This window comes from Aythya fuligula, chromosome 18, assembly GCF_009819795.1.
Source record: "Aythya fuligula isolate bAytFul2 chromosome 18, bAytFul2.pri, whole genome shotgun sequence".
Taxonomy (NCBI): Eukaryota; Metazoa; Chordata; class Aves; order Anseriformes; family Anatidae; genus Aythya; species Aythya fuligula.
This window is the reverse complement of record NC_045576.1, coordinates 1,115,832-1,359,624: the sequence shown is the minus strand read 5'-3', so window position 1 is coordinate 1,359,624 and position 243,793 is coordinate 1,115,832. Positions and strand designations below refer to the sequence as shown.

At 46.4% G+C, this 243,793-nt stretch overlaps 2 protein-coding genes across 2 annotated transcripts; both read right to left on the bottom strand.

The window, feature by feature from the left end:
* Positions 1 to 8,884: 8,884 nt before the first annotated feature.
* On the bottom strand, positions 8,885 to 203,058 carry DNAH9 (dynein axonemal heavy chain 9). The gene is made up of 67 exons (XM_032199711.1): positions 202,901 to 203,058; positions 201,091 to 201,249; positions 199,588 to 199,718; positions 197,209 to 197,420; positions 196,781 to 197,014; positions 194,432 to 194,599; positions 192,371 to 192,487; positions 190,850 to 191,000; positions 188,640 to 188,754; positions 186,650 to 186,718; positions 185,283 to 185,409; positions 182,559 to 182,814; positions 181,271 to 181,512; positions 179,439 to 179,574; positions 177,980 to 178,176; positions 177,474 to 177,898; positions 175,232 to 175,454; positions 173,667 to 173,833; positions 172,449 to 173,319; positions 170,444 to 170,574; positions 169,175 to 169,301; positions 166,052 to 166,204; positions 165,174 to 165,299; positions 164,275 to 164,514; positions 163,235 to 163,395; positions 161,993 to 162,149; positions 161,041 to 161,145; positions 157,736 to 157,893; positions 155,179 to 155,317; positions 153,679 to 153,966; positions 152,994 to 153,204; positions 150,565 to 150,692; positions 149,763 to 149,871; positions 149,208 to 149,355; positions 147,392 to 147,566; positions 142,774 to 142,947; positions 141,816 to 142,023; positions 138,328 to 138,493; positions 137,184 to 137,286; positions 135,618 to 135,857; positions 127,473 to 127,634; positions 126,485 to 126,681; positions 125,602 to 125,764; positions 121,714 to 121,837; positions 119,532 to 119,674; positions 115,958 to 116,119; positions 114,754 to 114,987; positions 108,192 to 108,452; positions 104,448 to 104,873; positions 101,414 to 101,533; positions 92,476 to 92,664; positions 90,937 to 91,172; positions 87,028 to 87,232; positions 79,129 to 79,293; positions 76,687 to 76,827; positions 72,653 to 72,823; positions 70,680 to 70,802; positions 57,799 to 57,992; positions 51,432 to 51,580; positions 47,681 to 47,808; positions 31,513 to 31,740; positions 27,768 to 27,959; positions 27,083 to 27,274; positions 26,137 to 26,307; positions 23,463 to 23,645; positions 16,279 to 16,668; positions 8,885 to 9,718 (listed from the first exon to the last, which is right to left on the bottom strand). Exons 1-67 carry the CDS (start codon positions 202,990 to 202,992, stop codon positions 9,491 to 9,493), a joined length of 12,816 nt encoding a protein of 4,271 aa, XP_032055602.1. The 5' UTR covers positions 202,993 to 203,058; the 3' UTR covers positions 8,885 to 9,490.
* Positions 203,059 to 207,871: 4,813 nt separating this feature from the next.
* On the bottom strand, positions 207,872 to 223,451 carry ELAC2 (elaC ribonuclease Z 2). Its single transcript, XM_032199632.1, has 24 exons — positions 223,174 to 223,451; positions 223,036 to 223,086; positions 222,888 to 222,958; positions 222,249 to 222,313; positions 221,510 to 221,567; positions 220,931 to 220,999; positions 220,274 to 220,429; positions 219,710 to 219,768; positions 219,016 to 219,074; positions 218,855 to 218,927; positions 216,552 to 216,664; positions 215,961 to 216,059; positions 215,687 to 215,825; positions 215,527 to 215,612; positions 213,762 to 213,871; positions 212,894 to 212,990; positions 212,328 to 212,466; positions 211,632 to 211,670; positions 211,360 to 211,469; positions 210,858 to 210,957; positions 210,655 to 210,775; positions 210,359 to 210,437; positions 209,472 to 209,616; positions 207,872 to 208,766 (listed from the first exon to the last, which is right to left on the bottom strand). The coding sequence occupies exons 1-24, from the start codon at positions 223,449 to 223,451 to the stop codon at positions 208,524 to 208,526; spliced, it is 2,559 nt and encodes an 852-aa protein (XP_032055523.1). The 3' UTR covers positions 207,872 to 208,523.
* Between the last annotated feature and the right edge of the window lie 20,342 nt (positions 223,452 to 243,793).

The window sequence follows — 243,793 nt, the reverse complement described above, 5'->3', positions numbered from 1 at the left end:
AACCCACCCCCTCACTCTGCATTTCCCAAACCGAAATTTTATTAGCATATTATACATCAATAAATGAAATGCCTCCTGTGGACTAAGTCTATTACATCTGAGCAGATACCTTTGTCAGCCCAACCAGTAATTGCATCATTTGTTTGTGTGACAGACCTATGCCCTCTAAAGCCTTGTAAACTTGCAATAATCACATTGCTGGCATTTCATTCAGCATCAGAGGGACTGCATATGGCCTTTCATTCATGCTCCCTTCCTAAGCACCTCATCTAGCTGGGTCATCACAGGTGGCCATTTCATTATGTTCACAAATTGTGGGGCCTTTGGAAATTCCCATGTTTTTGAGGGCAGCTCAAAAGTGAACATTGCTGGGTGGGCAATAGCCCCAGATCTTCTAGGGAGAGCCACAGGAAAACCAACTGAGTGCATTGATCCCAGAAGATACTAACACCTCTGCTTACTTCCCTTACTGATTTCTTACATCTCACAGTTTGGTTTGTGAAGGTTTGCTTTTCCTCTCTTTCACTGCATTGCATTCAGATTTGTTTGCAGTTGCTAATGCCATCCATTCACTGTGATCTTACACCTGCCTTTCTGCTTGTGGAATTGCTTCCAAATAACTTTCCTTAAAGAATTTTTAGTTTTCTGTCCATTTTCTTTTTGCCTTTACATTTTTCTATTCATAATTTTTCTCAGTTTGGGGAACTCAGTCCTTCTGAAGAACAGTTACAGAATCACAGATCACAGAATCACAGAATTTTCTAGGTTGGAAGAGACCTCAAGGTCATCGAGTCCAACCTCCAACCTAACGCTAACAGCCCTCCACTAAACCATATCCCTAAGCTCTACATCTAAACGTCTTTTGAAGACTTCCAAGGATGGTGACTCCACCACTTCCCTGGGCAGCCTGTTCCAATGCCTCACAACCCTTTCAGTGAAGAAGTTCTTCCTAACATCTAGCCTAAAACTCCCCTGGCTCAACTTAAACCCATTCCCCCTCGTCCTGTCACCAGGCACGTGGGAGAACAGGCCAACCCCCACCTCGCTACAGCCTCCCTTGAGGTACCTAAAAAGAGCGATAAGGTCGCCCCTGAGCCTCCTCTTCTCCAGGCTGAACAAGCCCAGCTCCCTCAGCCGCTCCTCGTAGGACTTGTTCTCTTGTTAATTGATTTCCAGGCCTGACAACTCTTTCCACACCATAATTAGATTCATATTCATGTTCCCTCATGCCCCGTGCGATGTCTCTTGTGTTGGAAAGTGAAGGCCAGACCTTGTGGGGATTCCAGCTTGCTGCTCATGACCTCCCTCATATTTCCTGGGCAGGACATGCCATGCAACCCCTCTCCCCTCCCCCTGCTCTGTCAGCATCAAGGAGCCCTGTGCAGGAGGATCTTGTGGAGCAGAGCACAATGCGCAGGTTGGGGCATGAGTGGTAGGAGAGGGGCGCTGCCTCACCCCATTTAAGGAACATATGGAAGGAATCTGCTAACAGCAAGATGGTTTTGTGATGAATATCTGGCAGATCCCATGCTCTCAGCCTGGTGCATGCATGAGCTGAGCTTCTAATGACGTGAAAGCAGCCACCAGTCGCTTATCAGAGCTGTTAAAGGGGAAGGGCCCTCAGCTCTCCCCAGAAATGTGTCAGGTAAAAGCAGGCTTTGGAGCCTTGGGGACCCCAAGATCTTCCAGGATCAGTGCATGGAGAGCATCTTCCTCCTCAGCATCATGCCCTGCTGTGGCAGCGCAGGCCATGGGAAGGAGGACACTGCATGCTGGGCGATGCTCTCGACGGGATGGTGTGCTGTGCCATGCACCGAGCTGCTTGGCATGGGCTCTGAGCTAACACTGAGGGGACCTGTGTGGTGGTGGGGCCTTTGCAGGTGCTCTCTGCTGTCCCAAGCTACCTCAGTAGCTTTTCATGAAAACTGCAGCTCAGAGTCCAGCAAGAGCACCTCAAGGGGTGGACCTGTCACATCCAGCACCCTGTCACATTGGCACTGAGGGTGAGAAAGAGGCCATGGGCATCCTGTGTGACCCCATCTTACAGTATTGCCACAGGTGCGTATGGGGGGTATCCCATGGGGCCACCCCCCTTCTCTGGTGCTCAGGACCTGGTGTGACAGGACAAGATGGGACAGACTCCTGGAGAGTAGACTTGGACTGTGCGGGATCCTAGCCTGCATCGGGAGGAGTGTGGACAGCAGGTTGAGAGGTGATCTTCTCTCTACACAGCTCTGGTGAGGCCACACCTGGAATACAGTGTGCAGTTCTGGGCTCCCCGGCACCAGAGGGATGTAGAACAGACCCCAGAGGGTCCAGTGTAGAGCCACGAAGCTGATTAAGGGATTGGAGCATCTGTTCTATAGGTAAACTGGGCCTGTTTAGCCTAGAGAAGAGGAGAATGAGAGGGGATCTCATCAGCCTCTATAAATACCCGAGGGGACAACATAAAAAGGCTGGGGCATGGGGAGCAGGGGACACGGCTGGAGATGGCTTCCCTGGCACTCCGTACCCCCAGACCTTCCCTGGGGAGGGGATTCCTCAGCTGGGAAGGGTCTGGGGAAAGGTCAGCGTCTGTCTGCACTCCTGCCATCCCAAAGCGTGGCTCCTTCAGGGCAATTAATTAAGGCAAGCAGCAAACTCGAGTCTGCTGGCGACCAGTCCCTGGGCCACTGGGGATCAGCAGTGGAGCAGGCAGAGCATGCGCATGTGACACATGCCCTGACAGCCCGGAGCCCTGGGGCCTGTGAACCCTCCAATATTTTGGTAGCTGGCATCCCCGCCACCTTCCAGCCTTGCGTCTGGTGCAGAGGCCAGGAGCGGGGCCCTGTTGCATTTGCTGCTCATCACGTGAATAGCCCCACTCAGCTGCTGGAGGCCTGATCCGTACCAGCCCGGAGGCTGGCATGGGAGTGTGAATGTCCAGGTCTGCATGAGGAGGGACAAATCCTGTCTGTGCTGTTCAATTCATCCCAGCTTCCCATGTAAATACACCTATCAAGAGACTAATGACATCGGCTTGCACCAGGTTCCTTGGGTGGAGGCATCTCCACGTGCTTACCACCAGTATCTTCAGCCAACCCCAGTCTGAGCAGACCTCCCTTCTTCCGCAGGCAGCCATCGTATCCATCCATGTATCAAATACCTTTCCGAAGGGAGGTAAACTCACTCCGTGTTGTGAGTACCTCTGATACCTCTGATAGTAATTTATTTCTCATTTTCTAATCATTTTCTTCCTATCTGTCGCTTCTTCCCACTAATAGCATTACAGTAATTAATTGAAATGCTTTTTAAGCAGACAGGACACAGGCAACATGTAGGCAATGTTATAACAATCCAGTTCCATAAATAGCACATGGTAATGGCAGAAGGGAAAGTGGTTTCCAAAAGAAAAAGCTGGTTTTGTTCCGATTTATCCTGCCTCTGCTGTGAGAGAGTGAACAGCCACATCCAGACGGCTAATCTGTCAGGCAGCAGCTAACAAAACTTATTTCCCTTCAACAATTATGCATTCACTGTATAATGTGCTAAGACCCTGTGAACTCTGCCTGTCTCTTACAATCATTTCTCCATTTATCCAATCCCACATGTACCGTGGGTGTTGATGACTTTCCAGCACGAGGCTGCAGTGGAGATCTCTGCTAAGCACAGCCGACGGCACACCATGCGGCTCAGCTATGCCTCCAGCTGAGACGCCGGGTGCCGCACTGTGGTCTGGAGCATCCCCCTGCTTGCCCAGCTCAGAGGTAAGTCCACATTTGCTGGCCTGGACCAAACCTCGATCATGGACATTTTTCCTTGTGAACCTTTCATCAGACCTTACACAACACTGCAAAGGTTCTGGTTTCTACAAGGCAGCATTTTCAACAGTGAATCTAGGAACCCTGAAACAGCCCTTCCCCAACACTGGAGGTGTTGCAGACACCAGAGATACAAAAGCACTCAGTTCCCCCTGTCCTAGCTCCTGCCACACTCTTTGGAGTATTGAGCCAAGATATTGAATGCAGATTTGGGCTTTATTCTCACGTCTTTTGACACCAATTGGAATGAATGATGTAAATGTCCTAAAGGAAAACTTTGTGAAGTCTGTGCATAGATAAGCAGGCTGAAAAGCTCTAACAAAGTATGTAAAGCCTTAAATAATCCTTCTGCACTAACAGGCACACTAGCACTCAAATTAGAAGGGCTGCTCATGACTCCATGAATGTCTTCTGCAGTCTAAAAGCTTTTTAAATGAGGTGCACAACCATTAACAAGGTAAATATATTTGTAGATTTGTTTGGGCAATTACAGTCATTTAAGAAACAATGCATAATAATGGACATGAATCTAATAAGCCATTGCTAATTAAATGTATTAATGCCACTTTATAAAATGAATGTGTCTAGCTGATACATTAAAGCTGGTTTTGTTCTGTAAATAATTGAGCAGTAATACGTGCAGAATTTGCATCACTGGGCATTGCCCGTGCCTCTTAATAGTCACAATAAATTTGCCCCAGTGCAACCAATCTACTGACCACCAGCCAGGTTTTCCTTTCACATGTTGAGCCTTCATTTTCCTTCGCTCTGCGAGAAATGGTTGCAGTAGAATGGAGTTGGTTAACCTCAACATTTTGGGCACCATTACAAAGCATTTGTGAAGACTTTACTTTGAAATGTGTACTGCTGATTATAATTTGTAGCAGGTACAACACTCTCAGGCTATGGAAAAGCCTTTTCACTGTCCCAGGAGAGCTCATTCAATTTTGGCTGATATGAAGTGTTCAATAGCACAATTTTCCTTCTTTTACTTTTACTCCTTCTTTCCCCTTGGAAAATGTCAGCAGTCTGGAGTTAACTAATTGACCACAGACTCTTTGAGAAGCCAGCACCAAACCAGCCCCACAGGGCTCTGTGAGCTGCAGAGAGGCTCAGAATAGGTGAGAGCTTTATTGGGCTGCCCTGGGCATCCAGTGCCACATGAAATCGTAGGATGCAGGACGTGGCTGAAATGGGACAGGACAAAAGGGTGGGAGTTTGTACTCAGCTGTAAGAAATCTCAGCATCTCCACCAGACCTGGCGTCTCTTGGGCATTTCAACAGACCTTGATCTCATGATGAGATTGCAAAGATGGGTTAGATGTCTCGCTACATGAGCCACTTCCTGCTGGCTGCAAAGGATGCCCAGAGACCAGCTCAGACTGAGACACTTACTTTTTCAGTGCCCAAAGTCAGGGCACGTGAATGTTGTACTGAGATGCCAGATAGTGAGCAGCCCAGCACTCAAGGGGCAATAGTCCACATAGGGTTTGCATTCAAAGCTTCCTGCTGATGTAAAAGGGGTGAAATTTGGGAGAGTGTGAATAAAAGTACTATTATCTTTTTTTGGTCTTGTTATTCCTTATTAAAAAATGAGGTGTGATTCCTGTGTCAGGAGAAGCCTTAGATGTGCACCAGTCCTGTGGACTCCTCTGAATTTTCCCTCTTGCCCTTGTAGGATGAAGAACGGTGCCCACCCCAACACCAATCAAGACACTGCCAAGGATAGTGTCATTTGTTGTCTCTGTGGATCGGCATGAAGCACAAAGAGGTGACAAAAACTGCTTTAACACCAGGCAGGGTTTTAGTGCTGAACAGGAACTGGGACCATTGGACTCTGAGGCCATTAGCCATGGTGATGGGTGAAACTCTGCAGCCCCATGGTGATGGTCCAGCAGCCCCATGACGCTGGGGTGCATAAGTCTGTATGCACCCAGGCTTTACCTCACACCTCAGATTCAGAGTTCAGAAGTGACCTGCCCTGATGGGGCCCTGTCTTCAGACCTTCTTCAGCAAGGGACAACCCTGCAGGATGCCATGCTGAAGCCAAAGCAAAATCCTACTGCCCCAGGCTCTGCCCTGATACATGTCCCACAGAGACATACAGCTTCCTCCAGCCAGACAGGTGGCACCATCTGAAATCCCCATGTCCTGCCATGAGGGGCTGAGCATTTGCTTCCCATGAGAAGGTGCCACCCCACCACACAGCCACTGGCTGATGACCATTGCTAGCTCACTTCATGGCTTCTGCTGGTGCTCAGCAGCTCTGCCAAAGGCCAGGTCTTACCCTCATTTTGCTATGTGGGTTCTCTGAGAGGACACGAGCAGAAGCAGCCACAATCCAGCTGGTGAGGAGTGATGAGAGACATCATCTAGGTATGAAAGAAAAGCCAGCCTGAAAAAACACAACCAGTTTCTGCATAAGGAGCCCTGATCCTCACTGCCCAGCCTCTCACTAAACACCAGGCCTTCCAAGCAGCGATTTGCCATTCAGAGGGTGGTGTGTGAGCACCACAGGGGCTCCAGGGCTCCTCTGCCTTCAGGAGCAAATCTTTGCACACAAGAGGGGCTGTGCCAGCCCTGGTGACAGGGTCCTTCGCAGCTCAGCCCCATTCCCCTTGACCACAGGTGGGCAGGAAGGTGTACGCTGGAAACGCCAAGCAGGCAGCTGTCTTGGAAGAGCTCACGGACAGAAAAAGTTCACCTTTGACTGATGCACTACTCCTAATGAATAGCTTGGCCAGCCATATTTAATTGCCTGTTTTAGGCAGATATGGTTGGAAAATCTCATGCCTGTCAGATTTTTTTCTCCTCCCCTAAAGCACCAAATTATTCACTCTCCTGTTGTAGCATTTTGCAGCCAACTCTTTCCCGTGATGATTTTCAAAGGATGAAGAATGAGCACCCTGGTGACATTTCTAGTATCTATAAATATCTCCCCACTACCCTGTCTGCCCAACTGGTGAATTATGCAGGAAGATATATATAATAAAACAATCGGATCCATTTTGTTGTCAACATCCCATTCTTCTTCAGCTGGCAGGAGAACAGCCCAGGCTGTTGCTCTGGAAAGAGCAAGCAGTGCCTGAGGAATTGGTGGACTTATCCTTCCCTTCAGGTATGGGGACAACTGGAGGGCAATACTGAGCAGGCTATGGTATGTTGGAAAAAGGAAGAGGGGGCACTGAAAGAGAGAAAACATGAAATTTTTGACAGTAACAGACTCCGGAATGGAGGAAATCCTATGGAACAGTGCGAAGCCTGTGGCAGAAGGAGTTGTCAAGAAATATCAAAGAAGGACTAACCAAGCAATGTTATCTGGAGCACAATGCACTGCTGTTCTGCAGTTCTGCTTCTGCTTTTACGTGTTCAATTCAGCAGTGCTCTGTGCATCTATACGTACTATATGGTCAAATACATGGAGAATTTAATGCACTCAACTTGCAAAGCTCTTGATTTTAACTTAAATTAGCAGGAATTTGATTTAATTTAATAGCTCTCCCACTAACAGACATCTTCTAGCAAGACAGTGGACATCTGGATTAGTCTACAGAACTGGCTACGTCATTTACAGGTTAAGTGCACTTTTAAAATAGGCAGCTTTGACAGCTCACTCCCTTGTATTACATATCTGCAGATGTCTTTTGCTAAGCCGTAACTTGCTGCCTGACAACTAAACCAAGTTCTTGCCAGAAAGTGTCCTCATCTAACCTTGCCCTAGAAGGTCAGTGTTCTCCAGAACTGCAAAGACAAGGATTTTGCATCTCTGCAATCCCTCAGGAAGACATCTGCTACACTGTTCAGCCCAAGACAGTTACTGTGGAGCTCCCACAAAACCAGAGAACCTCACCCTCCTACATCACTCTGGGTAGAAAGCAGATGCCCTGGATTGGTATGGGATGCCCCCATCAGTGTGAGCTGAGGCCACCTAAAAGCCTGTGATATGAGTTTGGTATGAGGCTGTGAGGAACCCAGTGCTGCCCACCAAACATGAAGCCTGCGGCAGCCTCTGCACATCTAGCCCTTGGCTGGCTCCACAACCACAGGAAGCCCTTCAGGAGTGGCAAGATGCAAGTAAGGGGGTTTGAAGACTACCAAACATAGATCAGCTCCTTGGCAGCAAATTGAATCATCCTTTTCTTCATCTCCCAGCGTAGGGCTCTCCACAAGACCCAGATGAACTGGAAGCTGGATGAGCCCTTGTGAGCATCCATAACTGACTGGCACACAGGCAGGCAGAGCTACCAAGGCCACGGGAGCACTTCCCAGCAGACCAGTATGACATGTGGTGACAGCAGAGGACCATGCTACACACCCCTGCTTCCCTGCACTGCAACACGTGGTCAGCGGGGAACATCAGCACTGTTGCTTCCTGGCTTTTGGCTTTCTGATCATTGGGGGTTTCACACTTACCCACTTCTTTAGGATGCTCTGGCCGAGGAAGCTGTCTGATGAAACCTCTGATTTAAAGACCTCTCTGGAGACCGTTCACTGTAGAGTCCTCAGGTGATGCTGGTAAGCTCCTGCTCACTGAGATGAAGCACTGGGCTCAGCCCAGGCTTTGGAGGAGATTTTCACAGGATTCCTGAAATGAATCTTCAGGGAGGGCATGATGCCATATGGCAGGTTAGAGTTGTATCAGTAAGATACAGCAAACAATGCCAGATACCTGCATCAAGCTCAGAGAGGGCAGTGACCCCACTGATGAAAAACCCATGGCTACATGCATGGTGAGGGGCAGCAGGATACCATATACCAGATGAGGAGGAGAAACAGCAAAGAGCAGAGGCAGGGTCTTGTGCTATGCCACAAAGCACTGCAGACTGCAGGGAGAGCGCAGCACAGCTCCAGGTCCCCAGGCAACCCTAACTCCCCATGTCCCAGCTCCTGCAGACCAAAAAGCACTGTATGCCTGGCTCATTGAGGTAATGCACAGCCCATCATCCCTCTTTGGAACTCATCAGTTCTCACCCACTCCATTCACATTTACAAGTGCAACTATCCAAACAGTTGCATTTGTCCCACCTGTTACTGCACATGCTCTCCACACAATAAGTAAATGTGTCATACTGGTCTCCAGGCAGTACTAGGCCAGGAACAATGATTTTTATTAGTAATTTTCTATCATTACGAAATAGTCTTCTTAAATAAGCCCCGTGCTGCATTTTTACTGTTGATTATATTAATCACATTAGATATTAATACTATTTTCAATGGTTCTAAAGTTTACATGAATATTAGCAAGAAACAGAACACATCCACCACAGCTGCTGGGTTCAACATTACACTTATGAGAAAGAAACATTCACATACAGAAAAGAACAAGATGTAAAGAATTTCACACATCACTGAACTACCTATGATTCTGGCGAAATTACTTTTGAATCATGAAAGAGAAATGAACTTTAATTTCAGATTTGAGCTTAACACTCTCTGGGTATGGAAAATCTGGGTGTGGGTTTGGATCTTCCAGCACAGCAGTGCAGGAACCAAGGGACATTGGTTTACAGCAGTCAAGAATCTGGTCCAAGTGTCTGTACCTCTCTCAGCTCCTTGCTGACTCTATTTAGGCCAAGAGGTCACTACTCAGAGAGATGGAGCTTGGGTTTAGTCTAAGCAAAGCTGTGTTTTCAAAATTGTCTGAGAAAGAAATTGCTAGGGATTTTAAATGAGGCACTCTGCTGGTGAGCCTAGATCTGTAGCAGCAACGCCACACCAGCGAGCACCCACTTGGAAGGATTTTCTCTAGTTTTAAGGTTAAAAGTCCACACATAAGTTGGCCCTCTCTGGCGTGTTTTGTAGACAGGACATGGGTACACACTACGGGTATCTTGCTTGTCAGCTGGAATGGCTTTGATGAAAATGACAGGCATGGCCGGGGTTAGTTCCTTGAGCCTGGCATCGGTGATTATCCCAGCCTACAAAGGAAAGAAGAGGTCTTAGTTAGATTGCCAAAACCTCCATCTGCTGTACCCCAATACACATGATCACCTGTAGTGTTTATACAGGCTGGCCTTACAGGGCAAGTGCAAACATCTCCCCTGAGATCAAGGGGTTGGATAAGTCTATCTGAGGTAAGGAGGGCCTGGATCAAACACCTGCCTATTTCTTCAGATGTCTCCCTCAAATGTAGCTTATTCCAAGGGGACTGGTACAAGCTGATACCCGCTGTCCCCAGGTGGCCAAACCCACATGTGCCTGAGAAGAAATCTGTGAGGGAACAATGCTCCTGTCCATGTCTTTGTCCAGCTCCTGATCTCCTGTCTACATCTACATCTAGCCTAGAAGTCCTGCCTATGTCCAGGGCCATCACATTAGTTCTATACCCAGCTCTTACTCAGGGTTTTGCCAGACCAGAACCACTTCACAGGGAGTGAGGGCCACCTAAGTCCTAGAAGAAAGCTGGAGAGGGACTCTGTGTCAGGGGATGTAGTGACAGGACAAGGGGTAGTGGCTTTAAACTAAAAGAGTGTGGATTTAGATAAGACATAAGGAAGAAATTCTTTACTATGAGGGTGGTGAGGCCCTGGCACAGGCTGCCCCAGGAGCTGTGGGTGCCCCGTCCCTGGCAGCGCCCAAGGCCAGACTGGATGGGGCAGGGGGCCCTGCCTATGGCAAGTGAATTGGAACAGAATGGTCTTTAAGGTTCCTTCCAGCATAAACCATTCTGTGATTCTGTGAACATTGTTTATGCTAGGACCAACAGTGGACACCTGAGCAGGGCTCAGGCTAGAGAACAACACTCCCCTGAGAAGAGCATAAAAGACATCAAGTGTACCACCATAGCACCACGCTTTGAGCATGACCTCGGATAGCCTGTCTACTGTGTACTGACTGCAGAAAATGTTTGCAGGGCCCCAAAAGGTACCATGGGCTTGTTTCCAGTCTCAAAGTTGCTCTCATGAGCACAGGGGATTCAGGTGGCTTATGCCTGAGAGAATATAATCTCAAACTAACAAGCCCACATTATCCTCTCCAAAGCAATGCTCTGTCTCAGCAGGCTGCCTGACCTGGGAGAAAGATGGGATGCTGTCAGGGCAAGAAATCAACGGCTTGTTTTGCTAACTCAGGTCTCTCCAGCAACTTGTGTTTCTCTTTCTGACACTAAAATGCACTCCACATCAATCAAGTTCCAGGAAAGCCTGCAAAATTGCCTAATGGAGGCTAGAGAGAGCAAATGAAAACAAATATGGAAAAGGAAATAAAACTTCTCAGTGCTAAAGAAATTGCTTCTCTCTACAGCTTAGCTTCACATATCATTATTATTTCAAATGCTCTTAGATCAGAGTTGTGGGATGAGATTCAACCTTTCTAATAGTTTGCTTAGTTCTGCAAATGAGTGAAGAAAAATAATCCCTCTTGCAATACATCTTGGTTTAATTGTACTAATACCATCTGTTACACTAAGCTAACGATAAACCCAACTCTGATTTAGGATTTTGTATTTCCAATGTGCTGAACAAACATTAAATAATTCTTATAATACCTTGCATAGGAGCTATTTATCAAACATTATGATGTTCTCTTTTTAAATCCATATCTTTCATCTCTGAGATCAGATTTTGATCAGATCTCTCTCTCTTTTTTTTTTTTTTTTAAAACTGATAATAATTCAAATCAAATTTCCAATATATATTTTACCTATTTCTAGGTTAACAAGATCTGATATCTCCTAGAGGTATCTCTATGGGACATATCATTGTGTTATGTCTGGGCTGATTTGCATTTGCATTTTTTATCGCTTGCACAATCAAAATTAATTCCACTCTGAAAGGAATTTTTTCTAACCACTGTCACAGCACACCCAGTAAAAAGCCACTGTTCTGTGCTCAGAGAGCTCTAGGCTGCAGATCCTAAAGTAGTCTTCACTTCTGTTTGTCTTGGCTTCTCAACAGTCACTCTGAAGAGTGGAGATAATACATTGCCACATGCCAAAGGACACAAAGCAGCTGTCACAAGCCAGAGATGATGACAAATGGGCCCAAGTACAAATGCATTGAGCCAACATCCCTTTCCACTCAACTGTATTTTGGGTGTTACAAGCATGGGCACATCTTATTTAGGGTCTGTTGTCTTAAGAACCTTTTTGCGTGGCTTGGTTGCCTTTCAGCTAGAGTTGGATCTGTTTGCAGGGCAGGGGGCTGATACTGCCAGCTGGGCGTGCTGGGTCTGTCTGGGATGGAGTTAACTTTCCCAAGTAAAATCACCACAGTAAAACCACCACACTGGGGCTGGTGATCCAGCCAGCAGCACAGCCAGAACATCACTCCAAGGTGGTCCAGAGACATCTCCATCTTCAGCTGGAGATGGGGAATGAGAAGAGCTGTCCATAGTGTATGCAGTGGAGAAACCCTAATGGTGTTCTGTCCACCACCGCCAAATGAGAGATGAATTGTTAATTCTGACTAGTTTCAGAATTGAGGTACAGATGGAAAAGTATTTGCCAAATTATGCATTTTTCAAAAACAACTGTAAATGAGAGGCCAGCTGCTCACAGCACAATTTGCAGGTGTCCCCTCCATGGCTGCATTGTATGTTTATCGCTAGAGACCCCAGCTTCAACCAAATCCCACTCTGGCTCTCGCAGCTCACAAATACATGGCATTACTGACAGTTGACATCTGCAGGCAAAGGCTTCATGTCACATTCCATTCCACCTCCCCCCCCCCCCAAAAAAAGAAATTTCAGTCTCTGTTGCATGAGATTTGATGTACCATAGACTCAGCAGAAGGATGTGGCAAGCTGAGATGGTCAGGGATCACAGCACTGGGTATACCAGGGCTGGGCTGCACACTGATGCTGTTTTCATCTATACTAGCTTCTGGGAAGCACATGAGATAAAAAAATGAGTGATATGCAACTGTTCCCAAAGATACTGAGCTACCTGAACCACCAAATAAATGTGTGCTCTTATTGTTCCTCACCACACAGATCTGTCCCTTCTAAGCCTCTCCACTGGTTGAAGGCTGGTGCTTTGCATAGGATTAGCTTTATAAAGTACATTGAAGCTCTAGGTGGTGTGCCATGAAAAATACAGACAGTATCAAGCCACTGCTCAGCACTCCATGCACGCCTTCCAAGGACAAGGCCGTGTGTTGTCTATACACTGCAAAACTCTGTGGGGCACAAAACCTACCTCTCCCCTTGTCCTACCATGCTCCAGTGCCCTTGGTGAGTAGCAGGGCACACACCTGGCATCAAACGCTTCAGCCCTGGGAGTGAGAAAGCCAGGAATCAGTCAGCAGTCTCACAGTCCTGACACAAAATGTCTCATAGTGTTACCAGTCAAACCGTGTCTTGCTGAGCTCCACTGACTTTTACAGTGCTACAGCAACAGATCATTTGGACCCAAAATAACCTGCTTGGTTTCATTTCATTTAATAGCAGCCTGCAGTTTTGTAATGAATGTTTTATAAATTTAAGACACCCAAGGGCAAACATAAATGTTTAAATAAATAGAAAAATGTGAGTAGGAGAACACAGGAGGAATTCTCTCCCTTTTGGAAGCAAAAACTAAATGTGAAATATTATTTTAAAAGTGGAGGTATTCCCCAGAGGAGTTCTTCTAAACATGACCTGCCATTCTTATCAGAGGATTAATTGGAAGAAGTATACAACCCAAAATAACCGTGCAGCTGTTTTAATAATTTTTCATCCATTCATGTATACTGGTGCTCACTGGATTACAGGTAAAACGAATAGTTCCACTGGGTAGAAATGATATTTTGGTGTGAGCAGCAACATATGAAAATATTTTTTTTCTTTCTGAAATAAATTGAAGCATGATACCCAGAGACTATGAATGGTTCTATAAATGTAATTGCTTGGCATCTTTCAATCAAAAGGAAAACGTAACCAGAAAAATACATTTACTGAAGTCTAGGTTGTCTCTGAAAAGAAACTGCACTGCTGAATGTAGTCACCCATACAAGATACTGGAGGGAGCAGAGGAGAGAAGCCACACGTACCCCCAAAAGATTTCTGGCTTCACACCACCAAAACCTCTCACTCTTTACTTCCATTACCGCCTGGGAAAAGGCAAAACTAGGCGGAACTCAGCCATTTTCTAGTAATGGTGGCAATGATGGTAACAGAAAACATAACAGCAATCACTGGAATTTGTTTTTACTGGAACATTTGACATGCAAGAACAGCACTTTTTAAAAACCCTCTCTATTCTGCTGTGTCCAGCTGATTTTTATCACCTTAAAATGTTCATAATGAGGGCAAGTGAAATCCAGTGTTCCCTGTAGCAGGGGTTTGTGACCTCCAAGTGCTACAAGGGTGTTTTTTTGTTTGTTTTTGTACGGCAGCCACACCAAAGGTTTAGGAAAGGAACAGGCAGGGAACTGTAGGGGCTTGGTAAATGGACTGGGCTTCTGCAGTGACTTCTGCTGTCAGCAAAGACAAATCCAACATAGGAGGAGATCTGACCTTACAACCATGTGAGACCTTTACAGCAACCTTTTGACAAGGTCCTTGCCAATGTTTCTCACTGTCTGTGGCTCCTCAGACCCAGCATACACGTTGGATCCCAGAGAAGAAATGGCCTGGAGCTTTGCCTTTCCCAAGGGTTGCAATAAAATGTGCAGGATACATCAGTCAGTGAGTTCTATGCTTTGCCTAACTTTCTGTCCTTCATGGAAAATTACTGCAGGGAGAGAGTTGAAAAATAAATTGAGAGTATTAGAGTTGAATTGTGAGGTCAGGATGGGATATGGTATATAACAGGAGTGGTCCCTCTAGTCAGCATCTTACCACCAAGCCCAACAAGAGATAAAGGTTAAGGCTCTGAAGAGCTGCCCCTGAAAGAAAAACCTCCTCCTTTGAGAGGGCAAACTTGACACAGATAAGTAAGTTCTGGGTGACCCACTTTGATCACCCTTCACTCCCTTGCAGATCAGTGGCAGCAGGAGCATTACGCTGGCTGCCCAGAAGAAGAGCTGCATGAATCACTGTCATTTAATTCTCACGCATAGCACAAATTGGGATTCGTGGTACCAACAGACGAGGCAGCTCACAGGACCAAGCCCAGTGGGGATTTGTCAGACTAATGGCTCTCGCTCTGCAAACTTAACTCCTAACAGCTGACAACTGTCAGAAGGAATGACAGGGACAAGTGTGCTCCTTTGGGATGCTGCAGCACGAGGTGCTCTGTAAGAGCAGTGCTGACAGCTACACGGACAGGAAATAGCAAGTGAGCAGGCTTCCCTTCATGTTCCTGGTTGGTGAGTATGGCTTTCACCCTGGCTGCCCCGAAGCTAGCTGCTATGGCCAAAGGGCATTGGGTCACATCCAGAAAGGGGAAGAAGAGCAAGGGCCACCCACTCTTGCTGTCTGTTTGTCGAGAACTTGCCTCCCCCACACCACACTGGGCCGTCAGCATGAGTCTGCCTTGGCCATACAGGTTAGACCTCCGTGCAAGCTTTATTTGCCATCCTAAGGGGATGACTGAAGGATGTCATTCACTTTTGGTCACAAGCCCTATCTATGCAGATGACAGCATGCACCATTCAACAGCGGAGGGACTGTGGTCTGGTGTTGGCACATACCACCCATTTAGCTCTGGAGATATGAAGAGGTAGGATCAGGACCTCTAAGGGTCCTCTCCTTTCTCCTCACTGCTGCTAAGCAGAGGACAGAGTAGTGACACAGTAAAAGTCTGTCATGTAACTTTCGAAGGCAGCAGTAGCGAACTGGGGTTGTTTTGTCTGCAGAAGAGGAGGCTCAGGGGAGACCTTATTGCTCTCTACAAGTACCTGAAAGGAAGGTGTGGGGAGCTGGGGGTCGGCCTCTTCTGGCAGGTAACTAGTGATAGGACCAGAGGGAATGGCCTCAAGTTGTGCCAAGGGCAGTTTAGGTTGGAGATTAGAAGACATTTCTTCTCAGAAAGAGCAGTCAGGCATTGGGACAGGTTGCCCAGGGAGGTGGTGGCATCACCCTCCCTGGGAGTGTTCAAGGAAAGGTTGGACGTGGTGCTTTGGGACATGGTTTAGTGGGTGACATTGGTAATAAGGGGACAGTTGAACCAGATGATCTTGGAGGTCTTTTCCAACCTTAATGATTGCATGATTCACAACCATGCAAACGTGCAGAGGCTATACAATTCTGAGAGGACCCCACATTATGTGTCTTTCCTAACACCTTGAGTACCAGAAGCTGTTTATGTACTCTGTCAGTGTCACTGAGGTTGAGATTCACCTTGCAGAAACCAAATGTCAGTCCAAGTTGGCCAGCCTGAAATCCCTTCATAGCCACAAAACAGGCCACTCCTAAGTGGTGATCCATCTGACCATCCTGGATCCCTACCCAAGGCTGCAGAGAGATCCAGTTCTTTCCCACCTCTATAGAAGCAGGTCAAACTTCTACTTTAGATGTGTGACTGTCTGGGCTGGGAAGTTTCACAGAGCACAGTACCAAGTAATAAGGGCATAAAGTCTGTGATTCCTCTTGTAACACAACAGCCTTGGGAGCTCACCTGTGCATCCCAGCGTGCACCCTCCATGAACAACCCGTAGACATAAGCCCCTTCCCGAGGAGGACTGGCAAAATCTTCCCGGTTCTTCTTCGTCACATCACACTGCAAGGTCATCTTGTCCAAAGGCCACTCATTCTTTCGCGCTGTGGACTGCATGATAGCTGTCAGGAAAGACTGGGGATTGAAGAACCCAGCAAGCCACACTGCAGAGGGTAAAGAAAAGTCTCCAGTCCAGGTCTCCAGCTCCTTGATGCGAGTGAGGAGGTCAGCAAACCACATACCCAGGCTGGCCGTGGAAGGATAGGCCTTCTTTATCCAGGACTCTGGCACCGTGTCCAAGAAGAGGGCATTCTGTAAGTTCTCCATGTCACTTGTCATGGTCAACTCTCCCTGAGTAAGAGAGGGCACAGTTAGCAGCAGCAACTGTTTAACTGAACAAAGCTGCTTGACAGCAGAGGCTGAGCAAGGAAGCATAGAAGAGCACTGCACCCTACAATGTCACCAGTGTTCGCGTACTGTGAATTTCTTCATGCGTTCTGGGTTTTCATGAATACCACCAACTGCAGCCTAATACTCCTACAGTCTTATCACCCCTACTGTAAAACTATTACTTGGAGGAAAAGCGATGTAGGAGTGACAGTGAGCATGACTGTCCTTCAGCTGCCCCAGTGTTACTTCTGTTTTTTTCTCATTGACTGAAGATCTTTATAGGGCAGATTTTCAGAGGCACAAAGCTGTTCCCACCAACGCTACCAGAGCAGGGCATTGGGATCTCTGATAACCTACTCCAAATTGTCCAAATGTTTGTTACACCAAGTCTTTTCTGCTTCCTCTCCTCCACTTCCCCTCACTCCCCTCCTCCTTTAATACTCTGCAGTGCAAGTCTTTCTTTTTGACTTCGCGTGTTGCCTGCAAATATAATCACAGGTTCTTTCACAGCAGGGAAACACACAACAAATTAAGATATGATTCAGCCAAGTGGGATAGAGAGACTTGGCTTTTCCTCTACCCAGCAGTTAATTATTAAAGCTTTTAGAAATCTGCATCAGTTTGGCCCAAACAGGAGAAGAGCTGGAACATCAATTCATGGTCAAAAAAAGCGGTTCTGCATAACAGCATCCCCCTTGAACTTCTGGTTCTCTGCAGCAGGGCCCCTGCTAGTTGAAAATCAAAAAAATTCCTGTTGTATCCATCTGAAATTACCTTAAGTCTAAGCAAGAGATGTCTGAATGGCACTGATGCTGGAAGTGCAGCTGACAGAGGCTGATAAGAGATGCAGCAGCCTGTGCAGTAGTTTGCACAGAGGGGCACACAGAGAGGGCTCACAAACTGCCGGGGGGGCGGCATACACTGGTGGTGACAGGCCAAGGGGAACGGTCCTCAGCACAGGAAATTCCACTGAAACACAAGTACAAACTTTTTTTACTGTGAGGGTGCTCAAACACAGGTACAGATTGTCCAGAGAGGTTGTGGAGTCTCCATCCTTGGAGATACTGGTAATCCAACTGGGCATGGTCCTGGGCAACCTGCTCCAGTTGACCCTGCCTTGAGCGGGGCTGTGGGGAATTGGACTTAATCTCCAATCTGTGATTCTGTGACACTCAGACCAGCCAGATTACAAAAACAGAACTTGCAACTGCGGGCTCAGCTGCTACTGGCTCACAGTGCCCTGAACAATTTAACACTTTGCATGCCCCATGCTGAGATGGCAGGGCACAATGCACCGTAGCAGTTCAGAGACGATGTTGATCGCTGGTGTCCATTATAAATACTTACTCTTGTCCCCTTATCATTTTGCCAAAATTTATCTGACTTATAATTTCTCTTTCCCTCAGGCTCAGTGTTTTTGGAATGATTAACTGAACTCAGTTGTGCCATTGCTGAGAATGAGGGCGAGGGAATTGGGTTAGTCTATTCACATTAACAAATTCCAACTGTTCTTTCACAGGACTCCAGTGCCTCCAGCCATGAGGTCAGCAGAGGTGCCCTTTGCAGGGGCAGGGAAATTTATGAAGCTTTAGCAAAAGTTGAAATCCTTTTAAAGCAACCCGACAAATGTTTAGCAAAGCTTGTCAGAGTCCAGCAGTTAGAAAATCTTTGCAGCTTATTCCTACACTGACTGTGCTGCTTCCCCGCCAAGCTCTGATCTGCAGATTGCACTGACAGGCTTCAGCAGTCAAGATCACAGCTAAGACCCAGCCAGACCACAGGAATGCAGTAACAAGCGTCCTTATTGATGGCCCTGGCAGTCACAAATGGAGGCAGGCTAGGTGCTGGGTGATCAAGACTCAGGGCATGCTGGCGCTCCCAGGTTAGCAAGCATTTTTCTTAAGGTATGTATAGCATGATGAGATCAGAGACACCCAAGCTCGTGACCGAACTTGTCATCCCCAGAGCTAACCACACTGCAAACGTAACACACAGAGGTGCTGGATGACAGCTTAAACAAAGGACTGAGCACACATCTGTGCAGGCACTGTGCCTTGTCAATGGGAGGAAGGACATCAGCTGAATTCAGGCACCAGGAATATCCATGTTGGCTTTTTAAACTAGACTTGGAATATTTATCTTTTGTTTTCCCCCATAAAAATTTCTAAATTTCAACTATAAAATTATAGTTTTTTGGCAACTGGCAATAAGTGCTTCAGTTAGGGCATATCAAGAAGCAAGGGCGGTACTTCAGTGGGCTGTGTCTCCCCAGCACCCACCAACTCAAATCAGAGCTGAGAGCACTTCTGCACTGCCTTCAGGTCTGCAAGCCACCACGGGCCCAGGACCTCCCTTCAGAGTTGCTCTCCACAATCCGTGGCTTCCCGTGCACAAATCCCCTCCCTGGGAATTGTGCATCTCTCAACAGGCTGGACTGACACAAAGGATTATTAAGCCTCTGCTCTAAAGATGATTCGTTAAAAGCAAGCAACTCAACCTGCAGGGTTTCCCCATGGAGAACAGATTTCCAGCGGACAGAGAAAACCACGTGTACAGAGGTTTTAAGATGGTCTTTTTTTTTAATGCTCTTGAAGCTAGATGTGACAAATGAGGTTAAATGAATGGCTTGGTGGAAGCAGGACAGTTTGGTAGTCCTAAACCAAGCAGAACAGCTCTAACTGTCTTTCAAAATGCACACCAGCCTCCCTGGTTTCATAAAGCTACTCAACATCTTTGTGTGAGCAGGAATCAGGTAAGTGTCTGCCAGTAACTCACCTCACCATTTCTATTCAATGATTTTATATTTGTAGGGAATCTTAAAATGGCAGGTTACCTGGTAAAAGGTCTTCAAAGCCCTGAGTAATTCCAAGCACAAAGGTTAAACACCCTTGAGAACGATCTCTCATTTTGGTATTTGCTATGCAGCTGCACAGAAATATAAAGGCAGTGCATGCTCCATGCATTTCCCCTCAGGTACCTGAGTTTTTTCACTTTATAACACATTTGAAGAAAATTTAGTGACCTGCAATTAAAGCTTACACAACAGAAAAGCACGGCCATATCCAATCAGAGGAGCTGGTAGATTGTCAAAATGATTTGACCTCAGCTGGGAACAGTTATCATGGTTTTGTTATTTAACAATTTCTGTTGGCACACAAACTCTGAAGTCACATTTTGGTTCCTTCCTCATTCGTATCACATAGGTCATCATCACATGTCTCAGGAGAACATAGTTCCCTATTCAATAGGCTGGTGTCAGGTTAAAACTATGGCAGGACCAGACAGAAATTGTCTGATGGGCAAAGTACTGCAGTGGTCACAGGAGGACACTGAGAACCATGGGATCTTCTGGCATGGACAGTCAGAAGCATTATTCACTCCTGGAAAGGTTTTGAAGCTGGTAAAAATATTGTAAAATGTGTGCAGTCAGATAGATTGATTTAAAAACATAATCCTCGTGATCATATATCCTGTCTAGTTTTACTTTCAGGAAACAAATGAATTACCAAATGTAATTCTCAGGGAGGCTTGAGAAAAGCAATTTTCAAAGCCTGCGCATTCAAGCATACTTGCTGGAATCTCCTGCAGGGGTTCAAAGCATCTATAGCCACTCTCTCATAGAGTTGCCCAAACACAATTATGCATACATTTGCATTTCAGATGCTGAATACTAAAGTGCATCCGGAATGATTCAAGCTTTTTTTTTTTTTTCCCCAAACACTGGGTGTAATTTTCGTTAAAGACACCCTTGAAGGAAATCCTAATCATCCTGCAGACATTCCCTCAAGATGAGCAGACTATTGTCACATATTGTTTTCTCAGTTAAGGTTATTTTCACTTGATACAGCAAAACACTCCCCCCAGTTAGCCTTACGAAATTTGGTCTTACTGTATCTTTTTACAATATTTATTATCCTAATGGAGGCTTAGCCTTCACTGAAGTTGCAAAATCTGCTCACAGAAATGATACTGGGTACAACATTAGCATGCAAGTGTTTCAGCCCAGCCACTGGTCTCACTGAAGTCATCCAGAAAAGGGCTTTGAAATGCAACGTCAGTTATTTTTGATGGCTACCAGGCTATTGCAATTTCTCTCCCTCTTACTGGGATGTCTCCTATTTTTGGACCAAACAATCACTTTCCATTACATAAACACAATGAATTATTCAAAAATTCAAATTAGCCATGACATTTCCAAATTGCCTTCTTTTAGCAGATAGTCTGTTAAAAACAATAGGACTTGCTTCCTCTGTGTTTTATTTATTCTCTTCTGAGATCCATGGCTCCTGTTATGTAAACTCTCCTCCTCTGAGTGCTGTCAGTCAAGATTCCCAATCCAGAAGATTAACGTGCATTAATGGTTCTCGTAGGAGCTGCTCTCAGAAGGAACAATTAAAGAATGATTTCTCTTCCAAACCGAGCATGAGAGCTAGCTGCCAAGCTGGGACAGCACCGCTGCCTACAGGAGGAGCCAGCAGCAGTGGCCCCGGCCATTGCGAGACACCCAAGGCACGGGAAGGGCCCCTTGAGTGATGCTGAGCAGTGGCACAGGCCCTGTACAGCACCTGACTCAGTCTGAAGGGACCCAAAGCAATCTCTGTGTACAGGCACAGAAGGATCACCTGCTGGCTGTATCTAAGACCCTTCAGTTTCTTCAGCTCACACAAGATTAAGAAATGTTAACACGAACATGTGTATTTACTCTGAGTAGTCCTGAAGTCCTGGCCTTTTGGTCTCTGAATCCCACTGTAGGCACTGTGGCTGTTGTAGTCATTAGAGGTGCCTTTTCTGAAGATGCTATTTCAATTCCTTGCCATGATTTGTGGCAGGGCTTTGGGAAGAAATTTGCCCCTTCTATTATTGCCTGATTTCCACGGTACATATTGCCTGTGGTTTATTTAGGCCCCTGCTTCCACTCATTCTCCCTACCAATGTTAAATAAGTTACTCTTCTCCATGTTAAATCTAATCATTACACTTTGTCCAAGTTACAATTATAGCTTGTTTGGGGCTCAAGGACTGAAACATTAAATCACTTCTTTCCATCTGTCTCAGGAAAAAAGAATTTTCACTGCCTCATGCTAGAAAATAAAGGAAATCTGTTTGTAATAACAGACTACATAAATATTAGCCTATTTCAAAATGGACTGAACATACTGGGCCATCACCAAGCGGTTATGGTATGTCTGTCTCTTCAATCAAGACAAGAAGCATCAGCAGCGAACACAGTGCAGAAGTGCCTGCACTAGCACTGGTCTGAGCTGCTGGATTCTCAGTGCACAGCACAATGAGGCTGGGATTTAGGAGCAGTCTAATCCTCTCCTTGAGCTGCAAACACCTAAAATCCCAGAGCCAACCCCTAGCACCTCTGTGTGTGCACTGCAGATATACCATTTGAAGATCTTTCTTCAAAGGTGCCCTCAGAAGACTGTTGGGGCTGTCATTCAGTCTCAGGACAGGTCCTCCTCACTCGCCTGCCAGCCCTGTCTATGGTGTCAGGACAAAGTAGTTGCAGGTTCTTCAAGCATGGTGACTCCCATGCTATGCAGAGCACTTTTGTGAGCTGAGTTTTGGCAGAATGGGATGACAACCTGCCATTTGGAAAATGATGGAACAGGGAGTGCCCAGAGACTGATGTCCTTAGTTGCTGCCTCACACCATGAAACTGCCCAGAGAGCAAGTTTGCGGCGATGATGAGGAGGAGGCATCAGGGTAGCGCTGAAGCCACCAGCTTTGTACCACGACCTCCAGGCATGTCCCTTTCTAAGGGATGTGCAGCAAACACAGTCACTGTGAAGAGTCTTTTGAGATGACAAAGTGAAGAAGGAAAGTTGCTTCAAGCTCATAGGGCTGGCCAGGCAGGTCAGTGCAGCCTGATCTATGCCCATTTATTACTGAATATGAAGTTAACAGCCTCTTATATTTTGTGTCAACATCTGCCTGGGAGGGAATTCAGAAGATGGCTTCCCCTACCATCAGATACAACCTCAAAGCACAACCCTCTTTTGCATCCTGTTGAACCCAGAAGCTTGCATACAACCTGGCATGTCCTGCCAGCCCCAGAGCCCTTCACTGTTCTCTGTAAGCAATGGCCAAAGCCACTGCCCAGAAGGACACAGACATAATTTTTCTGTATCAGTCTGGTTTCTTATCAGGGTGGAGAAGTAACTGTGCATGAAGCAATCATAGACAGTATCTCCATAAGGGAGGCCAGCTCCTGACTCTTCTATTTGCAATTGACTCGTACCCAGCAAAGGGAGTTTTAGCCTTTCCAAAGCTCTTGATTTTTATTTTTATTTTTATTTTTATTATTTTTGCCTTTTTTTCTCACAGCTCTGGATATTCTTGCATCCTTACACATGACCAATCTTTCCTTTGATTTCAGCCTTTAATGAGACCTTGCTACAAACTCCCCCCTATTAACAGGATGTTTTGTGAAAAGGTACGATATTTTGGCTAAGTTTTAAATAGGCTGCTTCTCAATTTCTGAGAGAACTACTGTTGCTGTGCTACAGTATCAGGAAGTGCCTGAAGCCATCATTATTATGTATATCTTTAACCCCATCCAAAGTCTGTGCTCATGGCTTGGGGACAATGTGCTGTTTGAAATGCATCTGTGAATCTTTTCCCATGGAGTCAAGTTGGTTTTGCAGCTAGCAGTGCTGTATACAGACTGTGACCCGTTTTATTCCCTGAGCACCTTTTCATCATCAAGATTTTAACGATGTTGTGGTTGCAGGCATACAGAGCTCCTACCTTCAGCCCTAGGTCCAGTTCCTTGAGAGAGCGCTTTATTTCACTGGTGAGGATGTTCATGCGTTCACATTCCTGGAAGGCAACTACAACATATGGTGTCCTCTCCTCCACTTTTGCCATCAGTTCTGCAATGTTAAACTCATCTATCAGCTTCTCTAGCATCTCATCCAGAAGAGCTTTCACCTGTGTGCCAGAAAGAGAAGAGAGAGGGATGTTAGTGAATGGCCAACGGGGCTTTCTCAACTGACAGCTGTCTGAACATGGGATGAAAACTCCATCTGCCAGTTCCTGTCTCCAAAAAGAATCAGTGTCAGCTGCCCTGGGCATTGCACCTTTCAAAGAGCTTGCCCCATCCTATTAAAATTCAAATGCTTACAAAAGTTAATGTCAGATGAGAAGTTTTCAAAATGATGGCTTAAAAATGTCAGTGTGACATGTAACATTCTGCTTTCTTCTCAAGTCTCAGGTCTGTACTCGTACTTCTTCTAAGGTCAGACTCAATGCAGGCAGACTGAGGGGGCTACAGACTCAGCTGAGCTGTGGGACAATCTGAGCCCATAAGCTGTTTTTCTGTGGTATATTGATAGAGAGGTGATTTTATAAAATTGGATTTTAAGCTGAATTTGGCATTCTGAACTAACAGATCTATGGAATAAAGGTGTAATAAAACAAAGTTATTTTGCGTTGGAAACGGTGCCTTATACCTCTAAATACTAAACAGGGAAAACAATGCAACAAGATGCCTCTAGTACCTAAACAATAAATACAACAGGAAAGTCCTTTCTGGTTAACAATAAGACATGAAGCCCCTAATCTTCATGGGATCATTGTTTATGTACAATATTTTACATTTCTACTCTTACATTATTAAGATACAAAGGTTCATGTGGACCACTGAGCAATTCGGTATGGAAGTCTCTCACACTGTTTCCTCAAGGACTTTTCAGGAGCGTGCTACACACAGTTACGGTTCCAACGGTTTTCACGTACAAAAGCTGGTGTGTGGCTGACAATGACAGCTGCCAGCCAGTGGCAGAGGCACCCCCTGGGTAATTTCTTTGCCATGCCCACTGGCATTCATATTTTGGACTCTGTACTCCTATTTCTTCCCATTGCTGCTCTCCAAACTCTCCACACACGTCAGACATTATGAAGAATTGGCAATGTGTAGGCTGTTATTGCAACCAGCAAGGTTGCTGAAGCTAAAGCTCAGCTGGAAAAGCTCTTGAGCTGCACCTGAGGTGCAGTATAGAAATACTCTGCAATTTGAAATTTCCCTGCAAATCTCTTTGGCTCTCACTTTATCACAGCAATAATGGCTCATTTTCTGTAATGTGGCCTCAGAAACTTGTGGGAGTAACTGGACTTGTCAGAGCTTTGGGAAAAAAAAAGACAGCTTCCCAGCCATTTCACTGCAAGATCTCTAAAACTGCCTCAGCCAAACAAGGGGCTGAAAATCCTCAAAAGGATAAGCTAAGACACAACTCCTTCCTCACTCTCTTGGAAGGACTGAGTGAAAGGGGTATGGCCAGTGCCAGCTATACCTCAGGAAATGAGAGAGATCACCTCCAGGAGAACATTAGTTGTGGGAGCATCCCCAGGCAGGAGGCAGTGCAGTGGGGCAAGACCCACCTTGCTTCCAGGCTGCTTTTCTTCTGTGATCATGAAGCCCCTGAGGGCAACTTGACTGTCTCCAGGGGACTGCAGCATAGCCCTGCCCTGTGATATCCTCCACTGGCTGGATCACCCACTGATAATTCTGCTTCTCTGGCCAAGGACTCAAATTGGAATTAAATGACAAAAGGGGTTGGGATAGGAGGAAAGATATTCACATTTGCTATCTTTGAGCATCTCCTTTGACCTCGCTACCTCTGGATTATTCCCTTTACCTCAAACTCCTGCATGGACTGAACATGCCCACCACTTCTGAGTAGCCGTTAGGCAAGGTCTATAAGTTCCCCAGCAGCATACCAAGCCAAAGGAAACATGTGAAACCACAAACTTCACATAAGTTTCCTATTAGCCATTAATTAATTTGCAGCACTTGATACAGAAGTCTTAAGTCCGCAGAAATAAAAAACTGAGCAAGTGTTGTCTGGTTTCAGATCCTGTTATGAATGCTTGGGCTAGATTTTAATGAGCTGTGAGTTTCAAGAGGAAGAGCTGAGATCAGTCTGATACATGGGCATAGTAAATGAGTTAAGTTAGAAGTAAGGAATTACAAGGCCCCTGGGAGCTCTGGAGCTGGGTGGGACCTGGTGGCAGCAGTAAGTGATGGGCTGAGCACTGGGTGGCACATTGCACCCAGCAGACAGTGCGCATGGGAGCCCATCGGTATGCCAGTCACAGCCTGGTGCACAGGGACTGATGGCTCAGAGACAGGGGAGGCCACAGAGGTTTATTTGCAACGTCGTCACGGGATGATAATGAAGGCACTGCAGTTCAGGGGGTAATTAAAAGCCACTGTCCTATTACTGACAATACTCCAATTACATCCCACTATGATGATGTTCTGCATAATATGAGGCTGGCGGTTTTAGACACTTGGTTTGTATCTGGCAAAAACAGAACACGTCATAATAAGCAGTTGTGAGTCCAACCTGAGCTAGACAGGGCTGCTTAGGTGTGAGAACAGCTATCAAAATTCAACAGCCCCTTTCTCTACTGCTCTCACCGTTTCTTCCTTGGTCACTACTCCTCCTTCACCCATGCTGCTGTCCCGGGGCTGCATCTCTAACACGATGCGGAAGAGCTTCTCCGAGGTCTGGGTAAGGAAGCCAATCTCGGCATTGGGATGGAGGCCATACAGATAAGGAGACTCTGGTGGTAAGCTGTCGTCTATGTACTGTATGGAGAAATGCAGGCTTAGGTTAGATACACAACCCAGGACGCTTTGCCTTCAGAGCTCAGGGTGCTAAAATTTATCACCCACCCAAGAAAGTAAGCCCAGGCTGATACAACACTGCTCACGGTTTGAACATCAGAGCACTAATGGGACAAAGGAGGCTACGGAAAAAAAAGAACTGCTTTTACTCCTACCATGAGGATTTGGTAATTGCTAAAGTTTGGCTTGGCTGCCTATCTCAGGCCTGGATCTTCTCTAGCAATTATCTGCTGTTCGTTTCAGCATCAATACTCCAAAATCCCTTGTGGGAATTTAGCTTCCAGGAGTTAATTTTTATGAACAAAACCAGCCTAATATGCCTGTCCCTGCTGCTGCATTTGTGTACAAAGAACAGATGAGATCAGTAAGTAGATCAACAAGACCCTTCACTGTTTCGCATCAAAACTGATGATAAAAGGAGTTTGAAAGGGCCATTTTAGCAAACAGTATGTGGATGTAATTTTCCAGGAGCCCCGCTCAAGTCTCAAGAACCAATACAGTTGTTCTATTCATGCATGAACAGAATGGACCCGTGATGAAGTAGTAAATTACCATTAGACTTGGTTCATCCAAGGGAATGCTGAAACATCTACAGAAACAGCACATAATGGGAAATAACAGGAGGTATGCTGAAACACTGCAGTCCTATTCACTGCCTCCTAAAACAGATTATCGGGCAGTTATAGAAAACATTACACTTATGTGTATAAATAATGACAGAGAACAAAAAGTTTACCTGATGATAGCCATTATAGTCCATGCTCCCCGGGAGGGGGAATCCTGGAGCAAGGAAGAGCTCTCCCTCCAGCATTTCTGGCTTAATAAATTCTTCCAAATAGGTTTTGCAAAGTCGCCTGTCCCAGTCATCTGTAATGTGACCTCCGTACATAATCTCACCAAAGAGGTAGCGTAAATCATCATATGGGACCTGAAGAATAAAGCAGGAGGGCATGACAGAGTTCAGGCAGCCTGAGCCCCACCAGCAGCATCGTTGAGCTACAGGCTGCAGCTCTAAGTATCGACCTGCACAGTGAGTGCTCCCATTGCACTATTTCAGTTTTCTAAGTAAACAAACATTAGGCAGTAGTTAAATCCTGCCCAGGAAAAACTGGATCACAGCATAGACTTCATGCAGTTTACCACTGAAATGCAAATGTATTCTAAATTCTGTTAAATCAAAGACCACTATGTATTTCCAGTGAATGAAGACTACAGGCACTATTTGATATGATTTACAAGCTGCTGCAGATGTGAGCAGCATTGTTTCCTACCTCACCAGCAGAGATATACCAGACTGTGATGTTATAAAAACAAAGATATGAGGGAAAAGGCATTCATGGAAAATTCCCAGTAGTTTCAGCACAAGCCAGCCCATCACTGGCCGTTAAAAGCCACCAAAGAGCCCCTACTGATTCACCCACCTTTGAGCTGGCCTCCAGATAATTGTACAGCACGTTAACAGAGATAGTGAGGTCTCCAGTGTTGAAGGGGTAGGAACGGTTCCAGCCTTGGGGGCCAAATTTGCGCCTCTCTGCCACCACGGCATGGAAATAACAGAGGACAAACAGGATGCTCTTGAACTCATTCTCCCGGGTGCACATCTCCAGAGTGTCCTGCAATACAGGCAGAGAGGCAGGGCTGTGTCAGTCTATGCCACCTCCCAAGTATCAGACTTCAGACAGGGGTGAATTGATTTGCCCTATCAGTTCATTTCTGCTTAACTACACATTCCCTCATTCTCTGAGACAGTGAGTTTGCATTGCAAATTTATTGGCAAATTCCAATGCATCGTTTCCAAATTCATGTTTTCCTTTCCACCTTTGTATGAGGAAGACATCCCTGACAGGCAGGAGGGGAAGGAAAGGTGCCCTCACTCAGCACCAGCATGTGCCCCACATCCCATGCAGGGAGATGGAGAGAGGCACCACAGACAGGAGCAGCAGCCCAAGGCAAGGCTCTTGCTGGGGCGGACTACATCTGGAAGAACCAAGTTCCTTCCTGCCCCTTGGGTACAAAAGGTTTCCTTGGATAAGCATTCCTCTGAGATGCAGGGCTGAGGCAGCAGGGAACTCTCCCAGAAGGGCTGCACTCGATGCTCTGCACCCAGCCAGCCTGGCTGCACGCTGCAGCAATGGATTTGCTGACAGCACAACCTCATGCATTGCACCAAGGCAGGGATGGGAGGAACTGCCAAAGATCCAAGCAGGGAGGATCAAATGCTTGGGAAAATAAAATAAATCACCGCCATTCACAAAACCCACAAATGCATCGCTTTAAAGTCAGCACAGAATCTGGGGTTTCCTTGCCCAACTTCCAGGCTATGCTTGAAGTCTGAATACCTACACACACACAAACGAGTGGGCACAATTGTGACGGCAGAGGTGAAGGGGAGGAAGCCTGAGTCATTTCATCAGTGAAAATGCACAGAGGGAACCAGTCTCTAAAGAGCTCAGGTCGCACTGATAGAGAGCCTGGGCAGCTGTGCCTCTCCCTAGTGTATGAGCATCACTGCCATGGGACAGCAGAGCAAAAAAATGAAGATCTGGAGGTGCACGCACAGCATGAGGCTGAAGCTCTGCTCTCACAGATGGATCTACAACCCCTTTCTGTGGCTGAAGCATGGTGGAGGCTTGCATGGCTCCTGGTGTTGGCAGGAGCAGCAGATCCCCTGCCCCACAGGAGGAGGGTGATGGGACATCCCACAGCCAGCAACACAAATCTTCCCAGAACTGGGCAACGAATGTGTTAGGAAGGACTTGCCTACACTTCCACCCACGTCACTGCAAGCCCTCCCCAGGAGCTGCGTGTCCACAATGCCTGACCTCTACAGCTAAGCCTGGGGCTGAGCAAGGAGGGAGCAGCTGCACCAGCCCCTCCATCCTCCTTGCCAGGAACAGTCCCTGTAGCTCCACTCTGTTACGTGACAAAGACCACAAAGGACACCTGTGTGACTTCTCTTCATTACCTTCACCTAAAAAAATCTGTTACATTAGACCTCTAACCAGCTGTTAGAGACCCCTGTTCGGGGTCTCTGCTGAACAAGGGGAAACAGTTGCTGCAAAACACGTAGGACGTTGGCTAACTGCATAAAAGGACCAAGAACTGCCCAAGCACTATTTTCCCCTTGAAGCCCCCTTAATTATCACCAACCCAATGAAGAACAGGTACAAATATGCACTGAGTGCCTCTCCCATTACAGAAAACACCTCTGAACTTCAAGGAGAGCTTGCTTGAATGAAAACCAAGTATGAACCCATCTCAGGCTCATTTGGTCTCTCTATTTCGTTGTGCATTTTTATTTCAGCTACAAAGCAGAACAATATTCCCCACACACAATAATGGACCTTCTTTGCGGCTTTCAGCTAAAAGTTAAATTTGAACATCTATTCTGTACAAAGCAGAGAAATGAAGTGTAAAGGAGCCCCACCTACTCACTCCAGGATTTGTGAGAAAAGACATTTTATAAAACTCCAGCAATTTAGAAAATGCTAATTACTATCTGATTGAAACGAGCAGAGGCAGGATTAAAATGTTACTTTGGGTGAAGGTTCTCCCCTCCCTTACTCTTCAGGATATTTTGTGAAGTTCAGGATGATGAACTACAGTAGATAAAAATGGAATAATCTTCTCTGACTGTGGGCATCAATCCTTGTGCTGTGGCTTCCAGCCTCACCTCCTCAGAGAGGGCAGCTCCTGAACTTGAGATCCCCCTGTACCCATGTGCAAAAAAAGGTTGTTCCCATTTCCCTGCCCCATGGACCTGTGCCTGGGGTCCAGCACAGACTGTGGCTGTTCCAGCCTGGTTCCAAATAACATGGAGGGAAAGAATCATTCTGCAAGATGCGCCCTGTGTGCTTCTGGAGCAGCCATCTGCAGAATGGAGAGGTTACAGTAAGTGTGGTCCTAGTGCCACGAAGAAGCAGTCTGAGGGGTGAGAATGCCTTCAGGCCCTTCTGGTGGCTGTGGGTTTAACAGATAGGGTCTTGCTGTGAGAACTCAGCATGCCAAGACAGTGGTGATGTGCGAATGAAGGTAATGGGCAGTCAGGGCAGCTGAGTGCAATGGTCTGTGTCTTTACTAAAGGTATCACCATAAAAGCGAGCAGTTAGCCCTTAGCCCTTTGGCTCATGCAGAAAATGGGGTGGGCAGAAGTGCAGCAGTGATGCACGACAGCTCCAGCACCTCCTGGCAGGCCAGGATGCTCCTGGGGAGGCACTACGCTGCACTGGGAGCATTCCTGTGCCATCATTATATACATTGATCCCTGCCCCTGCAGTCACCAAGAGAAGAATATTCACCCATCACTTTCACAAGCTTCATTTCTGTGTCCCCTGCACAGGAGACTGCTGCAGTCCAGCAGCAAGGAGCAGGGACGGTGGCCATTGCAATGGGAATGTGGGTATATGATAAATGTGGGCTGCATGTGATAAAAGCAACAAACAACCTACCATCGGCTACTCTCCTCATGGGACACCAATACTCAAGACAGACTACTTTATCCTCATCTGGAAAAGCAAGCCTTCCTTGCAGAGAGACTGCAGCGCTAGATCACAGTAGTTGTGATGTCAGTGAGGTTTTGAGCAGAATGGGCCTTGAGGCACACAGGGCAAAGTCCCCCTGAACTGCTCAAAGAGTGATCTGGGATGCATTGCATCAGCAGCGTCAGATCTCTAACCCCAGTTAACCAGCAGGGCAAAATGCAAGGTTTAAGCTGGTCTCCTCTCCATGTTGCTGAGTGATAGATGACAGTTGTAATACATCACTCAGCAGCCCAAAATGGAGTGACAGAAATACAGAAGTCAAGTCAAATCATGACAAAAGTTTCTCCCAAATGCTGTATTCAGAAGTTTGATTCTGTAAAAAAAAAAAAAAAAAAAAAGAACAGTCTTTTTAAGAATTATATATTGATGATAAAATGAGTGAATTGGACAGAAATCTGGCTGTGAACATCTGCGAGAATGTGACCATTCAGGATTTCTCCCTTGGAAAATGAGTGCTGGGAAAGAGATCTGGAGAACAGAGAAGGGCTTGATGGACCTGGAGACTATGAGATGTAAAGGGACTCACACCCTCTCAGCCTGGGACTGGCGAAGTCCCCACGTGTCACAGCTCCAGCAGCTCCAAGCTGCTCCACCACTGACGGGATGTCCCCGCTGCCCCTCCTACCTGGGTGAAGTTGTCAAGGGCTTTGTGCAGGTTCGCGTGCATCCCGGTTGGGGGCTCATTGGTGATTTTGATAGAGTTCTCCAGGATGCCCTGGGGAATGATGTGGCTGTCCGGGGAGGGTGCTGGCTCCGCACTAATGAAGACACGGAAATCTTGGTGGCTGCTCTCACTGTGCTGCTCCAGCTTCTTCTCCAAAGAACTCAGCCACTTGGCCACCAGGTGGATGTTCTGGCAGGGACAAAGGGGACACGGCTTCATCAGTCCCCCCTGCTGACACCCACATTAATCGGGCACCAAATCCATCACACAAATGAATGGCACCCACCAAGCCTAAGCACTGGAAGTTGATACTTGCCCCAAGAATTACACCTGTGTGTAATTCACAGACCCAAATATCCTGGCACATTACTTTTAAATTCACAGTGGTCAATATAAATAACCAGCAATTAAGCAAGCCATTCATGGGTTGTTTGTGTTCTCAGGGCTGACAATCTCCTGTTCATTACAGTTACGTACGGCTGATGAAGTAATGTTACTGCCCCAGACGTTTGTTCATTTTTAACAGAGTATCAGTGAGGGCCATCAATACCAGTAAATGCAAGTTAGTGGGAAAAAGTCAAGCTGGTGGTTTTGCAAAGACCTTTAACATAAAATATTTAATTATTCATGCAACTAGGTACACATATCTGTCAGAAAATTAAGCAGTATTATGCAGAGATCAGAAAATGAATGCAGACTTGCCTCACTTTTCCAGCTATAGTCCTATATAATTTTCTAAAATTCCAGGCAATAAAATAGCTTTTCTTACACTAGGAACAGGACAGATCACCTACAGCAGGGGTTCTTGGTCTAAAACCACCATAATTTTAAAGTTAGGTGTGCAATCCAAGCTGGCTCTGCTAACAGGCACTGTGGAAGGTGACTTATCCCATCCAGAGACAGGACAAGGAACTTCCTAAACTTAAAAAGCAGATGCCAAAAAGATAAACTGCTTGCAGGTGGCAAGGAAATTACACTAAGAAACCATATTAGAGACTTAGAATAAATATATATCACCTATAACAAGGATCAGAAAGGAGCTCTCATAGTTAAATAGCAGAGTAATGGAGACTATTAAGAGTAAAATTACATTCTTCAGAAAAAGGAAATCATGTCCAAATGAGAAAAACGGAAAAGAGCACAAAATCCAGTCATGGTAAGGCTGAAAACGATTTTAAAAAGCAATCTTCTGAAAACAATAAAAAACAATAATAAAACCTTCTCCAGGCACAAGAAACTTACCACAGAGCCTATAAAACTAAAAGATGATCAAGGTGTATAGGGAGTGCCCAAGAAAGGCAAGGCCACCACAAAACAGCTCATATTTGGAGGAATATTCACTGCAGACTTTGGGGAGGGTATCCTGTTTTATAGCCTATTTTACAGGGGCAGAATCACTCACATGCTGAGGTTGGAGGTCATCCATCCAACCCTCCTGCGCAGAGCAGGGTCAGACAGAGCTGGCTGCCCAGAACTGTGTACAGATAGGTCTTTGAATAACTCCAAGGACTGAGCCTCCACAACCTCTCTGGGCAACTTTTCAACCACCCTAACAGTAAAAATAAATATAAATTATTATATTTAAGGAAAAATTCCTCTCTTTCAATTGTGCCAATTGCCTCTTGCTCTTTCATTGGGCACCACTATGAACAGCCTGGCTCCAGCTTCTGTACTCCCTCTGGCAAAAGGTATTTAAACCAACTGACAAACCCCTCTGAGCTAATTCATTTTGAGGCTAAATAATACCAGCTCTCTCAGACTTTCCTCATATGACAGATGCTCCAGTCCCTTAATCACCAGAAAGACTCTTAAATTGAAGCAGCAGATGAAGAGTTTTTAGGACAAATTAATAATCTAATAATAACAATTTACTAGGACCAGATGGTAGCCACCCTAAAGAAACTCAGATGTGGAAGTGGTCCATTACTGCTCAGTGGGCACTAGACAAACTGGTAGGAGCCTTAATAAGCAGTGAATCAACACAAAAATGGTGTGAATTAGAGAAAACGAGAAACTTAAGACTTCCAACCCATTTTAGGTTGCTAACAGGGGGATGCCCAAATTTAAGCGTGTCACCATATGTGATTGCTGGAAAGGCAGAGGTATCTCCAGAAGGTCACCACACCAGCTTCAGGAATCACTCAGGAAGGTGGAAGAATTGCCTCCATGGGGCCAGTGTCTCTCCATGTTTGTACCTTAATCCAAATAGAATATTTATCTTTCACTTAACAATTTTATTGCAGCTAAGGGAGAAGGTCTCAGAGACAAGCAACCAATTAAGGCATAGGAAACAGGCTGGGAAGCTACTCACAGGGTTTGAACTGCTCACCATATTCAAAAACCACCTGAAAGAGTGAATGATTAGTGAGCTGACAAAATTAGTCATAAGACAAACTAATTCCAGGTAGTAAAAACCAAACCTGATGGCAAAGAAGTGCAAAAGTGTGCCATCATTCTAAATGACTGGCTATGATATGGCAGAAGAAATTCAGTGTTGATAGATGCAGTAATGCATGCAGAAAATCAACCCTAGCTATTTATATGTGTAAACAATGACAGGTTCAGAATTAGCTATTACCACTCAGAGATCTCAGAGTCCTTATGGTTATTCTCTGCAAATAACAATTCAATGCTTAGCAGTGCAACAGCAATCAAATGTCAGCAAAGAAACAGCAAATAAACTGGAAACATTATTATGTCACTCCATAAATCCATGGCAGGCCTTCATCTTGGATGCAATACCCAGTTCTGATTTCTCTGTCCCCAGAAAGATATAGCTTCCATTCAACAAGCCACAAAATTGACATGGACTTGCCAACTTGGAGAGAGAGATCAGGGTGGAGGTGATGAATGAAGGATAATAATGTAGGCATGAACAGAGCAGTACATTCTTATATGATGCATAACTAAATTGAGAATTCATTGTATCAGGGTTTTGTGGAGGTTGAGAGAATCTGGAATGAAGCTGAGCTTTGATTCACAGCAAGACACATCACTGCGTGCTTACCCTATTCATACATCCTTTCCCTCAGCATCTGGGCCTGCCTTCTGACGGGCAGGGAGTTGGGCTGTCTGCCCCAGCACGGTGCTTTTATGGACTGATGGCACAGAAGAGCACTGAGGGAGCTCCCTCATGAAAACACAAAAACTTTTGTTCTGGAGGTTTCGGTTGCCTCTCACAGTCTGCTTGTGGAGAGATTCCATCCAGGACTGAGGAAGAGGATGAGCAGCCGCAGAGAAGGAAAGGCTGAGGTGCTTTGGGCACGGTTTGGGATGGGAGTGGTGGCTATGGTCACAGACTGCTAGCAGGGATGGGTCAGCACTCAGAGCTGTTCCATGAGACACAAAGGACCAGATGGCGATGCATCTCTCCAGAGGAGCTGTGAGTGCCTCAGGAGATAAGAAATCTGGCTAAAAACTCAGTCACATCTGGAATCGGCACCCCTTGCATATCAGTGACTGTCCTTGCATGTTCACCACGTCCTTGGCAAGTCTTGGGTGCAAAACCCAGTGTCACTTTTGTAGAGGGATCTGGTTAAGGACTGGTATATTTCCAATTGGTATCTCAATCATACTTTTTTTTTCCCCCCCTATATATACATAAATATATATATGTTGTTATGGTGAAGTCTGACTTCTTGACCCCTGATAGTGACTACAGTGCACATGGATGCTCATCCTGGTTGTGCACACACCACAACCCAGCTATACAACAGTGCAGCCAGTGGGCTGTCCCTACCTTCTGCACAGAGCAACTCCCTTCTCAGCTATCACGAAGAACTCTGGTCTGTTCTTGGTGACACAAGCACATCTTCAGTACAAGCTGCTGCTTCACAGTGGCTTTCTGCTTCTGGATCTGTACCAATTTTCAAGGGTACTGGAAATGGGCACGCCCGAGCACAGATGTCTGGAGCTGAACTAATCATCTGACCAGGGCATCATAGAGAAGGTGGGTCATCTTATCCTAACCCAGATGCAAGCACTAAATCATAAAGTGACAGAGTAAGTGTGGTTTCAAAACCACAACGTCTTCTAAAAATGTGCACTTAACTAATTCCATTTTCTTTCTCTCTGTGGGGCTGGGTACAAAGTCCACCAAGATCTCAGGGAAAATTCCTATGCTGTCTCCCTGCCCAAGTCCTCCACATTTTAGATGTTATAACCAACTCCCTGGTACCTTCAGTTTTGCCCTTTTTGCCCAAGATTTTATGAGGTTGCTTTGATGCCATACAACTTGCCACACAACTCCTTTTGATGCCATAAATTGCCATACAACTCCTGCCACAAGTCAGCCTCAGGCTCTGACAAGGCAACTGCTTCACACATGGATACCTTGCACACCCAGTCCTGCTGCCCCAAAGCTGATTCACATGACTGGGAGCAACATTTCTTCTTTAAAACTGCACCCTAAATCCTTTCAGGGAAGGAGACTGAATGTAGTCTCCTTCCCTGAAAGGATTTAGGGTTGTGCTGATGTTATATGGGTTAAATGGAGTCTGAGGCATGGGAGCAAATGAGAAGATGCCTGAACAAAGCAACCCTGTTCTGGGGAAGAGACACTCCAGTGTAAAACACCAACTATATGAACAGCATCAGGCAAAATGCAATTATATATGACCGTTAACACACCAGTGCTTGTCTGAGGTATTTAGAATTTCAAGAGATGAGGTAATTGCCAGGGTCCAGGCAACCAACTCAGTCTAGAAGTTCAAGAATAAAGCGGGAATGGACCAAAGTGTTTTAAACAGCTACAGAGATTTAGTAATTTAAGGGAACAGCTCAACAGAAAAGCATAAGAAAAACTGTGCATTAAGTATCAGTTTAATCACAGACTATATACCTGAGCCTGCTTTCATCTTTAATTAGCAGTTTCTTCCTACATCTGCTTTTGTGGTGTTAGATGGCTGAAAAATAATTGCTTTAGCTTGTGTTGACATGACACCAATGACCATTATTTGTCAGCATCACTGCCTTCAGTATCACAGACAACTTAAGAAACACTTCTAAAAATAATCAAAGCATTTACATATTATCCTTTTGTGATAGAATGGATGGAAAAGAATATATGCAGCAAAACATGAGTTGATACTAAGAATTCATGATTTGATCAAATGAATACTTAAGCAAGAAGCAGACATAAATAAACATACAGCTCAAAAAAAAATATACTAAAAGGACAGACATGCTGTGGAGAAAATTCACAGGTTTGAAGGAAACCTTTCAAATTAATTCTCAGCAGTCAGATAACACAACTTGACAGAACATGACTAATGACAACATACGCGGTCATAATAATTGAATGTTATGTTAATTATCAATAATGACACAAAATAGGCAACGCTTCCTTAATACCAATCACAGTTGAACTACTGAAGAAACACCTCCCCATGCTTGCTTTGCATGCTTGCTTTGAAACCTGCCTCCTGATGGTTTCATAGGCTGCCTCTAGCTCTTCCTTGGGAGAAAGAGGAGATAATTAAGCCCTGTCCACTTTTCTGTGGCTCAGGGCTTCATACACTGTCAATATTATCTCCCTAAAGCACACTGTGTAGTTTACACTGCAACAGTTTTTGTGTACTCCTGATTCCAGAAGACCTCCAAAAGACACATTTTATGCAGGACAAAGCAAGTTAATTCATTGCTTTATTGATTTTTTTTTCTTTTATATTTTTTTTCTTTTCTGTGTTTTGAGGTCTGTGAAAAGAGCTGTTGTGTAAAAGACAACTCCCCAGCATCTCCACTTTGTCACAGCTCATGGCTCAGTCTTGGCTGCAGGTAAAACTGGGTTACAATTCATGGGCACATTACCTTTCTTTATGAATGGAAAGATAAAGAAGCAGGTGGGAGCCAAATCCTGCCAAAAGCAAACAGCTGATAAGAGGGTAAAAAAAGGAACCTGAAATATCTTCCTGTGCACACTGACCATTACCATCTCACCCTCTGTTATTTCCCTACTTTGCATCACAGAGTATGAGACAGAGAGCAAGTACCAGAGAAAGAGGGTCCACGGGCAGGGCTGGGGGGTATGTGCAGAAAGACGGGAACACCAGAGGCTTTTCTTTCATTGGGAATGCACTTCCAAGCACCTCTGTGTGCTTGTACTTCACAAGGCAGAACGTGTATCACAGGACGCAAGTGTTGCTGTGGTAACCATCAGAAATAGCAGCACATACATACAAACCACAGACACTCCACAGCACACTCCTTTTGCTGACAGTTGCTGGAGACCCTGCATGTTCCTGAGAGGGGCTCTCTCCTTCACGCCTTATCTCCAATCACCTCCCGGAGCAGCGGGGATTAGTTGTGTTTACAATGCCTCATTCCCTTATGAGATGCTCTCAGAAAATTGTCACAGATTTAACAGTAAATCTGAAAGCTAGGTTTGGCAGTTCAGAGACAGCCCCAGCACTTCCATCTCCCTGCTCATGGTGGGCTGTAAAACAGGATGGGGAGGGGGCACTGTGGGTCTGCTCCCCTGGACATGCTTCCTCTCAGTGGTGGTGTGGGGTTCCACCACACAACAAGGTGCAGGAACAGCTCCATCCTCCTTTAGCCAGCCCTACGATCCTGTGAGTGCTGCTACAGGACTCAGAGACCAAAATGGATGAGCACGCACACTCCATTTCCGAGCCACCACCACCATCTGCTCACAGGTCTCTGAGGCCAAGCTATTTCTGAGCAACAAGCTGGGCTGTAGTTCGACAGAGAGGCCACCCCAGAGCTCCAGAAGAACCCCACCTCTGAGCATGCTGTCCATTGTGTCACTGCAGGCCCTACGATGATCCCCGCCATTTTACTTGGGCTGGGCAAACTAAGTAGCTTAATTTCATCTACAAAGAGTGACTTCTCAATCCTTGTGGGTCCCTTCCAATTCAGGCTATTCTATGATTCAGTGGTTTCAGTGTTTTGGTACCTATGATTCTCTGCTCACCGTCTTAGCCACTAAGCAATGATGAGCAGCTCAGCTTTTGCTGCACTGGAAACTATACAGCTATTCCCACCTTTTGTTTATGGATGCATCTCCTCTACATTTGGTGGCATGATTTCACCAGTACAGACACAAAAGCGATACTGGCCTAGCTATAAAGGGACTGGCAATGTTGAGTCAAGCCAGTCCAGGTATGAGAGGGCTCTTTACAACTCTGCTAACACTCAGGATCTTGGCTGGGCCAACACTGGCTGTACCAAAGGTGTGTTATGTAACCTCACTGCTCTCATATTTGTTTAAGCCTCACCTGCTGTGGCTGCAGCTCCAAATGAGAACCTGACCCTTTTCTGCTACAGTAGTAAAAATAAGCTGATCTGTGACCCTTCCACTAAACACAGTACAGAGAATGCAAATGCAATTTGGGAAAGGGAACAGAAGAAAATAAAAATATTTAAAAAAATAAATAAATAAAACCACAAAAAACAGTGACTGGCCTGAAAATTTAGAGCACTTCCAGGATACCTGCAAGCACCTGAGTGTTGTTAGACCAGTTTTTTGAATGAAACTGCATTCTGCAATTTCTTTTAGCACAGACATGTCTAAATGTTGAAGATAGTAAATGAAATGTGCATAAGATCATTCCTGGGCCTAATGTCAACACAACTGCCCCTTTCTACACTACTGACCCATTTTACACTCCAAAACAGGCTGGGTTATATCTGAGATGTCTACTGGGAATGATCGCTGGCCTATCCTTACTCCTGAACTGTCAGGGAGAGACCCAGCCGTTTTCATCTACAACCAGGAGCAGAACCTGCGCTGACAATGAGATAGGAGAGACAGCTGAGGTCCAGCCTGGCGAATGTCTCCTGGCACTGCTGAGCTGACAAGTACAGGCATCACCTAGGGGTGATGGCAGATAGGACTGAAAAATTCATGTACAAAGGCAAACACAAGAAGGAAGTAAATGGTGACTGAATGACTGAATGGAGCATAACAGGGGATCTAAAGAGAGGCTCGTAGGACCCAGAAGAGATACAGGGCCAGCTGGACTCAGCAGTCCATGGTCAGACCAGAGAGCTTGTTCAAGAGAGAAATGATGGCAAGGCACTGCCCTTCTGAAGAGGTGTATTGAAATCATTTCTGCAATGGCAGCTGCCAGCTTGGGTATCTCCTGGCCCCTGTTCAGGATGTTTCTTTTTTTTTGATCAGCAACAGAAAAATAGAGATAACATGGATCCACTTGTATTTTGACAGAATGTGGCACAATTTAAGGCTTGAGAAGGCATTTGAGTTTGTCCTCACCCCTCCTCCAACCACTCTAACGCTTCAGTCTTGGTTTGAACCCCACAGTCCAGAACTCAGGTCTGGACCTCAACCCAAATACAGACATTAGTGGAAGGAGAAACTACTTGGATTTGCCAAGCCTGAGAGCAAATGAGCATGAACTACAGAAAACCTGGACTGATCTTGATTCCCCAAAGTTTTAAAGACAGTGATGGAGGTTATCTCACCAAAATTCATTTGATAAAAGATTTAAAGATAGGTAGTGAAGAGCAGATAGAATGCACAGCAAAGAAAAATGGGTATTTCTCCTTTCATGTACACCTAGGAATGAAAAGATACTGTAGCTGGAAGGCAAAGTAGTCTTTTTCTTTACTGAAGCAGAGGCTTAGTGCCAAATGCTTTTGTGAGCCTAGAACGGACAATATGTCTGTTACAGGACAGTATATATCTCTTGCTTGAAGCTAAGTTTGGTGGTGAAGCGCACAGAAAAAGGCTCCATTGTGTTTATGATGCAGTAAGAAGTGCTGTGCCAACGTCTGGATCTCATACGGTTTTGCTCTAGGAGCTCACTATTATTCAATTTAGTACATGAAGCTGACTCAGTGAAGCAACAACCTATGAAAATGGGAAGATGCTCAAGAATTAAATTAACATGATTGCAAAGAGAGGGAAATGACATTTCAGCTAATGGATGAAGACTACAATTAAATTGGGAATATCTAATGTCTGAATTCTTCCCTGCATCATTTCATTCAGATCTACAGCTGTAAACATGTAAACAAATTTACTGTTTCTTTGCCATTAGGCTGAAAAACATCATTTAGTGATTTTGATGGTCACTGCCCTGGCAAAAAGCTTCAAAATAGGGCTAGAGAGGGAAACCCAGCAGACACAGCTTATGCCAGCACATACTTAGTGCTCCTTGATGTGCAGAGCTCTTTTCTCCCTACACAAATGAGACTGCACGCACCAGAGACCTGACTTTCACAACCCCAATCACTTTTCCTTCTCTGTGACAATCAGGTCCAACAGAGAACCTCCCTCCCTTCTGGAGGTTGGACTCGATGACCTTGAGGTCTCTTCCAACCTAGAAAATTCTGTGATTCTGTGATTCATCAGCTCCTCAGTCACCTCTGTGAGGACATTTTCACCAAAGCCCTCCATAATCCTCCTGTGCCCTGCTGTGTGGCCCCTCCAGCAGTTATTAGGGTGGCTGAAACCCCCTGTGAGGAGCATCTCAGCTTCCTAAAGTGTTCTCTTCCACCCTAGAGAGAAGAACAGAAGATATTTCCTACCTAGGAGTGGCGTGTAAGGCAGGTTAGAATAATCACTCCTCAGGTGCCCACAGCTATTGACAAGAACTCTGCTTGCAACAAGCTCATCATATAGAAACAGGCTTATTATTCCCCCACCTGTGGGAGAGCGTGGCCATGGGGGTCGACAAGCCCCATGGTTGGTGATAACATCAGACTCTTAACCATGAGGCCATCAGGAATGTAAAGAGTTTAGAGGGAACAAAGAAGGATGATTCAGGAGACACCTTGCCATCTGGGGTTGCTGTTCTCTGGCCATTAAGGCATGGAAGTTGCTGGGTGTTTGCGGGGGCAAAGTTGGAAAAGTACTGCTGTGGGGCAAATAGTATAGGAAGGGAGCCTGTCCTCCAGATGGGAATGCAACAAGGAAGAATGAAGATATGCCCATCAATATGAAAGATGAAGTTAGGTCTCAGTAAGAGAGAGCTAATGTTATGTCATCAATAAAGAAGTAGCAGGTTACTGATCCTGAAAGAACCCTGGTGTCCGAGTGATCACTACACCACACCCACTTAGTGGAGGCATAATAAATTCATGACCTGACATGATTTCCCTCCCTGGTATCGCCTACCTTCATCAGTCACTAGGATGAGCAGTGACACTACGATGTGTCACATCACACACATCAGGACAGCAGGGAAAACAGGAAATCAGACATACAACATCCATGCCAAGACCCCACCAGTAAACTTACTAAACACCCTCTTGAGAACAGTTAAGGCTTTGCTACCACACCTGTGGGGAGACTGTAGGGGCCTTCACTGCTCAGACAGCAGGATAATTTTCCACTTCCAGTTCCTACCTGCTTTTTTCACGTCAGGGATTTCTCCTACCTGAAGCAGCTCTTTTCCCCTTTGCTATAGTCCTGAGCACACAACTTTGCTCTGTTCTGCTAAATTTCATCCTGTTTGGACTACTCCAGGCCTATAGTCTTCCCCAGCTGTCCTGCATCACATTTCAATCTTCATCTGTATTGAAAATACTTCTCTTAATAATATACCAGTGCAAATCCATTAACACTTTTTTTTTTTTTTTGAGCCAAGGCGATGTCTTAAGTGAGACTAGTCCCTTGACTATTCTTTGGGAGTTCTGCTGGCAACATTTAACTTCTACAGCTTTGCTGATACACTCCTGGGTGGCACCTGCAGCTTTACTACAGCTCTCATTAATTAGAGCTGCTGCACTTCAGAGAATCACAGAACAAAACTGGAAGAGACCTCTGGAGGTAATCTGGTCCAACCTTCCTGGCTCAAGGAGGGCCAGCAAGTTTATTTCCTCTTAAAAGTCAGTGACCTTTGCAGTGCAAACTATCTGATAGGCCTGATCTATCTTCAGCAAATTCCTAATACAACTGTTACTGTTACTTACATTTCTTACTTATTTTGCCCTTCAAAGTTTGTTCTGAAACTTTGCATATTACTGAGTTAAGACCAGTCTGCTCCAGTAATTTGTCTGTTTTAGAAATATATGCTAAATAATCCGTTATTTTCTAGTCAGATGGCAGCCTCTGATTTGACAGATTCATTACAAAAGCTTGCAATGGATTCATAGTTTCTTCCACCGCTGTTTAAATATTCTGGGATACAGATTATCCAGCCCTCTGAGTTGAACACATTATTCTCTTTGATCTGATTTTCCTCCTACTTTTAATAAATCTTGTTTTCAAGAAAAGTATGTTTGTGTGGGTGTTTTGAACATCAAGCCCTCAAGGACACAAAGTCTTCTAACCCTGGAAGAGAACTGTCACCGAGACTCCCTCAGCCAAAATATTCCAAGCAGGGACCAGAGAGTCACAAGTGACTTGGGAAGATGCTGTTAGAGGAATGGCACGGATCTGGATGCTGGGCCTGCTGGTGGCAGGGCTCATCTTCCACAGAGCTGCACCACAGGAGATAGGAGATTGTTCAACTGTGCATGGGGTTTTACATGAGCTGGAAAGATGTCAGCTGCAGAGGGCAGAGCCCTGCTGGACCTTGGTCTATCTCCTAGCAGTGGTACCTGGCTGCTGCCTACCTCCAAGTTCACAGAACTTGCCATAAGGAACAAATTGACAATTAGCTCTATCTCCCCTTTAAAACTGAACGCTACCCCTCTTCCAATGCATGGAAGGCTTTGGAGAGGAAGGTGGTACCTGGTGTATGTGTAAAACTGCATGTAACACCAAGTGCTACAGGCCTGGGGCTCCTGCACCATCCTTTCCTAGGACAATGCCCTAATGAGGTCTGTTTTCCCACCAATCCAGCCCTACGGACATAGCTGGGAAGGTAGGAAACATGAAGGAACCAAGGGATTGGTGCATATGAAGGATGCCCAAGAGGTGACAACCCTCTGCCCAGACGAGCCCCAGTGCTGCAGCAAGGAGACACTGCACATGGCAGCACAGTTTAGTTGGGACCCGCACTGCTCACAGTGGTCACAGTGCTGCAGTTGCCAGGCACCCCTCACATATTTCAGAGAAACTCAGGCAAGAGAACAGGCTGTAAACAAATGCTCAGTCCAACTGCCAGATCTCCTCCTGCTTGAATATGCTTCCTGTGTGACACCCAGGACCCCCAGGTCTCTGCACAATCTGCTAGAGATGCTCCATGTAAGCACATCCACCTCTCAGAGAAGTCCTGTGTGAACCTGCAGGAGGGGAAGTGCTTTTCTCTGCCCAAGCTGGCTATCCCCTTCCAAGTGACATATCACAAGCCTTTGTGAAATGAGCTGGTTTCCATCACCCAAAAGTCTGCATGTAACTCCATCTCACACCTTAAAAAGTAAGAAAAAAGAGAGTTTCTTTTTCCTTGGGGCAAAAGAAATATATAGCATTTGGAAACTCTTAAAAAGAAAACCTGTTTTCTCAGTAAATGACCTGCAAGTGTATCCCACAGCTTGTAACATGACAGATCCTGCATTTCTCACAACCTTATTAATAAGAATACAAACACTATTTACATTTTCTTCCAACCCAAGAGAAACATTAAGGTGGTGGTGGAGGGGCAAGATACTAATATGTGCATTTATTCACACTTACCTGTTTTTTTCCTGATGTTCTTCATGCATTTTCAGCATGCCAAAGCAGTGGGATTTCATGCTTGACAAAATCTGCTTTAAAAGCTTTTTGTTTTGCTTTGTTGTTTGTTTGTTTGTTTGTTTTGTCTCATTTTCTTACCCATGGAGATGAAGACCGTTTCAACTGCTGTTAACAGACCTTAGCTACCTAACAAGAGACCAAACCTTTGCTGGCTACTGCCTGCTGGGCACTAGCAGAGAGCTATGGCCCAAAAAGAGCACACTAAAGCTGGCCAGCATGCTTCTGGTAGATTTTTCTTAGAAGATGATATCAATTTGTCAAAACTGAAACTTAGAGGCCAAGGGCTAGCTTTGGTTTCTGTACCTTTTTTTTTTTTTTTTTTTAAGACGTTTTGAAATGGTCACTCAGCCTGTACTGGAGATATTTAGTGAAAGTGATTTCCAGTGATGGGAATTAAACACCTTCAGGAGTGGGGTGAGTCAACAGATGTGCACCCTCCTCAGGTTCCTTTCTGCACCTCAGCTCTCCCACCCATACAGCCACAACTCTTGCCACACAGTCTGAATGCAGACTTAGAAACTGTTCTTGCTGCTTCAGAATCAACTTTTTCTGCTGCCTCTATCTTGTAATGATCAAGCAACACGTTAACCAGGTATGGTGTAGCTGCTTGACAGCCCCAGAGATCAGTTCTGTAGTGAAACTTGCTGCAGAGGGTAACCTCCTAATTTGCCTCCTATGATGCTGGTTTCCTTTCGGCGGGTAACACTGGCCAGTCATTACAATTCATAAAGAATCAGTCCCACATCAGCAGCCCTTCCTGACGTAAGAACAGTGATCCTGCTACTGCAAAACAGTAAGACCTTCCCATCTGTTTCAATGTCGCTTAATAACTGATTCCCACAAACATAATTCCCCGACTCTGTATTACTCATAGTACTTGACTATCATTATTTCTGGTTCCAATCAAAGACCGGTAATGAACTACATGCATAAAAGCCATTTAGGTGAGCATATCAAGCGTTTGTCTTGGAAAGCGTATGTATGGGTTTATATGAGACAGCAAGTTCAGTGGTTATCAGGGGAGCTTTACTCCATGTTACCTGAAGAGTTGATCAGTGGACAATAAAGTGCAGAAGTGAACCTAACAGCTGAACAATTTGTTGTCTGCTCAACAGCAAATGGGAAGCCTGGATGTAGCTGTCCTGTGGGTGGCATACAGCCTCCAAACAATGAGTTTGATTAACGTGGGTAAAATTACCCTGACTGCCTCTTGAGATCTGCTCTGTCCCACTCTCTTATTATTATTGTGATGACTTATAAATTCTGGGGCATTTTTTGTATATCGAGTTGTCTGTGTCGTTCCAGGTCCTGTGTAACTGATCTACAAACACTCCTGAAGCTGTAAGGTATCTGTCATCAAAAGCCTCAAAGGAAAGACCTTGTCAAATAAACTGCCATATGGCAAATATTTGCCATGATCCACCTATGACTGAAATGACAGGATCCCCCTTCGTGGGATTCTCATTCATTCCTGCTGTGATGAGTTTGGATACTGATTTATCAATATCTGGAGTGGTCAGCATTTCAGCCTCAAAAAAAACATTTGTTCAACCTTGCAAAAAAGTTTGCCCAGAGGGCCATCTGATTTCAGATGGATTTCTGCTGACCACAAAAGAGTTGAGACCAACCCGCCCAATTTAGGGGATACCTACTTAGCACCTCAGGTTGCTCTCCCTTCCCTTTTCCTCATTTTACATAAAGATCAAAGCCTTGGAAAGAAATGGGGACATGAAGTGAAATACAGCGGCACAATCTGGAGTGGAGCAGCTTGGCCCTTCTGTGTGACAGGTAAGATCCATTGCCCTGTTGTCACTCCACAGGCCTAGCCAACAACACCAAAGGCAGAAACTGGAGAGAAATGGCACTGCCTGCCTCAAACACTCGCTTGATGTTCCCAAGTCTGTCCTGAGAGTGAACCAACACACGACACCCATCTCCCCGTGGGGCCCTGCCTGGATTGCTCAGAAGGTTGGTGACTATGAAAACATGAAGAAAGAGCTCTGATCTCTGTTTTTAATCAGCCTTGTCTACATTACTTTCTGCTAAACCAATCACAATATTATACTAGGATGTCTATGTGTATGAATTTTTTTCAGTTTTGTGACCACAGCAGAGAAAATCCCAGGTGACTGACTGACCCCAGTGAGACCCGGTGCTGGCATCCAGCAGCCTGTCCTCACTGCCACTGCCATGCCTCCTGAATTTGCGTTATGCAGTATTTGCTTCAAAACCTGCTAGCAGCCAGCTGCATTAAACTCCTCTGTCAGCTCCCAGGGGAGCCTGTCTGCTCTGTGCCACTGGAGATAGTCACACTTGGCAGGTGTTTCTGGAACGCCAGTTAGCTCGACCATCAAAATCCTTCTTTCATACAAATCTCATTTCTGCAGCTCTTCTGATTTCACATTCAGGGTCCACTGAGACCTTTTACTGATTGCTTTGCCTACCAGAGATATGAATGGGTGAAACAAAAACACTGAGGCCCATACTACTCATCTGCTAGTACTGAATCAACAGACATGGACACTAAGTTAAAAGAGATCCTATATAGCAAATAATCCCCATTAGAGGGGAACAAAAAAAAAAAAAAAAAAAAAAAAAAAAAAAACTTCACGTTGCAGTACTGAATGGAAGACATTTTATAAAGCTGCTTAGTTTTACCACCATCTCAAGTGCGGAGGCTAGCATTGCAGCTGTCTATGTTAAAAGCCCTGGAAAAGCTCAGAATTGTCTACCTTGGAGGAAGCTTGCAGCAAGAGCATGAAGAAAGATCAAAATATCAGTGGCATTTAATTCAAAAACCAAAATCAGGCCCATAGGCTCATACCAGGACTCCAAGCATTGTCTTAACCTAAACCTTATACAAACAATTCAGTGATAATAAATGTTTATAAAATCCATATCAAGGAAATCAAGGGGATTCCCAAGACCTGCAAAGAAAGCTAGCATCACTGACTGCATATTAGCAAATCAAAGCACTCACGGAATAAGTGACTTTGGAGAGCACGTGGTGAAGACAGAACTCCCCTCGCACCCTAAGACTTGGCAACATTTTGCTGAGTTCTGAAGACGGCTTTAAGCATCTACCTGTTTTGGGATGCATAACGACAACACCTCCACTGCAGATAGCCTCTGCCTTTCCTGCGGCAGAGCACATATTCTTTTTGCTCATTTAAATACATAGCAGGTTTTGAGTGGTCAAAAGAGAACCATCTAACAGCTCTCAGGAAACGTTCTTAATGTATTTGTGGAGCAAATAAAACCACAGTCAAGGGTAGCACAGCCTTCTCTCAGAGGACTCCCTTCAACTACATACTCCATAGAGGGCTCAAGAGCAAGAGAACCAAGATGACAAAGTCTGATAAAAACAGATAACAGCAAGAAACAGGTGGAAACTGGCAGTTTTGAACATGCAGATAATGTCTTGTCCCATCTCCCACCAGACAGGAATGATAGCCTGCCCTTGTTAATTTGATCAGCACCAGGAAACATGGGAAGATGGCAAAGCTGTTTCCAAAGACACCGTACCTGAAGGATGACCCAGTGACCCTCCTTTGCAGCCAGATCTAGAGCTTGTTCAGCAACTACCTCTTGACCTTGTCCAAGGGAGACATTGTGGAAATTCCTGTTGTTAAACGTATAACCAAGTTTTTTCCCTGAAAAAAACAAACAAACAAACAAACAAACAAAGAATGTTCAGCACTTTTTAACTGGAATGGCATGCAGCACAGCCAAGCTCAGGCAGCAGCAGCCTGGCTGAGTTCAGCCTTATCTAAAACCCTCACAGAAGAGCTATCACGCTTCTTACAAGAGTTATCTTGTCTCTCACACACTCCTTGCCAAAGCACTGAAAACAGCAGTGGCTTCTTCCAAACTACTTTTAATTACTGAGCAGCATCAATACAAAGGTACATTATTACAAAGTGCCTCTTGTTTAAAGAACACTATTCCCCTGAAACCTTGTATAAAAACGTATTTTACAGTGGTAGAAATTAAAATAGAATCATAGAATCATAGAATATCCTGAGTTGGAAGGGACCCTTAAGGATCATCAAGTCCAACTCTTGACACCGCACAGGTCTACCCAAAAGTTCAGGCCATGTGCCTAAGTGCACAGTCCAATCTCTTCTTAAATTCAGACAGGCTCGGTGCAGTGACCACTTCCCTGGGGAGCCTGTTCCAGTGTGCAACCACCCTCTCTCTGTGAAGAACCCCCTCCTGATGTCAAGCCTAAATTTCCCCTGCCTCAGCTTAACCCCATTCCCACGGGTCCTGTCACTGGTGTTAATGGAGAAAAGGTCTCCTGCCTCTCGACACCCCCTTACAAGGAAGTTGTAGACTGTGATGAGGTCTCCCCTCAGCCTCCTCTTCTCCAGGAAGAAGTAATTTCCTACTGATTAAATAGTCTTTTAACAAGATATCATTCAGTGGGGAAATGTGCCATGTGAATGTATGCTCAAACCAGCAGTGAGGTTAAGAACCCTTTTGGTCTTGAGCAGGCAGCAGAAACAAAATCTGTGTGAAAGTCTTGTGACCTAGGCCAAGGCTTCCTGGTTTCTCAAATTTAAGAATCAGCCACCCCTCTGTTTTCATCTTGGATTTTGGCTGTGTAGAGATGCCACCAGTTGTACTGCTATGTTTGTAGGAAGGCCCATGGCTGGCAGGCTGCAGCAGATCCCATCAGAAAGGGTGCTCCAGGACCTGCAGGACCATTGGAGACCACCTCATTCACCAGGGCCCACACAGTGCACAGTGGGAACCCCAAAGACCATATCTTTTAATATACTGCTCTGTAGGAAAGATTGCAACTATTTAGTGTCTTTTTATTTTGTCCCTGATGCTCCTCTGGGCTCCTCCTTTGGAGGATGAGCACTGCGTTGTGCTCCCGCAGGGAAGCAACCCCACAAACATCCATGCTGGCACCGTGCAGTGCGGCAGGATGCATTCAGCACAGCCAGGGAGCCCCCATGTGCTGTTCTCTTGGTGTTGCCTACACATATTTCTACAGGCAGACAGCATACGCACCCTTAATTCCTGCTGAAAGCAGATAAGTTTTATAGTAAAACAAGGAAAAGATTCGTCTAACAAGACTGAGGATGCAGCTCGTGGTACAAGATTGGAAACAGATGGGGATATACATAAATATCCAAACCCTTCCATTTGCTCAGGTTTTCTGCTTAGCCTTACTACAGAAAAACCCATAGGACACAGCATTACCCATATTTGAGAACTTCCAATTTTCTTTCTCACCATCTCTGGTTGCTACCAACATTGAGAGCTGCTGATCCACTCCTCACAGAGTAACTCTTCCCTCAGGACTCATCCTCTCAAGAAGGGATGGGGAAAATTTACAGAAGGTAGGTACTGCTCTAAACCAGGTGGTTAATAATGTAAATAAAACACAGTTTTTATTTCCCCATCATGGATAGGAACAGACTTCAGAGGGACACACAGTGAGCCTTCACTGGCTGCCTCACAGAAGACGATGCCAGACTTCCTCCTTGCTGGAGGGGAGAGGAGAGAGCACAGTGCAGGTAGACTGTCCTCAGCAGGGTCACTGGAAGCTTTCCGAGACCAACAGTGTTTGCTTCAGGGTCCTCCCCATATTGCAAAGGAAAGGCCCCATGAGAGGGCAGCATCTGGAAGAAGTCATCTTCCATTCAAAAGACTTATCAAGTCAGACATGCACTTTAATAAAACTTAATGAAGGACAGAGAAAATACTGAATAATAAATCTGGACCAAACCCCAGCAAGGCAGACTTGAAGGCTAGTGTAGCTGCACTGAAGCAATAGTTTCAATTTGTTTATTTTTTTTTTTTCACTTACACTTGCTGTAACTTTTCTAGCTGACTAACCCCAGGTGCTCAACTACACATATCTTTACAATTCCGATTAAACCACTCATGGCTGGCTTTTAGTGCTCGATCTCCCGCACAAGAAAATATCACAGGAGAGACAAGATCACCAGTGTGGCTCCAATGGGAAGCCAGGCACAAGACAACACCTTCCTCATGGAGTCCCCTTCAATTTACAGTAATGAGACCTGATATCAGGGCAGAAAGAGATCAAAATACAGTGCAAAGCCCAGGAGCTGCCCATGACCAAATACCACGATCTAGCCTGGGATTGACTTGGACATTATTAGGGAGGACCCAGAACATGCATCACAGAGAGGAAGATGAACCCACAGCTCAGGAAGGAAGTCGTCAGCCACCTCTCATCTGAATGATGGTTTAGTTCTGTGTTACTGGTGACTCTGCTGGGGCTGCCAGCCCTGCTGAGGTTTAGTCTAGAGACCTGCCTGCTGAAAACTGGCCAACAGCTCTGCTGATTGTCTGATAAGTAATTCATACAGTTTAGATGTACGTTAGCACTGGGGCTTGACCACGAGCAATGGTCTTAGAGATGTGGGTATTACATGACTGGAAAAGGAGAAAGGGAGAAAAGACATCTGATGAACACAGTGGCAACCTGGAGCAGCCCTAAAGCAATACCCAAGGGTATCTGGCCCTCTGCTCCAGAAGGATGGAGCTCCTCTGCTGCAACAGTCTCAAAAGAAGTGACTGCAGTGACCTAAATTTGGCAGTGGTCCAGCAAGAAGCTGACCCCATTTCCTGATGTACTGTAATTGCCATGTTCAGGCTGAAAATCATAATGCATCCACAGTGGAGCTGAGACCTGAAGCAAAAGTCTGTGTGTTGGTAGCTTCAGAGCACAGGCACTGACTACAGCACTTGATGTTCCACAACAATCACTGGCTTCTCAAACAAGGCAACTCAGCGATGCCACTTTGGCTATGAAGCCAGCTGACAGCACTACATCATAACATCCACACCAAAAACAAGTCAGGAAGGATGGGATTAAAAAACAGAAACTCTGCCACTAACCAGCAGAATGTTACAGGGAGCTGTTGCTTATTTTTAGCTATCTGACAGCATATTAGATATCTCTGATGTAAGTTATAGGTTGTGTACAAGACCAACTCAGAGATTGTTGCTGTGTGAACCACACTGGAAACCTCAGAACTGCAGGAAAGAGACAAGTTTAAATCAAACTTTAGATAAAAATCCAAAAGTCTTTTAAAAAAAAAAAAAAAAAAAAAAAAGAGAAACAATCACATAGTCTCACAATTATCTGTTATTTACCAGATTACTCCATTATCCACAAACAGATGAGAAAAAAAATAAAAAATAAATAAAAATGAAATGTCATGCCAAGATAATTATGCAGAAGATAAAACACAATTCTGTGGTATGCTTACAGACATGATTTATTTACCTTGTTTCTCCACATCCTTCAGTGGGTCAACTCCTGGAGACAGGATAAAAAACATTGGGGTTGCAGGTCCTGATTCCTCAAAGGATGTTGCAAAATCCAGGGGTCTCCCTACCACATATTTACTGCCAAGCTTTTCTTCTACAAAATCTCTGCCGGAAAGAAAAAGAATTTTTCTAGTCTACTATTGTTCAGGAAAGAAAGATTCCCCTGCAAATAATTAATTCATTTTAATTTTGCTGATTCAAACAAATCAAATTTCATGAAAAAAAATGGGTATAAAATCATTTTAGAGATGGTCTGCAGAGTGGGCTCTGGGACCTCTCACTATCAACATTTGGTACGTTTAACAGATGTAAAATGACACATGGCACACAAGTATCTGACAAATAACAAAATGATATGGACAAACAGTGGGACCTACCCACCCAGCACTGTGTGAAGAAGTTCAATACAGTTCAGTACTGGCTTGGTTCTGACACAGATATCACAGGGGAGAAGAAATAGTTAAGTTAATGTATAGAAAACTGCTGCATACTTTGTAATCCATACAGCATTTGAGAGGCAACAGCATTACTTCAGATGTATCACCAAAAGCCACAAAAAGTCTGTGTGATTTAGAAAATTACTTTGTTCTGGAAGGATAAAAGGGAAGAGCTCTAAGAATATCCAGCACATGCAGCTTAGCCTCTGCATGAGAACTGCAAGGAAAAATACAACTGAGCATCAGGAGCTGCCTAAACAGTAGGCAGCATATCGAGAACGTTCAGGGTGAATTTCCATGGGGTGAGCTTACCAAAAATCACTGCTTTACAAAAAGATGACACAGTGAACATTGATTCAAAGGAAGAGGCATTATATTCAAACCCCAGGAAGGAGCAGTTGCTTTTATAGCAAAGGTGCATGACTAAAGCCTTTTGAAAACCTCAGTACTAGGGGAACAAAAACATCGACCAGTTTTCAACTGGGGGATGATACCAGAATAAGGCAGCCAAATTCTTTCTAAGAGACCTGAGAGACTCCTTCAAGGACTAGTGAAAGGCAGTTGGAATACAAATGCCAAAGGGATTGCAAAAGAAAGAAATTCCAATTTGTTTGGTACCTCTTAAAAGTAGATTTATCTGGTTTGGGGACAGATTTGCTAAAGAGCTGCTGGAGAGCTTCAGTCCACAAAAATCTAATGAAGTTCATGAGATACAAAGTCACAACATTCTTGTTCTACATCAGACCTTGGCTCCATGAAAGCCTTGATGTCCACAGCTAATGCATTCATAGGGGTGGTCCACAGTATAAGCAGTAGGACTTGTGAAATGGTACCAGAAAAAAAGAAAAAGCGTCCTGTTTAGACATGTGAGTGGCTTGCAGCTTCTCTGCATTATATGAAGTCATGGCTGACAGATCCTTTAGCTGAGGAGTCTGTTTAAGTACATAACTGTGGCAGAAGGTGCCAGTTGCTAGAGTCCGTAGTCATACAGCATTGTTTCAAAGGTCCATTCCTCAGGGCAGGACTTGAAGAGAGCTAACTTTGACCTCTTGAGGGACCTAACTGGAAGAATCTCCTGGGCCAGGGCCCTAGAGGGAAAGGGGTCCAGGAGAGTTGGCTGACATTCAAGCACCACTTCCTCCACGCTCAGGATCAGTGCATCCCTACAAGAAAGAAGTCAAGCCAGGGGTGCAGGAGACTTGCATGGATGGGCAAGGAGCTCTTGGGAAAACTTAAACAGAAGAAAAAAGTGTACATGATGTGAAAGAAGAGACAGATTCCTTGGATGGAATATAGGAACATTGTCAGAGAATGCAGGGATGCAGTGAAAGCCAAGGCCCAGTTACAATTAAATTTAGCAAGACACATCAAGGGTAACAAGAAGGGCTTCTTCAAATACATCAGCAGCAAAAGGAAGACTAAGAAAAATATGGGTGCACTGCTAAATGAGGCGGGTGCCTCTATGATGGCGGATACAGAGAAGGCAGTCACTGAATGCCTTCTTTGCTTCAGTCTTCACTGCTAAGGCTAGCCCCCATGTACTACCAAGTCTGGAAATGAGAGAAAGCCTGGAGAGAGGAAGACTTTCGCCTGGTTGAAGAGGATTGGGTTAGAGGTTATTTAGGCAAGCTAGACACCCACAGATCTATGGGCCCCAATGCGATGCACCTGAGGGTGCTGAGGGAACTGGTGAGCCTCTCTCTATCATCTTTAAAATGTCCTGGAGAATAAAAGAGGTGCCTGAGGAGTGGAAGAAAGCCAACATTAATCCAGTCTTCAAGAAGAAAGGCCCAGGCTACTACAGGCCAGTCAGCCTTACCTCTATCCCTGGAAAGGTGATGGAGCAGCTCATCCTTGAGGCCACCTCTAAGTATGTGGAGGAAAAGATCAGGAGCAGTCAACACAGATTCATCAAGGGGAAGTTAGTATTTAACCAACCTGATAGCCTTCTGCAATGAGATGATTTGCTGGATGGATGAGGGGAGAACAGTGGATATTGTATACCTTGACTTCAGCAAGGCTTTCAACACTGTCTCCCATAACATCCTCCTGGGCAAGCTCCAGAAGTGTGGGATCCATGAGTGGACATTGGGATGTAATGAGAACTGGATGGGTGGCAGAGCTCAGAGGGTTGTGCTCACAGTGCCAAATCTAGTTGGAGGCCAGTGGTTATTGGTGCCCCCCAGGGGTCAGTACTGGGTCCAGTGTTGTTGAATTTATTCATCAACAACCTGGATGAAGGGACAGAGTGCACTCTCCGCAAGTTTACAGATGACACAAAAAGCTGGGAGGAGTGGCTGACATAGCAGATGCCTGTGTAGCTGTTCAGAGGGATCTGGACAGGCTGGAGATTTGGGCAGAGAGGAACCTCATGAGGTTCAACACAGACAAGTACAGGGTCCTGCACCTGGGGGGGGAACAACCCCATGCACCAGTACAGGCTGGGGGCTGACCTGTTGGAGAGCAGCTCTGAGGAGAAGGACCTGAGGGTAGTAGTGGACAGCAAGTTAACCATGAGCCAGCAGTGTGCCCTGGTGGCCAAGAAGGCCAATGGGCTCCTAGCCTGCATTACGAGGAGTGTGGAAAGCAGGTTGAGAGAGGTGATCCTCCCCTCTATTTAGCCATGGTGAGGCCACACCTGGAGTACTGTGTGCATTTCTGGGCTCCCCAGTACAAGAGGCACGTAGAACATCTAGAGAGAGTACAGTGAAGAGCCACAAAGATGATTAAGGGATTGGAGCATCTGTCCTATAGGTGAGCCGGGCCTGTTTAGCCTAGAGAAGATGGGATTGAGAGGGGATCTCATATATTCCTACAAATACCTGAGGGGACAACATAAAGAGGCTGGGGCCAAACTCTTCTCAGTGGTGGCCAGTGATAGGACAAGGGGTAACAGGTATAAACTGAACTACAGGAGGTTTCATCACCATATGAGGGAGAACTTCTCTACAGTTTGGGTGACAGAGCACTGGAACAGGCTGCCCAGAGAGGTTGTGGAGTCTCCTTCTTTGGAGATACTCAAAACCCATCTGGATGCCATCCTGCTCAATATGCTCTAGGTGATCCTGCTTGAGCAGGGGGGTTGGACTAGGTGGCCTCTGGAGGTCCCTTCCAACCTCAACCATTCTGTGATTCTGTGAAATTATACCCTGCCAGCTGCTGGACTGATCTAGCGTCATTGTGCATGTGGAAGCATAGTAGCACAAGCTGTTGCAACAAGCCCCTTGCTGATGTTCTTCAGTAAGACTGAAGTGTGAAATAGGTCTTTGCACTTGGAATTCCTTCTTGAGAAAGTTAAAGTTCTTGGTGATGGACAGTAGAGCACTGACCTCACCTGCAGAGTCAGTCAGGATAAGAGTGGTTTCTCCTGATGGTTCCTTAAGCCTAGAGAATAAAACACCCTATGCTAATATCCCCATGGACCTGCTATGCAGAGTGACTGAAAAATCTAACTTTCAAGGCAGGTAAATGCAAGGTGTAGGGAGGATGGTAACCATCTTACTTGACATACCAAATGCTTTCTAGACCATCTGCATGATGCTGGTACATATGACATGAGACACAAAAGGTCTTAAACCTTTCTGAACAGCAGTTGGCGATGAAGTAGGAATATTCTAAGGTATCTAAAATGACCCTATCCACCTATGATTAGGATACTGAATTCTTCCTTCACTCCTTAACAACATTTAAGCTCTTGTCAAGCACCTATCTCAGAGAGATAGGAAGGTTACAACTATACTTGTAGTGAAGTTCATTGATCATCAGTAAGGAATTTAATGCAAACAGATTTACAGATATCCTCACTGATACATAGAAGGAAAAGATCTGCAAGTTGCGAACTGAAAAACAACTAGTGGCATCCAACCATACTGCAGAAGAAACTCCCAGTGAGTTTTTGACTCAAATTCATTGAGTCAAAAACTCAATGAATTTGTTAAGACCCATGATGTTGAAGTGCTACTGGCTAAACCAGGAATGTTGAGGCTGAAATCCTCAGGGTGAGAGTATGCAGCTCTCCAGCACATTGCTTGAAGGGTTTCCCACTCTTTGAAGAGTCACAGACTCAATACAATTTTGAAGACAATTAGGAAAGAGGGATGTCAGATGACTATTAGCATTCTGTGTGGTACCTATCATGGATGCTGACTATTAAATTCAATCCAAAGACCTCTTTGCTTTCCTACATCAGACTACGAGAAGTTACAGACTGACGTGAAAAGGACAGATGAATACACATGTGTTTTTTAGAGAGTTGAATTTCTTAGGAGCATCAGATTTCCTCTCTAAGGGAACAATATCTGCTTTAGCAAGACTGCTGGCTGAAGAGAGGATTGCGGGGTATGATACTTTTAAGGAGAAATCAGGAAATCAAAGGCATTTTGACTGTCATTATTACCACTAATAGTTTCGCATTTGCTTTGGGGATATGAGGTTTGCTTGCCTAAACAAAAGCTCTTCCTAGGCCATTAGGGACTACTTTCTGACCATGTTGTATTTCAAGAAGAATTTTAGTCACAAACATCTACGAAGTCTTGGGGAAGGCATTGTAAACTGTTACTGTTTGAACGTGTTTATGTTCTACCCTACTTCCATGTAAGAAACAAACAATAAAGCCACCCCATATTTATAGTTCTTGTGCAAACAAAAAAGCTTGACATAGCTCTAAAAATATCCAGCCAAGCTTTAGAATGTGGATTCTCTTACCTTTTCACAAAAGTATAAAAGAAATTGAAATTTTATGTTCTGGTTATTTTTGAGCTGTAAGAGTACCACTATTTTGACTGAAAGAAATGAATTAAACTTGCTGAAACAAAATATGCACTTAAAAGCTCAGAAAGACAAAAGCTTATTCTACTCAAGCTAAATAAGAAAAGGAAAAGCAGTGTTTTCAGCTGAGTGAACACATGGATAGTCCAGCCCTAGAAGAGTAACTAATGAAAAAGAAGATGGTTTAGAATGGCATAATTATGATAAATTATAGCATTTGATTGAATAAAATATAATAACACTGACCATAATGAAACTTCACTCGAAGTCTTGACTGCATTTTTCTGTGCATTTTAAAGCACAAACAGAAATGTAGCTCATGCACTGAGTAATACAATCTGCTACGTGCACCTGTATATGCACACATTCCAGATGGTGGAGCAATATAAACTATTTGAGAGGCAGTGGCATAAGAGGCATTGTAAAAATGTCAGATCATAGACTACCAGGACAGAGAAGGAGAAAAAAAGTCCTAATGGAGTGAAAGACCTTTAGTTTCTCCTGGAACAAGCATATTGCTTTTGCATATGTTCAAAAAGTTTAGACTCGCCTAGTTACCTTTAATACATAATTCACACCTACAACTTTCAGAACTAGCATCACATAAATTTTGAATTTTATAGAAAGAAAGAAAGAAAGAAACAAACACCTCTATGAGATTTCCCTTTACTTCTGCACTTTATTCTTGCTCCTAAGGAACAACAGCCATAAACAATCTAGTAACTAATATTGACCTTAACGAATTCTAGAAGTTGCATTGATTATAAAAAGACTCTAGTGCATGTGTAATGCCTGTATGATGGTGCTCGTTGCTGGCTTTGCATTTCTGCTCTTTACTTAGTGCTAGTTATACTGCTTCCGTCACCGCTGGCAATATCAGGGTTAGATCTCCTGAAGCAAGAAATTTCAATTAAATGAAGTGTTGACTCTGACTCTTGCAGAGTTCAGAGACAACTCATTCAATCAAGACCCCTTTATAGTAAACCATTTTGCCGAACTCATATCCATAATAAATAAATCTAAACATATTCCTGAATTACTCCTGTTCCCTAGAAAACACCGACCCAACGTTGCCTGATAAGCAAGAGCATTACAGAGCCAGTGAAGAAGCACCCCTACCTGACTGCGTAGGTCATGCGGTCAGGACGGATAGCTCTCATTATGCACAGGCGCTGCAGAGCTGACTTGTTCTTCCATTCCTGGGGAAACTTCTCCTTTTCAGGACACTCAGATTCAACAAACTTCTTCCACCGTTTTGCAGAACCCTCAATATCCCGATCCAAGTTTCTGAATTCTTCCATAGATGAGAGAGCCTAGAAAATTCAAGGAAGGTCTTCAGAAAAACAGTCCTATATGTCCTTGAACTTGAACTGTTTTTCTAACACTACTGGCTGCTCATGCTTTCCTCTATCAGAAAGGCCATAGTTGGAGCCTGGGAACCACAACCAGAACCCCACAAAGATCAGATTTTGTCCTTTCTCCTTTTCCCTGCTCTGTTGTCAGCACATTGTCACAGTAACAGATATCAACGTGGGTGATTTGCAAGGCCACAGCAAAGGGGGACTGGGGACAGTTTCATACTTGTGGAAGGTACATGCTCTGAGGGGTTTTTTTGCCACCTGCATCTTCTGAACTGAAGCACGTCTCAAGGCTGCCCACAGAGTGTCAGCTCTAAAATCATGCTGCACCTAACACAGATTCCCTGAGGCTTCCACCCACATAACTGCGAGGACATTCTCCTGCCAATGAAGCCACAACTGCATCCAGGTCTTCTCCCCTGCAGCGCAGGCATGGTGACATGGGAGTTTGGAAGGGACAACACAGGAAAATCTGGCGTCATCCACAATGCAGCTTTCCATAACCCAAAGTGAGAGGAAATCTGCTCTCCTTGTTTCAAAACCAGAACTCAACAATCTCAGGTAGCCAGCACGTGGTACTATGAGTTATCCCAGAAATGAGTGATTTGAATGTGGGCTGGAAACCGTGAGCCCACCTCTGACAGGAGAGCACACTGCTGGCATTCCCATGAGCTGCAAGTCTGTAAATAGTCTCCCTGCTGCTTCAACAGAAGGCATTGCGCAGCAAAACCACAACTGATGGTAAAACCTGCCTTTGGGTCTGGGGTGCTGTCTGCATAGCTTGGTGCATGCACTGTGAGAAACTACAAAACTGGGACTTCGCCATGCAGCTGAGCAACCACAGACCCACAAATCTCATTAAATGCAAACTGTAAATCCAAGAATTATAGAATTGTTTAGGTTGGAAAAGACCTCTAAGATATAGCCCAATGGGCAGGTGATGCCTTTGTATAGACATGCTTTGTATAAACACATGTAAACTACTGTGCCAGTGTAAGATCACTGGGTTCTTCATGTCCCAAATACAAAGTCTAGCTTCTTGGTGCTACAGGCCTGTAGCAGAAACAGGTAGCTGAGGAACATCCGGAGGTGATGTACAGCTGAGCAATGAAGTGCCTAAATGATAATTACAATGAAAATGTAGCTAGAGTTTTTTCTTTTTTTTTAATGTTCCTGCCACTGTAAAGAAGTGGTGTCTATAAATATTACGCAGAGAAGTAAAGAATCCAAATTATCTTTCATACAAGTGGTAGCAAAACATATTGCACTACTTGTAAGGTTCTTTTGGATTTCAAGCAAAATTCTCGCTGAAACAAACATCTTCAGCATATTTTGCATAATCTAAAGCTGCAAGCAGTTGAACATGAAGAGGAAAAGACAAGTGGTGTATAAAAGACAGTGAATGAGCTATTTGCTATAGAAACAGAAGGACATGCTCAGAGCAAAGCAGAAACTTCTTGATGGGCAGAGGTGTTCCGCACCATTAATGCTCCAGCTCACATCCCATACAGCTCTGCTACAGAAAACAGTCAAGAAAGCGCCTTGAAAAATGCTGGTGTCATACCTTGTTCAGATCAACTGAAAAAATACACATTTTTCAAAGGGCTTTGAAAGTCAAGCAAATGCCTTGACAGAACCGCTGAGAGATTGCCTTGGATATGATGCTGTTGCAAATAAGGCAGAAGACACTGCAGGCCACTCTGCTGGAATGGAAGGAAAGCCATACTGTCCCTCTGGAAAGGCTTCCCAATGAGAGTAGGAGAGCAGGGTTAAACTTTGGTCTTTCTAACAGACTGAGTTTACTTAGAACCATGCTTCAACCTGGAGAGTGAACCAGGGGAAAAAGCACATCAAATAGGCTCCTTATAATGAATGAGTTCATGCTTTCAGCAGTGAGAACACCAGTAGATGATGGAGAGAAAGAGGTCACAAGGTTGATCCCCGTCAGTGCCACTGACACAGAACATTTGCTGAATATTACACTCATAGCATAACAGATGCAATGGTTGGAAAAATCTTCAGGAGGTTTCCAGTCTAATCTCATGCTGGGAGCCATGGTACCAAAATGCTGAACCATGGTACCAAAATGCTGAACTCTAAAATGGAGCCTCCTCAGCCCCTCTGGGTGTTCTGTTGTAGAGCTGCACTACCCTCTTGGCAAAGATTATGTCAAATCTGAACCACCCTAGCTGCAATCTGTGACAGTTGAAACTTTTATTACATTCACTGCAACTAACAAGGAGAGCTTGGCTCAGTCATCCCTCAGCTGTCCTAACAGAAGCTGTAGGCTGCTATGATGCTGCTGCATGGTTGTCTTCTTCAACCTATACAAGACACTCTATCTTTCTTCATAGGTCAAGTGCTCAAGGACCAGAGTCAGAGCTATAGGCACAGATTTACTTGTAGATATTTCTATACATGCTTCTGGAACAAGTCAAGCCTTGACCAAAGTCATCATTTCATCGGTAACTCTACAAAAAAAAGATGAGAGCAGAGCACATGCAATACCACTCAATAGCTGCAGAATGGACTGACTTCGTCTCCATGCCAAACTGCCAGGGACACTGAGAACTGTGTGAAGAAGGGTGTGAGCAAAGTAGTGACTCAACAGATGTTGCTTCCAAGAGTGGATTATTTGTGATGTGGAGAAATTTCAGCAGCAGAAGCCATTGCTCTAAAATCAGAGCCACATCTTGCTTTCTGTGGAAAACTGGAAACCAGTATACAGAACATGAGAAACTGAAATTCACTGGAGCAACACCATACATTCTGATCTGCCAAGTGTCTTGTCCTTGCAGTGATAAATATATTTGATGCACCTCTCCTACCTGCGCACAAAACAGTAATAAATGCTGAATTCAGTGGATTCATCAGTGCAAGTGCTTATATAAAACATTTTAACATTGTTGACTTTTGAAGTGAGTTACTTAAAATATCACTTCAGAACTTTGGCTGCTGCTGCTGCTTCGAGAATTCTCTTAGTGATGTTAACAAGGGAGACTCTGAAAAACTGCTTTCTTCTTACAGAATGACAGACATGTAATCAGAGATGATAGTCTCCCTCTCTCCCTGAACAACATGTTGCAGAATTAAGAAAGCTCTAATTGCAAGTATAAAGTCTCTATTATATAAATTAACACTAAAATTTTCATTAGTCAACAATTTTAATTGCATTTATTAGGACTGATGGTATTAATAAGATATGTTACTATTTAAAAGCTGCAGCAGTGAAAGCTATCTCAATCAGTAATCTTTCTGTGAATATTAATTGCTTTTCAATACCTGCTGAGATATTTTCCAAGAATCTTAGACCAACAATAATATATCACTGTTTCCAAGCAGCAGGAGGTAAAGCAGGAACATAGATAGGGACAGATCAACCTGTGTAGTAAGGCTATTTTTGTCAACATAATGAAGAATAAATTTGTCAATTAAAGTTGTCATGGAAATGAAGAGAGACAAAAAACATTGACCAAAATAAAATATGAGCAAAAGGACTGGAGGGCTCTAGTTCTCGTCTATGCAACCCACATTATAATCATCTCCGATGGCTGGAAACAGGAGGGTCTTTGGTTTATATCACAAAATAAGACTTTGCCAGCAAAACAGGGCTTCTCACACTATGTCAAAGCACGGATTGTTGTTCTCTCTGAGTGATTTTTCATTCACTGAATCACAGACAATTTGCTTTATCACTTCAGTTTGCTTTGACAGTTTCTCCTCTAAGTCAGAACCAACTTTAAATTGGAGCTGAAATGTCAGCAGTTCCATGAAGTTCACAAACTCACAAATGTAAACCCACTCTTTTCCCCCAAGCTTGTAGGGAATACAGTGAGTATCAGCCATCATCTTGGAGAAGGAAACCCTAGTTACCACAGCACAAGAGTTGCTGATGTGCACTCCTTGAGAGAATCAACCAGAGGCCAAAAGGAAAAGGGAAAGAGCCTGAAGACAAGGACATGACAATGTCTCAGAAGGACAAGGAGAGGTCCTAGGCAGATGGGCACAATGAGATGAGGTACTCATCTCACCCTCACTGCTTGCTGCCTCCAGAGGCTGAATCTCCAGTGGAAAGAACAGCTTCTTAGGCCTGGTATCATTGCTGCCACATGCAATTTATCTTCTATTGCCAGATATACAGCAACAAGCTTTTGTAAATCTATTAGAGAAAGCACATATACTCTTATCACAAAAAGACAGTTCTTCTAAGGACACTACGCAGTCGAAACTGGTCCCAAGTTTAGACACTGCTTCATAACATTTTATTTAATCTAAATCAAAAAGAGATTATCTCTTTGTTTTCTTCCCACTGGCACTAAAAGAAAACATTTTAAAGACTTTATTATATATATACTATTTCCATAATTTAAAATATCCTACCCCAGCATCATCTAGCTCTATTCTTAACAGCTCTGGGGCAAGCCTAGCCAAAGCAGCTCCTCATTACCATGCTCTGCTCCACCATAACTAACATGGAAAGTAATACTTTGCTAAGTAATACAGATGCTAGGTTAGGTTTGCTATCCAGGTTAGGAGTGCTTCCAAAATGAGAATTAGGATTAGATTCAAAGCCTACTAACGCTGCAGTAATTTAAAGCATTCTAGCTGGGCAGCTGTCCCCACAGCTTGGCTGCGCATGTTGGAGCTATGTTCCAGCAACCTGCCTGGGAGACACAGTGCTCCCAGGGAGGAACAGGGAAGTCCCATCACAACTCAGCATCCTAGGCTATCTGTCTGTACATGGCATTGTATAGTTTGGAGAAGTTTATGTGTGAAATTTGCAATGGGGTTAAAGCAGAGTGGCTGCATGAATGTATGACACTTGGAAACAACTTCATTTGTTTTCAATACATCCTCTGAAGGTCTTCCGTTGTCCACCCACACTGTAAATTATGCTTATATAAGTAAATATTCATAATTTCTTTTCTTCATTTCCTGTGGGTGGCTCACATCTCCTTAGGAATACCAGCATCCTCACAGCTGGAGAAAGAGAGCTCCTGGAAGAAGTCAAACCTGCATCTGGCTCAAACTGATAGATTGGATCATTCAGGAAGGAGACATATAGGCAGATGAATTACTCCATCTGAATACTACTGTTAACTAGGAGAATTAATGTAGAAAATGATGGATTATTTCCATCTTTCCAAGACTAGGTTTTTGCTTGTATTATTCATTCACTGAAGGTGTTGTTCTCTGTTTAGCTACACTACCTGCATTATTCAACTCATGAGGAAATCTCTTCTGAAGGTAAAAATAAAGACATGATGGTTTTGTCAAACTTCAATCACAAGCTATCTATGCCAGTCCTTCACTGTCCTCTGTCACACATTTTCCAAATGTCCAGTGGGAATCTTTTGAGCAGTACTTTGAGATGTCTCTTGCTCTATCTTCGACTTATTTATAAAACTGATTGCTCTCTTCCCTTCAGAGAAGCCTTTTTGAAGATTGTACCCTCAGTCTTCAGGCCGTCAGACATAACTCCTCCTTTTCTCCTCCTCAATCTCTCCTCACAGTCATGTTCTCATGACACTTCTCACTGCTTGCCTCTGTTTCCAGAATCTACACATCCTTCGGGAAATGCAATATGCAAAGATCAAACCAGACTTGTCCAGGGCAGAGGCCTGGACAACTCTGAGTGAAGTGGTGAGTGTGTCCCCACGACTCTGTTGGACTATATTCATTGCACAAGGGCGTTCCTATTCAGGTACTGGTGATAGTGAGGTGCACTGTGGTGCACACAGTGGGGATGGTTCTCAGATCATCAGTGCCTCCGCAGAAGGCCATCTTATTATGTTCTTCTTGGTGTTACCAGCAGGGTTCCAGAGATGGCTCTAGAGATGTCAGAGGTCAGCTGAACTATGCCTCAGACACTTAGTGCCTCAACACTGCCACGCAAAGGAAACAGTTATGAGCTGTACCATGTTACAGAAATAAGGAGCTCAAACAGAACCTTTACAGAAGATGTAGATTTAAACAGATGAACTTATAAAGAGGAGCCATATCCCAGCCATCTCCCTTCATTGCCCTTCTAAACACATCTTACATACCTAGGCACAATATTTTGGGTCCAAAGTGGGATGACTGCTTGCACTCCCCTCATTGTTAGCAGAGCTCTGCTCTCTGCAGCCACTTTTGGGACCACAGCTTACTCGAATCTTTTCAGGAGTGCACTGCAACTGATTTTTTTTCCTATCTTTCAAGCAAAGCAATATGACATTAAAAATACACAATGTCTAAATATATATATATATATATAATATTTTTATATATATAAATATATATATATATATATATATGATATCTAAAAGATATCTTTTCCATTCCATTTAGAGGGAGCAAGGAATTTACCATTCAAAATGACCAACTAACGGCAGGCTCCAAGTCATGGCAGGGTGCACTGCAATTGAAGGACATGGCCATAGAGACATCCAGAAAAACTCAATTTCCACTCTGCAATCAAACCAACAAAGTACGTCTTTAAATATTTGATGAGATCAAAATCTCTGCTGTATCTCAGATAAATATCACATGATTAGCCAGCAGGTTAAAAAAGAAAAGGAAACAAAAGACAGAAGGATCTCAAGTAGTATTCTGAGATGCTGTGAATATTTCTCTGAGACTTGACTGCTGGTGAGGACAGATGAATGTCCTTAAGAAACTTACAGATGAGAGCAGATAAATGCACATTGGAGTGTCATAATCAATGTTTTCTATCAAAGATGCACTAAAAGGCTGTACATCTAAAGAACTGAGTTAACTGAGTTAATGGAAGAGATTTAATTAAGACTATGATTCTCTAGCATAATAATAATTTTGAATGTACACAGAAAGCTGTGAGCTGCAAGTCTTTCATATCTGACCAGCCTGATCAAAGGACCTTGCTTATGTGAAAAGAACACAATATATGCAGCAGTCTGTATCACAATGAATCTTTGATGAGAATGAAAAATTTCAGGGTCTGAAAACTGTATAAAGTGAATGTTGGAAGAGCATTTTCTGTTCTTTTGTCAGGAAAATCCAGTTTTCTTAAATGTAAAATATATGATATGGCATTTTTTCTCATAAGCCACACACAAAATGTTATCATCCACATTCTGCAAAATTATAAATATGGAGTTAATACACTACTTTGTCTACTGCTGTTCTCCTCCTCGAAAGCTGAATTCAGTATTTAGAGCTCATTATTCAACATCACGTTATTAAACAATGCCTTTTCAGTAGCGTTTTCATATCTACATAATGAAAATTCTTCCTCTTCAGAAAAAGAGGGGGGAAATGATTGGGATGAAGAAGTAATCCAAGTTGGCCAGGTGTATTCTTGCTGTTTATTAACTAGCTTCACTTATCCTATGGGACACATCTGCATTCAGCAATGAGAATGCACTGCAGAAAATATCACAAAGAAAATCAGACTTGGGAAATGTTCATTTATGTAATGGAGATCCAGTGCTGCCTCTATCCAGCCTGAGGGAACAGGCTGTCAAGGCAGGAGCCAAATGCACACACAGTTAATCACAGGCAATGGTTCTACAGGAGGCACAAGGCCATGGGGTCAATGTGGACATGGCTCCACAGGAAGGGAGCACAAAGGGAGCTGGAGCATGGGAGAAGTTTGCAGCACAGAGCATTGGGAGACACAGAGAAATCCATTCACCAACACTGAGCTAGTCTCAGTGGCCTGAGACCCACCCCAATCTCCTAAAAAGGGCTAGTTGCAGCCAAGGCAACCACAAAAGCAAGGGCCACATTGACACACAGAACCTGATGATGCCATTTCTGTATCCATGCTCAGAGCAGAACCATGGCATGAGCTGACTGCCTTCTGGACAGATGAAGAGCAGCTCTACATGCTGCTCTGGGTTGAAGGGACCCCAGTGCATCATTTCAGACAATCCTCATCTCCTATACAGGTAACAATACCTTCAGCTTCAGGTTGTACACAGAGGAAATTGAGTTTCCCTCCGTGGAAATCTTCAAAAGCCACCTGAACATGGTTCTGGGCAGCCTGGTCTAGGTGGCCCTGCCTGTGCAGGGAGTTGGACCAGATGACCTCCAGAGGTCCCTTCCATCCTCATCATTCCGTGATTCCATGGTCTTTTGGCACTGGAGATTTTCCAACAAAGGAAGGGAGAAAAAATGGGGAAAAACCTACAAAGGACCACCTCTACACTGATTCTGTTTTAAGTTCAATCTTAAAAAAAAAAAAAAAGGGGGGGGGGGGGGGGGGGGGGGGAAGAAAAAGTGGTCCCTTGCACACATTTCTGGCCTGATGCCCTATGCAGTTCAAGCAGTAGCAGCATTGTATCGCTGTGGTCTAAGGTGTGGCTATACATTTACACATAAAAGTGACCAACAGTCAGAAGAAACAGACAAGCATGCACGCAGAGAAGAAAACTTCTTCAGAAGTACCAACAGAAACCACAACTTTCAAGCTAAGAACAGGGAACACAGCAGGTGAAGCAATTATATTGAGTTGTAATAAAGGAAATTGAAAAAAGAGAGAAAACCTCAGTAAAAGAATACTTCTGACTTCTCAAGGGATCACTATTAAATACCCACAATAGTGGTAACTGAAACAACCAACACTATGGAACACGTAAGTCAAGGACTCAGGAAAGGTACTAGATTTACTCAGTGGCGTAGTTTTCTCCCTATCCTGCTCTTAACTAACCCTTCCACAAGCCAGAGGCAGTATTTGCACCGAGGCTGGCAGCTGTGTCCTCTGCTAACCTCTCCCCTTACTCCAGAGCTAACAAATGTGCCTCCACAAGGGCTCCACAGGAATTATCTTCTCCCATAAAGGCTGACTAAGGAACTGAATTGAGTTAAGCTCAGAGCAGCTTTTTCTCAACCTGTACTAAGTTTGAATTCAGTTCCTGTGCCAGGCTTAAGAAAGCACTAAAAAGCTTGTAACTTACCTATTTTTCCAAGAATATCAGCAGATCTAATAAAAAATATTACCTTTCCCTAAAAACTGAGCCCTTCTAGACAGGTACATGGATTTCTTCATTCAGTAGTAAATATTGAGCTTCCCTGGCACACAGCTCTGGGAAACTTTTTGCTGAACTTAAAAGAAGCTGGAAGATAAAACCATAAATGTGTGTCAACTGAGCAAGTATCATGAGCTGAAAACAGCTGCACAACTGCAGAGCACTATTAGCCTGTATATATTATTAATCAAACAACAATAAGAAATAATCTGCTAAGTTACACAAGGCTGTTTGTATGCCGAGAGTCCTCAACATTTAATGAGGTTTTCTTTGAGGTTAATGTGCCCAAAATTGGAGGCACAGAATGGGCCACAAATATCAATATTCATTTCTTTTGGCACAGCTATCTTGGCCTGATACCTCTGGCAAATGCAGTGTTTTGTGCAGGAGCATTTTCAATGTTCCTCTGAAAAAATTATACAGAATGCTAAATTCCACTTCAAATTTGAAATATGAATCTGAAATGTATTTTGCTCAAGCTTTGTTGAAGAAACAATTTATTACAGCACTTAATCTTTCTGATAAAAGAAAAGGAGATTTTAGCCTGCTAATAAGCTGTATAGAAGCCATGACTAATTAACCTAATTATAGCAGTCTGTGACAAAATGTGATTGTACTAAAACTATGCCTCAAGTAGCTGGAGTTGCCAAAAACTCAAAGGCTAATAAAACAACACACATTAATAGAACATAAACACTAATAAAGTTGACATCAGCTGTATTATTTATAGTAGAATCAATATTGCAAACAATCATCACAAAAGACAATCTGAAGAGTATTCAGTAGCCGATAATGAAGAATTCATTATCCAGAAATCCTGAAATATGTTAAGTTAGGGCAGATTATTGACCAGTGGCTGCAGCTCCTCGAGATGTGCAGTTCACGGGGACAGCAGATGCACAGTGTGGTTAGAGACATCTCATTCTTGGAGCCCTCCTGGACGCATTCACATCCTGCCATCTTACAGCTCAGCAAAAGGGTGCACAGAGCAGCTTCTTCTTGGTATTGCGCAGTTTCCATCTCAATCACAAACCCCAAGAGACTCAAAAGGAGAGAGGAAGCTGAGTGGGAAGGGCTTACCTCAAAGAAAACCAGTTACTGCAATTCAGCTTCAGGCGGCAGTCCACTTCTATGCTCCCTCTACATTTCTACGTGTCTCACAATAATTCTCCAGCAATCCCCATACACATAGCGACTGAGTGATAGCTACCCAACACCACATCAATTTCGGATGGATGGGCGAAAGATAGTGGAGTGCAGGCTGCTGCTGGCAATAAAGCTGGGGCATGCAGCTGATGGAAAAGAAGACAACCTTGTGCAGTTATGCACTGACACTGTTTGAGCTCTGATGAGTATGAGCTCCTTACCACTGGTCTCATGGCCAGCTCAGACACAGTATGCTGTGCACTTCAATGCTCTTTCTCCTGGATATGTCAAATACACAAGAATGGCAAGAATTAAGTCTGAAGAATGAATGATAGGGAGTTGATGTTCCTTCTGGTGTTTATAAGCCTGAGCTGACTGTACCAACGTCATCACAGTAGTGAGGCAGTTGCAGCAATCATGATGGAGCACAGGGGTACATGAAAGGCCGTTATACCCACGTGTGGAATGGAGCTGGCTGGCACAGAAAGCATCATCTCACGAAGCAGAAAACTCACTGCAAATAGAGAAGGTGTCTGCATGGAGAGTGTTTCACCTTCAGGCAGGGTTGATAAAGGCATCCTTGTGCACTACGAGTATAATGTTTTCTATGATGCACCAAAGGATCTCCAAAAGGAGAATCAGAGCCTGATACCTGTGCAATATATGGTGGAAGTAAGTTCACCTTCCAGAAGAAGCTTGTAAGACTGAAGTAGAAAGAAGCTTTGCAGTGCAGAACCCTTTCAGTCAGTAAAGAATTCCAGCTCAGAAGGACTTGAGGAACTGAAATGCAGAGTTCATGATTTATATCCCCATGCTAAACATGAGCAGGGACAGAGCAGAGTTTAGAAAGCCTGACATTTCAAACAATAACATGTATGTGCAGGTACGATCTATAAACACCACACAGTCCAAAGAAAAAATACGCTATTGCTAAGCATGGGCTTAGTGGCTGAGCTTCCCTAATTATGTGTGTTAACCTTAAGTGTTCATTTAATTTGTCTTCAAAGGGATAACAAAAAGAAAGCTGCTGCTGTCTAAACAGCAAAGCACCAATAGTAAACAAAAGGTGATTAAAGAAAAGGGCGTAGATTTTTATTTTTTTTTAAATCCTCCATTATTATGGAAATACATCTTTGAGAGGATGAACAGGGCTAGTTAGTTTAGCAAGAAGTTACAGATTTATTTTATGGCTGAAAATGTGATAGTGACATTTTCAGGATGAGCTAGGTTGCTTCTGTTTGCAGAATGAGGAAGAGGCTCCACCTTCACTGCTGGTGAAGAGGTAGAGATGGTAATTCCTGGTCAGAGCAGAGATGTTTGGCATGAATATTTCCTCACCATCATTTGAAATCTCTGTGGGTGACCTGGACTAGCAGCATCAACTCCATTTGATTTCCGAACTGTTGCCTGAACTTAGAGTTCTGTCTCTGGGTTACCTTAAAAGAAGGTGTTTGCCAAGCAAAGCACAGCCGAGCATAGCCTTGACTAGGACATGTGGCACCACAAGCCAGGACTTCTGCAAAACTCTGGTTAGCCACCAGAAGTTGTATGAACAGGAAAATAATATCAGAGATGTCTTGGACCTTAAGACCTTGTCTGGTCATCCTCCAGGAACTAGACACACTCTCAGTGTGTTAGAAGGGAAAGGAAGGGAAATGCCAATGTCCCAGAAGAAATTTTAAGAACTATTCTGATGAAACCAGGATGTCTTTCCTCCCCACTTCACAGAACCACAGAAATGTCCCATAAAAGCAGCATGTTATAAATAAAATTGATTCTTAAATCCCAGCAGGTGCCAGAGAATGATCAGCTGTCACAATAAAACAAAGGTACAATCTCAGGCAAGGTGTGAACAAACACGTGTAACTTGAAAAATATTCCTATCCCTTCCATAAAACAAATCATGCCCTGCTGAATCAGGTCCAAATCCAGCACAATTCACATCTGTTGAAAAACGGGTGCAAAGTTGGGGTAATGCACACCTCTCTAGGATGCTCTTCCTCAGCTCTCGCTCCAAAACACATGGCAGTTGTTAGACTGCCTCACTGCCACGATAGCATTTTTTGTAGGTCTATCACCTGGCACTGCTCTGTCCTAGGACATCTCTGCAGATGGTCATATATGCCTTTAAGTCTCACCTCCTCCAACATACAGTGAAGATGTCAATGTCCTTTACAATCTGTAACCACAACACCCAGAGGACATTCTCATTCCCATCTTACAGAGAGAAAAGGCTAAATCTCAATGGGAAAAATCACCTTCTCGGAGACACACATCAGGAGTAGAGTCACAAAGAGCCCACAAAATTGATCTTTTACCTTAAAGTATATTTTACCCAACTGTAGGTACCTACAGAACTCTCAATTTCTGTGGCATTTTTGTGCTGCTTCTTATACATGGTCAGAACTTTGCTCACCCAGTGCTATAAGGTCTGATCTGACGGCTGCTGAAAGGCCCTCAGAAGAGACACGGGATGCTGATTTCACACAGCTCAGATGAAAGGTACCTTGATTCCTCCCCAGGAGTAATTAGACAGGAACTCCACAGGGCTTGTGACCCTGGTCTGTGCTGGGTATCTTAGTAGGAAATCCAGTTCTAGTGCGTTGATTTCTTTACTCATCAGAAGTATCTGTAATTTCAAACAAACAAGATATTCTTGAGCAGTCAGGATACAAAGCAGTGACGTACTCTATCAGATTAGTTATTCAACTCAAGTAGCTGTCAAATGCTCAGCTAAAAAGTACACAGTGCCCAATATTAGAGGGGTGTGATGAAACAAACCCTACAGATGCTTTGGGTTTCCCCAAAAGAGAACCCAGAATAATCATAAAGACAGGCAACTTAAGAAGGTCAATATATAGGAAAACTACATGTATGTGGCAAAAGCTGTAGTTTAGGTTCACACTGCTGGCAGAGACACGGGTTGGAGGATGTGCTGCAGTCCCTGTACTTGATATCTGCAGCTAAATAACAGATAACTCCTGCAAGGAACCACAGCATGTATCCCTAGGGTAGCATCCCTTGCTACTAAGGTCTTGCCCATCTCTCACCATCTTGTTCAATTTTGAAAGTAACAGGAGACATACTCCAGTATGAGAGAGTGCTAACAGAAGCCTCACACTACGTGCACCAAGAAAATAAGCAGGTCCCTGAGATCTCAGACAACAGAGAGCTGAAGAGCATCTGGCCATTCAGCTACTCCCAGTGTTTTTAGCACCAATGGTGTCTCTGGGGAACACGTGGAGTAAGACTGCCAGAAAAATACTTGAGGTAATTCTGGAGAGCCCTGTGGGTTCATGATCCCAGCTGGAACTGCCATTCCAAGTGTACTGACAGACTGCCGAAATGCCAGAGACAAAGTCCAACAATCCTGAACAGTTTCTGGGAGGAGAAAGAGCAGTGCTGGAATGGTGAGTTTCTCATTTCACTGTCACAAATGCTAGGCTGTACCTCATTATTGCCTACAGGGCAATGGCTTCAGAAGCATGCCTGGCATCTCCTCCACCAATGATGGTAATGAGCTACTCAGTTCAATAGCCAGCTACTTTTTTATACTGGAGAATCCTGGGTCTCATTATCTAACTGTAACTGTGAATGTTGGTTTTCCTGATGTGCTGAAGTGATTCCTTAACTATTTTCAAAGCATGATGTAGTGATGTGTGCTACTTATATAATATATATAATACTTATTATATAAGTATTATATATATAATGCTTATTAATAAATTATTTAAATTTATTCAAATATATTTGAAAACGTAGGTGTCTTTTGGTTCAGAATTAAGCCTGACTGTAAAAAATAAGTTGACCCTTAACACGCAGACAATTAATTAAATATACCATTAGTTCCATTCATATATATATATTTACCTTTTCTTTTACACACAGTATTTTGCTATGTAGAATTAAAAAAAAGATCATGGCAATCACTGGCAGACCTGTGCAGTATTTGTGCAGCTCAAATTTGGTTCACGTCTGCATTCTACATGTCGAGGCATTTAAGTAGTCATTCACTGCACAAACTTAGTAACAACTTCATAACATAATGCCAAGAGCTGTTTACTGTCTGAATTTGATTTCAGCACAGAGGTATACAAATGTCTCCTTGCTCAAATTGTAGACTAAAAATTATAGTATTGCGCTAGACAAAAAAAAAAAAAATAGCAGCTATGTAACATGCATTTCTTTTGGCAAAAATAATCAGACTCAAAGACCAGCTTCCTTTTCTGTTCTTCAGGCTCTGCAAGCAGGTATGTCTCTCTCAAACAACCGTTTGTCAGTGTAATGCAAATCAAACACAGCATCTGTGACTGTTATCAGCAAGACAGGCAGAGAAGGAAATCAGTTCCACAACCCTTGTATTTGCTGCTTTGATGCTGGAGGCCATGGCTGTAACAGTGCAGGCCTTCTCCACATGCTGTTATCTTTGCCAGTAAAATAATTCATTGCATACAAATGGCATACAACAGTGGTGTTTACCTGGAATGTGACTTGAGCAGTGTAGGTCAATTTATCACACTCAAACAGCCCTCGGGTCGTGTACTGGAACACGGAGAAGGTAATGCTGTCAATGAGGTTCAGCACTCGCACTTTGAGGTTCTCATCTGGAGGTGCCCTCTCCATGGCTTTCTGGAACACAATCCTGAATGCCTAGGTGAGGAGACAGAAAGACCACAATGGCTTCCAGACGCTCTTTGTGTGGATTACCTGAAGTGCTGCAATAAGTGAAGCCAACTCAGACACTTGATCTCTGCAGCCCACCCACCCAGCAGTACAGTCCACAGCCTCAGGAGGCAGGTGAAACATCCACAGACCAGTCTCTGTGTCTGCTTGTAGGTGCTTTTTCGTGAGCATACAGACAGACATCGATGACAAACCCCATGACACTGTGATTGCTTGGGCTTAATAAAGTAGTGTGGAGACAGGCAGACTGAATTAAGACACAATGAGTATAGAAAACATTTCTCAGACCAAGTACATTCTCTCAGAGTGATTACACACCCCACTTTCTCTACAAACATTGAGCCAAAGATACTGGTGTTCCCAGAGGGAAGCATACCTCTCATTTCAGAAACATTGTTGGAACTTAGAAAAAGCAATTCCCATACATACAAAAATGTCCAAGGAGTATTTTACTGCCTGGATTCAACTAAGGACTGGGTAAAAAGGGCAGGCAGGGCTTCACCATATGGAAGTGGGATTAATCAACCAGCAAATTCCCCTTGGGAGTGGGTGCATGCATCAACAAGGATGCTATTATATAAGATACTAAGGATTCTTGCAAAAACATTCTGATCTAAATTTATTTTTTAAAAATAACACAATAAATAAATAATAATTAAAAAAAAAAAGACTTAAAAAAAAAGACTTAAAAACTTCCAGAACAGACTGAAGAAAATCCATTTGCAAATTATCAGGCGACACTAGAGAAAAAAAAAAAAAAAAAAAGAAAAAGAAAAAGCCTATATCCTGATTAGCAATGCAAAGACTTGATACACTGGGACAAAGTTAATAGGAAATAACCAGGCCAATACAAATTAATAACACCAACCAGGCGAGTCACGGCTATGTTGACAGCATTATGTTTAGGGCTCTACAAAGGAAGAATGATGCCTCAACAAATTAAAGTAACATTGATACCTACTGCATTATTAAGTAACTGCAGAATGGATTTTCCTACTTACATTTCTTTAAAGTGTTAAAACATGCTGTGGAGTCACATATAAATCTCATGTTTGCTAATTTATAATGGGCTTTTAGCTGTGTTGTAAGTATTTTTAAAATCATCTCTGTGTATCTTTACACAATGCTTTATGATCTGTCATCAAAATTTATTAGATAAAAACATTTCACCAAATAATTATCTATGTATTTATACACATTACTAATGTTAACTGGAAAACATAAAACAAACAAAATACAGATGAGGTAGATTAAAGGTGAAACTTCAGACACTCCTGTATCTGCCATGTATATGTAGAAAATTAATCTTTCAAAGGGCACCCTTGTATGAAAGATACATACATTTTCCTGGGAAATGTATTTCAGCGTATGAGTTGTAGATAATGAAAAGAAAAGCTTCTTTGTGGATGTGGCTCAAAATATTGTATTCTCTCAATTACTTTTTCCAGGTCACTTGGCAATGTAAGAAACCATTTAGAAGTAGTACTAGATTACAATGCCATCTCATTTAACCCTCCATTCCCCAAAATACCTTTCTCCTGTAACAAAAAATGTTTTCCATGCATTAAAACATTAAAAATGGAACTCTTCAATAAATACCCAGAAGCTCTGCTGGCCAGAACCATTTTTACTGCAGCAGGTCCTTAGAAGCTGTGCAGGGGCCAAGACAGCCCCACTGTCTTGGGCAGCACAAACAGGACACAGAAAGAGGGGTTCTGCCTAAGGAGCTTCCAGGATAAAGGAGATAGTTTGAGAGAAGCCTCCCTCCCCACCAGCCAAGGAGCAGAAAACAACTGATCAAGTGAAGCTCAGACATGAACCAAAGACAGGAGCTATGAATTCATCACTGGGCATATATTTCACTCTAAAGATCTTGCTCCTCCTTTGCAGCAAGTGGAGTCTCAGCCCACTCATACTTGCCATAAAGGGGAAAGCCAATATCTCAAAGCTAACCAAGAAACTTGGAAACACGACCATTCCCACAAAAGCTGCTGCCTTCCCGCTAGGCTTTGCTGCCACACAGCGAGTAGGAAGTTCAGCCCCATCACTAGGACCAGTGATAATTACATTGCCATCAACTTGTCATGTTGGAAATCTTCTCCAGGTGTTCGAGCAGAAACAGCTCCAGGCTAGAACGTTCTCCAAAGGAGAGACACCATTTCCAGCTCTGTACGTAATGTGTCCATACACTACAGAGTGATACTTTGCTGAGCAGAGGATATTCTAGGTTAATAGGACAGAAAAAGAGAAAGAAAAAAAAAAAAAAGGCCTTTGGAGCACAGCCCCTTTGGCTATGTCTGTTCTCCATATATTTTAGGAGCACAGACAGGGCAAGAAGTGGCCTCTCTCCCAACATCATCCCCATTGGGTGTCCATACTGACACCACAGGCATGCCTGCAGTTAAGCCTGCCAGCTGTTAAGATGCCCAAAAATCCCATCTGGATTTCTAGTCTAAGATCCTTGTAGGAAAGGTTGGAGTCCTCCTCTTCTGTCTGATGACTGGATGACATTGTGAGAAGAGCAAGAACACAGCCCATGTGAGGGCTCCTCCAAACTGTAGCTAAGCATGCGTGTGGGCTCGCACTGACAGGTGGTGAGCATTCAGGTCACGTACATATTATCTATACCAACCATACACAGATACTAGCCCCAAGTCTGGGGTCACACCATGCTGTTGACTATCTTAAAGGTTTTGGCAACTGTACCATAGGAAGCTTTTAGGCTCCTTAGCCCCAGCTGTTTGAGCTCTTCTTGTCTTGGACAGATGGAAGTGGGCATGATTTGCCTTTTGTACAAAAGGTGGCAATAAATCCCTGGTGTTGTGGTTGCAGCAGGACAGGACTGTGTTTAGAGAGAGAATTGATGATTTAATACTGTGTCATTTGGAAAGTCAGGACTGTTTCAAGATCAAGATCTTGAATAATTGCTAAGGGTTGCAGCAATTCTCATTAACTTATGAAATACCTGCACAGACATTATGACCCTCATGACATCACAGATACAGAATTAAATGCAAATATAAAGCAAAGATTAACTGAGGGAGAAAGTGACTCCAAACGCTGTGCAAAATCTCTGTTCATAAATATATAAAATACACAGGAAAAAAAAAAAAGTACTTTATTGGCTCTTTCCCAAGATGATCTTTTTCAAATCCATTGCTCATCTTGATCTGCCAGGACAAAAAGTCTGTGCATATGGAGGAGATAACAAATGGCTTGTAGAGTTCTACTTTGCAAAAAACTTGAATTTTTAGTAATAAAGGCTGTTAATGCACCTCTAAGTCAGACTGTGACTTTTCACTGTGACTATGACTTCAGTTCACTTGCTTACAAAGAAACCAAGGAAAAGAAAGAAAAGCTAATTAAGGCTGATCTAACCTGATCTCAATCTAACCACCTGAGGTGGAGATGACCAGCAAATGGAGAGTCAAATACAGATGCCAGCCCACACGCAATATGTAGCACAATCGTACCTTTTCCTTCAACACTCATGCTGCTCATCACTGGGTCTTGCAGGCTTACTGATAAAACACTATTTCTACCACCATGGGCAGAGATAAATGCGCTCTGCTCATCATTTGCAAGAATTATCAGACAAACTTTTCCCAGTAATTACTTAACACTCTTACAACATGTATTAATAATAATATAGGTAGACTTCTAAATATTTTTTTTTCATAAAACCAAAGGAGCAGAAGGAATTGGATTAGATTACCTTCTTATTCAAATTACCCTCATAGCTCAAATACCTTCAAGAGAAAACGTTTATGCTTGGTAAGAGAAGGAAGGAGCTCAGCTGCCTTCTGCTGCCATGGGAGCAGGGACAGTACCTTCAGAGAAAACTGGTACATGGGATGGATGGCATGGAGGTCATTCATGGTGAAGTACAACAGAGAGGCCCGTGCGGCTGCAGGCCTGTAGTGCTCCCTTGCCTCATTAATCTTGGCTTCCGTCACCTTTGACTCCTGGACCTGGAAGGAAAACACAGAGCAAAACTATGGTGAAAACATCCTTGCACATTGAGTGAACATGCAGATCAAGGGAAGGTTGTTATCTGCCACAAAGACACTAGGTCAAGAAGTGGGCAACTGGCATGTGGTCTCTGCTCTCCAGAGCATGGTGCATCAGGCTCGAGCCATTTGCTTCTAGCAACCACCTGGTATATTCTCCATTTATCTGCATTTATACTCACATTGTCCAGTCCTCTGCTTCCCCAAGCCCCCCCTCCAGAGTTCTCACTACAGTTCCTGTTCTTCACTAACTGGAATTATTTTCATCATCAATGAGATTCTCCTGCTAATTGTCCCCTCCTGTGCAAATCATTAATAACACAGGGCTGAACAGACAGTGCTTCTCTTGAGATGATTTCCCCCAAGGCTGAGAACTGCTACAATTTAATGGCTATTTGCTGCCTTTCTTCTCCAGCATCTAATGCACCCCTGCCTGGATGGTCAGGTGTCAGCACAGCTGCTGTGATGGATATGGTGAAAATCCTTTTGGCAGATACATCACTCTTCTAACATCTCAGTCCTGTTCATTCTTTTAATCCACTTCAGCATCATAAAGTGACATCCTTGATTCTCTTGGGGATTATTTTAGGCTCAGACTACATACAGTCATAAGTGTCTTTCAGCGCTGATCCAACTAGCTCAGCGAACCATTCAGTGGGGATGTGGCAGAAAGGGGCTCAAGCATATGTGGTACAAACCTGCAGAGCACAACACAGCCCCCAGAGAAATGCACACTGCTGGGACTCTCTCTGCCATGATCTGAGCACAACAAACCTTCCCAATGAAGCTCTGACTGAGCCTTAACCTGTTATGTGCAACCAACACATGTTGGGATCTATGGGATTAGTCTGTTTGCACATCCCTGAAAGCAATGATGGGCTGTAGAATCTCAAAAAAAAAAAAAAAAAAAAAAAAGCATCTGCAAAGTTTGCAGCAACAAACACCTGCATGGGCCATGAACAGACCTAATGCACCCATACATGTCAGATGAGCTTTCCTCATCCCCATGCCCTCTCTGGTAGCACTTACATCTCTTCATTGTCTACACAGGGAGGCCAGGGTCTATCCTCGACTTAGCCAACTTTCAGTTGTACTACCCACAAAATGCTTACTAAATCTAATAGCATAAAAGCCAAAGGTGGGGAAGACAGTTGCTCTTCATAAACATAGTGGGGAGAATTGGTATAGGAAAGAAAATACTGGCTGAACATTATTTTGTGTAGACAAACCAAGAACAGAGTAGGGGTTGACTTGAGAAGCAGAGTTCTAACATTGTCCTGAGATTGCTTTCCATGTGGGTACCAAAATCATAAAAAACAAATCCAAAGTCCAACATCCATCCCCATCGCCACAGTGTTGGCAGTGACCAACATTTCAGCCTCATCTTGTTCAGAAGCTGAACCATCTCAAGAACACTTTCTTCAATAAGGAGATGCCAACCTTGCCATACCAAAACATCCCTTCAACATGCCCTTTGAGCATACCATCCTTAGGAAGCTGGATGCATATGATGTTCCATAAAGAGCTAGCAGAAATCATTCAATTTTTTCATGTGGAGGCAGTTCCAGCCTGACCTGAGCACATGGGTAACCTATCCAGGCAGCAAGGACCCATGGGCTGGAGGACAAGTGCAGGCTGTGAAGATGAAAGGACTGGGGAGGGCAGCAGCTGAGGATGGTCTGACAGAAGTCCTATTGCAATCCTGTCATGACAACATTTCTCAAATTCCCTTAGCATCAGGGCAAAACCACCATTTAACTATCCCCATGTGGCCAGCAAGGTGACCCAGGTAAATGACAACACTGACAGTGCACAGCCATTGCAACAGCTGATTTACACCCTAAGGAACGGATGGGTATGAAATACTCAAGTTCTTACAGATTTACTTGAGATCACAAGCTCTACAGACTCTAGTCCCCTGTCAGTACTAAAATGCAACCTAACTGAAGAAGTATGATGTATTCAGAATTATGCTGGAGCAGTTTAAAGCTGCCTTGCTACAGTGTGTAAATTTTATCATTTTTACATCAGGTATTGCCATTTTCTCTTGGTCTTAAATAGTCCATTTAACATACAAAAGCTCCAAAGAATTAAATAGCTTAAAGCTGGCCAGAATGGAGAGCACTTCAATTTATACCACTTTCTATTTACTACTCAGCAGAAGTCATACAGACCAGCATAGCAAAGAGGCTATGTTTCACCCACAAATCCTTAACGATAACATCATACACATTTTTCTCTGGGCTATCACTGTCTTTTTACCTTTTCTTCAATTTCTGCTGCTGTCTGTTTAGTGATCTCCAAGTTTTCCACCAGTGCTGTGTCTCCCAGGAAGTTCCCAGATGCCGATGACAGTCGAGAGAGCAGGTTGTCCTCTAATGTTTTCAAGGTGATTTTGAATCCATTCTGTTGCTTCGTGAGATCTGACTGCAAATAACCAGTGCAGAAAGTTTTAGCCACAAAACATGCAGTAAAGCAAGGATTAACCACCTTCACAGGGATAGGCTTCTAAGTAATCATTGCCACAGTCCAATATTGATTATTCCTGCTCTCTATGATTCTTGGGTATGGGGAGAGCTCTGAGGATCACTCCACACCTAATGTATCATTGATTCAGAGAAATCCTGAACAGCACAGAAAGCATCAGGAGAACTGAGCCCTTCCACTGGAAAAGTATTAAAGTGCTGGAAATGAAACAAGAGGAAAAGACATGCAGCCAATTCAGACATTCTCAAACACACATCCTGCATCTCTTTCTTAAAAGGACTTATTTATTAGGCATAATTCAGCCTGGATAGTCCCTATGGAGCAAGTCCACATACTAACATAGCTGCTACTCACCCCCCTGTGAAGCTCTGCATACCCCACTTCAAGTCAACACCAGTCCCAACGGCAGTGAGAACTGAAGGGCTGAAAGCAGATGGTGAAACAATAGCAGGCTCACTAGGGCACAGAGATGAGCACAGAATCACAGAATCACAGAATTTTCTAGGTTGGAAGAGACCTCAAGGTCATCGAGTCCAACCTCTGACCTAACGCTAACAGTCCCCACTAAACCATTTCCCTAAGCTCTACATCTAAACGTCTTTTGAAGACTTCCAGGGACAGTGACTCCACCACTTCCCTGGGCAGCCTGTTCCAGTGCCTCACAACCCTTTCAGTGAAGAAGTTCTTCCTAACATCTAACCTAAAACTCCCCTGGCTCAACTTAAGCCCATTCCCCCTCATCCTGTCACCAGGCACGTGGGAGAACAGGCCAACCCCCACCTCACCACAGCCTCCTTTAAGGTATCTGTAGAGAGCGATAAGGTCGCCCCTGAGCCTCCTCTTCTCCAGGCTGAACAAGCCCAGCTCCCTCAGCCGCTCCTCGTAGGACTTGTTCTCCAGGCCCCTCACCAGCTTCGTCGCCCTTCTCTGCACCTGCTCAAGCACCTCGATGTCCTTCTTGTAGCGAGGGGCCCAAAACTGAGCACAACTCATCTCAGGGTCGGAACTGAGAGCAAAGTCACAGTCTTGCTCATTGCTGCTCCCAGTTGGACCCTGGCCTCAAGACCTCACAGCCCATCAGCTAGATGTGCTAAAAGTTGTACATGCTGGGGGAGGCCCCACAAAAAAGGGTTTGCAAAGTTAATGCGAAGATAGCCAAGCAGAAACAGACAATCAGCAATCATCTTGCCTCAAGGGCAGACCTTTTGAATTCTACCAAAAATTGCTCCTATTTCTGTGAAGTAATTCTCCCTTGGCTCTCCCCAGCTACTTGTTCCATTTCCTTCTTCTGTAGAAACACCAGTGATTAACACTGTTCATAGTGGAAATAAAAACTCATCTGGCTTCTTTTTGAAATGGTCCTCCAGAACAGAGTCTCTTCTATGAAATGTGACTGCACTATTCTACATGTTTGCTGAACTTCAAGTGCATTATATTATTTCACTATGGGGTCCTATTGCAAATGCCTGTTTTTAATGGCATGACAGAAAACATCCCATAGCAAAGTCATGCATCTAGTTTGGATGCTGAAGTTATAAGCCTGGTGACTATCCCCTACAAAAATAAAGTCAACCACTAACACACTGTTATATAATACTCTGTCAAAGAGTAGTGTTTTAAGTCCAGACACTGTGTTTAAGTGACACAATGAAGTGATTCAAACAACTTGCAAAATAATGTTTTAAAGGCCTTCAGAAATTAGCCAGCTCCATGAAGTAGCAGAGGTGGTGCATGTGCAGCGCATATGGAATGGGTCACATCAACTGTCCCATGGTAGATTCAGTGGCATGAACCAAGAGATTTAATCCTCCAAAGACTCTTTCTGGAAAACCTACCCAACCTTCCAACCACCCACAGGGGCTGAAAGATTGCCAGAAATGGTAAATGTATCCCCATGCCTCTTCCAGTCCCACAAAAGGGAGGCACTAGTATTTGCTCTGTTGTCAGAGGTTTTCAAAGAGATTAACCAACTCTTTCATTAATAAGTAATCTTTCAATATTTGGGCTGAAATTTCATATACTTGCTGCACACACTCATTCTATGTTAATGTCAAGCCAAGTATTCAGCAGACTGTGCACTGAAGCATGCCGTTTATTGGTATTTCAGCTATAAATGGCTATTCTTAAAGGCCTGTTCCTTAGGCATTACACACAGGAGTTTGAACATGGTGGTAAATATTTCACAAGTCTTGAAACAGAAAACTAACATGGCTAATTTTGTACGTTCCTGTCACTCAAGCATAGCATGCCTTGAAAAATGACATTTTGCAAGCTATTATTCCAGACCACAGACTGTAAGCCCTGCAGTTCTTAATGAGGACGTGTGTGACTTTTGCTCCAATAGCTTGTAATCACCATGCAATTTCTGAAAAGCACCCTTAGAAGGGCACACAATGCTGTATTTCCCACAACAGCCTGCATCTGTTGCAGCTTTATACTGCTATTGTTTTCAGAAGTAGCAAGGTCATCATTTCTTATTTCTGCAGTGGAGCTCATTATCTGTTATTTCACAGTTGATACATAACAGTGCTAATTCAGGGAAACAGGTTATTCTAAAACCCTTTAAAATCTTGCTTCATGAAAAAAAAAAAAAGGCCTACGGGCAGTTTGGCAGGACTCATTACCAGCACCATCCCAGGTCAGATAGTAGACTGCAGTGAGCCACAGCAGCCACCTGTCCTATCTGCTGGGTTTACTCTATTATCTTAACATCACAAACCAGAGAAAAAACAAACCATTCAACCAAAACAAAGCAAACAAAACCCTTGTATTTTCAATCCACTTGTAAAGAGCTCTTTTTCTTCCTGAATTTCCCAGCAAGCCATGTGACCAGGATGGTGGACTGCTGCAGTACACCTGCAGACCTGACAGGGAAGGTCTCAGGACCTGTAGTTGCTTGCCTTGGCCTGAATTGGTTTCAGTTCCTTTGAGCTGTGGTTGTCTCAAAGCCAGCTCCCTACTCCCTTAACCTGTTTTAGCCTGGCTTTAATTCAGAGTCACAGTATGGAGTTATTCTGCACAGCCTGAACTGCCTCTAGAACAAAAACGTGGCAGAGTACAAATGTGCCATGGTATCTGAGGTTTCAGACTCTGCATACCCATTGTAGCAGGTGTGCAATGCTGTGAATGAGATAAAGCCAGTTCAAAGGTAAGAAGGAACAAAAAGACTGAATAATGAAGAAAGAGATTCCATAAGCAGACTCTGTTGAGAAAACACGCATAAAGTGTCGGTGTTACTGTAATTGGACTAATAATCTTGGACATGCTTTTGAGGGATCAGGCATGCTGACACCGGATGGGGCACAGCTGTCCAGGAGGGCGAAGAGAGTTCTGGGCAGTAAGCTGGCTGGGCTTATCAGGAGGGCTTTAAACTAGATGTGGTGAGGGAAGGGGATGCAGCTCTGAGTGAAGAAAGCATACCTGAGAACACTATCACTCTAAGTAACGGCAGGGAAATACTTGTGAACTGTCCCACTGCAATCAGGCAGGGTTCTAGAAACGCAATACGACTGATTGCCCAGCTGAAATGCCTCTACACCAATGCACGCATCATAGGAAACAAGCAAGAGGAACTGGAAACCATGGTGCAATTAGACAAATATGACCTGATTACTATCACCTGATTACTATCACTATCAACATGGTGGGATGGATCACATAATTGGAACATTTGAATAGAGGGCTACAAGCTCTTAAGAAGGGATAGACAGGGAAGGAAGTGAGGGGGGTGTTGGCCTCTACGCCAGGGAAGGAATTGATTGGGAAGAGTTGCCTTTGAGAAACAGCCACAGGCAGGTTGAGAGCTTATGGGTGAGAGTTAAGGACCACACCAATAAAGGACAGCTTGCGTTCAGGGTCTACCACAGACCGCCTGATCAAGAGAAGCCTGTGGACAAGGCATTCTTGCTTCAACTACAAGAAGCATCACACTCACACGCTCTCATCCTGATGGGGGACTTCAACCACTTGGATGTCTGCTGGGAAAACTACACAGCAGGCTGTGAGCAATCCAGAAGATTCCTGGAGTGTGTTGAGGATAACTTCCAGGTCCAGGTACTAGACAAACCAACCAGAGGAGAAGTGTTACTTTACCTGGTGCTCACCAACATGGAAGAGCTCATTAAAGAGGTCAAGACTGGAGGCAGTCTGAGCCGCAGTGACCATGGTTGAGTTTGCGATCTTGAGGAATACAGACCTGGCAAAGAGCAAAGTCAGGGCCCTGAACTTCCAAAGAGCAAACTTCAAGCTGTTTAAAGACCTAGTAGCTGAGATCCCCTGGAACACTGTCCTTAGGGACAAAGGAGCTGAGCAGAGCTGGAGACTCTTTAAGGATGTTTTCCTTAGAGCACAAGAATTCTCCATCCCCCTGCATAAAAAAGAGGGCAGGGAGGGCAGACAACTGGGACGGCTGAGCAAGGACCTGCTGGTCAAACTGAGGCGCAAGAAGAAAATGCACAGGCAGTGGAAGCAGGGACATGTGGCCTGGGAAGAGTACAGGGATGCGGTCCAGATATGCAAGGATGGGATCAGGAAAGCCAAGGCACAGATGGAACAGAGCTTGGCAAGGGATGCAAAGAATAACAGCAAGGGATTCTGTAGGTACATTGCTCAGAAAAGAAAGGCCAAGGAGAGTGTACCCCCTCTGATGGATGCGAAGAGTGAACTGGTAGTGACAGACTTGGAGAAGGCTGAAGTACTCAACAACTTCTTTGCCTCAGTCTTCACTGCCAGTCAGGCTTCCCATGTCATTCATTTTCCTGAACCCATAGATGGAGGCTGGGGGAGAAAAGTCCTGCCCACTGTAAGTGAAGAGCAGGTTGGAGACCACCTATTTGAAAAGTCCTACAATGAAAAGTTTCTACAATGGAGTGACTGCATCAGTTGACAAAGGACGACCGGTCTACCTGCACTTCTGCAAGGCCTTTCACATGGTCCCTCATGACATCCTGGTCTCCAAAATGGAGAGAAATGGATTTTATGGGTGGACCATTCAGTGGATAAGGAGTTGGCTTGAAGGTCACACCCAGACAGTGGTGGTCAATGGCTCTATGTCCAGGTGGAGGCCAGTGACGAGTGGTGTCCCTCAGGGGTCTGTCCTGGGACTGGTACTGTTTAATATCTTCATCAGTGACACAGACAGTGGGATCGAGTGCACTCTCAGCAAGTTTGCAGATGACACCAAGCTGAGTGGTGCAGTTGATACAACAGAAGGAAGGAATGCCATCCAAAGGGACATGGACAGGCCAGAGAAGTGGGCCCACATGAAACTAATGAGGTTCAACAAGTCCAGTGCAATGTGTTGCACGTGAGTCAGAGCAATCCCAGATGTGAGCACAGACTAGAAGAAGAATTCACTGAGACCAGCCCTGCAGAGAAGGACTTAGGGGTTCTGGTGGATGAAAGGCTTGACATGATCCAGCATTAGCAGTATGCACCCGCAGCCCAGAAGGCCAACTGCATCCCAGGCTGCATCAACAGAGGGGTGAGCAGCAGGGGAGGGAGGTGATTGTCCCCCTCTGCTCTGCCCTGGTGAGGCCCCACCTGGAGTAGTGTGTCCAGGTCTCGGGCCCCCAGCACAAGAAGGATGTGGGGCTGTTAGAATGGGTCCAGAGAAGGGCCACAAAGATGATCAAGGGGTTGGAGCACTTCTATGAAGAAAGGCTGAGAGAGCTGGGGCTGTTCAGCCTGCAGAAGAGAAGGCTCTGGGGTGACCTCATCACAACTTTCCAGTACTTGAAGGGGGCTTATAAAAAAGCTGGAGAGTGACTCTTTGCTCAACCAGATATTGACAGGATGAGGGGGAATGGTTTTAAACTAAAAGAAGGGAGATCTAGATTAGAGCCCATGGTAGGGGGGTTGGAACTAGGTGATCTTTAATGTCCTTTCCAACCCAAGCCATTCTATGATTCTATGATGATTCTATTAAGTTGATCATTTTATTAACAATAAATTCTGGTCTCCATGTGTAAGGTTGCTTCATAAGGAGATTTTGAGAACAGCATCTACTGCACAGGTCTGTAGGAGCCACCTCCATCTGCCCATGCGTCAGAGCCTTCCCCAGCTGCCAAATCCATCCCTGTTGTCCCAGGGAATAAAGAACTGCTAAGAGCACACCTTGAGAAGTGGCCTCTACTTTGGGGAATCGGGCAATACAAACATGTTTTCAAGGATCTCCCCACAGCTATCAGACAGCAGCCCCAGTGGTTTTGTCCATGTTAGTAAATGAAATAGAGGCAGAAGAAGAGAATCAGAGGGGGTAAAAAAAAAAAAAAAAAAAGTCTTAAATATTCCTACAGAAAAGGAAAATTGCATCCCACACTAATCTACATCTATTTAGTGTTAATGAAGCCCCAAATCCCCTGGAGCTGGAGGCATGGCTGACACCCAGGGATAGGTTTCCATGCTCTTGTGTCCAACCTTCCTCTTCCACGGCGCACACATCCTGAAGAAGCATGGACTCCAAAAGATACGATGCTCATTTCACATCATTTTCACTGCTCCCTAATACACAGTTCTTTTATAGCAAGGGAGGAAGTGCTGCAGATAACAAATTTCCAGAGCCTAATAGTGGATTTGATGACTGCACATGATATTGAATTTGTCTTTCTTATTGTGACAACAGCCATTAACAGCAGCACTGCTGAGGCTAAGAGGAATGGTCCTAAATGTACCAGCAGTTAACGACACTGCTGTGCTACCCATGGTCAGCCCACACAGCCCCCTTCTGTGCAAATCAGCAAAAGCAAGTGCCCGCACACAGCCTGTGCATGACAGCGATGAGCGAGTGCCAGGGTGCCTGATGGAGATGCTCTGGGTCCCTCATGGTCCCAGCAAGATAACCACGGATTACACATTAAATCAGTTCATTACGTACTTTTTATGCCATCTTTTGGCTCGTTAGCACATGAGTCTGTTTCAAACGAAATGCATCATTAAGACTGCACAGCTAACGTGTTTTAGAATCTCATTAAATGAAAAGATTATTACAAAACTGGCCTGGCCTGACTGAATGTGTGCAGTAAATTTATTCTCACCCTCGGTAAATATTTAGTATTATACATATCCATTATATTGCTAAATGTGCTGTTAGCAAAAAAGCTTTTATTCAAAAAGTTATATTGAAACTGAAGACATACTTATTAAAACAAAAACAAAGAAGGGAGAGAAAGAGGAAGAAGGAAAGGGAGAGGGAGAGAGGGGGAGGGAGAGAATATTTTGGCCAATTACAAGACAGTGGGAAGAAGAACCAGAACAGAAAAAAAATAGTTACCAGCCTCACAATATTTACAGTGGGAGTCTGGTGCCATAAAAGGATAAAATTAAGTGAGATTAATTCCACAGATACTATTTTGGAGGTAAAGTCTAGAGAAAAATGACATAATGAGAATCTCAGTTACCAATTACAAGAGGAATAGGATGAGATATTGTTACCCAAATTTTTTGAGGGAAAAAAAAAAAAAAAAAAGACTTGAAATTCCAGTTTAAGTATTCCCAAAATGCCAAGAAAACAAGAAGTTGAAGAAAAAATCCTCATCTGAGGGAAATCTCTTGATTTTACAGAGAGCTCTGTGATCTCTACACCTTTGCACATGAAATGCTATTTGTTTTAAAATAGCTGAATTTAATAAAAAATAAAAAATTACTGCCTCCTAGTGCAAGCTCCCAGCTACTGACCTTGAGCTCCTCCAAGTCTGGCCTCTCCATGCTGACCACTGCTGCAAGCAGCTGGTCCTCCAAGCCATCCCGTGTGACGGTGAAGTTGATGAGGGTGCACTGTGCCTGCAGCTCAGGTTGGAAATGTGGGTTTGCTAGCTTTGTGTGGAGGATGAGACGGAAAGTAGGGTTGTATTCACATTCTTTGTCCCCGATCTTAATGTACCTGAAATTACAGCAGGAGAATGAGCTCACATCTCTTCCAGGATGTTTCACCCAAATACAAATGGTGGTATCAGCCAATGGAATCTACCAGCAATGGGACTTTGCACACAGCAATCACTTTTAAAGCAGAAAGTATTTGAAATTGGACCCACTTGAAACACTCCTGATTTGGGATAAAAACCCCACAGTCCTGCCCCTGAATTTTGGCCTCTCTTTGAGAAGACTCACAGTTTCCAGCATTGGGGTGGTCAATATGTGCCAGAAACCTTCCTTGCTTTGTATGGAGACCGTATTCTGCCTAAGGCTGGCATTACATGGAAGAAAAGCCTCCCAGCATTGAGATTCTAACTGGCGTCAGATAAAATTGTCTTGTATGTGGGCTTGAGCCAAGCTGGCTGATCACACTGAGCTTGAGCAGTGAAGCTGGGTTCAGAGAGCAGCTTGGTGCCATTCCTGGGAGGTAACATCGCTTGGGAAAACTCAGCTTTCTCTTGTTCCACCCAGTCTAAAACTCAGAGAGCAGGGAGGCTGAACCCCAGGAACTGAGGTGTTCTGAACCCAGGTTTGACAACACACATGGGAAACAGAGGAAAAGGGAAACTGGACATGTATGAGGGCAACAGTGATGCTTTCAGGGATGCAGCTGGGCTGTAATGGAAACAGTGGTGTCACCACAGGAATTTGAATACACTTTCCTGTCAAACATCAGCTGACTACGTCTCTTCTTGAGCACCTCTATTGCTTTTACAGCTGGGAAAATGAGGCAGAGAGAGATCACACAGCACAAGCAGTTCGTGGCAGTGTCCAGGAGTGCCCTGATTCTAAGAAGCCTTCCTGTGCCAGGACTACCAAAGGCCATCCGTGTGTTCTACCAAAAAGCACTGGGACTTGAACTGGTCCTGGAAAACTTTAAACTCACAGTTAAGTATGGAAACAATCCTCAAGGAACTTAAGGAATGGAAGATCCAGCACTTAGCCAGGATTTTGTTTTTTACTTCTGAAAGCTAGAAGCAGGACTGCAGTTGGGTTGCTGCAGGAGGCACGGACTTGGAGAAGCCCAAGCAACATGCATCCTTCTAAAGGCAGGTGACTTTGCTCTGCAAAAACTGGAGAAACAGCATCAAAAGAGTCCCTGATCCAACTTTAGCTCTGAGCACAAGGTTTTATTGGTTGCCTTTGAGCACATTCTAAAAATGTGCTCATTTTGCACAAAAATGTTAATCCCTTGCTGCCCCTCTCTCTGAACTCCTCCAGGCTGGAGGATGACCAGTGACTGCCCTGAAGAACTTGCCCTCATTAAGGAACACTTATATATTCCTAATGCTTACATCTGTAGCTGTAATCCTAAATGATTTAGTGTTTGCTAAAATCCAAGGTTACTTTTTCTTCACTACAGCAATAGCTATTTTAGTAATAGTTCAGGACCAGGATAGCCAATTACAGACACCAAAGTCGTTATACAAAAGGTCTCACTTTTACATGAGGTTTCAATGGCACTGTCCAGCTAAAGGAAAAAGCCAGGTTTATTTCAAAGCCATGCTTTGACTGAATTGCCTGTGAATGCCCGATTTAAAATGCTCTCACTTCTGAAGGGAGGATGTTAGTGCTGCCATAGATGAGCACACAATTTGAGGTCAGAAAAGGAGAGCACAACAGCACAAAGATCCCAAACACCATGATGGAAGCACACGTGCCATTAAGCCTTCCAGAAGCTCACCTTCCCTTCTTGATCATTTCTCTCCCCAGTAATGGCCCCAAAACTGGATCCACAGATTCCTCCAGGTTTTCAATCAAAACCTGTTCTCCCGCAGCCAGGGCTCGTTCCATCGTGTCCAGATACCTGTGGGAGACAGTGCTGACATCCGTCATGGTGAGGCTGGATGCGATGCTTCGCAACAATGAGGCCATGAAGGGGACAGAGGGGGGCTCTGCACTGCGAAAGCAGCTATGTGCACATGCCAGAACTTGCTAGAGAGGAAGAGGGGCAGGATGGTGTCAATACGCGGTATGGAAAGGGGCAGAGTCTTGGCCGAGAGAATGGGATTTCAGGTCTCCCAGGGACAAGCAGTAACAACTGCATCTTCTTTCTCAAGGGAAGAGCATGGGCAGCAGAGAACAGAAAAGGCTCAGACTGCTTTGTTTTTATCAAACACTTTGTTTTCCCCCAGAATCTACTGGTGCAGTTAACCTCACATAACAGCTAGGAAGAAGAGCAGGTTGCAGTTCCATTGTGCACAGGGTTTAAGGACATATTTAGGACAGTGTGACTATCATTTAATTCTTCCTTCCTCACAAGGAAACTGGGCTCCTCTTCACAGTGCCTAACTGCTGGTCAGGGATGCTCTGCACTGTGAAGGGCCACACACTTGTGCTCGCTCCTTTGTGGCTGCTCTGCACTTCACGCAACTTACTTCTCTGCAAAGAGAAGAGCAGGACCCTGGGCAGGCAGGGAGGGTGCTCACCAACTGCTGCTACCCCATCAAAGGAACCACTCAGCTAATTCCACTGGCTAAAACATCAGTACCTCACACAAAACCCCCCCTCTCAGAGTACCCTCTAGCTGGTATGCAGTCAGGAGGGGAAAAAGATGTTCTATGTTTGTACTGATGCCTGTAATGGCAGCATATAAATGTTATGGAGTCTATTTCTCCTGTTCCAACCTGGAGGTTTGTAGCTAGGTGTCTCCTCTGGCATCCTTACTTTTCCCCAAGCTCCTTTGAAAAACTGCAAGGTATGGTGACCTGGTTGGCCAGGAAACAGAAATTTGCTTCTATAAAACAATACATGTATATCCATTTCCAAATGTATTGTCAGCCCACATGAGAGCAAAACTAATAACTTGTTATTTTCTATGAGGAAAGCAGAATAGGCACCACTGAAAGAACTTGAGCAACCCCAAGACATTGTGAGACATCAGATCAGACTCCAATGCAGGCAGAGCCAAACATCCCCGCATCTGCATGAACCTGCAAGCACTGAGCTCTCAAGCCACTCTCACCTATTGCCAATGCCTTGTTCTGTACATAAATTTTATATATATATATATATATATATATATATATATAAAAAAGTCTCAGGGCTCATTTCCAAGCAGGAATGTAACTCTGGGTCTGTTCCTTCCAGCTGGGAGTCCTTACTAGTGGGTAGAAATCAGTGCGACTTGATATAGCAGAAAACAGTGTTCTGACCAGAGATAAGCGCCAGGAGTGGAAAAGCCTTCCCACAAACTATCTGGGCAGAACAAGGCAGAGGTGTCGTGAAGAAAACCTCCTAGCTGGTGCCAACATGGGAGTAGAGTTAGCCCATGTGGATCTCAGGGAACAGAAAGCCTCAAGCCAGTTTCACCCTCTCCCTTCTTCCAGGAGCTCCACTCATCTGCCTGGGGAAAAGAGTCAGGACACAACACAGCATGAAGGTACGGGAGGACTGTGTTACATAGAGCTCAGCCTCCAGCACGTCGCTCTTTTCGTTCTCTGTTTCAGAAGAGTTTCTATGGTAACTTGGCCAAGCACTAAACAGCCCCTCTATTTAATGAGGAATCTCTATCATTTTGGTAATGAATAAGCAGCTCATGCACAAATACATTTAAGGGTTTTCCTCAGTGTAATTGGCTCTGATGGCTGCAGTTAAACATATGCTCTTCATCAAATACGACAGGCAGATAGCCATTAAAAGATACTGTGATGAGATAAAACTGATGTTTACCCCTTCTGCCCAATTCGGATCACTCGGAGGTCTTCACCATACTTGTTTTTGATCCATTTACTACCCTGCAACTGGGGATCCACCATGAGGGGCCAGCGTTCGCAGTTCGTGAGGATGGTGGCATTTTCAGTGGACATGCGGTCAGCTGGCAGCCCCTCGTTCTGCCAAGCTGCTATGTCAGCATCATCTGTCAACATGGTCAGAGGATCTAGGGATGGAGTTACAGGGATGGGCACCTGGCAGGAAAGGAGAAGCACGTAAGTACAAGGTGGAGAGTACTGCTTGCAATATACTCCAGAGATGAGCAAACAACAATTTAAGCAAAGTTAGCCTAATTAAGAATTGAGAAGTCTTATTTATCAGTGGCTTACCATTCTACAGGGTAGTTTTGATCTAGTATTGTTGCCACTCCTGTTGTGAATGAGCATAAATTATGCATGGATCCCAAAGATTTTGCCTGCAGAGTACTGAGAGCCCCAAACGGCTGCAGCCACACTGAGCAAGATCAGACCACACTCTGCTGTGTACAAGCTCTCTGAGATGACAGCTTGGAAGAATATAATTAACACCCTCATCAGCCTGCTGTTGTGTTGCAAAATGGCATCAGCAGTTCTAGAAACACTTCTCTGACATGGGAGGCCACTTCTGGATGTGACAACCAGAAAGTTATCTGTGCCAGTCATCTGAACAGAAAGGGTCTTTAATTTTCACATGGAAATACAGGCAACTTCTGTGAAATTTCTAAGCATCAAGAGAGGCCATTTTTGGAACAACACTTCCTTTCTTAACCAAGCTTTTTTTTTTTTTTTTTTTTTTTTTTTAAGAAAGCAGGATGATTATTATTTTTTTTCTCTCACATTCTGACTTGCCGATTTTCTTGGCTTTTTGATTTGGGCATCACTGCCAGTTGTGACCTTGTTTAAAAGCCTGTTGGCATTTCACCAGGATTTATAACATCCAGTTAGGTAATGATGTGCAAAAGCTCAATCCTGCTAGAGACAGAGCACTTGCATTTACTTATGTATGAAGTACTTGGTAGAAATTAGTGAAATATTAAGCAAACCTGAAGCATGATGGTTTCCATCTGGTCAAAACAGCAAGACATGTTTGAAACCAGCTGAGAGGCATGACCAGAATGAATAGAGCTCATGTCCTACACGAAGTACCATCTGGAGTTTTTCCAAGCCTACCAAAGAGCTGGCAGTGAGCTCTGCCTGCTCCAAGCAGTCCCTTTTCCATACTATATCCCTCTTTCTTGGCTATGCCTGACTCCTGTAAAAATTGGCAACTGGGCTCCACATTTGAGATGCTGCACAGGGACTTCTCCTCTATCCATGGGAGAATGGATGGGTCAAGGAGACTTGCATGGGTCAAGGAGACCACAATGTCTTTCCCAGAGAGGAGTGAATTAAGCATGGCTATGACTTGCTTCACAGTGCAGCTTGGTAGGACCTCACTTAGGAGACCCCATATGGACAACAGAGCTTGTGGCCATATCATGCACAGTAACGACTGCTTTTCAGAGAAAGCAGGGCTTACTTTTAACTGGTGCAAATATGGCTTCCAGATTCCATCCAGGAGTTCTTGCCGGTATTTCTTGGTGAAGTATCCCAGGTAGGAGACAAAGGCTGTAATCAGTAAGACATCTCCACACAAGGTGCTCTGTTGCTGTTTGAAGTCCTTCACAACTTCAGCCCATCTCACATTCTCAGAGGCAAGTCCTCCAACCTACAATTTGGCAGGTCAAATTGATCATTATAGTTGTTCTGTAAGTAATACCTGAGGATCTGGCCACATTCATATTTTGTCCCTGACTTCAAACATCATTTCCTAAAGTTTAAAACCTGGATGTGAAATACCCAACAATTATTTTGCTAAAATCCTCCTGTTCTATGAAAGGCTGGTCCTGCTAATGAGTCTCATCTGCCTGCTCCAGACCTCCTCTAAAGTCATCGAGGGAAGATGCATTCCTTCCTCAGCAGGAATTAATACAACAATTTTTGTGGGAGCCCATCAACTGTTAATTGCCTCAGCATTACACCCTCTCTCACTCAGAGGCTCCCCTCCAACAGCCACAAACTTCAGCTATTTCACACCGTTTATTATGACCTCTGCTAGGTGGCATTTTGCCTTTACAATCACAAACCCCTTAGGTCTACATTTTCCTTTCCCTTAAGACCCCATACAGAAAACACTTGCTCAGGGACACTTTTCATGAGCGTCCAATGGAAAAGCCATCCAACTGGGGGTTTACCACTATTGAGGAAGCTATGGTATCTCCCTGCAAAATGAGGCATCTCTACATGCACAGCCAATTTCTTTGACCACTGGCATTTTTTGGGTCCCTTGTTCACCAAATCATGTGATTAGAAGAGATCCTGACCCTATTTTATATTTATTTTTTATAGACGACTTCAGCTCTAGCAATTAAGAAACACAGCCTGGAAAAAAGAATGTAATGTATCCTTCAGGTTCGCAAGCCATAAGAACCCAACAGAGTTTTAAATTGGCATTATGGATTTTGAGATCAAGAATGCTGAAGCTTATGGCCAAATTCACAATCACCCTCTTGATGTCAGGATGATCTGGAAATATGCATCTAATTTAAATATTCCACCCTAATCACATGTCTCTGCCACCAACCAGGGCCATCCAGCATTTTCTATTTTTCTTCTTTGATCTATAGTTCACACAAGCTTAGGATTCTTTTTATTTCTTGTTTTTCTTTAAAACTCCTCTAGATCTTTGTCTTTGCAAACCACCCCATGTAAAGGGGTAGTTCCCTCCTCCTAGCTCATTAATAAGATGTTAAATAGGGCCAGCTCTAACACAAATCCCTGTAAGTGTTATCACTTTGAATAACCTATTCCCCTAAATTAGTTTGTTCCTGATATGCAGAACACAGGTCCTCAGGAGGGCTGATACCACCACTATCTTTGCCTTAATAGCCACTGATGATTTATTTCTTCATGATTTAGTCTAAGGTGCCATGGATGCCAACCAGCCTCCAGGTACCTTCAGCATCTTGCAGCCAGGAATCACAGTTTAGCTATGCTTTCTGTTAAAAAGTGCATCCTTTTATGTGCTGTCTGACCTTTTCAATTGCTGAAATCTGTTCTCACAGTGGAAAAACACTGAACAATCACACCTGCTTCACCCTCTCCATACCACTCATGGTTTCAAGCCCTTGATATCCCCTCTGCTGTCTCCTTTTGAGGTTGAAGAGCTTTAAGTCTATTCAATAATTCCTCATACAGAAGCCTTTTGATTGTCCTTGCAATCTTTATCTTTACTGAATGATGTAATCTTTATCCTCCAGTTTCTTTTTATCATTACCTTCTCTGCACCATTTCCAATTCTACTACATCCTTTCAGGTATGGCAGAGGGGGTGGAGGTACAGCTGCATATTCAAGATTTATTTGGAATGGATTTATATAGCAAGATTGTGACTTTTTTTTTTTCCTGTTTTGTTCTTTTCCTAATAAATGCTAACATTCAATTTCAGCTTTGGTTTGGGGTTTGTTAATTTAATTTCTTTTTCCTCTGGGAGCACAGAGCTCACACGCTCAAAGAACTCTAACTCCATCGTTTTATTCCTGAATGATAATAACTAGCTCAGCATCACTTACAGGGCATGTAAAGTAAAAACTAATTTTTCCAACATGCATGACTTTACATTTGTGTGCTCTGCATTTCATACCTCCATCATGGGTATCGTTTTTACAATTTTTCATAGTCTTCACCTCTACTGTATTCATATTACTGAGAAACTGCAACCTGCTTAGACACCACCTCTTCCAGATCGTTTAATCATAAATGATCTGATGAACAACAAGATCTAACAGAAACCTGCAAAAATGCCCCTGGTGGCCTTCCTGCCTTAACAAATCCAACCATCTCTGAGAATCCAGTGAAAACTGCCTTCTAAGCAGTTTTCTACCCTTTGAGGAGCAGAAGGAGGGGCTACTAATTTTCTTTGTCCCATTATACTTCAGAGCCATCCATAAGGCTGCTCCAGCTGAGTTCCTCTTTCATCATCATGACTCACCATCCTGCTCACAAAGATGAGGTTTCCCCAGTGCCTTTCACTATCTCAGTGTGTGCTGGTAAACCCTTGGACTTGCCTAGTAACCCCCTAAACTTGACTAATAAGCCTAGTCTTAATACATTTCCTAAATGTATTAAAACCATATTAGTCTTCCTTGGGGCTACTTGCAGGCCAAAGCCTGAATGAGTAGATTCACTTGGTCCTTGTGAATGCTGGCCAATGATCTTTTGGTTTAGAGACAAACGTGTTATAATTCCATAATTACACAACTGCATCATGTATTACTTGATTTCATCCTATTCCTACAGTTCCCATACCAAGGCCATCCAATTATTTCAACTCTAATCATGCTTCTTCATCTGTCGGATTTTCCATTTCTATTTTCTCAGTCTTATTGTCTTACCACATGCAGCCATGTTCACTGAAATGGAGCATACAAAACCTGGAAAATATCAGGCATCAGGCAGCGTGGGATGTGCCTGCCCTGCTCCTCTTCTGTGCTGGACATTTGCTGGAATCCAGCCGAAGCTGAACACACCTCGGTCTCAGCCCACTTAACATTTCTTATGTAATCCTACTTGTTGAAAAAGAAGTAAAGCAGTACTTTTAAGGTAGAATCATAGCTAGATTATCCTTAATCTTAACTCTAGTTAACAGTGCATAGAAGTCTACTTTCTCCATCTTTCTTTTGCAGTTTTTAAAGGTGAAGTACCTCTAGATCCTTCCTCCAGTCTCCTTGAGGTAAATTCCCATGGCTCTCCATCTCTAAGAAGACTAAGTCATCATTATTTGATCTTCTAACACTTGTAGACTCTCTATATACTCCTAATTATTTTCTTGAGGTGATTTTTTACCTATTCATATCCTGGCCATCTTCATTAAGTCTCGGTCCTTGCTTAGATTACACCCTACTGCCAGTTTTAATCTCTTTAAGAAATCCCAGGTGTCTTCTTTATCAGATCCTAGAAATTATTTGAATTCTCTTCATCTCATTTGATGACCTTTTGCTCTTTAGTAATGAGGAACAGTGAACAATCATTCCCTATTCTAATTCTCCATACTATTCATGATTTTATTGGCTTCTGTCACATCCATCACTACACGGTCTCTTTTCCAAAATGAAGAGTCCTAATCTATTTCCTCTCTTTGAATATGGAAGCAGATACATACATCACTGTACCTTCTCTAGGTTACCTACTGTGTTCTGATGGGTTAACCTAATTGTGTTCAGCATGCCAGATGGAGGTACACCACAGATTTGGACTGATAGAATAATTATTTAACTTTAGCTTCCCAATTTTTCCTACCAATTTCTAACACTCAGTCTGCCTTGCTGCCTCCAGACATGTACTGCACTGCTGTTTCTGAGAACTCTCTGCAAGAACTCCAAGAGCTCTTATGTGAGTGATAATAGTGCAATTAAGACCTATCAATGTAAATGCATGATTAGGGTTCATTTTCCCTGCATGCAATACTTTGCATTTGTCATCACCAAATTTCATCTGCCACATTAGCATGTATCAAATTACAAACACCACCAGCAGCCATCCTCCATTTTCTTATCCATAGATCCCTAGACATTCCCTCGTCCCTGTCCCTTGGATCCTGGAGCATCTTCCCTAGGTCATCTACAGTTCACAAAATGCAAAACTCAAATTAAGGCACTTTGGAAGTTCAGCTTGTCTTGTCTTCACCTGCTTCATTTTTCAATCCAAAGCAACTACTACCTGTGTTTAGTTAGCTGTATTCTTCATGAAGACTCAAATATGTTTTTTTCAAAGTCTGGGAGCTTAATTCCTGCCCAGTTACATAGTGATAAATCTAGGATTTCAAATAAATGGCACATTAGTAAGGGTTGTCGGGATCTATTCCAAGATCAGAGCCAGAGATGAGACAAAAGAAGGAATGCATTGTACAACAGTAAGCTGGGATGTTCCTTATATACACTGCAAAATTGATCCATTTTTGACAGCTGGAGTAGCAAGCTGTGCTTTCTAACCAGGTCTTTAAAAACAGTTAGTGGCATTGGCATCAACATAACTTGTTCATCTGCATTTGGAGCTGTGTTCAGTGCTCCCTGGCTACAATCCCTGCTAGCAGCTCCTCACAGAGCAGCTCCATCCTGTAACCAGAAAAGGTGCCCAGCACTTCAAGGAGCCCCAGGGAGTCTCTGCGGGAAGCACTGCCCTGGTGGTTCCCACACCAAGAGGGCTGTAAAGTCTTTCTATCTCTTCAAGCTTTTCTCTGGCTCAATTGTGTTGGGTAAAGAGGGCTGGGAAGGAGGAAGCACAGAGAGATCATTTATGGGCCTTAGCTGCAGCATTAGGAGAGCATCACTCACACCTCTTTCCAAATCTTTGCATTTGGAGACATTGCAGCAGCACACACTGAACAGGACAAATATCTGGTTTTGTTTTGTTTTGTTTGCTGTTGCATTCTTTTTTAGGCTATACCTTCATTGGAGCAACAAGAGACTCTTCGTGGTGGGGTATGACTGTGTGTGCGTGTATTCATCTTCTGGCATGCCATAAACAAAACTATAATGCAAACAATCTAATCCCAGCCCATCTTTCTGTGCTTTATAAAAGCCCGGGATTGACAGTGGCTACTCCAGATTCTTCGTCTCTTATCACCATTTGTGACTGTCAGAGTGAAAAAATTACCCAGCACTGTGAGACTGATGTTTGCCAGCTAGAGACCAACAGTAAACATGCTGTTTTCTCCAGCAGAACCATGGGCACTGGCCAGCACTCATCTTCCTCAGCACTGCAAAGACTGCCACTCATGTGATGCTCCAGTTTTATATGATCCTAGAGGCAGAAATAGAGATTTGCTTCCACCTGGCTCTGTTTTTTCGCTAATGATGAAAGGAAAAGAGAGTTTCAACCTGATGCTGGGGGAAGGAGAGCACACTCTGGCACCAGCTGGGGGTGGAAGACAATGACATTAGCAAACTATGGAGAAAATGAAGTTTAGCTCATCGCAGTTATGCATGCAGCTTGACAAAGGTCTCCATGCTTCCAAATGCAGAGCAAAACCACTTTCCAAGTCCATTTCCCCAAGCATCACCCCTGTGAGCACAGGAGGACGTGACAAATTGTGGTCCCCGCCACAGCAATGTACCGCACTTGAACAGAAGCCCAAATTCAATCTAAATGAAAATGGCTTAGAAACGTCAGCAGGGACTAGAAGGGCTGAAAAATAACAATCACATTTAAAAGTAGAAAGCCTAAATTCCAGCAATGTTCTCTATCTACCCCCAAATCAAAATATCCTCATCTACCCTGATGCACAGATCAAGCCCCACACTAATGAATCCTCATTTTTCCTTTCACTGTTTCGTTTGCTTCTCTGGAAGTATCCTCAATGAAAGACTTGAAACCCAATCACCTAAACAGTCTTGTTTGGTAAATAAGAGACTGAAAGAACCACGGGAATGATCAGTGTCACTTCCTGGTGACCAGATCGGGCTATATGGTGGTTTTACCCATTCACACAACAACAAAGAGGAACGGGATGGAAAAAGAAGTTTGTGCTTAACTGTTTCCTAATTGATTGAACAATTTCAAGATCTTGAAGTTTGCAATTGCAGGTTTCCCAAAGCCTTGACAGCAAAAGGATTCCTCCCAAAACCAGCCACCAGAGCAACCAGAGCCTTTCAAGGGGAAAGAAAAAGGAAGGATTTGATGACACATTTTTAAACTGTTATGTGAAATAAATCATCAAACCTGTACCTGAAGAATGACAGCCATGCCCAGTTATTTGCCAATGAAGGACAGAGTCCAGCACCAGCAAAGCACTTGTACAAGCTCTGCTTTTATGCAGGTGCTGACCCTGAGCCTGTGAGCAGTCCCAGTTAATTAGTGAGGTAACGAACACACTCAAAGGCAAATATATTCCTACAGCTGTAGCTTCACTGAGACTATACTACCCATGCTACAAACCCCATGCTATCAGACCAGGGACAGACACGTACATCATAGCAAAAACCTCAACTGCAGCCACAGAAAGGTTGTCTAAAATTTATTCCAATGTCTTATCTTGATTTCAGATCAAAAGCTTTCTTTTAAAGGAACTTATGAAACCTTAAAAATCACTGAGCAACATACAGTACAAGTGACAACCTATCGTGTTAAAATATTTGCTCATTTTGTTTTTTCAAGGACAATTTTACTAATATAGCTAAAGCCTCAAAAAGAAACACGCAGTTTTTCCTCATCAAAATACCACAGTTGCACCTCAATGAAGACTTGCATTTTAAGCCAAAAATTCACATGCTAAGCATGCACCTTTATGAAATCAGGCTCTGTTTGATACAGTGGTACTAATCAAGGTGAAACTAAGCTGTATTCAGTGTAAAACATACACACATATACATATATATTTATGTGAAAAGAACTGAAACCACCATTTCTGTTTCTTTTTCACAAAACATTTTCTTCTTGTACTTTGTGTTTACCAACCCCTACATGACTCAGAGCCACAATCTACCTCTGCATCACATTAAACAGGATTTTGTTAGGCTGTGGAAAGACACAGGGAAATACTCATCCTGCAAAATGCCCCCAGAAATACACGCGTCTTTTTCAAATAGAAAAGCTACTTTCCTGTTTTAATTAAAGGTTCTGGAAGCATTCAGTGCGATTTAACCTGAAGAACATGAAAGCATAAAACTCCTTCTATGGTTGCATAAAAGAGATCTAAATCAGTGTAGGAAGGGACTTACCTGCTGTTTGTCTTTGACCCTTTATATCTGAGTACATCTTAGTCCTGACTATTAGTCTGCAAAGCAGCCAGTTGTGCTACAGCAGTGCTGCAATCCCACTTTCCAACAAGGCACACGGAGATTAAAGACAAAAGTATTTTTTTTCTTATTTTGTTATTTTGTTTTTTAAAGTTTCCCAGTATCAGAGCATGCAGGAAGGTGAGTGTGTGCAGTTTCCTGGTAGCATTTGATGCCCCACTAAATGCAGTATTTTTCATGTGCCCACAAAAAAAACACCCAAAATCTAAACAGCTCTGAAAATCTAGGCTAAAGCAATTTGCTGAAGGTCACTTAGGAAGGTCTGAGAGCAGGAAATGGAGGACTGAGCACAGCTCTCCATGTCCAAGGCAATAAGCTTAAACCATTTGTCTATCTTTTCTTCTTATCGCTGCATGCTGTGTCGGGACAGATGACTACAAGTTACAGCCTAGCACAGCCACAATCTGGTAAAACAAGCAGAGAAATCTGCATCCAGCAACGCTTCTAGAAATACCTTTGTCTTCTAAACTGCCACCAGCCCAACCAGCAGAGGCAGCTTCTACAAGAGAGACTAAGAGCAACTTCCACCTTCCATCCCTGACCACATGCTGACCAGGCAGGATGCTCTCCTGAAGGTGCAGGTGTAGTCTTGCAAGAGTGGTTTCAACGTAACATCTGCCCTGCTCCTGGGAGAAAGGACAAGCCCAGCATCAGCTACAAAGGCCAGGCAACACAGCTTCCAGGATGGGGCCATGCATGGCAGGGACTCTGCCCACACCCCAGGCTCCGAGATGCGTGGCAGCTGTGCGCAGGCCGCACATCACGCCAGGCAGGTGCCTCACGTGCCAGCTGCCACTGCAGGGAGGAATTGCACCAAGTGAGGCTGTACTCACAGCAGTGCCTGCCTACCTGCAGCTTCGCTGTAGATCGGGTGAGTCAGATGTTTTAAAAGCATTAAAAGCATGGTGCCCTCCACTGAGATAATGTCAGCGGTGCCTTTGTGTGCCAGTTCTGGGCTTGAGTTGGCAGAGCCAGCTGCTCAAAGCAGCTCCAGCCCCTCCGCCCCCCGTACTGTTTCCCACCACCCCATTTCATTGCACATGGGAGAGTTGGCTTGCTCCAAATGGCTGCTGGGGAAGCCAAAATACAAAGCACTATGGGCAGTTGCAGCAGCCATTCTCTCTTATCTGTGAAACAGTGACAAGGGCATTGCCCCAGCAGAAGACCAGGAGGCTGCGTGTTCTGAAGATACAACAGGCTGTGATGCACCCCGATGGACTGATAACGGAGACATGCATCTTTTTCAGAGCTTTTCACTTTTTGCTTTTTGTCACTTTAAAACCTGCAAAGCTACTTGTATACCAGCTTTGTCTTTATTATACGATCTTCTGGTCATATAGTTTTGGTCCCATCAGTATTTGATCATGCAATTAAATAACAGAAAGCAGATGAGAGCTGTGAAGAGAGCATAGCCAGCCTCTTTAAACACATGCAGTGCCTACCCCGATGTATGAAAACAGCCAAAGCAAAATCATTTTCATTACTAAAAACTTGCTGCTCTGCAGGAAATGTAATATATTCCATAAAAATTAGAGGATGTAATGTACTGTGCACATGGCTGGCATCTAAGCAGCACCTGACACCTCCCATTCATGCCATTACCATTCCATCTGCTGACACTCACCAGCCGATTTGCAAGGGTGATGGTACATGCAGTAGCTTCAGCTTCTTGCTGACATTTGAGTTTGTCTGAAGTGGCCTTCTCAAACTTGGCTGTGAGCTTTCCCAGGTTCTCATTGAGGCGCTGCATAGGAGGAAAAGGAGAAAACAACAGCACAGTTTTAAGGAAACCCCTTCTCAAGACCCAATTCAACCTGAAGGCAAGATGAGCCAAGCTCCACAATGCTGCATGCTATATGGCACCTGGGATGAAGCTCAGAGCAGCAACATGCTGAGCAATTTCACGTGCTTGTAGCCCACCTCATCTGCAGGGAACAGAAACAAAGAACACAAAAAGGCAGTTTATCTGGGGCTCTGCCCTGATGTGAATTTGAACTGGGAAAGATAGGCCAAGCGGTCCTGATAACCAAGTACCGATGGCCAACACTACAGATGAGAAACAAGTAGGCCAGCTAAGAAAACAGTTGTGTTTCCTGATGCTTCAGCCACCTTGGTCTCAGTCCAAGGCTCTGCTGATTCCTCAAGCTGTTGCTTAAAACCCCAAGGGGCTCTTTGAATAACTTAACTAGAGATATGCTGGAGCCACCTCCAAGCTGCACTTCCTGCACACTGTTTTGCTCTTCCAGAGGAACCCAAGCTGGGTCACAGCATTAGGTGGGACCTTCACACATGCAGGTGAGCTGCAAAGGGCTTCAGGGCTGGGATGGGGCAGAAAGAGCCCAAACCACCCATGCTAGCAAAAGAGAGACTATTGCTTGGACAGACCTGCTTACACTTTGGTCTTAAACAAGTCAACAGCTCCCACAAGTACTTGGAGCATTCCACTTTTGATAAGAGAAATAGAAGTAATAATTGATCTTATCTATAGCCAGTGCAAACTGTTTTAGGCTAACTGTCTGTAAATCACTTTAACACTGTCCAAGCTATGTACTAGAAACAAACTTGAAAATGAAAAGGATTATATTAGGGATATCTGCAGCTCTCCTGTATCTTGAAAAACACAAAACAGTCTTCTCAAACTGCCTTGGAATTCATAACACAAAATGTTTGTATCTTGGCATTCATATGAATATATGTGCATACTTTTATATATATATTCGAATATATATATATATATATATATAAAATCTATATAAAACCCCATTAAAGATGTATGATCTGATAAAGAGCAGAACCCACCTGCAGTACCCCAGCCTAGTACACACTGATATATCAGTGATATATCTGATATATTTCACACCACAGCTGCCAGCATGCATCTTGCTCCTGCACTCCCCCTCCCCAGATTCATACCAACCTTATTTCCCAAGCAAACAAAGGAGAGAGGAAGGTACTTAGTGTTTTGGATGATCAGAATAGTTTCATTTAATACTAAAGGTGGGTATATTGGCACCTCCGTGTCTCTTTCTAAGCAGGTATGAATCATCATCACGTCAGTGAAGCTACCCAAGATATCCCAGCTTGATATTCAAGCTTATACCTCCATATCCACCCCCACGCAATGAGCAGATTTTGCCCATCTGCAAATGCGGGATAACTCACCTAAAAGAGTCAGCTTTGCAAGTATGTGCCAGTGGAGTACCACCAAATCCCCTTAGATTGCCATTCTTTTCTTTTCTTTTTTTTTTTTTTTTTTTTTAACCAAAATCCTACTTCTTTAAAGGGAAAAAAAAAAAAAAAAAAAAAAGAAGGAAAAAAAAAAAGCCCAGGTATTAAAAGCTTTGGAAATAAACAACATAATGGGATGTCATTGGTTCCCCAGCATCGTATTTCACATCTGAGATGGGAAGATGAGAGTCTAAAGACCTCTAAATCCATCCCTGCTCAGGTGCTGCACATGCCCTTCTTTATCTGCAGCATGAAGAGACTACCAGAGAGCTCTGTAGATTTTAAAAAATATTTTTAATTAAAAGGGCAGTAAACATTTAAAGAATAAGCAGCCCTAGGAGGTATTAAGAAAGTCAGCTATATTCTAACATGAAGATGTGCTAGGAGAAGAGGTGCATATTCAGTGAGCTTTGAGGGACTGTGTTGCCCCTGCCAGAGGGACATTGCAAGGTCACGTAACTTACTGTAAGACACGAAGCTGGCAGCCGTGCCACGTCAGACAGCTGATAACAAACTTTTGTTTCAAAAGGGGATTCTGCATGACCTGTGGTGCCAGTATGAAAGCACAGCCCCAGAGGATCCATCCATGACCAAGAGGGATCCCAGACCCATGGCACCCTAAGAAGTCACATTCTGGAGCACAAGTGAGGGCTGCTCGTGGCAGAAGGGAGCTGGAGAGCAGCAGGTCATGGAAAGATGCTGCTCTGCTGCCCAAGAGACAGGTTAGCAGGATGCCCTCGTGCTGGTTTCCACACTTTGCTATTGGTAGATATAGAACAGGGGGAGAAAAGGAGTATGGTTTTGAACATCTGATGTGGGAATGGATGGAGACTATTCTCCACAGAAATTCACTTTTAATCATGCAGTAATTTAATCTATTCAGATTCTTTTTTTTTTTTTTTCCTTAAGTAGCAAAAATCTAAGTAAGAATAATACAAAGATATGCTGACAGAGAGCCATGCCGTGACAAATTATTAGACTCTACTGGAGCAGTCGTCATCCTGCAGAACGTGCCCGTCACCAGGAACTGTGCTGCCATGGGAGCCAGCCTCCAGTTCCTGTTTTTCTGCCCCTGTGCATCACACAGGGAACACATACTGGTTTGAGATAACGAGTTTTCTGAGGGCTCACAATTAGAGGCAAATTACATTTTAAAAATTAGGTAGGAATAATAAGAATTAATATCTAGCCTTTTCTGTTAGGGTACAAGCATGATTGGAGCAAAACAGATGAAACACAGAAAGTAGCAATAAAAGGAAGGTAAAAGACCTAAAATCTACCAAATCTTTGGATCTACCCTTTTAAAAATACATGAGTGTGGAGAAGCAGCTTTCTCCAAAGCAAAGGATTTCTCCCCAGAGCAGTGACTTGCATGCGTCCCACTAAGGGGTGAGCCCATCCCACAGCTTGCCTTGCTTTTCCAAACTTACGGCAATTTTGGCCTTGATGCTGGCCAGCTTGTCCTGGGCAGCCGCCAGCTCCGCGTTGGCTTTGCTCAAAGCCTGCCGCTTCGGCTCCACTTCACAGTACACTTCATGAAAGCGTACGATGTTCACCACCCAAGAGCAGAGGCCAGCTGCAGCATAGGACTTGGTGGTCACAAATTCGGGTTTAAACTTAGGATCTTGTAAATAGGGCTGGAGGGCTTTGAGGCAGTTCTCATGGATGTTCTCCTTGTCGAACTTGATCAAAGAGTCCAGGAACCCATCCACCCTGGCCATGGCAGCTTTTGCTGCCTTCCAGCTCCTGTCCTTGGGAATCTTTCCTCCTGGGGCCATCAGCACCATCACAGCAGCCGTGACATTGCTGACAGCCGGAGGTGGTGACCCGAAGGACCTCAGCTCTGTCAGATTCTTCTGAAAAGGGAAAACAAGGTTTTTAGACAAAAATGAATGGGATTTCTTTTTGTTTCGCTGCTAATAGAGTCAGGCTCCCAAGCTATTGATCTGATAGACTGGGTTTTGCTTGGCATTAACACTAATGTCTCTAAATCACCACCGTGCATGTTTATAACATGTGCTTGTCTCCCACATCCAGCTCTTAGTATCTCACCCAACACAAGCACAGCACAGTTTTCCTCCAGAAATTCCCAACCTTTGCCTGGGTCCTGCCCCTCTGCCCAGAGCAACTCAGCCAGGGCTCTAGAGAAAGGAGTTTTATGCACTCTCAGTAGAGTGGGATCAGGAAAAGAAAAACCTTTCCAAATAACCTCTACATAACAGCCTCCAGCCCCTCCAAAACTGCCTCACAGAGCTTCCCCTTGGGCTCAGCTACTCCCAATGCCAGAGACACCCATGCGCTCAGTTTGCGTGCATCCATCATCATATGCATTATGTTTGCATGGATCCACTGGATCCATCATCCAGCCTGAATTTAGGCCCTTTAACCAAGAGCCTTCACCAGGACAGCAGTCAGTGCTGTGAACAGGCAGTGCGCCCGAAGAGAGAGCTGTTTGTCTCTCAGATAGGATCGGTTGATCCCTGGGGCACACTTGTGCTGTCAACACAGGTGGTTTTACCAAGACCCTAACGTCAAGCAGGGCAGATCTTAACCTAAGCATAAAACTCAGCTGATACTTAAAATCCTCTCTGTGCATACACAAGTTAAATTTTCTGTAGGAAAAAGCAGTACAGGTAAATCAGCTGCTCTCAGACGCCATGCTATATTGAAACAAGGATAATGGCTGTGTCAACACCAGTTTAGGAAATATCTATCCATGAACTTCTGTAGTCCCTATTTCTACCACTCAATAGCTTTTACTCCGTATTCTCTGTTCTGTATTTTCTGAAGTTCATCAGCTTCACTCTGAAACAAGTTTGGTTTCTTTGAGCATTCATTTTTGGGATAAAGGTGTCTGCTAGGAAGCTGTTACCAAATGTGGTCTTTGCTTGCTGTTAGCTTTTGTTAATAATCAAGCTGATAGAGACAGACCCCTGGGAGCCATGTACATTTGCAGTATAAAATGTCCGTAATTAACATGCTCAGTGACATGGAGCTGACTGTGAGCAGAGAGGAGCACATCTGAAAGCCCTTCTCCATCCCATCCCCTGCCCAGTTTGGCCAGGACCAGGGCCACAATGGGTTGTGCTGCTTGGGGTAGCTGGGAGGGCTCTGACATCAGCCCTTGGTTCAACAACCTGTAGCTCACTGTAAGTGGGATGCTGTACTGGTACCGCTCCTTTTTCACTAAGAAGTGAGTGCTCTGTCACAGGACAATTCAATAAATTGCTCTGAATTATTCTTCCACACATTGGAGCATCTCTGGGATAGGAACCAGACCTAGTCTGTGAGGATGCTTGCACTTAGTGCTGCCTGCTTCAGAAACACCAACTGCTGTGGCATCCCTGAATGCCTCTGGATCATCTCAGGGGATATTCCTTGAAGGCAACAGTGCAGGAGGGTCACTGCTTTAGATACCGTCACTCTCTTTGACTCATTGTCTCCTGTGCAGAAACCGTACAGTGCTGGCCAAGCAGCATGGGCTGCCCACCTGCCTCTGCAGGACAGCTGCTACCTCCTCTTGGAGAACTGCTCCATGCCAAACACTTACCCACAGCAGGGGAAGGCAGTCCCCAAGTTGGTGTGCTGTGATTTCCCCCCTCAAAAGGAGAACGAGATGCCAAAATGCCAGATCTGTGGAGTCCCATGTCCTGCATTCTAGGGCCCAGGGGATGTGGATACTGAGAAAGAGCCGAGGCACCTTCATGGGGGAGCAAACAGCACTCCAAGAAATAAAAGGGCATTTTTGTCTCTAAAACCTGTTTTCCCAAGTTTTCTAACATAGTATATCTGGGTCTGCATTTTTGACTTTTGGATTACTGTTCAAATAAGATGGTTTAGATAATTAGGGAGAAACTATACATACACACATGAATATTGATGATTATTCACGTCAGCAAGCAGGTCAAGCTCTTTGATGCATCTCAGATCAGCAGGTAAAGGAGTTCATGTCTTCCAATGCCCTGCTAACACTGCTTTACAGGTCTCTAGAAAAATCCCAGCATCTCCCTAATCTGTGCCTAATGAGATATTCTACAGCTCCAACATGAAACCAAGACTAATGAGGAGGCAAACATTTTCCCTTTGTACAGTCTTTTCCCTTCCAGGAATGAGAGCCAAAACAACACATCTTCGCTGCAAAGCCACGTCTTTTTTGAAAGGTAATCACTTTGAAAACACACTCCTAATGACTTCCTTTCTTCTCCTCCAAAAAGGCTATGACTGAGCCATGATTTGAGGCATGATTGAGACATTATGATCTGATTTTTACATGGTGCATGGCCACTTTTCTGCCTTGTGTGCAGTGGGAGTTTGCTGCTCTAGATGCTGTGCACACTGCAGACAGAAGACAAATGGCAGAGACGTGTCTCTGGGGCACATTTCATGGTAGGGCTACAAACAGGCATTCCTGGAGCACTCTTGAAGTAAAAAACATTCCAAGGTACCAAAAGCCTTCCTTAAATCACTGGCTTTGGGACCGCTCTGAGTGCAGGGGACTACCTCCTGGTTACTGATATCCCCAAGGGCTTCTTCCCTTGGAGTGGTTTAAGAAGCATTTGGACTGTGCACTTAGTCACATGCTCTGAATTTTTGGGTAGACCTGTGTGGTGCCAGGAGCTGGACCCAATGATCCTTGTAGGTCCCTTCCAATGCCAATAGTAGACATACTATGATTCTGTGGTCTTGCCTGCAGCAACGTCTGGCTCTACCAAGAGATTGCCTGCCCAGGACAGTGTGCTGCCCTGCCCAGAGGCACTGTTGAATACCACAACACATCTCAGCACCTCGGTGCTGGACATACCCAAACAGGGAATGAATGAGACTTCACTGCCAGCACTTCTTGTACCAAGCAAGATCAGCATTGTGGTTGTCAGCTCCCGCTGTGCACTTGCATAGAAATACCCAGAGTGAACAGTGCTGATGCTCTCTCTTGCACCAAAACAAAACATCACAGACAACAACACCAGGCCTGCTCACCCACCAGCAGACAGACGTGTTAGGTACATGCAGGCTGTCCTGGTGATGCACGGTTTTGCAAACTTCAGCACTGCTGGTCCTGGCACCTCCGCCCTGACCAATGTGATGCCCCAAAACTTGAGCCAGAGGATGGCAGCGACAGCCCCCACTGCAGAGGGGAAGGAGGAACTGGCTTTCCATGTGAGCCTTTGCCCTACCTTGTTGAGGGTGTTCAGAGCGGCCTGGGCAGCCTCCAGGGCAGGCTCAGCTTTGGCCAGGTCCTCTTCACAGTCCTTCTGTTTCTGCTCAACCTCTTGGGTGATGAGCGCCACTTTCTGCTCCTCCTCATCAGCAACTGCCTTCTCCCTGCTCACTTTCTCCGTCTCCATGCCCACCACATGGATCAGCTTGTCAGCATCATCATTCTTCTGCTTCAGCTCCGCTTCTTGGGCTGCCAACTTGGCCTTCAGGTCATCCACCTGGAGAAAAGAAACGTGTGTACACAAATGCTCAAAATCGTGCTCCCCACCCTGCTCAGCAGCATGGGCTCACACTCAAGTGGGGCTGAGCAGCACAGAGGGCCCATTTATAAAGCGAGCAATGCCCTGGGCACACAGAAAAGCCGTGTTTCTAGCCATCAGCAGGACACTGCAATTCTCCTTTGCTCCAGGTTGCTCAGGTAAGGGGCACTGAGAACGTGCATGGTGCACACACTGCAGCAGCCTGCAAGCAGCAAGGAACCCAGTAAGAAAGAAAGCAGCACCAGCAGGATGAGCTGCTAAGGGATGCTGACTCAGACCAGCTTGTTGCCTCTGCTTGGGAACAGGACAAAGGTACAAGGGCAAAGCAAGCACCGCTTTTAGCAGGATCCACTGAGGAAAATGGAAGACTTCAGGTTAGGTGTTCCTGGAATTATTTTTGCACAACACAGGAGCTCCACTAGATACTTGCAGCAAGCTGCTCTTGTTAACAAGCCAAACACAGACAATTTTCACCCATCTTTCAACACAAGATCTGATGTTACATTGCATACCCCATAGAGGAGGCATTCCTTTGCGATGTTTTGCAATGAGACAATACATGCTACAATCCATCCACGTTTTCTTTTCTCAACCTCGACACCAGTGAACAGAGCAAGCAGTGTTTGCTGTGTGCTGGGTTTGAGGAGCCATGCACCAGGAGCCAGTGCTCCCCGAGCCCCCTGCTCACTCCACGTGCACCCTGCCCCACACTCACCGAGTGGCTGCTCATACCCTGCAGGGCAGCTGCCCCCTCCAGAGATGGCTGAAGTGCCACACAGTGGGGATGCTCACACTGGCTCTCATTTAAGAACAGAAGCTTTATCTCTAAAACCAACTGTTTTCTCTCCAAATTTTGACTGTTTCAATAATTTTACAAAGCCTCTGTGCAGACTGCGGAGTCTTTCACTGTCCTGTGGTTGAGCTCATAAAGGATTGTTTATAGCTTTTGGGTACATCTTTACCATGTAAAAGCACTACAAGGAAAGTCAGACGTTTGCTTTTGTTGATAATTCTGTTTTTATATAAGACGTGAGAGAACAATTCGACAGCCACATAAACTGAGGCTATTGATGTTCATCATCAGTTTCGAGTGGAAAGCGGTTTCTTTGGAATCTCATTGTGCTCCTGCACTGCATACTGCATTTCCATCTCCTGCTGCCCAGTGCTACAACGCTGTTTTAACCAGCACAAAGACACGCCTGTAAATCCAAATGGCTCCAGGCTCACAGGAGCATGTAATCCCTTCAGTCAGCAAACAGAGAGCAACCTCTTGTGCAGCTCTAAGTCTTCTGAGATTGCAGGAAATTGAAGTGGGAGGCTTTGCTGATTGTAGATCTGGCTTGTGACCTTCTGCCCCAAATCAGTTATCATGTGCGGAATGCACATACGAATGGCAGCTCTATGGGTTTACACGACCAGGACAAGACAAACAAGGGATTAAAACCCACTAGCTCCCAACAGCTCTACAAAAGGAACAGATGTAAACTCAGTCCCCAGCACAGCCTGTGAGAACAGTCTGACAAAACCCGCTTTCAGCCAAGCACATATTGTTGGGATTAAAAAAGAGCAGGAAATTCAGTTAGGGCTCTGCCTGAAAGAAATCCTAATGTCTGGACGCACAGAAGTGTGTGCTACAGAGAAGGCATCCGCCCTGCTGGTTTGGGTTACATGTTAAATTCCCAGCAGAACAGTTCTGGTTGGAGCTGTGACATTAACCTGGGGCTCTGCTGAACCATTAGAGCTCACCACATCTAGGGGACGTTTGGTGACCTGAAGCCTTCCTTACCTACAGCAACATAAGTGAATGTGTTAAGTAAATCTTTTTTTTTTTTTTTTAACCAATGAGGCTAAAGCTCAAATGCAGTTGAGCAGGGACAATTTCAGTGTTTGTGCAGTGGATAGAAAGAATCAGCAATACCTAAATAATCAAACTCACTGTCCTCAGTAAGTTCCTGGGGGTAGTGCCAGGAACGCAAACTGATGACCTTACTCCTCCAGTTTCACCCCTTCAGCACAGCAGACAAGTTTCACTTCAAACTAAAGCAAACAGTCTGTCACATCCGTTTTTCCCCTTCTGCATATCCTACTGCTCATATGTGGGCACTCTGCTGGGAGACCTCATGTCTTTACCTTCAGGAAGGCACAGGCACAGCAGAAGCCATAATTGTGCTCCTGTCGCTGGCACATGGAGCCATCCTCAGCAGAGCTCTGTTAGGAACAGAAGCGTGAAAAGTTCTCCTCTGTCTACAGAGCTCACAGTAACAGAAGGTACCAAACTTCCCACCTCTCACACCAAGAAGGACCTTCTATCCAAAAAGCTCTTGTACATAGAGATAAGTTGGGGTAGGGGTTGTTTGTTTGGGACGGAAAACCCAGAAGCCTGTCATATTTTCAGCCATTAAACTAGGTTTCCAAACCCAGAAGTGGCCAAGCCTGACCATCACTAACATCTACGATCTAGGGATGTGCAGAAAACCTTCCCAGCATAGCTCCCGTCTTCTGCCCTCTCACAGCCCAGAACTTCACCAGCAGTCACACAGCCTCACTTCTTGCACTGACAACCCCATACCCCTAGTCCACTCTGCCACAAAAATACAGAAATGTTATAAACCGTTCAGATTTGGAGCAGGTCAGCTCCAGGTCAATCCTTTGAGCATACTTCTAGGTTGTTCTTCTCTGGTCATGTTGGAGTCAGCTCCATGGTGCTCCTGCCTGGGGCTACCAGCAAAGCCCAGAAAGGAACGTGATGCACAAAACAGCACAATACAAATGGAGAACAGCATGGAAAATACCATGTCACTTAGTACCTCTTCTTTGGAGCTGGTGCTCAGATGAAGAAGATGAAGACTGATGGAGACAAATAAGAGGTATAAAAGAGCCATTCTGGAGACCGAAGCCAAGAATCCCTATTCATCTGGTCTCAGTGCAAAGGAAACAGTGAATACTCAATGGGATGGGAAGGCTGAAAATCAGAAACACAGTCTGCAAGAGAGAGCCTAGGAAGGCACTAAAAGGCACAGGGGCAAGGGTGCACATGGTCTGGGCATCTGACATGTAGCCACAGGCATGTACAACGGGGCCTCCGGGGCCACAGGGTGAGAAGCAGCTCCACACAGAGTAGCAGGAAGAGACTATCTTATGTCCTGAACAAGAGCACAGGGCTGGGCATTCACACATCTTCAAAGGCACAGGCCGTTACATCAAACAGTGGAGCAGCCATAGGACACACTTTATGAATAAAAACTCAGACATGTTGCAGAAGATTCATTGCCACATCCAGGGGAGGTAAGACAAACACTGCTGACTTTTCCAGTGTCTACCAGCACTGGTGAAAGCAGAAGATTCCTTTCGAGTAACACATGGCTGGTAAGCAGGAGAAAGCAAGAATTACAAGAGAGCAACTACAAATGGAGATGAAGGTGGCATGGAAAATCACATCAGATGTTCATCCCAAAGCAAAGAGAGATCACTACTACCCTCCTTCCCAGAGGCAGCATCGGGATAATAACCAGACCAAGGTGTAAGCAGACAGATCCAGCATGTGCCTTAGCACACAGACTACCATCACTGGCCAGAAAATGTCGGTATTCAGCCTCAAACTGTGGTAAGAAATGTGAAAAACCTGCGAGCGGCTTCCTGAGTCCTGGACAGTTGCTGATAAGCAATTAGTAATGTGAGGTAGAAAGCGAAAGAACAAAGCAAACGATATATTCAAGGGTAATATACTGTGACTCCAACAGGGAAGGAAGAAGTACTTGCCTACCACCAGGACAGAATAAGAGGAATTATTAAAGAACAGAAAACCTGGAGGGCAGACTCCCAGAAGATTCATTTTATCTGATTGTCCCTGCCTTGTTTCAAGAACACAAAATACATCACAAAGGTCAGCAATTAATTGATAGAGCAAGCAAGACTTGAATCTGGAATCCAGATTTGCAATATTAACTGAAGTCATTCTCAAAATTACTCAGCAATGGGCTCTGAGCAGAGCATTGACCTCTTCAGAGTGAACACCACTGAAAAACAAATGACTCATCGTGTAAACCTTCCCAAATCTATTATGTCCTAATAACTGGAAGCCATCTTCTGTTTTTCTGTGTACTGAGAAGGACAGCCACTATCTTCAGGGAAAGATGGTTAGGCTAACAAGCTAATGAAAAACACTTCCTCTGAAGAAAAAATGGAAGAAAAGTAGAAGACCAAATGTCAAAAGGAAAAAAAAAAAAATGGAACTGGGGGGGAAGAGTAGAAGGAAGGGGAGAGGTTATTCTGAAACTAGAATGGCTAAGTCAAAAAGTGTTCTGCACGTGTCCCCATGCTGAGGCCACACTGAACTGTCTATAAAAATGCAAACTCATAACTAGCTCCTCACTGGCACCCAAGCACCAGGAGCTTGGGGAATGCTGCCAATGGGACTGCTAGTCCTCTGGCCTGAGGCACAGCCAGGTCACACCCAGATATCAAAATCCTCCTTCATTGCGTGGAAAACACAAACCCACAGCGTACCACTTCTAAGCACCACCAGCACACCTGAGCTCCTAGCCCAACCATTTCCATGTTTGAATGCTAAAATTCAGACACTTAAATCCACATTCAAGACCAAACTTTCTGGTAAGATTTCCAGTAACATTAAACATCCACACTCTGGTTTCAAATCAACAGCAGTTTTGACTGTCACACACATCTGATAATTTAGGTGTTTAATTTTAGGCCCCCTGTGCTAATTTTAGATACAAATTTGACATATTTGTCCTGACTGCTCTGCATTTTAATCAACTTCACAAGCTGTCTTTCTCCAACCAGACATGAACTTTGTATTCTTTTACCCTTTTTGCAACAGCAAAACCTCCAAGAGAGAAGCCCCACAGGTGCTATGGCTTCTCATCTCACCCCCCATCCACCACTGCTCAGCACCTATGTTGTGGCTTGTCAGGAAACCCTTGTCAATGCAACGTCCCTGTGAAGGTAAGCCTGAAGAACACAGGAAGGTCCCCACATTCGGCCAACACTCCTGGGCCTTGTTCCCTCTCAAAAGGCCAGGTTCCCATCAGGTGCTCTCAACAGAGAACAGAACCCATCTTGCTCACCACTGTGCTATCATCAAAAACAGAAGCACCACACACGGTAGTGCAATTATTTGCCTCCAAGGGTAAGGTAGATGAAAAGTCTGCTTTGCAGGGAGGGCCTGTGCTTTCAGCTCGGGCTGGCTTCACTAGATACAATGGGAGGTCCCCAATAATTAATGTTCAACCTCAGCTGCCTTCTTTCAAAGGAGGTACTAAAACCTGCAGAGGGGACATGAAACATGCCTGCTGCCCTCCTGTGTCCTCAAAGACCTGCCTTGCACCATGAAGAAAGCAACTGTTTGATGTGAGATGTGGGCTATGGGAGTCAAGAGGTACTAATAAAGCCCCCATATCAATTTCTAGTAAGGCATCTATCCTGTTAAGTGTGACAGACTTGATTTATGCCACCAGAGCACATATGAAAGAAGTCAAACCTGCTAGTCCTTCATTCACATCAACCTCTGCATTTCATTGAAGCAGCTTCAGGAGAGGCCCATTTGCCACAGTAGGAGCTTGTAAGTGAACATTTTTAAGAGTTAATAGAATATGAAATGAAGAGAAAATGGGAGTTTAGCAACAGATGTAGACAGCAAAGCTCTGAAAGGCTGTTTGAGTCACTGAAGAGAGGTTGTGAAATACTCAGAACAACATCTAGTCGTTAGAAGCGCGCCAGTGATGCTTTCAGCAGGGGATTTCAGGACGGCTAATCTACATTTCAGACATGCACTGGCTTTCCTTCAAGACAGATAACATAACACAAGGAAAAATGAACATTACCTTTATTTTAAAAGGACGCTTTACTTAATATAAAATACATGAATCTTACCAAAGTTATTTAGATTTCTTGGATGCAACTCCAAAAATAAATGATCTTCCTGTATTTTATAAGCTATTTTGTCACTGCAGCTGAAATACAACCATGTAAAGAAGATGTATGCATCCAGCTGTATCCCTATATCATTTTATTTTCTGTGATCTTTTATTTAAGATTAGCACCACCCAAGTAGCAGATATGACACATACATCTCTTCCCTTCTTTCCAGTACAGAACTTCTTCTCCAGGAATCCAGTTCAAGCCAGTCTAGAGCCAGATCTAGCACAAATTTTACATGCTGTACAGCATCAGCCTGTCAAGCTCTCCTTTGGACCAAACAAGAAAAACCAGCAGTGTTTAACCAACAGGGTTTTCTCACCTGGGCAGAAGTGCTGTTGAGCTTCTCCAGGCCATTCTCCAGTCGCTCCATTTTTGCTGTTAAATCCCTGCCCTTTTTCAGTAGCAAATTCTGATAGAGCTTGATTTGCTCAAGGAATGACTTGGGAGTGGTGTAGTTATATCGCCGTTCATTGCTCAGATACAATCGGGATATCTCATTGACAGTCATGTGAGCATAGGCCATGAATTTGCTTATTGAATCTTTCACTGAAGCCTGAAAGTAAGATGAGAGGACAAGGAGAAAATATTTTACACAGAACAACTGTACATAGTACAGACCTGCGCCATATATAAAGGAATTTATTAACGTTTTATACTGCTGCAGAAAAATCTAGGGCATAACAGATCTGAGTTGATCCCTTTTCATTTGTTATCTCTAAAATAACTTCAGCTGCTCATGTTCTTTATACCTCTTTTTGTATCTTTTTATCTCTTACTTTATCTTATACCAAGCAATTTTTCTAGCATTCAACTCTATAAAATAACATCCTTTTATGTAGAACTTCGGGCTTTTCTTCTGTATAAATAGGTAAAGTGCACACATAAAAAGAAACACTATAGACTTTATTCTTCCAAAATTCTGTCCCCCAAAAATAAACAGAATTGCATCTCCATTAGTCCAGTAGCAGGTTCTCATCAATAAGAACTTGACATCCTTTTACCCTTGAGAATTACAGACTCTCGGATACGCATGTGGAGAGAAAAGCATTTGTTCCCTGGAATAATCAGAACCATTGGGTTATTTTCTGCACTGATTTGTAAGCTGCCTTTCTTGCTAGCAAGGCAATCATCTCGCTGACAATACCATAAGTGTATAAATACACGTGAGCTTGGTGGCTGTGGCCCTGCTTCTGCTAAGGTCCATGCTACTCTCTGAAACACCTGGCCCATATTTCACAAACTTTGCTCAATTAAATTTAACATAGTATGATGCTGCCAGCAATTCCTCTACAAAGTCATCCAGATGTCCTGGATGAAAGCCTGTGGGCAAGGAAGGCAAGCAGAGCATCCTTTGCAATACTCTTCTCATCTTACAGTGCACCGCCTGCACTAAACGGAGGGATGCGGCCGCACCTGGCAGCCACGAGCACCACACAGCCATGCCAATACCTGCACCCTGCAGACGAGCTCAAAGCCAGGCACAGTGCAGGCACCTCTGGTTGAGGGCCAGGCAAGATGCTCACCTCCACAGCCTCTGTCTCATGCAGGAAACGGAGGCTGACGGACTCAAGGGCTTCCCGTGGCCACTCCTGGAACCAGTCTATCGCCGTGCAGCTCACGATGGCGGGGAACCTCCTGCTGCGCACTCGCAGCTTGCTGCCAACAGGCGAAAAACACAGTGCGACCTGAGGAGCCCAGAGAAAGGAGAAGCTGAGAAGGCACGGCCGGGAGCAGAGGCCCAGCTCCAGGCACACAGCCCAGCCCGGGCTCCTCCAACCATTTCCAAAGGGAGACCTCACGCCAGCACCTAAGGGTACAGTAACCTCGATCCTTGAGCGCTTGCACTTTATGCCAGCGAGCCTGGCGTTGAAAAGGCGTAGTCTAGCAGTAAACACATTTTTTTTTCTCTGCAATAAAAACAAGCAGTGGCATTAAGTGCTGCTATGGTCAAAAGCAGCAGCCTGGCACACTTCCAACGCTGCAGCCAGGGTTTTGTATAACCACTCTTCACCACCATAGCAGTGACACAAAGCTTCGCCCGGCAGGGAACAAGCATCCAGATCAAATTGGTGCAACAAGGAATTAAAGTGAATGGATCTAAATTCTCCTGGCAGGACCATGGTTTTGAGGCAGGTCTGCATGGATCATTTCCCCAATAGCCAGCTCTGAAAAGGTCTAATGTGGCTCAAACTCAAAGTCTGTTTTTATCAAGCTTATTTATTTATCTACCTTTTTATTATTATTATTATTATTATTTTTAATAGGGAAAAATCAAAGTGGAATGGAAGTAAAAGCATTTGGGAATGTGTTTTCCCTGCATTTCCACACAGCAGACCTTTTGTTTTCCAGGCTTTTTTTTTTCAGCCCAACAACTGGTAAAAACTTCTGTGTTGCAGTAAACTGCAGAGCCTTGGGGTCTCCGCAAAATATCTTTTTCATTACTCTGGGGCCTGGCCAAGGGCCTGTTCCCTCCTCTGCTCAGCACCCTCCCAGCCCTGAACTTTTTTTCGGTCTTCTCTGTGTTCTGCATCCTTCCCTCTTCCACCTGCCTCTCCCTGCAGACTGGTCCTTCCTTCCCCTGCTGCCTTGATCCCAGGAAGGCACCACCTCTCCCTTTTCCAGAGGCAGCATTCTTGCCTAGGGTGTGAAGTTAGGACAAGGCAACTTGCCTTTCCTCTCTGGTGCCCACCACCAGCTTTAACAGCAAAGTAAGTCACAAGGACCAGAATCTGCCACCACCATCCACCACGAGCCTTTTCCTATAAGCCCCCTCTTGTTGGATTTACGGGCTCTGCTAAACAGGCACAAACAAGGACATGGGCAGGTTTACACCACACAGTGAAGTAGCAGTATCTGAGCAAAAGCCAGTGTGGAAAGCAGCATAATTCACCCCTCTCCAGCTCATCAGCCCTGGCTGCACAGCCTCGTGAGTGCCATGGGGCAGGCTGCCATCGACTTGGACATCTCTATAAGGCGTCAACAACACCTTCAACATGGGCCAAAAACACTTTTTAAGAAGCTATGAAAGCCAGCCTATAACACAACCACTTTCACTTCCATCTCAAAAGATGCAGCTGGACTCAGAAGTGCTGCTCCTCTGACAGAGTCACTGTGTGCTCACACACGGGACAATCATGTAGAAAACCTTCCTACACCTTCAAGCATAAGCCTCAGGCACCTCTGTGCTGCTCTCTGAGGGCCAGGCAAGCTTCAGGAAAACACCCATGCACAAAAGCCCTCTTCTGCACCTGCACTGCTCTCCCAAGACAATGAGGCAGAAGGTTTACTGGTGCTAATGCTCCATCAGGCCAAGTCCCACTGCTGTGCTGCTCCCTGAGGATCAGCACACCCTGGGCCAGCAATGGCTTGATCAGCTTTCTGCACAATGCACGATGCTGTCATGAAATGCTGGAGACAATAAACAGCACTTCCCATCCATCTGCTCTAAATGCCATTAAGGAGAAGGGCAGACAAGGAAAACAGATCAGCCTAAAGGAAATCACATCCACACTGTCCTTCCAGTGTACCTGAACAGCCAAGGGAAATACATCCAGAGAGGGGCAGACGACAACCACTGTGCTAGAAGAGCAACAAAACAGCCTTGGTACCTGTCAGAAATTCTCCTTCACACTGGCAGGAGGAGGAGGAGGACTGGATTCCTTCTCCTTGGTTACCTGCACTGTGGCATGATCCCCAAATCTTCCCCCAAAGCTCAGTTTTCCACCTGTTCCCTATGCTAAACATGGACCTACTTACGTCAAAAGTGGAACAGGCCACCCCACCTCAGTGAACATGTGCCACCAACACAAACCAAACACTAGGAAGAAGGACCTGTCTTCACTAAGGAAAGGTCAAGTCATCTCTCATCACCCACCTTGACTCTCTCGTCTGGGACCCTGCAGACTGAGAGCAGCCCTGAGGGCAAACACCTGGGGCTGCTGGTGGATGAGAAGTTCCACATGAGCCAGCAATGTGCACTTGCAGCCCAGAAAGCCAACTGCACCCTGGGCTGCACCTCAGCAGGTTGGCAGCAGGGCAAGGAGGGGATTGTCTACCTCTGCTCTGCTCTCATCAGGCCCCACCTGGAGCCCTGCGCTCAGCTCCAGGCCCCCAGCACAAGAAGGACGTGGAGCTGTTAGAATGAGGCCAGAGGATGTCACGAAGATGATCAATGGGCTGGAGCACCTCCCCTATAAAGACAAACCGAGGGATTTGGGGTTGTTCAGCCTAGAGAAGAGAAGGCTCTGGGGAGACCTCACAGCGGCCTGCCAGTGCCTAAAGTGGGCTGCAGGAAAGCTGAGGAAGGACTCTGTGTCAGGGCGCATAGTGATAGGACAAGGGGAAATAGCTTTAAACTAAAAGAGAGTAGGTTTAGACATAACTGAAACAATCTTTACTGTGAGGGTGGTGAGGCCCCATCCCAGGCTACCCAGAGAAGCCGTGGGTGCCCCATCCCTGGAGGTGTTCAAGGCCAGGCTGGATGTGTCCTGGAGCAATCTGGTCTGGTGGGAGGTGGGTTTGGAACTAGATGATCTTTAAGGTCCCTTCTATGAACCATTCTATGATTCTATGAAAAGTATCAAAATTGTCTTAGGATGTTTGGACATATATATATAAGGCCTTTATAAGGCTGGGAATATGGTCTGCAATCAAAGAAATCCTGAATGCATGTCATGCCCACTCAGTTCCCAGAGCTCTGGTTTTAAGATAATGTTTTCTAAATTATTCTGGCTATGGATTGTCAACAACTTGAAGATGGATTCCCTGTGCAACTTATCCTAGCAGCAAGACTCAGTCCTGATGCACCCCAGCTGAACCCCCAGTGCATTACTTTGAAAATGGAAAGGCTGGTTCTGCTCGGCTCTTGAAAGAGAAAACTTGCAACTCCCATAGCGCTGTCTAAAGCCCGAAAGGTGATGACTACAGACAGTGATTTTTATGCTTCAGTACTTGCTGAGAGAATCACAACACAAACAGGCAGAAAAGCCTTCAGGCTGCAGGCTGATGTCCCTACAACATAGCCCAAAGGACTGCCAGCCCGTGCCCCTGCACTGAGGTCGATGGCAAGGACCCAAACTCCCCCAGCCACTGTCTCACCTTCAGCTGTCGTCGAACACGCTCTATAAAGAACTTCCAGCAAGTGTCCCTGGAGTCCACCAGGCCCTGGCCTTTGACTTCATTCCTCACACTATTGATGATGTTTTCAACTTCATCGTCTGGGAAGAGGTCGGGGATTTCACCTATGAGAAGAGGGTACAATTTGGTTTGCTGGCCTGGATTTTGCTGCTGTCTTAGAGCAAAGTGGAACAGGTGCCTCCCTTCCCACAGAAAAGCCACCGCAACAGGCACCCAAGAGCCCCAGCAGCAGGGAGGTGGCACAGAAGGTCATTCTGCTAAAAAATAAACACTTGCGAGAGCCAACTTTCTTACAAAAGCCCAGGGTAAGCAAACATAGAAGAGAGTCAAACTATAGAAAGTCTTTTTTTTTTTTTTTTTTTTCTGATTTACGGTGCTAATTTGATTACAGAAAAATCAAATACCTAATATGCTTTGTGTGATAATTAAATCATTTTAGTTTTGCAAATGAATTTGATACGTGTACAGTCTGCAGCTGTTCAATGACATTTCCATAGCTTTCAAATAACTCCCAGGGCACTAAAACTTTCTAAAATATGAACTTTTAGAAATTTTTCAAAAACTTTTTAGAAACCTTTCAAAAATTTCTACAAGCTAACTGTTATACAACTGATTGCCAAAAACATGCCCAACCAAGTTGGTGTTTTTTATTTGTTTGTTTTTTTCTTCCCTTGGGGTTTCTTAGTTTATCACCTATTTGCTTCCTTTCTGGCATCTGATTTAATTGAAATCATCATTATTGAATGAGATACATCAATATGAGCACAAATCAAGCTAGGAAAATATACTAATAGAAATCTGCTGATTTATAATAAAAATATGTATTTTCTTCTGGTTTCTTAAGGGATGATAAGTGAAACAAGAAAGAAAAAACAAACATGCAGATAAAAGGAGAGCAGCAATAAGCCAGCTCAGTCAGCACACACTGTATGGCTCCAGCTCATGTCATCGAGAGGCAGGGTCCCTGCATGGCCACCTCCTCAGTCTGGCTCCAAGTCTGTGCTGCTGCCTTGGACACTGAACCTTCCAGCCTGTCCCCATTTCCCCACAAAACAAACACAGAAAAAGCACAATGCCTTTCAAAGGAGCTGTAAGATGACCTTGACATCCCAACGTAAGGCTGTCCTGCCCCTTGGCTGCAGAACACTGCAGAGCTTTATGAGATGCTCATGTCACCTACAGTAGGCAATGAAGACAGCAGGAGCTACTTGCCACCCTCCGCAGCATCCTGTCATTACACCTGGTTATGAATTCATCACAGTCAGGACTTGTTTGCTGCTCAAACCATCTGGCCAATTTATAGCCACATATGTCAACTCTGGAGTTACAAACTAACGCTCTCCTGTGCTGTCAACTCTCCACCCTGTACCATCCATGGAGGTCACCTGAACCAGCTGGTATCTTCCCACTCCAGCTCATAAATAAGGCAACAAGTGGCACATAGTTATAGCAGTGATTTACCAGGGAGTCTGGGGAATAATCCCTCTCCGGGTTACCTCACACTATCACAGTGACACCTCTGCATGCTCCCCCATGCATGGGGACTTCCCACATGCACACACTCATGCCATATTCTGCATGGAAACAAGGCGTTTGCATGGAGACAGACTGTTCTGCAATTGTTCGGGCAACCAGCAACTGAAAAACTTAGATGCATCCAGAAAAAAATGAAGAGGAAAAGGACTGGAACAGGATAAGCAGCCACATGACACCCACAGACGTGGTTATCTGGTGGCTATGCATCATCCACTGACTCACAGATACTCCAGTCAAATGTTCTAGCCAGAAGCAATCTTATTTTATCAGACAACTAGCATGTGGATGCACAGTCAAACTTCTGTTGATATGTTCCTTTGACTCTGTCCTCAGTTGCCATAGCACAACAGACATCACTTAACATCCACAGGCAGCATACCATAGAAGTACGGGAAAAACTAGGTATAAGACTGCAGAGAAAGAAAAAAATCAACCTGATAGAGCGCATGCTCACTGAGGAGACCTGAGTGTTAATTCTACTCTAGAATTTGACTCAACTTGCTTCATATATTGCCCTTCAGCATATTCCAGAGTGCTAGATAAACTACCATGAGCAAATCCACTTTGAAAAGGGGGAGAGGAGAAATAAAAACAGCACAAGACTTACCTGATGCCAAAAAGTCATTTACCAGCACCAAGAACTGCTCGTCAGCCACTTGCATGTCAGTCATTAGGAACACGGTGCCTATGTTCTTCACACCGGCTTTCAGGTACAGGTTCGCCAGGTCTGCCTGGAGGTTGAAAAGCAAGCAGACTTCAGGGTTGCACCTGCCTCCTGCAAAGCGTGGGCTAGGCACCACACCCTCAACAGGTAGGATCAGAATCTTCCCATTACCCGCAAACAAAGCAATTGCAATTAATTATCATGAAAATATATTTTGGACACCCTCCATCTTCAGGGCTGAGCCTTCCCAGGGACATGAGGGTGTCTGCTGCTATCATCCCTGCAAGGCTTATTACCAAGTAAGGCTGGACCGAGGCTAAGGCACCACATGAACTCGGGAGAGACAGCAGTGCTTGGAAATGTTGATCCTTGGTATCCCTGTGCTGTAGATCTCTCTGGTTTCACAAGTATAATAATAAACTAACTTATATTTTTTCTCAAGTGTTATAACATGTTTTTGTTCGTTTGTGAAGAAGAGACGAAGGTTCCTTGTACAAGCAAGGATTTTTCCAGTTGTGAATTTCTCCCACTCAAGATACAGAGATGTTAGCACAGCCTGCTCACCTGTAAAAGCTGTTACATTTCTAAGGGGATAGTGCCCTGCTAATGAAGGACACAGTTTTTGAAATCCAGGTTGCTTGTGAAATTGCAAAAACCACCATCATTCAGCTCAAAGTCCATCCTTTCCTTCCTGCATCTCTAAGCAGGACACAAGACATGCAAGGGTGCCTGAAATTGCACACCAACCACTACCCCAGGAACTTTTAGAAATTCAACAAGTATGCTTCTTCTAAAAGACTCATTTGTTAACTTTCATCACTAAGAAATTTGGATTAATTATAACAGCAGGAGGGGCCAACAGCAGGGTGATCTGTCACCATCTTGCTCTTCCATAGCTGAGGAAAAAAAAAAAAAAACACACTCCATCTTTCATAAATTCTTTGAAAAATGAATACAGAGAGACAGGAACATCAAATTACCTTCCACCTCCACAGAAAGAGTAGCACTGAGGTGCTTTTAAAACTTGTTTATTATTGTTGGGATTTATCTATATTTCTAGGTGGAAGTGCAGGTTTCCTAAATAAATAGGCAGGTAGGAGCTAGGAAATCCCATGAGTGGGCCTGAAAACAGAAGAGAGTTGAGAATACCCAACAGATGGTGGGACAGGCTTGTGCAACACAAACAACTTGCGTACAACCACAGGTCATCAAAACAAAAATGATGACACTACAGACACAGCCCTGCAATTGCTGTAGTATAAATACTGACTTTCCAAGTACTGCAGCTCATACCAAAGTCCCAAATTTAGAGTTCACACACACAGAATTGAAGGGGTTGGAAGGGACCTCAAGAGATCATTGGGTCCAACCCCCCTGCCAAAGCAGGTTCCTCAGAGCAGGTTGCCCAGGTAGGCATCCAGATGGGCCTTAAATATCTCCAGAGAAGGAGACTCCACAACCTCCCTGGGCAGCCTGTCCCAGTGCTCCGTCACCCTCACCGTGACGCATGTTGGTGTGGAACTTCCTGTGCTCTATCTTGTGGCCACTACCCCTTGTCCTGTCCCCACAAACCACTGAAAAGAGGTTGGCCCTCTGTCTCCCACACCTCAGGTATTTACAAACATCGATGAGATCCCCTCTCAGTCTTGTCTTCTCCAGGCTGAACAGACCCACGTCTCTCAGCCTTTCCTCACAGGGAAGATGCTCCAGGCCCCGGATCATCTTTGTGGCCCTCCACTGGACTCTTTCCAGGAGATCCCTGTCTTTCTTGTACCGGGGAGCCCAGAACTGGTCACAGGCCAGGTGAGGCCTGACCAGGGCAGAGCAGAGGGGGAGGATCACCTCCCTCACCTGCTGGCCACGCTCCTTTTAATGCACGCCAGGATCCCATTGGCCCTCTTGGCCACCAGGGCACACAGCTGGCTCGTGGTCACCCTGTCATCCATCAGGACCCCCAGGTCCTTGTCCTCAGAGCCCCTCTCCAGCAGGTCATCCCCCAGCCTGTACTGATACTTCAGGTTGTTCCTTCCCAGGTGCAGGACTCTACACTTGCTCTTGTTAAACCTCATTTGGTTTCTTCCTGCCCATCTCTCCAGCCTGTCCAGGTCTCGCTGAATGGCAGCACAGCCTTCTGGCGTGTCAGCCACTCCTCCCAGCTTTGTGTCATCGGTGTACTTGCTGAGGGCAGACACTATTCCCTCATCAAGGTCGTCGATGAAGATGTTGAACAAGACCGGACCCAGCACCAACCCCTGGGGAACACCGCTAGTCACAGGTCTCCAGCCAGACTCTGCACTGCTGATCACCACCCTCTGAGCTCGGCCAGTCAGCCAGTTCTCAACCCACCTTACTGTCCACTCCTCTATCCCACACTTTCTCAGCTTTCCTAGCAGGATGTCATGGGAGACAGTATCAAAAGCCTTGCTACAGTCAATGTAGATGACATCCACTGCTCTCCCCCCATCTACCCAGCTGGTGATGCCATCATAGAAGGCAATGAGGTTGGTCGAGCATGACTTCCCCTTGGTGAATCCATGCTTACTACTCCTCATAACCTTCTCTTCCAATTGCTTGGAGCTGGCATCCAGAATAAGCTGTTCCAACACCTTTCCAGGGAGAGAGGTGAGACTGACTAGCCTGTAGTTTCCTGGATCCTCCTTCTTGCCCTTGTTGAAGACCAGAGTCACATTGGCTATCCTCCAGTCTTCAGACACCTCTTATGTTCTCCAGGACCTTTCAAAGATGATAGAGAGCGGTTTGGCAATCACTGCTGCCAACTCCCTTAGCACACGTGGATGCATCCCATCAGGACCCATGGATTTGTGTGCATTGAGTCCACTCAGACACTCCTGAACAACTCCCTTGTCAACAAGGGGGGAGATCTCCACTTCCCAGACTCTTTCTTCTCCCTCCAGGGTCAAGATAGTGATGTTTCAAAAACCTAATGCTGCTGACCAGGAAACCAAGAGCTGGAAGTGTGCAGGTAGAGGTGAGAGCCCCAGTCTGATGGCAGAAAAGGCCAGAACTAAGCAGTTCCTGTGTGCAGAACTGAGAAAAATTGTAAGCATCTGGGAAAGCCTGGGTTAAGGACAGGAAGACACCAGTTGTGCTCCAGGCCAATGGCACTTGCTACACTGAGACCTCCCATCCTGGCTGTGATGGGGATGGAACCCAAGATCCTGTCTCCCAGACAGAATGGACTGGAGTTATTGTGATTTTAATTTTTACAACATTTTTAAGGAGAGTTCTTTTGCCAGTAGACAATGTATTTCTAAACCATTTAAGTGATACTTTTAAATGTTGATTTATAACTCTTAAGCTCATTAGTCTGTGCATAAATATAAGCACACCACATATTCTCTATAGTGAGCCACCCACTGCCTACTCAGTCCTTCCCTTACCTAAAATGCCAGATGAAGAACTGAGTATGATTTGTGATCTCTACTTCTCTCTCCTGCTCCTTTTTCACCTCCAAATCACTCCACAACAGACATGTATCAGCTAATAACTATGCCTTGTTTTAATTATAATCAATAATCTGAACTTTTCTGCTGCATTCTTAATATTGCCCACTGCCCACATGAAATCTTGGGCTGAAGCATTGTCAGTCCTGGTCAGCTCATAGGAATAGCTGAGGACTTCAGGTCAGCCCGTGTAAACACGCTTCAGCGAGATATTTTGCAAAGATTACTCCTCTCTGCAGTGCAATATCATGGCTGGAGCTTTTGCATCTTCACACCAGTGTTAATCGGTATTAAGCAGGACAAAGTTCTCAGGACAAATTCTGCTTTTTAATTCCTTTTCCCTACCTCAGCCTCAAAAGCCACCTACCTTTAGGTCAGGGATCCCGTAGCCTTTCCTCAAAGTGATCTGGAAAACCTCCAGAGAGCTGATGAAGGCTGCCAGCCTGGTCAGGCTCTGCTTGCCACTTCCACCCACACCAACCAAGAGCGCATTTCCTCTGGGAGACTCCAGGATACGGTTGATGCGGCAACTAAATTGCAGCATACAAAATGTCTCATTAATATCAGTATTTTTCTTTTTTTCTCTGCCCGGTGCTTTTCTATATATATTTTATTCACTAAGAAATTGTATTCTGAATGGGATGAAAAATGTCACTCCAAGAGACATGTCAGCAATCAATCCTGATCTCCACTGAGACCTATATAAAGGACACGGCTGATGAAAAAATAGTTTGGTGGCAATTTGGACTCTGTCCAATTCTTATTCCACCTGCCAAGTCCTACTGGACAGAAATCATTTAAGATGAAGGCCTGGCCATCTTTGCAATAAGGAAAGGAAAGGAGAAGGAAATACATTACACAGATGTGCAAATGACTGAGAACAAAATTCAAGGATCTAATGCAACTCTCCACAGGTTTCCTTTCACAAAATGTTTAGGGTCCACATTCAGATGAGGGGGGTCCTGCTATGCAATAAAACCTATTTGTATATGTCTAAAATAACAACCAGCATGCAATACCTGCAACTCACAACCCCAGTCACCCTCATGGTTTCAGAAGTGCCCTCCAAACGCCAGCTAGAGAAGTAGTGCAGTATTTGTGCAGTACGTGTCAATGTGTCACGTGGGGAGATGAAGCTTCTGCACACCTCCAGCTCCATCAGCTATAACTACAGGTGCCTACAACTCTATGGAAGCAACCTATGCATATAAATGCTAAAATGAGATTATCAAGCCAGAAAATCCCCTTACACGTGGCACATGGCATCCTCAAATAGTACCAGGTTCATGGCAGCATTGACTTCATTGTAGTTGTCCATGGCTTCCACAAGGATCTGGTTGAGCTCTTCCCAGGTTGGAACAGGTCTATAGCTGGGTTCGCCAATGCCTTTAGCAAAATGGCAATAAACATTCATTCGCTTTGTCTGCTCTAAAGTCTCCTCAATGTCCTGTCAAAGAAACATATATATGCATGTTTAAATAAGCACCAGAAAAAACTCTGTAGCTCGATGCCATCTTTCCAAGTAAAATATCAGTGCTCCAGAAAATACCTTTATAGTTGTACCTGTGCATTGGAAAAGGCGGAAGAGAGGCAAGAGGGAAACGGAGGAAAGAAAAAAGCCCCGATATTGACATCCTTTGCTCACAACCTTTTGTGAGGCATAAAAATGCAACCCATTGCCATAAGAGAATGTGGCCACATGAAAAGACCTGCAGCAATTGCCATAACATTAGGCTATGCGTGGATGATGATAACATCTGGAGGAAAAAGAACTGTCTGCACTACTTATCACTTCAGTGATACCCGTGTAATTCCTATAGTAGCACTGCTGCACCAGTCTAAAGGAAAGCACATCTAGAGCTTTCATTTGAAAGGTTATTCAGGAGAGAGGAAAAGCAGAGAGGCCTGCATAGCCCTTTTGCTCCTGTTGAAAGGGGATCTGACCCTTTTCCTGCTTTTGCCATGAGAGTCTCAAAGCACTTAAATAAAGCAATTAAATTAATTCACAGAGCCCAAATATCCTCTTCCCAACACCCTTATGGAATGCATCATTTACTTATATCACAACATCAGCAGTCCAGCATATGGTGCAGAAAATTTGCTCCTGGGCTCCCATCAAAAGCATTGCCCTCCAGGCAAGTGAGACCTGGGCAGGTCTCAAGTCAAGCTCTGTTCTCCCAAGGACCTTGACTGTGAGCGTGTTATGTTATTATCAGAGTCATGAACCTCAACACTTACATCATAGAATTTCTTCACCACCTCCAGCTGGATTTTATCAAAGGTACCATAATCCTTTTCTTCAACCATCTTATCACGGTACACCCGGTTTGACTCATGCAAGTAGAGCTTCACTAGGTCTTGGGGTTGCTTCAGACATTCAGGGGTAGAGAACAGAAGGCCCTGCGGGGAGCAGAAATAGTCAAAAAGAAACAAAACAAAACTAACAGAAACCCCCCAAAACCTGAGGGACCAACCCCAGCATCCAGGCTACCACAGTAAAACAGGGCTGCAGAACTACAAATGCAGAGCTATTACAGTGAACTGCCATCGAACTTCTGAGTAAGCCCCTACTTAACAGCCCCTAGAGAATGTGCACTTTATTACCCGAAATTTCCCAAAGCGGTTTATATTGGTTATATTCATTTTAATAATCCAGAACAGGATGCTCAGTGCAGCCTGGCTGTGTTGGTGATCCTGATCTCAGCATCCAAGAAGACGGAGAGCCAGCTGCCAGTCCAGACGTGGGTCCCTCTGCACCCTCACACCATGCTATGGGTGCTTTTTCAAGAGGAAAAATTCATTCAGAAATGTTAGTGGTGACGATTTTTTAAAAATCAATTAATTTTAATCAGGTGCATTCTGCCTACAGGAAATATTAGTTGCTGTCTGCTTATCACAGTATGTTTACCATGAACTCTATTAAAATGCATAAAAGAATTATATTTCAAAGAGGTGTCTCCTATAACTAAGCCTATTAACAGCACACAAGGCTTTCAACAGCATGAATTAAATAGACAGCTTTTATTTCTAACATCTAATTATTTATACATAAAATATAAAATGCATTAGAAGCAATGTAAAGCATTCCCTCTCGTTCCCACTGGCCCATGGCTCAAATCATTTGGGTTTCATATTTGTCATTACAGCTGCCAAATTGTTATTTTATTTATTTCAGAAACAAAATGAGTGATAGAACTGCTGACAACTCGACAAGAGAAAGGGCTAAGGTGTAACCTCTCAGGTCCTAAACTGATTAAAATTAGGATTAAAAACACTCAGTCTCTCTAAAGACACTTCAAGCCACAAAAGATGTTGTGGTCTTTATGCAAGCACACATAAGGCTACTTAAGAGGGAAGAAAACCCACAGTTCAATAATCTTTAATGAATTTATTAATTTAATGGCCAAACATCTCCCCTTTCCTCATTTTGGAAACCAGTGCTGCCAGTCTCTTCCAGCACGACCAGCTGCAACCCCAAACTGCGATGGGGATGCTCTGCACACAAGGCTGAGCCTCCCCCAGGTGCCACAGAGCCTACAGCCGGGCCATGGTGGATGCGTGGTTGTGGGTCACTGTGTTTGTGCTGGATGTGGTGCCAACATGGTGTAAGAAAGGATAACCGCTGTTTGCCATGCCAATGTAAGTTTTACCCATCTGGCCGCTGAGTCCTCAGCCAAACCTTTCAGCTCCTGCTCCTGAACAGAATGGCGAGAAAGTGGTTAGGAAGTCTTCCACCATGTGGAGACTTCTCTAGGCAACCATACCAAATATCCCAACATCCAAAATAAGACAGCAAAACAGCAGAACAGGCTTTTGCTCAGAGGACCAACTGTGCCATCAGGGTCTAAGGGCTCACCCAGCACCTTGCAAAGGAGTGCAGGGATGGGCTGCAGGGTAAGAGCCACCCTCCAGCTGAGACCGATCCCATGAGGATTTATTATGTGGTAATCCAGAAAGACAGGCTCCTCACAAGCTTAATAATCACCCCAGGAGATGATGCGCATTTGGCATGGAAACAGGAAATATGCTAATCATCCCAGCACGACTCATCTGCCATGTTTCTGTCAGGCATCACTATGCCCACCGCAGCTGAGGAGACAGGCTGGCACGGCTCTGCAGGGCAGGGCCTGACCCCCACCTGTGACTCGTCTCCTTCCACAATCTCCATGAAAAGAAGAGCAAACAGCATCCGTGATTCCTTCAGCCTGCCAGGGAACATGTCCTGTCCCTGGTGTGCTCTGTGTAATACACAATAAATGTTTGTTCATCGTCTTTTGTATTATAAAAACAAGGAGTTCTGTTTGAGGAACGGGAGTTGTGAAAACTCCCTGCTGAAGTAAGGAGCTGTATAATGCTTGGCTAGACACTATGAAAATTCTTTTGCTTAATGGAACAAAAAAGAGAACCCCCTCCCCTTCTCTCCTTCTGCATCTCAGTTGCCTCTTTTGTTCAAAGACACTGCTGCAAAGCTCATGTAACCATCTCCTGATAAGTTGCTAAACTAGTGTATCAACTTCTTGCCTTCCTGTCTCACGCTGGGCCAACATGACCAAATAAAAAAAGAAGTTGAACCACAACGCCGAGGAAGACTACGGCCTTCATCTTCACGACCACCAGAGGGACAGAGACGACCCCCTAGCAACAGTGCGCGCAGTCGCAGAATATACCAGGATGTGCTGCGTAATCCCGGAATTAGCAAGATATAAAAAGGGACCCTGGCGGGGGTGAGGTGCGTGCCGTTGGCAGAGCCGAGCCTCCCCGGCTGCCCAGTGCTGTTTTGCTTGCTGTTGCTTACTCAATAAATTCCTTTCTATTCTTAATGCAATGCTCTCTGAAAATTAATTAAGGGGGCAACTTATAACACTCTGCACTCACCATGGCTGCTTTGAGGGAAGTGTTGAGGTATTTCTGCTACCCATCAAAGCTCTGCAAGCAGTAACAAGCATCGGTCAGCTTGTGCTTCACAACGTCAGCTCTTCTGGGCAGTTGGCCACCCAGGGCTGGGGCAGGACAATACCCACTGCAGCTCCACTAATGAGTGCAAGCACACACACTCATCTCAAACCCAGTGTTATCACCACCTTCCATCCAGGAATGGTCTCCAGAAACCATCTAGCACATTCACCCTCCAGCCACCTCTCGAGTTGTAACCCCTCCACAACCATCAGTTTACCCAAAATTTCAGAAGCCTTCCTTGGTCTCAGAGGTATGCATGCTTCATCTTTACACGGAAATAGATTGCACATAGACAGCCTAAATAGAAGCAGAAGAGGGCTCTGCACGTACAGGACAACCTTGGGTAAGTCAAAGCAGTTGTTTGCATATTCCTATTTAGGACACAATAAAACCCACATGCATAGGGAACCTGAATGTTTGATTTAAAATAAAAATAAAAGTATCAGCACCAGAGACATTTGAGCCATTCTTGCAAAACCCAGAAGACTACAACAGCTGTCAAGAAATCAGGGTGCAAATAAATGTAACATGAAGTCTAGACACTGTGTTTGCCAAGAGGTTAATTCTTTGCACTTCTTCAACTTTGCACCCTGTAAAGCTGCCTGCCAGCAGGGTGAATTGCTGCTAATATAGCAACCTGCAACCAAGAGAGGGGAGTGAAGCACCAGGAAGTGCAGCTCAGCCTCTGCCCGCTGGGCTTGGAGCTGGAGGCAGGGAAAGCACAGAGGTGAGTGTGAAGAGAGAGCTAACATGCTCCACGGATCAGAAGGTGACAAAGCACGAGTTCTCTCAGGTATGAAAAGGTAAAATAAATAAATCAATAAAAAAAAATTAAATTACTTTTTCCCTTTGCAACCTCAATAACGTTTAAAATAACAACTTGTGCAGCACAGTTACCCCTTTCCAGCCATCCTGCACTGTTGGGCTAAGCACCCTGCCCGCCTCCCTTCCTGCCATTACTCTTGGGGCTCCTGGGGCAGCCTCGGCACTGTCGTGTTACAGCTCTGACACGAAAACAGCGATGAACATGACATTAATAAAGAGGATGTTAGCCATCAATCCAGAGTCCTATTTAAAGGTACTGTACCAATTTCTAAGCATGTTAACCAGGGAGGACTGACAAACCCTAACCACCCCATTTTCACCTTATACTGTGATGCTGCATTTGATGGAATAATGCATAAGCACCCGCTGGAGTCTGGATCTCTCCTAGGAATAGAAATGACAGAAGGCAAGACAGAAGGGGAGGGAAGCTCTGAAACCAGACCAGCTCAGAGCACACTGATAGACAAATGAGCATCTGAGATAGTTTGGCAAAGCAAAATTTTCAGCATCGCAAATGTGGGCCCAGATGACCAGATCCTGACCAAGCCCAAAGGTAAGTCAGGCCCACAGCTGTACCAGCCTGAGGAACAACACAAAGGTGCCACCACCAACCCTGCACTGGTCTCACAGCCTCTGCTGTCTCCGCTCTCTGGCTACCACAGCATGCACCAGCAGACCATGTGTAAGGTGCATTTTGGTGCTCGTGAGGCTGAAGCTTCAGCAAATTCAGTTATGGGTATGTATGAAGATCCCTCCCTTGTGCCGAGGAGGGTGAAGTTTGCCAGCTGCTAGGGCCCGTGCAGAGGAGCTAGGCACGATGGAACCACCACTATCATCGTGCAGCCAGGCTGGGAGATGCCATCTCTTCTCAACTGCCGTGGATCTTAATGTGACATGCTCCTGGAAATCTTGTTGTAAATGGGAATAAAAAGCAAAATACAACCCTGCTGAGTCTATGATTATTTTAGAGATGACAGATATAATTTAGAGCATAATACCATGGTAACCCTTTCATATGTAAAGAAAGACAGCAACAAAGCTTCCTCTGGTGTGAGCCAGCAGGGAATATATTTTTAAAAAGCATAATCCACCACTCTGTCACTGCATAGACCTGTCTTCTTTAATCAAGGGTAAATTGCCTCAACCGTATCAATCAATTTAACTCTGCAGTGCAAGGTGGGACCCAGAGGCAAGAAAAGGCACCACAGAAAGGCAAGGCAAAGCTTCAACCACAGCCGGGACCTGCTACATAGGGAAAGCTACAGGTAATGATGATGAACCCAAAGACTCATCAGGTTCAGTGATTTCCAGTCTCTCCTCACCGGGAATGGTTCAGGCAAGACATCCACATGGGCTTGGCTGATACAACACAGGAAGACACCCCAGAACCCAGATGGGATGCCCTGACATTTCAGAAAGCAACAGACACCCACACTGGGGCAACCAAGTGAAACCACACCTGTGCCCCTGGCTGAGGGAACTGGGCTGCACTCCCCAGCCTGGCATGAACCTAGTTATCCTCACAGTTCTGAAGCTGAGCGTTTCAATCTGGAGCCAGTTCCCTCCTTAGATCTGCACAGTGTCAATGTCTGACAGCAGAACAGTCATCTCAGACTCCTTTCACCACTGATGAAGAGGGTACTTCAGAACCAGAGTTCCTCTGAGCTCTTCCACTATTTTCTCCCAGGATGAGTTGAGCTTGATTGACACACAAAAATGCCCATTTCCCTCTGCTGACTAGCCAGGCAAAGAGGAATTCCACCTAAGATGCTCACATCCCAAGAAATGGACATTTCAGCTTAGTCAGGACAAATGTGAACTTTGCTTGGTGAAGTCAACCCACCACTCCCAGCCAAGCCTTCAACCCCTGGGTTTATAAGCAGCTCTTTTCCCTTCGGTTTCACAAAGTTTTATTTGCCTAGCCAGACCTCTGTGATATTCTGCTGTCATTTGTAGTGAATACCTTCTAGAGTCACCTACAGCTGAACCCTCGTACTAAGGAAAGCAAACATCAGCCTGACCAGAGCAGGCCAGGTGCTGGTGGGTGAAGAAGGGCAAACATGAAAGCAACAAGTTCCTGTATCTGTCTGTCAGAAGGAATTACTGCTGACTATTGCTTTTGGGTAGTCTTCCTTTTTGTGTGTGTGTGTGTGCAACACTGAAATGCATACTAGGTTCAAACTCATTCATTCTTCATTAGCTGCAACAATTAAGGTACAGGTTCTTTAAGCATTTTGTAATGAGACAATTAGCATAGGACTCCTTGTCATAAGAGCTGTCAGGCAGTTTTGACAAAGGGAATCAAGCTGGGCTTGCAAGGCCCTACTTAAATGTTTAGGTACTGTATTAATATCTAATATGGTATGATAATGACAGAGCCATTGGACAGATTGTAAATGGAGCTGTTGCTAACGACCTGTGCAGAACCTTCAATAACGAAGTACAGAGGCAGCACGTTCCAAGGGTTGACTCCTCCAGAGCTGCAATTTGCATATGTTTTGTGCCTTTAACAGTTATCATCGGCTGTGTGTATAATTACAGCATAGCTGGTATAACAGCAATCCCCAAACGCCTTTTATATATGCAGCTATTACACATTCTGTGTTTGATTGTTTGTCTGGGATTAAAAGGAATTTGAAAAAGGCATTACACACTGACCTACAAACTTCACATTCACTGATTCGCTCTCTTCCCAAAGGGTAAGGAAACTCGGATGACCCTGTTTTTCTTTATTAGTGGTAGGTTTTTATTTTGTTTTCAGATGTCATCACATCAAGGATTCTATGAAAACACAGACCAGATGGGTAGGCAGCAAGATGGGTGGAGAACTGGCTCAAAGGCCAATGTTGTTAAGTCTAACTGGAGGCCAGCTACCAGCAGTGTTCCTCAGGGGTTGGTACTGGGGCAATAACATCTTCCTCCGTGACCAGGGCAGTGGGACAGACCACACTCATCTGCAGATGGCACTGACTGAGCAGACAGGTTATTACCCCAAAGAGAGGGACCTTGACAGGCTGGAGAAAAGCTGTGGGAAGTTCAATCCACGGAAAAATGAGTTTGTTCAGGAAAGGGAAAAGGTAAAGGGGAATCTTACTGCCATGTATGATTACCTAGTGAGGTAGTCATAATGAGGAAGACTGAGCCTTATTTTTTTTGGAGGTACATGGCAAAAGGATTATAGGCAACAAGCACAAATTGCAGCAAAGGAAATTCTGATTAAAGTAAAGATATATAAGCTACACAACAGAGTGAGCTTAACAGTACAGCAAGAGCCAAGGAAGTTGTGTGATCTTCAGAGCCAGGAACTTTGAAGTTGGCCCTGCATGAGCAGGTGGCTGGACAAGAGACCTCCAAAGGTCATTTCAGAATTAACTGTAAGTCTGTGAAGATATAATGAATGGAGCACATGGAAATGCACCCCCAGAATCCAGAACTTCTTTCACACTCACTTTCAGGAATAAAACTGTGTTCCAGCGGAGCTAAGCATGAAATCAGTAGATCTCAAAAAACTTAAAATACTTAAGGTAAGAAAATATCGAGAGCAAATACCATAACGAAGGACTTCAAGAAAAACAGAACTACCATCTAAATAAATACAAAATAAATACAAAACCAAGAAGCCAGATTCCCCTCCTCCAGCAGCTAAACTAAAAGCCACCTAAGCTCCTATCACTGTCCCTACCCCAGAGTCCTGGCATCTAGATGTGACAGGATGTTTTCAAATATCCCAAAACTTTAACACCTTTCAAACAGACCACAGTTTAAATTTTCCCATCTAAATGCTTCTTTTCTCTCTCTTTCTGCTTCTCAAAGCATAGGTTAACTAGAAACCAGGACTTTAAATGACCCACACCCAAAGCCATAGACTGGTGATGATTCCTCCTTCATACAATAGGGTTATTATTTTTTTCAAGTTCCTGTTCTTAGATTTCCATTGCTTATCATTCCTGCAACTCCAGCCTAACAGACCAGACCAGAAGGCACTGAGCCTTTATTACTTACTTAGTAAAATAAACATTAACAAGGACAGAACAAATTACAAACTGGGGTTGTACAACAGGCTGGGATGATTTGAACCTCTTAATTTTGCTGCTGACAACTTTCTCCAACTTTATTAATCAATCTTAAGCTCTAAAAGGCTCTTTGAACTCTCATACTGCTTCAAAGTATGAGATTTTAGAAAAAAAAATCTATCACTGTTAGAAGAAAACATTTCTAAAGCCAAACAACTGAGATTGGAAACTTTTACTTGGTTGAGAACTGGTGCTGGTGGTAATTCAGTTTCAGTAACTGTGATCTGACTTTCAACTGAGTTATTTATCAGCTCTTTAAATGTCATCCATCATGCATGTGCTGAGTACATGAACATTGAGAAAATATAAGGATGTGCCAGTATAGACTCACATGCGGTACTGGCCCCAGCCAGGGCAGCTGAGATAGTTACTGTTCCCCCGTCTGCATAGTCAGTAGCCCACTAAATATTCTCCACCTGCTTCAGTACAATAAAAACACTTCCCATAGCAGGGCAGGGCCATTAATGCCCCCACAAGTAGAACTGAGACTTACAAAGGCAAAACCAACTCCAGTGACAACTGCACTTACTTGGAAGATATTGGAGAAGTCTCTCAGGTTGAAAATGTAGTGGAACTTGATAGCCGTTGGCAGAAAAGTAGCAGCTACTCTCTGGTGCAGGCCCAGGGCCAGAGAGATCAGCTGCTGAGCTGATTTTTGCACAGCCCCTGAGAAATTCCCACTCGTCAGGTGCTGCATTAAGATGGTGCTGTAAATCCTGGACAAGGCATCCTGCCCAGGGATGGAGAGGGCGAAGACACAGAAGTGACGCTGAGGAAAAGAAAGGAAGAGATGGAAAAGTCAGAGAGCTGGGCAACCACCTCTCCATCAAAAGGCACTTGGGAACTTCCTGTCCACCCAGAACAAGGCCATTTCCAGATAAAAACTGGCAAGTGACTTCTTTCTTGCACTCTGAATGAGAGATTTTCAACTGCATTTCACAGCTATTAGGTGAGAAGTTCAGTCCATCTGATGGTCTCACCATCTGCCAATAGAGCCTAGACACTTCTCAAACACTGTGTTTCAGTGCTTCAAATTCAATAGACTTTACCTGAACCTTTGTTACAGCCCTATAAACCTAGCAGTAAAGGTGTTTATATTTAGCAGCCCATTTGGATTCACCTCCTCACTCTGAGCCTGCTTCCCTGAGCCTTGATTTTCCTGGCTTCATCTGATCTACCAAACACAGCCCCTGGCCTCTTCCCTGGCACTAAGGCTGCAGTCACACTTGGCATCCCAGAAAACCTCTCCCCTCTCAGAAAAGGATGGCCACAGCCACGCTGTGTGTTGGAAGGTGCCATCTCCCAGAATACCCCTTATTGATGTGGGACTCATTCCCCAGAGGAGGTGCCCATTTCCAGCCATGGGATGCTTCCTATTAACACCACAGAGCAGCTAAAAGGAACAATGGCTTAGGCTGACGCTAGTCATGAAGCTTCTCCAAGAAACTGTGATACTGCTGGAAAGTGCACTGTCCCTCTGCTTGCTGTTTGTGTCCCACAGTGGTCCACAGGAACCACTCAGTGGTTCATCCGCAGGCACAGGGCACAGCCAGGCTGCCTCCATCAGTCTCTGCCCCCTGTCACAGGCTGCCACTGACACCTCCTGCCTCAGAGGGAGGGTTAAATAACATCGGTACTGAATATTACCAATAAGGTCAAGTCTCTCAGCTCCCAAAAATCAATACGCTTGGTCACGTATCTTTTTTCCCTTTTTTTTCTTTTCTTTTTAATGAGAATATACTGCCAGCTCCATCAGAAATTTTAGAAACCAAAAGGATTTAATGAGCTATGCTCCAGAGGTAAATACTAGCTAATGAAGGCAAAATCTGTATGAACCAGAACACTGTCCCAAAAGTAGGTGCTAAGTTGGCTGGCAACCTGTGACTGCTTCCTCTGACGGAGCAGCAGAACGTGAGGAAAAACAATAAGGGAGCAAGATCTCTTACTACTATGATTTATGGTCACCCCACTGAAACATGCAATTTCTGCTGATAAAACAAAAGCAGCACCTGCCACTGGTTTTCCTCTGGCTTCACGCTTAAATAACCCACTGAAATAAAATCAGCAATGTGCCTGACCCTGAACAGGGCTTTACCTGCAGACGTGGGTTGATAGTGAAGCTGCCAGCAGTCGGGTTCATGCATGATACATACTGCACATTTGTGATCTCCTTCAGCGACAGCTTGGTCCTGTCGTACCTTTGGGCAAAACAAAAGCAGCAGCTGGGTGACTGCTGAAGTCCAGATTGGCTTCAGTGCTGCAATGAAGCTGGAGGTCCAACCCTGCACCTTGCCAAGGCAGTGTCCAGCCTTGTCCTGGGACACACAGGAGTCCTGCTCTCTTTTTGGAAATCTTTCAGCTTCAACAACCTGTAGCTAATATTTAGTAGCTGATAAGAAGTTCTGAGCAAAGCCCTTACGCATGTGACATCCTATGGGCACTGCTAAGACTGTGGGCTGAAAACCCAGACATGCCCAGGAGGGGCCACACTGCATCCTGTGTGCCACCAGCACTCTGACCTGTGCAATCAGCAGAAACGTCTCTCTGCCCCACTCCTGCTTCACCCACACCCATGGCCCCAAACTTCTGCCTGTCTCTATACCCAGGAAGTCCTGAATTTCTGCCTGTCTTCATACCAAGAAAGCTTTTGGTCAAGCTCAGGTGCACACATGGCTAAGAAGCTGGATGCTGCTGCACCTCCCTGCCCGGTATTCCCCATGTAGAGAGATGAGAATATTCCTGTCCCTCACAGCACTACCAGCTACCATGTAAAATGCACCCATCCCCTGCCCAAGCACCATTACTTCTTTTTCTTCAAATTACTTCTGCCTAGAAAACACTTGTTTGCTGCTGCCTGCCTGAAAACATCAGGTGTGCACAGCAGGGGCTCAGCAGGGAGGCTGCATCCCAGCAGAGGCCAGATCCACTGCCTTCCCCTGATCTCAGTGTTGCAGGGCATCAAAGCACAGCATCGCACTCCTCTTGTAGGCTCTGCATCAAGACCACAGCCCCAAAGCATGCCAGGAGCAGAGCAAAGCACCTCTCAACCAGGCTGGGAGCAAGTGAGTTGCTTTGCTGGGGAAAAGGAAAAGACCTGAGTGTGTCCCCATCAGCCTCCAACCCCAGAAATATGAAATGGCAAAAGCAGGCCAGGAAGGGAGAACTGTACTTCAACTTCATCCCAAAGACTGGAGCTGAACAAAAAGTTCTTGGATGATGCAGCCCAAGCAGCCTCCTACCAGTGACCATAGTCCAGGTGCTGCCTGATGAGTGTATGGGGCTGCACTGTCCCATAAGGATCCACTTCTGGCATGTTCATGTCATCGATGAAATAGATGAGCTTCTTTGTACCCGGAGGGCCGTAATTTTTGCCAGCCTTTTTATCCAGAGGCTTCTCAAGCACACCTGTATGGAGGCAGAGATGCAAAGTTAAACTAACAGAGGGTTCATGTCAGAACAACAAAAAAAGGCTTCCCACCCCAGCTCCATGTTGTGCTGCGTGCAGCTGCATCATCCCCAAGGAGCCGAGCAGTGCACAGGATGGGAAGGACTGCTCTCACAGCAAAGGGGAAAGCCCCAGGCCCCCCGCAGCTGGCACAAGGAGAGATGGTTGCTGCTTTTTTCGGAGGAACAGTTGATCTTGGCGCAGGATGCTGTTCACCAGCAGGACAGTGGCTGCCCCTGAGCTGCATCTGCAGAGTTGCTGGGAGCCCTGCACAGGGCTGGCAGAGACCTTTGGGCAGCTTTTTGGTCCAAATCAACCCAAACCAGAAAGCTATGTTCCTTATTTCAAACAAAATATGGCAAGCTAATAGCCTGCTACAAAAGAGATCTACTTCAGATCAAACAAAAGCAAGATTGAGACTCTGAATCCCTTCTGCATCATTTTTTAAACTAAATCTTACTGTCTGGGTTTATTCTGACCTATATCATGCCACTGGTTTTGTGAAAGTAGATGCATTTTCCCTCTCTTAGGCAAAAGGAATCCATGATTTGAGGGGCAAATTCCTGGATATCATCAGGACAAATTAAATAATATGTTAATTTTATTAACCAAGGATGCACAAGTTCCCTGATGCCCTCCCCAGAAATACCCAAATCTCCAGATAATTTGACAAGACTGATTTCGAACATGAGCTGCCAAAATACCACCCCATTGTCAGTAGGGTCATGCACGAGGAAGGAAAAGGATGCAAAGAAAAGTTTCTTGTTTCAAAGTTTTGGAAGATTTTACTTTGTTTTAGCAGGAGGCTGAGGTTATATGTTGTAGATTATAAAACATAATGAATATTTACAACACCAGGCTGATATTTAATAAAAATCAACCTGTATTGCTACGCATAATGCTTCACAGCTATTCATTCCAGCCTGAGCAACCTTTACTGACTAAGTGGAAAAACAAACAGAAGTTCTCTTCTGCTCAGATGTGATGGATTTTCTCCCATGAGCTGACTTCAAGAGCATCTTCAGCCTTGGGGGCTCACCGCTCTTTCAAAGATGGAGGCAGAATTTGTTTCATGTACACAAGACTGGGTTGTCAACAGACATATAGCAGCATGGTAAGTAGCATTTTTTGTAATTAGACAAGACCTGCAAACGTAAATGGGACTGGGAACTTTTATAAAACTCCCCTTGTTAAAACTGTGCATTTAATCATGTGCAGAAGTTATTAAGGGAGATTTATATTCTGTTTTTTTCAGACCATGAATTATATATATTTTAAATCACCACTTTTTTTTTTTTTACTGCTTCAGTGCGTTTCAGAGAGTTTTTCTTTCCCACTACTCAAAATTCAGCTGATTTCTTGTCACAGACAGTTGCTGCACAAAGGAATGAATTGTGCTAAGAAAAATGATGAATCTTGCCTCAGCAGAGTATCTCTCCCCCTTCAATAAAAACATAATATTTGAGATTTCTGGTAGCAGGTTAAATTAAGTGTTTCAAATAAGCATTTAATTTAAATTTAATTAGTCCTTAATTAACATATAAAATCAGCCTTTTTTGAGGTTAAACAAGTATGCAGGAGATTCATCACACTGAAATGTAATTACTGTGGATCAAGTGACATGTTCGTGAAAGTTGCATTTTAATTCAAAGCCATATCTCATAATAATAATAAAGTGTCCACGTCTCTTCCTCCGAGATCCTGATATACTCAAATTAGCACCTGAAAGAAACAGTCACTGCAAATGGGGCTTTGCTAGTGTAATTCCTCCTGCCTGCTGCCTGTTAACTGGGGGGGGGTCTTGCAATTTTCTACAGGCAGATCTGGAGCAGAAAGGATTTGAATCCCAGAAGCAAAGGAGGAAGGGTGCATGGAAGACGGGTCTGCATCTCCAGGGGGAGCAGAGGTCCAAGAGTGCACAAAGCAGACGGAGGAGTAGACCAAGTCCAGGCAAAACAGCTGAGAGTAGCAAACTTCAGAACAACAAATGCAATAGAGAGTGGCTTTTGGTCAAAACACACCAAAAAATCCCCCACATTGGCCCCAGACCATGGTGGAGGGGACGTCTGGCTCCGTTTGTCCCTATGGACATGGCTGTTTATGAGCCACAGGACCCATAAGGATGGTTTGAAGCATGTACCTGTGCTGTCCATAAAAGACCCATGCTCTGCTTCTTATAAATCTCTGCACCAACAGGCGCCTTGTCTAAGCAATTGTTGGCTTTAAGGTTTACCTTTTTTAAAGAGGAGAATAAAAAACAAACAAACAAAAAAACTGCTTTGTACCCATGTTTTACAAATTTAAAGAGGTGCCTGCTGGGGCACAAAAAAAAGCAGCCAACTGACAAACTGCACAAAAAAAGAACAAATTAACTCTAAAAAATGAGCAGTAGAGAAGCATGCCGAGCAGCATAAATCATGCTTCACAATGCTAATCTCATAGCCACGTCTTCGTTCCCAAGCAAGAGGACTTGCTCTTCTCTATAGAGAACGAAAGTGCCCGTCTCAGACCATAGCTCATGGCCACAGTAAATAGGGATGCACTGCCAGGTCTGTCTGTATAAATCGCAGCACCTGCACACGCTCGCACCATCCGCACAGCAATAAATGAGCACACATTCCCCCACAGTGGCAGTCAGGTGGACAGATAGACAGCACAACCCATTTACCAACTCAAGGGCGTTTCATGGAGACCCCAGATTGAGAGAAAAGGAAAGAGGGGACCAGACAGGAGAAAAAGGAGGCTATTGTCCCTGCTCAGGGCTATGAGACTGGCCAAAAGGTGAGACAGCACCAAAAGCCAGCATCCCTGGCTTACAGCCTTGCATGTCTCCATTAGCACCATCCTCTTTGCTAACTGGGACGCAATTCCTGTCATTGCACCTTAAGGAATGTTTGGATACTAGCCAAGAATCTCACCCTATTCCCCTATTCTGCATGGGCATAATTGAAGCATCTTAAAGACACACTTCAAGTCAAGTACGAGCTGTGTGTTTTGTGAAATAGCAGCAGATTTAAGCACACACTTTGGCAAAACCCTGAACCAGTCATTGGTGTTCAGAATTCAAATCCGCATGTTCGAAAGTGTCATCTCCCACAAAACCAGGGGCCAGTGAGCTCAGGGTTTCACACTGTCAGCAGAGAGCACACAAACCACACAGGCAGCACACCTACAGGTTCCTCTCCAAGTGCCACAGTGAGTGCTCCACTTCAAACCCCACTGGAATCATGAGAATTGGGTGCCCTGCCAGGCAGAAATCCCATGTCTCAGCTGTTGCCTCACCTTGCAGCATGGCAGAGGTGGTGTAGTAGTTAAACGGGACCTTCTTTACCATGTACACATCTGTGTCCAGAGAGGAGAGCTTGTCCCCCACCAGCACAGACTTCCCCATGCCCGCATTGCCCACCAGCATCACAGGGCGCTGGCGCTCCAGGAGCCTGTCCATGAAGTACCGCAGCCGGACCGTCTCAGTAGTGGGCACCACGCAAGCCTGAGAGAGGAATAACAAGCAAGTGATTCCCATCACTGCCACAAATCCCACAGCCATGTTCTGGGGAGAAGAAAAATTGGGAAAGCCAGGGTGAGGAGACCCCTGTTTCTAGATCACACCAGGAAGGGGAATGATAAGCTTCTGCCAGCCATTACAATCAAACTGTCTGCAGAGATGAAACCTTGACAGCTGGATGCTGGCAGCAGCATCTGGATCTCCCCACAGACATTTTTCTAAAATGGTAACAATTTTTTTCAAGTCTTCTGTTTCCACTGGCACGTCTAAAAGGAAGGAAAAGCGTAGCTGGCAAACACAATCCTCTACCTGCAGAAACTTTCTTTTTTCATCCAAATCATAAAAAACACCCCTATTTTCAGGTTGGCACAGAATGACAACATGGCGCCTTGGGGGCTTTGTCACTACGTTGTGTCACATCCCACTTCTTTCTGTGGGTCACACGCCTTGGCCAAATCTACCCCTCTGCCTGCACCCTGGCACCCGCTCCTGGGTCATTGGGGTGGATCTGAGCCTGCCCCTGATGTACATAGGTCATAACTGAAAGGCCATTGGAACACTACTCTTCACAGCCAAAACACAGCAAAGAAAACTGGATAATTAGTAGTACCTCATGCAGAAATCCATCCTTATTAAGAAATGTTTGACCTTTCATCATACTTCACCAGAACACCCGCTTACAACCACTAAAATGCATTAATTCCTTCCTGACAAAGCTACACACTGCTCACAAACCTGTAATGGCATTTCTGGATCAAATTCAAACTGGGGAATCAGTTTAGACCAAGGCTCAAACTTCTTTGTTTCGGGATCAATGTAAAAGTCGAAGACTGTTCCCTGAGAGGGAAACTTAATAGTCTTGAATTCTGCTACCCACCACTTGCTGAATTCCACTCTGTAGTCCACAAGCTGCAAAACAAGAGGGGACAAAAATATGTTAATCTCAAGATCAAGATTCTCCATCTCATCAGTGATGGAGAACGTTATCTGGTCTGAGTCTACCAAAGGGGGACCGGTCCTTAAAATATACTGTGGAATTTAATGATCTTAGTCTTTTTCCTATTCTTAAGGCTAATTTTTCATTTTCTCCACTTCTTCTCATCACTCCTTTTTATTCACCCAAATAATTCATCCTCTGTGTTGATCACTCTTGGTATGTCTGAGATTAAATGGATGGATCAATTTGAAATAGAGAAATACGTGCCTGTGACTAAACAGAGCACTTGATTGATTCTTGGTGCCTGCTTCTTCCAACAGACAAGGACACAACATCCGTCTACATCTGTGGTCATGGTTAGTCAAAGCATGCATACTAAAGCCTTTCCTCATAAATCATGTCAGTCTGTTAATACTTTGTTGTTGTCTTCTGGCATCTTTTCAAGCTATAGCTTTCTGGAGAAGCAGAATTGTACCACTACACAAAAACACCAGAGAGGGACCAGGCCCCTTCAGCTCTGCTGCATTTCTACCATACTGCCCTGGAAGCATCTGCTGTCTCGGCTTTCCCCGCTATGTCTTTCTACGCAGGGAGATTTTGGAGCATCTGAAATTTTGCAAGAGTTGGGATGATGCTTTTGCTTTTGACAATGGTTCAGGACTTGCAAAATGTGGTTAGCTTCCCTTCTTGTTACTGATCTCCTGTATGATATTGTGCAAATCCCCATGCAAACAGTGGGTATTTCAGCATTCTGCCCTGAGGAGAAGCAGGAAGGGGAAGGAATGGAAAGTTGCTGTTAAAAAGATGTCTGTGAAATACTGGATGCAAAATTTAGTCAGTTTTAACAGTCTTCCTGGGGCATCCATGGGACTCTCCTCCCCATAGCCATGCAACGTGCTTTTCCAGGACAGAAACCCAACTGGGACTGCCAACACGCTGCCTGTAGACTGATAAGCCTCCATCAGGAAATACGTGTTTGAAATGAAATGAACAGTCACTGTAAAGTCCCCTGAGCTACCATCCACCAAAAAAAAAGAGGATTTTAAAAACAGGTTATTAGTATCCCTGATTTTGCAGCCTCGTGCTATTCAGAGAGGTAGAATAACTTTAATTCTCCATTCTCCTGTTGTTCTAACTCCTCAGCACCAGTGATAGAGCAGCCTTCAGCTGAGGGACGTGCCTCAGTGCTAAAAGCCTTCTCATAAGGGTGCCCTCGCCCCTGCACATCCAAACTGTCTGCATCTGCACTGAGCTGCACTGCCTGCCTTCCCTCACAGAGCAGCTTGGTGGAGATGCTCCAGCCCTAGCTCCTTTGCCAGAACAGTCTTCAGATCAAACTGCTTCCTTAATAAAAACCCTATATGGATTTCCACTAATTCCAGAGCCTTGAAATGGCAAATCTATCATCTGTTTTTACACGGAGGCTCCGCTACCCACCAACAAGCGCGGAGAAGCAGGAAGCCTTCCAGACTCTTTATCCTGACATTTCAGCAGCAAAAGGTCAACACGAAGGGCACCTTCAATGGAGAGCAATAAACAGATTTTATATTGGATCATTTTTCATCAGACTTCCCTTCATTCGGACTGCTGTATCCTTACACTCTCCGCTCTGACATTTACAGAGCATCAAAAGCAGCCCTGCATAGCCCAACCTCCAAGCCAAATCTCCCGGAGGGTTGCTGTGCCTGTGCACAGCTCCTCCTGCAACCCACACAAAGGTTGCAAGAGCGTGCTGCTTGATGGCCCACCAGGCCCTGGCAGTGCAGAAATACCTGCAAACCATGCTGGGCCACACAGAGCGATGCCAGAGACTGATCCTGGGATGTAAAAGAGCTAGGCTGTGGGGAACATGGCACCCATCTGCCACACAACTGCGCTCCCACCAGCTTGCTGAAGGAGCCTTAAGCTCCCATGATTAGGCAGCAGTTGTACTGCTGGAGCAAGCAAAAGCAGTGCTTCCAGGTTTTGCTGTTTTCTTTTTAATCACTCTGCACTGACAACACTGAGGCTGATTATTTCCCAGCTGGCACATGGGAAATGGAGGGGTCAAGTCCGCCACAAGGACTGGGAAAGCTGGGCTCTCACAGCCATCAAGAGAACTTAAAGGGTCCAGGTAGGCACCAAGTCTAGCTCAGGCTGTGCTGCTTATCATTTTTGGATGTATCTGTTCCTTGCTATGAAGCAAACATGAGCAGTCCAGCAGGTGTTCCTGGCCACTGGTGAGGCACATGAAAAAAATACAAAGAGACCCTGTGAGAGCACTTGAGCAAAATCTGCAAATGGCAAGGCCTCTGCCCAAGCTGGGGTAAGAGCTTTGGTGTCAGATCCTTCCAGGGACCTCCCACATAGTCCAGGCAAAACAGGGGCCTGCTGAAGATCAGAATTCGACCTCTGAGCCCTCAATAGCAGTCCCCCAGCACTGAGCAGACCCCCACATCAGGATAACATGCTTTAGACTTAGGGATGAGGTGTTCTTTGATGAGGAGATACAATCACTTGACAGATTCCCAGAAGGGACTGGACAGACCCACAGTGAGCAGCTCGAGCAGATGCCCAACATAACTCTAGACACAGGCATTGCAACTGCTCACATTGATCCCTCTGCCACTTGCTGACAACCTGGCACTCAAAGTCCAGGACTTCAGGTACCATGTGCGCTCTTAGACCCTTCTTTAGGTGCCTCACGTTTCTCCTGCTTGCTTCTGAACCAGTGACATTCAAATTCTCCAGCTTACAAAGCCATCCTGGAGGCAGCAAGGCCAGCAGAGGATGCAAAACCATCATTGAAGCATAGGCACAACACCATGGAACAGACCCAAAGGTGGCCCCAACACCAGCAGTGTCACAGTGGTGCTCGGACATGCAGCCCACCATCATCTTGTCCGTTATTACTGTTAACAGTGGGAAGCTGTAAAAAACAGCAGCTTTTCCAATTACTTGGAAATCAAGAGACAGCCAGGCTGCACCAAGCCTGCTTCCCCAGGGCAAGTCTATAGAATATCTCATGGTGTTCCCATAAGAAAGCCCCCACCAAAGCAGCTGTGCTCCAGCTCAGCAGGAAATGTCTGTGCTTGTCCCGCTTTTTGAGCGACAGTGTCTGACGAGGGGCTGAAAATGTGCAGTATTAAATGATGACCTTGAGAAAACTCAGTCTTATAATAACACCATCATTGAAGGGATCACACCCACCCCGTCTAAAGCAAGCTGATGGATTTGGAAGCTGACAGCTGTGATTAATCCATAGGATAGATGCACTGCGGGAAGCAGCATGGAGAGCAGTACCCTGTCTTACTCCACCTCTCAGACACCAGTGTACTTAGAATATTAAAGACTGGTGATACACGGCCTGATTAACCCTCCTGCACCAGGAAGATCTTGGTCTCTAGGCTGTGTCCTCAAGCACTGTAATCCTGGGTGTGGACATCAGTCCCTCAGTAGCTTGGCTGAGCCCAGCAGCTCACACCAGAACACACCAAACAGCTGGCTGCCCTGAGGGAGCTCACGGTGAGTGCCTGCAAACATCAACCCCAACCTCCCCGACAGCAGGAGAACTGGCTGTGCAGCTACTTTTCTGTATTAAAGTGAGACAAGGGAGACAAGAGGTCCTGACAAAGGTCAGAAGAGCCTTTGCCAGACCCTGAGAGACTCACAACCTCTAAAGAGGGACCCTTTTTCACATTTCGTGTATGATTTGCACAGATGCTCAACAGCCATATAACACTTCTGGCCAGATTGAAGACTTCAGTACCCAAAGGGCACCAAACTTTTGAGCTTCTCTAACAGCCCCACAGGCTCTCCAAGCAAAAAGATGCTCCAAGCAAAGAGTACATCAACTGTCTACTGTCTACTTCCACTTAAATGGACACCTGTAATTCCCATCCTGCCCCACTGACCACATCTCTTTCTTACACGCTTTTATCACAAATTGAGGACAACTGATTCCTGATGTAAACTTATTTTTAATAAAAGCCAGTGGTGGCAAAGCACCATCTGGTTTGTGTTGCATAATGTAATGCCTATCTGCACAATCTGATGATCAAGACTGCCCCACTGATATATTCATCTGATAAATCAGCCTTAATTTGATCACATTATACATATCCACATGCCTCTATAAATTAACTTCATGTTTCTCCCCAGTGAAACAAGTCTGAATAAGCAAACAACCCTCTGCCTTTATCGCTTGACCCCTCAGCCTTTCTGCTCTGGTGCTACACCTCAGATAATGAGGTCTTTTGCAAACTGAATTGTTGCATTCAGGTTTCTAGTTCATTATCATCTACATGCAAGAAGCTGACATTACTGACAAAGAACATTTTGGAAAGTACTAGGGAGGGAGGGAGGGAGGGAGGGAGGGAGGAAGGAAGGAAAAGAAGCCTGTTTAGAAGATTGCTGAAGCAGCAGCTTCCTTCTTACCTGGTCTTGAAACATCGATCCTCCAAAGGCCCAGACAGCAGCAAAGACAAAGTAAAGTTCATACAGCTCCTTGGGACAGTCAGGAGGTGTGTTCTCCTCTGTCAGAAGGCATTCAAGGAGGTAGCACAACATCTGAACCATGCTCTGCTCAGGAATGGGAATAATCTTCTTAAACCTAGACAAAGGAAATTGAAAGCACAGGAAATGTAATTGGGTCCAGATACACAGTCACTTACAACACAGGAAGACAAGCCTAGAAAATCTTTTTTGGAATATTAGCATTTTACTTTTCTTCAGTGTGTGTCTTTTTCAGGGGTACAGAAATAAAGGGAACACCCATTCTCTTCCTTGGACCTGCTGGCACTGGCACATACACAAGTAATAACAGTAATCAGAAGTTTCAAGCATTTTAAAACTTTGATCCTCTTGAAAGAAGTAAAATGGAAGACTTGCTAAAGGCAATGATTTCCTGTGAACCCAACAAGTTCAAAAGCGGTCAAATAGAGGAGTAATAAAATAAACCCTTTCATCTTGCCATTTTACATTCATTTAAGCTACACTTACAGAATTCCAAACTAATAATGCAGCAGCACTGAAGTCTTCCATAAAGTAATTATAGCTATTTGAAAGGTTAGTTCTACAATTTCTGAATTAAGTAAGGTACCAAAATACTCAGCTCAGGGCTGTCTGCAGCTCTAATCCTATGGATTTCATGGTCTGACACAATGTTAAGCAACACAGTGGGAAATGTCCAGTGGACTTGCTGCCAACAGCTGCAACCAGCTTGGTCTCACAGGGAGCAGTTCCCTATTAAGGTGCCCAATTCCTATTTCCAAGGCCACTGTTTTCACTACATCAGACCCTTCTGAAACATCCTCATTGTGGTTGATAGCACCCATGTTCAACTGTATGCTTATTTTTTCTTTATTTTTGGTCGTGGTGCCTTTTTGTTGTTGCTGTTGTTTGTTTGTTTTTTAATGAAGGTGGAAGTTTGGGAAGCAGAGTATGGGAGAAGCTTCCTTACTCAGGTTTGTTGGGACTCTACTTTGGCCAGTCCCCATCACATTATGATTAAGAGAGCTGTCTCTCACAATAACCAAGAACTGCATTCTCTGGTGGCATCCCCTTGAAGCTAACTTAAGCCAAGGAGCATCAGGGCCTTTCCAAAATTCCAAATTCTTCATATACATTGGATTGGTGTCCAGCAGGCTGGATGTCTGCAAATACTGACTTCCTTTTTTTCAAATGCATCAGGAAAAGAAACTCAAGAGGTAACTGCTTCAAGAGCAATCCTATCCTCTCTCACAAACACCCATTTCTTCATTACCACTGAAGGATGGGGAGAAAAAAAAAAAGTGGGAAGAAGGAAAAAGGAGATCTGCTGTCTCTCAGCTTCCAAACAGCAGGCTGAAAACTTTACTTCAGCAATGGTCTAAAATTTCTACTGAAAAGTGATTTGTGGAGTGGACTTGGGTCAAGCCTGATACATCAGGAGACCAAGACAACTTCTCTTTAGGATCTCCTGGATTTACTTTCCAAGAGATGCAGCACTGACACAAGAAGTACAGGACCAATCAAAATCAGATGAAAACCAGACCCAGCCAACAAAGGAAGGACAGGAGTGTTTGCACCCAGACCTCACTTCGCAGTTTCTCTGCAGTTAAGCCAGTGATGCTCAAGGCTCTAAGGGGCCATGAGGAAACCCTGCCACCCATGCCATGTGCCCCTCAGCCCCAGCACAGCACAGCTGGTCTGGAAGGCAACAGGTGTCCCCCTGCTTTTGCTGGTGGAGATACAATCACTCTGCAGATGTTACCTTGTTCTAAGGGTGTCCAGACAAGGCGGGAGGTACTTATCAAACAAAATGGTCAGGTTGGCTCTTTCTGACTGTATCTCTCGCCTGTCAATCCAGCTGCTCACTGGAGGATTCCAGCCCAGATCTCCTGGGTTGATGTACAAGATCCCTTTAGACCCAGGGTAAAAGAAAAAAAAACATGACACATCAGAGACCATTCCTTTCCTCCAGCAGAATTGCTCAGCAACTTTCACACAACCAGCTACACCCCACCCTGTCCACACAGGGCCCTGCACAACAGGAGCACTCTCTCAGCACTGCTGAAGCTGTCCTCAACAACAGTCAGAGAGCTCAGAGTAAATCTCCAAGATGATCACAGCTCCACGTATGTATGATGACAGAGTCCTCAGTTTGTCCATGTGCTTCTGGGACATGCTCTGCCCACCAAAGGCAGGCGTGATCCCAGGTTGGGAACTTTCAGCAGGGACCAAGTTGCCCAACAAAAGACTGCTTAATGGCAACAGACCCTGCTTTCTTTATGCAGCATCCCTGACTGAAGCTCAGCCCAGGACTCACCTGCTCTGGACACGGTTGCTGGCGTGGCTGTGCGCAGGTGGCTGATCTCAAAGACCAGCCGCATCGTCGGGTTCAGTGGGATTCTCTCATTGCTTGCCAGGGTCAGCACCTGCACATGGCAGACAAACTGGCAGCTTAATCCTGAGATTAATGCATCCCGTGGGAAGAGGAATGAAAAGTGCTCAGTACTTTGCACTAAGGTTTGGTTGCTGTCAGCTCAGCTCCTCCAAGCAAAGCAACTAATTTCTAACAGGCAGTAGAATGATCCCTCTCTCTTCCACAGACCAGAATGAACAGCAGGGCTCCCTTAGGGTGGGAGAAAAGGTGCAGAATTATGACCCTATTCGCCATTTTTAAAGGGCCTGAAGTTATGACCAGGACATCTGTGGTTACTCAGGATACCAGTTCTACAGGAAAGGGAAATTCCCACGAAAGCATGCTTTGGGCTATTTTCCTCATGCACCATTTTATTTATGCAATATTTCTTTGTATATCTGAAGAAACATCACCATAATTGCGTTATTCTAGGAGGTGTTATTTTGGCATAGGCATTTTGGCATTGGCATTGCAACAGGCTGCCTAGGGAGGTTGTGGAGTCTCCTTCTCTGGAGATATTCAAGGCCTGTCTGGACGCCTACCTGGGCAGCCTGCTCTGAGGAACCTTCTTTGGCAGGGGGGTTGGACCCGATGATCTTTCGAGGTCCATTCCAACCCCTACAGTTCTGTGATTCTGTGATTTTTCCTAGGCTGAACCACACCATGCAGTCAAGGAATGTCCACTTCTTTAACTTATACTAATTACCTTATTATCATCCATCACTGTATTAAGAGACTCAATCCACATCGGATCAATATCCCCATCTAGTACCATCCACTTGGGACCATCATGTGTGATGTTGGCCAGCTCTCGCATGATTGATGAAAACAGTCCTGGGAAGATGACAAGAATATCATGATGAACAAATTTGCCACCTGCTCTAACATTTTTCTCTAGCATCCTACTAAAAACTATCATAATAAATGCGTTCCTCTTAAGCATTCAAAACTCTACGCACCTGTACATGTTTTAAGTAAGAAGCATTTCTATATCATGATATGGGTCTAGTTTGCTTTGAAGAAATCATTATGAAAATGACTGAAGGCCTATACATGAGCTTCATTCCTGCCAAGAATAAGGGGTATGAAAAGTGAAGAGTAGATACTCAGAAGCAGAAGGAGGTACAAATTACACAACACAGGGAAAGCCATCTGAATATGCCTTGGAATTTCTTTTAAGTGTTTTTTTGTGGCTCAAAGTATTTCAGGGAAATCAAGATGCATTAAATGCCGGGGCATGGCCTTAGTGAGATTGAGGGGAGAACAAGCATAGAATGACATTGAATGACAGAACAAAATGTCAGTAAAATCAAGGAGACAGAGCATACAGTGTCTCAAGGGCAGTAAATAATGAATGTTAAGAATAGCAAGGATGCTGGGAATAGAACAGCAGTACTGCAGAGAAAATAAAAACTCCACAAAATTATTGCTGTCCTCTACACGTGAAAATACCAGGGGAGATGCTGGTCTTCATGAAAAAACAATCAGGCAAAAAAAAAAAAAAAAAAAAAAAAGCACCTCTCTCTTAGTGAATTGTAACAAGCCGTCTTCTTTTCTCCAGGGCAAGCTATTACTTTGTGATCCAGAATCCAGACCAGGAACAGCTAGTGGCATTATATGACCAAAGATAAAGCTTGCATAGAGCAAATGCAGAACAGCTCACCCAAAACAGGTATCTGATTTTGAGATCAAGTCAAAAAAAAAAAAAAAAAAAAAACACCACAACATTTCACTGTGTCTGCCTCCACTCAGCTCCTCACATGTTAAGCACGTGCCTTGGAAACTGTCTCTGAATCTGCTCCAAGACCAATAGTATCAGAAACATCTACTGTCTCAGAGCATCAATGCTCCCCTCACATGCACCACAACAGCAGCAGAGAGAAAAGTGTCTCTCTTCTAACTTTGTGCATCCACACCACAAAGCTATCTTGGGGCTTAAAAGAGGAGCTTGGTTCTACAAAGAACACTTTTAGGATTCCCTTGTGGGACTTTTTACCAGCTAAGACGTACAACTTTTTCATCTCCCATTAATGAATGGAGTGATGGGATGACAGCATCATCTCTTGCTGGACTGTGGGAAAAGTCTCCTTGCTGCTATTTGACAAAAAGAAACAAAACTTTAAGGACTAGTTAACACAAAGATATTTGCCTTGAAACCTCAGGACAGAGCCATCTACACTGTTGTAGGCTAGAAAAGACTGGAAACCCGCCTTTAAAAGGTCCCTCCTGCTGTTCAGTACCGCAGTCCTCGATCTGCTGCTGCAGCCACTCTGCATAGTTCAGGCTGTCCCCCACACTCCCCTCTGTCATTTCTGATTTACGGTCCCTAATTACAATTAAAATGAAATTAACTCTGACACTAGAACAAATCAGGAGGGTCAGGTCAGGTCTGCAGTGGAGGCCAGGAGAGGTGGGCGGCAGTTCATCTCCTGGTGAGATTCTGTCCGAGGATGATTTACGGCAACGTCTTCCCTCACCTCCCCCACACCTCTGAAACCTGCTACAAACGTAAATCAAAGCTGCCTTTCCATATTAGACAGAGCCAAAAGTTTCACTCCAGATCTCCGTGACCTTTCAGGAAGTTTTAAATGTGCAACTTGTTTTCCTCAGGAGTGATCAGGATCAACAGATTGGCAAATTATGATGTACTGCAGATATGAGAAAGCAATATTTGGTGGAAAATACTGTGGTGGAAAAGCGTCACTTTGAGGGCTTGTTGTGTTTGCTACCAGTGACAGTGATGGCACATGCTGGGGGACCCCAATGTACACCCCAGGGCAGAGGGGAACCCAGCACCTACCTCTCTTCTGTCGCTAGTCCAGCCCACTCCAAAAGACTGTCTGCCCCATTTAGGAGCTAGTAACTGTTGGTCTTCACAGACATGACATTTATCCTTAGGGCAATAGGATAAAGCAGGTTTATGCTACACTTCCCATTTGAAGATCAAATAGCTAAAACATCCTATAAATCCTTTCAACCACAAACTCTCATGTGGGTGTGAGCAGCAGAGAAGCAGGCTTTGAGACCTGTACACAAAGAACCAGTCATCTGGCTGCTGCTCAAACAGTTCATTTAAAAAAAAAATAGTAATAATTCCTTCTTTTCCTACAGATTCAGGGATGAAAATACACTCACCATCTTTCCATTCTCTTGTTGCTGGGTTAATGATCCCAAAAAGCTCATCATTGGTGACTGCTTTAGGGTTGAGGTCTGTCCAGACAGGCCGTCGCTTCATTATCTGGTAAGTCCTGTGCAGAGATCTCATCACCTGGGACTTGCCTGTGCCTGCTTTACCCACCACAAAGACAGAGTGCCGGACTGTCAGCAGCTCCTCCAGCTGCACCACCTGAGAAAAACATGGCCAAATTTCATACAAATATGCCATATTACAGATCAGCTCTACAAAGCAGATCCCATTGGACTTTTAGTTTAGAGAGGTGTGACCAAGATGCACAAATCAATTTGGCCTTGAGTTTGGTATAGCCACTCTAATCACAATGGGTGAAAACTTCAGCCTGCAGTCAAACCTCCACCAGTATTTTCATCTCTCAGCCATTAGCTGACAAGGCTCTGCTCTCCAGAGGCCATGCTGTCATGAAGCTACAAGGGTTAGCCTCTTTGTAAACTCAGGGAGTGAGTCAGTGCTGTCTTTTGGCAGGCATGAATACATCAAAACCATCATAGTACACTGCGTCCTCCATCAAGGTCAGTCAGCAAGGAGAATATTGCACAGAGCTCTCTCTGTAGAAGCAAAGACGATTGAGAAAACCCATATGACCTGATGGAGATGTAGGTATGGCAGAAGATCGCTTGGTCTTACTTTGAGCACGAAGTTGTCCTCAGCCTGCAGTCGGAGGTCCAACACAGCCTGCCTCACAAAAGACTCAAAATTCAGGTCACGTTTCCGAGGCACATCCAACGCGGGGAAAAGATCCCCAATCAGCCCCATAAACACCGGTACATCATCAGTCACAATCTTGGGGATGTTGAAGTCACGAAGAGAGCGCATCAAAACTTGATCTTCAGGTCGCTCTGGGTCATCTCGCTTGAGGGAGCCAGCAACAACTAGCACTGACTTGATAGCCCGCAAGCCCCAGTCATAGTGATCCTACACAGGAGAAAAAGGAGGGATGAATTTATGCTTAGACAGCACACCACTGTGCGGGGGGAAGACCCAGCAGCTCCAAATGGCCAGACAAGCTGGCAAGGGAAATACATCCAAATCTGTTATTTGCATTGCAGCCAGAGATCTCCTCCAGCCTGAGTAACCTGATTTCCATTTCAGTAGCTGAGATTCCTGTCAGGGGCAGTATTAAAGAGTCAGACAGCTCAGCTGTTCCTACCACCATGTGGGCTCAGAGCTAGCAGTAAAAACAGCAGTAGGACGTACACTAAGCAAGAGCTACGCAATTTGTTTCACCTAAATGACAACACAGCTAAAGCATGGCCAGCCAGACCCATGATAGCCCAAGCTGGATTTGCACAAGCTACCCAGGTGAAAGGCTTGTTAGTGAATTATGAGGTCCCAGATACCCAGGTTTCTCCACAAGATTACCACATTGGTCACATCAGGCTCCAGATGCAGCCCACTGAGCAGGGCCAGTGAGGTCATTGCTGAAAAAGGACCACGGAGAGGCATTAGAGATCCAAAGCCAACAAGCATCTCTTTATATTCCTGCTTTGTTAGCACCCTTCAGAGCACAACGCAACACCTGACTGTTCCGAGTGACAGACCACAGTTTCCACCAAGCCCTCTGAGACAGAGCACAAAGTTTCTGTAACCAGGCACTTCCCCAGGCCTCATGCTGGCACAGCCACAGTCAAGTTTTCCACCTGGAGTCCCGATTCAGTTCTTCTCTGGACCCAGCTTCAATTTATACAAATGATGACAAAGAACAATCTAATTAGAGCTTTGCACTGAAAGCAACCCTACTTGGTCAACATCTGACAAGACAGGGAACCATGAGGCTGAACTCAGAGAGGGACAGACATCATAAAACCATCGCAGGAAGGAGAATCAATAGGAACTAACAGACTGGAAAGCAAAGGGTCAATGAACACTACCCCAAACATGGTATCATTTGAACCCCAAGAAAAATCTCTCACTGTAATACAGCTGGTCAAGTACTTACGTCCCTGCAGATCCCCTAGTAAAACAATTTGATCACAAACCTTCTCCCAGCTGCCAGCACAACCACAGCCATTAAAGAAAAGCTGAGAAGCTTGAGCCACAGAGCTGAAATGGCAAAGCACTTTGTTCCTGGTGACTTTGAAGATCAAGATGCTTCATTGAACTGTCCAGACACAGAAGTGGGCTCACCTGCTTGGACAGGAGCTCTTTGCAGAGCTGGTACAGAGTAATGAACTTCCTGGCTAATGCTCGGGCCTCAATGAATCCCTCAGCCACCAACATAATTTCACAGATCAGCTCAAAGTCTGGCACAACCATCGCGCATGGCCTAGAGACAGGAGAGAAAACAGTGCAGAACAAATATTTCTTGACTGCAGGTCTTCTAAGGAACAGGAACAATCAGCTGCCAATATTAGTGAGGACTTGTGTGGGCTTGAATTCAGAGGATACATGCAAAATATAAAGCCTACACTACAGGGTGTCCCTGCCCACAGCAGGGGGATTGGAACTAGATGACATTAATGTCCCTTCCAACCCAAACCACCCAATGATTCTCTAATTCTATACTGCTGCTTATGCCAATCCCTATGGCACAGGAGCTGCCTGTCCAGCTCTTGCTGGGTTTCTCTGAGCTCTGTTCTGAGCTGAAACATGAGCTTGCCTTTAAGTTCACGTGAAAACACCTGTGCAAGCACTGATGAAGGAAAAACACAGTACTCAGAAGAAAATACTATTGTTGAAGCCTCTCTATTAAAATGAATCAAGATTGCCTTTCCAGGCAACAGTCTTATCCTGCTGGATAGAATACCAAATGCTGGCAGCACTGCCTGAATCAGCAACAGTGAATTATATGTGTGATACCTGGGAAAGGACAAAAACGGTGGCCTGGCCAAGGAATTTACAGACTGACACAGACTGGGGCCTCTCCCCCACCTTATGCAAAGTCTTAGCACTGCTCCTGAAACAGGATGGGTCTCTCCCAGTACAAGTAGTGCTAGTGTGGGAGCTGGAGGGGAAGGGAAACGGGAGTGAGAGCCCTGTGCAGGCCCACCAACCACATGTCCAAGAAATTTGCTGCTAGGGAAATGGCTGTGAAAGCTCATGGAGAGACGTGTGGTAACAAAGCAAGTGGGATAATGAATCCCAGAGCAAAGCACACAGAAGATGTGGCCATCTGGGAATGTTGTTCCACAGTTAAGTGCAAGGGAAGCAAATAAATGATCATGCCCTGTCCAGCTGAAGGACCAAGGCTGTGCTTTCACCATATTCAGGTACAAAAAATGAGAGAAAAGGCAACAACAGCCTTTGTTTACTGCAAATGAGGAGCTGGTTTGCAGACATAAGAGGGCAGTGAATGTACAGCATTATCTTCCAGGACTACTCCTGTAAATCAGGTCATGCACGGACTTTACCATTGCAAGGGACACAGCTCACTTTCCCTGCCTCTGTATTCACAGACCCTGGCTTCTTGTGCAAGGTAGAAATCTGTGAATCCCCAATGCATTTCCCCACAAAAACAAACTCAAGCCTACAGTATTGGTGGACAGGAAAAGAGCAACTGACATCATCTTCCTGGAGTCGTGCAAAGCATTTGACACTGTCCCCCATGATACACCTGTCTCTAAATTGGAGACACATGGATTTTTTTGATGGAGCACTTGGTGGGTAAGGAATTGGCTGGATGGTCTCACTCAGAGAGTTGCAGTCAACAGCTCAATGTGCAGGTGGAAATCAGTAACAAGTGGTGTTCCTCGGGGGTCAGCACTGGGACCGGCACTGTTTAATATCTTTGTCAGGGATATGGACAGGGGAACTGAGTGCACCCTCAGCAAGTCTGCTGATGCCACTGAGCTGCGTGGTGCGGTCGATGTGCTGGAGGGAAGGGCTGCCGTCATGAGGGGCCTGGGCAGGCTGGGAGGTGGGCCTGTGCGGACCTCACGAGGTTCAGCAAGGCCAAGGACAAGGTCCTGGATCTGGGTCAGGGCAATCCCAAGCACAAATCCAGGCTGGGTGGAGAAGGACCTGGGGGCGTTGGTAGACGAGAAGCTCTACATGAGCCAGCAATGTGCTCATGCAGCCCAGAAAGCCAACTGCACCCTGGGCTGCATCAAAAGGAGCACTGCCAGTGTGGCAAAGGAAGGAATTGTCCCCCTCTGCTCTGCTCTCATCATACCCCACCTGGAGCCCTGCATTCAGCTCTGGGGCTCCCAGTATTAAAGGACATGGAAGTATTAGAACAAGTCAGAGGAGGCCCACAAAGATGATCATGGAGCTGGAGTACCTCTCCTATGAAGACAGGCTGAGGGAATTCAGGTTATTTAGCCTGAGAAAAGTCTTCTCTTTATGAGAAGAAAAGAATCCTGGGAGACTTTATAGTGGCCTTCCAGTACCTAAAGGATGCCTACAGGAAAGACAGAGAGGGACTTCTTGTCAGGAAGTGTGATAGGACAAGGTGTAATGTCTTTAAACTAAAAGAGGGCAGGTTTAGATTAGATGTAAGGAAGAAACTTTTTACTCTGAGGCACTGGAACAGGTAGCCCAGAGAAGCCCCATCTCTGGAGGTGTTCAAGGCCAGGCTGAATGGGGCTTGGAACAACCTCGTCTAGTGGAAGGGGTCCCTGCCCATGGCAGGGGGTTGAAATTAGATGATCTTTAAGGTCCCTTCCATCCCAAACCATTCTATGATTCTTCATCCCAAAAAAACAATTTTTGCCAGTCTTATGCTAGTCATGAAACCCAGACTCACCTAAATAGAGCTTTTAAATTCTCAGGTAGCTCAGTTCGCCCTGCATAACCAGGGTTCATGGTGATGAAAATACCTACTGAAGGTACTAAGTTAATGTCTTCTCCAAGAAAATTGAAGGATTTCTTCTTCTCCCTTATTGCATCCTGCACACTCTTTACCTAGGAACCAAGGCAAAATTTTAGTAGTTATTTTCAGGTATGAAAAAAAACATCAGAAGACACATCAGAAGACAGTACTGCTTTCCTGACACTTGGCCCCATAACAGACAGGGCTTGTCACTGTTCCCCCCATCCTTCACCCCCACCCCTCTTTTTTTTTTTTTTTTAACCAACTCTATAAATCTTTATACACTGGAGTAAATCTGTGTGCCAGTATCAATCTCCCATCACAGTCAAAGCGGAGAGAACTGAAGAGTCTGGGCAAAGTGCAAAGGAGCTGCAAGAATCTGTACCATTGTTCCAAAAGGCACTGGGGAACATGGGTCCACATGAACAGCCCAGGAGTATAAAATGCCCCCAAAGCCACCTGCACCTCACCCAGGCTTTTGACATCAGCCACGACTTCTCAGCACATCTTATAGCAAAAACCCCACTAACAGCCAAGTCACGTCTTTCAACTTCCTTGCCTAGCAGGAGACCAGACACCAAGAAAAAAATGGGGCTGCCCACACCCCCACAACACAGCCAACACCCCAGCGCAGTCCCAAGAGTCTGACACAACACGGGCTCAACACTTCACCCTATTCCTCTGCCCCACACTCAGGTGTCTTCAGGGCATCCCAAAACCCTCCTGTGCCTGTCCTGCCCCTTGACTAAAATGCTAGGCCCAGAAAAGGAGCAGCATTTCCCAATAAACCCGGCCTCTTTACACCAAGCAAGCTTTATATCACTTGTTAAGATTTCGAGACATCACATGCTTAATTTAAACCAAAACCACAAGGCAGAAGGCTTCCCCTGCTACCTTCGCCCACTAATATTATAATCTTTTTCATTTGCTTGATTGCAGTTTTGTTCTCATTCCTCACCTTCCAAAGAGATTGAGTTTATTAAAGCTAGATCATCTTTTGGCAAATAGAACTTTAGCAAGGGAGAAATCTATTTTCACCACTCTAACCTTACTAATGTTTGCTATCTTAAAGTTAAGCAATTAATCGATTTTTTTTTTTTCCTGTAAGGAACCATATCGACATTAGCTGCATGACTAAGACAGCCAATTAAACATCGCCATGGTTACACTCCTAATAGCAGCCAGGAGACACGTTGATGGAATGACAGCCGTGCTGCTTTCTTCAGATGCGGTGCTCCAGCCAGGAGCGAGAGAATCATTAGCAGTTGAGTCATAGCTGGGCTTCTTTTGTTCAGCTTCCCCTTTTATTTTAAGATCCTCAAAGACTTTCTTTCAATGACAACTTTAAACTAGAATCTGATGGAAGAGAAATTGAGGGAAAGACACACAAACTCCTGTACCCGCCTGGAGCTTCTTTAGGATGTCACATAAGGTACTAATCAAGACTGAGAGGAAGACGAGAAGAGTGAAGAGTCCATAGAGGGGTTCAGAATGTCTCTGGATGAAACACCTACAAGAGTATAGAAACTTCTGGGTTCTAGATCTTTTTTCTAAAAAATTGAGTCCAAAAGGGAGTCTAGGAAGAATTCTGCACCTCAGTCAAACACTGGGATCCTAAAACCCTGCACTCAACTGACACTTGGGTCCAGAACTTAAATCTTTAATTATCCCAGTTTTTCACAATAAAGTTCCCTGAGGTTCAAAATTTTCAGTGCTGCCAGTGTCAGAACTGTCTCATTCTGGACAGTGCAACCAAGCCCCCTCTCTCCACCCAAACTCTTGTTTGGAGTTTGGAAGCTACAGGTTATCCAGACAGCCTTTCTGCACACACATCCCTCCCTGGTGTTTTCAGAGGACATCAGTGGATCTGGATAGGATCTGGACAACATCCAGACACAGCTCTCACCTTTGAAGCAAGTGCCAGGAGAAGCAGCAGGGCCTGCTCTCACCCTGATGCCCAGTGGTTTTTGCCACACTGTCCCAGATTTCAGCCCCTGCCAGAGGGGATTCACACCTGCAGTGCTTCCCCTCGATGCTCCTTCACCACTCACCGGGTACAAATGAGCAGCATGCAGAAAGCCTCTCCTCATACCATCCTTCCCTCCATGTAAAATAATTCCAGATTTCCTCATTGGCCAGTAAGGGGAGGAGGAGGATGACGCAAAGTGCCAGAATACATATAAGCACAAGAGAACAGAACTCCCCAGCATGATGGGGAGGACAGTCTCCTTTTCGGACCCTCTCTCAGGGCTGCTTTATATGTGCTTTATATAGGACTCAACAATTAAATGAACTTAACAAGTTAAACTAAGAAGGAGACAAGAAACCATCCTTTAGGGAAAACTCCTCTGTATAACCACGTACAGATCAAGTAGCCCTCTCTGAATTTTAACTCCATAGTCTCAGTGTATCTGAGGCAAGCACATCAAGCAAGGCTGCAGATCTGCCGGGGGTTCCAATTCCTAAGTATCACCTGTCCCACATCAGCATGGGCATGCACCAAGATGCACCCATGGGGCTGCAGGCTTTCCTTCTAAGAACTGTGGCACTCAGCTGGGAATGCCTTCTGTACACATTTCATCATGCTCTCATGACAGATACTGAAATGAAACCTACATCCACATGAAAACAAAGGAGAACAGACTGCAGAGTCTTGGTGACAGGTTAGCATGAATTTTGTTATCTTCGATATATTCCTATTTGTCACATATGATTCACAAGTTGTGCCTGACTGAAGGCCATAAGTAACCCCCAGGAAGTCCAGCAGATCATGGATTAGTCCCAAACATCCCCCTCTCCTCCATGAAAATTATTCCCTGCATGGCAGATTGAATAGCCATAACACAGTTCTCCCCCCTGAAATGATGTGCTACAATTATCTCACAGCATGTTAATGATACAAGTGTCTTCCTCAGGAAGACTATGTACAGAGCCACAGTGCATACTGATCTGGAAAAAGGTGCTATAAAGAATTGTCTCAACACAAATGCTATAATTGTAGGAAGGAGAAGAAGCAACAAAAATGTTTTCAGCATATTACTGCTACATTTTGTCAGTGCTGTAATATTCATGTGATTAATCTTGGGATATAATCCCTCACCTGCCTACACACCGAACTGTGAAACCAGCAAAACGCACTTTCCATATTTACTCTCACTGTGAAGAATACAACATGGTTCTGTCTTGTTTGCGGTTTTTGTTTGTTTGTTTGTTTGTTTTATGAGCATTTCTCCACTCACCTGTACAGCCACCACAGAAAGGACTTCAACTGAGATCCTGTTAAACTCATCAAAGCAGCCCCAGGCTCCTGTCTGGGAAAGGCCTTTGTAAATATTCCCACAAGACTGGAAAATAAAAATAAAAAAATACAAACTTACAAGAATGAAATTACAAATGGAAGCAACTCCAGAAGAAAATAAATAAATAAATAAAGATTTTATTTCCCAGCCTGTTTATTTATAGCTATTTACAGTCTATTGTGAGTATTCAGAAAAGTGCATGGGAACAGCAGGCACAACTCAATTATAATATTTATAGCTCTGCACAGTTTGCCACTTGATTTGCTAATTGCACTTTCTCGATATATCTGTGCACTAGTTTCATTTAAAGGTCACCTGTGCTGAATTACTTATGGCCCTACTTCCTGGGAGAGCCCATAAGCTGAATAAAATATGATCTGAGGCTACCAAAATCACTGTACCATGCCAGACCAGCAGAGAGCAAAACTCAACCTGATGATCCAACATTCTGCAGTGACTGAAGTTTCAGCAGGCTTTCCCTTTATTCTGGCAAAGGATCCTGAAAAAGCCAGGCCAGGTTCCTTCTGATGCCAGGAACACGATGGGGAGAAATGACCAGGGCCAAGGTAGTAGCACAGCCTCAGTCTCAACTGAACAGGCCAAAATTTTTGAAGCATTTCAGATGAAAATCTAACTCCAAAAGGGAAGTGAAAGGTGTAATGAGGCAGAGATCACAGTTCAGGGTTCTGCCTCCCAAAGAACTGCATGCAAGTCTTAGAAAAGAAACGGGAAAAGAAGAAGGAGTTCAACAGAAAAGAACATAGCAGAGATCTGAGAAGAGGTGGTGGACCAGAGTGATCTCAGCTGGATTACTCTCAGTCCTTTGGTTTCATCAGGCCCCAAACATCCCCAGTCCAACGTAACAGCACTGTAGCAAAGGGGGGAGCAGTACCTTGTAGTCCATCTGCTCGGAGCAGTTAAACACGTACACCATGATGCCTAGGGCTCGCCCCAAATCTTTAGTAGTCTCTGTCTTGCCAGTGCCTGCAGGGCCTGCAGGTGCTCCGCTCATGGTCAGGTGCAGTGACTGCGTCAGGGTGATGTAACATCTTTCACAGCAAAAGGTGAAGGGAGAAAAGAACAAGACTGAGACTTGGTCCTACAGGTCACTGTTGGGGTGCAGAGCAATGGGACTGAGATAGTGCACCCAGGAGATCATTTGTTCTGCAAAGCAATACATGCGCAGAGTGCATGTGCAAGCTAAAGCTCCTCCTGTACCACCTCTGCCTGGTTCTGTTTTCTCTAAGAGAAACATCGTCTTCCACCACAGTCTGCTGATGGGTCTTCATGTCCAGACTTGAGCTTTCTTTGAAACCCCATAACGATCATTGATATTGGGCATATCCCACACAGCATGGGAAAAGGTTGGTTTTTCTGAAAGCTCTTCCTCTTGCTGTCCAGTGCTATCCAGCCCAGAGCATCCCATTCCCTGTGACTTGCAGAAATCTACTCAGACGGCCTAGTAATGGTCCCACACAACGCTGCAGCAAGCCCCAAAGCTCCTCTGTCATGCTGATGGCAGACACCAGGAAGGTGCCCACACACACAGTGCCTGTACTCCCTGTATAATCCACAGAGTTGCAGTCAATATGGTCAAAACCTGATGATACACAGGGTCTTGGCTCAGCTGGCTAATACGGTTGGCCTGAGCCACCTGAGGTGCTCCTGGCCACTGAGATGTCACAGGGTGGGAAGATGTGACCCAGGGTCCACAGAAGACTTGAGTGTTTCTGGATTGACAGCTGGAAGACAGCTAGAACATTGCAGAGCATCTCAAATCACTCTAGGTGCCCCCATTGTGACAATTGAACCAAGCAGTAGGTGTCTACTTCAAGATAGGAAAAAAAGTTTTCTAGAACCACCAATTAAATAGCATGGACATCCCATGCAAAGGCAAACACCCACAGGTGAGCATCTTAATCTGTGAGATAATCCCACCCCAGTAACTGAGGCACAGATACCCTAGCAGGTACTACCATCAAATCACAAATCAGGTGAGAGTTAAAGCTCTGCCACCAGATTACTGGGACATGGAGAAAGAACAAAATGGACGTGGGTGTCAAATCTAAACCCATCCATGTTTGGCAACTGTGTCTGACTGCATGGCGAAGCCCAGCTGTGCCTGGGGACCTACCTGTCGGTCAGCGGAGTGATCACAAGCCGAGGGGTATTGCCAAGGTATTCGTAGGAGTAGAGGAACTGGGCGTCACAGATGTTGGCAAAGCAGTGACGCTCCTCGTCTGACCATCTGTGCCGGAGCTGCGACAGCCAAACAAACGCCTGCGCGTTGTCCACCTGCAACACAACCACAAGCACCATCACAGGAAGGCCAGGGATGCCAAGAGCAGCACGTAAAGACTTCTGAAGAGGAGACTTCAGAAGCAGCAAGCTGTGAAGAGGATCTTATAAAGCAAACAGAGTAAGAGCAGGAGCAGAGGCTGTCTTGACGAGGAAGGGGCCGCAGACAGCACCAGGGAAACAGGCTGGGGACAGGAGACAAAGACGCCCATGGCCAGTGCTCTCTGCACAACTGGCAGTCAGGCCACCAGGAGATGGACAGTTTTACTGCAAACTGGGCCCAGGCACCACCAAGCCAAGCTGAGCCCCTGGAGCCAGAAGCTCTGTGAGCAGGCTGGCTGCCTCTGAGAGGACACATGGAGGCTGGGAGTGGAGCCAAAACCCAGTGCATGCAGGACCCCTTCCCATCCAGCTACAGGGCTAGACATTTGGCACAAAAGGTGTGCAGGACAAAGGGAGACCTGAAGGAGTCCCTGTGGCCCCACACCAGATCAAGAAGGCTACAAAGCAGAAAGCCTGAATGCTTTTTCTGACCTTTTAAATCCATAACTGAGACCACATCCAGCAGCTTCCCAGCATGATGCCACTGCCAGACAACATGTGCCTGGGCACAAGGGCCTAGGGCCACGCTTTCACTCCTGGCATGAGTCTGTGGCAGTTATGAGCAGACCCTCTGTGTTGCAGGGTCCTGATGCAGAGCAGCACTGCATGGCTGACAGAGGCGTTCTGCCTCCTCACCATAAACGCTGCCAAAGTAAAATCAGCCCTCTATCTCCCACTGAGGCAGTGAGTTGAACGGCTTGTGGTTGGTCCATCCTTCCCTTAAACCCCACTCTAATAATGAGACCAGGACCATGCTGAGCTGCAAACACAAACCTTCTGCGCTATCATCTTTGCCACCACATCCCGAGCGTGGACATCAATGGTGCATATGGTCATGATTTTCTGCCTGTCACCCTTGGAGAGCTGCCCAATCAGCATGGTTACAAGGGTGTTCAGCTGGGTCACTTGCTTCTTGTGATATTCCTTCATTGCATTCTCGTAGCCTTCCTCCACCCTGGCAAAGGCAATCCCAACCTCGGTCGTCCACCAAATTTGGGTACAGGAAAGAGCCACCTAGGGAAAAGGGCTGACTCAGTATCAAGGAAAACAGCAGAACTTCCTTACATTTGAGTGTCTCATGGGGAGATCAAAGAAGAAGTATCCATGACATGAAAATAAATATTTTTGATACAGTATTCATAACAGACAGGATAACAGGGACCTGCCCTATGATATTCATTTAAAGCATATCAATGATACAGACATATTTAGCAGCTACTTATTTGTAAGTGAGCACCTTTTGCATGCCAGACACAGCAGACAAGGAAGAGCTGGATACCACGAGGCTGCCAAAGGTGCAAGTGAGTAGCTCTTTCCTCTCATTAGACCTCACGATTCATTTTCCTGTTGCACCTTTTTCCTTTGCTGGGCATATAAACTTCTCTTTGACTCACAGGGTGAAATAGCCACTGCTCAAGCCCATGAGATATGTAACCCAACCAAATGTGTATTTTACCTGCATGGGGATCAGCCTGGAAAATCCATCAGGAGATTGACAGGATAAAGGACAACTTAACCTCCATCCCTCCTGGACAGCACAGTGGACACCAGGAACACCCCCCACTCACAGCTAGAAGACATTTCTATAAGATGGGAAGGGTAGGACTGAAGGGGAAGCCCAGAGCTGCCTTTCCCATGCACCAGCCTGAGAAGAGGTGAACAGCAGCAGATACCTGGGCAGGGTAGTCAAAGAGCCACTGTTCCCTTGGCTTCTCCTCATAAGCTGATACAGCTTCCGTCATCTCGTCTCTAACTGTAGCCCTCATGCTGTCCAGTACGTGATTCAGCCAGACCTCAACCTGGAGAGGAGATAAAATCACAGTAACACATCTGCTTTTAAGCATTTTTGGCAATTAGTGAAGATACAGAATGGCACAAGCATCTCAACTCTTGAGTTAGCCATCCCTCAGCCTCATTCAGACTCAGTTGACTTAAATGATTCCATTACTACAGGATTGGCATGTGTAGACTCTAACAATGACAGGCAGATTTTACTTGAACTCCAGCTATAGAAGAAACCAAAATGAACTCCACCGATGAGTGGAACAGCATGTTCCACCTCCAGGCCATGAAAAGAATCACACCTAGGACGTGGGCACAATCTCCCAGCAGCAGAAAAAGCTGCTGCTGAACTAGCAAACAAGATTTCTTCTGAAATTAGTATTTCAAAGACTAAGTCCTCCCAGAGAAGATAGTATAAATTCAGCAAGCTCCATCTCTGTGGAGTTCAGTGACTGATACACACTCCAGCTTCCTGTAACAGTCCATGCAGAAAGGTGCAACTGCAGGAACACATTAGCTGAGCAATAATGGGATTCTTAAATTTCATATGACTGCGGACTGCAATGCCTATGCCTTACTTCAGTGAAAACCTAACCACAGTGAGGCTGTGGAGTAAGAAGGAGTAAAGTTACACAACCACCTCTTCCAGCCTTTGTCTCACAAAGGAAGAGTACTGAAGCTCTACCCCATCTTGGTGACAGAAGTCCAAATAAGGGGTGGGAGAGCAGACCCCACCAGACAGTTCTGATGCACAAGGTTTCCTTCTGACCTGCCCGCTGCAGTCACAGTGTCCGCTGAAGCTGACATATTCCTCCTCTCTGCTGTACATTCCCAGGCCAATCTTGGTTGGCTTTTGCTCAGAGTCCATCTGGAATTTCATCTTGGCCAGGTTGTCAAAGAGTTTGGAAAGATGACGTTGTACCTGCAAAAAGAATGTATAATTGAAAGAATTGTATAAAGTGATCAAGACGGGACAAGCAGAATGGCCATCATCATACACACTTTACAAGCAGAGTCATACTCAAAAAGCATGCTGTTGGATGTCTCGGTAGGACCACAACTTTTCATGCATGGCCAGGGTCACAAGCCTCTTGTTCCTCCTAACATCTACATCTATTTCTCCTTGATTTAGTAAGCAGACATGCCTTAATAAAACACATTTTTCCACTGAGAAATATCCCATTCAGCCCACACCTTTTAGGAAATCCCCATTTTGACCAAAAGAGCTCTTCCAGAAGGAAAAGAATAATTGAACCCTGTTCTGTTCACACCTGGTTAAGTTTGAAAAGTCAGCAGGGAGGGGCCAGAATTGCTGCTGTAGGCTCTCAGCATCAGCACTTGCCTTCTGAGAGCTGAGCAGATCACCAGCACTTCTTCCAGATCACTACCAAAGTAAATCGCTGCATGTCACACACCACTGCCAACAAAGGCAGGCTTCTCCTAGGGCTGTTGTTCTCCCAGCAAGGGTCAGCCCACAAAGCAGTCCCAGAGAGGAGATGCCTCTCTCAAGGACAGCCAGGGATGGGGAGATGGAGCCCAGGCAAACTCCCACAGGTGGGATGAGATGAGAACAGCCTGAGATGCCTGGTGTGCTGAAGCCTAATGTGCCAATGCTTTCAGAGAAAGATGGGTGGACTTATCCATTTAATTCTGACTCCCTGACTCACAAAAAATTACAGCACTCCCTCTTACAACCTGCAGGCTGACATATCTCAGTATTCTTCTTATGCATTTTCAAGCAGGGACAAATCCTGACTACTGATTACTTCCAGGAAGAAGCTGCCACTCACTAACTCCCAAGATAAACATCTCTCCTTTCAAATCTTAAATAAACCACAGAAAACTTTTCTTACATCTAGAAATTTCTGCTCACACATCCCCACTATGCACTCCCATATGGGCCAGTCTGCACAGCTTCGGACATACTCCAGTACTTGCTATAATCCTGCCAAAGCAGCCCTGAATACACCTGAATCCACGCAAGTTCAATATCCAGTTCAAGAGAATAATAGCATTATGTATTTAATCCTCCTTTAGGAACGATCAGACTTTGAAACTACAGTGGAAAGGCTGAGAATGTATCCATGTATGATCCTACTTGACATTTACTTTGATGTTATTGCAAATAGATTCAAATAACAGAGAAAACACCAGGAATTTCTTCTTACCCCATGGAGCATTTTGACATAGTATCTTTTGTTTCCTGCATTTTTATTTTCCTCTCCATTTTAAGCATCAATCAACTATGTATTTGTGATGCTCTGAGGGCTGAAATTACCCAGCAGCAGAGGCAGATAATAAGCAGTGGTAAAGGCTAGTGAAAAACAGCAACATTTCCAAATGCATGTACAGACCCCTGCTCTGTGCATACATTCACATTCCTAATTAGATGGAAAGCATAGAGAAGGTGAGATTATCCACTACTGAAGGATGGAATAAAGTATTTATTTTGTATCCAACACTCTTCATTTGCTGCAAATATTTTGATCAGTTTGATAAACCAAGCTTGGGACAAATAATGCGTCCCAAGCAAGGCCAGACAGAACACAGCACTACCAGACAAAGTAGCTGAAGCTTCCTGACAGTGGCTCCCATAGCACTAATAATTAACCCTAACATCACTACACTCTGTATGGAAAAACTTATGCAGGTCTTCTCGGGACTGAATCCTCTGAATTATGCCCACTGTGGGAGAGGAGGAGTCTGTGCTTATCTGGGGAATGCTGGCAAGAACACAGTCAGGTCATTTCCTAAGGTTACAAGAAGTTATTCCACAGGCTGATCCAGAAACCAAAGTTTGACAGGAGGAATGGTGCACTGCAAGTGATTTCCCCATACCTGGCATTCAGGCAGCATCCCCATGGCTGCATCCTTCAGGCTGGAGGAGGTAAGCTGCCTTGGTCAGAAAGACCAGAACTCCAGCACAGGAGGTCAGACACTACACCTGAGCCCAGAGGCATGCAGGTATGGACAGCAACCCAGGAGTTCTATTTGCTGGCCTTGGCCATGGCCACTCACTGTTCAGCCACCAGCTGTCTTGCCTCTTTGGTTTCATGCTCTTCCCTTCACCTCTAATGAGGACACCCCAAAAGGCCTTTGCACCCGGGAAAGGAAGAAGTGGCTGAATAGCAAATGCCTTTTCAGCCTGAAAAAGGGACCTCTCCAGGATGGCGTTAGCTGTCAACATTTCCACATCTGAATGCCCAGTCTGCAGCTCTTTCAACAGCAGTTGAAGGGTGGCATCCCAGGTTCAAAGTCCAAGGTCAGCAACAAGTTTTGGCTGAGATCTTCAAGAACAAGGGTTTCTTCTAAGCTAACCGTATCCCAGCACAAACAAAAACAACAGTTTTGCACCATCAGAAACATCAACAAGCTCTGCTGTGTGCAGTGCTTTCAGAACAACCCACAAGTATCACCAGGGCTACATCAGACAACGCAGTGTGCATTGACTTTCAGACAATCACAGAATATCCTGAGCTGGGAGGGACACAGAAGCATTAAGTCCAACTACTGTCCTCCCTGTCCCAGCTCCATGCCGTTCCCTCGGGTCCTGTTCCTGTCCCCTCCGCTCCCTGTGAGGGAGCTGCAGGCTGCCATGAGGCCTCCTCTCAGCCTGCTCTGCACTGAACAAACCCAGGGACTTCAGCCGCTCCTCATACATCTTCCCCTCTAGACCCCTCATCATCTTCGTAGCCCTCCTTTGGACATTCTCGTACAGCTTTATGCCTTATATGACAGATGACAGCTAGCTGTGAAATAATTATTAAACAAGTGAGCCAGGGTTAGGAAAAGCACTCAAAGGATAAGCTACAAGAGAGTTCCAGGATGGTGTCTTCCACTGTAACACTACTGGCAGTTGGAAAATGCAAAGGCGACACAGAGCAAGGCTTACCAGCTGCGGGTTGGTGCCATTGGAAAGAATATCCAATAAATCCGCAGAAGAAATGAAGTAAAATCTGGGAAAGGCCAACCTCTTCATGTCCAAATATTCAGCCAAAGCCTTCTCACACAGAGACAGCCTGAAGAAACAAAGCAGATGAATAAAACCCAGGACAGGCAGATAAATATCCCTTCGTATTTCATACTGCAGTTTAGGTTATCAAGCAGATTCTCCCCTCCCATGGAGGAATGCAGACATGAGCTGAACCTGTGGCCTGGTCCTCTAAAGCACTTCCTTAACAGGACATCATAGCACCTGGAAACTCACAGACCTCTCCCTGCTACCAACAGTCAAACAGCCTAGGAGCCAGAGGAGCCTCACAAAAAAGCAAAAACAGAAGTGGAAGAAGCTGGAAAGCGTTTGCAGTCTGACTTGCTGTTTTAGACAAGCTCCTAATTTCCACAGGTGATTTCACACTGGGATAAAAGTCTCTATAACTGCTTTTATTCTAACAAGCTGTATTTTAAAGTCTTATTCAAACCTAGTCAGCTTTTTGTATTCATGAAGCCTGAAAGAAAATTTGTTCGCTCCAACCTAAAATAAATCTTTCAGTGTTTACATGCTAAACTGCTGCGGAGCTTACAAACTTCATAAATAACATGCAGCTAGTTTTCTGTGAGGAGCACTGACTTTATCTGATTAAAAAAGAAAAACCTTTGTTTTAAGAGGGTAGTTATTACCGACAAAATAGCTATCATATTAAGCTTTCAGTGTGTTCCAGCCAGACTAGCTCATATGTTAAGTGAGAAGCATATCCATCTCAGGACAGTAAGGTATTTCTCAGGGAGTCTAGCTATACCATGTGCCAAGGGTATACATGCAGAGATAATTTTGTAAATTAAAGAACATGGGCTCAGCTCTGCTGCAGATATTCCTGCCTGGACTGCTAAGCAGATATTTAAGACACTGTTTTTGGGGTGGCAGTAAAGGCCATGTGTTATTCAAACCTGCTGTATGCCTACCTTTGTATGTGTGCAAATCAATACGCTTCTCATCAATACGGATGAGAATTTGCATGTACACAAAGCCAGACTCCACTATGGGGGCTTCAGTGTGATGAATCACAAATAAAAGGACTCAAGAAAGATCAGAAGTGCTGTGACTTGTGAATGCAAACAACGCGGCACAGTCTAAGAAGAAAGCCTCAGAGCACAGGTTAAATTAACCTATTAGAGCTGATCCCAGTCTCTGACAAAAACCTGGGACCGAAGTTCTACCTACCTACTCTGAACGTCCTCCAGTTGTTGGGACAGACCTGGTTTATTAGTGGCCTCAACTACATTTGGGGTTTTCTGAGCTTCATAGGCCAGTTCTTTAAAATCAACATCAATACCTTCAAAGCGTTTGGAGTCCTAAAAAGCAACGCAGAAGGACATATTCATGGTAAAACACAAATTTTATGTTAAAAGACACCATCCTCTAGGTACTGTCTTTGCGCTGAAGGGAGAGATTCTCTTCAGAGTCCCTCCTGCCCAGTGCAGAAAGGGTCCCCTCCACCATTTCAGAAGGGATCTTCCACTCATGTACCCAAAACAAGCCTCCGATCAGACATTCTCCTTCTTGTCGCTATATCCCAAGGGGGTCGTGGATCAAGTGGCTGTGCAGAAGTCAGTGCTTAGGATCAACCATTTTCATGGGGTTGAATTCCCCTTTGAATGTCTGCTCATAATGGTTCTTCTCATATGTTCAGATAATATATCAAGCTTCCCTGGCCATAGCAGCAAGAGACCCTGCCTCAAGGGAAAGGCTACTGACTTCGTGGACGTTTACTCTTCCCCTCCTGGCACAGTGCAGGAGCCCCACTGCCCACCCCTGAAATGGAGATGGTGACTCTTGCAGAGCAGAGCCCTTCCTTGCCTTGAGCAGGGCCATGGAAACCCCATGCTGGCAGCAGAGGAACACACTTGCAAATATGCTCGATGCCTAGTGCCTGAATTTTTGGAGTTAAACAATGAAGAATAAGTAAAGCTATGTTCAAAATGATTCTGCTCTTCCCTTTCTCCCAAATCAGGCCACAAAAGAACTCCAACCTTTCTTGGTAGCACTTCCATGCTAACCTGTGTTCAGCCATGGTAGCAAAGTCCTGGCTGGAGGGTTGAACCCTCCACACAAGCCACGCAGGAGGCTCCAGACACGCATCCTGTGCTCGCCGGCACATTGTCCCCCAGCCCCGGGTGCACCCTGAGGGTGTTCAGCCTCCAGAAACACCAAGTTTCACCCTTTCTTCTAGAGAAGGGAAGAGGCTGCTGACCCATGCCACTAGCCAGGTGGGTATTGAGTTGCAGACAGCTGCCCAGTAGGATGCAGATTTAAATCGTGAAGCAATTTCATACATATCATCAGAAAGCTGTTGGATATTAACAGCTTGCTGACACATGGTACAGCCTTCATGGCTCTGATTTTTAGGACCTGTCTATACCACCCAGTAAGCACAGTGCACCCAAAGCAGTGAGAGGGACATTCCATGCAGACCAGGGCAAAGGGATGGAGACCCATTATCAGGGTGTCACTGGGCTGTGCACACCCTGCCTTAGGCTGCAGTCTCTGGGCTACAGCCAAGACCTGACAGTGTACACGGATGGAGACAGTGGGAACATGGTAACCTGCAGCTCACTCAAAGGCAGATCCCTCAGCATGGATGCAAGTGGTCCAGCAGGGCCAAAAAACAGCCTGGAGGATTTTCTCAATAATCAAAGGAACCTGGTATAAGGCTAGAAGATGGACTCCTAAAGACACCTCCAAGGAAATGACCGGCTGCTGAAGCAGGAGAGGGAGAGAGAACAGCTGCTGCCCCCTGTGCCATCGCTAAAGGCATGGAAGGGGACGCTGCCAGAGCTGCTTGGTTCAGCTCTGTTTTGAGGACTCGCAACATTTGCATCATTACCCCAGTCCCCTCTCCTCAAGCAAACAGGGAACCTGCCTGCAGCACTGAACAAAGCCAGCAGCCTTGCACTCAGTCTCAAGTAACTCCGTGTTTGCTACACAGCAGTGGAGAGAAGAAAATCAGCTTCTCCATATGGCTTAGGCACAACACGCAATAAGAAAACATCCCCAGGCAGCACTAGGGAAACTCCTGCAGCACTACAGGAGTCTCTGGAAACAGGGAGGCGGCAGGAGAAAAGTCCCACTTTGGGGAATGCAGCATTATAGACAACCCCATTTCACGCAGTGGAGGATCTCCTTCAACCCCTTACAAAGGGAAGAAATGAGACTTGGGCTTTCTTACCTCAGGAAGCTGCGTCCGTATATCTTCTGAGCCTATGAATATGCTCTCCAAGTGACACCATGTACGCTGTACTTCAAACCAGAGAGAAATGGCAGAGTCCGCAGTAGACAGCTTCCTCTGCCATGCAGACACTTCCTCCAAGAAAAAAGCAATATATCTGGATGTCATTAAATTCTGCAGCTGCACCTGGTTATCTTCTAAAGTTTCAATGAGTTCCTCATTTGACTTCAGCAATGGAACATTTGTCCGTGAGTGAGGCTCATACTGAAACTCCATGGTGCTCCATGTCATTTTTAGCTCCTTCAGGACCTTCTCCATACTCATTTCTCTCACTGCTTTGTCCACAATTCCACGAACCTCATCCTCAAAGTTATGCAGGTTGAGCTTCAGGAGATCAGCCAGCGTGGTGTCTGAGTCCATCACAAACTTCACGCCTGTCACCTGCATCAGTTGATCCCAGTGTCTCTCTCTAATAGCGGGATTTTGAAGTTCTGCCACAGCTTTTAAAGCCATCAGCATGTTCTTCACCCTGCTGTCCAGCCCAGTGAAAGCATCCCATGCCCTCATTTCCTTATCCAAATTCCGAATCTCTCTTGCAAACTTTCTGCATTCAAGATCCATGTTTTCCACATTAATATCCACCCATTTGGTGCTCTGCCAGTCATCAAGGCTAGTATTCACAACAGAGATCACATCCCAGAGCTCTTTGAGAAGATGTATCTCCTTTCTGCACTGCTTCAGTTGTTTATAATCTGGCACCATGACTTCAAACAGACCAGCTGATTCATATATCGAGGTCATGGCTGACTCCATTTGTTTAATCTCAATGTTCTTTGCATCCAGCAGTTGATAAGGCTTTTTGGTGTCAAACCTAAAAATAAATGTTATTGTAACAACTTCTAAAGAAAACATTAAACAAAGGGTGCCTCCAAGAGACAAAGCTGAGATGAAACATCTGTAGCACATGCTGATGGTGCTTCTACATGCCGGTACTGATGCCACCTTAAAGCAGTATTGCACACTCAGCATCTAAATCCAATCTTTTGCTAACTCTGGACAGTGTTCCCAGCAACACAAAACCCCAGGCATAACAGATACAACACTGTGAGAAGCTAGGAAATGTATGCAAAGGCTACAACACGTGTCCTCAGGACACTCACAGATGACCCATCAAGCTTTTTTCCTTGGGGCTTCTGTGGTGTTAGAATTTGCCTGTACCTGAATGGTGCTTCTTTCCGAAATCGCTCTCTGAATCTGTGCTGCTCAACATCAAACACTGCACAGCTCTTGCGCAGAACTGTCATTTCGTTTGCCTGCAAAGGAGCCACATGCTGCTTCACAGCTATTGCCAGCTTCTTTATATTGTTCCATTTTTCTGGCAGCTCCTGCAAGCAAAATTTAAATGCTGGTAGGATGTATTCGAAACCTGATAGAAGACATATCTGATCTGTTTAAGAAGCAGAACTCTGGGGCAAATCCCTCCAACTTGTGTGTATAAAACCAGTACTAAATAGGACTGGTTTCTTTCCTGGGTCTGCAGCCAACAGCAAAGACTTTGGGTTTCTTTTAGTTCTGGATCACAGATGAGAAGACTAACAGAGACCCACCAACACTATGGAAAGAAGTAAAATAACCTGGAAGCAGCTCTGAGGCAGCAGAGATAGCCATGGAGTGGCTAGTCCCTCCAAAGGGGTCTTCTTCTGGCACTTTGCATTCAAGCCTCAGCAGAAACCACTATGGGTGAGCCACATGAACAAGGCAGGGCACACATGGCTAGCTGCTTCCTTGTCCTTCTCATCCAGACTACCAGCTCCAGCTCATCTGTGTCCCTAGCCACGGAGGGAGCAGTACTGAGAAGAACCTCCCTTTGTTTGTCCCACCACATATGGAAGCAAATCAGGCACTCAGCTACATGTTGCTGGCACTTGACAGAAAAAAAATAAAATTATTTTTTTATTACCTGCATCTGGAGGGAAAAGCAGAAAACCAGGGAATTGCTAAACCCCCCAGCTGCCATCCAAGCCTGCAGCAGAGAACAGGAGCCTTTGCTGCACAGGTGCACAAGGCAGCAACATCTCCCATAAAGGCCCTGCTTTCATTCTTGGATCCTGCCCAGACCCCTCTGCGCACAGCACTCAGTGACTACAGGGTATCTATCAGCATGTACCTGTGCACTTCTGTACTATAACATTGTCTTGAGTGTTTCCCAGCACTCATCCCCCATCTCACAGTCCTCTTCACTGACGCAAAAGGAATTCCCAAAAGAAAACTAATTCATCAGAGCCAGATCTGGAAATGTGTCAAAATACTTCCAGAACCTGTTCCTGGTTATGTCCTCTGAGTCAAGAAGATTTGGTGCTGCAGATCCAGTGGAAGACTTAAGTCCTCTGAGAACACAACTCCTCTGCCAACATTATCCTCCCCATCTCCACAGTTGCCAAGAATTGGCTTATTTAAAAATAATTATAATTCAACCTAATTAACAGATGTATTTGAAAATGCATTAATTTTTTCAAAAGTAATCGCTGGGAGTTGGAGCAGGCAATTCTATGTTTTTCATACATAACAAAAGGCTTAATCTCTGCTTTAAAAGAAAATCTCAATATAACTCCAAAATGTAGAGCTATTAAGGCACATCCCACAACAGCAAAACACTATCCACTGAGGCCCTCTAATGACTGGGAATGGGGTCTTAAATATTCCTGCAATATTCCTCAGACTCACAAGGTCTTTGACATCTGCTCCTTGGCAAATTTGCGTGTCCACCACAAGTTTTTACCCACCTCTAATTGCTTATAGACTTCCTCTGGCAGCTGTTGCTCATAAGTCTTCAGCAGTTCGATGGTTTGCTTCAGGGGTTCAAACATGGCATCAGTGACACTGTGCCTTTCTTTAACAGCCATGAGATGACCCATAATCTCCACCAAGCCATCATAATCTCCTTTTTCAACCTTTTTGCTCAACCCTTTATCGGCAATTTTTATGAACTCTTCAAGGTTATTCAAGCTATGTAATACAAAGCAGGAAAACACACAATGAAGGGGAGTTCGGGAAAGCTTCCACACCAGTTACACCCAGTTATTAATTTCATCCACTAATGGGCATAGTCAGCAGAGACATGATGGGCTCCTGGATCGTTGGTCTTTCCTAGCACAGCCACTCTTCTGTTCTCTAAACATTTTAAGTGCCTGCTTAAATTCTGTGGATGTTGCTGGGTGAATATGTATCCTTACATTCTTCACCTAATAAAGACTAAACTGCTGAGTCAAAGATTCTTAGCAAGAACCCCTAATTGCTTATTTTTAAAGTTACATAAATGCTCTTTGCATAGAAATTACCTTTCGGAATCGTGGTCCTGAAAAGAACATTTGTACTGGGATTACATGGCAAGAGTTATATAGCAGGGAGACTGCAGGGGGGGGCCTCTGTCAGCAGAGCCCAGCAGCTGCCCCACGTCAGATTAGAGCCAGCTCCAGCCGGCTCCAAAGGGACCTGCCACTGGTAAGAGCTGAGCCATGAGCGACGTTGGTTGGGCTTCTGGGAGTGCAGACTGAAGAAAGGGGAAAAAAAACAACTGCTGCACAACAGCAGCTGGGAGAGTGAGGAGTCAGCAATGTGAGAACAAGCCTTGCAGCCCACAAGGTCAGTGCAGCAGGAATGCAGGAGACGCTCCAGACACGCAGCAGCAGTTCCCCCTCGGCCTGTGGAGAGGCCCCTGGTGGAGCAGGCTGTCCCCCTGCAGCCCATGGGTCCCACATGGAGCAGATCTCCACGCTGCAGCCCCCCCGTGGGTAGAAGAGCCCCTGGTGGAGCAGGTGGATGTGGCCTGGAGGAGGCTGCGGCCCATGGAGAGCCCCCACAGGAGTAGGCCCCAGGCTGGAGCTGCAGCCATGGAGAGGAACCCACGCAGGAGCAGGGGGTCTGGCGGGAGCTGCCACCCACCCGTGGGGGACCCATACTGGAGCAGTTTGCTCCTGGGGGATGGACCCCATGGTACAGAGCCATGTGGGAGCAGTTCTTGAAGTGCTGCTGCCTGTGGGCAGCTCCCACAGGCTCAGTTCGGGAAGGACGGCATCCTGTGGGAGGGACCCCGCGTGGAGCAGGGGCAGAGAGAGGATGAAGCAGCAGCACAGACAAAATGTCATGGACTGACTGCAGCCCCAATTCCCCGTTCATCTGCACTGCCCAGGAAGAGTATGTAGAAGAGCGTGGATGGGGGGAAGGTGTTTGTAGTTTGCTTGTAGTTTCACACTACTCTAGCTTGTTAGTAATTAGATAATAAATTTTATTAATCTGCCTATGTTGAGTCTGTTTTGCCCATAATGGTAATTGGTGAGCAAACTCCCTGTTCTTATTTCAATCCCTGAGCCCTTTTCCATTGTATTTTTATCTCCCTCTTCCTTTGAGGAGGGAGAGAGTGGTGTTTAGCTATCCTTCAGGATGAAACCACCACAACAGAAGAGGTCATACCATCCACCAAATGCAACAATCTTTACTACTACACATGTCGGTAAATAATTCTTTGTAAGTAATCCAAGACCTATGGTATCCTTCAGTTGCAGCTACTCAAATATATCACCTGATGCATCATCTGGCACAAAGATGTAACAGAGCAGCTATTCAGACCAAGGAAACCATTACTTTCAATCTTGCTTCCAAAGCTCCCCCTTTTTTGTGACTTTCAAACTATCTCCCCATGACTACTAGATTAGATAGGCTGGATCAAGAGAAATGGATAAACAGACATACTACCTAAAACCACACAGTACGTCCCAGGAGAGTCTGCCTGTGGGATGTTAATGGTACCAAGTCCACATAACTCTTTCACTTTTACCCACTCAGTACCCAGCAGAGACCAGGGGACAGAAGATGCAGGGGATGTGATGAATTTTGTATACAGTATGGGCCCCCTACCCTTGCTCCTGTATTTGTTATCAGCGTGAAATGATAAAGCCCGGTCAAGACAAGAGACACCCGGTTCAATCAGCGCAGGTCCTGGGGAGGGGAGGCAGGAACGGCTTTTACCTGTGTGTGACATGGTCAATTAGATGCTGCTTGAATACCAAACTCCACCTTTTTATTACATTCAGCAAGGATGCCTTGATAGGTCGAGCATCGACTTTTAACCAGCTCTGGAAGATGCTGATGGGCTCAATGTGATTCACCTCTTCGTAAATCTTCTCATAGGAGTCAATCTGCTCTTTGAATTGCTGAAGCGTGGGAGGTGTCTCAGGGACCCCATCCTCTGCATGAGCCTCAATTTCTACAGCAGTGAGGATGTGTCCGTAGAGAAGGAACTGGCGGAAGAACTCCTTTCTGTCATCACTGTAGAGGTAAGAGTAGTGGTCAAAGGCATTACGGTAATCGCAGCAGGCTGCCATCACAGCTTGCACGCGTCCCATCAGGTCATGGCGCATGTCAGCCAGATCAGCCATGTCCTCCATGTCAGCCTAGGAGAGAAGAGGAGAGCTCAGTGACAGCAGTGCCTCCGTGCTGTCACAAGGCACAAGGGAGCTCCACAGCCACCAGACCTGGTAGTGGGGGAAGCCACTGTGCTTGGCCAGCCTGGGCACCAGCGATGAGATCCGGTAGATGTCATTGAGAAGACCTTCCACCATGTCATAGAAGCCATCATTTGTGCCAGGGTCCAGGGAGGGACGAAAAATCACATCTGGGATCACTAAATCCAGCTGCACCTCAAACACAGGAGCAAGTCCTGCCTTGGGATCTGGTAAGGAAGACCAGAGACATCAGCATCTTTTACAAGCAGACAAAAATGATCTTGGGCCACCACTAACATCCACCACAAAGCACACAGTGTGCTCCATCAGCACACAGGCAGATGTGATTGTAGACACCTGCTCACTGGGTCCTGTGACATTATGCCTGCAAACAGCCCAGAGGAGATGCTGGCAAACTAGCTGATGTTCTAGTACCTACAGGAGATCAGACTGGAGAACAGATTAGACAAAAATGATTTATGAACTGGAAAAAATGTTTTGGAGTGAAGCCTTAAAGAGACCAGGCTCTTCAGCTAATCAAAAGGGAGTTTGAGAGCTGAACAATTACAGTGCATAAGTACTTGCAAAGGAGAAAAACATCAGAAACCCAAGAGGCACTTTAGTTTATTGGAAAAAGGCATGAAAAAAACCCACAGTAACAGGAAACTGAAGCCAAATTCAAATGTGAAATTATGTGCATGTTGGTGACGAACTTGATTCAATTCTCCAACTCAGTGTGTCTTCACATCCAAGAGGGAAGCATTTCTGGGATGTGATTTAGCCAAACACAAGCTGATCACAGCAGAGTTAGCATACCTCCACAGTGGCCTTAGGCAGGAGATCTGATACAGCTGACTCCTGAACCCACCTCTTCTCTTCACTGGACTGATGCTGGAAGACTGAGTTTTTCTTCCATGCCTTTCATTAGCAGAACCAGCTCATAAGACTGTCCACAAGTGGAAGATGGTAAAACCCTGATGCCTTGTGCATAGGAAGGCAGGAGATGGGTGATGTCCAAGCTGGTAGTACAGACTTGGGATGAATCCTCGATTTTGTCTGTCCAATCCCTGCAAATGGTGCATTGTCCTCTCCATCCCTCCCCCCTGTGACCAGGAGACCCACCCTGTCTGGAGGCTGCCCCAGTGCTTGCTATTGACAGTACAAGAGGCACAGTAAAAACTCAGGAAGAAAAGAGCAACTCCTAGACACAAGGGAGAGTGCAGAATAGAAACAAGTAATAGAGACCTGACTTCTGCAATGCTTCTTCCTCCAGCTCCATTCAGTGCAACCCACCTCTGCTGTGCACAAAGGATTCAAAATGCTGCAATCCCAACAGAGACAGACAGAAAAGCCATCGCTTCCCTTCCCCTCCAGCACAACCCACTGACCCCAGCCACAAACTGCATTGCTCCCATTGCAAAGAAAAGCAAGAAACCTCCCTTAGGCAAGACCACAGCACCATGACCAGAGGAGAGGGACCATCAGTTACCTGTATTTTCCAGGAGATACTTCAGTGAGCATTCAATGGCAGTAAAGAATCCGTCCAGGACTATCTCATCCACATAATCCACATAGGCCTTCCAGACATCAGATGCTGGGTCTGCAGTTAAGAGGCTCTGATTTTCCTGGAAGAAGACGAAGACACCTTCAAACACAGAAGGGCTGAGTCTGTCCTACAAGAGAGCTGCTCACAGCTGTGGACAAGTGCCAGTAAGCATGTGGATACTGGCCTCATGGACGGACTGGAAACCAGACAGATGTTACTACTAACATCTGACTAGACAGATGACTACTTACTTCTGCCACAGACTGCTTTGTAACCTGAAACAAATTAAATAACTGAAGGTAAAAACAAACTCAGTGCAGAAGAGACTTAGCAGCTCTGCAACATATTTTCCTCCTCCTTTGAAGTCCCAGAGGTCAAGGCTGCTTTGCACACCTGAGGCAGAGAGTGCTCAAGGGTCTAACAGGCTCATTTCAGTGCGTGAAAATCCAGCTCTGGGCATCTCTTTGTTACCTTGAGTGGACCAGGCCTTCACGGCAGACTGTTTACACCTCTGCCCTACAAACAGCCATCTTGAGAAGACCACAGAGCTTTTAAGTTCAAGAAAGGGTTTCTTTAAAAACCTCAAAAACAGGGAAAGGTTGGGAGCAGAAGACAAAGGGTTTGCCAACAACCTCCCTCCTCAGCCCACTGTGCTCCCTTCATCCAGTTGAGCCAGGAAACTCAGGGTTTTCTGGGTCACAGCAGAGACCCATCCCCCCAGGGTTTCCTCCTTACATCCCCACGGGGCCAGGCTGTGTACCCACTTCCTTACCCATCTCAGCAGCCTCCCAGGTTCTGCTGTGATCAGGTCCCCTGCCCTGCCATATCCTCACTGTTGCTTCTCCTGCCCCTGCAAACAGTTCTGGCGGTGCCACCATGTGAGTGACGCCTGCCCTCCTGCCATCACCACAAGCCCATGCTCTCCTTGTCCCCCCCCAAAGGAGGTGTCCTCATCTTATGGGTGGTAGGTGGAGGGGTCTGAGCCTGTTACAGGAGTGGCAGCAGAACAAAATCCTTGCCCCAGCTGACTGCAAAGATAAGGGCGTGAGAGGCCCAGGACTGACTGCAGACAGCAAGGCACAGTGAGCAGCAAGGGCTTGGTGTCCCAGGGAGGGTCAGCCAGCTCTCTCCAGAGTCCAAGGCCAGATGATGACCCTCAGGAGAGGGCCTCTCAGCCAAAGTGCTGTGCCCAACTTGCAAAGCACATCACACCAGGCAGGTGAGAAGCAGAGCTTTGGGGTTTCTCCTGCACTCCAAAGAAGACTCAGCAATGGCAGTGTCGCTGGAAAACCACACGATTTTGGGTAGCAGCTTTTCTCCCGTCACTTAGCTTTTCCCTGGATTGTCAGCATAACCTCCTGCTCCCTCAGTGGGAAAACAATTCTGAAACTGAAAGGTCAGCTGCAGCCAGCTGCCTTTGTATTTTCAGGTATATATTTTGGAGGGAGATTTGTCCTCTGACTGGGATCCCAAAGCCTGATGCGTGACTCCCCTCTAGCGGCTCCACGAGAGCTAGGGCTTGTTCACTGGGCTGCAGCTGCTATTGTTCCTGCCCTGAACTGGGTCTCCAGCAGTGCCCAGTCAGCACTACCACACCATCCAGTCACACCAGCTCACTCATCAATACTGTTGTTAATTAACACCGGCTAAATCTTGCAAAGGAGTTGAGAGTTAATTTTAAGTTGAAATAGGTCTGGACAATTTCAACAGAGCAGAGAGAGACACAGAGACTGTAATGAGACAACAAACCCCTGGGGATCACACCCACCCCTCACCTTCAGCAGTGAATGAATCCTTAGCCCTGACTCTCGGACCAGGCCGTAGCGCTTTTCCAGACGATCCTTACAGTCATCCAGGTTCAGCAGTGACTCCTTTTTACCATCTTTCCTCTCAAATATGGGTGACCCCCATGATCGCACGATGGTCTGGATTTCCTCAACATTGTTTTTGGCTTTCTGTGTCCTCCGCTCAAGGTCATGGATAGCATCCATCACCACATAGATGTGATCCCACACACCTGGCCAGAAATGAAATGACTGAGTGCATTTTCAGAGCTGCTGGTACAGCTTTTCACACACCATTAGACTTTTTGGCCTATGGTCTCGTGTATTTCTTACCCATCATTAATGCAGGACTTACCATCACAACTGACAGAGCAACTCCCTGCTCCAGGCTGCTGCCAGCTCTGTCCTACCTCAATAAGCCACAGCACAGTCACCAGGCTGTGCAATCCTGTCACCATCACTAGAGTAGGGACCTTGCACCCACAGCACGGTCCCAGGCACCAGTGAGGGTTGCGTTTAGATGCAGAGAACTTAGGGTAGGAAAATCCCTCTATCTGTGTTGTGCAATAGAGCTCCCTGGTTAAGATTCTTCAGCATAAGGTCTTCTGCTTTGCATGTTCCCAAGGGAAGACACTTGTTCATACCACAAGCCTGATGACAGAAATATATATTCCACCAGTGAGCAGTTTGCTTTCACCAAAAGGAAACAAATTGTCTTCCTCTGTTCTGCTTTGCAGTTAAAACTGATCAAGCAAGAACACTGGTTAAATCATGCCATAGTCATGCAGCTGCATGGACCTGCAGCTGCAGTATTTCAGCCTTCAGGAAAAGTTATCTAGGTGGCCCTGCCCCTTACTGGGACAAGCCAACCCCAGTGCCAAATGGCTGGACCATTGGTTCCACTCCCTGCACGACTGGGAGAAAGCAGCACCTTGGGTACACAGGCATGCAGCCACACAAGGGCTGCCTGGGCTGGCACAGGGTGGCCAGCACAAACAGGAAGCAGAGGTTTCAATCTCAGCCTTGCAAGCTCTTACAAACCCAAATTTGGTCCTCTCTAGACTGAACCTGAAGGGAGTAGAATCCCACCCACAACCCCAGCAGAGCAAGGCGACAGAAAAACAGCAGGTAAGCAGGGCGCTGCCCTTCATCTCCCCAGCACTGGTTCTGCTGCCATGCTGGGAACTGCAGCTGGGAACCAGGTGACAGATGTTGGGCGCATGGAAGAATGTGATGAGACCCAAGGGTACTCATGTTCCCTAACACACAGCGAGCTCACCCTCCATCTTCCAGTTCAGTGTTTCCTCTGCCTCTTTCAGCCTCAGGTCAATATCCTGCAGCTCCCCCTGTATTAAAGGGTACTCAACCTCCAGGACTGTCTTCAGGATCTTGTTGTATCTGTTCGCCATCAGCTCCAAGTTGGCCACCATCTGTCGGTACAATTCCTTGGAGGAATAGATTGCTGCAGCTGTTGGTGGGATGTCTCCCATCTGGCTGCCGGACAGGTAGCTCACCTCCCTCAGCACTGAAAACAGCTGGAAAACAAGACAGAGCTGAACACAAGACAATCCTCCCCATTTAACTGGCAGACGCTCTTCAATCATTTCTGAATGTTTTAGGATTTTTCTATTGTTTTGTTCACAAATCTGCATGCTCTGAAAAGCACCCAGACACCTCATAATCTGTACTGTTTGTCTTCCTTTGATCTCTGCCTCTGATTTTCTTTCCTGCCAAAGACAGACAGCTTTGCTAACAACCAGGCAAGCAAAGCCATGCAGCCTCTAAAAGCCATGATGAACTCTGAATCTCTCAGCCATGCTCATCAATAGTCTTTCAGGGATATTTTGTCTGTGAGCAGAGCTTAGCAAACAGTTATCTTAGAAAAAGATAAGATGGACCAGACTCTGGTTCTGTTTTTTTTGCTGGGACTGACTGGCTTTAAAATATAAACAAATACCATGGCCCAAACCCAGCGACTCCTGTTTCAGTGTGTCCACCTTCCAGCAAAGCCTTCTGCTGCTGACCTCTCCTAGCCCAACCAAAAGCACTCAGTGCCACTGCATGTTTGAATAGTGATGGGCTACACTAAGAGGGTTTATTAAATTATAAACCCAGTATAAATGTATTCTTGCAACAAAAAGAACAGTGAGATCTTCCAGCATGATATATCACTTTTAAGACTAAAAATCTTCATTCAGTTTATTGGTAAAGTGCTCCTGGAACTGCACATGTTGAGAGGGCGACAAAAATTTGGCATGTTGTACAGGCAGCATCCAGGGTGAGGACCACTCCTGACTGTGGCTGAGCTTGGGGGGCAGCTCTCTAAAAATCACTCTCTTGTTAGGTTGGCAGATTGTGTCATCCCTTCCTTTGAAGGCATGGGAAAGAAATCACCCTCTGATCCCATTCTAGTAGTGCCCTTTAGTCCCAATTCCCTGCCCTAATTTCAGACAGGAAAACTGGGAAGCTGCAGATATAAACAGAAGAAGGTGAAGCCATAAATCCATGGACTGAACAGCCAGGAGTCACTGCCCTGGGTGACCCCAGGGGCAGGAAGGGGTTCCTGAAATCTCCCCAGCACCATCTTACATTAGTCAAAATGTGACACCCAACAGAACTGGCCAAGACACATGGACAGCACACTTCCTGGGAAGTGAATTCATAATACACTTAGAGCATCTTCAGTACCAAAGTAACAACAGATGCAATGAGAAGAAGGAAAGCAGGGATGAAGAAGGGTGCAGAGGGCACTCTGGAAAGGGGGCTGAATGAGAATGGAGCGGGAGGAAAGGGAAACACAGGGGGCTGAGGGAACAAGATGGCAAGAGAGATGCAGCCAAGTTCTCCTCCGTTCTTCTTTGTACTGGAAGGTCTGGGACTTCCCCACCATGGGGCTGGAGTTGTCTTCTCCTCACTCTCCTTCCTCCGTTGAAGGCAAGTTCTGGAAGACTCTTCCACACTGAAGGGGTGGAAAATACATTCTTCTAGGCAAAATGAGGTGCTCACATCTATTCTGAAGGGGATGAAGGGGCAGCTAAACAGACATCTGGGGCACTGGACAGTTCTCAGTGTGAAAAGATGAGAAGAGCAGTGCAGAAACACTCAAAGACTGCCACAAGGGCTGAGAGCAGGCATACTCAGCACATCACAGGCTCCAAATCCTCTCACCAGGTTGGAAAATATCCCCTGAGGCCATTTGGCTCCCACCTTAGCATGGAGCTTCCAAGGAAAAAGACAAATCCTTTGGCTAAGGGCAAAGCTTGAATGAGCTGTAAAACCTAAACATTTTAACTGCAGCATACCCCAGGAAACAGAAGTTTTTGATGCCAACATGTCCCTAGTCCCTAAGATTCCACCTCTCCCCATTAAATGGCATTTTTACATTTCACAGATCCTGGCTCCCACCAGGCCCCAGAGGCTCTTAGTCCAATACTGGTATCTGCCCTGGAAAAGGTCCATCCTACCTGAGCTCAAGACAGGGTTTTGAGAAACCCTAGGGGACAGAGAAAAGATCTTAAATCTATTCTAAGCCTCATGCACTGCAATAAAGGAAAACCAACAGGCACAATACTGCAGTAACAAAATAAATCCTTCATGGGGTATTTTATACCTGTCCAGGAAACCCAGAGTTCACATACACATAACATGAACCCTCCTCTGTAGATGATGCTCCAACAGTCTCCAAACCAGTAGCAAGTCTCATCTGAAGATACCAACACCAGTTAAACATTGGGTACTCTGGGACTTTCTGTGACTGGTTGTCACTAGAATTTGCCCTGTTTATATCTTAATCCTGATAATTTATCAGGAGATAGAGCCCACAAAGAGGATGGTAAAATCATGTTACTTATCATAGAAGAGACTCCACAAATGTCAGCAGAACAGATCTGATGCCAATCCCACCAGATCTCACTTACATGACGGGGTACACTGAGAAAAAAACTGCACAGCAGGAAGACATGCCCACAGACAGGCAGGAATGGTAGCTGGCAGCAGTTTTTACCTGGGGATCAAAATTGACTGCGATCAGTTTGGTTTCTGGATCTCGTCGGATGAGTGGTTGAGCGAGGTTGTACTGTGATTTTTCAGAGACCGTCTGGGACCAGTCTACATACTGCTTTTCCTGATACCTGTAGGGGAAAAAAAGTAAAAAAAATAAAAATAAAAAATCCACCATATAGCTACTGAGCCCACAGGATGTGTGTATAATTAAATGAAAGTCCATTTCTGAGGGCTGAAGAACATGCAGGATGGAAAAACTCATCCACACCATTCCCACAATTAACTTGATTCCAAAGACAAATACCCCAAACCAGTGACAGAGTCAAGTCAGGAGGATAAACACCTAAGTACCACTTTTAACAGATTGGGAGATATACTTGCTCATTTGGCCTGAAGTTAGATATTTTAACCTAACAGATAAACAACTACTGGGCATTTCCCAAGTGTCTATGCAGGACAGGTGCCTCAAACCATACAAATCCTGGGGGGTGGATGCAGTTGATCTCATTTCTCTTAGAGAAGGAGACCATCAGCCTCATGGAAATGCAGCACTTTTTGAAATCAGTGACACTTCTGGGGACTGAAACTAGGTCCTGCTTCCTTGCATGACTTGTACAGTACCAACCACCCAAACAACAAAGTCCCTTCTGAATCACGTTGTCACCTGAGTGCTCTGGGAAATGTCACCCAGAAAGCACCTCTGGTGAAGTCACCCAGGATCTCCCCTTCTGAAAGGCTGCACCACAACTATCAGCTTTTTTTTTTTTCCTTCCCCCCAGCTTTTTTTTTTTTTTTTTTTCCTTATTTTGATCATTAGGAACAGAGCTGCTTCCACCTGCCTGGTGTTCCCCAGGGGTCAGGTGTCTCAGCTCTCTTCACTGCTGACAGACAGCAGGCCCTGCAGAGATGTGTCCTCACTGGGGAGGTGGTCTCATCCCAAGGGAAAGCTCAAAGTGATCAGTCCAGATTTAATGTCAAAATTAAAGTCACTAAGTGAGGGACAATAAATCTACTTAGAGTTGTGGAAAATACGTATTACAGCCAGTGTGGATACATGCTGGGAATGGGCACAAGCAGCTCAGACTTCCAGTGAACTGCAGTTTTCTACCACAGCAGCTTCTACACCCAGCAGAATCTTGGACCAATGCTAGGCTGCACGGAACCCATTCTTTCCAATAAAGTTTTACGTTGCAAGACATCACAGAAAGACTGTGGCATATAGCAAAAAGATTCCTCCTCCTCTCTCATCAGAAGACCTCTTCTGACTTAGAAAGGGACATCCCAGGCCTTGGGCTTGCAAACATGCTGGGAGGTGGGTTAGAGAACATTGTTTCATACAGCTACAGCCTGCCCTGCACCACCCCTTACCTGTCAAGCAGCTGGAGTATTTCTTCATACTTTTCTATCACCCTTCTTCCTTCAGCAGAGTCCAGGCAGCTGGTAGCACAACAAAAAAGCTCAGCGTTACTTTGCCCATGGAAACGTGTGTTTAGCTCTGTAAGACTGCAGTCTGTATCCACCCCCTCCCCGAGATCACCCTTCAATTTGTAGGGCAGACTGGGGACATTGCATTTCACCCCATCATATCACCAAAAATCAATTTGCTGCACAAAGAGTGCACTGGGGCTTGGGCAGCCTCTCTTGTGTGTTTGTATGGCAATCTGCAAAATAGGAACCACATACAGGGAGGAAGAAGAGATCAATACTACTGGAGGAACAATGGCCTCTTGAACATATCCAATGCTCCCAGCTTCACATACTGGGCTTACACAGAGTATGGCAACCCCTGTTTATCAAACAGCACTTTTTGAGTTTAAAGATTTGTGTCCCATAAACCACAGGAGCGAGGAAGAGCAGAGACATCCCACAGCGTAGGAGTCAGGACACTAGCCACACTACCTAGGCTGTACAGATGCCTCCAAACCGAGGGAGGCAACCAGTCAAAGTAATTATTTTAAGAATTTTTCTACAGGTTCACCCACAATTTCCAACATTCCTGAAAATAGTTGCTGATTTTGGAGAATATTTTGACAAAAACTAAATCAGCTTAAAACCTAGCAAACTCCCAGTGAGCTCAAAGGACACTTTCTGTCTACTGCAAGTTCAGCTGAAAGCACAGGAAGAGCTCAAGAGGTCACCACTGGACAAGCAGTGATCAAGCCCCAGCAAAAATATCTTTCTTCTGTTTGAATCCTTCTCCAAGTTGTATTGCAGGAAACAGAATCATGTCACTCCTGCTGCACGCATGTTATTAACTGCTCTAAACAGAGGGAAGAAAATTAATGAAAAATGCAGGTCTGGGTCCTTCTTCGTGGTTTGCGAAATTTGCTATTCAGATTCAAACAGGATATGATAACCTGGGCTCTGTGCTGAGGATGGTCCAAGGACCTATCTCATTGCATTGATGTCTGTATTATTGCAGAATAACAGTGCAGTTAAAGACACTTACATAATGGCAGCACACAGTGAGAGAAGGCTGCAAATATTGGACATTAATGGACATGGCTTATTTGGGTCAAGCACATTAAAAAAAAAAAAAAGTGGATCCATTTACTCAGAATCACCTCTAGCACAAGCAAAGCTATTGCTGTGAGCCACAAGGTTCAGTCCCTGGGGTGTCTTCAGTTTTCCTATGTCCGACACTGTTTTGCTTATGGCACTTTTATATGCTGTCTCATCAATGTTTAAATCTACAGGTGGTGTCATCAGGTGTGGTAGCTGGCAGATGCAAGTGTGGGGTCACATTTCTCCAAGAAGACCCACAAGAACAAACATTCGGGTGAAAAATATCCCAGCACTAGTTTCTTTCCTAGGTCTTGGGAGATTTCTCCCTTGTTTAACACTGAGCAAGTTGTCTTCTGCCAGTGCCCAGGTCACGTCCTCACGTATTCACCAACTTGAAACTCAGCTCTTTCGGCCTATCTTAAAAGAGTCCAGCCCAGCACCAGTTGAGCAACCAAGCAAAGGCGCTTCACAGCTTGGGCAATCCCAGAATCAGAGCTGGAAGCCCAGGACTGGATTGTTCCCAAGGAGGTGCTGGAACACACATGCAGCGGGGTTGCTGGGGAAAAGGTTCCAATATGTCTTTCAATTGTAACCTAGAACTATGCCTGAAAGCCGAAAAGTCCACGTAATACCCCACTGTGCCTCTTAACCACTTCCAAACAAATCCAGTTAATGAGTTCCTTAAAAAAAGATTGTAGGGAAGTTGAAAAGTGCCGGTACTATCATTTCACACCTCTTTGACCAAGAAATATTTCAGCTATAACCATCGAATAACATTCAACACAGAAAGAAAATCAGATTGATTAGAGAAAAGGTATCAAGATGGTCATAAAAGACTTAGCCAGACACGCACGGATGCGTGATGTGCCGGAAGCAACCAAACTGTGCCTGGATTCGTGCTCTCAGCTCCCGAGCCCAGCCCAGCGCTCCAGCTACCACCGGCATGTTCTTGTGCACAGGAGGGGATCCTGGGGGGGGCAGATTGAAATGATATTTGTCTAAATACTGCATTTGTAACCTCAAAGATGAATGAAAAGCAACTCATCTACGTAAAACCATGCTGACTTCCCAGCTTGCTCCCTTAAATCCCAGCATCTCATCCACTGATGCAGGTCTGCGACCAGGAAAGGACTCCTAGTGCCTCTGGACCTTGAATAAGGACCTGGGAATGTCTCCAATCAATTGAGAAGCCCAGTAAACATTAGAAATGGAGCTGATACAGAGGCATCCTTTGCCTGGGATGCATTACCTGCTCCCCCCAACCACTGATTTAGGGATTTCTGACCAGGAGCTAGTTCTGACCATCTTGTCTCACATCCACTTAACACCCTGTCGTGTGAAGGGGTGTAGCCAATTAACTGTTACAGGTCTGGTCAGATTCCAGGTACTGAACTATCACAATCACAGATTCCCCAATAATGCAGTAACTATTATGGGTCTGGTCAGATTCACTAAATTAGCACGGTCACGGATTCACCAATAACATATAACCGCCCTTACTCTAGTTGCGTTCAGTGAGAACTATCATGGCTAGGAACAGTGCACAATTTATTACAGCAACAGGTACACAGGTTTGGATTGCCAGTGATAGTTACGGTCTGCAAAAGCAAGCTAGCATGCATGAAATACACAGGTGTGCAGCCTGGAAATTAACGTGTTAAAAAGGCTCAAAAACTCCATAGAGATTTCCAAGTTTCTGCGGAGACACACGGTATAACCAAAATCTCACGCAAAGGCATCCCAATGGGGGGAAAAGAGAGCCTCAGCCTGTCGAATGATCCCAGGAGTCAGGAGGTCCTCAGGATGGTGTATTCCCTCAGGATGGTATCTCCCCTAACGATGGTATCTTCCCTGACATCCCCTCTCTCTTAGTCCAATTTATATTATTTTCTATCTCTTAGGTGGAGCTTAAGTGCCTCTAGTCAAGCATATCTTAGTTATGATTGGTGAAAAGTTTTCCCATTTCTATTTAAAGGTATAGGCTTCGAGAAATTCAGGGCGCATGCTCAGTGAGGGGTGGTCGCACCTTGGAGGAAGGTAGCTTTAGAGATGGAGGTGTGTTTTGGTATTATAATGATATTATAATGAGCAAAAGTACACTAGGGTACAGCATTTGTCAAAACATGACAGGTCCTTGGCTCAGGGTAGCAAAAAGTGAAGCTTATCAGTCTCGGTGTGCACAAGAACAATTGAGTCCCCACCTGGTACGGAGCCTAGCCATGGTGTCTCCACTCCACTCTATGCTCCGTACTGTTCCTCAGAGCTAGCACACCAGGTTCCCCCATCACGATAGCATCTAAGGTTGGAAGCCTAGGGAACGCTCAGGTAATGCAGCTACGCCCTACCCTGAAAGCCTCTTCAATGCTGTAAATTTTCTTTAAAATGTGAATGTCAGTTTTATTTTCCTAGTTACTTTAGGCAATTGCACCACACCCCCCTTAAATTAATCTCCTCATTCCTTTTGTTAACCTGTGCTAATTCCACCAATGTTGCCTCTTCTGGATCTTGTCTGCTTCCTGTACAAGCTTTCTGAGTTGAGTGAATGGTTTGTTACTCAAAAATCCATGCATAATCTAATAGAACCCTACCCATTCACTCCTGTTACAGCACACATGGGAAATACTAAACCTGGAGAAGGTTGATTAAACCTTTGGTTACGAACTCCCACTTGCATACTTTGTATTTACAGTATTCCAAGGGAAACACTGTAAATTCACATTGTGGAGCACATTAGTGGGTTTTCAAGCCCCGTGGAGTGTTAAAGGCAGCACATAAATGTGGAGAGAAAACTCCTGTCACACCCTTGCTAGGGGAAAAACACAGCAGGTATCTTCACCCTGAGCTACATACCATGTATACACATACAAAAGGATATTCCTGCCCCCCAACAGACTATTTGCTTTAATACTAAGAACAGAGATTTCCCAGGCATTTCCATTTCCACCAGGAGATGTAGCAGCTGAAAATTTTTGCAGTGGTTTTCTGGTTTCCCTAGAAAATACAGATTATTTTCCCCCAAAAATTCATCTAAATCCAATTATCTATATAATCAAATTTACTCACCGAGCTCCAGCTCTGCCTGGATGTGCCTGGAGTAGATCAAACTAGCATCATTCAAAGCACTGTTGAACATGCTAAAGAGGACAGAGTATTTGTCAGCAGTATCTGCAGCGATTACTGGCCGCTCCAAAAGGCTCCCATACATGTACAGCAACTGTGCAAGGAAAAGAAAGCAGGGGGAAAACAATCACAACCCTGATTTCTGCAGAGAAATCCACTGGGACTTCCTCACTAACCCAAGTGCTTCACTAATGTGCAACAAGGGGGCACATGGGAAGGGGAATTTCTTTTCTTTACCTATTCTCTCTTTTCTTTACTCTATTCTTTCCAGATAGCTCTCCCCTTATTACAGAGCTCACATTTTCTCTGCAGGTGAACCATATCCCAATTGTCATTTTTCAAACACTTCAAAATTTGTTATTTTCTCAAAAATAACCTGAGGATAAATACCATCATTTTCTACAATTGTTTCAACAAACGCTTACGTTAAGGTTTTTCAGAAAATACCCATTTAGTTTTTCTGCAAGATTGATTCATTGGTAAATAAAATAGCCTTATTTCTAGAAAACCTGAGCTTCCAGAACTGAAATCTGAAATACACCTGTGTACTACTGCATTCAGCTCTGGAGCCCCCAGTATAAGAAGGTCACGGACCTATTAGAGTGAGTCCAGAGGAGGGCCATGAGGATGCTCAGAGGGCTGGAGAAACTCTTCTGTTTTGAGAGGCTGAGGGAGATGGGGTTGTTCAGCCTGGAGAAAAGAAGGCTCCAGGGAGACCTCACAGTGCCCTTCCAGTGCCTAAAGGGAGCTGCAGGAAAGCTGGGGAAGGGCTCTATCAGGGGCTGTGGTGATAGAACAAGGAGTAATGGCTTTAAACTAAAAGAGGGTACATTTAGATTACATATTAGGAAGAAATTCTTCTTGATGAGGGCAGTGAGACCCTGGCCCAGGCTGCCCAGAGGAGCTGTGGGTGCCCCATCCCTGGAGGTGTTCAAGGCCAGGCTGGATGGGGCTGGAGCAACCTGGTCTGGTGGGAGGTGTCCCTGCCCACAGCAGGGGGGTTGGAACTAGATGATCTTTAAGGTCCCTTTCAACCCAAACCATTCTATGATGTTTGTATATTAACAGTAATACCCAATTCATAGCAGCATTTTTTACTAGAAAAAGCATAATTCCTCCAACTCATGGACAGAAAAATAAAACTGGCAACTGAAAGCATGATTTGAACAATTTCTTAAACACTGAACAAAGCTCCATTTTGTCCGTCTTTATGGCAAGAGCACATATACTCCCAAAGCTTTCAGCAAACACCCTGCTAGCAGCTCTCTGGTTTAACAGTTTGTGAGGGACCTGTAAGCCTGAGTGTCACTGAGAAAAGGCCCAAAGTTATAAGCTTCATTGTCCCACTGTCAGCAAACACCAGCCCCATGTACCTGTAGGCACAGTACTGCCTGCCCTCCTCTTGCACAGCCTACCTGTAGGTTCCCTGATTTCCCTTCTACAAAATGGATGTGACATAAAAACCTTAAAGGCATGCTCCAAGTCCAAAGCATCATCAAAAGCCTGGATGAAAATAGTTGCCAGCCGCCGGTCCATGTCTTCTACTTTTTGCTGGAAATCAAAGGCATCTTGCTCAAAATCCTGTAGGAAGGCAGAACAGCAAGCCATGAAATGGTTGTGAAATGACACCATGAAGGTACTCAGAGATGTTGTGTAGTCTCCACCCTTGGGGATATTCAATCTTGGAAATACTAAACCTGACTGGACACAACCTTGCTCTAGCTGACCCTGCTTTGAGCAGGGTGTTGGACTAAGTGGTCTCCAGAGGTCCTTGCAACTTCAACAGTTCTGCTTCTGCAACTTCCATCATCTTCTGGCACTAATTTCCTTGCCCTGATTGTAATAAATCCTTTGAAGCTGAAGAGCAAAAGCTTGTTTGTTTGCTTGTTTTTCCTACAGGAAAAGAGCCTAAATCAAAGACTGGGTTTGACAAACTATGAGACTTCAGCATTTCTAATTTGGACAAAGTGGCTAAAAATTAGGCCATATGTCTTTTATCTGGAAGGACAAAATGCAAGGCAACAGCTTTTACTATTACCATCACTGAGCTTCAGCAAAACCAGATACCATGTTTTAGCTGAAAAAAAGAGGTAACAGAAGGTAGAAAACTCAGGCACTGAAAGAATGAGCTTGACAAAGAAGGCCAAGGGATCACCAAAATCAAGCCAGTCTCTGCAGAGCCATTGTCACCACTCCTTCCATGCCCTCCATCCTGAAAAAGGAGCAATGTGGGGCAAGCAGTTTCCCAGCAAGACCCAGCCAGCCAGCACTAGGGTTGTGCCTCCCACTGCAGAGATTTTACTGGGAACTATAGGGATTGAAGTGCAAGCTGCCCATCACTGAACCAGACAGGCCCTGTCACTCTAGGTACAAGGCACTGGCCTTGCATCCCACTACCAGCATGCTCACCCTTCATCTCAGTACAAACCTGAGCAAGTCAGAAGCCTGCTGGATTTTGCTCCAGGATTATCTTCCATTTGGACACCTACTGCCCCATGAGCAGCGTGGGACAGGAGCTCCTCACCACCAAGCTGCACTATGGCCATTTGTTTTAGCACTCCCTCCTCTGGCTTCATGTATAGCCCTAACCCTGTCCTGACAGCTAGATTTAGCAAACTGATCCCAGGGCAAATTGGACAAGCAGAAAAAATCAGATACTCTGAGATCACAGGACAAAGACTCCTTCAGTAATGCCATTCCTATCCTTCCTTCATAGCCTACCCAGGCTATGCTGCTTGGTGTCAAGGCCAAGAGTAGGACCATAAGGGGGACAGCAGCTCACTTGCTGTACCCTGCTTGTATGACATGTGCTAGTGTGAGCATTTGGGATCTGCATGGCCACTGAGCCATGACTTTGAGGACTGGGAATATTCCAGAGGAGGGCGACGAAGATGGTGAAGGGCCTAGAGGGGAACAAGTATGAGGAGCGGCTGAGGTCACTTGGCCTGTTCAGCCCAGAAAAGAAGAGGCTGAGCGGAGACCTCATTGCGGCCTACAGCTTCCTCATGAGGGGGAGTGGAGGGACAGGCACCAATCTATTCTTAATCACCACTGATAGGACCCAAGCGAATGGCGTCAAGATGAGGCAGGAGAGGTTCAGGCTGGATATCAGGAAGAGGTTCTTCACCGAGACGGTTGTCAGGCACTGGAACAGGCTCCCCAGGGAAGTAGTCACTGCACCAAGCCTGTCAGAATTTAAGAAGCATTTGGACTGTGCTCTTAGTCACATAGTCTAAAATTTTGGGTAGACCTGTGTGGTGCCAGGAGTTGGACTTGATGATTCTTGTGGGTCCCTTCCAACTTGGAATATTCTATGATTCTATGAACCTGCAAGAGCTCCCATATCTCTGCAGAAAAGGCCAGTGGCTCCCAGCGACAGTTTTCTCTGCAGTGACAGATCAGATCATACCAAAAGGAATGAAAAGGTGGGAAGATGACAGTAGGACAGCACATGGACTAAGGCTTCATCGCTGCTCTGAAAACACATACATGGTGTTGGTGTTCCTGCAGGCTGGTCCCACCTACCGTGTTGGTCAGGTCGAGACAGTCATAGGTTCGCTCTGCAAACACCTTGTATGCCTCCTGGAATTCCTCATACACATCCAGGACCTGCTGACTCAGGGCTTTCCCTTTAATCCCGCTGAACTCTATCTTTTCCAGCTTCATCAGGTCCAAGGCATTTGTCAGGAGGTCCTTCAAAGCCAGCAGACACACACAGGTTAAGATGATGACAAAGACAATGAGAACAGTTGTCACACCAGGGAGCTGCACTCGCTGTCATGCTGTGGGACCTCCCCAGGCAAACCACTGAGCAGCACAAGCAGGAAGGGGGGAGCTGGATCCTGCCCACCACAGGCACCGATGGCTGCACACAGCACATCCCGTTCTGGTGGGACCTGCAGCTGCCACTGGAAATACTGTGCCAACTGTGAAATTGCTTTTAAGAGTATTTAGGGGATACGTTCAAAATAACATGAGGCCCATCTCTACTGAGGTGGGTAGGAGGGACTTTTCCTTCCCATCCTCTGCAGCCCGGCTGGGCCTGACCACCCCCCGCTGCCACCTCTCAGGATCCAGCCAAGGCAGAAGCACTGCCACCACTGAGTCCAGCTTGGTGGGGAAGCGAGGACTGGTTGGTGGTCTGCAGCCTCAGAGGATGAGCAGGAATGTGCTGATCTCAAGCACAGCGATGGACCTGCAGCCATCCAGAGCTCCAGGGACAGCCCTGAACACAGAGCTCAGCACCCCAAACAGGCAGCATTTGGCCAGTGGCTACGCCTTTTGGATGGGGCTGCCAAATGGGATGCAGCCTGTGGTCCGTAGCCTCCCATGCTACGCCAAGGCACCATCAGACTTCAGTGCCACCCTTGAGGCAGGAGCGGGGAGATGCCACGTGCTTACAGCTCCCACCAGGGCCAGGCTTATCGGGAATGGCTTCCAGACAAGGGAACAACTGCTTGCTGAACCAATTGCTGAATCCTCCTGCACTGCTGAGGGTAAGGTGCCAGCACAGAGCCACCCTAGCCAGGCAGCAGGCTTACAGAACATTAGCAGTGCAGAACAGCAAAATAATGTGGGAGAAAGAGCCCTTCTCTCTGCACATGTTCATGAGCTAACTATGCACCCATAACTGTAGCCTATACAAAATTTTGAAAATAAATGCATGTGTGCTATGTAGAAAAAGAACATCCATTTTAACAAACACTTCGTAAGGCAAAAGTAACAGATAGAACAGCTGCCCTTCACTTCATCTTACTAGGTTGCTTGAAAAGAAAAGAGGAGGAAACAGAGACAGAGAGAGGAGGAAGCCTTCCTCATTAACAGGCTAGTGTGTGTGATGCTGTTAATTATCATTTTACAGCTCACATCTCAGCACCCTCCAGATCCTCCACCTGACTGCACACGTCGCAGCCTTTCACTGTCCCTGGAGGTAAGGGACATCACGCCCCACTCTCTGCCACCACGGCAGTGCATGTGCACCTCAAACGCTCCGTAATGACTTTCTTCTGTAGCCCATTTTCGTAGTAACCAAGCAATGAGCCATCAGTGCCCCAGAGCCTTTGGAGAGTTACAGAGCATAATTAGTGTCACTCATATTGTTCTCATGATGACCTGCAGTTACTCCTATGTCTATTTATATTCATCTCTACACTGGCAAGCATAATTTGGTTTACTGCACAGCCAACCTTACTGGAAACCACTGTTATGAATAGTTTTAAAACAGTCATCAGTCATGGTGATTTTCAACACAGTTAATTCAATAATTCATAAAAATATACAGCTTGCTTCAGCCAGTAAAACCCTCTGTTCCACTACAGAGAACAAGAGAAGCAGAATAGCAGCCCAGATCTGCCTTTAAATAGGTAAATGGGAGCTGCAGCACCCCAGGTTGACAGATCATCGGGGTATGAAGGGATGACTTGGTGAGCACCGTGCCCCTGCTCCTCCCCGGGCCCATACAGCACAGCCAAGCGGTGCCCAGCCTTGAGGGGCATGCATGACCTCTCCCAGCCAGGCAAGACCCTGCTCTGGGGTGTCTGATAGCCGCAGGAGCACAGGGCCCAGAGATGGCACTGCTTGATCCACAGCCCTCAGTAATCCCCATTCCCTTGCCCCAGAGGGCAAGGGAAGTCCCACAGGGTTCTCCAGAAGAATAAACACACGTCCCAACATGAACAGAAGGACACAGCTGTGTAGCTCACTCATTCACTGAGCAGGGCAAGGTAAAGCAAGGTCCCAGACTTGCTGCTACAGAAGACCTATGAGCAGTGAGTAGCCTCATCCCCTGGCACCCAGTGAAGGTGTTAACAAGTGAATTCATGGCTATAGAGCTCTTCTGAAGGCCTGAAATATCTTTCAGGACCAGATCCTCACCTCCACCATCCCCAGTCTCTTCAGGAAACTGTCCAGCCTTGAAAACACCATCGTGGTGTGGAAGTCCCACTCCTTCACTTCTTGGCCTGGTGCATAATATGTGTGAAGTTTTTCCCGTCTGTCCTCAAATGCCCCTTTGAATGCATTCAGGATGCTGAGCACCATTTGCACCTTGCCCAGGCTCTCTTCCATCTCCCCTTTTAGAAGGTCTTCTGGAGACAGGTATGCCAGGGCCTGGAACAGCAAAATCACACCCAAGAGATCACTTCTGCCATCCCATCAAACAGTCACTTCTTGAGCTGAACACGTTTCAAGTTAAACTTGGCTTAAAACAATAATTTTGCCACAGATGGGTTGGGGAGAGGAAGAGAGCGGAGACATTATTTTAAAAACTGCCCTCTGGAAACAGCAGAGTGATGGCCACGCACCTGCTGGATGAGAAGATTGCAGATTTCCTGGAGCAGCACTACCAACCGCGCGGGTACGCTGTAGTGCTGGGAGGTGACCCAGGCCAAACACACCACGTGGAGCAGGGGGAGCAGGAGAGGCTTCACCTTGCTGAACTCAGCCTTCTCTATGGCCTCCAAATGGCGTCTGAGGGGCATCAGGTGCAGGTGAATGTCCCAGGCTTCAGTCAAAGCTGTGAAAAAGCAGAACTGGTGAATCCCACCCAGCTGTGGTGTGTCAGGTTATGGGCCAGAAAGCAAACCATCCCAGCAAGCACAACACATACTCAGATACCCATGCACTAAAAAATTTCTTGACCACTGCTCATCTGAGGCAATAATCAGGAAAGGAGACAAACTGACAGCACAGCAAGGGACAAGGCAACAAAGCCAGGTCTACAGCACCCATCTGGGGCCAGGCCACTTGAAGCAAGAGAACCACTGGGAGAAGCTGACCCAGCACTGTAAAGCAAAGCTGTCCAACAGCAAGTTAAGCTAAAGCTTTCAGCTACCCTGACATGAGTTGATTTGTACATCTGCGTGACTTTACCCTAAAGAATTATCCTACAGAGCAAACACGTGATCATTATGTAATTAAATCCATAGACAAACGAGAAGTGACAGAAGTATCTGAATGCATATAAAGATAACCCCAAAATCCAAGACGAAGAAGAAACCCCAACTAGCAGCACTGCCCTCCCAGCACGGATGCAAGGACGCAGACATAAGCCCTACCACCACACCAGCAGGGAGAGCACAGCACCAGGGAAAGGGACAGAGACTAAAAAGCTGATGCAAACAAATCTGATCTGTGTTGTAATGGGAATTCACACTTACAACCCAGATTATCCAGTTAGTATTGCTGTAGCTGTACTAAAATCTAATATTTGTTGTATTTTGATTAGACTCTTGAAGAATTAATTAACAATGAACTCTTGGTACAGGGGGTGCTTCTCTAGCCCAAATAACTTGTACAATGTGTAGTGTGACAAACATCCTTAATAGATTAAATGTTTCTATGTGAAGAAGTGAAGAACAGCATTATCTGCCATCATGAACACAGCTAGCAAAGCCTGAACGGCTGGGATGAAGATGGATGCAGAGGGTCATTCATGGAGAGCTACAGGGCATGGAGCAGTAGGACGACGTTGCTTCTCACTGCAGAGGGGAATTTGTAGTATTTCCTTTGGATGAACTTAACTCCCCTAAGCAAAGCGCACTGGAATAAAGATTGTGCTACTTTCATATAACTTCACGTTTAAGGCAGAAGTCTGCTTGATTAACGGGGAAAAATATGCTTCCTTCCTTACCAGACTTCTTATTAACAACAACAACAACAAAAAAAAGCCTTTAATTCCCTACACTAGAAAATGCAATTATTTCATTCTTTTGCTCAAAGCTCTCCTGTCTCACTGAATTGTGCCAGAATGGCAAAATAAAGAAAAGAAGATGGATCTGCTAGTGCACAACACCACCTACAGGCCATCCACACCACTCAGCTGCTTGCAACAATCTGAAAAGGTGGCAAGGAGAGCTGTGGGCTGGCCAGACCTTGTGCGCTCTAGGAGGACATTCTGGATGAGGACATAGCCAGACAGCTCACTGCATAAAGATCCTCTGTGCAGCTTCGCAGGGGAATTTAAGTAATTTCAGACAGGGCACAAAACTGATGGCTCAGACATTCGCTGCATCATGGTTATAGAGGTTTTAGACACAGCTCAATCCCACCAAATGTCACTGGGGTGCCTTTAGCCACACACCAGGCTTCTCGGGGCAGAATAAGCAGAGCTGAGCAATCCTGCACAGCACAGCCTGCAGGGTCAGGGTGGGAGGCCATGCTCAGCCCCGACACCTCCCGTGCAGACTGACACCACAAGACCTGGTGAAATCAGCTCTCAAGGTACACCGTGTTTCAGATCAGTTGAGGCTATTCCTGCTGCATTGCTGTGAATGCTTTATTATGACAGACTGAATTCCCAGATCTGCTCACCCTGACCTTTGGGAAAAGTCTAGCTTAACAGACCAGTGATCAACCCTGTTCCAGTATGGAAAGAAACAAAACAAAACAGAACAAACCAGAACAAAACAAAACAAAACAAAACAAAACAAAACAAACAAACAAACAAAAAAAAAAAAAAACATCAGAACAAGCACAAGCTGACCAGTTTCACGCCACAAAAAAGCAACAGGGCCAGCAATGTGGTTGCAGTCCCCATGGTCACAGTGACCTCCTAATGACCTCCTAATGGCCAGCACCATTACAAACATATTCAGCTTGAAACCTATTAAATCAGGATATAAGCAAAGGCCAGAAGTCAGCACAACTCATCCAGATAGGCTGAAGCTGCCCCAGTACCTCACCTGCTTCAACATCCATAAGCATAGACTTGAAGACTGGGAAGTAGCTGCTCTCAATTCTCTCTAGCACCTCCATCATGTTCCTGACCTTCCTTGTCGTCAGCTGGCTGTAAATGTACTCCAGGTCATCACACCTACGACACCCAAGACATGTTACAAGTCCGTATTGGGTCAGCATCAGCTGTCCACACAAACCATCCATTTCCCTGGCCCAAATTCCAGATCCCCTTCAGCTTGAGTCTCAATGCTGAATGAAATCAGTAAGAAGCTTCTGAAGGAGGCACGGACAAGCCCTGTGGGACAGACAGCTGGCACTGAGACCCACCATGCTGGCAGCTCCGCTACTGCTGAGAGAAGCCACCAGTTATTTCTGCAGGCATTAGTGAGAGATCTCCTGTGGGCTGGGTTTTGCCCTAAGTCAGCCCATATCAACACATCACAGATGTTTTCAAGGGCCCAAGGGAATTCCCTGCCCTGTCTCCTGAGCATCTAAAGCCCACTTTGATGGGAGAACAACAGCCAGCTAAGCTGCACCATTTCCAGAAGGCCCTTCACAAAGATGTCAAGTCAGCCCTTCTGACAGAGGTCTCTACCATCAGCAGAGTCTGCAGCCATGGATGGCTGCTCACACCTCACCCCTGCCAAGCACAGCTCAGCTGTGGGATTGAAACCCATCCACACTGCTGTGGCATGGAAAAGTTCTGCAGACTTTGCTGTAGGGGCCAGGGTCTCCTTGCAGCCATGGAGAGACAGCAATGTCCCAAACCCCCTCTCATCTGCGAGCACCAGATGCTCCTTTAGCCCCAGACATACTGCATGCCTGTGGATAAAAAACATACTCCCAGACTGGCTGAGAGGACTAGCATATTCCAGCCAGGAGAGGCTGAGCTCAGAAATCAGCTCTGCGTTTAAAACAAACAAACAAACAAAAACATTGACAGGGCCTGTTAAAATCAGATTTTTTAAAAATAAAATATAGCTTCTGAGAAGGCTGCATTAGTCTTCACTACACACATTAGCGGTAGTAGCTACATTAGTCTGCCACTACCACAGGGCACAGCAACAAGCTCTTCTGGGGCACAGAACCAGATTTCTGTTTCTTAGGAGGTAAAATATCTTCTAGGCCTCAAAAATAAGTTTCTTGTGCAGAAAAAAAGAAGATAGATCCATCCAGGGAGGTGTCCATCAGCCCTTACTGCTGCAGCTGTTTCCTAGTGAACTGTGATGGTAAGAGCACTTACAAAACTGTTCCCTCAAGATGTGAAGGAGCCGGGGCTAGGGCTACGTTAGAATACAGCCAGCTGCCCCACGGTCCCTGAGACACTTTGCAGATTGCGATTATTTTATGTGTGGGAGCAATTTGCCTTGATTGAAGTCTTTACACGAACCCGAGGCAGCCTGCTCTTTTCAACTGGCAGAGCAGCTCTGTCTGCCACCAGCACGCCCTCCATCCACCTGCAGCCAGCACCAGAGCCCACCACGCTCCGGCCAGGCTGCCCGGGGTACCTGTGCTTCCAGAACTCCAGCTCCACCTCCGGGCTGGGGTTGCTGCCTTGCAGGAGAGGCTCTGAGGACTCTTTCTTCAGTGCTCTCTGGATCTGGTAGCTCCAGTCTATGATAGCTGACTCAGTGGCATGTACAAGGGATTTATCTATCAGCTCCAGGCTGCAAAATAACAGACCACCCAGTTAACTTTGCTTTCCATTTGTTTGTATTTATTACTCAGCTTTATCTGCTTCAAATGACCATGTGAGCAGCTGGATTTTACAGAATGGTCTAGCTTCAAATTTCAAAACCACAAAACCATCAAACAATTTTAAGATTTTGCCATTGCTTTAGTACAGGAACTACATCCTAGAGAAAATGAATGAAGCTCAACAGCAACCACAGCAATATGTGCAGCAACACACTTTGATGAGCATGGTTTCATAAAAGAAACGGTGGAAGAGCCAGCCACCACCTCTCAGCACAGCCAGTCCCTGAAGCATCAGGTCCATTTGGGCTCCAGGTCCAGCCTGCAGAGCCATCCCCCCAGCAAGATGCTCTCTTCCTGTTGTTCTTCTCTTCCTGCTCAACCCACTCTCCTGCGCTGCCATGAATTCTCTCACTCTAGACGGGCTGGCACACTGCGGACAGTTCCCCTCACTGCCTTGGAAGCAGTAATGGCTCCTGCAATCCCACCTGCCCCACGTCCTGTCCTGAGTGATCAATCCCACCACACTAACACAACTCTTGAGGCCCCACAGGGTGCAAACATGTAGCCCAGGCACGGCAATGACACAATGTGCCAAGGGATCTGCCCCTGCCTGCAGTCCAGGCTTTGATACCTTGCCCTGGGCCAGGCTTACAACACTGCAGTGTCCAAAGTCCTTCCACCTCTGGCTTTGGGCACCAAGCTGGCTGCTCAGGGAACCAGGGTGGAAGTTTCCCCCCAGCTGCAATGCGAGCACCCTGCCTGACATGTCAGCTAGCAAAGGATGGTGATTCCACAGCTGCTAGAGATACTGCAAGACAAAGACCAGCTGCACACAGGGCCCAGCCTTCCCAAGCTGTCCTGACCAGCATGAAACGCTGGGGTGGTTTTCCTGGGGACTGTCCCTCAAGGACTGGAAGTGAACTTCAGAATTACTACAGCTACCAGGGAGGTTTAACCATGAACAGAGACAACTGAAATTATCAAAATGGCTCATCTACATCTTGAAGAGAACCACAAGAAATGTCATGGGTGTCTGCAAAACCACCCTACTTCTACAAGAGGATACATGCAACAGTTTCCATATCTTTGTATGGGACCATGAACAGTTTAGAAACTTGCAGGAAGTTGTAGATGTTTCTTCATGTACCTTTGAATAATAAATCTAGTTTTAAAGGGAGGCAGAATAGTTCTGACCAAGCAGGCGGCATGAATCATGAACAAGTGAGTCACATAACTTCTAGCAGTGCATTTGCGGGGCACGCTCTGGCAGACAGAAACCAAGGGGAATTTTAGCCAGGAGAGCACTGGCTTCCTGTTCAGTGGCAACAGCAAAGCAGCAGAGGTTTTGCCCACAGGGTTTATCCCATCGACCCAAGCAGTTTGTTGCTTTGCTGTGTACCCTTTGCTTTTGCACTTGCTGAGCTTCACCCACCTGCCTATAGTGTTGCATGGTCCCCAGAGACAGAGGCCATGAACTAGAGAGCAGGTAAAGCAAAATACACCCATCCAGGCAGCTTGGATGAGCAGCAGATGATGGTGAGCAAGAAGAGCCACCACCATCGGTGAGGTCCAACGCATCAGCAGGAGATAACCCAGAGGAAAGCACGGGGCAATACTCACAATTTCTCGTGTTCCAGATCAATGTTCTCGATTCCCTCTGAGCCTGCTGGGAGAGGGAGCACGGTCCTGCCTTTTACTTGGCCAACCACCATGGAGACAGCATTTTTTAGGCTGTGGACATGATGTATAATGTCCTGTGACACCACTTGTGGCCAGCCCTGGTGGTTCTTATGGTTCGTCAGGATGGGCACAATCACCTGTAGCAGGAGTCATGAAAAAGCAATGGATAAAAAAGAGCTGCAGGAGACTGAAATGTCCCCAGGCCCTAAGGTCCCTGCTCAGCCAAGCTCAGAGACCTGAATTCCTTGCTGTCCCAAGCAGCTCGCTGCCTGTGTGAAACAAGGGCAGGTCAGAACAAAGGGACCTCTCCGCAGGCCCGCTTTGCTGCCAATCTAAGCTGTTGTCCAGATGAAACCCACCCATGAAACTTGCTGCCCTGGCTCCGACCAGGGTGTGTGAGAGCTTCCAGCTCCAGCAACCTCACACCTCTTGTGCATCATTGAGGATCACAAGGTTCAGCACCCTTACAGGTACTAATAAGAAAAAGCTGGTGTCCAGCACTCTTTGCGCTCCTTTACCAACCATGTTCACCTCCATCAACTGTCCCGGGGCTTCCCCTGCACCTGGAGGGCACAGGACAATCTGGCTTCCAGGACGGTATTTAAGGGCATCCGCCCAGCTATTTTGTTGGCCGTGCAAGGTGAGAACTGGGACAGTTCTGTGCTGTTCTCACAGAAAGCCAGCGGCACATGCTGATGTACCCGCATACTCCTACAGCTCCCCGACACAAGCAGGGCCAAAGGGCAGCAGCAAGCAGACAAAGCGAGCATCCCAGCCCTATAGCTGCTCAGGCTGTCTCAGCCCCCAAACCTGCAACTGGGGACAGCTCCAAGGGTTCACAGCCTGGCCGGGCTCTCATCCCCCTGCACACAATACCACCAGTGCTCGGGGCTCGCTCTGTTTCTCTGCCAGCAGGCTGGGCAGGGGCTCAGGCTTCAGGCTGCCCTTTGAGAGCAGCAGGGCTGACCCCAGCGTGCTGAAGGGGGAGCTCTCCCGGTACCCTCTGGGACCTTCTTCTTGGTGAGGGTTGCCTAGGTCCCCTTCCAAATTGCACCACAGGTCTTCAGCACAGGCTGCTTTTTAAGTTATTTTCCCAAGCTGTGGCCCAGTTAATGTGACTTTTGCCACTTCCAGGCTTTGTACCGGCAGCACAAGGTCTCAGGGTGACCTGGGCTCACCTGGGCTGGTTTTGGCTCATTCCCATTGTGGAAGCAATGCAGTGGCTGTCACGTACCCTGCAAACAGCCTGTGGCAACGGCCCAACAAAGCTGGGCCACCCCCGGTGCCAAACACCAGCCCCTGCGTTACCATGGGGAGGCTGCAGGAAGCAGCTGTAGCCAGGGCTGATGAGAGGGGAGCAGGCTGTGGTAAGAAAAGGTATAAAAATAGCTACAATTGGACCCAAAATTGAGACGGAACACCCCAGCACCACCATAGTACCGTGCTGGGGCAGTCAGGATGCTGACGGCTCTTCATGCTCACCACTGGTACTGCTAACCCGGGGAAGACCGGCATCAGCCACCCCATGGCCAAAGGGACGCAGGAAGGGGGAGCTCAGCCCCAGGAACGTGGGCAGAGAGTGTGGAGCTCATATTCAACAGCTTTAACTACATTACTAGCAAGATTTTTCTCTATTACTTAAATCACGTGGACTGCTCGTACTGGTATTACTGTAACGGGCATACTAGCTGTTTTATTTTCTTATTAGATTGTTAAAACACAAAGGGGACTCAGAACATGTCCCCAGCTCCACAGAGTGGAGGTGTGCTCCCTTTGGCCATGCCAAGGGTTTGTGTGTGACAGGTACAAAAGGTCACCTCAGCTGCGATCCACAGCTCAGCTCCCTACTGAATAAAGATGCAGTTTTGGTGTGCTGATGCCCTAAGTAACCCATGGGAAGTTTGGCACAGACTATTCCTTTGACCAAAGTCTTCTAAGACTGACCTAAAACCCCCAGTAAAAGGCTCCTTACAAGAAGCGCTCTGTGCAGCCTCAAAAAATTCAAGACCCTTTTCACCTTCTCACAGACCCCCCGTTCTGCTGACAACCGTTCTGTTTTCCTTTAAGTTTGAGCAGAAACTGGGACCAAACCCAGCCACGATCTGCTCCCTATGTAAATGCTGCATCCATCTGGAACAGCTGAGAGGAGAAGCCTGCAAACATGCCATCCAGGTGCACAATCCCATCTTATTGAAGGCAGCCAGAAAAACGGGATCGAACAGCATCTATTGAAGTGTTCCTACCCCGAAATCTCTCTGTAACAGATGGTGTTTACCACACATACCATACGCTACCTGCCACCATCTATAAACAAAACCGTGATACAAAAAAAACACTGTTTGTGTGGACTTACCGAGACCACAGAACTCATCAAATGCCTCAGAACAAAAGCTCCCTGTGCAAATAACGCGTTATCCCGCAAAATCAAAGACAGACAGTGAGGCAGCCTGCTCTTGGGAACCCAGTCAGTCGGTCAGCTTCTTACTACACCGACAGCATCACCAGAATTTCTCAGCACAAGCAGCTCCTTTACTTTTCCATTGCAGCGTCGCTGCAGAGACCCCTCTGGGTCAGGAGTTTGGTCCAGGCAACGTCACGTAGCTGAGCGACTCTTGGTGGGAACAGGGAGCGCTCACACCTCCCAAAGATCCCATAGGGAAAACATGAGCCCTTCGGCAGGCGCTGGACCGTAGGAGGCTCCGTCTGAACGCCTGGAAGCGCTTTTGGACCACGGGGGCGAGGGAGCAGGGGCAACCAGGGAGGCAGCAGGGCCTCCACCACCAGAGATCTCCCGAAGCCCGCTGCCGGTGTCCCCGCTGGCCGGAGCGGGACTCGGACCCGAGGGTGCCTCCAGCCCCGCGACCGCACGGCGGTCCGGTCACCGCCACTCCGCGGGCCCACCGGGGACGAGGGCCGGGGCCGGGAGGCTCTGCCGAGCTCCGGACCCCCCGGGGGCCCGCGAGGGCAGCGCCGGGCCCCGCCGGCAGCCGCGGGGCCGCCCTCACCTCGTGCAGCAGGGCGGCCAGGTGCTGCAGGGCGTCGGCGGGCAGGTCCCCGCACAGCAGCGAGCCGGGCTCGGGGCGCCGCAGAAAGAAGAGCGCCTTGGGGCGGCCGGCGGCGGGCGGCGCCGGGGGGGGGCCCAGCAGCAGCTGCCCCCCGGGGCCGGGCCAGGCCAGCAGCGCCGGCCCCGCCGCCCCGGCCAGGAAGGCCCGCAGCTCGGCACGGCACAACCCGCGCTCCCAGCGCTCCGCCGGCCCCCGCAGGCCCCGCGCCGCGCAGCGCAGCAGCCACCGGGCGCGGGGGTCCGGGGCCTCCTCCTCGGCGCCCTCCGGGCCCTCCTCGGCGCCCTCCATGCGGCGGCTCCGGGCGGTGTTTGCGGGGAGGAGCCGCCGTTGCCCGGGGACGCGGCCGGGCCCCTAGCGGCCGGCCTCGCCCTCCGCGAAACCCTCGCGACTCCCCCGAGGGAAGGAGCCCTCCTCGCCTGGCTCCGGGCGCGTAACAAAAGCAACGAACGAGCCGTGGCAGAGCTCAAAGCAAATGAGGCGTCGAGTAGGTACGCGGTTTATTTCAGCACCGGGCCCACGCGGGGTAGCTCCCAAAGGCATGCACAGCCCAGCACAGCAGCTTGGCTACATGCAGTGAAGTTACACGCACAGGAAGTTTCCCAATACGCCTACACGTATTCATAACCTGTCCCCACTTTGTATTAAACGCGGCTCCAAGGAGTCGTTTCCATAAACTCCTCCTATCTGCACTCGTGCAGTACCGTCTGGTGGTGGTTGCCAGGGGCCGTGGGAATGAAGGCTGGTAACTCTTCTTCATCACCACTAGTTGACCCCCTGCCTTTGTACAGGCTCAGCTGCTCCTTGACTCTTGTCCAAACCAAGAGGTTGGTCTCAGCTGTTTTTTGAGACATTTTTGTCAGGAAACATCCTCTGTGAGGGGGGCCCTGAGACTCCTTGTTTCAGTCAATTTTCACAGTAGTAAGCAGAGACACTCAGCAACATCTATTTTTAATGCAATTAAGCAAGCTCCCATTCTTCCATTCCTGGCTTTAATAATAACAATTGTTTTATTTAGAAATCATTAATGTGATTAAGCAAGCCCCCATTCTTCTATCCCTGGCTTCACAAAAGGCTCTGTGCTACTTCTGCATGAAGCACAAGATCCAGGCAACCAACAGTGATCCTATTCACACCTGTGCAGTAACAAGTGGTTGCTCAGTCCTTGCTCATCACTGATCCCAGCTCCCTGCTGTTCTTCACAGCCAAGCAGGAACTTTTTGTAGTACCCAGCTGCATCAATTACTATGTTTCCTCCTTAGACAAGCGTAATGTTAAAGCACAGCTAATCCACAGTAGATGCATTGCTGTCTGTGTATTTCCTACTGCCTTCAAATGAAGTCATAAGTCTTTTTTGTGTGCTATTATCATTTGCTGAGCACTTGGGGGCCTGGAGCCTTCAAGTTCCTTCTACAGATTCAGTTGTTGAAAAAGCTGCGAATGCTGCTCCCCGCCTCCTCCACGGCATGTAATTAGAGCAGCAGGAGGAAGTCTGACCCAGAGAAAGCCTCAAAAGTACTCCCCTCTTAACCACAGACCTGTCCTATGTCAGCTTCCTTTGCCAGTTTTCCTGTCCCCTACATCCAGTACTGGATTCAAAAGCTGCCCCCAAGCACTACCCCCTTAAACTGTGAGGAACAAAGCTCTTCAATATAGGGTAAAAGAAGCAGGCATGATTTTTCTAACACAAAAACACAACCACAGCTGGCACAAGGCTCAGCAGGGTGGTATCTGTCTTTACACTTAAGCTGTAATGCAGCAACACTGAAATAAGGTCATTCTCTAGAACAAGTCAGGTAGTTCATAGCTCTCACCAAATCCTCATGAATCCAAGCAAAACACACACAAATGTATGATAGTGAATGGTTTATTCAGACTGTAAATAAAGGTTTTAGCAAACCATTCTGATGGGGGGGGGGGGGGGGGGCAGAAATCAACCAAGAAAACCAAACTGAAATGGGAACTCAGCAGCATTCAGATCCTTAAATCAACCTACATCTCTAAAAGCAATTAATCGGGTCCCATTTTACTGTGAAATTTCCTCCTACAGACTAGGTCCTGATATCTAGTTACATTACTCATATATCCAGAGACCTGCCCACCTTATTCTGCAGAACCCACAGCCCTTTGTGGCCTTCTCAGACCTGACCTTTTGAAGCTCCCCAGATTGTAACTGCTGCTGCTACATTACCAATAGTTTCTAGTATAAAACCAAAAAATAAAATAGTTTGGACAGAACTCTTGACTGAAAGACTTGGCGTGGACTGCTGAGACCCAGGAACAGGAGCAGCATGGATAGATACTGTTGCCACAAGGACTCCCAGCTGCTTACAGCATGCTTGGTAGCTTCAGCCCATGGAGATCCACTGAGCACACCCAGACGCTGAGGCCCGACCCTTTTCCCGTTGTATCTGCAGGCAGTCCTCGGCACCGCAAACTTCAGAGGCCTGCAGAGGACAGAGTGCCCCTTACAGAGCAGAGAATTCTCAACCTGTTTTCTTTCAGTTCACTGTTTTAAGCTTCTTGTTTGATACTTCCTGAGGGCTCTTGGCTTGTTTCCGTTTCTGGCATTGTGTTTCCTCATTCTCACCACCAGCCAGTTTGTCCAAGACTATCGCAGCCTCCTTCAGAAGGCGCTGCTCCCGTTTTTCCTTCCGCTCCTCCATTTCTACTATGTCATCTGCAAACAAAGCCTTCAGAGGTGGGATCAGCTTTGGGATAGTTGGAAAGTCACCAAAACGTACCTGAAATAAATTGGGCACAGGAGCAACTGTTTGAGAATTGCTTTTTTGCTTTCCTCCCCGCCCCTTTTGCCTGTTCAGCTGGCAGGACATTGCCCCTTTCTCTGTACAGCACCCAACACTTGAAGGTCTTCAGTTGCATGTACACTAGGCAGGCAGGTGATCATTTTCAACCCTGCAACAGCCGGGCCACCAATCCCACATACCAAGTTACTTATATTTTCCTCACAGGAAAGGATGTGCACATAGTACAGCTTTAACTGGCTAGTGAGCTATTTTCACTGTACTGAATGCAGTTGTACAAAAAGCAGCTCTACAAGGTTTAGGTTCCCGGATGTCTTTTGCAGAAAGTCATTAAGACAGCACATGAACTATGAAGGCAGCAGGACTCGAAGTGAAAATACCTTTTCAGCTGGCAGTAGCAAACAGAATAAAGGTGACATGAGGCAAGTATCTAGAATGTTAAGAATGGACAAGAGCCATTAGCACCTGTCTTGAAGTGAAACTGCTCACTGTGTGCCACCCATTCTCTCCCATGTCAGGGACACCTCCTGACAGCTGTAAAAGGAGCTGTTTCACAGGAAACTGCTCTCAAAAGGATATAGTGTGTTAATACATCAGTAGAAATGGATAATTTAATTCATGAGCAGCCAGCTCCAAGTAGCACTGAAACCTTTCCCGCAGTATGGATCAAAGCTGTCAACTTACCCTCATATGATCAAATGCAATTCCAACCTTCTCACTGAAGTCTTCACTGAACAGTGGGATCTTGGCATACCTCTGGCTGAAGTGATTGAGCATGATGAACTCTGCATTCATCTTCATCCCAGTCTGAATTGCTTGGGAGGTTGTGCTGCAAAAGGAACAGAAACATGGCACCATGCACATCTGTGACACACGGGCTGGCTAATGCTGCCTCTCCAACAGGCCGCAGCAGGCTGTGTCTTGCATCTAAGGTCACATCTCACCAACAGCAAGCACTAGATATAACACCTGCTGGGCACAAGGTGTCCTGCTCTTGCACACAAGCCCAGGCACCTTTTCCTCTGACAACTTGCACAGGTGACAAGTCTCCCACTTGCAAATGACTCAAGAGTGCAGGAAAGACACAAATTAACTTGAAGCTTAATTGTTAAGTGATTTACAAACTGGGGACAAACTCTCATCACTGGGGTGGCAGCAAGTTCAGCTTACGTACAAGAAGCTGCTCTCAAGGCTCCCCACTTCTGCTAGGGGCAGCACTCGCACCACTAACTGAAAAGCCGTTTGAATTGTGCAGCTAGTTGACAGGGGTAGGTAACCTTTTGACCTGCTGAGCTTAGTCCTCAAATGCAATCAAGCAGAGAGCCTTTCCTTTGGGCCAGTCTATTTCTAGAGTTATTACTGTCCACTTAAAAGCTTTCCTGATTTCTCTTTGGGAATGTTCAGGAAAGCTGTGAGAGTACAACTGCTACAGCTAGCAACATGCCAGTCTTAGTGCTGAAGAGCTCTGCACACACCACAGCCTTGGGCCCTTCACCATCAGATCCGAGGTCTGTGCCCAGCTAAATGCTTTTACCTTCCTCACAGTGCTAAGACTGCAGAACACACCCCACCTGTGTGTTTTCTCTATAGCTTCTTTTTCCATGCCATCTTCCAGTGTTGCCTCATGGATCAGCAGAGTAGCATTTTTCCCTGTGTAAATAATTGTACATTCAATCTTCAGCTGAACACAAACTAGTTCCATTGCCTAAATAAGCCTGTGAAGTCTCATCTTCCACCCCCACCCCCCTTAGCCCTTCACTCGGTTGCAGGCACAGCACTAAGGGCTGGGGGTGCCCACTTCGGCACTTCGGTTACTAAGTTCAAGGCCTTAATCAAATAAATTCTTCAGAGGGTTTTTGTCACCTACCCATTTTTACTAAGGCCATGCAGGGCATTGTGTCACCAGAATAGACTATTTTCCAGCCAGATTTGTGAATCATCGAACATGCAAAAGCATTTTTACAGTGCTGGACTTCACAAGTCTGAAACTGAACAAGAAACAAGCATTACACCTCAGGTCCCATCTTGCCCCTTGTTGTAGCACCTGGCCTCGTCAGGTCATGAGCTTACCTCAGCCAAGTCATAGATCTCTAACAAAGAGCTGACGAACCCTTTGACTTTAGGTTTGATGTTCTCACAGCCTTTCACAAGAGACTGGGAAGTAACCATTCTGTGAGGGAGGGGAGAAAAGAGAACTAAGGACAGGTACAAAGAAAACCTGATCTCATCTTTGAGCAGCCTATTTCTCACAGAAGTTGTCTTCAGTGCCTTACAAACAAAATACTTCAGTTCACTTATGTGTTCTTGCCTTTGCTTTCACTATCCAGCACCCCAGTAACTTGTTCAAACACTTCTTCCCCACTGCTAAATTCCCTCCCTTTCAGGAATCCTTTTACACTTGTCCAACTCCCCTTTCCTAATCTGCATGCAAGTCTCTTAAGTAGCACAACAGAATAACAAACCCTACCCTCTCCTTTGCAAGTCACGCATCACAATCCTACACAGTGGAAGGAGTCAGAGCAGCCTTCAATGAAGCGATGACATCTCCCCACATACCACACAGAACACTCACTTGATGTCTCTGAGAATTTCTTCACAGTGGTTGTGGTACTCATATAGCCAAGGCATGATCTGTTCTGGTGCTACAAGGAACAGAGGGCTAAAAGCCTGACCAAGGGAGGCCTGGAAAAGCAGAGGCAGAAGGAAAATCAGTACTATGTATACACCAAATCACAGTGAAGAATCGCCTAGGGAAAAGATAGTGCTTTTCCACCAATAAGGGGAAGTTCCCTTCCCCTCACTCCAAAGCAAGTTTAGGAGCAGTGAAACAACAGCACAACTTACAAAAGCTCTCCGCCTCTCCATCAGGATGTTCATCAAGCCCTGCAAAGGTAAGAAAACAACAGAAAGCTATAAACGTCTGGTGCATAAGTAGTAACAGTGCTGCAGCAACTCATCCAGGTGCAGTTTTTGGAAAATATACAGTCAGAAATACCTGACTACTGTTTTTCCAGTAACTACACCTAACTCAACTGCTGGAACACTATCACCACCTATGCCACAAGCTGATGACCAGCAGCCCACACAGAACACGTGCCTCTCAGCCTCAGTGCTATGTCTGCTCCCAAAAGAAAGGTGGAGGGCAGAAAGCCCCCAGCCAGCATCTCAGTCCCAGACTGGTTTCCAGACTGAAGACAGCAGACCAATGAACAGCTTGGCTTCATCAGGCCCAATCTCAAACAGACCAACTGGTCCTTCTGTGACAGTTTATTGCAAAGCACTGAAGGAAGTTGGGTTGGACACTGATTAAAAAAAAAAAAAGTGTTTGGATGATCCTGGCAAGTCTACAGGGACCACTAACAGGAAGCAAAAGGGGATTAGAAACAGACATGCAGCAGTGGCTGGGGAGCACAGAGGGGAAACTGCAGCCCTTAGGAGCCGGGCAGCCTACAACATTAACTGCAGCTACACACATCCAAATCCCACACAGCAGAGCAGGCCAGCACACAGCCCCTTCTCCTTCCAAGGCATTAAACCTACCGAATGATGATCGGTATGCATGTGAGACACAAACACAGCTGCTATGTTACACAGCTTTTGGTCAACTTGGTCTCCATAGTGGCGACAGAGCTGTCCAAACGTTCCTTCCCCACAGTCCAAGAGCAGGGATTGGGTAGAGCTGGCAAGACAAGCAAAGACATTTGGCAGTCATTGGATGAGTTCTGACCAGCGCCTATTCAGAGTGGGGGAATCTTTTGGGTTGGAGGTCAGAGAGTTCTCATTGCTCTACCTCTATTGCTACTCCAGTCCTACTAGCCGAGGCTCTAGAAAGACTGCATAACTCATTCTGGTATTGTGTTGATGCTGAACACACTCTTACGGCAGGCAGCAAAATGAATGAAGGCATTAAGTGCTTGTCTTTACAAGTAGCTCTCAAGTCTTCCCCACCTACAGAGAGACAGGTGCCTGAAACAGAAGTCCTACAGACTCCACCATAGGGGCACTCGCCTTGTGTGTCATTGACACTGTTGTCAAAACAGCCCTTGGGCAACACCCTTGAGATACTGAGCCTCCCTGAGCAAAACACATGTGAAATCAGGATTTACCTAATATTTACCAGCGTGGAACTGACATTTCGGATTTTCATTGGAATTGCTGATCCTGTTCCCAAGAATACAATTTCGGGATAAGCATCCATTTTTTCTGCAGAAGACACACAGTAAGAATTTGTAAGCAGGTGTTATCCACATACTGCCTACTCAGACATGGTTCAGATCAACAGCACAGCATCTCCAGAGTCTATATGCCCAGTACATTCCTCTTTGCCTGGCTCAGCCTCTGGCTTTCTCAATGTATCAGAATTTACAAGGGAAGATAGGGCGGGTACTATCAAGAAAGCACAGCAGAACACATAGCTGCATATACCAAGGAAGGCACAGGAAGACTCTGCTCGCTGGAGAACACAGATCTGCTAATTCAAGAGGGACCTAGCTGCTGTTCCACAGTGCCCTAACTTTCTGGATGAGGATTCGGAGTCAGTGGTGCTGTACCATACCATAAAGCCTCACTACCACCAGTACAACTGAAATTCAGAGAATGCCTTACAAGGAGCTAGTTCTAGAGGAGGACATCTCCCAAACACATGGGCTTGCACTTTGACTGCTATGACGGCATTCAATGCAAGCAGTCACCACAAATAACACACGAGTGCTACAACTCGAATTGTCCCCAACAGTGCTTAATCCCCAAATCTAGCAGCTTTAGAACAACAGAAACAGAAGACTGCGTAACTCAACAGAAACAATCTGAGTTTGGGCTCAGCCTGAAATCTACACAGCTCCAGCAGGACTTTAGAGCACCTCTCGGGCAGCAGGAAAACTGAACATTCACAGCTCTGCTGGGCTCTAACGCACTGGTTCATCAAGACCTCCTACTTGTCATGACACTTAGCCAAGACAAGTTGCTGATCCTTACCTGGTACAGCAGGCAGGCTCTCTTTGCATTCCTTCACACGAGCCTGGAAGTCAGGGAGATCCAGGGCTTCAGCAACAAATGCATCATGATCACAGACAGTCACCGCATCTCTGAAAGAACAGGCCAGGTATCAGGATGGGGCATGGAATGGAACAACAACAACAAAAGAGCACCTTGCTCTGGAAGTAACTGTACCTTACAACAGCCTTACAACAAAGGGTCAAACGCTCTTTCCAGGTTTCATTTTGAGCAATGGCATATATTCATGAGTATGGCATGGGCCAGAAAGGCTTGGTTAGGCTGAGCCACCCCAGCAATATAATCATCCCACCAAACTGAAGGTGCTCATGTAAAAGCACTATGTTCCCCTGCACTGTCCAGGTCCAGAGGGCTGTCAGACACTAGAGGGCTCTGCAAAGCTCTGCATGGGAAGCGGGGAGACTCCTGGAAGAGCAATCCACAAAATCACACACAGCATGGTTGAGGCTGGCAGGGACCTCGAGATCAACTAGTCCAACACCCTTGCTCAAAAGCAGGGTCACCTAGAGCACGTTGCACAGCATCACAGCCAGGCAGCTTTTAAATATCTCCAGAGCAGGAGACTCCACTGCCTCTCTGGGCAACCTGTTCCAGTGCTCTGTAACCCTCACAGTAAAGATGTTTTCCCCCCCTCATATTCAGATGGAACTTCCTGTGTTTCAGTTTGTGCCCGTTGCTTCTCATCCTATGATTGGGCACCACTGAAAAGAGCCTGGCTCCGCTGTCTTGACACCATCCCTTAAGATACGTATACACATTGATAAAATCCCCTCTCAGCATTCTCTTCTCCAGACTAAACAGGCCTATCTCTCTCAGCCTTTCCTCATAAAAAATACATTCCATTTTCCTAACCATCTTCACTGGACAAGCTCCAGTACCTCCATGTCTCTCTCATACCGGGGAGCCCTGAACTAGATGCCGTACTCCAAGTGAGGCCTCAACAGGGCTGAGTAGAGAAGAAGGACCACTTCCCTCAACCTGCCGGCAACATTTTTCCTAATGTACCCAAGGATAACAGTAGCCTTCTTGGCCACAAGGACACAGTGCTGGCTCATGGAAAGGGCTCCAGGCACCAGTCAGAAGCTGGGGGGTCTTGTGTCCTCAGTCTGCATTATAGTGTATACAGTACAGCAGGCCTCCAAGTACCTTAAAAACAGAAACTTAAGCTCTTCTTTGTATCTGGGAACTCTTATTCTGCCTGAGAGCCAGAAATTCGAGTCTAGACAGCTGCTGTTCTCTTGTATCATGTCCCTCTGCCCTCAAAAGCCTCATTCAACGGCTTTTCCTATTCATCCACAAAGCAACCAACAATGTAGGAATCTGCATCTGTTTGACCACCTGCAGCTTTCAGCTGATACCAGGCTTTCTGGGTGTTCAAATGGTAGATTTTTCACCAGGCTTCCTGAACAATCTCTCTCTGCCACCATCTGCTCTGCAGAGCCACAGTTGGGTGCGTAGCACTTAAGATCAAAGCAGAGGACAGAGGCAGGCACATGAGGCTACCAGAGCAAGGGATGAAAACAATCCTCCAGAACCACTGGCCAGGTGATGTTTTCAGCAGTTCACTCATCCACGTCCTCATATACCTTTTCTTAGGCTTTCAGGGACTGGGACAAGAATCTGCAAATGATACCTACATATTGTCTTCCTTCAGCATACAGTAACATTGAAAACATGCCTCAAGCCACCACTCAAAAACTGGGAACCCACAAAGATTCCCACTGACCTCTGCCACTCCTGCTGGGGTCTGAACTGGTATTTCAAAAGGCACTCTCCTCGCACAATGGGCACACTACATACAGCCTCTTCTTCCTACAGAGAGAAGTGACATTAAACACATGCTTCACTCAGGGGAGAGGTACACAGGCAAGCAGGGCCTTGCCTACCTTGCTCTGGTAGGTGGTGAGCAGAGGGAAGATCTCTGGGTGGATGAGGTTCAGCTGGGTTTGGATCTTGTAGCTACGTGGGTTGTGCACTGCAGAGCACTTTTCATTGAGCACCAAGTGCTGAGTTCCAGGTCCAAATCTAAGACAACGATAAAATATACAAAGTTTTAGCCCTGTGATGCTGATACCCAGCATCTAATCCTACTCTGGGAAGCACACACAACAGTGGCAATGCCCAACAATGACCAAGCCAAGTAGTCAGAAAGCCACGCACCTTTCCAGCCATTGCTGGTAACGGCTGTCCCGAAGCACTGATTCTGGAGTCATGTGAATAACCATGGCCACCTGGTTCTCAGGAAGCCCTTCCTGGTACCTGTAGCACATTCAAATACAGGAAGGATGGCTGAGCACTGATCCTTCATCACCCTGCTATCCCCCACCACTCCAGCCTTAGTACACCCCCCAGAAGAATGCAGACACAGATCTCAAGAGCACAGCCCAGGAGCTTGATGCTCCCTACCACAGTGGGCCCAAGGCTCCCTTCTGAGGGTTCAAGCCAGTTGTTCGCAGATACCTCCCCTCTTCCACGCAGGGCCTCTGCCCTCTTCCAGAAGCAACAACATAGGCAGAGCCTTTCAGAAGCCTAATGTGCCTCTGCACAAGCCCCACAGAGATGTTTGGTGTAGTCTAAGCATCCAGGCTCACCGCACAGGAAAGCAACATCTGCTCTGCTCCACAGCACTACATCAGTGCAATTTTCCTCATCTGAAGGGCCTGGTAAGACAGACCTGTCACAGTTACAGAACCCCACAGGTTCTGCACAGACATCTTCCCCCAAACACCTCAGGTCACCCAGCTCTGCTACCTTCGGAAGGTCTCGTTTTCACAGACAGCATCCACAAAGCCCTCATGAGGACATTCCAGTACAATGAACACTGGGCCGGGATCAGTAGGGGTGCACAGTTCTTCAGGCGAGAGCTGCAAGCAGATACACAAAAACCACACCATGGTCAAGCTGTATAAGCTACCATTCATACACTGTCACATCAGGCTCAGCAGCTGTTCTACCAGCAAGCCCCAGCAGGTTGTCAAGACTCACAGAATCAGCTCTAAGCAGCCTCACTCCACATTTGGCAAACAAGCCAATGCAGTTCTTGTTCCCATTCTGCCCTCCCAATACACAGGTTTGCATTTTGCTGTGTCACGGGAAATCTTAGTTCTGGTCTTAGAACAGGCAATAAGCCATGTCAAAAATGGAATTTTAGCAGCTTCTACGTTCCCACTGCAGATTCAGATGCTATTAACAGCTTGCTCAAGAATCACAGAATTGAAGGGGTTGGAAGGGACCTCAAGAGATCATTGGGTCCAACCCCCCTGCCAAAGCAGGTTCCTCAGAGCAGGTTGCCCAGGTAGGCATCCAGATGGGCCTTGAATATCTCCAGAGAAGGAGACTCCACAACCTCCCTGGGCAGCCTGTCCCAGTGCTCCGTCACCCTCACCGTGACGCATGTTGGTGTGGAACTTCCTGTGCTCTATCTTGTGGCCACTACCCCTTGTCCTGTCCCCACAAACCACTGAAAAGAGGTTGGCCCTCTGTCTCACACACCTCAGGTATTTACAAACATCGATGAGATCCCCTCTCAGTCTTGTCTTCTCCAGGCTGAACAGACCCACGTCTCTCAGCCTTTCCTCACAGGGAAGATGCTCCAGGCCCTGGATCATCTTTGTGGCCCTCCACTGGACTCTTTCCAGGAGATCCCTGTCTTTCTTGTACTGGGGAGCCCAGAACTGGTCCCAGGCCAGGTGAGGCCTGACCAGGGCAGAGCAGAGGGGGAGGATCACCTCCCTCACCTGCTGGCCACGCTCCTTTTAATGCACGCCAGGATCCCATTGGCCCTCTTGGCCACCAGGGCACACTGCTGGCTCGTGGTCACCCTGTCATCCATCAGGACCCCCAGGTCCTTGTCCTCAGAGCCCCTCTCCAGCAGGTCATCCCCCAGCCTGTACTGATACTTCAGGTTGTTCCTTCCCAGGTGCAGGACTCTACACTTGCTCTTGTTAAACCTCATTTGGTTTCTTCCTGCCCATCTCTCCAGCCTGTCCAGGTCTCGCTGAATGGCAGCACAGCCTTCTGGCGTGTCAGCCACTCCTCCCAGCTTTGTGTCATCGGTGTACTTGCTGAGGGCAGACACTATTCCCTCATCAAGGTCGTCGATGAAGATGTTGAACAAGACCGGACCCAGCACCAACCCCTGGGGAACACCGCTAGTCACAGGTCTCCAGCCAGACTCTGCACTGCTGATCACCACCCTCTGAGCTCGGCCAGTCAGCCAGTTCTCAACCCACCTTACTGTCCACTCCTCTATCCCACACTTTCTCAGCTTTCCTAGCAGGATGTCATTGGAGACAGTAACAAAGAGTATCAAAAAGAAAAGAGGCTCTGCAAAATTCTAATGACAAAGATATGTCAGTCCTATCCCCTAGGTTAGGATCTTCACTCATGACATGGACATGACACTCATGTCATGACACCCATGACATGGACAGGGCAAACTCTGCCTCTCACTTCAAACTAACATCTGAGTAAGACCCTGCACACAGGAACCACTAAAAATCTGTGGTCTAAGAGCTAAAAAAAGAGTAAGGAGGCAACAACAGCTACACAAGCACTCAAACACCAAATTTAAAACATTCAGGGATCAACTCCACTCATTCACTCAAGGAGTCGGCTCTGAGGACTTGCGATGGAGAGGCTCAGAAGCCCTAACAAATTGCAGGCATACATCCATAGCCACAAATGGACTTGTGTCAGAGCTACTTCTCTACTCACACCCCTGCAACAGCCCCAGTGTCACAGGAGCCACTTTCAGCAACAGCTTGGAGCTGAAAACAAGGGCCAGTCACCAGAAGTAGCCACTCAAAGCTCAGAAACAGCAGAAGAACAAACACATGAGCAGAGATGAGAGGGAATAAGCAGAAAACCATCACCCATCCTTGCCTTAAGAACAAGGATTAAAAACCAGACAAACAAAACCCACCCACAACTGGAATTGCCCCAATGCCCACTTGTAACCAGTCTTTTTCTGGGGTATGCTGTGCCATCCTCCCGCCTTCACTGGAGCCCCAGGATGACACTGAACCATAGCAGAAAACACACATTCGTCTTACCTCCCTGCCTTCGAAAGTGATGCTCTCCCCATTTTTAAGAGCTGTAATTATGGGCAGAATGGCTGGAGTTCCCCTGAAAACAAGGCCACCGAAACTTTTAGCTTGGCACCATCAATATGCCTGGGCTTGCCCCATCCCACAGGCTGGGCTCCTGTACTTACACTGGCAGCCCCATCTCCTGTGCTTTAACTGCTAGAAATTTTCCCTTCCTTGGATGAATCTGAAAAGCAACCACAGAAATTATGGGTAATATAAAAAACATTAAACATTGCCTGGAAATAAGATCCATGTTCTTCCAGTTTAGCTGTTTCCCCAGAAGCCAAGGGATTTTTTCATTTTTTCCCCCTTTTCCCTTCAATACCAGATCCTGAGAAACAAAGCCTTCCCCACTGTTAAGACAAGGGAAATCCAGTGTTCTATATGTACACCATTCTGGAGACATGAAACAGCGAGTTTTTAACAAATCATCTTCTAGACAAGAAGGTGGAGTAGTTTTATACAATGTTGCACAGACAGCAGTCTAACTTAGTCCCCAGAAGCTATCACCACACCTTTTGGTTCTCCAGGATCATCTTACTGCTTCTCCCTTCCTGTTTTAGTGATGCAAGTGGGACAGACTTCCCTAACGTAAGCATCAAACAAGAATGGAACTTGTATACTCTTAGTTGGCTGCTTTTTACAAAGTGCCACTGGAAAAAAAGTTTTCACTGGTTCCTACTCATACTATAGCTCCTCTGACCTTTGCAGAGTAGAACCACAAATACCTTTTGAAGCCCTGTATGGAATTACTACTGCCAAGTACATCTATTTAGCAAGATAAAATATTGATCACGAGATCTCTGTGGTCAAGCATACTTTACAAAGGAAAGCCATCACCAGATCAGGATGCCTGCTGGCACGTTTCTGTTCATCACCTGCAAAAGAAAGCAAAACTACTAAGTATCTTCAATGACTGCCACTTCCCTTAAAGCTAAGATGATTTTTTTTTTTGCTGTAGCAATAACAGAAGCAACATCATCCAGCCAACTTGCAGCTATCAGCAAAGTGTTCCAAGCACCTAAGGCCAGAGAACCCACAGCCTTCAGGTACAAAATTAAAATAAATAAAACACAAGTTTGAAAATTTATCAATCCCAATATCCACTCATAATTATATTGCAAAGGCTGGAGCACCCACTCCAGCCAGGAGTAAATCACTACACTGTCTAAGCACACCCCAGGTAGGAATCATGCCCTATTTCTAGGCCTTAATAGTTCTGCATCAAGTTCCAAATTACCAGAACTCAATTTGCTCATTGTAATTCTGCAGCTAAACTCCTCTACAGACCTCACTGCCACAAGACAAACAGCTTGGAGGACATATGACTGTTCTTAATTTGCTTTTATTTCAAGAAAGTTAAGAGTTTCCCATTGTTTTCACCTGTTTCCTTTGGGCTTTCTCTTCCTTTGCCCTCATCCAAGCTTGGATGTGCAGCTCTTGGAGATCCAGGCTCTGTGTCACCTTTTGGACCATTTTCACCTTGTGCTGATAATCCCGGACTCTGAGGAAACATACTTTCAGCATCTAGTGGTTTTCCTGTCCCAGATTGAAGAAAACAAGACAAATCACTCAAACAAATGAGACAAATAGGAAAAGCATGGACAGTATTTCCTCTTCCATGACATTCATGTTCAAACTGTACCAGAAGACAGTTTGACTGTCTCCCCCCAGTTTGACTTGCTCTTGCATGCACCAGCCTCTTAAACATCTGACAGCACCTGAAATCCTTCAGGTTCTCTCAAAACAGCTAGACTCTGTCAAAGTTATGTCTGTGCCCTAAGTATTGTAGCTTTCAGTAGTAAGAAAACTCAGCTGGCTAATAAAGCCAGATTCAGTCATGTTTCACATGCCATTCTTTACCCACAACAAAAGGAACAAAGGCTGACTCAGCATGTCTTCTTTCTTTGAAAGAGATCCTTCTGCTGAGGACATGTAAATTCATAAGCCTCTCCTTACTCAAGCTTGCTATTTGAATCACCTTAAGTACAATTACTGAACAAGTGCTTTTCCTGTCTGCCTACAGCATCACATGCTCACCTATAAGAGGTATTTGGTGGACTGTCATCGTCTCATCCTTATATTCCAGCTCTGTGTGCAACTGCATAGCTGGAAAGAGATCAGAAACAGTCACTGAGAAGTTCAAAAGAACATATTCATGCTCTACAAGAATATCAGAAAAGCATATTTTCCTCTGTTAAATAAAACCTGCTGAATCTCTCCCTTTCCTTTCCCCACCCCACTGCAAAGATCAAAGAATAATTAAAGATGTTAAAAGTCCACTGACCACATTAACAGTCTTTAACACCATGGTAAACAAGCTCACTGGCAGACCCTGAGAGCAAACTGCCTTAACACTGCTTTAAACCTGAGTTCCATGAGCTAGTCTGGCAGACTGGCAGCTGCCTGCCAGAACCAGAGTTAGAAACACTTTTTTCTTCCAAGCAGTTCCTGGGATGGGTTTGGACACTGCATCAGATCAAAACTATTTAAAACCATCTTTGAATGGATGTAACTAGAGTCTTCATTCTGAAGTTGTTAACATTCAATGCAACTTTAGCTACAGCTGAAACAAAAAGTTACAAGCTTACGTTAGCTGCGCTCCCATGATGTACCTACCCAAATCCATTCTTTTAAGGGGTCCAGGAAAGAGCCGAATTGCTTTCAAGTAGTTTTGCTGGAAAAGAGACAGCGAGTCAGGAGGCCACCCCTCAGCAGTGCAAACTACAAGTACCACTTTCAGAAGTTAAAACTTACTTTCATGAAGCCAACGGATCAACACCCCTCAAGAGAAAACTGGCAGCATGCAGCCAGCCAGAAAGCACTGGGCAGGTGTCCCACCTCCAGTGGGCATCACCAGTTCAGATAAAGAAAAATGAAGACCCATTCCTCCCATCCCTTGAATCACCATTCCCTCCCACTAAATATTGAGAAGAAATTAAATAAGGAGGAAGACTGGAAAATTTCTGCTTAAGGCAATCATTACCAGCTTAATACCATGGCTTGGCTGGCTATCAGATACCAACTTCCTATCAAAAGAGGATGTGGGGAGGAAGAGCAGTCAGGAAAACAAAGGATGCTCTTTTTTGTTCCTGAAATTTTCCAGGATACTAGCTGACAAGACAACTTTAGAAGAAGCCTGATGCTGTCTCAAGCGTAACTGAAGAGATTTGTTTTTTAAACCTTCCCAGCAGAGCCTTCAGACTGGCACTAAATCAGGCCAGCACCTTATACCTCTAAGATGATTCACCGATACCTCTAAGATGATTCACTGCCTTGACACCAGCTCTCCCAGTTGCAAAGTAAGCATCAATACATGAAGGCTTTTCTCCCCTTTCTGCAAGCTTCCACTACTTACCAGCTTTGGTGGCCCTAGGAAAACACATCTTTGAAGCCCCATAGCCTTTAATGTGAGAATCATACCTAAAACACAGCAGAGAAACAGCTTTATCACAGACCCACTGACAGATTGTACCAGAAAGCTCCCTCTTGCTGCCAAGGAGCACTGGGCATCTTGTGAAGACCAGGCCCGAACCTGGATCCAAGCTCAATTCTGCCACAGCCTTGTGGAAGTTTCAATGAGTCACGTATCTCTGCAGACACAGACGATACCTACAAATCTTGAAAATACCCACGGATCTCGATAGCCATAACATCAGACAAGTTACCTGGGGAGCCCCTTAGCCTCCTACTTTTTTTGGGAGATTCCCAGCATCGTAGTGAACAAAATCCTAGACGATCTGCTCTAACCTCAGCCTCCTTTGAGAACAAGCACGGAGCAGAACCCTTCCACCATAAATCGGCCCGACTCGCGAAGGTCTCCGGGCTGGGCTGGCAGCGCCTGCTCACCGCAGCCCCTCGGGCCGGCAAACCCCGTGCGCTGGGCAGGCGGCGCCTCTCCCAGCGGGCGCCCCGCGCTCTGACCCCGCCGCAGGCGGAGGCGCCGCCGCCAGCCCCAGCCGTGCCCCCTCCCCCCCGGAGCCCCCCCGCCGCTCACCCGGCAGCCCGCCGACGTTGGCCCACGCCAGCCTGCTGAGGAAGACGCAGTCCAGGTGCGAGATCTTCAGCCTGCCGACACAGCGGGCGCTCAGCGGGGTCCGGCGCCGCCCGGCCCGGCCCGGCCCCGCACCCGCCGCGCCGCTCACCTGTGCTCCTGCATAGCCCGCTGCGCGCCCTCGCCGCAGTTGAAGAGGTACCTGCGGGGAGGCCGCCGTCAGCGCCGGCCGCCGCGCCCCCGCCCCGCCCCGCGCCGCCCCCGGCCCCGGCCCCGGCGCCGCGCTCACCGGTTGAACTCGGAGAAGACGAACACGGAGGCCCCCGCGTCGCGGCCGCCCGCGGCCACCACCTGCGCGTACACCGTGCTGGGCCCCCCCAGCGCCGCGCCCGCGCCGCGCCGCCGCTCGCGGGCCCACACGTGCCGCGGGACGCCCCGGGGCCGCCGCGAGCCGCCCCCCGGCCCCGGCCCCGGCCCCGGCCCCGGCCCCGGCCCCTCGGCCATGGCCCTGCCCGCGCCCCCCCGCCCCGCCAGGCCGGGCCGCAGCACCCGCGCCAGCCTCCACATGCGCCGCGCCCCGCCCCCGCCCCCGCCGCGTGACGAGGGAGAGCCAATGGGAAGGGAACGGCGGCCCCGAGGGACTCGCCGGAGAGCGGCCGCTGTCACGTGACGGGGGCTCGCCAATGGGAATCGCCCCGCCTGGGGTTGCGCTGAGGGGCGGGGCCCAGCGGGTGCTCGCGAGCGCCCTGCGACGCGCCACCAGCAACGCCACGCGCCTCCCCCGCACCCCCCCGCCCCTCCCCTGCCGCTTGAGCCGGGCCGAGCCCCGCGGGCGGGGGCGTCCCAGTGGGGGCGGGCGGGGGGCCGGACCCGGGCCCTGTCCCCAGCGTGTCCGAGGCCCCGCTCAGGAGGCCCCGAGCAGCCCGGTGCGAGCAGGAGGCGCCTCGCCGTTTCCCTGCTTTTCAGCAGCTCCTCTTCCCTACGAGCCTGGTTCGGGCCTGTTCACAAGCACGAGCTGATCCAGGCCGCAGCTTTGTTTATCTCCGAGCTCTCTCAACCCGCTCAGAGCTCTCTGGGGCTTTCCCTTTCCATTTGCTTCAAAAAGAACCAATAAATTTTACTGTAACCAGAGTACCCCAACATAAGCGACCCGAACCATCAATATGCCTTTTCTTCCTTACTTCCAGAGGTGAACCTTATCTTTCTCAGCCCGTTGCTTTCCAAACACTCTCCCTTTATTCTCAGTGCCAATGCTCTTCCCTTTCTTCTCCAGAGATCCAAGCAAGCAGTCTGAGCGGGGACCTGCCCACAAGCTCAAATCTCCAGCCCCGCTGTGGCTGTTTACAGATGTTCTGTCAGTCTTTGTTCAAATCCATAACCCCTTTCCATCTCTCCAGACTCCCATCTCTTCACACAATAGCTCATATCAGCAAATCAGCATTTTTTTTTTTTTTTTTTCCTGCACTTCTGGATGAAATAAAGGGATTGTTCCTCCGAATGGCAAGCCCTGTGTTCATGCACATTTTCCATATTACAGTCCTGCAGCCTAAAGCTCACTCACAGCATTTGGCTCTGCTCCGTGAAGCCACACAGGAAGAGAAATCAGTTTAGGTCTTAAATTGTTTCCCAAACTCAAATGCAGTTGGAGTTTCCTAAAGGTGAGTGTACTGGATCTGTGCATTCCTGCCCCTTCTTCCCTTTCTCAATGATTTTCTGCTCAGGTGAATAATTAGGAAGTATGAAAACAACTGCCTTTTTTTTTTTTAACACCTCTGGGAGCACAAAAACTTTCTTAGGGCTCTGACCAGCTGGCATGGGATTTCCAGCCAAAATTTCTTTAGTTGTTAAGTTAATGCTGGTTGTGTGGTATTTTTAGTCAAATATTTCCTGGCAATTTTGTTTAACCTTGCTGATTTGATTTTATGTGCACAGTCTAGTGTTTAGAGCTGTGATTCCAGCAAATTCTGGAAAGTAACAAAACTACTTGCAACATCTCAACAGTCTTGTGAGGATTTCACATGAAGTAATTTAAAAACTCTGATTCTGAATAGGTATTAGTGACAGCACAGTACTGTCCTTTGCAATTTCAGCTGTAACGTTCTCATGGCAGCTCACATTCTGGGAAGAAATTTCAGACTGGTTCAGAGTTCAGAAGGAGACGTATTCTCATTTACAGTTGTGCTCCTTGTTTTGGGTGAGTGTCCTAGTCCTACAGATTTTCTGGCAGAGAAGTAGGGACATCCCAGGGCTTAGCTCCTGCAGTACTTATAAAATGAATGGCTCGTGCATTTTGCCAACTTAAATGTCATGATTCACATTTCCTTGGAAAGCTATCTTTGGAATTATAGGCAGGGTGCTTGGTAAAGCTGGGGAAGATCTTGGGTTCAAATATGGGGCATGACCTTGTGTATGTTGGGAATAGTTTTAAATCCTGGATGTTAAAGCTATCCCTTTCTTCTCAGGGTAATCTGGAACAACAGCCATGATCCATCAGTGCACGTTTTGGGTGCACAGAGGCAGTGAGCTTTGTCTGGGTAGTGGTGAGGCCCAGGAATTGCCCACAGACATTAATGCTGCAAGCAGCATCTCTGTATTTCTCAAAAGCGCTTATATGGTGCTACAAGGACTGACTGAGGATGTTTTTTGCCCTGTAAGCTTCCACTGCATGCAGGAGGTCCTGCACTGGCATGCTGCTCTGCAGCACAGGGCAGGCTTCCCAAGCCCACCTGTGGTGGCTGCAGAGGGTGTGAGAAGCACACCCAAGAGTTTCTCCCAAGGAGCTGCGAGCAGAGCAGGGACTGAGGCCTCTTGCAGGAGGATGTTTGACACCAGTGTGGCAACGGGCAGCACCCTGCAGAGGAGGAACCCCCACCTCCCTGCCCAATAATGGGCCAAGGGCTTGCTCTCTGGTCTAGCTGAAGCTAGACTTCAAAACCTGATCAGGGTTTGAAGCAAAACCTCCTGCTTACACATTCTCCTTCTGGGCTCCTCCTGCTTACATAAAGCCTGTGGGCTGTCCCCAGGTCATTCTTATCCCATACCTCCCAATTGCAGCACTGGTGCTGATAGGGGCTGCCTGCAAGTGATCATCAGCGATCTGGGAAGCTGTGGTCAGTCAGGGCTCCTGCCAGGCTGGGATGGGGCATGAAGCTGAGCATCACTACAGGAGCAGGCAGTACTGGGGCAACTGGGTCACCTGGAACAGCTCTTCCAACCCTTTGATCACCATTGTAAAATTACAGTCTCATTTCCCCCTGATGCCTCATCTTTCTAGCTTGTGAAGATCACATACAATAATCAGCCCCAGCTTGGGGAGTAGTTATGAAATCAGTGTTGCGTGGGGCTTGTGAGGAAACATACCCCATCTGGCCTTACTTAAATAATGCACAGTAATGCGGAGTTTGGTTAACTAATTCAGCTGAAGCGATAACATCAGCTGTGCCATAAGAGAGATTTAAAAGTAATATCCCAATAGATGCCATGAACAAACAAGGGAGGGTGCTTATCTCTCGGATTTTTCCCCAGATGAAGCCAGTGCTTCAATTTGTTTGCTAATCCAGAGACTGTATATTACAGTGATTATCCATTATCCCCTGTAGTCTAGAGTTTTATTAAAAGAGCAGATTTATATGTAGATTAAAGATGACACAGGACAGTATGAAGAGTTTAGGTGGGTCAGTGGTGCACTGAGGTTTCCTGTTGCTTCTGAAAATAACCAGCCCAGCTGTGATAAGAAGCAACGTGAAAGGAAGACATTGAGAGCACAGCAATAACCACAAATAAATGGTCTCGGGCAAGGGGGTTTCCCCAGAGAGGGAAACTGTTGGGTGTGCAGCTGGAAGAGCTCAGCTGGTGCTCAATGCATGTGTCCTCTGCACCAAAGTGGTTGGGTATTGCAGGGCGTGCTCAGGAGCCAGCCCTTAACGTGCTTCGAGGCAGAGCCCAGCACTGGGCAGGTCCCTCTGTAGCTCAGCAGTGCAAGCGGTGGTCAGGAGTACCCCACCAGCAGCCCAAGGGACTTCCTTGTAGGATGCTGCATGGCCCAGGGCATTGGTGCTCCAGGACCAGGCTGTCCCAGACACCCTTCCCTGCTGCCCCAGGCGAACTCCTGCCTGCCCTGCCAGCACCTCAGGGGCTGTAAACAGCACAAAATTGAATTGCGGATGGACACGTGTCTGGAAGTTGAAACCAGGGTGGAGGTGATCTGCTCCACAGCTGAGAAGGATACGACATGGCAAAGAGCTGGGATAGACCCGGGGCAGGGTGCAGGCTCAGGGCCAAGAGACGAGGTCCTTCCAGGCTGCAGGGAGAAGAGGCCTTGCCAGGAGTGATGCTCCTTGGCATGTCAGCTCTGTGCTTTCTTCCATGGTCAGCAAAGAAGCTGATGGGGGTCTGACATTCCCAGGGTGGCTGCAGGACAAGCAGGGAGTCGGCTCTAAGCGTCACGTTGTTTCTTCTGTACTGGATGTCAGAGTAATGCCAACAAGAGCTTGGGGATGGGCTGGCATTTGGCAGCGCTGGATTACAAAGAACAATTTTCTCCTTTCTCAGTGCAAGCAGGTCCAGATGAGCAGCTGGGGACTCCATGACAGGAGCCCAGAGCTTGTTTTGCCCTGCTGCTCCTTGACTTGACCCCATGGCAGTGGGCACCACCCCTTTGAGCCATGGACACACAGCTTTGGGTGAACTCAGCCCTACTGAGCAGAGGAACAGATGGTGTGCAAAAGAGCAATGTGACTAGTGAGCTTGGGATACACCTACACACATTGGGTGCACAAAGGCACCGATTTGGCAGGCTGGTGCTCCATGCCCTGTTGGATAGGTTGCTGTTTCATCACATTCCCCTTCCCACCTCCACCACCCTGTGCAGCCATCAGTCACCCACACCACCTCATTTGTCTCCTGCTTAACCCCAGAGCTTGCAGCTGTTGAGTGACTTGTACTTGCACATCGGCCCAGCATGTCCCTTGAACATCACACTGTCCTGCAAAAATGGCATCACTTCCCAGTCTAGGACTGAACAAGGAAGCCCATAGCAGCCTCTGCCTTCATTCTAGTTTGGACAGCAAAATTGCCTTCACCTCTTGAAAGGAGTGTGATTTTCCCCTGTAATAACCTGAGCCAGCCCAAAGTGGGCTAGTGGTTTCACCTCCTATTTGTGCTCACACATAGCTACCCAGAGGTAGAAGAGCTTTGCTTTTTCAGCAACAAAAGCCAGCCCATAGTGCCCTGTGTCTTACAAGGAAGAGGAGCTTTGCCGGCTGCCTGTCAAGACCATGGTGATGCTGCCCAGTAAAATGGAGCGCTGGAGCCAGAAACTGCTGAAGCCAATGGCTTGATATCAGTAAGCGAGCCAGGGTGCAGGCTTGCCAACATGGGGGAGGCATGTGGATGTTAGTGACCATCACCTCTCTACTTGCTGGTGTCCATCCTCCAGTTCCCAGTGTGCACCATGGAGGCATGTTCAAAGCACCAAGCCTCTAGGCTGTTCCACATTCATGCTGCTCGCAGCAGAAGTGTGGATGCAAGGTTCCTTATTGTCCGTACCTTTCTCCTACCCCTGCCCTCACCATCACAGGCAGGATTTTGTCTGCAAGGCAGCTGCAAAGCAAAAGTATCTTTGGTGCTCCCTGCTCCAAGCTCCTCGTCTTTGTGCATGGTTGACATTTGGTGTACACAGGAGAAAGTCCAGCCTGCCCCATCAAGGTCTTACCAAACTGAAGATCAAGAAGAAATTTGTTTATTTGCATACACATCTTCAAAGAGAGAAAAGTCCAAGTGCTAATGGGTCTTTTAACCTAGTGGTGAGTAGCATTAACCATGACTTGAGGAGAGAGAAGGAGCATCTGGCTGCTCTGCCCTGTAAAATAAATTTGTAAATAATTAATTGTAAATAAAACCTGGAGCATGAGGGAAGTGGGGAACAAGGCATTGTAACAAAGTCTGTGGACACTAGATGTGCTCTCTGATTGAGAGTTACAATATAGACAAGGCGGGGACCTCCCTGGAGAAATGCCCACACTGAGAAACAGCACATGTAGCATCGAGAGATCTTCCATATGATGTGACAGTGAACAAAAGAAGGCCAATACCAGAGTCACAGTGTCACAAACGGCTTGCAAACTGGATTGCACAGAGCACTGAGACAGCAGAGTCTCACACAGGGTCCCCTCTTCCTTGAAGACCAGAAGCTCAGGGGTTTTATCAAAATGCCTGCCCAATCTAGCTCCGAGGAACTGAGGCTGTGGATTTGACCTAGTGCTTCTGAGGGAGAGAGCAACTGCAGTTATCAAAGACATCAATAATGAGGGACAGGCATCCAAGGAATCCAGGCAGATAAATCAATTTGACAATGGTGATTTTGCCATGAAAATTGTATTTGAATTGACATAATTGATGGAATCACATCAGGAATTGAATTTTTGGGTGTTTTATCCCTCAGATTAGTGATATTTTGCTTATTAAAAAAAGGCTTATTTCTCACTGACAACTAACAATGAGAATACTTGATTCTTGATAATAACAAAAATATTTGTCAGGAAAGTCTCACAAAGCAGCACTGGGCATCACAGGGGCTGCCTTACGCAGTAAACCCTTCAAAGAGGTACAAAACAAATAGGGGGAAAAATAGGCAGCTAATGAGAGAAGATAAACAAATTATTCGGGCAGCAATACCTGCATTTAGAATGATTTCGGGGAGCAAAGCTGAACAGCAAGGTATGACTTAGGGAGCTTCGTTAAAGAAGAGTTTACATTTCTTATCTGCAATCTCATCCAGGTCCCTGGTCCTGTTTTTTTTTCCATAAGAGCAGGCATGTGGATGTATCTGACCCCCTGCAGAGGCAAATCTCTTTCCCAGTCACTCCTGTCATGGTGTCATTGCTTTCTGCTCTTTCAATTAAAGGAAGGCAAACACCATGCACCCAGTGGCAGAGCCTCTTGATTATTTCCAGTTCTGGCTGTCAAAAGTATAAACAAAATCAATTCCTGTTTGTTTGTTTGTTTGTTTAAGAAGGATCAAGGTCCTTTCCCCTGTAATTTACTCTGTCTTCTTCTGTCCATAGAACATGAAAACCCACCCAGCATTTTTTAGCTGAATTTGTTGCCGATGTTACATGATTTAGGTGAGCCTTTAGAGAGGCAGATAGCAGGAATCAGATTGAAACCAGGAAGTTTAGTCTAAGATAAATGCTAAGAAAATCCAAATACCTGGAAACACAAGAACACATAGGGAGGGTGTGCAGGCAGCCTCAGCTTCAGCCTCACTGGTTCCTCTACCTCCTCCTCTCTTCTTCACATTCCTTGCAGACTTTGGCCCTGGTTTGCACAAACCTTGGCAGCCCCAGGACCCTGCTGCCCAGTCCATCCCTGCCTTCACGTGCCCTGGCCCAGCCTTTCCTCCTTTACCTTTTCCCCTGGCAGCTGCAGGATGTGGCAAATAACAGGTGTGCAGAGAATAGCCCCTGCCTCTGATTTAGGAGGATTTATTGCTGCGCTCTGCTTTTCTCTTCTCCTGACACATCTGTACTTCTTACTGCATGACTGGGGAGGTTGGTTTTGTCCTGCCAGAGAAGTGATCTGGGCCTGATCACACTCTGCAGAGCCAGCCCTGTGCTTAAGCGACTGGCTTCTTCCAGCCCGGGACGGATCATCACCGAACTGAAACCAACCAGAGGGGCTCTTCAGGGCCAAGTTTCAATAGCGGGTAAGGCTCAGCGTGCTTTGGGACCAAGGGAGAGCGAGGGGCAACGTGGAGAAACATCTCCCCGCCATGGGTGAGGGGACTGCTTGATCTTCCCAAGGATGGGCAGAAGGCTTCCCTGCACGGCAAGGTCTCAAAAGACCAGACCGGCGTCCCGCCACCGGACTGCTGTCCTCATCAGCGTGCTTCTGGGAAGCAGGCCACATGCAGTTTTGGAAGGCTGGCTTTGGATGTGACGGTCGTGCCCTCAGCTTGAATGCCAAGGGTTGGGAAAACCCCAGCTCTGTTCCCATAGACCCACGCTCAGAGCACTGGGACCTCCCCGCCCCTGGGAGCCACCTCCACCCCACCGCCCGCCTGGGCCCGGCCCGGCCCCGGCACGCAGCAGCAGGCGGCCTCCGGGGCCTCCGCGGCCCGCAGGCCCTGCCCCAGCCCAGCCCGGGCACACGGACGGGGCGAGGCCGCAGCCACCCGGGCGGGCGGCGCACGGCAGCAGCAGTGCCCAGCACGGGGAGCCCCCGCCACGCCGGCACCGCCCGCTGCTGGGAGAAGGGGACGGGGACGCCTCGCCCCGGGGACGCGGCCGCGATTCTCCCGCAGCCCCGCGCCCGCTCCTGCGGCGCCCGGGCCCGGCCCTAGGTGGCGGCCGGCACCGCGGCTCCGCGGCTGCCGCCGGCCGGGAGGGGGGGGTGGCAGTGCGGGGCCGGCTCCTGCTCGGACCCACAGGCTGGCTGAGGGGGGCAGGGAGCCCTGGGTGCCTCTGGTCCACCCCCGGCCCAGCAGGGATGAGAGAGGGAGTTAGGAGAATCTTATCAAGTAGAGATAGAGCGCTGAGGGCATTGAACTAGGATGCTACTTAGTGTCTTTGCTAACTAGGGTGCATTGTGCAAATTACCTAAAGCAAGACGCTGTGGGCCCCTTACCAAGGTCAGTCTCCTAATGAGAGTGTGAGCCTGTCTTAAGAAACTGGTAGAAATTGGTCCTGCAGATGGACAAGAGCCAAGGAGCAACTGAGTCTGCGCAGAGACAAGAGGTCAGCTAGCGGTGACGAGGAAGAGTCACCAACCTTCATCCCCAATGACCACCATGAGAATACACTGCGCAAGCGCAGATGGGAGGAGTTTATGGAAATGACTCCTTGGAACTAATTTTAATACGGAGCGGGGACAGGTTATGAATATGTATAGGTGTATTGTGAAACTTCATGCATATGTAACTCTTTACTGCATAAAACCAAGGCAAGTTGCCGCATCAGGTGCGCACGACTTTGGCGGGACTACACCCTGTGTTGCCCAGTGCTGAATAAATATACCTACTGTACAATCTTACTGATTGTGGAGTCCGTTTTCCACAAGTCAGGGACACCCCAAGCAGGGGCCCAGCACCACGTCCAGGCAGCTTTGGGACATCTCCAAGGAGCCCCCAGCACCTCTCTGGGTACCTGTGCAGGGCTTCGACACCCGCCCAGCACAAAAGTGTTCCTGGTGGTCAGACAGAGCCTCCCATGCTCCAGTTTGTGGCTGGTGCCTCTGCTCCTGGCCCTGGGCACCACTGGAAAGAGCCTGGCTCCATCCTCTTTGAACTCTTTTTCAGGTGTTTAGAGACATGGATGGGATCCCCCTGAGCCTCCTCTTCCCCAGGCTGAGCAGTCCCAGCTCTCTCAGCCCCTCCTCACAGCAGAGGTGGTCAGTCCCTTCAGCATCTTTGTAGTGTTGGACTCACTCCAGTGTGTCCACGTCCCTTTTGTACTGGGGACCCAGAACTGCACCCAGTGTTCCAGGAGAACACCCCCGCTTACTCTGCGCTCCTGCCCCATGGGGTGCCCCAGCCCCTGCCCTGGAGCAGCCCCCTTCTAGCTCAGTCCATGCCAGGGACATCAGCAGTGCCTGGGGCCCCTGCCTTGCCGAGGGCAGCACGGCACCCAGGATGAGCTCAGCTCCAGCCACACCATGAGCAGCTGTGTTTTTGCAGCTCGCCCATCCCAGGACCCTCTGTGGGACCTGCAGCTGGTGCTGGACATGTGCAAGCCCTGAACAGGTAAATTGGACCATGGAGCATCCGTGGAAAGCATGGGCCCAGGGGGAGCAGTGGGCCTTCCTCCTCTCTGAGTCTGCATCACTCCAGCCCCAGCTTCACATCATGCCCTCCTGCCCAGCTTGCTATGGGACCCTGTGGGAGCAAATGCCCAGGACCTCCCTGCCCCTTATAGGGACAGCCATCATCCCTACAACCTCAGTATTCACGCCAGCATTTCATCAGCAGCTGAATTGTGCCTGGGGAGTGGTGTAGAGGGAGTGGGACAGTCCAGAGTGGGACACTCCAACCAGTATGGTGGATCCAGCCCTGCTTTGCTGCCAGGTGGGCTTTGCTGGTCCTCGACCCCATGGGCCCAACTGCAGACGGGGACACCAGGATTCTGCCCCTGCTCAGAGCAGTCCTCATGTGCAGAGCCACAAGATTTGCTGGGGAGAGGACACGCTTCAGTGGGTGGTTTGTGGTTCACCCCTCGACACAGTGCTCGTGTAACTCCATTCCCCCCCAGTTTATTTATGGGCCTTCACCTCCAGCACGTCTTCTCCCTGACGGACGATGTTTGCACATGTCCTTCTTATCCAGAACATGGGGCTTTGCAGCCACTTTGCTATTTACTGTAATTTTTAGCTCAGACACAACCAGAACTCCCACCCTGTCTGGGCGTCTCAGTGCAAAAAACAAGACTAAACTATTTTGGGATGTTTTTCCCTTTTCCTCATACTTGGGTGCTTTCCCATGTGGCTAAGCCTTCAGAGCCTTGGGGAGGGTGAACCTGCTTCATGCACCCTCCCAGAACTGCCCCTGCCCCCCCCCCCCCCCCCCCCCATATGCATTAACCCTTCTGTGACCACGGGTACTTCCCACGCGAGGCGTCCTTGCGCTCCACTGGATTTTCTGAGCTCTGAAACATATCCAGTGTCAGGAGATGAGCTGGGAGCTTGGCAGACGGGAACGACCCTCCCTCGCTCCATCTCTTTGCACTGTCCTCCTTGCTGGCTGCTCTGGTGACATCTTCCCAAGGTGCCTGGGCTCAATCTGCACAGAGCTCTGGGAAAACACAAGCTGCTCCCTCAAAGTAGGCTGGGGATGTGGATTTGACCCTGTTTATCTGGCATTTATGAAAAAGAGCCTGGAAAATGCCCCTTAGCCTCTGGCGCTCCCGTTTTAGTCCTTATTTTGCAGTATCCGCCACCCCTTGCTAGGGAGAGGGCAGCACAGAGCTGGAGCGATGTGCAAACCTCCCTCTCCTGCCTCTGTCACAGCCAACGGTCTCTCCATTGAAGTTTACTTGAAGGTCTAATAAAATTTCTAAGCTGGAAAAATCTTTATGCGGAGGGTTCGCGTTGTTTAAAGGCAGAAGACCATAAAGATAAAGCCGTGCCTGTGCGCTGCTCCCCTCCCGCTACCAGGGCAAGGGGCCGCGGCACAGCCCTTCCCACCACGGACGGAGGAAGAACTTGTTTTCCTAACGAGAAGTTTGAAGATTAAAAGGGGAAAAAATCAGCCATTTGGAATCCTCTACTGACGCTGCAAATACCCTCGTTAATAGATATGTCTCGTTTTGTTACCTCATTTTAATTAATCATTAAACAAAGACAGCTGCCAAATTTTGGCTCTGGCTCCCAGCCTACAACTGACTTGCAGCACTTGAAAAATAGACTATTTATGGTGCCTGGGTTTAAAGCTTAAATTTCTTGTATAAACTTTACCCTTCCTAAGAATAGTGTGGAGAGTGCATTGCGGCTGCATCCGTGGTGCCCCGCACCCTAGCCCCATGGGGTCTGTGGCAAGGCTGGGGGAAGCAGGGTCCCTTCAGCTGCTGGTGACCTCGTCTCAATGCAGAGGGACAGCTGTGCCTGTGCCCCATGTCCGTCGTGTGCCGTCCACATGGGGCCAGGTGCCATCGACATGGGAGGTGGGCGAGTCACAGGGCTGGCCTTTGGGCAGAGCATCCTGATGTGGGAGAGCCCTGGGGCTGGCCAGATGGCTGCGGGTCCCCTGGATGTATTTGTATCCCTGGGAAAGGGCAGGGGCATGGGTGAAGAAACTACCACTACTTGTGCTTAGGGCACAGCTGCTGCATTCAGCACCCCCACTGCCCCCAGGACTGGTGTTCCCATCTCCCATTCTTGTATCCTGCTGATACTGGGGACTTTGGATTTTGCACTGTGGTGACAGAAGCTGCTAAAGCTGCCTGCACTGGGGACCCAGGGCTGCTGTGCCTTCCTTTGCATGGCAGCTTGGTGCTCCACAGGTACTGGCATGTTGTTTTTATTCCTTCTTACTACTACTGTTAATATTTTCCTTGATTGATGTACCTTGGGGACAGGCTGGAGCCTGTACCTGCCATCCCCTTGGATAGCAGGCAGGGAAGGAGTCTTCTCAGGGGCTGGTGCGGCTCAGTAGAAGGAGGGCACAACAGCACAGGAACAGCTCCAGCATGGACTTTTTCCTGGACAATGCCCCTGTGCTGGGTGATGCTGGGGGGACTTAGGCTGAAGCAGAGACTGTGGGCAGCACACGTACCAGCACTCTTGGAGCGCACCTCACTGCAGGGCTCATGGTGCCTGCACACCCTCCACACGTGTAACCATGAGTGCAACACACCAGGATTTGATGCAAACCAATCCCTTCTGAACAGACACAATCAACCTCCCTGCACTCACACACGGCTGAAATAAAGTCATGGAAACCTGGGGCAGCCATCTCCAGTGCTGAACCTCTCTGCACCGTGCTGGAAGCATCCCGCTGCTGCCTGAGCACCTCACAGAAGCACCGGCAGCCCAGCAGCTCTTGGCAGGAGGCACCGCATCTTCTTGCTCATTGGCAAGCCCATCCAAAGGGGTGGCTGCTGTCGTGCCCTTCCTTGGCTAATAGTGCTTAGTGTGGTTTTTATTCAGCTGTGTTGAATGCGTTGGGACTATTCCATCCCCAGGAAGGTTTGGGTAGTCCCTACTGTGCACTGCAGGCTCTGCTCTCTTTTGGGGGATGTGTCACAGTCTGCAAGCCGTTTGTGGGACCTGCAGCCACAGCGGGCTCCTGCACTGAGATGATCAATGTATCTGGGTGCATGTGGCATGCACCTGCAATGTGTGGGGCCAAAACCAGGCTGGGCTTCCAGTGAGCCAGGCTGGCACTGGGGGGTTTTAACCCTCCCAGCACGTACGGAGCAACTGTGATGCAAGGACTGGGAGAGAAAAGTGCACAGTTGCTGGCCACATCCTGGCGGCTCCATTAGGCAGCTGGTGCTGGATCCACACCGACTCTCGCTGAGCAGCCCTGAGAGGGACTGGGGCCAGGCTGCAGGCGGGATGAGCTCCTCCAGCTGCGGCCGGCAACCCACAGCTCATATTTCACCCTGCTCACATCTCTCCCCACTCGGTGACACCAAACGCGTGTCACACGTGCTGGAGGCACGGGCTCCCCGCCCCCCTCCTGCCCACGCATCCCGGGCCTCTGATCCTCCATCCTCTCCATCCTCCGTCTCCCCACTGAAATGGCTAAAATAAACTGAACGCGCCACCCGCGTGGTGCTGGGAGGCCAAGACTGGCTGGGGAAGCAGCGTGGCTGTGCTGTGCCAGATGCCCCAGGTCGCAGCTCTCCCTGTGAAAGCTGTCTGTGAGATGCATCTGTAGCCCTCTGGAGCTGCCTCTCCCCCCTTTTCCTGGCCCAGCCACCAGTCCTGAACTGGGGTTCTGTCTCCTTTTCCTTCCCCCCCTGGGGTCTTTTTGCAAAACTGCTGGGGAGACTTTCTAGTGTGAAGACCTTTCACCGAGAGCCCAAGAACTGCTGTAGCAATGCCATTGTGGACAGCAGATGGCTTGGAATAAAGATCTGAGAAGGACAGATTGTTCCACTGCCTGGTGTGGATTGTTAACTCTGAACCCTAATGATAACAGCTTAAATCACAAGGCAGTTACTATGTAGCAAATTAGTACAGAAACACTTTGCTCTCCACCTCAGCAATGTCTCTGTTTCCCGATGTTTCCAAGTCCAAAAACCTCCTGCTCCTAAAAGACACTTTCTAGAGCCCAGTTCTGCCTTGTCCAAGCTTGGGGAGGAACCTCCTCCTGGAGAGGAACCCTCGTCCACCTGGGCAGGAACAACCCCAGGCACCAGGACATGCTAGGGGCACCCTGCTGGAAAGCAGCTCTGCAGGAAAGGACCCAGGAGTCATGGTCACCAAGCTGAATGTGAGTCAGCAATGTGCTCTTGCAGTTTGGAAGGCTAAGGGTATTGTTGGCTGCATTAGCCAAAGCATTGCCAGCAGGTGAAGAGAGGTGATCCTTCTCTACTCAGCACTGGTGAGGCCACACCAGTCCCAAAGCTGCCTGGACGTGGTGCTGGACCCCTGCTCAGGGTGTGCCTGCTGGGGCAGGGGGGGACCAGAGGCACCCAAGGGTCCCTGCCCACCTCAGCCTGTCTGTGGTTCAGCAGTTCTGTGAAACAGACTGTGGGACCTCTCCTGGGCAGATTGTCTGGATCTGGTATGAAAGTGACTTCCACAGGGCCCATCATGCCCCTTAGTTTGTTGTGGGTCTCTGTCTTAAATCTCTCCTAGATGAAGAGCTGCTTTGCCAAAGAGCAGAAGGGCTACACTTACCAGTGCTGTGTAAATGAGCCCGGTAGTAGACAAGGATTTATAGAAGACGAGGATCTGTGGGAGATGATGACTTGTGGGAGAGCAGGGGAAGGGCTGGGGAGATCTCACTGCAGTGTACGTCTGCCTGCCAGCAGCTTTTGGACACACCAAAAAGTTTAGCAAAGTTTGTTAGTATGAACAGCAGGTTCGCAGCCGGGTGAGTTTATGGCAAGCCAGATATAAATAAATAGAAGAAAAAGGATTTTCCCTGCACAGGGGAGCAGCATCCTGCCTGACCTGCAAAGGCTGCCCGTGCACTGGATGCTGGCCAGAAGAAGGGCTCTTGGCTCCCCAGGAACAGGCACCCGTGGGGGGTTCTTCACGGGAGTGACCTGCTGGTACCATAAAAACAGTGGTGTTTTTTAAAAGGGTAAAATTTGGGGTGGGCAAACTGCAGACACGGCCATCCTCAGCAGTGGTGGCACATGTGGGTGCATGTCTTTCTGCTCTGCACCTTGTAGGAGAGAGCCGCAGGGAGAGGGTGTGTGGGGCAGACACGGAAGAGATACCGGGTGTGTGGGCAGGGAGCCTGAGAGGGCCTTGGGGCTAGGGGTTAACAGGGAAACGAGGCAGCCTGAGAAGAGAACCTTCCTCTTGGGCTGCTCCTGCCTTCAGAAGCCACCATTTAGTGCCAGTACAGAGGACGGCACTGCGAAGAGGCTCTCTGTATCCAGCTTCCATCTGGCAGTGGTGGTCTGTGAGCCTCCTCGGGCTGAGATTGAAGCGCAAGCTCAGGTAGGGGATGGATGCTGCACTGTTGCTGCTGCACTGGCTCAGCTGTGGAAGATGGTCTGGGTTAACCTGAGCCCAGAAAGGGGGCTTTATGGGTGGGAAAATGATGTTATCAGGACTTTGAAATGTAGATGAAGTCAGAGGTCATTCAGCAGCAACTTGTTCTTCACTCCAGGTTCAAGCCTGGAGAAATCAAGTCCTTTTGGACCTATTGATGCAGTGAACGTGATATAGAGCAGCTCCATTGCTGAGGTGAGGCTGTGTCCCTGAGGTACAGGGGAGCTGCAGGCACCCCCTTCCCAGCCAGGGTTCCTCCCCAGAACTGCCTTTGGCATCCCTTGACCACAGCCTGGTCTGTAGGGTGTGGGGGCTGCAGAGGCTGTATGGGCACATGCCTTGTTTCCCTGGATGTACCCCAAAACAAATAGAGAGGGACCAACCCTGGGGTACTCAGTGCACAGGACCCTGTTGGGGAGCCCTTGGGATGCTGTCTGGCCCCTACCACTGCTTGCACCTGGTGTGCCACACCAGCTTGGTTATCGGTGTTTGGACAACGCTCTTTGAAATACAATTTAATATTTATGTGGTTCCATGTAGAGCTAGGAGGTAGAGGTGGCAGTGGTGATGATGGTGGCGGTGGCAATGACATTGGCGGTAGAGGTGGAGGTGGCAGTGGAGATGATGGTGGCAGTACAGGTAGAGGTGGTGGTAGAGGTGTTATTGGTGGTGGCTATGACAGTGGTAGTGAAGGTGGCGGTGGAGGTAGGGGTGGTGATGACGGTGGCGGTAGCGATGATGGTGGCAGAGGTGGTGGTGGTGGGAGCAGTGGTGCTGGTAGCAGCGGACACGATGGTGCTGATAGAGGCAGAGGTGGCAGTGGCAGTGATGGTGCAGGTGGTGGTGGCAGCGCTGATGATGGTGGTAGTGGCGATGACGGTGGCAGCAGAGGTGGCGGTGGTAGCGGTGATGATGGTGGTGGCAGCGGTAGAGGTGGCGGTGGCAGTGGCGATGATGGCGGTGGTAGTGGCGGTAGAGGTGTTGGTGCCAGTGGTGGCAGAGGTGCCGGTAGCACCGGCGGTGCTGCTGGCAGCGCGGTGCCGGCCCGCGCCCCGCGGGGAGGCCGCCGCCACCCGGCCCTGAGGGGCGGCTCCGCCCCTTCCTTAACTCTTGCGGGGGCCGGGCCCGGGCCGGCGCCGGGGGCACGGCGGGGGGCTGCGGGCCGGGCCGCGGGGCGGGGGGCGCGGGGGGCTCCGAGCCGGGCTCCGAGCCGCGGCGGGGCTCCGAGCGGCCCCGGCCCCCTCGGCCCCGCTCCCTCCCCGGTTCCTCCCCACCCCCCCGGGCCGCCCCCCGGCGGGCCGGGTAAGGTGAGCGCCCCCCCGGCAGCCGCGGCCGCCCCGGCCTCCCAGCCTCTGCGCCGCGGGCTGCAAGAAGTTAATTTATTTTTGGAGAAGCAGCCCTCAGAGTTTGTCTAATTCCATCCGCACCAGCTCCTTTCACTCTATTTTAAACCAGTTCTTACTGTGCTGCAAGTTTATAAAAACAATCACTGCTCCCTGATAAAAGCAGCCCCAACCCGCGGAGAAAGCAAGGAGTCACAAAAGCAGCATCTCCTCCGGGACACTCTAGCTCAGCCGAAAGTTTCGCAGGTAATTTGCCTTTCCTACTTAACATCTTTCTGTTCTTCTGGCTGCTTTCTCACGTGTGTGTAGCTCTGTTGACACATGGCACCAACGTCCTGCGGGGCAATGGAGCACTGTCAGGCGTTCCTGCTGCTTCTCTTGGGCTACTGCTGGGGCCTCGGTGGCCACTTGTGCCTGCCAGGTCTTGGACTATGTGCACCCTATGTGGGTTGTGGAACAGGTTAGGACCAGGCACAAGGTGCACGTCAGAGGTCAGGAGCTAGCCGTCCATAGGGACAGGCAGGGCAAGGCAAGGAGGAGAGGATGGAGCTGTGCAAGGACAGGGTGATGGTGAGGGGCCGTCTGAGCTCTGCCTCAGGAGCCTTGCTCTGCTGCAGCCCTTTGGAAGCTATGGAAGGCTTCGCCAGCCACGCTGCCCTGCCTGCAGAGTGCGACCCTCCCGGCTTTTGTTCCTCGTGCTCCTGCTTTGGCAGGGACACCGGGTGCTGGGGAGGGTCACTCTGGCTGCGCTGACCGCTCAGCCACTTAATGCGATTTCTCCATGACTCACTGATGCAACCCACAAAAACTGTTTAGGAAAGCTCCCGGCATCACTCACGTTCCAAAATCCAGGGCATTTATGGACCGCTTTGTTTCATTTAAACGAACATATTGCAAAATGCTACCTGACATAAACGACTGATCTCATTTGTAGAGCTCTAAAGCGCTGAAGGGTGGTTGGGTTGGCCTCATACAGGGCTTTTTCAGGGTTAATGCTTTTGAAAATGCTGCCTTGGCAGCTGCAAAATGGTTACACATCCCGCGGCTGGGCTGCACGAAGCGGGACAGGGCAGCAGTGCTGCCAGCCCTATAGCAGCTGCCCACGCCCTCTCCTTCCTGTGGCACCGCCAGTGGTCCCCTCCACCAGTGGTCTCCTCTGTCATCAGGGTGGCCCTTGGGGCACCTGTGGGATTTTGGGAAGAGGGTTGGGGTTTTAGCGCTGGGTGGTGCAGCTGCTGCTTTGCTGAAATCCGTCAGGGTCCTGGTCGACTTCTCCCTGTTGCCTATTGGTAAAGCACACATCAGTTCAGCTCTGAGTAAACAACAACTAAATACGCAGAATGGCAGAAAATGATGGGATTGGTTTTTTTTTTTGTTTTTTTTTTTTGAATGGTATAACCTGATCTCTCCTGCAAATGACAGTTGTCATACGGCCTGAGGGATGGCAAAAGTCAGTGACCCCTCATCCCCTCTCTGGTGCTGCTCTGCCCCTGTGTTTTGGTGGTCCAGCATGCAGGGGAGGGGAAATGTGTTGTATGTGAGGAGTATCAAGCTAAAAATAGTTCCCTCTTTCTGCTCCATCTGAATGGGCAGCCACATATGACTGTACATGGATTTGTCTGATAGTCCCGTTTCAGTGTAAGAGACAAAATATCTTAGTTATGGCTTTGTTCTTCAGCTAACAATGGGTAGCTAAAAATATCCAACTTTGTTCCACTCAATAAAGTTCTCTCAAGGGGAGACACTAATGTTACATTTTTGCCAGATCCGTTCAAAACGCAGCCAAAGAAAATGCGCATTTTTGCCAACAACTTTTCATAAAACTTGTAATGAGCAGAAAACTCCATACCGCGCCGCGAGCGAGGCTGTGCTGTCTGCTGCATGCAGCATCCCGGGGCTGCTGGCTGCCCTGCTCCCCGGGGGTGTTTGAGGAGGGCAAAGCCTGGCTGAGACACAGCAGCCACCGCCTCCTCTTCCTCCTCTGTTTCCTCCTCCTCCTCCTCTACGTGTGCTCATGCTGCACCGCAGTCTGCGGGCGCACTGGGACTTAGCGGCATGGGGCAATGTGCTGCTGCCTGCTGGTGCCTGGCGGGGGAGAGTGCCCCAGCCCTGCCAGTGGCAGCTGCTTGGTGGTCGCTGTGGTCTTGCTCCAATTGCCTTATTTCCCGTTTTATGGCAGCCGGGGCTGGAGGCCAGCCCAGCCGGCCCCGTCCTGCTGTGCAGGCTCTGTGTGCGCGTTAAAAGCCTGGCACGGCTGCTGCAACGCGTCTGCAGCCTGACAGCCAAGAGGAAACCTGCAGAGACCTCACTGGGCTGGCACGGCCCCACGGAGATGGGAAGGAGTTGGGAAGGAGATGGGCCCTCCCATGCTCACCCCTATCTCTAAATTAAATGATCGCCTCCCCATGGCTGTCACCCCGGTTCCCTGATCTGCCTGCAGCACTGCGCGGGCAGCAACTGCACGCAGAAATTGTGGGGAAAAGAGGAAGCCAGACCCATCCTTTACATCTCTGGGTCCAGCTCGTTCCGTGGGTAACAGAGCAAACCCTCTCCCACATTTCCTTGCCTTTCAGCTGTGGGCAGAGCAGATCTGGGTGACCCCAGCTGAGGACACCCCTCTTTTCACATTGAAGCTGGTTTGGACGAGGAAGCAGCTGCACCGTTTGCTACAGGTACCTTGATTTCTGACTTGCAAGTGCTTGTGCTCAGCTGGAGCTCATTTTGGTTTGGACTGGCAAGGTGCCCACCAGGTGTTTGCTGAGTGTGACCGAGTCTTATTTTTGTTTTGCCCAGCAACAGGAAAAGGAGTTGGGTTTCTTCTGTCTTCTACTGTACTGCAAGTTTGCAAATCATTCTTGAGCTCTTCTCTGAACCAGCATTTTCCCTTTTCCAGCATCGCCCCTGTTCTGTAGGCACAGCAATCACTAAAGATCACCTTAATTCTGGACCTCTCTGTGCTGCATTTGCTCTCCAAGCCGTGGTGCCACATCCAGAGCTCCCACTCAACTGTTTTTCACTGTACCCCTCCCTATGACTGTGTCACATGGATGCTTTTCTTTGGGCACCCTCTGTTTTGTAAAAGCTGTGTTAGACCCTGCTGGCATTTAGGCTCCTGTGGCTGGGACATTTTAGAACAGGGAAGGTTGATGGGTTATGACAGTAGCAGTCCCCTGTGCCAAGAAGGTAGAGGAGGCCCTTGATGCCCAGGTGGGGTAAAGGCAGGAATGGCTTTGGGAAAGGATCACCACAGAGATCACCTTGGTGAGGGTGGGCTGACATTGGCCAAAGGAGAGCTGGTGGGGCTGGTTGGATGCCAGTGAGCAGCTGAGGTTATTGTTCGAGGAGGGACACAGCCAGGGAAATGGGCCATGGGATGCTGTGTGGCCCTTCCATGTGCTGTGGCCAAAGCAAAGCCTCCCTCTGCCTGGCGGTTACCCTGTTCCTTCACCACCGTGGGCATGGAGGACCTGTCCTCCTGCCCTGAAGGCTGAGGTCCAAAGGTGGGCTGCCTACTCTGGATGGACAAGCGCGTCCTTTGGGAAGAAGCCGCTGCCTGAAGTGATTCATGCAGTGTTTGCGGCTGCAGTATTCCTGGAATGTACCTGCTTTATTTCTTGGCCTTCTTGCTTGTTGTTGGAGAGGAGCTGAGTTAACGGGTATGGATGGTGAAGGGATCCAGCCCCTGCACTTGGTGAATACAGCAGCTGTGGGTCAGGCCATGGTGGAGGTGCTCAGAGGGTTGTGAGCTGGTCGGGAGGCCCTGCGAGATGACCGGGTGTGGACATTGCCTGCCAGGCCATGGCAGAGGGCCCTGTGTCAGCGCAGGTGGCTCAGCGGCCTCAGCGGAACGCTCAGGCTGGCAGGGAGGACTTCATGCCTGGCCTGGAGACATCGCATGTGAGGCCAGCTCAAGGCTCCCTGCTCGTGTAGGCCAGTCAGCGCAGCTGTGCTGGAGGAGGGCTCAGGGGCACAGCAGAGAGCCTTGCTTCAGTGGGAGTGGAGGTAGGAGGCACCGGTGCCACGCTCTTCTGCTTGCCCGTTCCCTGCTCCTCCACGCTGCCGGCTGGTGTCCTTCATCCCCAGCTGCGCATCTCACAAGAGCAGTCAGTCCCTGCACTTGTCTGGCTCCTAGAGGGTGGATACTTCACATGCAGCGTGCATTTTGAAATGTCAATGGTCATTTTGAAAGTCTCCCAAAGTCCATTTCTTCTGCCAGCTTCCTTCCCATGGTCTCCTCAAGGATTTGTGCCCATCCTTGGGACTGGGAGCCATCAGGTGCCTTGGACACAGAGAGTGTCTCCAGTCCTGTGTCCCTGTGTGGAGTGAGGAGCAAGGAAATGAGCACCTTGGGTCATGGTGTGCAGCTCCTTCGTGGGCATGTTGCTGTTCTGGAGACTT

What these genes read in the sequence shown, in the direction of transcription:
- DNAH9 (XM_032199711.1), bottom strand. Translation starts at nt 202,992, where the DNA reads ATGGTGGTTGGCCAAGTAAAAGGCAGGACCGTGCTCCCTCTCCCAGCA. An exon ending in AGGACAACTTCGTGCTCAAA is followed by an intron (nt 153,205 to 153,678) that starts GTAAGACCAAGC and finishes TGTTTTTCTCAG; the next exon opens with GTGGTGCAGCTGGAGGAGCT. An exon ending in ATGAGACAGAGGCTGTGGAG is followed by an intron (nt 114,988 to 115,957) that starts GTGAGCATCTTG and finishes TCTTACTTTCAG; the next exon opens with GCTTCAGTGAAAGATTCAAT.
- ELAC2 (XM_032199632.1), bottom strand. Translation starts at nt 223,451, where the DNA reads ATGTGGAGGCTGGCGCGGGTGCTGCGGCCCGGCCTGGCGGGGCGGGGG. An exon ending in TGATGGCTTTCCTTTGTAAA is followed by an intron (nt 219,075 to 219,709) that starts GTATGCTTGACC and finishes GTTGCTTTTCAG; the next exon opens with ATTCATCCAAGGAAGGGAAA. An exon ending in GAAAACGAGACCTTCCGAAG is followed by an intron (nt 216,060 to 216,551) that starts GTAGCAGAGCTG and finishes AATGTGCTACAG; the next exon opens with GTACCAGGAAGGGCTTCCTG.